We start from the raw sequence: 288,358 nt of genomic DNA, 5'->3' as shown, positions 1-288,358 counted from the left end.
TATAAGCGTGTTCGTTATAAACGAATTTTACTGTATTTACTATGCTATAACTATAGAAACACTGAAAACTTAAGGTCCAACACACAACTTTGATACCCGTATCACCATCGAATAACCATTTCTTGGTTGTTTCATCTTAGGGGCGGTGGGGGAGCCTAGTGATTAAAGCGTTCGCTCGTCACGCCGAAAACCTGGGTTTAATGGGGGAAGCCCATTTCTGGAGTCCCTCGCCGTGATATTGTTGAATAATTGCTAAAAACGGCTTAAAACCAAATTCACTCACTCACTCCTCGTTTCATTTTAGTCAACATCAAACATTGGTGTATACTTTCTTTTGACCGACAGTTTATATGAAGCTACGTTTCGGTGAAATATATCCATTTATGTCCTCCTCGGCTAGCAAAACCCAGTGTTAACCGGACTGAGACCATTGATGATGATGATGATGATGATGATGATGATGATATTTCATATTTGAATTCCTACTATTTGACTTTTAAGATTTTCATGGAAGGTGATCGACGTCATACAATCGTACCTGTCCGGTTATTATTATTATTATTATTATTATTATATATGAAAACATTATATATATCATTTTATGGAGAGACATGAGTGACACGACAAGTCCAATTGTTACATTAAACATCGTATGCAATATATTTCGTTTGTTTCAACATTTTAAAAAAATGAAACAAATTTGCATTTGCAATATCGACATGCACTCAGATATACACTCAAATGGCTTTAAAGAAGATGTTTCGTTGCTTGAAGCCAAATATGAAAACAACACTGCACTGATGGGTACAAATTGTGTATGTTTCTTGCACATGAAACGCATCATAAAGCAGATGAAATCAGCGTCTGGCCCTGGGGGTAAATCTAACGTTGATGTTAGACACACATGGGTATATGCCTACCTGTCTCACCCATAAAATAAGTAAGGGGTATAGAGGGGTAAAATATATTTCAACAAGGATCAAATTTACGTAAAAAGGATGTCTAATTTATAGGCGAAACATTCGTGCAACCAGTGACATACAGACAGCCATCAGTACAACGAAGGATAATCGAAACCTGTTCGGTATAGCCATAGTTCGATACTCACACGAACATATGGATTTAAATAACATCCTATGATGTGGTTGAAGGTTGTAAGTTTTCTATATCAAATACACAGCAAACTTAACCCAAAGAGAGCAATACGAGTATCTCCTATGGTGACACGTGGTCGTGTAGATAGCGTTGTCAGTATTATTATTATATTTATATATAAAATTTTATTTATTTTATCTTATCTTATTTTTTTATATTATTATTATTATTGTTGTTGCTGTTGTTGTTGTTGTGGGATATTCCAGTGGCTAGAGAGTTCGCTCGTCACGCCGAAGACCCGGGTTCGATTCCCCACATGGGTACAATGTGTGAAGCCCTTTTCTGATGTGCTCCGCCATGATATTGCTGGAATATTGCTAAAAGTGTTGTAAAGCCATACTCACTCACGCACTCACTGTGATTCTGTGTTCGCTACAGCTTATTGTTAGTTTAGCTCGACTTTGTGACATGGGATTCGTTCGCACTTCAAAAAGAATATTTCGTATAATATTACTCAAGGTGTCATACCGAATTTGTTAATATTATCACCGTCATCACCACTATCACCATCAATTTATAAATGGGTAAGCGTACGCTCATCCAGTACAAGGCCTCCGTCCGAATCCTCATCGTTGTGTAATGAATTCACGGTGTAGCGTCTGCCGCGAGTCCATTTTCTCACACGGATCAACAGAACAAGCACTATTATGATTCATATGCAAAATAAAGCAATAACTTGACAGGGGAACATGCTTAGCCATCAGTGTCCACAAAGGATGGTTGTTTGTGCGTGTCCATGGGTCAAGTAACGGGTCACGTTTATAAAGTGTCACGTCTACCAGTGAGTATCTCAACCATCGTGTCAAACAGCCACAAGACTATCGTATATCCGCAATAAGAAACACGTCGACTCAACCAAGACGTATTTGTAAGTTTCCCATGTCAAATCCACACCAAGCTTAACCCTAGGAGCAATAGGTCAACACCATTTGAACAAATATGTTTCTCATATGATTTAAACTTTTATATACATTTCAAACGCTTGTCAACGTCAGTGGGCTTCGTTGGCTTGGTCGTTGAAGAGACCGTCCTTAACAAAGTCACGTGTGAACGTTCTCACAGTCTCGTAACCTTAACGAGACGAGAATGGCCCCCAGGTCAGGTGACAAGCAAAGAGCGTGAAATCTTTGGAAAGGAAGTGTTGTACCTGTACAAAAAAAACAGGTCTATTATTGCGATGCTAAAATACAATTATTTTTTATCAATTACATTTTTTAGCCGTGAGTATTTTATTCAAAGTTGAATAAGAATCCTTCGGGGACTTGTACGTAAGATTTGTCTTTCAATTATAAATCTTGGATTTTAGAAAAGATTAATTTATTGCACGTGGGAAAAAACAATTTGCTTAACTTAATATCCGGGGGTAATATTAAAAGCGGAACCCGGAAAATATGACGGGAGTGACACTTTAATGTCGTAATTTTGAACGTAAATCTTATTTGCATGAACATTTTAATTAGGGTGTATATGGTCTTATTTCAATAATTGCCTTTCAAAGAAATTCATTGACGAGACATTTTCCTCACTGGCACGTGATATTTTACGTTTCTTGGTATCTCAAAAACTTCGTTCGTTTTAGAGCTTGTTTGAACTTTCGGAACACCCAATGAAGCAGAAAGAAACAGGACTACGTCATCAGTTGGTATGAAGAGCTATTGTAAGTTTACAGGTTTGAGTTCATAAGAATCATGCGATGGACAAGTGGATATGTGAGATGTCATTTGGCAAGGATATGCATTAGCACGACACTGTAACTCCGCTCTCGAGACTCAATGGAGGCATAACGGGACACCATAGAACATCGTTCTCAGAACGGAAGGCGGGACATTTTCTCCTCCTTGCGAACTTGAACATTCTCGGGACCGTCTCATGAAGCGTAATTGGATAAATACACAATAGAATGGCGGCAAGTCCAACTGGCTCCAAGAGATCCAAAATCCGATTTCTATGTTGACTTTTGAGAAATTGTGGCCCAAAGTTTCCGAAATCATCCGACGGCAATCGAACTCCTCTCTGAGATCATTGTCACCTCTCTAATCAGAGTTGGTTGTCGGTCAATAAGCCGACACGAGTCGCCGTCAAAGTTGTCATCGGCGTTTTGTGCCGTCCATTATGCCGGCTCACAGTCGTTCGTGCCCCCGCATCGCCAGAGTCAGTTAAAACGAGCTTTGCCCGGCATGGAAAATTATTTCTCTCCCTCTGGATGTGTGTTATCTCGGCCACGCGCAATGATATCAAATTTCCTGAAAAACACCTTCATATTGTCTCTTGGAGATAATTTGAAAACGGGGCGATTCAGCTCGATCGTTTGATATTTTAATTCTGTTTGAGTGACGTTTAAAGAAAAGACCTTGATCCTTACAGTCACATCTTGGAGCATCGCCCATGGCTCAAGGCGTCGGAGGAACGGACAGACGGAAAGTGATGACATTCTGCTAGTATCCACTAACTTTCCACACAATCTGTGGCCTTATCGATCTCGCCAGGCAGTACAGAACCAGAGAGGAAATCGTGTTTTCACGGCTTATTGAGGGTTTGCGAAAGGAAGTTTGCCTTTTTACGAAGAATGTTATCTAATTTGGAACAATTTGGACAGGTAATTGGGAATTCGGGTAGCGTGATTTTTACGAATTATTGCGCAAATTCAACATGACAAATTGATCAAATATTTACTCTAAAATGATTTTCATTGATAACGCCTCAACTCCCCCACGTGTCAAATTGTTAATTCTGACTTGCTATTCCACGCGTATTCCGTTTGATGTTTTTATTCACAGATATGCAAATTAAAGGTATAATTTGAAAATGAATATAAAGTTAGGTCCCGGATGAGCAATAAAACAGTCTACACAATCATATCGAAATTATTAAAATCAATGGAGTGGTCTGTCTTTTATTGTGTTTCCTCTGTGGACGAAACGGCAGAATTAACTTTCAAATGTAGTTAGCTCTCTAACATATCAGTTTAATAAACGAAGTATGCTAAGTTGTAAATATGCAAAGAGTGTTGATTTCGCCACGCAGGGCTATTGACCTTTTGAGCAGATGAATAGAATAATTAGGTTATAATCCGGAAATACTCATAATCATTACAATATTAAAATTAACGTCAGAAATGAAAAACAACTTTATCAAAATTTATAGAAATTCGGAACAACTTAGTACATGTTGCGCTCGTACCACGTACAATATGTATCTCTGTTCCTAGAAAAAAAAATTGTGTACTCTGTCGCGTTGTGATAATTGGTCTTTGCGAACATACTATCATTTAACTAATCGTACCACTCACTTTATAACCAACGACTTCACCAACGCCATCTGAATCATCACGTTAACTGTAACCACTATTATTATAATGTACAGATTAAAATAAAAAGAGGCATCAAAGAGGGTTTGGGTGATCCTGGCACAGTCAGGCTGGTTAGGCTCATAATCAGCTCAGGGCCCTTGCCCCCTCTACATGCAGCCCAGACAGCGAATGGGACTTCTCCCAGGAAGCGCTGCCTTGTCAAACCCACCCAGAACTTTTTGGAGAATGTGAAGACACTGTAGCCTTTTTCATTACCAAGATTGTTAGAAGGGCTGTATTCCTGGAAGCAAACCCTGGTACTCACCCAATGTCAGTCAACAGATTGGGAGGTACCAAACCTAAGGCACCGAGAACAATGGGGAGTCGGACAACTTGGTACTTGGGATGCAAGCGTGACATTTCGAAAGCGAGGGCCGCGCATGTGCCATGTTTTTCCTCAATCTTGTCAATCATATAAATGATTTCATTGGATTTATCAAAAAGGACAAGATCGGGTTTGTTGGTCTGGATACGTTGATTGACATTCCTTTCTTTATTATTATTATTGTTGTTGTTGTTGTTGTTGTTGTTGCAATGTAGAGCTAATATATTATAAATAATAAGGCAGCTACAAACAGGTTTTATAAGTTAACAGACTGAAGTTCGTTAACACAGTGCATCAATTCACTTCAACCTGAATGCAACATTGCCACTGCTCATAGAGGGCGAACAGAGGTATCATCAAGAAGCGTAAATAACCTTTATGCACAACGCTTAAAGGATATACCTCCAATTAAGTTTGAGACTTGCTACTGCTGGTTACCATCGACACCGTACGATAAATAGAAGGAAGGAGTTACTGGTATTAGAATTAATTCTTAGACCAATTTCATATCGACCTTGACCTTCACACTCGACGAGTACTTCCGGTTCTACCGGACATGGTCCCCGCCCCTAAAATGGTCGGGGACATCATGATGATATAAACTGAAGCATTTTTAACGACTTCTAACGATTTTGTGCCTGTTAACTGAGAAAAAATGTCAATGTAGTGAATTCGCTAGTTAAGAGTTTCATTGATGTGAAGTATTCGTTATGAACAAAGAAATAACTATTAGTCTGTAATATTTCTATCAAGTCCCGAATGTATATCTATTAGTATCTCTGCGAAACCGACCTGTGTATTGAGAAAGCTCACGACAATTTTATTAAAATCAGATCTTTTGATCAGATACGATATCTGTCTGCGTGATGATCGGAGGTCATAGGTCACGTCAGGGGAACCCTGCGCGAACTCTTCACAATCGAATCTTTACCAACTTGATTCGGAAATTTCGAAAAGACGACAGACCACACACTCAGAAATGACAGGATGTATAAAATATACACAACAATATAGTAATCCGGCTTTATTTTGTTTTCATTCCGAACCCCCTATTATATTCGTTTTCGAGATCATGAAATCAGATATGTCTGTCTGAATGTTTCGTTCACCTGTAGGAGAAGTCGAAAGCCTCGACGCTGATTGGCTGACCTGACATGACCTCCTGTAAAATGTATTGCATCAGGGTAAAACAAATATGGTTTAATCAGATTGGAGTGACACCACATCTCGTATCACGAAGCGGGGAACCCTGATCGTCAACATGACGTGCGAACGCCTTAACCACTGACCCGAAAAAATCCAGTTTAGAATAGGTCTTCAATAACCATGTTTTCCCTAAAAGACGAATATGCTTGTCGTAAGAGGCAACTAATGGGATCAGGTGGTCAGACTTGGTGACTTGGTGGATGCATGTCATCGTATCTCAATTGCTTGGATGGATGCGCATGATGTCAATCACTGTATTGTCTGGTCCCGACTCGATTATTTACAGACCGTCGTCAGAGAGCGTTAAACAACAAACAAACTTTAACCGCTAGGCCAACCCTACACCATCGATTTCCTACTAATGAAGGGGGTCACGGGTGGCCCAGTCGTCTAAGGCGCCGCGATTCGCTGTGCAGAATCGCGGCCCTTGGGCACGCCAGAAACCTGTGATTGTGGGTTCGAATCCCGGTTCTCCTCGATTATGTTTCTAGGTTTGTCAGCACGATACCGTGCTCGTGGGTTTCACCGAAGTGGTAAACGTCTGAGACCTGCATTACTTCGGGCTTACCGCCCACATTAAGCTGACACGCCGTGATATAACTGGAATAATGTTAAAAGCGACGTTTAACCCAACTCACTCACTAATAATGAAGACCGGTGATAGTTAAGAACCGCACCTTCAAATATGAGACGAAATCATTACGTCAGTCGTTTATACCGCAACTGCAAAAGTCTGTCACAAGTATATGTTCTTGGGTCAAATTCTGCCCGGACATAATGCCACTACGCACGTTCCGGGTAGTGTTACGCCAAATCTATTCCCATAGTAGTTTTTTATACCAGAATATTGGGTACCAGTGTGCTATCAGTCCCCACAATGTATCCACATCACACCAAGTAAATGATAATAGTTGCGCGACAGATAGTATACAACATGAAGATACCGGCGTCTGTATTTAAGACTCTACAAGACAAGCCAGAGACGCCACCATGAACAGGGCAGTAGATCGTCACACACAATCCTTGGTCACATATTAGGTTTATGAGAATCTTAACTTTGGTATATCAGCCAACGGTGATAAGACCATTTTTGGCGCAATGATCTGTATAATTTAAGAAATTAACAAAATCTTTATAAAAGTTATCGGTCATTTTATTGTGAGACAAAAATACTTTTTACGCTAAAATATGTAAAAACCGGAGCATTTTAGTAAGTTTTGTTTTCAACTTGAGCAAGTCTTTGGCCCAAGCTGAACTCCCAAAATGTAAATAAAGACAGTACAATGATAAGCATTAAAAGGCACCTTAGGCAATGGACGTGCACACAGCTAGATTGGTTCTTGAAAAATCGACCTTTTTTGCTTATTTGGCCATACTTTTGTGCTTGATCATGTTATAAATATAAACAAACGTATACGTTTAAGAAAGAAACAAGCAAACAATGAACATGCCTGATAAGTTTCATATAAGTACATTTATTTGAAAGATTTCCGGAACTTAAAGGATCCTCTTCCTACGTCGCCCTGAGATATATAACTGAGAGTTCAGATTAAACTGTCAACGTGAATATAGTTTAGAGCAGTGTATTGCCACACACAATCCTTGATAGTTTCTTTCAGATAATCATAACTTCTGAATTTCAAAATTACCAATCATACCGATCTAAAGATCAAATTTCAAACGTAAAGAAATTATTGATTCAGCCGTGTTTGCAATGCATTTAGTTTAGTTATAATGATATTACCATTACCTTCGATTGGCTGAAAAGAATATGAGTGATGAGTTAGTTATGCACATGACAGTAAGTGAGTTTGGCTTGTCGCCGTTTTAAGAATTACCCAAGCAATTTCAGGATGGGGGGCCCCAAGAAAGTATTTCACACCCATATCTTGAATCGAACCGGGAGCTCTGGCATGACGAGTCAGTGCTTTATCCGTTGGGCTACCCACCCAAAACCGAAAGACACACCCGTAGTCCGCTGGTGTATATTTCATGATTCGGTCATTATATCTCATGACTTTGTCACTGTATCTCATGATTCGGTCACTGTATCTCATGAATCGGTCATTGTATCTCATGATTCGGTCATTATATCTCATAATTCGGTCACTGTATCTCATGATTCGGTCACTTTATCTCATGAATCGGTCATTGTATCTCATGATTCGGTCATTATATCTCATGATTCGGTCATTATATCTCATGACTTTGTCACTGTATCTCATGATTCGGTCACTGTATCTCATGAATCGGTCATTGTATCTCATGATTCGGTCATTATATCTCATAATTCGGTCACTGTATCTCATGATTCGGTCACTTTATCTCATGAATCGGTCATTGTATCTCATGATTCGGTCATTATATCTCATGATTCGGTCACTGTATCTCATGATTCGGTCACTGTATCTCGTGATTCGGTCAGTGTATCTCATGATTCGGTCATTATATCTCATGACTTTGTCACTGTATCTCATGATTCGGTCACTGTATCTCATGAATCGGTCATTGTATCTCATGATTCGGTCATTATATCTCATAATTCGGTCACTGTATCTCATGATTCGGTCACTTTATCTCATGAATCGGTCAGTGTATCTCATGAATCGGTCATTATATCTCATGATTCGGTCACTGTATCTCATGATTCGGTCACTGTATCTCGTGATTCGGTCAGTGTATCTCATTATTCGGTCATTGTATCTCATGATCCGGTCAGTATATATCAACATTTCGTTCAGTTATTTCAGCCTTCAATAATAAACAAGTAAACGCCCATGCCCTTGTTTGGCTAACGTTATTGTAACCTGACACTCGTGTTTATAAATTAACTAAAACCCCTTAAACTGTACATTAAACTGAGTCCCACCACGCCATGCTTGTTGTTAGAGCCGAGTAAACCTGGCACCGGGTGGTCAGCCTCTGGCCAGTCTCTGGTCAGCCTCTGGTCAGCCTCTCTGGCCCGGCTCGTTGCGTGTCATCGTACCCCGAAATGTTGACCAAGCTTTTTCCCAGGTCCCCATTAATTAATGACAGACGCGATATAGTTGGAATATTGTTTGTGAAGTTCGGTGTAAAACAACATTCATTCACTCTAATGCAAACAAAAAATCAAATTATTTCTGATAACGCTCGTGTGTGTGATAGTGTTCACATTTTTCCCACTGCCGGATTCGCAGACAAAGGGAGATAAGTCCTACCAGTTTGCTCAAACACTCTCTCACTTTACTGACAGCCAATCCTGCGCGGCACGTCCCAGTTTCTTATCGATCGAATTCCGCCTACGAACACAACCAATCTAGTTTAAAACATTCACGACCACTATATACAAATGAATTTCGTTTTGATAATTTATTAAAAGATTAAACACAATTTGAGTTTATATCATTCCTAAGATTATTGTTATGGTTACTTGATGATGATGTTCATTAATCATCGGGGTATTGAAGCGGTCAAAAGATGCGATCTTTTTCAAGATTGTAAAATTAAGAGGATAGTATTTTATTAATATTGATTTCACGCTGCATATGTAATATATATATACGAAAACTGTCATCAATAATCTTCATATATAGCATTATTATGCATAAATTATTCATATCATTGGGATATATTATAGGTCTATGTAATCATGACTGTTGATATACAACTGTACAATGTTACACAATTTGAAAATGTTTGTAATACTTCTTTCATGTTTTTCTCTAAATTTAATTTGATATCGATCAGATGTTTATCGCGTGCGTCACAGTCGTATATGGTGTCGTTTTTTCAACGCTCCTGTTGTTGCGGGAAATGTGACAGGCTGCACGTACATTAGCGAACGTGTGTTTATATAATCATAAAGCTGACGTACGAAGCAATTGTGATATTATCTTGAATAAAGAATACCATATTCTGAAACTGTTCAATCATGTGATGTATCGATCTAACTTTTCAAAAGCATTCAGGTTTTGATTATTTAATTTGCTGTTTTAATTATTTAGCATGGAAGAATAAATTACGAAAATATGTAGTAATGCAATTTCATTAATGTGATGAAATGTTTCTTTTTCTCGATGTTAATACTATTATCCACATTTCGTCCATAATTGTCAAAAGAAAATCAATATGATTCTTGTTCGAAACTTTGAAAGTATCGGTCTGTATATACAGGGAAATTTATTCATACTTCTTGTAATACTTTTCAAAGCGGCGTTAAACCCAACTCAGTCGCTCTTTCTTCCTGTAATGTTGGGCTTTCCATATGAAGGTTTTCTTGCATTAGGTATGGTCTTTTAAAACGCATCATTCTTATTGTGTAGTGTTTTCACTTGCATGCATATCTGAAGCTCACCTTTTAACACATCTCGGGGTTTTTAAGTGAACAAACGTCCAATTAATATAGGTCAAGTTTAAAGGCACTTTCGAAAATATAATTATTCAGAGTTGTAATGCAGATGTTGATTCTATTGCATTATGTGTACGTAATCATACACCGCATTGGAAGAAGCATTCTATAAGAGGACAACTGTCCTGTCACTTCCTATCATGAAACGTGCTTGTTTTTTTTTTGCTGTAATCTGATATAAATGAGAATGTGAATGGGTTTATAGTCTCGACATTTTTTAAATATACACTTTTGTTACAAACATATACAAGGAATCTTAAAAATATTTCGCATCGAAAGATCTACGGTCTGTGCAGTCATGTGTACAATGATAGGTGAGTTGGGTTTAACGCTGATTTGATACAATGATACAATGATACAATGAATAAAGGAACAAACTATTCTAGTTTTTATGAGATGTTCTCAGTTGTATATGGAGATCCTCATTCATGTTTAGATAATATCTTGATGTCGTAAAGGACCACGTCTTAAATTATATATCACGAGTGGAGGTACGCCCCTACTCCTGGCAAAAGAAACATCACTCCCTCATCAGTAACACCTTGTGTATAACTTGTGTATAACATGTCATATTTGTAACGTGAACATATGTACGACGAATTTTCGTAAAGACTTCTCGACCAATAAGAGCTGGGATATCTACAACAGCCAATCAAATTCGAGCAAAAAACGCAACATCCTTTCAGGGATCGAGTTTAGGTAGACATGGAGGCCTTCACAAGTTGTACCTATGTGGAGAATCGAACCCGGTCCTCCGGTATGACGACCAAACACATTAACCTCTAGACTACCTCTACTGCCCCAAATCTGGGTAGATGAATGCAATCTATTCAACGTCCTTGACAGCAGGGTCAAATCTGTCCTTCAACTTCCTCGACATTTTGCTGAATAATATTGTCTGGCAAAAGGACTCATGAATATTTATTATATTAATTCGTTTCCTAGTTATACGTAAATTGATGACTCTGGTGACAAAACCTCGATATTGATCCGCAACAATCGATCATTGTCTTACAGAATTAGAACGAAAGACAGTGCAATTCAAACACGATATACATCAGTTAGGCAGATAAAAACTCAAGTCACAAGCTGATCTGTTTTTAATTGAAAACAATTTAGATTCCTGGCTCTGTCTTTAGAGACTGGTCTCCTTTAGAGGTTAACTGACGTTAGGTGAAGATGGCCACAACGGTGATGTCACCCTATCGGTGAGGTCATCACTTCCGGTGACGTCGATAGGATTGTTGGGTACTGCTTGACTGACAACTGAGTCTAAGGTAGAGTAGCATTGAGATACGGACCTTAGATAGCCACCGAACTCATTAAAGACGGACGACTTTGGGTGCTTTGGGCTCTTTGTGAGGGAGACATTAGCTGGGAAAAAGAGAAAAAGATCCTTAGATGTTGGACCGGTAGAACTTGACTTTTGCTATCATACTGACATCTTGATGAGATTTCTTTCTTTAACCATAACGGCCAACCTGTTCTTGGATTTCGATTAGGATGGCTTGAGGCCGTCTCAGAAGGTCACCGTTGCAATCATAACGAACGGTACCCGTATATTGGTAAATTTTTATATTTAGATGCGAGAGGGACGCACTGTCCTCATAGATGCTGTACTTACGTTATACAGTCATCAAAGAGACTAATTCTATTACAAATGACTACAGCATATTCAGAATTTAGAATTTACCGGGGTTATTCAGAATGTTATATACATAGGGGGTCTTGGATTTTATCAAATAAAATTATATGGACCCCAAACATTCCTGAAAAAAATAATTAGAAATTGCCTGCCACAAAAAAATACATTGTTGCAACGTGTTTTTCTTTTTAAAAAATCAGGCTTGTAGTTTTAAATTTTTAAAGAAAACACCCTCTCCCCTAGCATTTGGGCGGTCGGTCCCATATCCGGTGAGGTAAAGGAGCAGGATACTTTGTTATCATCGACCAACCACTATGAATGGGGTACCATGTGCACACATCAACCCTTCCAGAACGCAGAGAGGAGTTTTAAGTTCTGTCCACTTTGGGAGGCACGGGTGGCCCAGTCGTCTAAGGCGGCGCGATTCAGTGTGCAGAGTTTCAGAAACCTATGATTGTGAGTTCGAACGAATCCCGGAATTATGTTTCTAGGTTTGTCAGCACCATACCCGTGCTCGTGGGTTTCACCGAAGTGGTTAACGTCTGAGACCTGCATCACTTCGGGCTTTCCTCTCACATTAAGCTGACACGCCGCGATGTAACTGGAATACTGTTAAAAGCGGCGTTAAACCCAACTCACTCACTCTGTCCACTTTGGTTAATGGTTGTTGACGCGGAGCACAATCATTCAGCGTGACATTCTTCTCTGATTTATATTGAAAAGAGTTATATCTGGTCGGCATACTATTCACAGCATTCATCTGACCTCAGTCCCTTTTGTCATCTCGGTCGGCATTGGGAGGACTCCATATTGGAACTGGAATCACTACGCCATATTTTCATAAACTGCTTTTCTCAGAATCGCCCGTCATAATGTATGAGTGTATACGGACGTATGACTGTGGAGATTCCAGGTTGTAACATGGCACCAGCAGCCTTTCCTGGCCGTAAGAGGCGACTAAATGGATCGGATGTCAGTTGGCATCGTACACCGACGGAGTGGATCGTTATATTCAATATCAATCACTGGATTGTCTGGTCCAGACTCGATGAAAAACAGGCCCTTGTCATCTTGCTGGAATACTGAGCGCAGCGTCATATAACTAACAAACCGTCGGTGTGACGTTTACCGTGAAATCAAGGACGATTCTATATCCACTTTTCCAGGTTTGGGTAGGTAACGGAATATGCCGATAGGGATCCGATTGTATTTGGCAGACAGAGTCACCTGCCCTTGTCAAGTACTTCAAACGTTTGGGTAGTAAAGTGTGAACAACCCATGGTGAAATATGACAATGCCGTCGTTAAGGGGCAAAGTCTCCAACGAGTCCATACAAGGAAAGATATACCTGAGAGCTCAAGGTTGTCAGGAGAGCGAAAGGTCTGGGGTTCGGTCCCGGGTCGTATCATTAAAAACATACGATGGTACTTAAATATATGTTACCCTGCTTTGCGTTCGGCATTAAAACAAGGATCAGTTCCCGGGATCAGTATACTGTGTATGAGTGGGGTATCCATGTTACCTGGGGCATTGTATCTCATTGGGCTAGCACTATCAAACAGGAATTTGTCCGGACTAGTACAAGCAGTGACACACACACACAAATTTCGAACGAAGTTAAACCAAAACTCACTAACACGTCAACCAGTGAGAAACTGATGCCATCTAAGCCACTTATTTTTTTTTAAAATAAGAATTATTATCTTCATAATACTCTACTTTTTTTCATTTGAAAGACAATAGGATATATCAGTGTATTGGTGCGTGCGCATGGATATTTTTGGTAAGATTTATAAACAAAAGCAGCCCACGTTATTGTTAGAAATTGATTTCAGGACGGTGTGTCAGTATCCTGTAATGTGCCTCGTCCTAAGTAACACTCACGATCCTTTAGTAACGTATGTTACTCTGAACCGCGTCGAGGTTGACTGCTTTAATTTCCTTGAACAGTTGGTACCGTAATTAGCAGGATAGGGAGTAATATTTCACGTCATTTCAAGAATGAATAACGGGCGAGGGTTAATTGCAGTCAGAAGGAAATCAAACTTGAGCTAATATCATTACACAGAAATTGCGGTCGCTCCATCAGAGTCGCTGCCATTTTTTTCTCAAAATGGCCGCGTGGATTTGGCAGATTGAGCACGACTTGCCGTAAAGCGTTCTTTGTGCTTTCAAAATGTCGTAAATGACGTCCATAGCTTCTCAGACAGTTGTTGGCCAATATATCACTTCTGTTTTATGCTCTAAGGTTAAACTGCGCAACCAAACAGGTCTGGCGAATTAGCCGGTACGATAAATCACCCTATCATCTGCCATTGTTACAAAAGACGATTTACAGAGGAGGGAGATATCGGAAATTATTCTCTCCTCCGCGCATGCGCTATTGATCTCTTTAGAAAGCGAGTCAATTGGCAACGACGTTACGACGATCGTTGCCGCTGCGAAGAGGGAGAGCAATTGTTACACTTCATTAGACCAACGCACGAGGACCCAGCCACTTAGAGCCGCACTAGATAAGGTTTATTTGATTTGTAATAATAACGAGTCTTAAATATCTGTCCTCTGAGACTATAGAGGATTAGCGTAATCTCGTGGAGCAAATGACCCGTTTTGGGTCGAGGGCGCGGTACTATTTAGGAACTCGCCCGAGTGTCCCCGAACTCTCAGCCATCGTGGAGATCGCAGGGAGAGATAGCTCCGGCCACTGATAGTCCACGCTAGTTATCCTTCGTAGCCGATGATTGGAGACCGTGCTGCCTCATTAAACAAAGCGAATAAATATTCCTTTCGCTTCATATCGCCCGTCACAAAAATATGTCTTTCACGCTCGACTTCTTCACTTCTGTCTAGTGGAATGGAAACAGTGCACAATCATGGCGATGGAACTATCCGGGCTTGAGACATTGCACTGGGTCATGTGATGGTCAAACGGTCAAATTGTCATCAAGTAGACACATTCATTAGACACGGGTCAGTCTTAATCAGGCTCAGGGTCTCACCGGTTCGTGGTTTAACGTCTCTTATTTCTCTAAATAAAGTTTGGGTTATGTCGGACGAGGTGCCCGTCTCACAGCTCGGTGCTGACATGGGAGGTTTTGATTCTGGATATTGGTCGATGGTTTTATGACTATAATAGCTCCGAGGTGACGTGTTCCGAAACGTCATAAAAGTGAATTATGAGCAGGTAATTTAGTACAGTTTTGTTACAGCTGACATATATGCACCCATTCACACGTTACAGTTACCATTAAGGTCAATCTGTTTTTAAATCAGTCATTTACATATTTAACGTCATATTTCTGTGTGAAAATTCAAGAAACATATATGAAAGGAAACTCGAAGAGTCAGGTCTTATACGTTACTTCATGATGAAGGTGTGGCACACGAGCACAAACCAGGGGCCGTATTCATAAACATTTTAGAGCGCTTAAGAGGTATTAAATCTGAGAAAATTCTAAGAAATGCCAAAAGTTACTCTTAAATCAAAGAATGTTCTTAACGAGTCAAAGATTATTCTTGATTTATGAAAATTATTTAGAAATACGGCCCCTGGGTTCAAGCCAGTGTACGACCACCGGAACAAGGAAGCCAATATTGTTTGGAACTCTTGTTATGTTTTAGACCACTGGGCCTCCCTTCAAACAAAAACAAGATTTCGTCATGGTCAGTTAAGCTGATCAAACCATATATACAGTATACATATACGGATCCCGAAGAGGTGATCGGGCATGGCAGTGGACAAATAAATACACACGGCAAACTGTCATGAGCACACATAACATGCCGACCAAACGCATATTGCTTGCAGACTTTGCAAACATCTAGCACTTAAAAGTTACCTTTCTGGATGTCCCCTTGTATTTCCTAACCGCCTCCGTGGTCTAGTGGTTGAGCGTCCGCCAGGAGAACGGAAGGCCCGGGGTTCGAGGTACTTCTTGTTACCCTGCCTGGCGCTCGGCATTAAAGGGCTAACACAGGGACTGGTCGGTTCGGAGTCAGTACACTGTGTTTGAGAGGGTATTCATGTTTAACTGCGGCATGGTGTCTCAGTGGGATAGCACTATAAAATCGGCATTAGTCTGGACTAGTACACGCAACCACACAGACGTGCATGTACGTCGCTATATAAGTGCAATAATCTTGGACGCGACGTTAAACCCCATTCCACCTCTCCTTACCTTCTATTTCCTATTACCTTTCTATTTTGGTATATGCCACGACATCGATCTATTCCGATTAATTTAGGATTGTAATTGTAAAAAGGGAAGGAAATTAATGGAACAATAGAACAGTAAACAAAACTAACAGGGAAGCAAAACTCCCAGTCAGTCACTAGAGACGCAGTGTACGTGGTCGAACCAGGAGTAAGTAAACCAATACTAGGTTCGGAATGACAAGCCAGTGTCATACGGGAGGTGAAATGGGGTTTAACGTCGTTAAAGGGTATTGCATTTATCGCGGCGTGCACGTGTGAGTAATGATATTAGCTCAAGTTTGATTTCCTTCTGACTGCAATTAACCCTCGCCCGTTATTCATTCTTGAAATGACGTGAAATATTACTCCCTATCCTGCTAATTACGGTACCAACTGTTCAAGGAAATTAAAGCAGTCAACCTCGACGCGGTTCAGAGTAACATACGTTACTAAAGGATCGTGAGTGTTACTTAGGACGAGGCACATTACAGGATACTGACACACCGTCCTGAAATCAATTTCTAACAAAAACTTGGGCTCCTTTACTTGATAAATCTTACCAAAAATATCTATGCCCACGCACAAATACACTGATATAAATACAAAAGTAGAGTATTATGAAGATAATAATTCTTATTTTTTTTTAAAAATAAGTGGATTAGATGGCATCAGTTTCTCACTGGTAGACGTCAGTTTTGGTTTAACTCCGGTCGAAAGGTTTTTTTCTTTTTTAGGACGGCGAGTCAGTTGAAATGTTGGAGGGGAGCCGAAAAAGACAAATTTTGTGGATATTAACGACTTTTTAAATATCCCTGGGCACGAGTATGGTACTAACAAACCAGGTCAGGTGATGGGAGGTGAAATGGTGGGTGTGTGTGTGTGTGCGTGCGTGCGTGCGTGCGTGTGTGTGTGTGTGCTAGTCTACTGATAGAGCATGATGCAGTTTAACATGGACACCCCACTCAGGGGATATTGACTCCGAGCCGGACCACTCCTTGCCTTATCCCCTTAATTCCCAGCGCCAGGCATGAATCAACTTCAATATCAAGTACCATCCATTAAACGTCTTTTGTATGACAGGGCCGGGGATCGAACAACCGACCTTGCGCTTTCCGGGCAGGCGATCTATCCAGTGGACCACGGAGACAGTTACCAGAGCCAGACTACAGCTAACATTATACATATGTTATAAATTCGCCATGCTCCGCGCATCGACATAGGAGCACCAGCGGGGCATAGGAGCCGCACTTTGGGGATCAAAAACAGATCGTAAGTGAGTGGGGTTTTTTCTTTCTTTTTCAAAAACAAAATTCCAATTACCATCACCAAGAATGGGCTTCACAAATTGTACACATAGATGGATATTTTGCTCGTGTATTACGTGAGACCCAACAACTTGACAACTGCAAGAAGGCGGCGTCTCAAACAGATGACCGAAATATTGCATTCTGAACCTATAACTTATTACTGCATGCCAGAGGACGCAAACTAATATGTATGCAACACTATATTTGTCTCAAATCATTTGATGCCAGAACAAAAACACAAAAACGCCACAAACGACTCCCCGCGTCCTTGTGATGTTGCAACCGAAGACTGCGATCAAAACGATTGCATAAATTTTACGTCAATGGAAAAACCGCACAATATTCAAAATTACGTTTATGAGGATCATTTTAGTGGTTATGTCTGAAAAATAGTCAGTGTTGTCTCACATCTCCATATCATTTTACAGCAAGAGTTATCAACATGGCTTTTTCCCGTTTTACGACATCGGTGCAGATGCAACGGCTTCCAGACACGTGTCATGCCATCGTTCCTTTATTTATTGAATCCGTTACTGGTGTTAGGGACTTTCTCTCAAATTGGAGGAATCTATCTCAGGCATTTTATTACCCACTCTTAATCTAGGCTCTATGTTTCATTATCGGGGATTCGTTGTCTTGTTCCAGAAACCACAATAAACGGCAATCCCTTTTTACGATTAGATCGTTATATCTGTTTCGTAATCATAGCATGGCCGCCATGTTGTAATCCCAGCATGGGTTATCCCCCTTTGCATGCCGACGCCGTTTGAACGCAAATGACTTCGCTTAAACTTTCTGCGAGGGTGTTATTCATTTAGTGTAATGTTACAACGTCTGAGCCAGATTTCTCCATTCCTTCAGAATCGAAAAAAGGAATCGGGAAAGATTTGTAGTACGGGATAGAAGAGGTCATACCGCTCTGTCAGCGGTAATACTAGAGGTTTAATTGGACAAGATGCTATGGGAGTGATTAAAATGATTTATGATATTTGACAATATGGTGTCAATTTCATCAACCCACAGAGGAAATATTATCTTCTCTTTGAAGTTTGAGCGCAATAACGTGTTCCTTAAAAAGTACTCCTCTTTGATAAAGCATTTTATACCGAGATTATTCGACAAGATTTAAATAAGTTATTTAGCCGCATAAAATCAATTGGAATCATATTGAAATTTGTAACACAGCAATGTAAAACTAACACCTTCTAATGTAGAGAGTAGAAAAAACTATTGGAGAGTTGTTTTGTGATTAAAGTTGATTGAGCGCTGCACTTGAAAATGACGTTGATAAGAGATCCTTTAGGAAGATTTAAGGATTCAAAATTTGATGATTGCGTTTGATATCCAAAGCAACACAGTGATTTATGAAATATGAAATCGAACCTTGAATATTGTTGTCTGATATTTTCTCTGGCTGTCGTTTCCCAGCTGCCGCTTGTCGATGGACCTGAAGACAATTAGAAAGAAGACATGCTGAGCACAACAGAAAGAAAATACCATCCTCCCTGCTTGAGAAAAGAAGTGAAAGCAAATATACTGATGAAGGTTTTGTATTTGTGGACGTCAAAGTCGCCACAATGCGGGGGATGTGTCCTTAGACGTGCCAGACTCCGATAACTCGCCGATCGGATTCTTAGTTTGTCAGAACCGCACCTGTGTTCGCGGATTCCACCAAAGTGGTTAACCTCTGCATCATGTCTCTCTCTCTCTCTCTCTCTCTCTCTCTCTCTCTCTCTCTCTCTCTCTCTCTCTCTCTCTCAGATTTGATTGGTTATGTTTGTTTGTTGTATAAACGCACTCATCTACGGTCTATAAATAACCGAGTCTGGGCCAGATAATCCATTGATTGACAAAATAAGCATCGATCTACGCAATTGGGATACGATGACATGCATGAACCGAGTCAGCGAGTCTGACCACCCGATCCCGTTAGTCGCTTTTTACGACAAGTATGGCGTGCTCTCTGTATTTAGAACAAGACATGGCGTCAACGCACAGAGTATGGCATCACCTCACATTAAAAGTGCGAGTTACAGAGTATGGGGCCTGCCATATAATATTCTTTTCCGGGATGACAGCCAAGGATTTATGTTAGACATATTTCTTGAGTCACTTCTTCATAAATTCTTTTTCTTAGACGATCAAATATTCGGTCCCGTCACAGGCGCCCGACGCCAGATCACTGTTAATGGGTCGAATTAAGTCCAATGGCGGTTACAGCAGTGTCCGGGATGGGACTGTCCTCAATCTCATTAAAATCCAATCTTAGTTCTCGCTACCGCTAAACAAAGATCTGAGGACATCCCATGCGGGGTCACATCAGAACGACCTTTCATCCGACCAATCAGAGCATCGCTTACCAGATTATGAAAGTGACAGTCGGAATGTGATGCAACCTCGAAAACTTTAACTCCGAACGATAGTTACGGGTTTAACGACTGAATCCATACAATCTAGACCATCTCTTAGCCATTCCAGAATGTTCTTTTGTTCAGGTTTCAAATTTGTAATCGAGAATTTGTCAAAATATGTTTCGAAGCGTAGTCGCCAATTTGAAATTAGTGCCGTAAAGCACGAGAAAGCTGCCTTCTGATTGGTCATTCCATTGGTCGGTCAAAGTTCGCGCAAGGTCGGTCTGACGTGACCCATCGGATGTCCTCAGATCTTTGTTTAGCGGTAGCGAGAACTGAGTTCTGATTTTAATGAGATTGGGACTGTCCTTGGTCTATTCAGTTGTTATTCTATATGGACCTGTAGCCTTTCATACAATAAAGAATTGAATTGACTGACCTATCATTCGTAAAATATCAACTTTACACCCTTGAGCGACCTGCATGTACGTCAAGTGGTCAAAGGTTTACCCATTTGCCAGTTTGTAGTTCAATTCCGGGACATTTCAAACTGCATGTCACTGTGTCGGTGGTGTGAAAAAGATGTAATTTTGGCAATGAATTCCCCAATTGTGTGCGAAACTAATGTTACAGCTGGAGATACCACCTCATATATAACTCGGCCAAAAAGGAATCCGTCCATCTTTCCTTTGAAGAAGGAAACGGGATTCGTCACCTAACCAAACGCGACCCCAGTGTAGCCGCTGATGTCGATTACATTGAGGTAAAAATGACGTCAACGTATAGCTCGGATTCCGGCAGTCCGTTTGTTTGTTGTTGTTTTTTATTGTTTGTTTGTTTGTTTGTTTAACGCTGCACTCAATATTCCAGCTATATGACGGCGGTCGGTAAATAATCGAGTCCGACCAGACAATCCAGTGACTCACATCACGAACATCGATCTACGCAAATGGAATACGATGACATGCATCAACCAAGTCATCGAGTCTGACCACCCGATACCGTAAGTCGCCTCTTACGACAAAAACAGTCGCCTTTTACGGCCAGCATGGGTTGCTGAAGACTTATTCTACCCCGGATCTTTATGGATCACTCCGGCAGCTCGTAAACGGTTAGTGCATATGTGGGACGTAAACCTGGAATCTGTGGTGCAGTGTACGTACCATTGAGTGTCCTGTTGCGGAAGTGAAGGGCCCGGATGTAGAGATCCTGGGCTTCTGTGATGATGCGGGATCATCCTGACCCTGGAAGATCTCTAGTGGTGCCGTGTGGTCGATGTCGTGCACAAAGTCAGGAAATTGTGCTCTGGATAACGATTAAATGATTTGCCATTAATTCTTTCGATTCACCAGCTTTAAGTCTAACAACAACGTTGTTTCTCGTAGTATTGTTCTTTGCATGGCGATTTCCAAAACTGAATGATTTGTGAAAACGACATGTGTCATACTTGTGCTAAAGAAATCCGGGACACATTCCACGACTTGTACGTGAAAACTGTTCTTTAGTTTCCCAAGAAACCGAATCATGAAAATGGCAAAGGTCATCGATATTAACTCTATTAAAGAAAAAGAATTGTTACCACTATGCGTTTATTTTGATGTATTAATATGTTACACTCAGCTTCCTGTTTCCTGAGCCCAGCACTTTGCTTGGAACATCCTCCTACTTGTGACAAGGTTGATAGTTCCAAGCACTCACCTTGACATGCAGACATGTGCAATTCTGGCCATACGTTACATGAAGACCTATGCAGTGCCATGTGTAAAACATGGCAGTACGTAACATGAAGACCTATGCAGTGTTCTGTGTAAAGCATGGATGGGCGTAACATGAAGACCTATGCAGTGTCCTGTGTAAAGCATGGCCTTACGTAACATGAAGACATATGCAGTGTCCTGTGTAAAGCATGGCCTTACGTAACACGAAGACGTTTGTTCAATCTGGTCGCACGTTACATGAAGACGTGGGCAGTGTTCTGTGTTAAGCCTGACCGTACGTAACATGATGACCTATGCAGTTTTCTATGTTTGTATGTCATAGGAGTCTTTACAGTTCACTTCACCGGCCAATCATGGCGCGTTTTCATGACTTTGTTCGTCCGAAAAAATGTCGACGTAAGATTGCGTTTTATGGTAGAAATGTTGAGGAAATATGTTCCCGTTCGCGTGAAAACAAGTACCGGTAACTTTCCCTTGCATGTGTTTGTGACGGGTGACATCTGTGGGGCAGGATACGCTCCCCTTTGATGATAAATACATGCTTATGATATAGTTGGAATCAAAAGTTGATTCTTATTTATTATGATTATGGAAATGTTGTTGTTGCTTTCATTATCCGCCTAAGTCAGAAATTTTGAGGCGACCCTTTTCACGTCCGCCATTTTGAATCATCGCGAATACTTTTGCCAAGGCGCTGAACGATTTATTGAAGCGGCAGTAAGTCACACTGCCTTGGCCAGTATGACAACCGTGTGAACACTGGCACCATGTTCTCACAGGGGTCTCTTTGGAGGAGAAAAATGGAAGACTGCAATTGCTAGGAACAGGAAACAAGTATTGTAATCGAATTAGGGATTAAGTAGTGGTGGATACTCAAATCATATTATCATCTCTGAAATGTTCTTGAAGTTTAGTGAAAGACGTTTTTGACTTTATTTTTCAAAAATAACAATTTAGAGAATCAACTTCCTTTTAATACATGGCGATGGGGGCGCGGGTATATATACAAAACTGTTCATATAGGTCCACCATACATGTCCCCGCAGATTTCCCACTTAGAATAAATCCCGAAACACTCTGAATAATTAATAATCAATATTTAATAAATCTAAATTTGAGAAAAAATTGTAAAAACACTCGACCTTACGCCACATGATGTTTTCAGATGCAAATATATTTAAAAGGTTTTCGAAAGGCCAGGACTGGTGAAAGGCGTTGAAGGTAATTTGGCAGCTCCTTCCATATAAAATACCCGTGTATCATCTAAGTCAGAACAGTAAATTACTTCTTTGGGATAAATAGTCCCAGCACCATTGAGCACATCTGTGAAGAAATGCAGTTTATTGAAAGTTATTTTTTAAAAATCGAAAGCGTCCATTGACCGATATTCCATGTTGATATATGGCAGAGAAAAGTTTCCACGTTACCAAACTTTACATATTTACATATTTCGGTTAGTTTGTCATTATCGCCCTCCCCCTATTAAACAGGTACTAAAGACATTTATCTGTGTGTGTGTGTATGTGTGTGTGTGTGTGTGTGTGTGTGTGTGTGTGTGTGTGTGTGTGTGTGTGTGGTGCGTGCGTGTTTGTCGTGCACGTGTGCGATTGTTTGTGAGGTGTGTGTTTGGAGGGGGGGGGGGGGGGGAGAGCTGATAGGATCATTTTGTATTTTTATTAATAATAATTTAAAATATTCTAGAGTGCCAAATCAGATCCTCGGTAATATCGACTATTGACGAGTTAGAAGTAATGCTTGCAAGGAGTTTACAGATAATCAAAATATAGAAGATGAGTGTGCCTGCGTTTGTTATATGGATCTTTTAAAAAATATATAAAAATTGAAATCTTTAATTATGGCTGTTTCAGAAAAATTCCCAAAGACACAATCCACGGCAAAAAATGAAAGCACAATTACAACCTCCTTTGTACTCTCAACAAATCACATAAACTTATTAACTGACTACAACAATAGTACAGTGTTGATAACTGCCGCCTCCTATCCCTTAAACAAAGCATGTGACATTAAACCTTATTTTTAAATAATACATCCCCCTGCATGAACACGGTATAAATCAGGTAACACTATCAGGCTATTATAACATGAAAAATGTATATGAAAGCGCACTTCAACACACTCATTGGGCTGTCATAGATCGCGGACATAAAACTTCAGCGTTAAACCTTTTATAATCCCCTCCTTGTTTGAGAGAGACCAGTTTATACCCCCTTTGTTTCCTTAGTGACAAATGTTAGACGCTGGATCGCCATACTGAGAGATTGGCGCGGAAGAAACGCTGCCCTGTCCCTTTCTTGGCAGGCAACAGAAGGTTGAACAAATTATTTATGGTTACATTAAGACATTTTATCACCCTGAAAGGGTTAGTCGGTACATGAGATATACCTGGGAGAATCTGGGATTTTAGATTTCTGTTTTATCTTAAGGTGGATGGTCGGGTGCTTCAATATGTTTGTGACGTCACGATGATGTGTTAGACCCCAAACCATTGCCACAATCTGTATATTTAGTTTCTGAATTACATGGTGTCCGTGACATGAATTGTGAGTATTGTTTTACGCCGCTTTTAGCAATATTCCAGCAATATCACGGCGGGGGACACCAAAATGGGCTTCACACATTGTACCACTGTCGGGAATCGAACCCGGGTCTTCGGCGTGACGAGCGAACGCTTTAACCACTAAGCTACCCGGCCGCCCCTTCGTGACATGAAAGAGTTGACAGTGGTTAATTGCTCTGTGTACGATTTTGTGTTATTTGTGCCATTAATAGTGTGTGTGTGTGTGTGTTTGGTTTAACCCCAATTTGAACAGTTTTCCAGTTATATCATGGCATGTCAGCTTAATGTGAGAGAAAACCCTTTGGTGAAACTCACGAGCACGGGTATGGTGTTAACAAACCTAGAAACACAATCGGGGCGAACCGGGATTCGAACCCTAAATCATAGGTTTCTGGCGTACCCAAGGGACGCAACTCTGCACAGGGATTGCGGCACCTTAGATGACTGGTCCACCCCGCTATGTTTGTTTTTTTTAAAATGGTCACCCTGCAAAGATACTGATCAGGATTATTGTTAAGATTTTGTACATTAATTATCACGATCGTTTCTTTTGGGGTAGTAGTAAGTAAAAGGCGAGTATGCTTGTCGTAAGAGGCGACTATTGGGATCGGATGGTCAGGCTCGTTGACTTGGTTGAAGCATGTCATCGATCCCAACTGCGTGGATCGATGCTCGTAATAACAATCACTGGATTGTCTGGTCGAGACTCGATTATTTAAAGACCGCCGTCATATAGCTGGAATATTGCTGAATGCGGTGTAAAATAACAAACCAATCTTTTGGGGTAGGGTGGAAGTTGCATAAAATTACCCATTGCATAAGTAAATATTGTGTTTCTTTCTCTATTGAAGTCATCTTTATCATAATTATCAATATCCAAATATTGAATTATCACTCAGTATAGAGTTGTAATAGAGTGTCCATGCCGATTGAAAATTAGTTTCTCCGATCACAGTAAGTGTTCCAGAGATATTTTCCATTCATGGTGAAAACATTGCCCCTCATTTCTCTACTTAGTACAATGCGTTCTCGTTCTATGTAGTTAGTTGTTTCCTTAAAAGGAATCTCCTCGTGTAATTGACACAATTGACTTCCTACGTTCACCATTGATTGTCCTTCATGTGACATATTTGTTATTTTTAGTCAACATACATTGTTTTTTTCATGATACCTGAAGCATGTAACTCATTTTTTGAGCATTTAAAATAGGATTATCTGAACTGTACTTCTAACTGATTGGTAGTTTTCAATCAATCGGAAACTGATTTAAATACTTAGATACACTGCACTTAGTATAATTTTGTTATACTTCGATACACTGCACTTAGTATAATTTTGTTATACTTCGATACACTGCACTTAGTATCATTCTGTTAACCGGGAATTAATTTCCCGCACACTGATATTGGTTCCACAGTATTCCGGAACATTCTAACTACCAACGGAACTTACTTAGTATAGTTGGGGTCACGGGTGGCCCAGTCGTCTAAGGCGCCGCGATTCGCTGTGCAGAGTTGCGTCCCTTGGGCACGCCAGATTATGTTTCTAGGTTTGTCAGCACCATACCCGTGCTCGTGGGTTTCACCGAAGTGGTAAACGTCTAAGACCTGCATCACTTCGGGCTTTCCTACCACATTAAACTCACACGCCGCGATATAACAACAATACTGTTAAAAGCGGCGTTAAACCCAACTCACGCACTCACTCACTTAGTATAGTTAGAGTGAGTGAGTGAGTTTGGTTTAACGCCGCTTTTAACAGTATTCAAGTTATATCGCGGCGTGTCAGCTTAATGTGGGAGGAAAGCCCGAAGTGATGCAGGTCTAGGACGTTTACCACTTCGGTGAAACCCACGAGCACGGGTATGGTGCTGACGAACCTAGAAACATAATCGGGGCGAACCGGGATTCGAACCCACAATCATAGGTTTCTGGCGTGCCCAAGGGACGCAACTCTGCACAGCGAATCGCGGCGCCTTAGACGACTGGGCCACCCGTGGCCCCCTAGTATAGTTAGACATATTCCTGCCCGGACTAGATTCTCATCGGAACTGATAAAAGTTTACAATGTCACCATTAACATTGAAAGTATTACCAAACAGAAATGTTTTCTATATTAACATTAACTGATTTATTTTCATAAACATTTGTTGTCTTTAATGTTAATATTATTATTGTTGTTATATTTTTGGGTGGTATGTAAGAAATATACATGTCATTTCAGTGTTAACTGTAAGCTGTTGGTCATGGGTTCGAATCGCAGAGATTCGTCCCGTTTGTAGTCATTGGTTTGACAGCACCACACCCTGTGAGTTTCACCAAACTTAAAACCTGCCTTGAACAGTATTTGTTATATCTACCGTAAGTGTCAACTTCATGTTGGAAGAAGGCCCAATGTGATGCAGGTCGTGGAAGTTTATCACTTTAGCGAAACCTGCGACCACGGAATTTAGAATCTAAATCAGGAAGAACCGGGAATTCAAACCCTCGATCATCAAAATGTGGCAAAGGGACGCAACTCTGCACTCAAAATTGCCGCGACTGTAAGACGATGTGTTGACCCGTGCACACATACACTAAGGCAAGTTAAGTTAGCAAACTAAGGAATTATAACTTAGATACACTAGCCATACACTAATTCTTGGCTTACAAACGAAACAATGTTCCACCATATTTTCAGTCCGTTTATATATACACAAATATGAATTTGTTCTTTTCAACAAGACCCGTGAAGATTCCGGGGTAGAATAGGTCTTCGGCAACCCATGCTTGCCGTAAAAGGTGACTATGCTTGTCGTAATAGGCGACTAACGGGATCGGGTGGTCAGGCTCGCTGACTTGGTTGATGCATGTCATTGATCCCAATTGCGTGGATCGATGCTCATGATATTAATCACTGGATTGTCTGGTCCAGACTCGATTATTTACAGACCGCCGTCTTATAGCTGGAATATTGCTGAGTGCGGCGTTAAACAACAAACCAACCAAACCAACCAATCTTTTCAACAAGTGCGTGTTTTGGACGACGAAGAGGTATAGTGCACATGAGTTTACTCGAAGCTTTGAATATTTGAATAGAAGCAAGTTTGACTCAAACTGATTTTCTTAATAGAGGTATTGTTAAAACTGTATCACCTTGCTCGGTGTTACATTGTACGAAATCGGCCTTACACGTTCATTTCTACCGAACTTCAATTACTTGTGGGGGGCACGGGTGGCCCAGTCGTCTGAGGCGCCGCGATTCGCTGTGCAGTGGTACTGAATCACCTTGGGCGTTCCTCCCACATTAAGCTGACTCGCCGCCATATAACTGGAATACTGTTAAAAGCGGCGTTAAACCCAACTCACCCACTCGCTCAATTACTTGTGTGATTAATCAGGTCATAAGTCCACTTGAATGCGTATGATAAATTTTGCAACATAGGTTATGTAATTGATAAATATAATTAATAAATAATAAATTGAATTAGTGTCTGTACCCTCGAAGGGGGTTGAATGGTGTTAAATAATGGTCCCCTGAGATGGTATGTAAGATCGCGTCATTCAAAGTAATTTTATTTCTTCCAGTGTTTTTAACCGCGGACTATTGCGTGTCTTATTTGGCTAATCTTGCGTCTCACGTGCGTTCTGCAAATCTGTGGTCATGGGTTCAAATCCCAGATTCGTCCTGGTTTGTTTCTAGCTTTGTCAGCACCTCATCCGTGAATTTCACCAATGTGGTTTACAAACGTCAAAGTCTAACTCAGGCTTTTCATACTTTCTTCACTACTACTAGCAAATGTACGAATTTGCCATAATTTTTTCTCAGTTTTCTTTCTTAAATATAATTTAATTTTCCCTGATGTAAACGATATTTTTGAGGATGACAATTACAATAATTACATGTAGAGGTTTATGCTATATTATGAATATTATCACCAGATTATCTTTAATTTCAGTCCATTAAAAATGTATGATTCTTTTCATTCATTATAGTATCTCACAAGAAAATCAATAATGTTTGTTACATAATCTGCACGATCATTACGCGCACTTCTTAGATAAGATTAATTCACCTAAAATTCAACGTGTATTGTTGGTGCAATGTGTACACCCTTTCTCACATAACAGACACAAATGAATTACATGAAACCACTATTTCAGTTCGTGGATTATTTTGTGAAGAGTTGATAAATCTAGTGTTCACCAAAGCAGACAAATCAGACTGTTTAAAGTCTTCCTCAGTTACGTCCCCTGTTGAAGCTCTATTATGGAAAAGGCGAGAAATAACCAACTTCCGTTCTATTTCTCACACGTGAAATTTTGTGTGTTGATCGAAATAAAAGCATCTACAAGACTGAAACTATAATCATGGCGTCCTTTACAAAGGCAAACAAGTCAATGCGTCGGACATACAAAGAAAGGAGTCAGGTAATGTGTATTCAAAGGGGCAACTTGTTCGTGTTTACTGTATATCATGCCAGTATTGCCACGAAAATAGGAAACGTCACTGTTTACAAAGTTTAGATATCCATGATACAGCTATCCACATTGCATTAGGTATGAGATTCTCGTGTTAACTGATTGGATATAATATATTATATATGTTTAAACAAATTTCACATCAGGTCGGGCATTTGTCGGATGAAACTGAGCAGTTGAATGAAAACTATCATCCCTCCATTTTTCAGCTTGAATCCAGAGCAAAATTAGGCATGTTGGAGAAGAAAAAGGATTACAAAGAAAGAGCAGAGTAAGTACATATTGCTATTTCTGTGTGGAAGTTAATTGTATGCGGTAAATCACTAGAACCAAATGAGTTACACCCAAGTCTGACTCCTAGAAATTATAGGGAAATTTCTTCTTATATAGAATTTAGACATAACATAGATGAGACTTCCTGTATTCCACACCGTGGTAAAATCCAACATGGCATCATATGTCAGTCAAATGTCTCTTAACATGGGAGATTTCCACCATTTTCTGAATCTGAACTGTCATAATGTTGTATGAGATGCATTAATGAGTATACGCGCGTGCTGCTATAACATGATAAGTACTGTAGTTCCACGATGCACAGCATGCACTCATAATCGGCATGGTGAACCGGAACTACAACATGAACCATTTCTGGTTGAAGGAATATTGATTTGTGCACTGTTTGGGGTATATGGGTACCGTCCTGTATTCTGATTTTGGTTAGGGTACATATCTGTAGTACCCAAGTAGCACTGCATTACTAAAGGTGTATTTGCACCTGTATCAAAAGATCTCATTTAAGGAACATGATGATGAATAAAGAAGTTGAAATCCATGTTAACCCTGTCATAAACTATTTCACCGATGTTTGCAGTAGTGATGTTGTCATACGCAGACATAAAGAGTCAGAAACCATGACAGTGATAGACATTACCACTAGTCCTATAGTCCTCGCCAAACTGCCCAGTGGTTAAGGTATTATAAGAACTTGTAGGAATTTGCAATTTTGAAGGGTTTAGCTATGTGTTATGTTTGTAACTATAAGGACTAGTGATAATTACCATGATTACTGTAAGTATTCTTGTAGGTTAACAGAGGATAAATTGGGATTGATAATCTAACAAATCTGTTTCTTTCAGTGATTTCCAGAGAAAACAGAGGACACTAAAAGCTCTAAAACGCAAGGCTGAGGACAGAAATCCAGATGAGTTCTACTTCAACATGGTGAAAACTCAGAAAGTGGTAAGATGCTGTTTTCAATTTCTGCTGGGGGCCTAGGCGTCTATGGCGCCGCGATTCGCAGTGCAGAGTTGCGTCCCTTGGGCACGCCAGAAACCTATGATTGTGGGTTCGAATCTCGGTTCGCCCCAATTATGTTTCTAGGTTTGTCAGCACCATACCCGTGCTCATGGGTTTCACTGAAGTGGTAAACGTCGGAGACCAGCATCACTCTGGGCTTTCCTCCCACATTAAGCTGACATGCTGCGATATAACTGGAATACTGTTAAAAGCGACGTTAAACCCAACTCACTCACTCTGCTATTGGCTACACATGCTCCTCTTGAGTGTGTTTTATTTGGCATGAAGTTGTTTGGATTGGTAAGGTTATTTTTATTGCTATATAAAAAGTATTTTTGTTTTTATGTCATCTTGTAATTGTCCACCCAGGATGGAGTTCATCAGCGGCGAGAAAGTTCGGAGCCAATGCACACTGAGGACCAGCTGAAGCTGATGGAGACGCAGGACCTGAGATACGTCAACTTTAAACGATTCACTGAGAAAAAGGTATGTAAAGTAGACCTATTGTAATATTGTGTTTGCCTCATAGGGGGGGTGCAGAATAGGTCCCTCTGATACCATGCTCTTTGCGAGAGGTACTGATGGTCCATTCGTCCAAGGCGCTGCAACTCGCTGTGTACAGTTGAGACCCTTGGGCATGCCAGAAACCTATGATCGTGGGTTGGAATCCTGGTCCCGATTATGTTTCTAGATTTGTCAGCACCATACCATGCTCGTAGGTTTCACCAAAGTGGTAAACGTCTTAGACCTGCATCACTTCTAATAATGATCTGGTGTTGATTGAAGATCATTTGTTTGCCTAGTTAGAATAATAAGCAACATAAAACAATGTTCAATTATCCACTCACAAGGACAATATTCACTTTCTCAATCCTAACACAATATTCACATTGTTCACTTACACATTCGTACAATAGTCACTTTGCCACACAAATTGTGAACTGTGTGGTAAAGGTTCGTTAAAATAAGAAAAATGCTAGTCATGAAATATGATGTTGTCAGACAAGTACCATGGTCAATTAATTGGGCTTCAGATTCAAACCATTGTTAAGTGAGTAGGTTTTTATGAAATTCGGGAAAACCACCAAATTTTGATAGTTTTATCAATATTATTGATACGATGTAAATGTACATGTATGATCAAGACTGTCTTGCCTCATCAACAGATGGTTCTATAACATTGTCCTATTCACTATTTATGATACTTTCTACGTTGAGCCCTACATTAGGCATATCATAGTTAATCAGTTTGTCGAGCATTAGCCCAGTTTCGATATACTTCCCACCAACTAAACACAGACAAGATCAATATATGCAACTCAAATGAAGTTGAAGACATGCCATAATAGATTACTAATAGTAATGAAAGAATTGGTTGTTCTTTAACTTCTTGGGAAGGTCATTTCTGGTGTCCCCCGCCGTGATATTGCTGGAATATTGCTAAAAGCGGCGTAAAACCATACTCACTCACTCACTCTTTAACTTCTTTTGAAGAGTATAATAAAAAAAGACAAAACAAGAAAGAATTTGTAAATCCTGTAACTAATGGATATGTAGAAAATTAGAATTATTTTTTCTTTGTTTATCACTGATAATATCAGCCTTACACAGATCTGCATCAAATTTATCTTCACAAGAAATATAAGGATATTATATTTCTTTCAAGTGGGATGTTTATAGTGTCTGTTGATAACACTGGAATTGTTTGACATTTGGCAGTGACTGTTTTTCATGCGCTGCAATTAAGAAACAATGGTGTTAATGTGTGACTCAAGGATTGTGTTGGCTGCACTAACTCCAGCTGCATGGGTCGATGGCCTACATCCATGATGTCTACAGATGAGATGATGGATACGTTCTGTACAAGGGCAGTTGTCACTCACTGTGAGGACACCTTTAACATGGAGCTAATTCCTTCAGGCAACTGCCTCATATTCTCCCTGCCTGGTTTGATTTTGAAAACACATTGGTCCATGACCAATGACAGGGACAGGCTAATTTTTGCACCTATAAAACATGCCATTTAATACGACCCAAGAACGTATGGAGTTATTCTAAATAAATACCAAACATCAACACCCAGTATGTCAGGATGAATTTTTCATGTCAGTGCTCGATTTAGCTGTATGAAACATACACCAGTGCGACCTATTATTGAAAAATGAATCCTAATAAAAAAAATCAAGTTTGTGTATCACAACCCCGACTTGTCAACACATAATGATCTTCATCAAGTTCATTTACCATGCTACATCACTAATCCCTGTGTTCCGTGTAGTTTGTCATGCTTTCTTAGGTTTGTTGTCATCCTGATTATGTGCACATGTTCCTATTATGTTTTACAGCAATAATCATCAATTTGTGTGACTCTGGCAGCAGGCTGGCCTATGTTTCAACTTTGGTAAATTTATGGGAAACAGGTAGCAACCTTGTTTTGTTTGGTGCAACTTGGTTTTCATGTCAATATGCACCTGGTGCAATTCTCAAGGCCATTTATCTTGTGGTTTACAGAAAGTTGAGAAGCTGAAATCTTCACTGCATCTGATAGACAGCGACAGCAAACCAAAAAATAAGCACATTGTCTTTGTAGACAGCAAGAAGGAAGGTGAGTTGTCACCACAATGATGTTTATATTTCATTTCCATGATTAGGGCAGTGTATTAGAGACTCTTTGATGATAAAATTTCATAAACAAACAACTAGGAATTAATGTTTGTATGTTGTTTAACGCCGCACTCAGCAATATTTCAGCTACCGGTATATGACGTCAGTCTGTAAATAATTGATTCTAGACAAGCCAGTCCAGTGATTGATATCATGAGCATGGATCTACCCAATTGGGATTTGACGACATGCATCAACCAAGTCAGCAAGCCTGACCACCCAATCCCATTAGTTGCCTCTTACGACAAGCAAAGACACCTCTCATTGCAAGCGTGGGTTTTTGAAGACCAATGCCATCCCGATCTACACTAGGAATTTCAACCTTGCTATAAGTTGGCTCTTGAATGCAAAGAGTCGGTGGGACTGTAGTTGATGCTATCGCTTGTCTCACATTGTTGTGGGTTCACTTCCTGATAGGGTTAATGGTGTGAGGTGTGTCCGAATGTGATACTACTGTTGTTTAACAAAATGAGAACTTCCCCCAACTTCATCAGATTTCGTCACTTTGCAGCCAAGAACTTTGATCCTGCCAAACATTTTGACACCCATCCAGCGTTTGTGAACAGAGCCTACAACCGCCCTACTCGCAGCATGCTGGAGTCTCTGGACTTGAGTAAGATGCTGGATGAGGAGACATTGCAGGTGAGTAGTAGCTGTCACATGTCAAATCACTGTCACATGTCACCACCAGCACTGTCACATGTCAGAACCAGGACCGCCACATGTCACCACCAGCACTGTCACATGTCACCACCAGCCCTGTCACATGTCACCACCAGCACTGTCACAAGTCACCACCAGCACTGTCACATGTCACCACCAGCACTGTCACATGTCACCACCAGCACTGTCACATGTCACCACCAGCACTGTCACAAGTCACCACCAGCACTGTCACATGTCACCACCAGCCCTGTCACATGTCACCACCAGCACTGTCACAAGTCACCACCAGCACTGTCACATGTCACCACCAGCACTGTCACATGTCACCACCAGCCCTGTCACATGTCACCACCAGCACTGTCACATGTCACCACCAGCACTGTCACATGTCACCACCAGCACTGTCACATGTCACCACCAGCACTGTCACATGTCACCACCAGCACTGTCACATGTCACCACCAGCCCTGTCACATGTCACCACCAGCACTGTCACATGTCACCACCAGTACTGTCACATGTCACCACCAGCACTGTCACATGTCACCACCAGCACTGTCACATGTCACCACCAGCACTGTCACATGTCACCACCAGCCCTGTCACATGTCACCACCAGCACTGTCACAAGTCACCACCAGCACTGTCACATGTCACCACCAGCACTGTCACATGTCACCACCAGCACTGTCACATGTCACAACCAGCACCGTCACATGTCACCACCAGCACCGTCACATGTCACGACCAGCACCGTCACATGTCACAACCAGCACCGTCACATGTCACAACCATCACCGTCACATGTCACAACCAGGACCGTCATATGTCACCACCAGCCCTGTCACATGTCACCACCAGCCCTGTCACATGTCACCACCACCACCGTCACATGTCACAACCAGCACCGTCACATGTCATAACCAGGACCGTCACATGTCACCACCAGCCCTGTCACATGTCACCACCAGCACTGTCACATGTCACCACCAGCACTGTCACATGTCAAATCACTGTCACATGTCACAACCGGCACCATCACATGTCACCACCAGCCCTGTCACATGTCACCACCAGCCCTATCACATGTCACCACCAGCCCTGTCACATGTCACCACCAGCACTGTCACATGTCACCACCAGCACTGTCATATGTCACCACCAGCCCTGTCACGTGTCACCACCAGCACTGTCACATGTCAAATCACTGTCACATGTCACAACCAGCACCGTCACATGTCACGACCAGCCCTGTCACATGTCACCACAAGCCCTGTCACATGTCACCACCAGCCCTGTCACATGTCACCACCAGCCCTGTCACATGCCACCAGCAGCCCTGTCACATGTCACAACCAGCACCGTCACATGTCACCACCAGCCCTGTCACATGTCACAACCAGCACTGTCACATGTCACCACCAGCACTGTCACATGTCACCACCAGCACTGTCACATGTCACAACCAGCACCGTCACATGTCACAACCAGGACCGTCACATGTCACCACCAGCACCGTCACATGTCACAACCAGCACCGTCACATGTCACAACCAGCACCGTCACATGTCACAACCAGCACTGTCACATGTCACGACCAGCACCGTCACATGTCACGACTAGCACCGTCACATGTCATAACCAGCACCGTCACATGTCATAACCAGCACCGTCACATGTAACAACCAGCACCGTCATATGTCACGACCAGCACCATCACATGTCACAACCAGCACCGTCACATGTCACAACCAGCACCGTCACATGTCACCACCAGCCCTGTCACATGTCACGACTAGCACCGTCACATGTCATAACCAGCACCGTCACATGTCACCACCATCCCTGTCACATGTCACAACCAGCACTGTCACATGTCACAACCAGCACCGTCACATGTCACAACCAGCACCGTCACATGTCACCACCAGCACCGTCACATGTCACAACCAGCACCGTCACATGTCACAACCAGCACCGTCACATGTCACAACCAGCACCGTCACATGTCATAACCAGCACCGTCACATGTCATCACATGGTTGATGCATGTCATCATACCTCAAGTGTGTGGATCGATGCTCATGATGTCAATAACTGGATTGTCTGGTCCAGACTCAATTGTTTACAGACAGCTGTCATATAGCTGGAATATTGTTGAAACAAACAAACAAAGCATGGGGTAAAGACACAACATCCAACACATAAGTTTGATCTGTTGAAGTAAAATAACCTTTCGAACTCCTGACATGCCATGTTATCCTACTATCAAGTGGAAGCTGTGAGACAGGGACATATAACATGCATCTATAGTTTCACCCCTGCTTTTGACGAGAAGCTTTGAGCAACATATCCAGCATGCAACAACAAACATGGTGGACATCTTCAATATTGACAATCACATTCATCTGTGGCTTGATGAACCCCAGTGACATGAAGGATTGACGGAAATTATGATGTTTCCCTGATCCTTTGTTGTTTTTCTGCTTTCGAGCATTGATAGATAGAAGTTGGTTGATCAATCAATTGAGTGATGTATTATAAATCAGAAAGAAGTGAAATATTCAAATACTCATTTAATCCCTCATTCAGGGACCAACCAGGGAAAGTACAAATCTCGGATAATTCTTCACCGCCATCAAGTAATATAATATATATAATATTAATATAATCCCAGGCTGACAACTGTTCAAATTTACACTGGCAATGTCCTTTCGTCAGTACTGGTGAAATATAACAACATTATCTTAATATATAAGTCAAAAACAATGCTTGTACCTGCAATGAAAATGCTTAGTACAGTAAGAGCAGAGTTATTTGCCCTTGAAATATCACCTAGGCCAGTCTCTTAACTATGTTGTTTTATGAATCCACCACGCAGGCCTCTTTCAACACCAAAAATTTTTTTATGTTAAGACGAAAGCCTCCAAATTCTAGGTACGAAAAACTCGCCTTAGGTTAAAAGAAATAATAGCCTTGGTTCTCAGGCACCGCCCGCATCATCGTAAAGTTCACCACACTGTTCGTTTTTATTTCCATTTTAAAAACAAAACAAAAAAATCTTTCAATATTCCAAGTTCAACAGTATTTTACCATCAAGGAATAGATTTATTTCACGGGTTGATTGTACGCAAACTGTTTATGTGGTTACACGGCTGTTTATTTGGTTACACAACTGTTTATTTGGTTACTTACTAGTTTGAACAACAAGGATAACCCGCTCTATATTTTCAAAATCCACTGCCTGAGAACCAATTCTTTTATTTTTTTAAGCCTTATATGCAGTGATATACAGTATGCAAAATTAAAACATATTTCCTAATTTAGATTGAATTTCATAATAACGAATGACTGTGTCTATGAATACATTTTGAATCATCAGTGTGTCCCACAGTCAATATCAGACAATTTCCTGATTAATGGCTGTCAACAAAACAACTACAAGAAATTATTTGATGATTAGAAGAAAAAGGAGAGCTCCAAGATTATCTATTAAACATTAATATATGATAAAAGATCAAATTTTATGAGGTGTATTTGATCATTTTGTATTATTTAAAATTTTGACTATTTTCTTTATGCAACATATTTCATTTGAAAAAAAAAAAATTCCAAGTTTCCATAGAAATCTGTTGCATTTTAAAAGAAAGTACATCTGTCTCAGCATGCTCAGTGCAAAAATATCTGACAAACAACAAATTAAGTTCTCGATTCCCACAGTGACACTTTTAAGACTCCCATGTGGAACTCACCCCTCAGGCATTGTAGTGCGCCGCTTGTTTGCCTCACTAGTTAAGGGAGATTTATACAATAACGTTTCGTAATACCACCACTATGGCAATCAATCATACTGTTTGAAACAATTAGTCCTGAAGTTCATGGACCTCATAATCGGCCATTTTGGAGATATAAGGGAAATTTACAATTTTTATTTCATTACCACTCTCGTCTGCATAAACCCCAGCAAAGCACCCCCAGGGGTGAGTAGGTGATCAAGGGTTATGTGTAAGGGCAGTTGCCTCACAGCTAAGCAGCAGACCAGGGCCACTTCTGTTGTCTCTGTGATTGGTGAATCGCTTCATGTAATTTGTCACATGCATTAAATGAATTGTGCAAGTGAAACCATGGATAATTTTCACAAGATTAGTGGATATAATCTGTCAGGTTCATTCTTGATATTCATGGTTAAATTCCACAGCGATACTGACAGTTTTCATTGGTCTTTTTTTGTTGTCAGTTTTTTGTTTTACTTTCGTATGATGTTTTATTTCAAAACTAGTGGTATAGGACAATTGACAGCTTTCGGAGGCTTATTTTGTGAATTGATTGACAGTTTGATGACAGTATGAGAGTGTATTTCTTCTGTTATTTGTTGCCGGGGGACAGGTAGAGTAGCCTAGTGGTGCAGGGGTTGGCTTGTCATGGTGGTGATGGGACTTCTATTCCTAACATTTGTACATTGCCCATTCTTGATGACAAACACCCCACCCCACCCCACCCCACCCTCCCCTCCCCACCCTCCCCACCCTTACCCACCCCAACTCACCCCACCCCACCTCACTTCATTTTGACAATTGAACATATGTCAAGAAAGGTTAATGAACATATATTCATTCTGTTTGCATAGTACTGCACTATCCATTCATACACAAGGTCTAGCATTGTTCTATTGTGTGTTATACCCTGTACTGCTCTATCCAGTATTGTGCAATGTCTAGTACAGCTCTATCCAGTATTGGGGGCAGTCGGGTAGCCTAGTGGTTAAAGCGTAAGCTCGTCACGCGGAAGACCTGAGTTCGAATCCTGACATGGGTACAATGTGCGAAGCCAATTGCTGGTGTCCCCCGCTGTGATATTGCTGGAATATTGCTTAAAGCGGCGTAAAACCATACTCACTCACTCACTCACTCTATCGAGTATTGTGCAATATATAGTACAACACTATCCCGTGTTATGCAATGTCTAGTACATCAATGTCTAGTTTTATGCATTATATTATACATCACTGTCAAGTATTATTCAATATCTAGCACTGCACGATCTGGTATATTTGTATTATGCAATATCTAATACATCACTATCCAGTATTATGCAATATCCTGTTCTTCACTGTCAAGTTTTATGCAATGTGTAGCATTGCACTGTCGATGTCTGTCCAGTATAATGTATTGTGCAATGCTAGTACATCACTATCCAGCGTTACGCAATGTGTACCACTGAACTATCCAGTATGTTTGTATTGTGCAGTGTCAAGTATTCCACTATCTAATGTCTGCAGCCGATTTGGCAATGTCTAGTACATCACTGTGCAGCTGAGGCCACACATTTTATATTTTTCATTTCACGGGCCTGCCGCCCCTGCTGACAGGCGGCTTGGAAAGAGATAAAGTAAACATAAATATATTTATTTTTATTATGTCTCCCGCTAGTAATATAGACCCTCTTATACAACAAAAAATGTAACTGGGGTACTCAGGTCAGGTGGGTACTGAGTAGGACCCGAGTACCCACAGGACTACCTGGACCTTTGGTTAGTCACATGATATATTGTTTAATGACAAAAATTATCTGGAACTGTATGGTTACACTACAAGTCACTAATGTTCATATTTCCTTCTGACTAAGCACCATTGCTTCTGACCTTTATAGGTTTGAATAAAAACAACTTCATTGTATGCATGGCCAGAGCATTTTATACGTGTATCTAAATACATTTTACCAGGGCTACACTCAAACTATTCCCAATCGGACATTTAGTATCCAACTCTTGAGACCTGAAGCGGGTACCTGGGTAGGGTTGGGTAAAAGCGGGATTGGTACCCTTGTAGTAAATTTGGACTCGTCCCAGCCCTATTGTCTACATCACTATCAATGATTAAAGAAGCCAGCTGCAGTTGTGACTCCATGGCAGAATGACTATAACATAAATAAATAAATGATCGACATCACAATTTTTTTTTTCAATTTTTTCAACTGACTTTGTGTGGAAAAGATAGAATAAATCCATGAAAGATAAAATTCAAAAGTGTGGCCTAATGGGTACCACTACTGAATAGTGAAATCAATCCTTAGAAATTCTGGTGTTTTTTTATTAGGACCAATGAAAACCTTATTTCACTAGTCCTCAGAGTTTGTAGCTATAGTCCTGCTGATATGATTAAAACATGGAGGACTTGTCCAGAATTATAGCCCTCAAATGGCACCAGTCAATAAGGACAACCGTCATTGCATTGTTACTTGTCCTCAGCACAATGTAGTTGTCCCGAGTTAGCAGACTAGCATGTATTTCAAAGGCTGACATCCCTACTGATATCCGGGAGAGTGATGGTGTTGAGGGGAGATATGTGTGTGTGGGGAGGAGAGGGTCTCTGACTCTCAGTCTAATGATTATGGTGTTGACTTTACAAAGGCAACACATTCACAAGTCCATGATATGTTATCCACTGATAGGGCAGAAACAGATTATTTGTAAATATCTACTTTGTGTTATCTGGCATATTTACCTGGATAACTGTTATTGCATGGAAAACATTAATGCCAAATCGGTGTTGATGCAGATGTTGTCTGTACTATAGCTGCAAGTGTTCTTCACTCTCAGAAGGTTTGTTCTCCTCGTGAGGTGTTTGTCATAAGCAGAGCTGAACAAGGCATTGACTATTTTACCAAATATTAACAAGCAGTTAGTTATATTTTGTTGATGGATCTTTTTTTTTCTATTAAATCATAAGTTCAGCAGATGGAAAAATAAGATAGATTTCTGTTGGGTTTTTTCAAATATTGTCTGGTGACTTTAGGTTCCACTAACTTCATCAGTAAATGCAAAAAAGTTAATATTTTTTTAATCTGCATGTTCCAGTTATTTGCATATTCCTGTTATTTGCATATTTGTGTGTAGACCAGAACCATTTGTTCACTGCACTGTTGATCTTTCTCTAGATATTTGCATATGGTTTATGTTAAAATCTTTGTATGCAATCTGTTCAGTTCATTTAAGATTCCGCTTGATGTGAAATTATTGTACTGTGTAGAGAGCTTCCACATTTTTTGTTAAAATTTCACTATTAGGAGTTCAATCAACGTAGAAATCAGAAGGTAGTTTTTTGCATACTATTTTCACATCTGATTTACATTTGCTTTTGCATTTGAATATTTTTTTTGACAACTGAAAATATGGTAATAAGGCCTTTGTCTTGTGTTTTTAATAAAAACTGAAACTAGAAAAACAAAATAATAGTGAGTGAGTTAGGTTTTACGCTGCTTTTAGCAATATTCCAGCAATATGACAGCAAAGGAACCCGAAATGGGCTTCACACATTGTGCCTTTTAGGAGAATCATATCCGGATCTTCGGTGTGACAAGCGAGCGATTTAACCACTAGACTACCCCAGACATGTTCTGTTGCATATCTAAAGTAATAATGTGATCATAAATATTTATTACATTTTTGCACTCTAAAAACTCTTTAGTCAATGAAATCCTCTTCTTTGCATTCAGGGGGCACGGGTGCCCCAGTTGTCTCAGGTGCCGCAATTCGCTGTGTAGAGTTGCATCCCTTGGGCACGCCAGAAACCTATGATTGTGGGTTCGAATCCCAGTTCACCCCAGTTATGTTTCAAGTTTTGTCAGCACCATACCCGTACTCGTGGGTTTCACTGAAGTGGTAAACATCTGAGACCTGCATCGCCTCGGGCTTTCCTCCCACATTGAGCTGACACGCCGTGATATAACAAGAATACTGTTGAAAGCGGCATTAAACCCAACTCACTCACTCACTCTTCTTAGCATTCACCCGAGCATTGCATTGATTTCAACTGTATGGGTAACAACAACAGAATCTCAGCATGCTTTTTATCATTACTGAAATAATGCTTTAGGGATAATCATAATACACCTAAACAAAACAACACAATGAGTGTGTATAAAATGACATAGTAATCTGCCATTACTCTATTTTATGAATAATTTACGTCAATTCAAATATAAAATTCACTCACCAAACATATTGATTCATTTGTACCCAACACTTCAATTACTGGCAACAAATAATCAGAATTATATACAATTCATAAATCGCCACCATCCACAGATTTGAAGAAAAAAAGAAGTGTCTGTTAACATGATTAAAATAACTATTTTTGCCCAAAAAACTTCAATAGGTTTAATGTATTGAGTCTAATGTAGCAAATCGTCAATCATGATCAATTCAGCACTTTCCTGCATTTTGGAAATCAATCTCTTCAAATGACCACAAAGGCTTTAAAAATTTTGGACATGAAATCCGTGAATGCTTCGTCAGCACTACCATCCTATCCATTGAAGGGAGAGTGGTTCACTTATGTCGTACTTGTATTTGTTTAGTTAATTCCCCTGGTGTAATCCATGGGTTGTGAAGAACATGCTGGTATCACATTTCAAACACCCTTTTATTGGACGGGGGCTGTACAGGGTCGCGTTTCACTCGTAGAATGGCTAGTCAAAACCACGCTGTTTTTCTATGAACCCGAGAGGCTCTTTTTTTGATTAAATGGTCGGCTAGTTTTCTTTGGAATCCTTGCAAGAGTTTGCTTAGCAATGAGAAAATATTTTCTCATAAAACTTTCTGGAGGGAGTTCCAATATTTTGTCAAAACATGTTATTTTTGCTAAAAAACTCAACATCTTCTTCAATCAGAGCTACGAACATATTGCAATAAGGGCTTTTCATTTTCATCCAATTTCTGACGAGCTCCTCGCCAAATTGGAGAAGAGAAAAGAGCAAGGGGGCTTTGATAAGCATGGTAGTGTTACCCTTTGTAATCCATGGCTCCCTGGTTTAGCGATCGCTACTACGCGAGGGTGCTGTTTTGGTAATTGATCGACCTTTGTTTACACTGCAAGGCCTCTCATTGGGATCCCCGAGGGTCCGTGTGATGCAACGTCCCCTCGGAGGTGGGGGGCAGGCCGATAGGTGAGTCAGTGGTATCACAGATGGGATGACTTTGTCTGATTTAACTGGACGTTGATTGAATTTGGATGGTTTTCATTACGCTCATTTTGACCATTAGCCCCCAAGTGCTGTGTGTTGACAAAAACAGTCAGCTGATCGGCAGCGTCAATTTCGATATTGATTTCACAAGCCGCCCAAGTCCCACAGTGATTCCCCTTGCTTCTTGTTGTCGGTTGAAGATTCCTCTCGATGGCGACTCGTTAATTTCTCCCCGACATCTACAAGGCATGTTTTGATGATCAGCATGCTCGGATGTTAGTTTCCCAATTTCAGTGTTTGTACAGTGGATGTCTGTCACCTCAGCACGTCTGTAGCATGTCAGTCATGATAAATTGGCCACGCGGGGTGATGGGCAGCTACAACCAGAGCCACAATGAACAGCCTGTTATGCAGATTTGCCTTCCTTTGTTGCATCATGGCTGTTAAACTTGCATGGTGTAGATACAGTTGAAACTGGGGTTTTTTTTAGCGTGTTTTTGTTTGTGTTTGACAAGTCATGTTTATTTCACATGTAGTCATGTCATTAAACGCGGCTCAACATCTCTCTGAGTCCTCCCTCTCTTGATGTATTTATGGAAGCATACATCATACTGACAGATACAGTACTAAAGTTAGATTTAACAAGGGCTGCGGCACGTTATACCCCGCCATACAGTCAAATCTGGCATTTCTGGCTTTAATGAGAGACTTGGGTTCTCAAGACAACAAATTGAAAGCAAGCTGCACATTGTAATATCAGGCAGTGGAACCTCCTCAAACATGTATGAAATTCCTTTTGTTTGTTTGTTTGTTTGTTGTTTAACGCCGCACTTAGCAAATTCCAGCCATATGACGGCGGTCTGAAAATAATAATCGAGTCTGGACCAGAAAAATCCAGTGATTGACATTATGAGCATCAATCCACACAATTGTGATACGATGACATGCATCAACAAAGTCAGTGAGGCTGATCGCCTGATTGATCCTGTTACTCGCCTCTTGCAACAAGCATTGTCACCTTTTATGGCAAGCATGGATTCTTCCCCGGATCTTCACGGGTCAAATTCCTGATTAGGATGGTAACTAGTCAGTAGGCAGTAAGAGATTAGGGTGGTAACTTGTCTGTAGGCAGTAAGAGATTGGGGTGGTAGCTTGTCTGTAGGCAGTAAGAGATTGGGGTGGTAGCTTGTCTGTAGGCAGTAAGAGATTAGGGTGGTAGCTTGTGTGTAGGCAGTAAGAGATTGGGGTGGTAACTTGTCTGTAGGCAGCAATGGAGTGGTAACTAGTCTGTAGGCAGTAATGGGGTGGTAACTAGTCTGTAGGCAGTAAGATATTGGGGTGGTAACTAGTCTATAGGCAGCAATGGGGTGGTAACTTGTCTGTAGGCAGTAAGAGATTGGGGTGGTAACTTGTCTGTAGGCTGTAATGGGGTGGTAACTAGCCTGTAGGCAGTAAGAGTGAGTGAGTGAGTGAGTATGGTTTTACGCATTGTCAACTTTTATGGCAAGCATGGATTGCTGAAGGCCTATTCTTCCCCGGATCTTCACGGGTCAAATTCCTGATTGGGATGGTAACTAGTCAGTAGGCAGTAAGTGATTAGGGTGGTAGCTTGTCTGTAGGCAGTAAGAGATTGGGGTGGTAACTAGTCTATAGGCAGCAATGGAGTGGTAACTAGTCTGTAGGCAGTAATGGGGTGGTAACTAGTCTGTAGGCAGTAAGATATTAGGGTGGTAACTAGTCTATAGGCAGCAATGGGGTGGTAACTTGTCTGTAGGCAGTAAGAGATTGGGGTGGTAACTTGTCTGTAGGCTGTAATGGGGTGGTAACTAGTCTGTAGGCAGTAAGAGTGAGTGAGTGAGTGAGTGAGTATGGTTTTACGCCGCTTTTAGCAATATTCCAGCAATATCACAGCGGGGAACACCAGAAATGGGTTTCACACATTGTACCCATGTCGGGAATCGAACCCTGGTCTTCGGCGTGACGAGCGAACGCTTTAACCACTAGGCTACCCGACCGCCCCCGTAGGCAGTAAGAGATTGGGGTGGTAGCTTGTCTGTAGGCAGTAAGAGATTGGGGTGGTAACTTGTCTGTAGGCAGTAAGAGATTGGGGTGGCAACTTGTCTGTAGGCAGTAAGAGATTGGGTGGCAACTTGTCTGTAGGCTGTAATGGGGTGGTAACTAGTCTGTAGGCAGTAATTGGGTGGTAACTTGTCTGTAGGCAGTAATGGGGTGGTAACTTCTCTGTAGGCAGTAATGGGTAGGCAACTTGTCTGTAGGCAGTAAGAGATTGGGGTGGTCACTTGTCTGTAGGCAGTAAGAGATTGGGGTGGTAACTTGTCTGTAGGAAGTAAGAGATTGGGGTGGTAACTTGTCTGTAGGCAGTAAGAGATTGGGGTGGTAACTTGTCTGTAGGCAGTAAGAGATTGGGGTGGTCACTTGTCTGTAGACAGTAATGGGGTGGTAACTAGTCTGTAGGCAGTAATGGGGTGGTAACTAGTCTGTAGGCAGTAATGGGGTGGCAACTTGTCTGTAGGCAGTAATGGGGTGGTAACTAGTCTGTAGGCAGTAATGGGGTGGTCACTTGTCTGTAGGCAGTAATGGGGTGGTAACTTCTCTGTAGGCAGTAATGGGTAGGTAACTTGTCTGTAGGCAGTAAGAGATTGGGGTGGCAACTTGTCTGTAGGCTGTAATGGGGTGGTAACTAGTCTGTAGGCAGTAATGGGGTGGTAACTTGTCTGTAGGCAGTAATGGGGTGGCAACTTGTCTGTAGGCAGTAATGGGTAGGTAACTTGTCTGTAGGCAGTAAGAGATTGGGGTGGCAACTTGTCTGTAGGCAGTAATGGGGTGGTAACTTCTCTGTAGGCAGTAATGGGTAGGCAACTTGTCTGTAGGCAGTAAGAGATTGGGGTGGTCACTTGTCTGTAGGCAGTAAGAGATTTGGGTGGTAACTTGTCTGTAGGCAGTAATGGGGTGGTAACTTCTCTGTAGGCAGTAAGAGATTGGGGTGGTCACTTGTCTGTAGGCAGTAAGAGATTGGGGTGGTCACTTGTCTGTAGACAGTAATGGGGTGGTAACTAGTCTGTAGGCAGTAATGGGGTGGTAACTAGTCCGTAGGCAGTAATGGGGTTGCAACTTGTCTGTGGGCAGTAATGGGGTGGTAACTAGTCTGTAGGCAGTAATGGGGTGGTCACTTGTCTGTAGGCAGTAATGGGGTGGTAACTTCTCTGTAGGCAGTAATGGGTAGGTAACTTGTCTGTAGGCAGTAAGAGATTGGGGTGGTCACTTGTCTGTAGGCTGTAATGGGGTGGTAACTTGTCTGTAGGCAGTAAGAGATTGGAGTGGCAACTTGTCTGTAGGCTGTAATGGAGTGGCAACTTGTCTGTAGGCAGTAATGGGTAGGTAACTTGTCTGTAGGCAGTAAGAGATTTGGGTGGTCACTTGTCTGTAGGCAGTAAGAGATTGGGGTGGTCACTTGTCTGTAGGCAGTAAGAGATTGGGGTGGTCACTTGTCTGTAGGCAGTAAGAGATTGGTGTGGTAACTTGTCTGTAGGCAGTAAGAGATTAGGGTGGTAACTTGTCTGTAAGCAGTAATGGGGTGGTATCTAGTCTGTAGGCAGTAAGAGATTGGGGTGGTAACTTGTCTGTAGGCAGTAATGGGTAAGTAACTTGTCTGTAGGCAGTAAGAGATTGGGGTGGTCACTTGTCTGTAGGCAGTAAGAGATTGGGGTGGTCACTTGTCTGTAGGCAGTAAGAGATTGGGGTGGTCACTTGTCTGTAGGCAGTAAGAGATTGGGGTGGTAACTTGTCTGTGGGCAGTAAGAGATTAGGGTGGTAAGTAGTCTGTAGGCTGTACTGGGGTGGTAACTAGTCTGTAGGCTGTAATGGGGTGGTAACTAGTCTGTAGGCAGTAAGAGATTGGGTTAGGTAACTAGTCTGTAGGCAGTAGGTGATTGGGGTGGTAAGTAGTCTGTAGGCTGTAATGGGGTGGTAACTAGTCTGTAGGCAGTAAGAGATTGGGTTAGGTAACTAGTCTGTAGGCAGTAGGTGATTGGGGTGGTAAGTAGTCTGTAGGCTGTAATGGGGTGGTAACTAGTCTGTAGGCTGTACTCGGGTGGTAACAAGTCTGTAGGTTGTAATGGGGTAGTAACTATCCAGAATATGAAATGGTCAGCCCCCTATGCCCCTGGGTGCTTAATATGTCGACTACAGTAAATTCTAAACTGAGGATGTTGTATCCCATCTTGACCTCATGTCATGTTTGTAGACGGAATGTGATGGAGAAATGATAATCTAGAAGCCAGGCCTTCATAACACATTCTAAATGAGGGTCCGGACCGCCTCCATGGTCTAGTAGTAGAGTGTAGACGTTGAAAGTGGAAGGTCCGGGGTTTGATCCCCCACCTCGTCAAAGACCAAATCGACGTTAAAAGATGGTTCTTGTTGTTAACATGTATGACGCTCGGCATTAAGGGGCTAAAACAAGGACTAGTCGCCTCAGAGTAAGTATACTGTGTCTGAGTGGGGTATTCATGTAAAACTGGGGCATTGTTTCTCAGTGGGCTAGCACTATAAATCAGCATCAGTCCGGACTAGTACAAGCAGCCACACACACACACGCACATGTGCATGCAGGTCGCTATGTAAGTGCTGTAATCTTGGACGCAACGTTAAACCCCTTCCCACCACACATTACCACATGAGGTTCCTGATGGCACTAGCATGAAACTCAAAAACTCCTACCTTGTCCTACATGTAAGATTGGTCCAGGGATTTACTGGGGTCTATCTATTTTGGAGACCGCACCACCCTGCGCGGCACCCCACCCCACCCCACCACAACACACCCCTCCCCACCACACCACACCACTGGTCATGTGATGACACATGCATTTGGTTTGCATCCTTGGCAAATAACATATGTTCTGCCTGCAGATGATTGCTGAATCAGGGTTAGAAAAGACACCAGCATGCTAGTCCGAGACAAATGGAATTTTGGAAATCTATCTATGTTTTGTTATTTCAAAAACTTGTCCAACTGGTATAGATTTGCTCATGTCTTGTACATGTCAGTGTGTAGATACTGTTGTTGTTCCCAGGACATCGCCGTGGCAACACACAAGCGCTACAGTGAACTGGGCAAGAGGATAGAGAGAGAGAGGGACCTGAGTGTTGTCGCTGACAAGATGGAGACCAAGATCCATCTGATGGTGAGTTGATCACTTCCTGGCAGTGTTCATAGCAGTCATCATGATACTCTCCACTTTATTAGACAGCTGTTGTGTGTTTAAGTGTGGAAGAAGACTCAAAATCATGTATCTTGATTATCAGTAGTTGGTTATCAAGGGTCAGGATACTCAAGTTGTCTGGTTGTCTAAGATGCCACATTTCCCTGAAAAGAGTTGCCTCCCTGAGCTTTGCCAGGATTCACTGATCTTGGGTTTGAATTGAATTTGTCCCGATTAGTATTATCATTTCTCTGCACCATGCAAGTGCTTCTAGTTTCTCCATAGTGGTAAATGTCACTTTCTTCCTCAGAAATACTGAAAAAAATGTCTGTAGTAATTCCAGAAATGAAAAAAAGTAGATTCTAATCTGTAGTCGTCCATAATTTGAATTTCTTCTTTTATCACCTTGTTCACTTTCCCATCTAACTTTTAGAAATCACTTATTAATTTTGATTTGGAGACTTTGACTTTTCCTTCATCAGGACAAGGAGGCCAGCAAGGAGAAGGTCAAGGACGAAACTAAGACCGCACCTGCCCAGTACCGATGGAAGCCGGTCAGAAAGCGATGAACTCCACAACTACTAAGATTTTTGTACAGCTTGTAAATAGTAAATAAATATTTGCCCATGTTCTTCATGTGTACTTTTTTCAAGAAGCGGATGTTACACTGTGACTACAGCTTCGTATTAGTGGTACATATCACGGAGCTGTCAAGGTCAAGGACAGTCAACTCCAGGCATAATCAACTCCAACAAGACTTAGTCAGTAATATCTGGGATACATATGAGCCGAATAGGAGATGCATGTTTCACTAGCAGGTGTCACTAGCAGGTGTATAAGATTTAGTTTTTTGGCCTTGTTCAAGCATTCAACTGATAAAATCCTTTTACACTACACTAATGACGCATGTGGAGAATTGATCATTATCAGTAAAAGGAGACTATGCTTGTCGTAAGAGACAACTAACAGGATCGGGTGGTCAGACTCGCTGACTTGGTTGATGCATGTCATAGTATCCTAATTGTGTGAATCAATGCTCATGACATCAATCACTGGACTGTCTGGACCAGACACGATCGCCATCATATAGCTGGAATATTGCTGAGTGAGGTGTTAAACAACAAGCAAACAAACAAAGAAAGCTAAAGCTCATTACATTTGATTATATCTTTATTGGTCACCTTTATTAAGGCCAAACAATTAACATTTTTTTCACAAGTTAATCTGCCTTACACAAAAAAAAAACCAAACTAAAGAGACGCAGAGAGATAGTGCTGTGTTTAATAATCCCAAAATAGACACACATGTAAGTGTTTCACTTTCTGCTTTTAATCAAGACTTTTATAATAGAGTAGCATCTTATTTTACAGGAATTTTCAAAATGATATCCTTAACTTAATATTTTTATTGACTTTTGGTTCTTAATTTTTTTCTAACATATTGACATAGGTATTGAGGTAAAGACAAGGAAAAATCTTTGTGTGACCTTATTCAACCTGTATCAGGATCTGACTAACTTTCATCAAATTGTATATTGTTCACTTGTCAGTGTTTGGTAACTGGCAGCCTGAAATACGGTCATGGGGAACAAGACAAACTTCCGGCACCTTGGAGACACCTTGGCTGTATACACCCCACGGAGCTGAGAGTGCCGTTTAAGTGCATACTCATCTGTCAACCAGGATAACACTGTTTTGAGTAGGTTCTAGTTTTGAGTATTGAATCAAGAACTATAAAAGTATCAATCCTTATTGTGTTTTCCACATTGAAATATAAATGATGTTTCACTTGAGCTGCAGTTGGCAATCTCACAATGACGAAAGTGGTTACCCAGTCGGCTCATGGTCTGCCATTTCGCAGTACAGAGTTGTGTCCCTTAATCGTGGTATCTGAACCCAATGGTTGTAGGTTGGAATCGTCCAGAAGTCTGATAATGACTCTTTGTTCATTGTCGTATAGCTGGTGAACTCACTCACTTACCCCACAGTTAAACACGAATGAGTGATTTTGTTACAGCTATGTTGACTTTCATTGACGAAACCCAGAACTGCTGTTTAATAATGAATTATATACTTGTCAACTGACAGATACTGTGATATAATTTCCATATATATGTGTATTGTCAGGAATCGGTTATGACCTGGGGAGCACGGGGCGGAATAAGTCTCCAGCACGCCATCGCTTGTCGCAAGAGCGACGTAATTGGGGATTCGGGGTTAGAATTGGTCACACTAGCAACGTATGCTGGTTGTAAGGAGTGATTTAATGGGTCGGAAGTCTGTGACTTGGTTGTGGTGTGTCAACATATCTCTGCGGCGTGGTCCGTTGTTCATAATATCAATCACAGGATCAACCCGGACTCGATTTTTTACAGTCAGACTCTCATGGAGGGACTTTTGAGTGCAAACAAACGCGCACATACACCAAATACCGAATACTGCTATCACAAGTTGAATAGTCTATATACATCTCCTAAAAACTTTCCTACGTGTCTTTTTTGATGGAATTACGATTATATGAAGAAGCATCCGTGTCCTGAAAATGTCGGCAAATCCCAGAGTCTGGCTACGATGTGCTGGGTTAGTTTGTTGTTTAACACCTCACTCAGCAATATTCCAGCTATATGACGGCGGTCTGTAAATAATCGGGTCTGGACCAGAAAATCCAGTGATTAATATCATGGGCATCGATCCACGCAATTGGGATCGATGACATGCATCAACCAAGTCAGCGGGCCTGACCACCCGATCCCGTTAGTCGCCTTTTACGACAAGCATAGCCACCTCTTACGGCAAGTATGGGTTGCTGAAGACCTATTCTACCCCGGAATCTTCACGGGTCACGATGTACTGGGACACCGATGGGTCGTGTTAGATGACAGAACAGGACACGGTTGGGAAATGTTTGTCATAAATAAACACGTTCACAGGTAAGATATTTGAAAAAAGATTATATGAATGTTACTATGAATATTCAGCGACTTTTAGTTGTTCGCTGAACACTATCTGCTGTGGGAGTACCAAGCATGGAGCGAATGTATCACAACAGACGATTGTCACAGGGTGCTTATCATAAGACAATGGAGCTATTATACACAGCATGGTCTAGCTGTCATCTCTTGCTCGCCTCGCATGACAAGCAAGAGAAGCTCTCATAAAATATGTCGATTCCCTCCATTGCCCTGTCAACAGCACTTTAGGAGCATATGCCACTGTTACAATCGCATCAAAAGAAGGGGTCATAAAATACGATTTAAACCAGAAAGTAGTCGGACAAATTGGGTTTAAAAACCGAGTTCTATAATCGGCACATATTTTTCAGATATATATTGTACACGGCGGACTTGTGGAATGGGGTTTAACGTCGCTAAAGATAATTGCACTTGTATAGCGACGTGCGTGCTTGTGATACTAAAGTCCGAACTAATGCTGGTTTTATAATGCCAGCCAACTGAAAAACTGTTATAGTTTGACATGGATATCCCACTCAGACATATTATACTGACTTCGAGCCGACCATTGCTTGTTTTAACCGCCTTTATGCCGATTGATATCTTTTAACGTCATTTTGTATGACGCGGCCGAGGATCGAACCACTGACCTTCCGCTAACGGGGCAGACGCTATATCCACTATACCACGGAGGCTGTCGCTCAATTAGTAGGCCTTTCAATGATACTTCGGCGTAAATATTTAATTTTCATGACATTAAACAGTTATGACAGTCGACTGAGGGTTGAGTCGACATCCCGTAAATGGAAACGATTTCCAATGTCACCTTGATGCAAAATATGAAAATTACAAATATATAACATTCAAATTGAACCGCGACATCAAAGACACGCACTTCATGAATAACTGTCATTTAAAATTTGAAAAATAATGAACGCCATAATTCAAAACTATGTGAAGAGATAGTTCAAAATAATTCAAAATTATATGTAGAGCAGTCGAATACTGCGAAACACCAGTGTCCTGTTATGTTGTGAGTGAGTGAGTTGGGTTTTACGCTGCTTCTAGCAATATTCCAGCAATAGCACGGCGGGGGACACGAGAAATGGGCTCCACACATTTTCTCCATGTAAGGAATTGAGCCCGGGCCTTCGGCGTGACGAGCAAACGCTTTAACCACTAGGCTGTACCCCACCGCCCCAGAACCATATGAACTATTGTATGTTACACTGAAATAAAACAAAAAGGGCGATGGGATTCAAGGATAATGAACACACTTGTATTCGTGATAAGGGATGGAATTGTGTGTAAGGGCGACGTAAAACCATCCTCATTGACCCTAAGGATCGTTGGTTAGCCGAGTGGGTTTGGCGTTCTCTCCCAGACAAGGGTTTGAATCCCATGGAAGAGCTATGTGAAACGCATTCTTGCTCTTCCCCGGTGATGGTAGGTAGCCTTGTGGTTAAATCGTTCGCTTGTCATGCTGATGACCCAGGTTTTATTCCTTCAATGGTCATTGTGTGGAGCCTATGTTTGATGTGACGGGTCTGATATTGCTGGAACTACGGCAAAAGCGGCGTACAGCACTTACTGGCGTTAAATAGATTGTTTGAAACTGCAGACAAGGACCTTGCAGTCGCACTATCATAAATAAAGGGGATAAAACAACGACTGTCGGATTGTATTCTGTGTCTGAGTGGGTATCTTTATAAACTGGGGCGGTGTGTTAGTCAAGCGATTACGGCGTTCGCTCGTCATGTCAAAGACCCGGGTTCGCTCCCCGACATGTTTACAAATATGTGCAGCCATTTTCTGATGCCTCAATTTGGATATCATTGGAATAATGTTAAAAACGACGTAAAAACATACCCACTCACTCACTCACTCCATTTTAATGGTTTCTCATTAAAGCACTATAAAGCCAGCATAAGCCCGGACGAGTACAAGCGCGCATGAAAGCAGCGTCAAACCTTTCGAGACCACTGCGTTTCATAAAATCTTCAAGGTGATGACCAACATTTACTGGTATTAAACACGTACAGTCTGTTAGCATTGAGTGTCACTTAAAAAACCCGACTGACTTTGAAGCTAACATTATGTAAGACTATATTTAAACTTTTGAACCTATGAAATTCAAGTAGATATATATTCCTATCTTGCATCGACGGACGCCAACCTTACTGGACATCTCTCTTCAGTTCTCGGACAGACACTGACCACAGCTCTTGATCTCAAATCACTTGTTCTGTCTGAAATAGTAGATACAGAAACATAGATATTATAATACCACTAGTAGTGATGGAGTCGGTTTCAATGTTGATCTGCGCAGTATGTCTGCTGTATCACGGCGTGTCTGCTTGGTGTGTCAGAATGCCCAATTGTGGTGACACTCTTGATCACGGGTATGGTGATGGCAAATCCTGGATCATAAACGATGAGCGGATCCTTGCGACTTAGGGGCGACTACCCAGGTCAGTATCTGCTTGATGCCAGTAATGCGTGTATTACTAGCTGCCAACTGACACATTAATGTAAAGTTTGTTGTTTAACGCAGCACACAGAACTATTTAAGCTACATACTGGCAGCCTGTAACTAATCGATAAGTGATCTATATTATCACACACCGTCTAAGATACGATGACGTGTAATCAACCACGTCCCGGATCCTGACCGCCCGATTCATTTCGTCGCTTTGTGCAAGCATAAGTTTCTGGAGACCGATTTTCAACTGGAAACAAACTGTTGTTTATTCATATACGTATGCAACATACGATGTATTTGAAAATACATTTTGTTCAAATTTATATCTTAAACTATGACTGAGTGAGTGAGTTTGCTTTAACCCCGCTTGAACATTATAACACGGCGTGTCAGCCTAATGTGGGAGGAAAGCCTAAAGTGGTACAGGTCTCAGATGTTCACCACTTCGGTGAAACCAACGACCACGGGTATGGTGCTTGACAGTAGGTTGTTTGGTACGTGATAGGTTTCTGGCACAGAATGCTGCTGAGCAGTTAATGGTTGGTTGGGATACGGAGATACATTTAATCAATTTAAGCGAGCAGCTCGTGTTGCACTCTCATCATCATTGAACCTATGAACACATACAATGAAACCATTTGTGACGTCGTTGCTTTGTTCATCAACGCTATGCCATTGTTTCATCAACACGACAATCTATGGCAGCACTTACTTGCATGCTGCCACGCCCATGATACACTCGTTGTCGTATGTGATGCCGTGGCACAGATGGGGTTAATTGAGAAGGAAGGGACGCGCCCTGTCACAGCTGCACCCGGAGTCCATCTTTGTCAGCAGAAGGACGCCTTGCTTGGCCAGGCTGAAAACACACACACACGCACGCACGCACGCACGCACACACACGTATAAGTGCAATAGTCTTGGACTGATGGTACTGTGTGTGTGTGGGTGTTTTAAGCGAATGGAGTCTTGTCACATTGTTTCTTTTAGCTTAACTACTGCATCAATGGACACAACCCATGCCAATAACCTCAGGTCTCAATCATGTCTATATATCAGTAGTGTTATATCCCAATGGTGTTCACGTTTAAGATTTGTCCGCAGATAAATTAACCCCTTTTGTTGCATGTGTTGTTTGGTTGTTATCGACACTAAGTAAGTTTAACAATAACCGTCAACCGACCTGAAGATTTATACATATATAAGCTCGGGGTTCAGTTGTCAGTTAGTTGGATTTAACGCCGCGTTGAAGAGTATTCACGATACATCATCAGCTTGACGTGGGAGGAAAGCCCAGAGCGATGCAGGTCTTAGATGTTTACCAGTTTGGTGGAATCAACGAGCGCGGGTATGGCGCAGACAAACATAGAAACATAATTGGAGTGAACAGGGATTCAAACCCACGATCTTAGTTTTCTGGCGTACCCAAGGGACGCAACTCGCGGCGCCTTATACGACTTGGTCACCCGTATCCCCGGTGTTGTCAATAATTGTCAATAGCATGACATAGCTGACACAAACAACTCGCAGGCGACAGCTGCGACTCACCTGCAGGCGACAGCCTACATCATACATTTATTCCCACAGCTTTTGGTGATCGTGATTCGTGAATGGTTGTCCATCATCGGACACGGCGTCAGCCACTCCTCAGCGGTAACAACTGTGGACAATCAAATTGAATGTGTCCTTTCCGACGCCGTGGTTCTCGTGAGCTAATTAATGTGTGAAGTAAGTTATGTTGGATTTCTGCGTGACAAGTGCGTGAGTTATTACTTAATGTCGAATCACAATCACAATAACAGATGGAATTTACAGGACACACAATATTTCTATGGCAACTGAATACATCCTACAGCAGTGGTCTTGTGTCATTGTATGTCCAGATTACAATACTCATTCGTTGATATTGTTGCTCACATTAATGTTCATCACCCTGACACAACGCACACGTGCAGATCACAGAAGGGCGGTACTGTGTGGGTCACAGAAGAAAGGGAAGAATAGGTCCGCAGCAGGTTCTTTAATACCAGGTCTTTTACTCCGATGCGACAACTCTCTGCGTCAAGATCTGAGGACACCTCCAATGGACTTATAACTTTCCAGTAAGCCAGTCACCGTCGAGGCTACTAAATGCTCGGTACGAGTGAGAGAAGCATTCAGAAAAGCATATTAATTTTAATTTCTGTACATCCAAAACGACTAGTATTGGCCATTTCCGAATACAAAAATAAAGCCAAACTGTTATATTGTTTTGGATATTTTATTAATCCTTTCGTTTTAAAAGAAGATCTGATTAATATAATTAGCAACCCTGCTGCATACCTCTTTATGTTAACGCGACGTGTCAACATTATAATTCAACTTTTTTTTATCTTTCGTTAGCTTAACCCTGTTTCAGTCAGTATCAGGCCCCCGTTTTTAAAGTAACCAAATCGTAAATTGTGATCACGCTCAACATGATTATATCTAAACAAGGTTATCTGACAGGTACTTAGACATGAGTACTGTAGTGTTATAGTCTAGTCGTACGTTATGTTATACATACATAATGTTTTAGGTTTGTTTGTTTGTTTTCTGTTTAACGCCGCACTCAGCAATATTCCAGCAGTCTGTAAATAATCGAATCTGGACCAGGCAATCCAGTGATGGACATCACGAGCATCGATCCACGCATTTTGGATACGATGACATGCATCAACCAAGTCAGCGAGCCTGACCACCCGATCCCTTTAGTCGCCTCTTACGGCAAGCATGGTCGCCTTTTACGGCAAGCATGGGTTGCTGAAGACCTATTCTACCGCGGAATTTCACGGGTCATGTTTTAGGTAGGTTTCTGAAGTTTAGGTAACAAGTTCAATTAATAACGATGCAAATAACTGTCGTTGAATCTGATCCTCCTAAGTTATCCAGTACATTATACTGTAGGACCTGGTTGTGTCGAACTTGGATGTGTCGAATTCCTGGTTGTCCAAATTAGGCATAAAATTCCCCTGATGTCTCGGACACCGGAAAACTCGAACCTTTTTCAAGGTCCCAACGAGTTCGACTCAACGAGGTTTGACTGTATGTCCATCTTTGATGGATGCCCTGGAGCCTTTCGCTACAAAAGCTAAAATTAGCCGCCCATTATGGTGGTGACGTCACTTCCGAAACGAAGCTGTGTCGGTGAATGGGCCCGGGGTATTTGTCATAACTTCTTTAAGACTTCATATTTCATTCTAACACTCGCCGCTTTATATTGCTAATCAATGCTGATGCCGTGTTAAAAAATAATCACTCATTCACTCACTACTATCAATCTGTCAAGAATGTCGCAGCGAATAGCTAATAACTTGCTCTCTCACTAATCCACCCAACATCCAACGTCAAACACAACGTATGTCAAATGACAATATCACTTCATACATGTACACACGGCTAAGTAAAGTATAATATGCCTACCGTCCGGCCATGTCTCCAAGTTATATCGGAACGATGTGGGCATAGTCAGGTTAACTAAAGCACATAGTGCTATATGTGTATTACAATGTGTTAAAGCTCTTACTACATAAGCACAGCACACAATGTAGCCTCTTTGATATCAAGAAATTTATGAATACCCCTACGGCATCCCATGAGCGTTGTAAATTGCACTTTCAAGTTTTTAGTAAATGAAGCGCTTGACGTCTATCCTCCAGAGATTAGAGGGTGCAGCGCACATGCTGGCACTGTACGTGTGTTTTCCTGCTGTGCATAACGTAGATCATAGATAACGACCTTCAATCATAATGGGACCCTGATAGACAATGTGGTCGACGTCGCAGTATTTGCCTGCGCAGTTGCGTGTACCTGCTGTGACGATATGTGCCCATCGGTGGTTCAAAATCTGCCCCGATTATGTTTCTTGTCCGTCAGAACCATACATCCGGGTTTCACTAGATCCGGGCTTTTCTCGCATTACCTAATTTACTTCGTGGTATAACTGAAATAATTTGAAAGCCGCGTTAAACCCAACCCACTTGCACCTGTCTCTCATGCGACACGGGGCGGTCGAGTAGCCTAGTGGTTAAAGCGTTCGCTCGTCACGCCGAAGACCCGGGTTCGATTCCCGACATGGGTACAATGTGTGAAGCTCATTTCTGGTGTCCCCCGCCGTGATATTGCTGAAATATTGCTAAAAGCGGCGTTAAACCATACTCACTCACTCACTCACTCACTCATGCGACACAACTCAATCCTCTCTCATGCGGTACAACTCAATCCTCTCTCATGCGGTACAACTCAATCCTCTCTCATGCGGTACGTCACTCAATCCTCTCTCATGCCGTACAACTCAATCCTCTCTCATGCGGTACAACTCAGCCCTCTCTCATGCGGTACAATTCAGTCCTCTCTCATGTGGTACAACTCAATCCTCTCTCATGCGGTACAACTCAATCCTCTCTCATGCGGTACGTCACTCAATCCTCTCTCATGCGGTACAACTCAGTCCTCTCTCATGCGGTACAATTCAGTCCTCTCTCATGTGGTACAACTCAATCCTCTCTCATGCGGTACAACTCAATCCTCTCTCATGCGGTACGTCACTCAATCCTCTCTCATGCCGTACAACTCAGTCCTCTCTCATGCGGTACAACTCAATCCTCTCTCATGCGGTACAACTCAATCCTCTCTCATGCGGTACGTCACTCAGTCCTCTCTCATGCGGTACAACTCTTTTATTTTACAATTTTATTTTTATTTTATATAATAAAATCCTCGATATCCATAGTTCTTGAGTTGACACCAACAAATAATTCAATATGTAGAGGTTATTACGCGAGTGTGTTTGGGGATGACAAATACCCAGTATTAAACACTCAGGGACTATATGTCATTCTTGGGTTTGGGCATCCAGTATCCTAGTTCAGTCCCCGCACCATTCCACGGAGAATTAAATGTAATAACCATTCCCATTTCATTTCCCCCCACCCCCTTCTTAACTCAGTCTAGATCCAGCCCAACCTCGGCTCTAGGGTTCCTTAATACTCCAGGATTCCCTTATAAAGTTACTTTTAGAATAGGTCTTCAGCAACCCATGCTTGCCGTAAAAGGTAACTATGCTTGTCGTAAAAGGCGACTAACGGGATCGGGTGGTCTGGCTCGCTGACTTTGTTGATGCATGTCATCGATCCCAATTGCGTGGATCGATGCTCATGATATCAATCACTGGATTGTCTGGCCCAGACTCGATTATTTACAGACTGCCGTCATATAGCTGGAATATAGGTGAGTGCGGCGTTAAACAACAAACCAACCAAACCAACTTTTATTTAACCTTATGTATAACTTTATTTCAGGGACTATATAAAACGCATAATTCCAGGGCAGGTTGTGTTCAGATTGTGCAGCCGATATAGACCATACCCTGCTATATGTGGCCAGTTGAACTTGTGGGGTGCCCAATACATAGGTTTCGAAAAAGCTGCAGCCGCTTATTTCCGTGGCTTGTAAAATTTCAGACAGAAGAAAAATGCTCATTCTCCTATTCCATGAAGCTTCATGTATTCAACTTTAAATTTTCACAGTCACCAGTTACATTTGAGTAACGTATGAATATGAAGTCGGTAACATATTATAAGTTTTTATATATGCGATTTCCATCGTTTACTAAGTTTCTTGTTTAACGCCGCACTCAGCAATATTCCAGCTATATGAAGGGGGTCAGTAAATGATCGAATCTTGGCCAGACATTCCACTGATTGACATCATGAGCATCGATCTATGCACGTGGGATACGATGGCATGCATCATCCGGATCCCGTTAGTCGCCTCTTATGACAAGCATGGGTTGCTGAAGAACCTTGTGATGACAAATGCCGGTATGTGTGTATGTGTGTATTTCAGTTAAGAACAGTAAATGAATTAGGTAACTAAATGCGCGGAGAAGTATAGTTGGAGTACGGATGAACATAGCTAAGATTTGGAGTGGGGTGTGGAGTTTTGCGAGGAGAGCACTTATTTTGAAGATATGCAAGTTTAGTTATTCTAATGAAGGACACAGAACCAACAACAACATTGTAGGTTGGCACAAGAAGATTAATTCCCTGAACACTTGCCATCCCAACATCTTTGACGACGTCCAACTTATCAAGAGGGAACAGTCTCCCGCACAGAGGAAATTGGTCCATCATAGAGGGAACAGTCTCCCGCGGAGGTGAAACTGGCCCATCATAGAGGGAACAGTCTCCCGCGGAGGTGAAACTGGCCCATCATAGAGGGAACAGTCGTGAACCTGCTAGACAAACTGTAGCAGTGGACCAGGGTCAGGAAGTACTTATGATGGACTATGCTGGTAGTGTTGTACATCTTCTAGGAGAGCTTGATTGTCTTTAATCAATCCAGTCGTGAACAGGTTGATACCTTGCCTGCATGCGTGTGTCTGCTCATATTAATGCCGGTTTTATAGTGCGAGTTAGCCTACTGAGATGCCATGCCGCAGTATAACATGGACACCCTACTTAGACGCAGTATACTCACTCCTAGCTGTCCAGGCCTTGTTTTATCCCCTTAATGCCGAGCGACAGGCAGGGCACCATGTACCATATATTGGTATGACGCGGCCAGAGGTTCGAACCCCCGACCTTCCGCTCTCCGGTCAGACCCTCTATTCCCTACACTACGGTGTCAGATTCCAAAATAGAGGTAAATCGCCTCGTATATCCGACGAGAAGCATTAATAAATCTGACATATAAAGAATGACCTAAAAACTTCTGATGTGTGAATTTGTCTATATGCCCTGCCAGCATTTGTAATCACAAAGTTCTTCAGCAACCCATGCTTGCCGTAAGAGACGACTACCGATATCGGGTGGTCAGACTCACTGACTTGGTTGATGTATGTCATGGCATCCCAATTGCGTATATCGATGGTAATGGTGTCAGTCACTGAATGGTCTAGTCGATATATTATTCTATTTATTTACATACCGCCGTCATACAGCTGGAATATTTTGAGTGCGGCGTTAAACAACAAACAAACAAAATGTAATCACATTGTAAGCTCGGACATACTTGACCCCTCACTGTCAAAACACATACATAAGAAACACGTTTGTTTAGATCAATATTTTTATTACCTTTCAAGAAACAGAAACATCGGTTAACATGTATGAATTAATTATATACATTGTCACATAACCTATCATGATTAAACCATAACCTCTCCACCATCAATGAGGAATTAACCTTTAGAATTAACCGTAAATTATAACCCTTAAATGTATTCTTGCATCAGCGCCACAGCTATGTCTGACAATGTGGTCATCAGTTCTCGGCTGGACATGATCCGGCGCTCTTCACTTCCAGCCACTTGTTTTGCCTGTAATAATAATAATAATAATAGTAATAATAATAATAATATTACTACTACTACTAATAATAATAATAATGATGATGATGATGATGATGATGATGATGATAATTAGAGATTCTGCCATCTTAACATACAATATTACAAAAACAATGTTTGAAAAAACAACAATTCCATTATTGGAACAATACGGTTATCTATGGCAGCACTTACTTGCATGCTGCCACGCCCATGAGACACTCGTTGTCGTATGTGATGCCGTCCGTGGCACAGATGGGGTCGAGGAGGAAGGGACACGCCCTGTCACAGTTGCACTCGGAGTCCGTCTTGGTCACGAGATGGACGCCTTGCTTGGCCAGGCTGAAAATACACACACACATTTGGTGGTACTGCGTATATGAGAACATTCTGTATGAAAGGACGAGTTTTGACGGAATATGCGTTCGCTATATTACTAAGCCCATGGATGCAGTCCATGAGAATAGCCTCTCACACAGAGATCACAATCTTCTCGATACCCGAACGTCAATCGTGAACCAGAGGGAGGTGAGCCCCTCGCTCTCTTTGTGAAACTGATCACGTTAATGTACAGAAACATGCAACGGAATAATTTGGTGTCATGATGTCAACAATCATATCAATGAATATTTTCCCGAATTAAGTATTTGTACTCATGTACCATTCATATTTTATTTCAACTGCTCATACAACCATTTTAAGACATAAAAAAAGCTGTGCACACCTATTTAAAATAACATCTGTATCAGCGCTTCTGGTTTATGCATTTACAGGGTTTTGCCAACGATTGTTTACAGATTAACATAGCAACCGGTTCAACACTCCTCGCTACGGTAGCTCACCTGCAGGCGTCAGCCTTCATCATACATTCATTCCCATAGGACTTGATGAACGTTGCACAGACGGGGCTCAAATTTCTCGGACATGGTCTCAGACACTCGTCAGCGGCACAAACTGCAAATAAACACGTTGTATTAGAAATGATCTAATATACATAGACTACATTGTCCAGTTCAAGCACACACGGGTCCGCCGAAACGAATGATAATGCGTTACACTCTACGGTTATAACGAACTTAAAGGGACCACTAATTTTATTTCGTTATAACCGTAGCTCGTTATAAGCGTAGCTTACTGTATGACTACATTAAACTAATATCACCGCAGGGGGCACCGGGATAAGGCTGCAACCCCCCGTGAACCCACGTTGGGGGTCGGGCCTATGTTTTCGCCACGATGAGCGAACACTTTTTACCACCAGGCTGCCCCCATGTCCTAATCGAACAGGGAAACAGTGATGCAGTCAACATATCACCCTGTGCGGCATCATACAAAACAACGTATAGGTTACCGTATATTTCTGACACAAACGTTGTTTGATCATGGTAACAGAGTATAGGAGGAGGACATGTTCAAATTTGACGCATTAGTGATAAAAATGTCCGATGCAATTCCCTATTTTGACTTTTGGAAAAGGTTTGGTCAATATTCTTTATGTTATGCTGATCAGATGAATATCATTTATCACAAACGAAGGTTGAAGTTGCTAAATTGACTTTTGTAATGACATTATATCAAAAGAAAGGTTAACCTGAAATAAAGTTATTGACAATTTTACATGTCCCTTTTCTTCACCCACCACTTATGTTCATGTTTATGTCCGTACTTAGTTTAAAAAAGAATAAGTACAAAGGGACGTACCAGTGAGGACCACAGCGGCAGCCAGAAGAACAGTATTCAGCATGGTGAAACAGGTGCTTTTTGTAGCCCGGCTAAATGAAAAAGACTGGGTGTATGAAGTAACCCCGCTGCACACCTCTTTATATAACGCGACGCACTGACAAGTGTCAACATAATAATTCAACTTGTTTACTCATTTCCAATACCCGTTTCAGTCAGTATCATGATACAATTTCTTTTTCAAATAATCGTAAATAAGTAAAAGTGTCAACTAGATTAGATAATTTGTGATATGTTGTTTTATTGCCTTCGGTTTCAATTTACATAAATAGGAATGCTTTATTTGTTGCTCGTGACCAATCTAGAAATATATTCAAAATTATTGTCATGGAACTGCATCAGTCCTAATGTATTACAATAATACATATCACTCCTTTGCTGAATCTATAACCAATGAAACAAAACACAATTTTAGGGTAGTAATAATTCCTTCCAAAAGAGGGAAAATGTATAATGTTTGTATGAACTTGGCCAGGCAGGGTAACAACAAGTACCATCTTATAACGTCTTTTGGGATGACGCAGCCGTGGATCGAACTCCCGACATTCTGCTCCACGGCTGTATCCACTAGACCACGGAGGCGGTCTGTATAAGAACTAGAACTGCTAAAGCAATAAGACAAAGTTGAAAGAAGAAAAGCATACGTTCCTTCTCAAAATAATAGTGTTTACTATTACGTGAATCAGTTGAATCTTTGTTCAGACTTATCATTTACATCCTGTATGCGGTTGGAAACATACCCTGGGAGTCTGTTAACAGTATTTATTCATGAGACTTGTCTGGATAAATAAAACAAAACCTACAACAATGCTATTTGTATTTCATGTATAAAACCCGATTCAAAATAAGCTAATATTAATTCAGAGGAACATTTATTTTGAAATTTTGGCGTTTACAATGTATGATTTATGAATACTTCTGAGTCCTTCCTCCAGGTATCACCGGGGAGCTGTAAATCTACGTTTCAAGTTTGACGTCAATAAGAACCTTGACATTTACCTTTAAATTGATCAAGCGTGTAGATTACGATACGATTTATAAGGTGTAATAAAATAGTCGACTAAACATGACTTACGTCACCACGCGAAAAACTGTCGAAGTAGTTTCGTTAGGTCAGTGAAACATTGTGAATGTCATACTCATGGCGAGGCCAGGTTCGAAAAGGACCCACGTGGATGGTCACAGTGAAGATCAATCGTTAAGTTTGTTCACCATTTGAACTAAACTGCCCCTTTGATAAAGTATCGACCAGTGATGGTACAGCCTAAAGTTAATTGAAGGTCAAGCCCACTGGAATGGTCATTCCTGAGGCAGTTCTGCTTCTCTATGTCCTGAACCAACCTCCTTTGTTCGTATTGCGTTTGTAAGAGCTGGTTCCGACTTTATAAACTACAAATAATCAAGCAGGTGATTGGCTGATATTGGCCATCAAACCAAAGTTCTTTTAACTTCCAAATTACGGTAGAGGCATAGGACAGTTTTAAAGTCTCACTGCACATGTCATGTATTTCCCCACTTATTAAAGTGGCTGGTGGGATATTTTGGGCATGTGTTTCCCAACCCCAAATGATGTCCTGGGTCAAAATGCCTTCTGGTTCCCACTCATGTCAGCTGGAGGAAGGGTGCGTTAACCCGGTATCAACTTGTAGAAGGTATGCTCACTTAACAATCAGTCAGGTGAGGTAAAAAATGGGTGGAGTTTCCACTTCTGTGGGACTCTTGTACTTCTCACTGAAATAAGGTAACGATGTATAATTGCTGTTGTCACTCTCTTTTAATGCAGCTTTTAATGACGATGTCCTCCATAAGTAGAGATCGTATATGACCATGCGTCGTCTGGCAAGTATTCCAGACAGAGTGGTTGCACTTCAAATAGGCTTTACCCACAGAATCCATGTCTTCAATCTCATCTGGGCCTTCGAGCGAGCGATTTAACAACTTGGCTACCCTACCGCATCTGCAGATATGGAGATGACACTCTAAACTGGCGAAGTTCCTTTGTCCAACGTCCATATTGGGTCTAATGACACGGGACTCCTTACCGGAAACCACTTATCTATGAATCAAAAGCATTGCACTTGCGACCAAGGTGTATCTCTGGTTTGCATATGAATCAGCAATACAGCTGAGTAAGCAATATTTCGCCAGGGGGTCTTATTTATACATATAACGACATGATACATGATACACATATTATACATGTATGATTTCCAAGTATACTACTCAAGGTTTACTAAGGATCAAGTTTTGATGACATAAAAAAATCACCCAACAAATAAAGATAGAAATATCCCGGTACACAATGATTGGATAACCCCACAGGACCTCAATGTCATGATGAACGGACAGAGGCTTGCAGTCATGGGCAAGATGGCGCACGAGGTGCTTGAAAACTGTTTGGATGTATCGTAACAGAATCGTTGCACATCATTATCAGAGAGCACAACAAAATTTGCTACCAAAGATTGCAACAACTGAATGCACTTATGCCCCCTCAACGTCGTTTGACGACCGAAGAATTAGGCAGGAGCATAGGCATGATTGAAACTGACACCAAAGACTTTTGCAACGTGAAGTTGTTGACCCAGCCATAGTGTGATCAAGGCATGGACTCGATACGACGTTTGGATCAGCTTCATAGTGACATGCAGGTGGTCGACAGCGTTGAACAAGAGAGCAGGAAGACAGGTTCTACTGATTGCATTAAGACGTCATCACTTCGTGACTGACACCATACTCAGATATGACCTGCGCAACGCCAGTGGTGTTAACGTTTCTTCACTTGACAGTGCGTAATCGTCTCCGTGAGGCTGGTCTACGGTCACGGCATTCGCATCCTACTAACCCGACATCACAGGCAGACATTGTGGATTGGGTGTAAATCACGTCAGTTGGACAGACCAAGAATCAGGAGAGGGGCTCAATCATGATTTGGGGAGGGGTCAGTTGAGCTGAAGGAACCAATCTCCATGTCCTACAGCAGGCACTATGACAGTCGTGCGCTACAGGGATGACATTCTGGATGTGTACGCGAGACCGTATGCTGGTGTAATTTGATCAGACTCTTTCCTCATGGACGATAACGCACGACCTCATCGTACCAGGGTCGTTGATGCCTACTTTGAGCAAGAGACTATTGTTCTCATGGAGTGGTCAGCTTGGTCACTAGACCTCAATGCTACCGAGCTGCTGATCGCACTCTCAAGCCGCGCTGTCAATCCGGCAACTCGACAAGACCTTGGCAATGCCCTTTAATACTGAAGAGCGGGACAATCGTCCCTTAGCAACCACCCAGACACTTATTGGAGAATGAGGTAACGGATAACGTGGATGACATACGCGCTACTGAGAGGTTGTTTATTTTTTACAATGAATTTGTTTTCGTGATTTTTTTACGTTTCAGATTTTGTCAGACAATCTCATTCTGATTATTGGTCACATGATGTTTGTTGGCATTGTGTGGCACATGACAACGGACAATTGTTCATTAAACATGTCTTCACGAAATACTGTCCTTGGCTATTTCAACAGATGCAAATGACCTAGTACCTTTGAAAGTGGTGATCCTTAGTAAATTTCGAGTAGTATATTAAAATGTTACCGATTGTGTCATTCGAGATACAATCGACCATGCTCTTTCTATGAATGAGTGAGTGAGTATGGTTTTACGCCACTTTTAGCAATATTCCAGCAATATCACGGTGGGGGAGACCAGAAATGGGCTTTATACATTGTACCCATGTCATGAATTGAACCCGAGTCTTCGGTGTGACAAGCGAACGCTTTAACCACTAGGCTACCCGACCGCACCTTCTTTCTATGAATATTTTAAAGAGTGTCATAGGACTCTTGCTCTGAAGTTCTTGCTTACAGCATTCAAAGCTTTCGTAAAGCTTTCAAAGTGTTACCGCAGACAAATGGACAACTCCAAATATGCTTGCTTGTTTGATTGTTGTTTAACGCCTCACTCATGAATATTCCAGCAATATGACCATGGTCTGTAAATAATCGGACAATACAAATATGAGGCATCCATGACCAAAATGATATCTGGTGCAATCCCCTATTTTGACTTGTACCATATGTTCTTGTGAAGACTTGTCTTTGTATTTTTTGTGATGTTACTACCGATGTGCAGGATACGCTCACCTTTTCATGAACATCTGGTATCACCACTATTTCAAAGCGACACAAAAACACATACATATGATACAGTCGGAATCGTACAATAACAAAGATATACATGTATCATGATTTATTTGTATCTGCTGTCTATAGTGATAGAGAACCGACAACAACACAAAGGCTATCTGATACATCTTTATTCCTATTAGTATGTACAGATTCATAGCGTCCCACACATATTTCCACACCATGAAGAACAATCCTGCACAGGTCCCTTCCCTCACAACAATTAAGCCTCTCCAAAACCCTGTAGCACTTAACACATAATCATGGTGTGATGAACATACGTTTGTTTGTCGTATGTAAAATAGAAAAGTGCAATCTAGCATGTAATTGAACATAAGGGCATGTGGCTTGAGTAGTTAAGAGCAAGTTAGGATAATAATTTATATCAAATACGACAGTTATGGTATGGTTCATTTCACTATTAATCTAATTCATTTATCTATTTGGGTTATTTGTTAAAGCTGAGGTACAGTGTGGATAAGTGCTCCCTCATGTTCATATCCTTTGAAAAAACTCATACAATTCAGCTTTCATCCTCAACATATTCTTAATTACATTTCAAAAAGACCTCTTTTAGTATGGTCTTACCTCAAGTATTACAATTTGACAAACTTCACTTTCAAATATATGCTGGTAACCCTGGTGTGCCATTTAGTGTCATATCTGAACAGCCGTCATTCTCAAATGGCCTTTTTACTTTTGTAAGAAAATATATTTATGAATGGTTTAATGCTAAACATTACAATTTGATTTATTCATATTTCAAATGAAGCTAGTAACACTGGTGTTCAATTTTGTGTAAAATCAGAACAACATGTGGACAATAAAGAAGTTCCTAACTCATCGCATTGGAGGTGAACAGTTGTCCAGATAAAGTCATTAGTCAGCATCATCTGTGAGACTAATAGGCACAGGATGAAGCCTTTAATGGATTGGGAGATCACATCCTTCAGCTGTATGAAAAGCAATATCTACTGCGCTATCCAACAAGCTCTTAAGATGATAAGACAACAAGAATCAGAAGTTCTGATCAGATCTTGTCTCTTTCAAGAAGGTTGTCTGATAGCAAAGAAACATAAAATAGTAATAACTAAAATCGGAACTTTGCATTCTTCACTTGTACCATATAACACAAAACACTTTCCTTTTATGATATGTAGACAGAAACCTACTGGTGAACAATTTCAAGGGGGACTAGTTTTAAGGCCAATTGGCAAACCTTGCAAGTCTGATTCAAGGCATTCAAAAGCGACTTTCTTTGTCTACGAAATCAAATTGTGAGTATGCCAATCTTGCATAACCAAGTTACATCTATAACAGCCAGATATTGGCACCATATGGTGGAGCATAGTCCCCCTGTAAGCGACTCATTGTTTCTCAAATTCAGTGGACAGCCAGGTGAAGAGTAGACTACCTTCTGGGCAGATGCACCATACATTGTGAATTTTCAGACTTATGAATCATGGAGTTCTGTTCTTTTATAATAAAACAGACCTTCCCATCAAGGTGATCCAGAAGGTGGTGTTTCTGGAATGGTCTCCAGACTAACAGTTTCACTGTATGTCCATTGAAATAAATCTAATGTAGTGTTTCACAAAATTGTTTACCACAACAACCTCTTTTGCCATACGAAACAGTCACACATCAAAGTAACATTGCAATGCTCAAAACAAGCATGAAAACTGGGACAGACTCACAAGAGGTTGAAGAAAACATTCAGAAGATACTTTAATATGTGGCTAATGTGATGTGTTATGAATTAATGCCGTGGTTAATCAACTAAGGCCACACAGTTTTTATTTTTTGTTTCACAGGCTATCATATAAATAAATGATTGATATAGCAATTTATTTTTATTTTCATTTTGAATGCCCTTGTGTGGAAAAGCTGGAATAAATCTGTGAAACATAAAATTAAAAAAATGTGGCCTAGCTGTCCAAAATGGAACCATCTCCCAAACACAAGAAATGCTTGTCCACCCTGAATTAAGGAAGTAATACTATTTTTTATCAAGATTAACTGATGTTTTAAATCATATAGAAACATTTTTGAACACATATCAAGAGTAAGATACAAGAAAAAAATATCCCTGGCAGATCAAATTTTCAGCAATACCATTCTCTTTCTCACAACAAAATGTTCTACAAGAGACAACTTTGTTTCAATGATTCTTGTACAGTTCTTATTCAAATTCAGTGTATCCTTAAATGTAGAACTGTTGTTACATATCCTGAAAGTAAGGCCTCTGATATAATCATAATTATGTGTTGAAATCTGTATACAGTTGCTTACCATCAAAATACTACAGGATTATTTCATCATCAAACCCTTGGTTTTCTTCCAGTGTGACCACGTTTTGTAACTAGTACGCACACATGACACTTGGCTGTGTGTTTCTACTGCTTGTGAAAGTGTACCAAACAATATTTAGATCTTTGAAATCAACAAATATACATAACCCCAGCATATCAAACTGATCCTGGTGGTAAGAATGCCCATCAATGTGGAACTATGTACCCCAACCAAAGACAACAACATAAGGTAGGACTACACAATCATTCATCAAGCAGCAAATCAGTCTCCTCTTTCCGAATCCTTCCGAAGCAGGCGAGGATACCTGGGAGAACAACAAAGTGTCCTTGGCTTGTATTGTTCATGTGCTCCCACTACACAGCATCATGTACTGTGTATCAGACTGTCAATATCTGATGTAGGTTGAGCCTGAGGAGGACGTCTGGGTGTTGTTGGTGGAGAAGGCCATCCCTTGCTGTTGCTGGCCGTGCATGTTGTGAACCTGTAGAATAGAAAATAGAATAGACAATAGTCGAAACATACTGGATGAAGGAAATACCTGGAGAGCATATTGGATATACCTGAAGATATTGGATACACCTAGAGAAGATATTGGCTATACCCAGAGAAGATATTGCATATACGCAGAGAAGATATCTGATATACTTTGAGATGATGGAAGTACTGACAAAAGATGCTGGATAAACCTAAACAAGAGATTTCATATACCACGCATACGTAGGAAAGATTTTGAATATATTAAGAGAAGACACATACACAGAGGAGATATTTGAAGTACAGACATATTATATTATATATCCCCATGTAGGATATTAGAAATACTTCCACTATATTGTTAGAGTAATATGAGATACTACCATGTTACTGCTTGTTGTTGAAGGTGGCATAACTCGGACTTTCTTGGCCGGTGGTTGATTGTGTCCAGATGATTGGTCAGTCTGTCCGGCTTGCTGGAAGTAGACCAACAAATGTTATGAATGCCGCAAAGATCAGCAGCATATTGACCATGTGCTTGGTTGCAATTGTGCTGTCGATCAGGTGACTATGGTTGGTTCCATGGACAACTAGCTTCATGAAAGCCAACATCAAAGCAACAGCTCAGAAAATGGTATTAATACTACAGCTGTTGGTAGACACAGACAAATGTTGCAGTGTTAGCAAGAACCAAGCAGAAGAGGTGGAACCCAGGTTCCATGTCTAAGCATTCTGTAAACAACCCATTCAGGGCCAGGCAAACCAGTGGTTGAAAGCATGAGCAATGATCCATGCTGTTGGGGTACAATGACAAACAATCATCCAGGTCACACGATGTAACCACCTGATCCTTACTTTAAACATGAGGTACTGGTGGCATTCTATCCTGGAAACCTCATTCCCAAGGGTGCAACATGTTCACACTCACACACATATGCTGGGAACACAATAAGCTAGGATACTCAAAGTTACTCTTGATGATACATTGTATCTACCCTGGAAATGAGTAAGAGAATAAATCCGCAACTTTTCATCAACATATAACCTGCTACATTAAGGTTATCCATATATATAGAATATCACAATATCATGACAACAACTCAAAAAAATCTCAACTATCAATATTTATGTAACCAAATTATGATGTTCCACACAAAACAAAATATTGTTTAAAATTAATTCACAAATTATTAGATAATGCAATTTTACATCTGCTACATAAATCTCAAAGTTGTAAAAACATATTTGGGCGACATAATTTGTACTGCAAATTTTGAACTTAAATAAGTGTACCGTATACCTCTAACAAACATGAAATACACCATGTCATGATAATACCAACAAGACAATGAAAACAAAATATTTGAGAAAAAACAAATAATTGAAGAAAACAGCATTTTCTGAAATGTAAACACACAACCAACATTTGTGGAGATACCAGCATTTATCCCATCATCTGTTACCATGGTTACTTGTGTTAGTTTTAACAGCATACATGTCAGTTCCCAAAACTCTTTATTTATAAATCTTAGAGTCAGTGTCTTTAATATATTTTCACGTCAGTTGTCGCAGAAATAAGATACAAACAATAATTGGAAGGATCAGCCTGGTAATTGTGAGTAAATGTCGGGGACACCAGAAATGGCTCCATAAATTGTAGCCATGTGGGGACTAGAACCCAGGTCTTCGGTGTGAGAGTGTATGGTAGAAATGGGCTACGGAAACTGCCATTACTATGATGAGTAAACTATAGTCCGTCAACCATCATTTGGCTACCAGTGTTTCACAATTACTTCTCATTAAACAAGCAATAATGTGACAGAAGTTGGTTATTATTGAATAATAATCATTGAACTAACTGTTCTGAATAAAAATATTTTCTTCATTGTTTTAAGTATATGGGTGTGGGGGGTGTGTGGTTGAAGAACAGATGATTAAACGTCTCACAACAATGACATACTGTGTGTCAAAGACGGCATGAAAAAATGACATAATTCTAATTTTTTAAATTAAAGTGGTTAAAATTTGAACATTATGTAAGGTTTATTTAGGGTTTGCTCATTTACTATAGCACAAAGCATGATACAGTCCAAAGGCCAATCTACCCCACACAAACACACCCCCACCCAATAATGAATGACCAGTCCCTTAGTTGGTAGTTGGAGTCGTCATATAGCTGGAAAACTGTTGATGCATCATCAAATATAAATTCAATCATTATTCAAGTCAAAAAGGTTTTACTACTTATAACATCAGAACTGTAATATCTATCGGAAGAATTCCGAATAGATTAAACTATTCCACAAGAGCTGACATGTATGCTGTGTTGGACAGAGCTGCTTGCTCATGAGGCAGCCAACCGCAGTACGTGCTCAGTTTAAACACCACATGTGCTTGTTAGTGTTTCACCATGCAACTCACACCTCTGGCTCGAATACAAACAGAAAAGGATCCATCAACAAAACACCAACTCAAATATATAACAAATTTGTTGTCACAACAAGTTAACATTTTCATTACAATTTCCATAAACCACCCTTAAATGATTTCACAATTATAAGGGCATCATATTTATAGTTAATTTCAAATGTTAGCATTGCAGGAATGGGTATAAGAGTTTTATCATTACTTCATTAATTAGTCTCCGATACAAGACAGTGGCTTTTGTCCAGCAGCAATTATTAAGCAGATCAAGTATAGTGCTCCAACTCAACCACATGTATTCCATAGTACATACACATAATTCATTTAGAACCAGTAACCCATAACCGTCAACTCAGAAATGGATGACTGACGACAATTTAATGCTGGAACAAATGTTCATTGTATTTGTTTTATTAGTTCTTTGTGGCTATGTACTTAATAAGTGGAAAAATCATTTACCTTCAACAGATGTAAGACTCCAATCCATGGTAGGAGTCAGATCAGTGATGGATGCTTAGGTCTGTGGCATAATTTCTATACTACTCCAAAACAGTTAAGGACCACTCGATTCTTTATATTTTAAGTAGTATATCTTCAATGAAAGATGTTACTAAGAGCTAAGATCGTACAATCTATACAAAAGAAGCAAAAAGTACACATGGGCAGCATCTGGAGATGACACCGCACTAAGATGACATCCTAGTTGGCAGCATCTGGAGATGACACCACACTAAGATGACATCCTAGTTGGCAGCATCTGGAGATGACACCACACTAAGATGACATCCTAGTTGGCAGCATCTGGAGATGACACCACACTAAGATGACATCCTAGTTGGCAGCATCTGGAGATGACACCACACTAAGATGACATCCTAGTTGGCAGCATCTGGAGATGACACCACACTAAGATGACATCCTAGTTGGCAGCATCTGGAGATGACACCACACTAAGATGACATCCTAGTTGGCAGCATCCGGGGCAGGTCATCTTGACATCTTGGATGAAACATGCAATGAATTCAAGAATCTGCCAGAATCGAAACCAACCACAGATCAGAGTCCTACAAATGTGCTCAACAGAATTTGTACTGCAAATTTACCACATAAACTTCTATTGGTCTTATTGTTATCAGTGTACAAAAATGCCAGTTGTGAAGAGAACAAAACCTCAAAGAACTTTGTTAGATAACAACCACTCCACGAGGAGCAGGAAACAGGTAACTTAAACAAGGTGTGAACGTATCAACTTGCAGATGGGTACTGTAGACAGTTGTTTGCTTGCATGTGATAGAACTGAGGAGAGAGAGAGAAGAGAGAGGTGAAACTAGCTTCACTAGCTGGTATAAGGGAGACAACCCTGTAACATGTCACATCCTTGTCTCACCGGGATATTGAAATTGGGGATAAGAATCGACAATCAGTACAAGATCAAAACATTAGCCCAATAATTTCAACGAAAGTAAAGGAACTTAACCGTAAGGTTATATATAATAGATCTTAAAGGTCATCACAGATATATTCTTTTACAGATCATTGATTTTTTTATCAATTTTTTGTGTCAGAACTTTTAGAAAGATTTCTGAAAATATTGTGTTCAGGGGAAAATAAACCATATATGACAAATATGCAAACAACATAGTGCTAACCTATGAATATATATGAAATACATATCCTATATATTTCTACATCTAGGAATTAGCCTACATATCTACCTGCTTTGTTATGCTATGGATGATGTGATTACAATGGTGTAGCTATGAGGGGCGATGGATACTTACGGATTGGTGGTACTATCGTTAATACAGACTGTGTCAGCACCAGTGCTTTGTGAGGTAGTAGGAGGCGACTGGTTGCCAGGCAACCTTCATGTTTAGTGGGCAGGAGTTTGTGGAATTGATTGAAGGTGTAGCTCTCTTTAATCTGATTCTGTGAGATGTGATCTAGGTCTGTGTAAGGTGTGCTTCTATCAGTGTGTCCACCTAGGCATGTGTGTGTCAAACTAGGTCTCTGTACTCCTATCACGTGTCCATCTAGGCATGTGTGTCAAACTAGGTCTGTGTAAGGTGTGCTTCTATCAGTGTGTCCATCTAGGCATGTGTGTCAAACTAGGTCTGTGTACTCCTATCAAAGTGTCCATCTAGGGATGTGTGTGTCAAACTAGGTGTGTGTAAGGTGTGCTTCTATCAATGTGTCCATCTAGGCATGTGTCAAACTAGGTCTGTGTAAGGTGTGCTTCTATCAGCGTCTACATCTAGGCATGTGTGTCAAACTAGTTCTGTGTACTCCTATCAACGTGTCAGTCTAGGCATGTGTCAAACTAGGTGTGTGTAAGGTGTGCTTCTATCAATGTGTCCATCTAGGCATGTGTCAAACTAGGTGTGTGTAAGGTGTGCTTCTATCAGTGTGTCCATCTAGGCACGTGTGTCTAACTAGGTCTGTGTAAGGTGTGCTTCTATCAGCGTCTACATCTAGGCATGTGTGTTTCAAACAAGGTCTGTGTAAGGTGTGCTTCTATCAATGTGTCCATCTAGGCATGTGTCAAACTAGGTCTGTGTAAGGTGTGCTTCTATCAGCGTCTACATCTAGGCATGTGTGTTTCAAACAAGGTCTGTGTAAGGTGTGCTTCTATCAATGTGTCCATCTAGGCATGTGTGTCAAACTAGGTCTGTGTAAGGTGTGCTTCTATCAATGTGTCCACCTAGGCATGTGTGAGTGTCAAACTAGGTCTGTGTAAGGTGTGCTTCTATCAATGTGTCCATCTAGGCATGTGTGTCAAACTAGGTCTGTGTAAGGTGTGCTTCTATCAATGTGTACATCTAGGCATGTGTGTGTCAAACTAGGTCTGTGTAAGGTGTGCTTCTATCAATGTGTCCACCTAGGCATGTGTGAGTGTCAAACTAGGTCTGTGTAAGGTGTGCTTCTATCAGTGTGTCCATCTAGGCATGTGTGTCAAACTAGGTCTGTGTAAGGTGTGCTTCTATCAATGTGTCCATCTAGGCATGTGTGTGTCAAACTAGGTCTGTGTAAGGTGTGCTTCTATCAATGTGTCCATCTAGTCTTGTGTGTGTCAAACTAGGTCTGTGTATGGTGTGCTTCTATCAATGTGTCCACCTAGGCATGTGTGAGTGTCAAACTAGGTCTGTGTAAGGTGTGCTTCTATCAGTGTGTCCATCTAGGCATGTGTGTGTCAAACTAGGTCTGTGTAAGGTGTGCTTCTATCAATGTGTCCATCTAGGCTTGTGTGTGTCAAACTAGGTCTGTGTATGGTGTGCTTCTATCAATGTGTCCACCTAGGCGTGTGTGAGTGTCAAACTAGGTCTGTGTAAGGTGTGCTTCTATCAGTGTGTCCATCTAGGCATGTGTGTCAAACTAGTTCTGTGTAAGGTGTGCTTCTATCAATGTGTCCATCTAGGCATGTGTGTGTCAAACTAGGTCTGTGTAAGGTGTGCTTCTATCAAAGTGTCCATCTAGGCATGTGTGTGTCAAACTAGGTCTGTGTAAGGTGTGCTTCTATCAAAGTGTCCATCTAGGCATGTGTGTGTCAAACTAGTTCTGTGTAAGGTGTGTTTTATCTGTGTATATGGATTTGTCTGTGTATTTGTCCGAGTTGATATGGGTCTGTGTGTGTAGAACCGTGTGTATGTGTGTTGATCTGTAAATGTCTGTTCATCTCTGTGTGTTCATCAGTTTGTATGTGTGTGTTGATCCAAGTCTCTGTTCATCTGTGTGTGTCAATCTGGGTCTTTGAGCACTGACCTCAGTTTCATATGGAAGTGTAAGAGTCCTAGTTAGTCAAAGTGTTCATTGGCTGAATAATGTTGGATACACTGGTTGGATAATGGCTGGATAATGGCTGGAAAGGATGGATGATCTGTTATGCACTGGCTGAAAGATGAGAGAGTCACAGGTATAGGATTTCTGGAACTTTTTTCAAAGCACATTTGATACATTCTGTGCTGGGTGTGATGCACTGGATGGTTGGTGCCTGATGCAAAGAATGCAAGATGTCTAAGAGATGGAGTGGTTAGATGATGTGTGATACATTGACTGAATGATGAGTGATCCAGAGGAGAGCTGTGTGACCATGTGTGATACTCGATAGTCATATGGGATGTTTGCTGGGCCAAGTGGCATGCTTGATGGGCAATTCAGAATGCTTGACGGCTATATGTGTGACACATGATTAGCCATGGGTGACACTAGACAGACCATGTGTGACGCTTGACGGGCCATGTGTGACGCTTGACGGGCCATGTGTGGTGCTCCCCGGGCCATGTGTAACACTTGATGGGCCACACTTGATGGGTCAAGTGTGACACTTGACAGGGCACGTATGATACTTGACGGGCTAAGTTGTGACACTTGATGGGCCATGTGTGATGCTTGATGGGCCAAGTAGGACACTTGACAGGGCACGTATGATACTTCACGGGCTAAGTTGTGACACTTGACGGGCAACGTGTGAGGCTTGACGGGCCATGTGTGACACTTGATTGACGGGCCATGTATGCTTGACAGGCCATGTGTGATGCCGTACGGGCCAAGTGTGATGCTATGTCTGTCTTATCCACTGGATTGTTGTGATGCCTACACCGATGATGTTATGTTGGGTGATTGGGGTGGGGTGGGAGAGATGAGAGACAGATAGGAGTCTACTTACTTTGTGACCACCCTGTACTTTGTATACCTGAATAACGGTAAGCACACATGCATGGGTTACTACTAAGGATACTAACATACACACTGATGCGACAAAATCAACGTCTCGAACTCACAATAGGATAAACTCAGTGGTTCTAAATCACTTTTTCAAAGAATTCTTTTTGTCTTAAGTTTCGACAAAAGTGACAGTACATATTATGACAAACAGTTATCACATTAATGTGACATTTCGGTGAGGATCTTATCATGAACATGCCTCACACATGCTATGATTGAAAGAAAACATTCCAACCCTGTTTTTGCCATGGATACATATGCTTAATGAAAGTACCATAGCGTACAGTGGCTCACCATAATAGCAGGATTACACTGTTCAGTAACAATGCTGAAGCTTTTGTCTAAGCATTTAAGTGTTCCAGTAAGATCACAGAGGGAAAACACTAAGACTGGACTTCACATGCTTGGCTTAATCATGAGGGGAATCAAACATGGGTCTTCTGTGTGATAAGCTATGCTTTAACTAGGCTACCATACACTAACTGTCTTTGTATTATTTCAACACACTTCAAATGTGCAAAACATCACCAATACACTAACTGAAAAACTGACAGATTTACGGCAATGGGAGCATGCCTGTGAATAGATTTTGTTTGTTGTTTAACACTGCATTCAGCAATTTTCCAGCTCAATGACGGCGGTCTGTAAATAATCATTGAGAATTGATAATGCAATTGGGATACAATGACATGCATCAACCAAGCCAGAGAGCCTGACCACCCAATCCAGTTAGTCAACAAGCATAGTCACCTTTTACGGCAAGCATGGGTTGCTGAAAACCTATTCTACCCTGGATCTTCAGAGCTTTGTGAATAGGTGTCATATTATAACATCATGATAAACTGGGAGAAATGGAACGAAATGCATATGTGACACATTTCACACATCTCATATGACTGTGGGGTGATGGGGTGGCAGAGTTGTGGAACATGTTAAACTGTTGGCCTGTCCAGACAAATCTTGTTTGATTCTTCACATGGGTACAATGTGTGAAGCCCATTTCTAGTGTTCCCCGCCATGATATTGCTTGCATATTACTTAAAGCAGCGTAAAACCATACTCACTCTCTCACTCACTAATATCAATCACAAGTCATCATATCATGTATTACATGTAGGAATATCCTGAAATATTAAACATATTTCTATTACTCCTATAGACCAATTACATCTGAGGGATTTTGTATGGGCTACATGACAAGCGCCAGGTGCTAACACCATGACCAAAACCATTTTGAAACACTGTCACTTGACACTTGACACTAGCTCTGTATTCTAAAAAAAAAACCTTGTTGTTTAGGATGTTGGGAAGACATTTTGAAATGATCAAAATGTAAATCCTACTTAATATAGCCAGGGACATATGGAACATATTGAATGACTATTATATTGATAAGTGCTGATGCTAGAAACATTGCTAATAGATGGATGACGGACCAAACCCATAACATAAGCTCAAACGTCAAGGTGAGCTCAATGAATAAATGCCATAGTTCGGATAATTTGAAGATAATTGCTTGTTGGTCAATTTACATCCATAAATTCTTCACCAAGACAATCTAGCTGAAACAATAAGTAATATTTTTCAGTGTTTGATGAGAAATTGAGTTAAAAATATGATTTTTCTCTCTTTTGGGGATAACTTATTATTATTAGTTATCCTGCTTAACACAATGCATAAAAAATGTATCAAATAAAGTTTCAATACGTGTGTCTGCATTAGGGATACACATGGCCTATTTTCCCCCTTTTCACTCTGACCAATTCTTGGAAAAGTGATACCAGACTTACACTGAAATACAAAACATAAAAATCAGGCAAACAAAAAGAAAACACAGAACAAAACATAAAAATAGATATCAATCAATCTAATTACATCAGAGCTTATTTATAGCTACTGCTAAACAAAGATCTGAGGACATCCCATTACAGGTCATGTCAGAATGACCTTTCGCGGACTTTGACCGACTAATGAACAACAAACAGAAAGTTGACATTAGCCAGTCAGAAAGCATCTTTCTTTAGATTTATGGCACTAATTTCAAATTGGCGAATTCCATTTCAGCCTATGCTTTGAAAAACACTGACTCATAATTTGAAAACTGAACAAAAGAAAGTTCTGGAATGTTCAATAGATGGCCGATATTGATGGCAATCTTCCCACTAGCTACGGAAAGACTCCTCCGTTTCAAATGTCTATCGCATTCAAGTGAGAGGTAGACGATGATTTTGACGGAAACGGTCATACAGATTGTAAATGTTATTCAGAATACCCTGTGTTATCCATTTCGAGGTTACATGATGACACATTCTGATTGTCACTTTCCCGATTTGGTAAGCGATGTTCTGATTGGTCGAATGAAAGGTCGTTCTGACTTGACCCATAATAGGATGTCCTCAGATCCGTGCTTAGTGGTAGCAGGAATAAGATCTGATTTTTATGAGATTGGATATAATATATATCAGACATAAAATATAAAAGTATGTAAGAAATATAAAGAAAAGAATGTAATGATTACATCCTGCTGCCAGTTGTTACATTATGAAAATCTGTAGCATAAAAAGAAAATCTCCTACCACTACCAGAAGCAAAGATGTTATTCAGGTTTAATACAACACAAGCACATATAAAAAGGCAGATTACTGAGGGAGAGACTTAAAACCTGTGAAACATGAAGAAACATCACTCATGAAAGTATGTAAATCTAAACATGACTGCACAACATGTGTAGGTTTAATCTGTGAATGCCCCTATTGGCAGAATTAAGGCTGGAACATTCCAAACCAAATCAGACACACAATAAGTTAACTACCACTTGGTACAGAATCTCAGTACCTTCAACATCAGGGGGAGTGAATGAACTTGAAGACAGGGTTGACTATAGATTTCAACTTTACTGAAATCCATCCCTGTCTTTATTGAAACGACAGCTTGTAAATGCCACTCATCAATATGATTTATTGTTCATTTGTTGTTTAACGCCACACTCAGCAATATTCCAGCTTTATGATGGATTTCTGTAAATAATCAAGTCTGGACCAGATAATCCAGTGATTGACATCATGAGCATCGATCCACGCAATTGAGATACGATGACATGCATCAACCAAGTCAGCAAGGCTGACCACCCAATCCAGTAAGTCGCCCCTTTCGACAAGCATAGTTGCCTTTTACGGCAAGCATGGGTTGATGAAAACCTCAATCTCATTAAAATCAAACCTCAGTTCTGGCTACCGCTAAACAAAGATCTGAAGACATCCATTAGGGGTCACATCAGAACGACCTTTCATCCGACCAATCAGTGCATCGCTTACCAGATGATGAAAGTGACAGTCGGAATGTGATTTCTAATCATTCAACCTCAAAAACTTTAACTCCGAACGATAGTTACGGGTTTAACGACTGAATCCATACAATCTAGGCCATCTATTAGCCATTCCAGAATGTTCTTTTGTTCAGGTTTCAAATTTGTAATCGAGAAATTGTCAAACTATGTTTCGAAGCGTAGTCCCCAATTGAAATTAGTGCCGTAAAGCACGAGAAAGCTGCCTTCTGATTGGTCATTCCATTGGACGGTCAAAGTTCGCGCAAGGTTGGTCTGACGTGACCCGTAATGGGATGTCCTCAGATCTTTGTTTAGCGGTACCGAGAACTAAGATCTGATTTTAATAAGATTGTTGAAAACCTATTCTGACCCGGATCCTCGCGGGTCCATCAATATGAATGAGCTTTGTTTACATCACTGGAACAGTATTTCAGTTACACAAGGACATGTGGGGAAAGTCAAAAGATGTCAAGACCTTTGCAACTTTGGCGGAAGCCCAGGAATGGTCATGGCGCCGATGGACCAAGGATCATTATTGGAGAAAACAATGGATGCAAGCTCAATTGCAGTGAGTGCTGACCACCAGTGACCCTGGTACAACATTCTACCCATACAATACTTAGTGGGTGATAGTTTAGAAACATTCTACAATAGACTAGCAAAGACATAAGCGGTAACTACATATATTTGATATTAAAATAAACAAAAACAGTTATTTCATTGTAGTGTATGCACTTCTTTCCTTCACACCGGAATGTTTCATAGTCATGATAAAAACAATCACATGGGACATGACAAGAACATGGGGAGATTCACAGAACACAACATGGGAATGTCATCGGTGCTGCAGTTATATATGGTCATATGTGCACTAGATAAATAGCCTGCTACTTCTTAACGGTGATACAGAGTGAGTGACAGTTGTTCATGGTTTATGACTAATCAGATCATAATCTCCTTCCTAATGTGGTTAGGTAGTTTCTCAATGTCTGAGCATGCCTGTCCAGTGTATCATGAACACAATTCTCCTCTCTCATCATGCAGAGAAAGAACATACATGCACAGCACAAGAAGCCATCTCCTAACTGCAGCTGGAACTACTGGAAATGGTCCGTGCTCTTCAAGATTTATATCCTTAATGTACTCCACTAACATATATTCTTTCAGGTAAAAACCTGACATCTCATGAACTCTTATTGTAAGCACACAGTAGACTACGTTCATAACAAACATGCTTATAATGAACTGATGGATATAACTAACTGTTTTGGGGGGTCCTGTGCATTTCTTGTATGATTATGTATGCATATAACTTATAACAAACTAAAATTACTGGTCCCTTTGAGTTCGTCATAGCCATAGTTGGAAAGTAAGCATAGTCTGAAATTAAGCATGAAAGTGAAGGGATCATTATAATAATCCTAATGTTAAAAAAATGACTAAGGGTCCCCAGATTAAAAAATAGCAGTAAATCTCAAGGGCCTCACTGGTGAGTCAAGGAATCACATTATAGGATCCCATATTCTATTCGCATCACCAGCTAAACACATTTTTCCACTAAATCAAAAGACAAAAAAAGATTTCATATGCAGACTCCAACTCACCATATTTTCTTGTGTACAGTGCCCACATTTTTTACAAAAACAATACAGCTGTGTACAGGGGGGTGCACATAACACATGCAGATATTGAGTTGTAATTATTTTCCCCAAAGCAAAGACACCATAATTTCTGCCAGCACAGTTATAAAGAGTTTTCCTTGTATACCAAGGCCCACTTGCACAAAGTGATCTTAGCACTACAACTATTGTAAGCCTATGTTAAAGTATGGGAGTTAAGATCATCTTAGCGCTAAGATTGCTTTGTGCAAGTGGGCCCTGGACTGTAATCTATGTATAAATTTAATTCAAAATCTCATTCAAAATCGTTTATATTAATTGCAAGGCAATTGTCATGATTGTGTGTGAACTGATCGGCAGATCGCACCAACTTGCTGTTTTTTACAGCAACCATGATCAGACGCTACAGACGCATTGAAAGTCACCTTAGTTGTCCGAGAATTGATACATATACTAATCAACATTTGCTAAGGACCAAAATAGTCATCTTTGTCAAAGGTGTGGTCCTTAGCAAATGTTGAGTAGTATTTATAATAGATGCCATGTGATGTCTCATAAAAATGTATAGTTGTTGTTTGACTGTTATATGACAACATATTGGTTTTGCCATCGAAATTGACGGACTGAGGAAAGCATGACGTGGTGACTTGTCAAACTATTCCATACATAAAACAAATATATGGCAATAGACCAAAGTGTTATGCATGTGGTTATTCATTTTTTTAACAAGTATATTGCAAGCACAACTAAACATCACTCTATTAGTATATGTTACATAATAATAATAAAACTCTTGTTATTTTTTATATAGGTTATTTCTTAAAACGTGTTCATGTACAGCTGATGGCTATTTCCAGTTTATTTTATGTGACAATTACACATGTTAATCTTAATCTCTGCATATAAAATAAAACAATTCCTAGCACGAAATACAATTGCAATCCTAATTCCTCATCTCTGGTGATGTTTTATAGCAATTGTCAGTCTCCTTCACCAAGTTTGTTATTGCTTGTTTGTTCCTCTGAAGTGATACCATGTTTTTGACTGTGCACAACTTATGAAATATCAACACTTCTCAAAACTTTTAACCAAGACTAGCATGTGTACATTATACCAGGGTGTTACCTTGACCTACAAAACTAGGGATTCAGAGGACATCCAATTGCTAATGAGAAGGGTCCTTACAGGAAAAATGAGAACGCCACACTCAGCAATATTCCAACTATATAACAGCGGTCTGTAAGTAATGAAGTCTGGACCAGACAATCCAGTGATTGATATCATGAGCATCGATCCACGCAATTGGGATACGATGACAAGTATCAACCAAGTCAGCGAGCCTGACCACCCGATTCCGTTCGTCGCCTCTTTCGACAAGCCTTTTACAGCAAGCATGGGTTGCTGAAGACCTATTCTACCCCGGATCTTCACAGGTCCATCGATATTTATTTGTACTTTGTTTACATCACTTGAACATTATTTCAGTTACATGAGGACATGTGGGGAAAGTCAAAAGATGTTTTTGCTGCGTTCATTCTACGCATTTGTGCGTACTGGAAGCACATTTCTGCATTGCGTAAAATGCTGTTCTACTCAAGTCCGCATTGTACTCAAGAAAATATGCTAAATACAAGCTTCCGAAAAATTCGCTGACTGTAGGGTAAAATTTATGGGTACACAAGGGAGCTACATTTAGACTACAGTCAAGGATCACCTTAAATCTATCATGCTTTACATAAGGAAAGGGATCTCTCAACTGTCATCATTAATGAATAAAGCACTCAGTGTTTGAAGCACAAACAGGAACAAGATTACCTTAATCCAACATAAAGCAAAGAGATCCCACATGATTTAAGAAGTGTCTTACATAATCAACAGTCATTCCACATGATACAAGTGATAAACATAACAAAGACTTGTTGAAACAATATCTCAAATGAGAAAGGCTTGCTGAAACATCTCAAGTGAGGAAGGAATGCTGAAACAACATCTCAAATGAAAGAGAACCATCTCACATGAGAAATATACTGTCTCCATATCGAATTCCGATCATGCCTTGGAGAGAACACATTGTCAACATCACACAAAAGTGAATACACAAAATAATTTTAATTATGGACGATATGAAACATGAGTAATATGATGCACAATGCCATGACACACACAGACCAGGACATTTCAAATACATCCCTTCATCTGAGGAGTTTAAGTATCAAAAAGCTGTTATGCTTTTCCTTCTGTGAAACATTCCTAAAAAGGCATTCCAATTACGTCTCTATTCAAAATTCGTTCATTAAGAGACCCCTCATAGTATCATAGCTGATAGACAAATATGCTTCCCATCAACAGAATATATGAAGGTTTATACTGTAGGGAGCCTACTATGTATGTGGTAGACGACCATGGTACATCTACTTCAGTTGTAAACCTTGTCAGAACACAGAATGCCTTTTCAGTTGGTTGTTTCACTGAGAGTATATCTTGCATCAGCCACAGTTGGATCCTTAATGCTTCTAAATAAGGCGTGGATAAATTTATTCCAAGGTTTCGTCTCTAAATCTACATGACATTATACACTTTTTGCCTGTAAGTAATACTAACTTCACTAAACGCTGGGTCCCAATGATTTAGAATGAGTGGGTGAGTTGGATTGAATGCTGCACTGAATAGCATAGTAGGCCGGATAATTTAGCATTTGGTCAAAATCATGCACTTTGGCACCAAACTTGGCACACTTATACATTGAACAATTCTGAGTATTTCTGATATGGATGAGCAGCACCGCCTGGTGATAGAGAATCCAAGATGGCCAACAACATGATGCCAATTTATACTCAACATATCATAATTATTTGGTCAATCTTGAGATTTATTCAGGATTAATTGCAACAATGCTAAATATAATTCAAATTCAGCATGCAGTGCCCCCTGGTAGGGATGAAAATCCAAGATGGCCACCAAAATGACTATCTTCAAAAATTGTCAAATGTTTGTTCAAATCAGTATCATATGTTCAATTAAATTGAATAAGGCTTTAGTATTAGTTATATCGAGGCAAGTGTCCTTTTACTTCTTCATTTTTTTACCCAATTAACAAGACTAAAACCTCAGGCTGCTTTGTCAAGAATTAACATAAAATTCCCATAAAATATATTCAATGTCCTTACTATATTCAATGCATATTTCAAAATTCAGAAATTAACAAAACAAAAAGTAAAAACAACCCAGAAACCTTGAAATGAATCAATACTGCCTCAAATTAAACTGACACCATGAAAACCAGAATGGATATCTACAATTTTGCTTCAGTTTTCGAAGTGAAATGGTCTTGAGCTGCTAAGAGAGCACACAGTACATGAGTATTACTACAGCGGCTGATGAGGGAGGAAAAGCTAACAGCTTCATACTCACTTTCTGCCCAGCACCAAGCTTCACCTGAATAACACATATCACACACACATAATACATGCACTCACTTGCACAAGCAACATCTCGAACAGTTGGAGTCAACATGTCTCTTTGAATATCAAAGAGGTGAAATGGGGTTTAACATCAAGTTTGTGTGTGTGTGTGTGTGTGGCTGCTTGTACTAGTCCAAACTAATGCCGATTTTATAGTGCTAGCCCACTGAGATACCTTGACACAATTTAATATGAATACCCCACTCAGACACAGTATGCTGACTCCGAGCTGACCAGTCCTTGTTTTAGCCCCTTAATGCTCAGCGCCAGGCAGGGTAACAACAAGTACCAAGTTTTAACTTCTTTTGGTATTGCACTGAACCCCAGACCTTCAGCTCTCCGAGTGGGATGCTCTATCACTAGACCACAGAAGCAGTCTTGAATATCAGAGGACAGATCAATTGTTCTATGAAACATTCACAAAATTAGACTATTTTGACTAGCCTTGTGAAACTAGGCCTGAATGAGGTCATACAATGTCCTTCACAGGTCAATTCAGGGCTGGAATGTTTTATAATTATTACAAGGTGTGATAAGGGGGCTTTCATGAAAAGAAACTAAAATTGAAAAAACAAATCGGGGAGATCTTTGAAAACTTGTAATTAAACTTATGGTAAGTGTTCAAATGACTCACTAGCATATTTCCTTTAGCATTGTTTAGACTCTAAAAGTTTAGACACATGTTAACATTAAATTCACAGCTATGACAATGTATGAGGCAGATTTTCTAATGTCTTGAGAAACAAACTTTAAGCAAGTAATAATAGCAGCACAGTTGTTACGTCCATCCCCTAAAATGATCAACTTGTTCTTGTTGACTATACCTACAAAATCCAACAAAACATTCGAACCTGCCATATTTCACACATATTTACTCATCCAATAAACCACATGAAGAACATTTTTTAAAAATAAAATCAAAATGCTAGTCAGTAGCCATATGTGAACTCTTTCATAAAGCTTAAGACATGGGGACTGACCATTGGATACTCTTGGTGTGGGCTGGGATTTTATCCAAAAACAAAGCTGTCCAAGAAAATGTTTGAAATAAACTCATCATGCTTCAGAACATTGGATAAAAAAGAAATTGTGTCATGGAAAATACATTTTTCCAACAATTTTTTTTTACAAAAAATAATTATTCAGGCTCATAGTTTTAATAAAGTCATATATCTGGTTTTGCAGCTGTAGTTATAAATTATCTCTGAACAAGATCCCAGGCCCCACCGAGAGTATCTAATGGAAGGTCCCTTATGTTTCAACTGAAACATTTCCCAGTCTGGCTGGCCAGAGAGTGTACTTATCATGCCTTGTCCTTTTACACCTACTCAAGTTTACAACATAAGGAGTCCTTATACTACATGTGTTCCCCGAGAAAATGAGGATGTACTATACACACTGATCAAATGACTAGGATGAATGAGATTCTGGTTAATAATCGATAAGTGTGCATTCAAATTCCATTTTCAGCTCCCTGGGAAGTATACTTTTTGTGTAGCGTTATGACCATGCCTTAGGGCCTAACAGCACATTCATAGTATTATATCATTTTTATTATCATATCATTTGCTGTCATTCTGTATGAAAATAAATCAAATTTTTTAAGATACTTTGAATATCAATTGGCTGAATACATTTTGGTATTGGGGGTAACACAACAATCTCAACAATACCACAATAGAGCTCAAAGCCTCATTCATATTCAGTATGAGTGAATGTATGTTGTTTTATGCCCCAGTCAGCAATAATCCAGCCTCATCACAGCAGCCTGCCACTGGGATCAGGCCAACCCATCTGAAGCCCTCTTGTACGCTGGGGCCTACTCTCACCCAGGACCCCGGAAGCCCAATGTGAGATGCAAGGGATGCGAGCAAGCATCAAGAAATACATCAATGCTAACCTTTACATGTATCAAAAAAACAATAATGAGGAAAGTTTGGGTGAGTATTTCAATCTCCCAGTGAGTACCTTGTCAGCCATCTTCCCTGTATCAGCCTTGTCGTCGTTGTCATCGTCAGAGATGAACTCACGCTTTGGGTAGGGAATACTCATCCCGTCAAACACACTGCAGATAGAAACAGATAGTCACCGTGTAACAGGCAGTGAGGTAATCTCATCATGATGTCTACTTTAAATGGGACTTTTCAGTTCAGGTTACATTCACTCAATTCAGGAAGCAATCGTTGGTGATGACCTTAATGTTTCAGATTTGCAGAAGGTGATAAATGGACCAATAAAATGAAAAAGGCTTTACTACTTAAGTGTTACATTGTTTTCATCTAATTGCATCGTGATGGTTCTGTGTCAGCTGCTGACTGTGATGGTAAGGACAAGACAGTAGTGTATGTGTTCTGTGTCAGCTACTGACTGTGATGGTAAGGACAAGACAGTAGTGTATGTGTTCTGTGTCAGCTACTGACTGTGATGGTAAGGACAAGACAGTAGTGTATGTGTTCTGTGTCAGCTACTGACTGTGATGGTAAGGACAAGACAGTAGTGTATGTGTTCTGTGTCAGCTACTGACTGTGATGGTAAGGACAAGACAGTAGTGTATGTGTTCTGTGTCAGCTACTGACTGTGATGGTAAGGACAAGACAGTAGTGTATGTGTTCTGTGTCAGCTGCTGACTGTGATGGTAAGGACAAGACAGTAGTGTATGTGTTCTGTGTCAGCTGCTGACTGTGATGGTAAGGACAAGACAGTAGTGTATGTGTTCTGTGTCAGCTACTGACTGTGATGGTAAGGACAAGACAGTAGTGTATGTGTTCTGTGTCAGCTGCTGACTGTGATGGTAAGGACAAGACAGTAGTGTAAGTGTTCTGTGTCAGCTACTGACTGTGATGGTAAGGACAAGACAGTAGTGTATGTGTTCTGTGTCAGCTACTGACTGTGATGGTAAGGACAAGACAGTAGTGTATGTGTTCTGTGTCAGGTACTGACTCTTGTGATGGGAGAGGCTCCTCCAGGAAGTACTGGTCCTTCATCGCTTGTTCTGAGGTTATCCTCTTGGTCGGGTCCATCGTCAGCAACTTCTGTAACTGTAAAAGACAAGACGAGCCATCAGGCTCCAGGTTCCAATGGTTACGGCTTGTTAGATCTCTCGATTGATAACCCCCTTTTTAAGTCCAGTAGTAATAACAGACCATGGTTTGGGATTTGGGCTTCAAGAGTGCAAAGAATAATATTATATTTGGCAAGTATGGAAAGCATCACATATGTGCAAAGACAACCATCACTACAGGTCCCCAACTAATGTCACATGATCCAAATTAAATCCCACATCGTAACATTGTGACAGATGTTGTTGATTGTTGTTTAACACTGCACCCAGGAATATTCCAGCCATATGACAGCAGTTTGTATATAAATGAAATATGGACATGACCAGCCAGTGATTCACGTCATGAGCATCGATCTAGGCAATTGGGGATACGATGACATGGATCAACCAAGTCAGCTAGCCTGACCACCAGATCGTTACAATATTTCCAACTGTATCCCTATGATCATAGAGGCATACAAATAAAGAAGTCTGGACCACACAAACATGTGGTTGATATTATGACCATTTATGTAGAATGACATACAATCAAACAAGTCACTCAGCCAGACCACACTAAACTATCTTGTCACCTCTTGGTCTTATTAGTAGGTTAGTAGGGACCATTTCTTACCCAGAATGCCCACAGATGAGAAATTCAGCTACACTGACAACAACCTAGTGTGACCTACCAAATGGAATGCTTTGCTGTCCGACTTCACCTTGTGTTTCTCCATATACTTCATTAAGTTACAATTCACATACCTGAAACACACATTCTCCATAACATCTTACTAAGGCTACAAAGAATAATAGTCTTGGTTCTTGGGCACCATCCGCATCATACTAAAGTTCACTGCCTGTTTCGTTATATTTCCATTATAAAAACAAACAAAAATCATTAAAAATTCAAAGTCCAACTGTAGTTAAATACTGTATTCCAGTATTTTACTCATCAAGGAATACATTTATGTAGGGAGGCCCTTTCCCAGGTTGATTGTACACAACTGTTTATTTGGTTACACATCAGTTTATTTGTTTACATATTAGTTAGAACACCACCACCCCCAAAAAAAAAGCACTGCCCGTCCACAACATATTTTCAAAAGCCATTGCCTGAGAACCAGTGCTATTATTTTTTTTAACCTAATAATGCAAACAAGAATTGTAAATACGGTAAGAATTTTATTACTCCCATTTGTGCAGTTTTACTGACATTTGCTGCAGACTTGGGATCAAATAATTTCCTCTTAGCAAGTCTTGATAAGTCATTGATACTTAACAACAGGCCAGCCACACCTTTGAAAATAAAGGAATAAAGGAATATGTTGAACAATTCATAAAACTAAGCGACAATGAGTTACTGGGAACTCACGAGGTCTTCTTAAAGTCTTTAAGCAACTGTTGATGTTCTGGCATTTTTCGTATATCTTCCCAATCTTTATCTAAAATGAAGAAACAAAGAAAGTTGACACTATTAGATTCACATTAAAAGGAATGCATAATCATATCAAATGACACTAATTCCAGACATGGATTACCTCCCTTTACCATGAGACCTCAAAGCATGAACTGAGACATCTGACCAGAAAAGAGTTCACAGCAAATGGTTTGCAGGCTGCAAAATATTACATCCTATATGCCTAAAAATTAGAATGGATGCAAATTTAGCCGCCATAAAATGTCTATGTCCCACGGTGGGATTCAAACCACAGACCACCTGATCCGAGGTCAGACACCTTGTCCACATGACCAGAGAGGTGAAGCCCGTTCGCATGGTTTGAACGCTGCTACACAAATATAATGTACAACAAATCACACTGTACATAATTAGTGCAGAGTTGCAGAGCATGCACAAGGTCAGACAAAAGGATGGCAGTCAAGTGTGCCACATGTGACCAGCCTCTGACATCAAGCATGTGGTCCAATGTTTACACCCTGAGAACCCCAAAACATGATTTCTAAGAGTTGGAGGACTCATAAAATAGAGGGACCACGATAATTCCCTGCTATCTCCCAGATTCCCTGGTGCCCCTCACCTTGTGGGAAGCCCATCACATTGAATATCCTATCCAGCTGATCATGATGGTATGGGTTGCTGGTTTTGATGTCTTCCTGCCGACAGTGGAAAATTGGTTCCGACGTCAAAAGCTCAGCAAATATACAACCTATTGCCCAGATATCTGCAAAGAAATATCAACAAGCATAACGAAAATTCTTCCTCCTCAGCCTCCTGGGTCTTCTTTGTTTTGTTTTTTTGTTGTTCAACACCGTACTCAGCAATATTCCAGCTATATGGTCGACCAGACAATCCAGTGATTCATATTGTAAACAACGATCCATGTTGTCAGGGTATGATGACATGACCAACCAAGACACTGAGTCTGACCACCCGATCCATTTGGCTGCCTCTTCCAGCCAGCATAGGTTGCTAGGGAAATAACTATTGACCAAGAATCTCCACATGGTCTTCCTGTGTAGAGAGCCATTGCAGGTATCAGTGATGGAGAGGATGAGGAGAAATGGGGTTTCACGTCACCTCCAAGATTATTGCACTTACATTGTGTGTGTGTGTGTGTGTGTGTGTGTGTGTGTGTGTGTGTGTGTGTGTGTGTGTGTGTGTGTGTGTGTGTGTGTGTGTGTGTGTGTCTGTGTGTCTGTCTGTGTGTCTGTCTGTCTATCTGCTTGAAAAAGTCCAGACTAATGCCAATTCTGTATTGCTAGCCCACTGAGATACCATGCCGCAGTTTAACATGAATACCACAGAATACTGACTCCGAGCCGACCAGTTCTTGTTTTAGCCCCTTAATGCCAAGCACTAGAGAGGGTAACAAGAAGTACCGTAACGTCGTTTGGTATGACGCAGTTGGGGATTAAACCTCCAACCTTCCCGTCTCTAGACGGATGCTCTATCCACTAGACCACTTCCGCGATGGCGTGAGCCCTCAAATACAATTTCTCCAGGGAAGGCAAAATTTATTGTAAAGGTAATGGGTAATTCTAAATCTGCGAATTCATGAATAAATATGTGTATGTTATTAATAAAGCCTAAAGACATGTTGGGGTTAGTAGACGTATAACTGACTGAGAGGGCGAAATAGGGGCTTGTATCATTTACATTCTTGGTGTGTGAGAGCATTTGGTAAACATGGTATATCACAAAATGACATTTTCTTAGCTGATACACTTGTTACAATTATTCTTTCTTTAATATTGTGTCATTACCTATCGCCTTTGTATAATGCCTAGCCCCGAGTAGAAGTTCCGGTGCTCTGTACCAGAAGGTCACAACAACAGGGTCAAGATCAGCAAGGGGCTTCAAGGGAGAGTTAAACAGTCTGGCAAAACCCATGTCAGCTGGAAAATAGCAATGAAAGTCATATTTCAGTACACAGCCCTGCAAGTCATCATGAAAAGTTAAACCAAACTGAAACGTACACATGACTGTGACAAGATCTTCAACAACACGTTTAAGTTAGGAAAGGCATAACAGGCACTGTTCAAGAAAATCACTAATCATGATAACATATGATCTTATAGTTCTGCACACAGTTTGCCTATACATACTCATCATAATAATATTGCATTATATAAAGTGAGTGAGTTATATTGACATCTCATGAAAAATATTATAGCAGTATAGATATGGGATCACCATACATAGTCCCACACAGAATTGTAAATTTGACAATTTGTCCTACACACCTATTTTCACTCTGCCTCGTTCTGTCCCTTCTCCCATCACAAGGATATTGGCTGGTTTCTGAATCACACACAGTAATACTGGAAATCATGTTTATATTCTAAACAACAGGATACAAAATGGAGTAGAGGACATCATCTGGGAACAATGTAGCATTCTATTAATGATGAAGTCTCCAGTGGTCAAATGTAATTTAAAACTGACATCCAACTTGGATCAGTATCGTTGTATTACATACAGCAATGACTATATATGCAAAATGTGGATTGGATGGTTAAAATGTGTGTTGTTTTTGTGTGTTTTGTTTGATGTTTAACGCCAACACTCAGTGATATTCCAGCTTTATCACGGCGGACTGTAAATAATCGAGTCTGGACCCGACAATCTGGTGATTGACATCATGAGCATTGTTCCATGCAATTGGAATACAGTGACATGCATCAACAAAGTCAGCGAGCCTGACCACTCGATCCCGTTAGTCGCCTCTTACGACAAGCATTGTCGCCTTTTACAGCAAGCATGGGTTGCTGAAGATCTATTCTACCCGGATCTTCAAGGGTTATTAAAATGTGTCACATGACTGATTGCTTATCACACACGACACACAAGTATTGATTGTTATTCAATGTCAAACAACTGTTTTCCTGGGCCCAGTCTTGAATATTCATAGGCTGCAATGATACAGTTTGAATACTGGTGACTCACTGCATGATGGATGTACGGCCTTCTAGGGTTAATGTTACCTGAGGGCTATGGATGAGATGATGCATCATTTTACCATGTGTACCGGCGTATCATGCATGCATCATTTTACCATGTGTACCAGTGCATCATGCATGCATCATTTTACCGTGTGTACCGGTGCATCACGCATGCATCATTTTACCATGTGTACCAGTGCATCATGCATGCATCATTTTACCATGTGTACCGGTGCATCATGCATGCATCATTTTACCGTGTGTACCGGTGCATCATGCATGCATCATTTTACCATGTGTACCAGTGCATCATGCATGCATCATTTTACCATGTGTACCAGTGCATCATTTTACAGTGTGTACCGGTGCATCATGCATGCATCATTTACCGGGTGTACCGATGCATCATGCAACGATACATTCTTTTGCTGGATGATAAGACTTGCTAAAATAAATTACTTCCTACTCATTTTAATGACACCCAACATTTTGGTCCGTCAAATATGGCAAAATGGGTTGTAGTTCACTACTAAAAATAACCACTACAAACATGTCTCTGTAACAGGTAGCTATTCTTTTTGAACCTGCTCTAAAATATTCATGACCTAAATAGTAGGGCTGGGACGATACACAACTGTGAGATCCTATACATATCACGATACCTTACTCATGATCCGATATGTATCACGATACTCTTAACTGTATTGCGTAAGCCATCTTTTTCATAGACCAAATACCTGGCACACTGACGATTTACAGTTGGCAGTGTCAAATATTGCACAACAAAAGAAAATATTTATGTTGAACATGCACTACTGATTAGTGTTTAGTGGAACAAAACATTTAGGTTAGAATCCATATTTTTTACTTAGGGTGTGACTTTGATCATGTTGATCAATACTTGTATCGAGAAGTAAAAAATCGCGATCCACAGATGAATCGGTGTATCGTCCCACCACTACTAAATATGTGTATCGAGGGCTTGACGAATTCAGGCTTTTTAGGGGATGTTATCCCTTTTCGGGCCAGTAAATGATTCATGTTGGATGCATCTCTGATAACAACATCCACTCATACAATCAACATGATCAAGCAGACAAACTGATTATATAAGACCTGGAACGGACAGACATGGCCTGTTAGCCCAAGACTAGTGAAATTTATAGGGAATAGTTGCATTCTCCCAAAATCTAGGTATTCTACACAAACCATTAGCCCGAAATGAGCTACAGAATAGTTGGCTATGACCAATGGTGTCTACCCCTGCTGATGATGCTACTGCTGAGGTACTGACCAGATCTCTGTGTAGCACCCAGTTAGCATGGAGGTAGTGGATCCCATCTAGAATCTGGAAGAGGAGTGACTTCACCATGTTCTTTGGCACATTGACCACCTTTTTGTTGGCCTTAGCAGACCGGTGGAACTTAATGATGTGCTGAAAAAGACATACTTGACATGTGATTACATGGCTCACAGGGACATTCTTTCAAAACCCCATCTTCCTGAGGCAAGGGCGTTACCTGAACTAGGCTGTGATTCCGGAGTTACATTTTGGCTGGACTAATGAGTCTATGCATAGTCCAATCAAAATCGTGTAATGAACTAGACATACGGTTAAAAAACAACATGGATTTCAACATGCAGATTTCAGTCGACTGCAGGATCTGCAAGGCATGTTTACTGTCACCTGGGCGTTGACAGACATTTTGTAAATCTTTTCATGTTTTTAATCAAGGTGATCATGTGATTCGATGTACTTCGGGGGGTAAGACCCATTTTATTACTATATAGATCTTGATTATCGATCAGATCATCTTCACTGGGCGCCACTATTTTGTTTGAAGCAAATGCAAGTGATATGAGCGATGAAATCTGATTTGTCAATAGGAGGGACATGGAAGGGATATAACTCGTAATAGCCACTGGTTGCGCTATGATCAAGCCTGGAATTCCAGCCTAGTTCGGAAAGGGTGAAATATTAATTAATAAGATATACGGATGACATGCGAATGAACATGTTTTTGTGCCACTTTAAGAAAAATTCCAGCTATATCAAGTCAGAAGACACCAGAAATGGGCTTCACACATTGTACCCATCTAGTTACAGATTTCCAATTTTCCTTAAATTGATGAATATACAAGATATACAAGGGGGGATCCAGCATTTCTAAAAGGGAGGGGTCCAAAATATGAAAATCCTCTTTCAGACAATTTTATTGCCTGCAACATACTAAATCTGATTTTCAAAGAGGGGGGATGGAGTGAGGGGGATGGAGTGAGGGGGTGGAGTCGTGGACCCCCTCGACCGACCTCTGGATCCCCCTATGACATAAACCTTGACTGAAACCTGAAACTGAACTTCACTACCTTCACCACAGTATACATGAGCTATTGTCTCCATGATGACAGAGGAAAGGAAGCGTGACATTTCGCAGATCGTCACTGTACACCACTTTGGTGAAACCCACAAGCACAAAGCTGACAGACAAAAGATGATAACTGGTGAATTTGTCATAACTCATGGTCAAGGGAGACAACTCTGCACCTCAGACTACTGTGCCACCCATGCCCTGGCCTTAGCTCTGTTGAATTGTGTTGGAGTGAGTGAGTGAGTGAGTATGGTTTTACGCCGCTTTTAGCAATATTCCAGCAATATCACGGCGGGGGACACCAGAAATGGGCTTCACACATTGTACCCATGTCGGGGATCGAACCCGGGTCTTCGGCATGACGAGCGAACGCTTTAACCACTAGGCTACCCGACTGCCCCGAATTGTGTTGGAACTGATTATTGATGCAAAGTCAGGGGTGTAGGCCTGAAGCTAGTGAGAATTACCTTGGACTAATAGAATTATTATTCTGCTAGTCCATAGGCAGAGTTCCGGCTGGCTCTTGAAACTGTCAGTCCTGGTGGACTGGTAACTCTAAAAATTACCAGTCCCTCCTTATTATTGTCTGTCCCAACTTTCAACAAATAAAAACATATGAAAATTACCTGGTTATTATTCTTTCAACATCCTGTTTAAAGCAATGACGTCATCTTTGAGGTAACTTAGTTAGATCTACACGTCATTCACACAAAGTTTAGTCACAATTTTCTGTTTTCAATTTATTTAAACATTTCAAGACGAAGTCACTTCAAATATATTTTTAACCTTGAAACAAAGCAAAATGTCATTTCCTTGCACTAAAAATCGACATGGGGAAACCCTGATGGTAACAGACAAGCTGACTTTGTTAGAAAAATATACTTATATGAATATCATAGATTTATATGGTTCTTTATTTGCCGGTCCTCAGGGACTGGCAGTCACAAGAATTACCGGTCCAAGTTTAATTTTACAGAAAAAATACTGGTAATTACTGGTAAACGGGAACACAAATAGGGTCTGTAAGCCTTTTGACACATGTTGTATATTATATATCATCCACTCAATTCCCCCTGTCAACATGGTCAAATCACTGTGCCAGACATTTGGCACAATCCTTAAGTCCTCAAAGATTGAAATTTGAAAGTCTTCCTATTTCATAAGGACTTGTAACCTTTTGCAGGGCTAACACTAACAGAAAAGAGTCACAATAGCCCTACGTCCTTGTTTAATTTTGAGTTAATTTCCATCACTGAAATAAATGGAAAGAAAATAGAAGAAGTGAAGAAGAGGATGGTTACCCAAAGATCATGTTCGGAGTAGTCGAACAATAGCCAGACTTTTCTATCTGTGTGGGAAAGGAACACTTTCTGTAGACTGATCACATTGGTATGCTTTAACTCTCGTAGCAGCTGAAAAATAACAAGCAAAGTGGTACTTAACTTCAACATGTTCAAGGCACCATTGACAAAGTTTAATCTTTGTACACAAGTCAGAAATAATCTCAAATGAAAATTATTTATTTAGAAAATCTTAGAATGGTTGTCATGGTTATCATGGCTTTCACAAATTGAGGGATTTATCCATGATTCCAAACGAAGCGCCACTGGCAGGCACTTTGCATCCTTTGAGCAAAAATCGTAATTTTGCTGAAATTGATCAGTGAAAGATAAGTCACCTCTACAAGACATAACACTAGTTATTACTACACATAAAATAGCTGCCTAACGATCGCATTCAAATGTGGGAGAAATATGACAATCGGAATTGAGAGAAAAGGTACAGATAATCTGCGTGAAAATTATGACAATATCTGGAAAATACCAAACGTAACTCCCCTGTTCATGAAATGGACTTGTCCGACATTGCTGAGGTTGGATTGTATTCTGGGAGTCATCATTATTTAAATACGGGTAAATATTGATAAAGCTTGTACATTTTATCAAAATCCTTCAAAAGGCAATACAAAATGTTGATCTCATATAAGAAATAACATGAATAGGGAAATTTGTTCTTCCATTTAGAGACTGAATCTTGGCGGGTTTAAATAAATTTCTGCACATGTCATCCAAGTTGTTCACATAGCAAATATCTACTCTTTAGGAAATGTCAATCAATGTGACAATCATTTTGGTATGAAAATATTTCAGCTGAACATCCTTAGCCAAAGGGTTCAAGGAGAAACGAAACTCAAAGATATGTCTCTGTTTGCTTCAAAATCTGCACAAAACTATAATCCCTTTGGCATGTTTGGCTTGTTCAAGTTGTTGCACAAAACATGTTGGTGCTACAACCATGAAGAGTCTATGTTAACTGAGCTATGATCGCTTTGTGGAACAATTACTCATCGAATTCCATAATCTACAACTTGATTCTTCTACTTACTGCTATCTCTCTGCATGCTGACATTGATATACCCGTTCCTTCAATCTGCTTGAGGGCATACTCACGACCATCACTGAAAAGCATAAACTGACAGGATTAACATGAATGCCATGAATATTTATACACTTTTTTATATCACAGTGTCCTTAAGGATTGATAGAATTTGAATTTAGGGACCCCATCAATTTCAATTATTTTGCATTAGGGTTATGACAGTTAAATTTCACACTCTGTTTGTATTTATATACATGTATATAGATATTCATGCAAGGCAAGTTGCCTCACTCTCCATTCATGAATTCATCTTGTTTCATTTAATTTTTTTTCAAATATGTGTGTGATGGAGGGTCATTTAGTATGGTTTTATGCCACTTTGTTTCCAGCAATATTACAGCGGGGGACACCAAAAAAGGCTTCCAGATTGTGCACATGTGGGGAGTCCAACCCGGGCATTCGGCATAACGTGGGAACACATTACCCTTTAGGATTCCCCACCACCCTGTGACTTGAGTGTAAGCAAGTTAACTGAATGTTCATTTTACTCATCCTTGACTTTACCATGTTACACAGTGTATCGAATCTCCATTCTATTGTGAAAAATACCCTGGAACCATTCGCTACCATCATGTGACTATAGCTACCAGACCATGGATTTTCTGATGGGTCTGGAATTGTGGTGTTGATACCCTGGTTATAAATCAAGACTTGCCAGTTGCTACAAAAAAAGCAAAGGTTTCAAATGCAGTCATAAGGCGTTGAAAAGGAAGGAAGGAATTATCCTTGACATGTTGTAAACATCATAATATTAACTCAAACGATGAACACTGCAATGTAGGTTAGTGAATGTTGTCTACACCAGTCAGTTACATAATGCTATATTACATAAATTAACAATCAAGCCTCGGTCAGGTAAACCTGCAGTTGACAGGATGGAAACAGGACAATCCGTACACACGGAGGTTCATAACCACCGAAAAAGGCTAGCCTGTACCTAAACTACCTGTACAACCCGTACCTGATTTGGAGTATTCATTCTTTATTTGTCTGTGTACACCTGTTTGGATGATCTGTACACAAATATGGAGGCCCATACACAAATTTGGGTGGATCCACACCCATTTATTTTCATACTCGTTGCATTTGTAACGAGTTGATATGATAGCAAGATGTCAAATATCATTTCCAGGTCATTGCTACAGATAAAACTAGAAGTGAAATAACGTTTAAGATCATATAACTTTCAATGTGTACGAAAATGCTTTTTGAGGTACGTGTCATCCAGTTGATTAGGTACAGGTGGGTATAAGCATGAATTATCCAACATTTGTGTACAAGTCCGCCAAACTATACAAGGTACAGATCTCCGTGGGAACGGATTGTCCAGTTTCCGACAGGATGACCAATGATACGTTTCAGGGTGTGATGACACCAATCAGTCAGTCAGTCAAACATGATCATCCAGAACTCATTGGGATTTGTAGGCTAGATGTATAGCTCTTGCTATGCACAGTATGGGTTATCATGGTTATGGTGGATTATTCTGCTTCAGAACATGTTAGAATCCAGGGGATGTAGCATGTGAAAATATCCCCTCAACTCATTCCTGATAATCTAGAAATCACGACATAAATTACAATTTGGTAATAAGCAAGCTAGAGTAGGTGATGAAGATCTCTAGTCCTAAAGTAAAGTGGCAAAGAAACCGCTTGACCTCTTTCTACAATCACATATTCGTAAATTCCACACATTTGTACATTCTAGGTTTCTCTTCATGTAATATCCCTACGTCCTGACTAATTCAGAAACAGTCATTGTTAGTCATGTCGCTAAACATATAGCATATCTCACTGCTACAATATATCGCCAATATGGAGTTTATTCTGGCATTGTTTAACTTGAGCACTGGAAGATTTATAAATGTCTAACCCCGCGTACCCGTCTTTCCTCTTTGCCTTGTACACATGGCCGTAAGTTCCTCTACCAACTTTACATCCTTCGTAGTCGAACAAATCTTCTACTTTAGCTCGTTCATTGGCTGTCTTCACTTTAAAATCGTAGTCCATCATATGTCCAGCTTTTCCATTGATACAAGCCGCGGTTCCTGTCAGCAAGATTCTGCAAACTCTGGACAGGGTTATGCGATAAATATCTCCGCCCGCTTGGTCCCGATTTCCAAATTATTAAGGTAAGTATGATACAGTTTGTTGGTAGATCTACATCGATATATAAGGTGTTTCGTATATTATTGACATAATTTGATATCTTGGAGTGTTTGTGTCAGAAAATATGACGAATAAGGTGATAACAACACTGTGTGGAGTTCTTGTTAATCCCTTCGTCAATGTATTACCTCCCTTGTCATATAATATTTCAAGCTCCTTCCCAGCGCGTGACACATTCGTTACACTCTACTATCGCTGTGAGAAGCTTGATAATATTTTACAAGCGCTTTATCATGAAACGTGTTAAAAATGGACAGTTATTTTTTTTGAAAAACTATTATCCAGGGGACACTACTCACTGGCTTGTCTGGTCCAGACTCGATTATTTACAGACCGCCGTGATATAGCTGGAATATTGCTGAGTGCGGCGTTAAACAACAAACATCAAACCTATTAATAATAAATGAGACCCGTGAAGGTCTGGAGTAGAATATGTCTTCAGCAACCAATGCTTGCCGTAAAAGGCGACTAGATTCTTGTCATAAGAGGCGACTAACGGGATCGGGTGGTCAGGCTCGCTGACTTGGTTCATTAATGTCATCGATCCCAATAGCTTTGATCGATGCTTATGATATCAATCATCGGATTTTCTGGTCCAGGCTCGATTATTTACAGACCGCCGTCATATAATTGGAATATTTTGGATTGCGGCGTTAAACAACAAACCAACCAACCAATAATAAATGAATATCCATTGTGAGCAGGGGATGTGTATACAGAGTACCATACATGTTAGATGTTGTTATTTCAATGTGATATCTTCCAGAAGAGTTCACGTGTTGTTCCATTCGTGAAGAGTAAAACTGGTGATTGAACAATTGATGCGACATAACACCATCTGAGCTGCTTAACATATTATGCGCTTCAAACAATGGGCCAAGGGTTTAATGTGATGTTGTGCTGAATTAAGATATGTGTGCATATGGTGTTATAAACTGTAAACACAATACTTGAGTTTGTTTTCTTTATTTTTCTCTGTGTCCGTTATGACATTTTTTGTGTGGCCGTTTTGAGTATGGGTTGTGACCGTTTTGACTTTTTCTGTGGCCGTTTTGATTTTATCTTTTGAGGCTATTCTGACATGAGGCCGTTTTGACCCGCTCCCGCTTGAGTTCTAAGTTGAGAATCATGAACGTCTCAAAATATCGAGTCCACCATCCGACCGAGGGGCTCGTAAAATCTACGTGTTCCAGCCATTATCGCGACCATAGTTTTGGAAGGGTGTTGATTCAAGAGATAATTGTACTGGAATGTCTTTTCATTCCAAAGCTATTTGGATGTAACTGATTAAGAAATACTTGAAATAAGGAATGCGAACTGACCCGGCTAGAACTATAGTCACCTGTCTCCTATCCAATGGCTGTGTGTACTGACACCCACCTGCCTGACACACACCGATCCTGCCATTTTGAGAATATTATGTCTAAGAAGCTGATTTGGGCGCTGTGTTGCTGAGATATTACCGATACGACGTTAAATATTGACTCCCACTCTCACTATGGGTTTTCGGGGATATATATGGCAGGGGCGAAACTATTATTATAGCTTACGTCTAAGAAAAAAAACAATTTGTTTTTACACCTAAAAAAGCAATTTAAAAAAAAATAAGTAAACCCCAGTTTACCATCTTTGCAGTAAATTATTAATTAAATCTCAACACGGTCGAACGTGATATTTATTGTCTAACTTGAAAATCGGAATCTATTCGCACTTTTAGATTTTTGTGGTAGATGGTTTATCACGCCCTCTTCAAATTGGTTTTGCCAACACTTAAAATTAGCCTAGTTGCGCCCCTGTGAAGACATGCTATGAAGTGTGTTATTTGGGCAGTACACGTGCCGCATCTTCCTTTTGTGCCACGTGTACCGTGTTTCGGCTGACGTGCATTAAAATGATGCGGTTAGTGATAAGAGAAAGAAACTACTCAACAGGAGTTGGGGGCACGGTGGCCCAGGCGTCTAAGGCGCCGCGATTCGCTGTGCAGAGTTGCGTCCCTTGAGCACGCCAGAAACCTATGATTGTGGGTTCAAATCCCGGTTCGTCCCGATTATGTTTCTAGGTTTGTCAGCACCATACCCGCAGCAATATATAAGGAATAATGTTAAAAAAGAGGCGTTAAACCGAACACACACACACACACACACACACACACTTAACCGAAGTAGGTACAACGTTAGAGAATACACTACTGTGACCAGATAACAATGACACTATTTGGACACAACTTTAAGAATGTATGTGCCGACTGACTTAAATGATTGTAGTTTCGCTTAATCATGGTGGCGGTTTCAAGTTAAGAACTAGATTAGTTCCTTGATAAGGAACTAAAATATAACATAGCAAGGTGGCGTGATTGAGTTGAATTATGTAGATGCATCTGCCGATTAGCAAATAGGTTACTCAGCGAGGAAATGGGGCATTTGCATTTAATCTGCAAACTTTTTTTCTCACTTGTTGGATCCTAGCGTTAAATTTGAATACCTTTGCAAAAATAACAGTTGTCGATGTAAAGTTCAATCTTTAACTGTATTACTGCAGCTGATTTACACTTGGTTTAATGTCACAGAACACTCCTATTATATAATATGTGATGTACTGTTCACTCAGGGAACCGGGGTAGAACAGGTCTTCAGCAACCAATGCTTGCCGTAAAAGGCGACTATGCTTATCGTAAGAGGTGAAAGGTGAACTACGAACCTAGAGGGTATGTTTTAATCGCGCAGCGCAGCGAGAATAGCGCCGAACACAAGTCAAACCAGTCGAGATTATAGTCCATAATAAGCACCTTTATTTATCCACGAAGAAAAAGCCGAATCATATTTCAGTACTTTCAAAGTTGTTGTTTCCCTTTAAACCTGGACTTCTGAAGTCTTGACAGAGTTATTTTGAATATCACTTCACCTCAACAAAGAAACATATTGTGAAAACAAAACTAGTAATTATGTTTACACAACAATGACTTCCTGAAACATTTATTATTTTCAAGGAACATGGGGTATTAGGTTGACACAGTCATGGTGGTATACATGATGCTGTTGACAATGATATCTCTAGAGTGGTATCGTTATTCATATTTCTTCATAATCAATCTTTTCAAAGTAATAGTGAGTGAGTATGGTTGTATGCCGCTTTTAGCATTATTCCAGCAATATCACGGCGGGGGACACCAGAAATGGGCTTCACACATTGTACCCATGTCGGGAATGGAACCGGGTCTTCGGCGTGACAAGTGAACGCTTTAACCACTAGGCTATCCGACCGCCCCCTACACTCAAAAGGAACCTGACTTGGCTGAAAGAGCCTTATCATGAGAGGGGTGAGGTCTGTGATAGAAATTGGCACTATATATATACTTGTACTAAAGTATAGACCTTGCTAAACTGCCCAATAGTTAAGACAATATGCCATTTTGAAGGCTTCTGCAATATATGTTATCATTATAAGATTATAAGGACTAGTGGACCATCACTGAGCAGCTACTATATCGGCTGTGCTAGCGGTGTTATGGCACATGGTGTCGGTCATTGAGTCGAGAAAGTGGTGCCAAAGAAACTCACTATCATTATCATCTCAACCTCTAACACTGTGATCAAATTAAATATTTTATTTCCCTTGCAATATTGATTTTTTTTAAAAAGCTTAATTTATAAACAAAAAGAAGTGCTACAAATCAGCTCACAAATGATAATTATCAGATGAAGCTTAAGCATTTTCAACAGAAGAATGTCTTTCAATTTTCACTAAAACTAGTTGACAAATATTCAGAAAGTTTCAGCTCTCTGGGCCTCAACTGCATTTTTGGAACAATAAGATACTTAAAGAGTTATAAAGTCAAATCTGTTTTGAGTAGGCATTCTATAATTAGGCTTTACTGATCACATCTCTTATTTTTTCTTAATTTGAAAAGTTTAATGTGATGAATGCATTTAAGTTTAGTTCCTAAAATTCAGCAGTCAGGGTCTTGTGGTTTCTGAGACATATATTCATTATGGTTTATAAGAGTTTGATTTATTAAATTTTTTGTTTTTCTTTGATATTTTATTTCACTGGTGTGAACAAAAGTAAGTCCCATTTTGCTACTACAATCTGTATGAATGCTTCCGACTCCTAGATTAATGGATTTGTAATCCTTTTCAAAAAAATTAAAAATGAACAAATCTTATCCCCATTATGGTGCTAGACATCTAGTGTCTAAAATTTAGATAAACTCCAGTCGGACTGGCATGTCTATAATAAATTGCCAGTCCCTTCAAAATGTTGACAGTCCAGACAAAGCTCCTTAGAGCAATTGAACCAACTTGCAATGCAATATTCAATAACCAAAACATGGAATACCCTCTTCAAAATTCAAGCCAAAGTTTTTCTTCTTATGCGCTGTGATGGATGCAGATACATATTTTGCCAATTGGCGATGAGTTCATTAGACAAAGTTGATAACCCTCTGAATGTCATTATCTAAATGCCACTCACCAAATGAGTTCTCATCCTTTATTTGGCTGACTAAATCTAAAAGAAATTAATATCAGCCAGACCATAGTATCTTCATGTTTTAAAAGTTGACAATCCATGACAAAAAAACAGCCCTTGTCAGCAGTGCAGGAAGGTATATTAATAACTGACACATCCCGCTACAGTTACATTTTGAGATCCTTCCAACGAGGCATGTTGTAGTCGTAAGTTGAAAGACAGATGACATGCAGGCCAATGGCGGCAAGCATGTCATGTAGTAAGCTAACTTGGATGCTTGGTCCAGATGAGAAAAAGACAGATGATAGATGAGGACAACAAGCTCCATATGTCACACAACGTATTTATTCCTGAATTTACACACACTATGGCAACGTTATCCAGGATAATGACTTGTCCTCGACCATTGAGGGATCCAAGGTGAATAAAGTTCCCAAGCTGTTCCCCATTATTTATCTAGATAGTGTCATTAATACATGAACTTCCACGTTCTGTCCTTGTAACTGATCTCACCAGCACGATACTTCTTCTCTCTCTCCCTCTGAAACAGTGGAAGCAGCAACATGAAATGAGCTGTTAAATCACAACACAGTGACACTAGGATATAGCTAGGACTACAAGCCAAGGGACTGACCATTTGATATTCAGAGAGGGAGGGAGGAGGGGATGAGGTAGATTTTAACCCCCCCCCCCCCCCCCCCATCCCACACACACACACACACACAGAAATTGTCCAAGAAAGTTCTTGAAATAACTGGCAGCCACAAAAAATGTGGTGTTTTTTCTTAAAAATATATTCAGGTTCATAGTTTTAATTTAAAATATATATCTCAGGTTTTGCCACTGTAATGAAAAACTATCTAATCCAGACAACATCCCAGCCCCCAGCCCCCAGCCCCCTAAATTGGGGAAAAACATTTTTTTACGTTCCAAACTCAGATTAAACAACATTGTATTTTAACACTGCATTCAATGCAATGATATAAAAATAAACAGTAGTCATGTTTGTTATAACTCTAATAACAGGAGTGTGGACAATTTTAATCCCAATTTTGGAATTTGTTCTGACATCTGCAGCACACTTGGTGTGGTGCCAAATATCGGCTGATGAGCCTGCAGATACATCCCTGGTGTCAGTACATTAACACGATAACAATTATTATACTCATGGTGGTATAACAGTAATTACTGGTTCGAGATGCTATGTGTGCAAACACATGATACAAACCTTGTTTATCTGGACACCTGCATTTTCTCCAATATTGTCCAGAGAAACAAGGTACTGGATATCTAAATCCCTTAACTGACCAGAGTTACCTCCCCTACCCAAAATTTAACAAGCTATAAAAAAAACTTTTGTTCCTAATGCATAACCCCACCCCATAGTCAAATGACTGGTAATAGGTAATGGGCAAACAGGAGGCTGTAGGTAATTAGCACAAATAGGTAATAGCAATGGACAAATGGAAACCAGCTGATTAACCAGCACAGACAATAATCAAAGCAGATAGGTTTCTTCGTTCATGGCTTGCTGGTGCCTCCTGATGTCAATGGCTTCTTGTAGTTTTCAGCGACAATTAACTGTTGGCTTCCCTTGTTGGTTTTTATGTTTATTTCCACCAGAAGACATATTATCCCCTTGTTAAGTTTCCACATTTGTTATCTTTACTGAAACATATGTATTGCTTTTTCTGCTTGATCTTCCGCTGTTTTATGGGAGAGAGATACAGATAATATTTTAATCTACTGGTGAGTGGTGGAATATTTATTCAGGGACTTCTTAGTGGACATTTGAGATATAACAAAAACAGTTACTTTCCATCTTCAGCAATAAACATTTATGTAAGGTATTATTGATGACACAATTTTCATATCGACAATTGCTAATATTTCTCCCCATCGATGATAATTCCGATTATCAATCTTTTTTGCCAGCCCTACAGAGAGCATCATCTTACATTAAGGTGAACACTTACCCTTCCTGAAATAGTCAGATATGAGAAAATGGCTACTGGCAATATGACGAAAGCAAAGCCCTGCCACACAGTCTTAGGTGAAGCCTTGAAGTAATCAACCTGGGATGACCTCATCGACATGAACCGTTGTATAGCAGGATCAAACTGAAACAGAACCACAAGACACATCATTTTTATCCAGAATGCAGAGCTCCAGATAAGCTGAGTATCTGCGTAAAATATGCATCAGAAATAAAATTCAAGCGTATCAAATACGCAACGAACATTACAGATATGCTACAAAAATAAAACTTGCGCGTATCATCAAAATATTGGGAAGTAACCCTGCGTATTTGATTAGCAAATCAGCAACTTATGTTGAAATTATATACGGACATTACGTCAACCTTGCCAAACTCCACGATGACAGTTACATCATGATCATTTGCCATCCCACTTTCTTGTGGAAGTATCGCAGTATTTTTGAGTCCTATAAAGCTCTCGAACCCACACAACACCAGTTTGCAGGGACTAGATGAATAGTGTTTTTAAATATTTAACTTAAATACCCACATGTGTAAAAACTAGTGGGTAACAGAAATTTTAATACCCAGATAGAATTACTGATACCCAATAATTTTAAAATGCATGGGTAAAATACCCACTACACCAAAAGCTTATCTGGAGCTCTGAGAATGACACTTTAACTATTAGTTAAGTGATATGCTTTACAAAATACATGTACACATACTCCATGTACTCTGTCGGCCTTATCTTCCACAGAGTGTTACATAACTCCTTTCCTACATGAGATGATGTTATATTTTAACATGTTGAATAAATCTCTGAATCGTGCATAATTCTAGTCATAGGCTACTATGCCTTCGGCAGTTCTCGCAGTATAATTGCTTTTTCAAAAATTTTGTGCACCTGAAAATTAGTAAACATGGCTGAGATATTATAACCATGATAACTGACTATTTTCATATAATCATTATGATCATAGGAGCAAGAAGAGCACAGAGGATACCAAATTTTAATATGAAAATACATAGAATCAAGTTGAAGAAATAAGTTGTTGAAACCTGGCGCGGGATTAGACTTTTATTAAGCACTGGTAAACACACAATTTGCTATGTTTTGTTTGTTGTTATTTTGAGTGAGTCTGTGCAAAGGCATTTTGGACAGCGACAAATGGGGTGTTTTCTGCCAGCAAAATGTGGGGCTGTCATGGCATGTCAGCGTTTTAGCCAGATATGATGTGAAATATGTGTCAGACCATTGACAGGTTGAGTATCTTGATAAACTTGTGCAAATATGTCAGGTAAAATCAGCTTATGAATATCTCTGAAAATGGCAATTTTCTACTTGTCCTTGTGATACCTTAACTATTAGGGCTTTTGTCGAGGACTTGAGTACTAGTGCCAATTTCTATCACTAGATGTGTGTATCCTAATGTTGTTTAGCATGTTTAGATTTTAAACAAATAAGGACTAGTGGACTTTTTATGTTAAGTTTCTATCACCGACATCTGACCAATTTTAGCAACATAAAGACAATAACATGACCATTTGCTTACAGCGTAGGTGTGTTAACATTGTCAAGGACTTGAAAATAAGGGACATGAGCAATGACTAATTAGGTTATGAAGTAAGAAAAATCTGCCCGTCGAAGTGACCAGGACACCGACAGCAAGTTATTTTATAGACGAGCGTTTAGCCCTGGTAGCAGTACTACAGCATGACTAAACTCGGGGAACTTTATAAACACTGTTACTGTATTAGGAGCATTAGCCCTGTGACGCATCACTCTCTCGCTGATAACAAATGCCGGGAAGGCCGTGTTGTGAACGAACGGTAAGACTGAGTGCTGAAGGTCATACAAAGATACAAACCATAAATCCTCCATTGTTTGCACCTTGGTGGGGGTTTGTGACTTTCTTTTGAAATTCCGCTTTTAATGCAGACCGCATCTTTGCTCTTTCTTGCACAGCTTTCAATTCATCTGCACTAACATCAAACACTTTCCAAGGATCCCACGGTCGTTTCGGTGCCGCCATGTTTGTTTGTAGCCGGAAATGGAATCCGACTTCCTTGAAATCCGGAAAACATGCATTAGTTTATACCGGATCAATTTAATCCGGAGCGAACCACAGTGATTAACTTTGGTAAAATTATATGTTAAATATTGTAATTGTGTCAACAATAACTTCAGTTTTGTGAAATCATTAAAGTTAAAAAAATTAGCAAACATACTTTAGTGTATCTAAAACATCGGTAACATAAGTTTTGTGTTTATTACGACACTGTGGGATCTCTCTCTCTCTCAATTTGCAAACAAAATGTCTGCAGCTGCTACATTTTATTTGTTTAATTGTTCTACGAGACTTTACTCTTGATATCCTTAAGTGCTTAAGGTTTTCTTGAGTCTGATGTTTATTGAAAGCTATTTCCTGTTTTTGTTGTAGCTTTTTGGCAGTCATACTAACACGTGGAGTTTACGATGTCTTTGAGATTGTTTCAGTGGCAATGTTTATTAAGGTATCAGAAAACAATTTCAATGGTCAAGATCATTTTTTAAATGATCAGTGTTCAATCGATTACTAAACAAAGTACGAAAAGACAGGCAAATCAGCCTTGGAAAATTGCCATTGGAAATAGAACTATCCACAAAGTGAGAGATAGCTTTAAGTCCGGTAGGAAAGTGATCGCTGCCGCACAAATCACCATGAACTGAACAAGAAAATTCATTAAAGAGAGATGGGTCAGAAACAGACAAACCCAAAGCAGAGTACGTACCTGTTGCTGGATGGCGGTAGGTGCTACTTCCATCATGAAGAAAGCATAGGCTATGCTTATCAAGCAATTATTCTAGCACTTTTCTCCTTATCATTCTGATGAGATGAACCCCATAAGGGATTGTGACCATTTAAGTCAATGGACATATCCAGATCCCCATTTGAGTGAGTGAGTGTGGTTTTACGCCGCTTTTAGCAATATTCCAGCAATATCCCGGCGGGGGACACCAGAAATGGGCTTCACCAATTGTACCCATGTCGGGGATCGAATCCGGGTCTTCGGCGTTACGATCGAACGCTTTAACCACCAGGCTACCCGACCGCCGCTGATACCCATTTGAAGAGAGATGATTGAGGTATATATGATCAGCATAAAGTTATTTCATGTAATCTAAAATACCAAATCTATTGAAAATGGATATAGGGTATCTGTATCCTTTTGTATCGGTTTTATTGAGTGGTCATTTCAAATGACCAAACTTGGCATTGTTTTGATGATCATGAGGACATGTGTGAACCAGAGCAATGAACACATTTAAGTTCAGATTTTCATGTGCTGCTATCATGATCTTCGCTGCCTCAACGATAGCAAGCAGCATGATTGTTACATGTTTTCTGTCCATGGCCAAGTGTCTGGCAATTAAAGCATCTGAGATGATTGGAAACATACTTGTCAATTCTCAAAGAGGAGCAACCTACTTTAATTGTTTGATGTAACATTGGAACATTAATCTTAAGCAGGCATGTGTTGGAAAGTGAATAGACTCATTCCTTCTTAAGTTGAAACGCTCAGCCTCAACTACACCCTGCATACGTAATTGACTCACAACGTTGAGAGATCAGCAAGACTCTTATCTCTGTCATCGATAATTCCTTTGCTGAAGTTCAGAAATTTAGGTGGTTAGCAGGTTGCTTCGATAAGATTTAAGAACAGCACCATATCTAATTTTCGTGACATTCTTTAAAGTTCCAGCGATACCTTTGATTGCTTTTTTCTAAAAAGTAGAACAAGAAGTCATTGGATTTTCATTAGATTCAGCAACGATGAACCGAGGCCAGGTTTCACGTTCTGGATAGCATAGTCTGGTGATCATATCTTCCTCATCATCAGTGTCATCTGTATGATAACGTAAATGCCTGTGGGTCTCCAGCAGTCGGTACCAAGCCTACACCGAGGGCATACTCAAGCAGAAACATAACTGACGTACCACTAGATTGGCCCATGAAACTCTTGGCAAATACTGCAAATAATTCAACATTCAAACAAACATATTTGGTTTCAGAACAATTTCAGAAGAAGAAAATTTGCAAAATAAGGACGAAATTGGGTGAAATCCTTGCATAAACAGATAACGCACAGGGCTTGGCATGACCAGTCGATTGTTGGACCGGGCCCATCCTACCACCCGTCTCGGCGAATTAAGAGTCGAAGTGGTGTATTTGGCACAGGAACACTATTCCTGGAACCTATGCCCTCAACCACCACTGGGGCACAACCCAGGGCCAACGGGATGCCAATTCGGTCGCCTTTTACGACCAGCAATGGGGTGCTGGGGACACATTCTACTCCCCACGGGGAGTGCCGTAACCGGCACATGCAGATAAGAGCTACAGAACCCTTTCCACATTCATAAGAAATCTCTGCTAAAAGCAGAGTCGTTTTACGATTCCGACTATATCATGAGCATGTGGAAATGATTTCTATCAAATAGTGATGATTCCAGGTGTGCGCGAAAGCGTCATCGTATTCTGTCCCACCTGTGGCATCCGTCACAAACACATGCTAAGGCAAGTCAGTTGTTCACCCGAAAGAAACCAAGTACACGTGAAAGTAGAGAAGTGTATCAGACATAATTTTTTGTCACTGGTGAGTCAAAATTGGAAATGCCCTCCACATGTCTACTATAAAACGCTGTGAAACCGTCACTGAGACAGTGGATGATTTTTTGACCAAGTGTCTTATGAAATCTTCGTAGAAAAACCTCTCCGTTAAAGTACCACACACATGGCCTTGTAAAAGTCACGGAAAAAATCTCTTGAAACCCATATATGTTTTTCTTTTGCAGATAAGTCTATATCGAGAGATAAAACAAGTCGAAAAATAACTGGATGCCATCTGGTCCTAAGAAACGTACGTGGCGAATTCTGGTATTCTTTTTGTCGGACAACGTACGATAAGAAGATTTCATAAAATGTAAGGTACAAGCCAAACTGTATAGCCTATGACATTGTCAAGAATTAACGGCTCGACTCAAAATGAAATAACTGAAATCCAATTGGCATTATTATATGAGAGTACGCAGAATGGCTGTTGTGTCTATTTGGACCCAAAAGGATAAAATAATCTTTTTTTCAATCACGCGAGTTGCTGATGTGTTGTGTTTAATGAATGGTTCGTTACCATGGTTACAGGTCACGTTCCGCATGTAGGCATATTGAAGTAAGCAGAAAACGAAGACACAAACTTTTTTTGTAAACAACAACTTCTATTACCTGTATTAACGACGTTGCAGGGCTACGCCTTACGCCTTCATCAGGTGCACAAAGTAAGCGTATACATTGTTATCTTTGTACCTTAATCCTACCCCGAATAAATGAGTGAATGAGTGAGTTACAATGTTACATCGCATCGGCAATATTGCAGCCATATTGCGATGAGAACTATAATCCTAATTATTATTAAATACCTGTCGACAAAAGGACAGTAAAACACCAAGGCAAGTATCTCATTTTTTGGTATAAAACAAACCAGATCGCACTTAAATAAGTTTTCAGTAGACTAGTTTGTAGAAATTAACACTGGGCTATAGACCACCAGCAACCAAAGGTAGACCACCTTATTGGAGATCATGGGGACTTACAATGATTTTTCATATCAGCATGTAAATATATAATAACATAAAATAATAATTCACATTCAAATATTCACCCAATGATGAGTCAATATGTAACCCCGAAACATCGTAGAATTTGTTATCCATAAACAGAAGTTTCACAGGTATCGTTACGTCTCTGTTGTCTGGTTTTATGTTTCATTTGCGAAAGTACACGCTCGTTTGAACAACTGGATGTACATGGTGCTTATTGATATAATTATAGCCAGATACGTAAAACCGGATGCTGATGATGATGATGACCGATATCACACATGTAAAGATGTTTTCTGAGTCCTTTTCAAACTTAACGACAAGGTTCTTTCGCCAGTCGACAGTCACAATCCAGTAATCATTTTAATAAGCCTTAACTGTATATTGAAAATGGAATGGGCACTGGTCTCTTTTGCTGTCAATAGGCAGTGTATACAGTGACACGACGGTGGCGATCCACCATCAACGGTTGGCGCAGGGAGGTAGTGCTCGCTATGACAGAGGTTGAACAAGCACAACGGCCTGGATCAGGGGTCCAACCGCCGGAGACTTCGGACTGACGGCGGGCGGTGGTATGACAATGACCTCAATCATCGTCTCTTCGAAGATGTGAGATCATCTCAAACGCCTTACTTGATATAACTTACTTTGTTGTCACGACTTCAGCGAGGCACTGGACCTTAAGAGGTTGAAATTCAAGTGACGATGATACTGTAATGGAATCTGTTCATTTATAACCGTTATCTGTTCCACGAATAGGAGGATCATTTGCTGTTCAGGTTAAACTCAGATTCACCAACTTCAGTAAAAAACCACGATTGCTTCTTAGAATGTCTCCACATCCTGTTACAAAAGCTATATGTTCTATATAAACTATATGTAACTATATCTCACTACTGAACAGACAGGACTGGTACAGCACCAATAACTTTCAAATATTGCCCAAAATGTCACAAAAGATATCAAAATTTAGGTCATTACCATTTAAAACCAGAGCTATATATGCCATATTTTGGCTGACATAAATATATGTGTCAATATGCATTGACGAATGTTCACAAAATGGTCCTAAGTGTAAAATGATATACAACTTTATACCCTTTGCAGTTTACACTCAAACATATTCGGGACAATATGAGACAAGAAGGTCGAAATGCGCATTGTACCGATGTTAAGCTTTTTGATAATCATACTTTTTGGAGGACAATTAAGATGAATAAGCATTATTAAGCTGTAAAACGTGATTCAGAAGAAGAAACTAAGATGTGACTATGACTTTGACAATTATGCTTTATTCTTAATTAGGACACACATTCTTAACATCAAACAAGACCAAAATTCATATCATATCAAGTGTTCAAAGCCATCTCTTTTATATTCGTTTACGAACAAATTCATTTTTCAGGCTTGTTCTATCCGAGTTAGATGAACCAGTCTGAACATGAAGGTCAATTCCCCAACAACGTCGATGCTGCTGCTGTGTTCATGACGTTGATGGTGCAAGGAGTTCACGACTTCACCATCGGACAGATCCCACCCTACATTGAACCCATGAATGAACCGGACCCCAAATTTAACATCCAGAATTTCACAACTGTTGCCATGTTCCACAAATCAGTTGCGGAGAAACTCCATGCAAGATTTAACATCAAAGTTCCTGGTCCTACACTTGATGGAGAAACTGGAGCGTAGGATAGAAACAATTTTAGATACTGGAAAAAAGTGGCCACTTTCATGGACGATACTTTTTAGATACTATTTAGACGTGTTTTCCTTTCATTCGTACAACTCACTTATTGTTTCTGGAAAATCTCACAATTCTACTGGTACGGATAAAGCTTTTTACTCAACTGCATTTCTCGAATCAAACTCAGCAAAAACTCAGCTGAGTTTTTAACTCAGGACTTAAGTTCGATCTCAGTTTGTTTTTTTATGCGATGTAAGCGGCCTTGGCGCGAGATTTGACTTCCGTTTCCAATGTAAACACGGAAGCGCGTGATGTTACGTTTTGTCGTCTGCTAACATATCCGCGATGGCTGAAAGCAAACTGAGGCCGAATTGGACTGCAGAAGAGCGAATTTTACTCATTGACAACGTGAACAAATCATCGTTCGACATGTATTCCAGTGGGTTTTCACGATCGGTAAGCCGCCTGGAAATAACCTGTCTCCTTCTCGATCTCCGCTTACGTCTATTAGCAATCGCCATTTTTGTCCGAATAAAAACTTAAGTAACCATGTAGGCTTACTTAAGTTTTATGTGGTTTCGAACTCAGTTTGAGTCGAAAATTGAACTCAGTTTGGTTGGAGAAATGCATTTTGCTGAGTTTTCTCAGATTTGAGTAAAAACTCAGACTTAAGTCAGTTTTTGAACTTATACTCCTCCAGGGATAGTAGATTTTGCGACAATATATCACTTCAATGCCCACCGATTTACCCAGCTCGGTCTCAGGGTGTTTCTGTTAGCCAACATAGAATATCCATATTACAACTGGTCACTTTTCACTAACCAAGGAGAACCCAAAAGAGTTATCGACGTCTTCGAGTTCTGGTACAAATTCACGTACTCCTTTATCAGAACTACCAGCCAGCTTGATGGAGAGGAACGAACCGTTAGCAATGTCAAGTTCTCAGCATAACGAAACGGTCATTCTCTTGCACAGCTATTCGTAATGATTAAGATGTGCAGTTTTGTTCGTGTGGGGTGTATTTGTCAAAATGAACCACCTACAGAAAGACTCATGACATTACAGATAAGGTTTAACGGGTCCAGAAAACCACCCGGCCAAGACCCAGGGCACACCGACAATTCGAGGCAGGGGAGATAACCAATACACGTCACCAACATCTGATATGCTCTATCAGTTAAATCGACGCCCATAATGATAAAGATTAAGACGTGACCTTGACGCCACAAAGCTTGGAGAGGACCTTTCGTTTCATCACTATTTGGTTGTGATTCATAGACACATTGTATGATGAAGTCGAAATCGTACAATAGACTTTGGAGTAGCCATAATCATTGACAGCAAGACATGAGCATTATAGACAGTATGCCTGTGACACTTATTTTTCAGTAATCCGTGCAAATATAGAATCTGCTCGCCACTCAATATTATCGTGAAAACTACATCTATATCAATGAAAATTAATAAGTATTTGAAAATACATATTTAAGTCATCACTAATAAGTCTAATATATTGATATTACGACTTAAGAGACATCAATAGTCGTCAACAACTTCTATTAAACGAAAACGGGCCGCCATTTTGAAATTATTTCTCCTTACACAAATCATAGAAGAGAGAAGCTTAAGTTTTCTTTTTATTGAATGAATGGATGAATAAATATTGTTTTACGCCGCATCAGCAATCCTCCAGTCATATACGGCGAGAACCAGTTAAAATTTCAAACACGTGCTTATAAAAAAAAAAAACATCCATAAAAGTATGATATCAAAGATCTTATAAAATGTCAGTCATATATCGCTGACAAATAGAAAAGACTTGACTATTTGGGTTAAAACCTACAATATTGTCCATTGTCATAAAGACGAATTTCTTTCACAAATGCTACAATTGTATGGCCATGAACTTGAATAAAAAGTTGTTCCAAAGTAGAAACATTAAAATATGTCGCACATATTAAATCCACACAGTCTTAAAGTATGTGTTTCATGGTAACTTGACATTGACAGGGAATACACATGGGAGCATCTTCTCCCTTTCATAGGAAAGCATGAGTAAAATTGTGAATGTCCTATACGACATCAGCGTAAAGCAACATCATCTACGGCAACCGACACTGATATTGTCAGTGGTTGAATATTGTGCAGCTTGTAAGTGGTTTGAGTATCTCAATTTGACTGCCAACATTTATTAACATATTGCCTAATAACTGGTTTACAATCAGTATATAGGTTCTTTTTATTGTGAAAAGTTGCTATTGTGAAATACTCATGAATAAAGAAAACGATATGTTTAACAAACGTTATCTTGCCTCTATCATAATGAACATCTGCATCTTTTCCAGTATCATTTTCAGACTTTTTACCCTAATATACAAGTTTACACACGTGTAAAAAGCGATAATAAATTTATCAGAAATATCTGAACGTACAGTAAACTTGTAGTCACGAACACATTTTAATACATGAATGAGGTAGCAAACATATATGAGATAACATACATCAAGTCAAAGCATTGTAAGAGTGTGCCATTAAATCACTGGAGAATGAAATAGTCGAGTAATTTTCTAACACAGCATGCAATGACACTGTACAGCGACGATCGCCGGATTTTGCCGAGTGGTGTCGGAAAAAAGCAGGGAAGCAGTGCGGTCAGTAGACCATGTCCAGGGTAGTTTCACGACCTGGTGACACAACTGATAACCAGTTAATTGTCCAATGTAGTCAATGATTTTCTTTTCACTAAACTCATGTAAAAAACTTCCAAGCAATCGTTTAATATATATTAGTGTGTATTTCCTTTTCTGATTATGGTGTTTCTTGATATATATTCATTGCAGATGTTTCAGGGTGTCTGTATGACATTTGGGTATAGGTCTGTGCGCGACATAGATATAACTTAGATAGAATGATGGTACATGGATACATAAAGAAGGTAGAAGCAAGCTACAATGCATAGATCGTTTCGATCCAATCTTTATTAATTCGCTTTCTTTTCCCCCCAAAAAACCAAGCCCATTTTTTATACAAACCCCATAAAAAAATCCTCAGGCAGAAATCTATTCCTTTGACAGATTGTTTAAAAAAAATGAATGGAAATAGTGGCGAACAGTGGCCTTCTCGAAGCCCAGACAGGAATCCTATCGAGCATCTATGTGAATCAATTAGGACGTAGGGTTAGAGCCAGTGATACTCTTGTACAGAATATTGACTTACACTGTTGATCATTTAAATGTGATGTGGGTATTATATTTGACTTCAAATAACATTTTTGATTGCTTTTTCATACCCATCTCTTCTGATCATCAAATTATCTTGGTGGTGCGATACTTGACGGGGTGTAATTTATTTTTGGTACTTATTAATTAATCTATATCTGTCTATTGAACTGACCAAAATGTCGAAGGGCCAATAACAAGTTGACTATTGCTAATCATCTAACAACAGAATGAAAAACAAATGTTTAATATGAGAATATAATGAATTTTGAAATGTTCGTAATAAAGTTTAACATTTCAGTATCTTGGTGGTACATTCTTCAGCACTGACAAACATGAGGGTAAATGTCCATGCTAATATGCATTCACGAATGTTTGCAAAATGACAGTAAGCGGAATACAATTCCACTAATCTACTAAGCAAATCGATTGTTTTGGCCAGAGGGTGGAATGAGCTGCCATTACACAAGGTCTCATCCGCAGGCTTCTTGGTTCCATGGGCAGGAGGTTTAATGTAGACATTTACAATAGTCGACACATCTTTTTCCACATACATATGGTCCTAAAAGCAGCATTGTAAACGTCACAAAAAGTATATCTTGAAAACGACACATGCGCTTTTAAAGGGGAACATATTTGGAGATAAAGCAATTTGAAAAGTGACTGGGACAACAATCTGGTCCAAGGGTATGTAGGTGACACATTTGTGATATCACACGATAAGAAGATCTCATGAAAGTGTATAAAACTTGCCGCTACACAGCAAGTGAGTGTTGACCTAACTTTGTCAGAAGTTGGTGTGTTGATATCCAGGTGAATTTGCGTAATGCTTCATGTGAGTACAAACACCCGTGTCGCCGTATGAATGTGAAAAGTGCATGTCAAACTGCATGCATGTCAAGAATTAACATATTGATTTACAATCCGACATCTCCTGTCAAAGTGAGTCAAAATAAGATAATCTATCGATTTGGATTATGAAAAGACAACACTTAGATGGTTGGTGCGTCTATGGGGACTCAAAACCAGAACAATCTTCTTTCATTTTTCATACACGTGAGTTGCTTTTAATGAATGATACGTTACAGGTCACGTTCCTGATACTAACATAACTTTCGAAATTTTTTTTGGAAGCATGTACTTTACAATGTAACATTATTTACACTTATTCTACGTTGGGTTTAAAAAGATATTTAGAAGTTGGTCTGAACCAGCACATTATTTAATGTTTGTAACATCTTTCGTTGCGTACTTCAGGTGCATTGTGAGAGCGTATATACTATCATTGTACTTTGATCCCTTCCAGAATAAACATTTCAGCATATGTATATGATAACTCACTTAAAAATACTCAATATTCAACAGATGAAGAGACAGGATGTAGCCATGAAACGTCGTTAAAAACAATAGAAAAGTTTCATATCATTATGTCTCAGTCGTCTGTTTTTATGTTTTATTTGCAAAACTACATGATTATTTGAACAAATGTTTCTATAAGCTGCTTATTGACCTTATATCAATGTAGCCAGATATGTTAAGTCTAGATGATGACGACGAGGAGGAGGAGTAGGATAACGGAGATGTAACGATCTCGCACATGTAACGGCTTTTTTTGAGTCGGTATCTAAGTTGACGTCAAGGTCACAATCCAGTGATCATTTAATTTTGCCATAACTTTACATTTACAGCAATCTGAATGGACACTGGCCTATTTCACCTTGAGCCTGTCCATAGGCAGTGTGTACAGTGACACGACGGTGACGATCCACTCTCAATGGTTGGCACAGGGAGGCAGTGCTCGCTATGACAGTAATAGGTGGAACAAGCACAACGGCCTTGATCAGGAGTCGTTTATTCCCAAATGTCGGAGCCTTCGGACTGACGCTGGGCGCTGGAATAACAATGGCTTAAGTTATCGTCTTTTCGAAGATGTAAGATCACCTTATACCAGTCATTTAACCAGTCAGTGTCTATCCACGGAGGGTTATATGTCAACCAACTGCAGTCTCTTCACAAACACTGAACATTAATCCAGTGTGACATCGTATAATTTTAACTACTTTGCTGACGTGATATTTATGCTAAAACACATAAGATTGTAAAGTGTATGGGAGCATGTACTGCATGCCGAGTGGTTGAATGTTCTTAATTGGAATTTGATACGTTGGATACGTTAGTTCAAAGGTGATATAGTCCAAATTACACTTCCAAATCGAAAGACACATAATTTCCCTCTCCTAACTGTTTACTTGATCGAATAAAAATTCTATTGTGATCAGTGGCCAGAGGACCCAAACCGAAGCGGCTACCCAGATCCCAACTACCTGAAGAATGCCACAAAACAGAAGGAACTGTTTTCCCTATACCTTGCTAACATTAACAGTGGTTATGAGAACGACATGATCATGATGTCGGAAGGTAAGAAGGTATTTGTGCACTAAGCCAAAGATAGAAAATACAATGATTAAAATAGGACATTAGGCAAACAATGTTCTTTGGCCTTGTTGAGAATAAAGAATGCATAATTATTCTGGGACTTTTCAACCCTTCAGATTCGGCAACCATTAAAGGCCCAACTTAATTTTACTTTAACCCCAAAGCTTGAAATTTGCAATTCTACATTTCATTTTAGTTAGGATACAGTGTTGTACATAACAGTTTTATTTGATATTTGTTTCAAAGCAAGTTAATAATAACCTTATTTTCCGGGCAATACATTGTTTATTTATGATTTTATTATCTTGAGTGAGGATATTGCACAAAAAGTCATATTAAAACATGCACTATTAACACCTGTTAGATGTACATATAAAGTAATTGATGAGGGTGACTTACACAATAAACTCCAAGCATTTGTACAATTTATTGCCAAAATGAGGTGCCTTGAAAAACACTTCGAGACTGGAAGGTCGTAAGGCACATGGTACACATGTCATGCTTCTTCATAATAATAATTTCTGGAGGGAACATCTACTATTTTCAATAGACATAATAAAGCTATTTCGGAAGAAGAAACTGAGATGATACCATGACTTTTGCAATGATATGTTATCCTTAGTTAGTCCATACATTCTTAGCTTCAATGTGTTAACATTTCATATCATAACTAGCATTCAAAACCGTTTCTTTTACATTCATTTACGACGAAATTTGTTTTGTACATATTTCTTTTTCTCATGCTTTTTACAGGTTTGTTTTACCCGAGTTGGATGAACCAGTCCGAACATGCAGGTCAATTCCCCAACAACGTCGATGCTGCTGCTGAGTTCATGATGCTGATGGTGCAAGGAGTTTACGAATTTACCAAAGGACAGATCCCACCCTACATTGAACCCATGAATGAACCGGAAGTCAACTATAACATCTTGAACCTCACGACTGTAGCCATGTTCCACAAATCAATTGCGGAGAAACTCCATGCAAGGTTTAACATCAAAGTTGCTGGTCCTACACTCGACGGGGAAACTGGATCGTCAGATAGAAACAACTTCACGTACTGGAAAATAGTGGCCAATTTCATGGACGTCACTTTAGACAATTTAGACGTGTTTTCCTTTCATTCGTACAACTCACTTATTGTTTCGGGGAAATCTTACAATCTTACTGGTATGAATGAAGCACGATTAGTAGCATTTGTCGACCTGGTTGAAAATTATGCCTATCTGAAGAAAAGGAAAATTGTCCCCCTGGTTATCAGTGAATATGGCCGCGATATTGTGTTAGGAATTGACAAATATGCTCAATCAGGTATAGTAGATTTTTCGACAATATATCATTCCAATGCCCATCGATTTACCCAGCTCGGTCTCAGGGAATACATTGACAGAGCAGTGGTGTTTCTTTTAGCCAATATACAAAATCCATATTACAACTGGTCTCTTTTCACTAACCAAGGAGAACCCAGAAGAGTTATCGACGTCTTCGAGTTCTGGTACAAATTCACGTCAGACTACTCCTTTATCAGAACTACCAGCCAGTATGATGGAGAGGAACGAACGGTGTCGCCGTTAGCAATGTCAAGTTCTCAGCATAACGAAACGGTCATTCTCTTGCACAGCTATTCGCAGGAGTCACAGGCCGTGAAGCTAGACTTTGAAGACGACTGGATCAAACCAACCACTGGAGAAGCTACTTGCGTTACCATCAATGACGACTGGTACCCGATCATCACCTTCAATGAAACCTTCGACATTCAGCAGACCCATGGAATTGTTGAGCTTCCTGCTGAAGCAACATGTCATTTTACATTCAAGACCCCTTCAAATAAACTGCCTTCTGTCACTCTCAACGAAACCACATACTACGGAGCTGATACACTTATACCAATCAAGGACAAATTCGCCTCAACAGTAATATATCTACCAAATGGACAATATTACAGTGCCAGACTGAGAGTTTCTGCCAGTTGGCCGATTAATGAAACAAACAGTGTAACATATCTAACCTTCAACGTTCACCGCCTTGACTCTTACTATAAGCTGTTTGATTCCGACAAGTTTAACAGCACCACCTATTGGGAGGTTTGGGAGTTTGTAGTCCCCACATCCTTATTTGTCACTGGGGCTAACCAGGTTCAGGTTCTCTTCTCTAACGACATGACAGCAGGATATGTTTCTTCATTTGCTCTTGTTACAGCCAAGTCTATCCCATCTGATTTGAAGTCATGATAATGATGACAGTTCCTCAAATGGGTTTTTATCGAAAAGAAAAACTGCCTTGGAAAATGCTCGATATAAGTAATTATGATTCAGTATGTTGAAAAAAATAGTCTGCCATAATATATACAAAGTTGGAAGGTGCTTGTTTAAAGACATATTTAGGCTGATAGTTTTAAAGAAACAATTATCTGGCTTTGCAGCTGTAGCTGAAAAAATGTCGTGTCTCCATACAAAATCCTCAATTGTAAAGTGTGTGCGAGTCTTTCCTAAATAAATGGAACATTGGTACATTGGATCAGATTTTACGTTGTCTATAGCGGTGGATGAGGAACACATTATATCTCTGAACAGAACAGAACAGAACCTTTTTTACACTCAGGCCGGGATCTTCGGCATATGAGGAATAAATTTGCAAACAGTATATACATAAGATGGCGGGGTGGTTTACATGGAAGATTTTACTGTTTTCATAATGACATTATAGAATGTTCAGAGTTTTTTTATTGACATTCATTTTTTTCAAAAAAATAAGTTCTTTAAATTAAAAGATATTTGGATTGTTACGTAGCATATGAATTTGGAACATATATGTCCTTGGGTGTTTAAAAAAAGGACAAAGAAACATATAATGGAATTCATCACCAACATCACTCATGTCGCAGAGTTTACACGTTCGTTCATTGACAGGGATTTGTGCCACCTACCTAGTTCAATAGGTAAATGGTGGCTTGAGGTTCTAAACAAAGAGAAAGGGATAGCTAATACATATCGCTTCAAGGATACCACCCAGATCTTCACCTACCACTTCAAGGTAACTGGATAAGCTGGAATGTCACCGTGCTGGATAAAATTGATGTTCATGTCAACAGATTTTTCTCTGATTTGACTTGCTTGACAATTTTGAGTCGTTCAATTTCGATACCTAAACAAAACTGATTTCACCGTAGCACCCAAATTTGTCTATTAAATCAGGGCACCAACATCCACAGAATCGTTCTATTCCAGTTATAAATGCCTGTTCAAAGGAGCCCACGTTGTCCTCAAAAGTTCTAAAACCTTAAACAACAATCGAGCAACATGCATTTTCGTTTCCGAAGAATGCTTTAAGACATGAGAAATTAGATAAGGATCACCTGATTTCTGCCCATAACATCTTTAAAGAAAATATATGTAATACTGTTTAAATGTTTAAAAGAGATCTTAGATCTCTTGACGCCTCTATCCATTATTTTTCCGTTTTCTTGACATGACTCCTTATCATTCTCCTTGACATCGTCTCCAGATATGGCTATTTTAGGAAAGGTATTTTGATCAGAATTACATTTTCCACTTCGAGTACTTGTTACTGTTATGATAAGATGTTTTGAACAAACTTACAACAAATCATTATATAGGGAGTTGATTTAAAATGTTAAACCACAATATTGCAGCTATGTCGTGGGACAAATTGATTTAGGGTTAGTCATAATATTTGAGTTCAGGAGATATCTTGGAATAGGATTTCTAAGGAGTAGCAAAAGGCAATGATTAATATGTGTAGTTTTCGTAGTGTAGAGTGCATTTGTAAAGAAAATCGCCTGTCTAGATTGGATTGGACAGACTGGATCCAGATAACCACCTGGCAAACTCCCTGGACATACCAACAGGTCGAGGTTGACGATATAACCAAGACACGTGACCAACATCTGGTTTGCTTTATCCAGTTAAATCGACTACTATGATAAAGGTTAATACGAGAACTTGAGGTCACAAAGCTTGCGATAAGAGTGCGTTGTAATGTTGTAGGAAGGTTTAAGGAGCATCTCGTGGGTATGTATGTAATATTCACGCCAGACTGAATGATGTATGTCCAGGATTATTGGCTTTAGTGGATGCCTTTTAACAACGGTCCAATTGCCAAGTCTTGGCACTGATTTACCTAACTGAAATAGTAATAAAAGAGACCAGTGAGACCGCCTCATTGCTTCTTCTTAAAAATAGGTATAAAGGTTCAGTTGTAAACACCCCTCCACAAGATGGTATGATAAGATGAATGGCTTCACTTTTCCAATAGTAAACTTTCCCTTTATGTCAAGCAATATTTCAGGAGCTCCAACCAACGTTATCTACATTTTACAACTTTTAAGGTACAATAAAGCATGCTTTTTCTACGCCGTTTTCAAACAGTGTCATACGAGTCATGCTTAAAAGTTGTTTTGATCGAGGTTATGAAATTCATGGCCTCAGAAAGGTTTTCGAAACGTTTTATGGTAGACGCCATTTCCAAATTTGAGGGATCAGTGAGTCAAATGATGTCAGATGTAATTTCCGTTTTTAACTTGTACCATATGTACCCGTGTTTTTTCAGATGAACAATTGTTTTCCCCTTACATGTGTTTGTGGCGAGTGCTATCGATGGGTCGGGATAAGCTCGCGAGCCCCTGGTATCGTCACTGTTTGGTTGTGATTCATAAACATATGCTTATGCTATTGTCGGAATCGTACAATGGCAATGGACTGCTTTCAGCAGATATTTCTCATGATTATGGAAATGTGTTTTGTCACTTTCCTTTCCATACAAGCTTGTCAAACAAGAGACTCTCGTCGAGGTTTGCCTTACAGAATTAGTACAGTCGGGAAATGGTCTAACGAAACCCGTAGCACTTTTGGATCCTGTCTCACATATTTGATGTCAAATCTTTGACCAAAAGATATTTTGGAGACATGTTCACTTCATTGTATTATTTGATACCATACATACCAATTTTTTTTGGAGATATTGCTAACTGTAGTCGGGTATCATAGACATGCTTCGTTCTCTGTAATATGTTCGTTGATCGGTTCACAGACTGTATTCAATTTATCACGAAGTACACGAGAAAAAGAAAAAAAGTTCGTGGTTTCCCAAGATTGGTACTGTTAGACAGTCGAAAATACAATATTTTCTGAATCAAACTGGGTTAAATTATTGAATATAATACAAAGTGTATATATACTCCAATAGAAATGCGCGTGTGGAAACCTATGATGTGTACTGTGCTTTTTTACTGTTGGGGGACGTGAAGGGTTTCTTGAGGTAGTCCACTGTTGATGGCATCAGGGCGGAAAATGGATTTGTCACATCGGGTGAGGGTGGCGATGATGGCCTACCAGCGCCAGTTATCTGTTGGCTTCCCTTGTTAACTTCCCACCATTTGTTATCTTATTACTCTTGTTGTTCTTACGTGTACATATATATGCCCTCTGCCTCATATCATTCATTCACCCGATGAAGGAGTAAGCATATACTCTGAAACGTTGTGTTCCTCATAATAAAGAAGTTGACATCCATAAATTCTCTTCCTGATGTGTATAACTTCTAAATGCCTTTCAAAGACTTAAAGTTTCCTGTTTGTCTAGTTGTATCAAGGGGTAGAAAATTGGATTTCTTGTTCTTTTCTGACCTATTCTAACCCGGAATCCCAACAATGGAAAAAAAAGTTGAAATGCAATTCCAAAATATCATTCTTTCTTTGAAAGGGGGCACGTGTGGCCCAGTCGGAGGCGCCGCAATTCGCTGTGCGTCCCTTGCTTCCCTTGAGCACGCCAGAAACCTATGATTGTGGGTTCGAATCCCGGTTATGTTTCTAGGTTTGTCAGGACCATATCCGTGACAATCTAAACCAAACCAAAAAGACGATATACTATTCAAAATAGTGCCATTTACACATATGTATGTGTACATGGGAATTATTATGTATATTTTATATGCTGTGTCCAACGTCACCTGATTAAAGAATAGATAAAAAACTTAGCTATGTGGAAACACAATATATGTAATTGATATGGACATGCATAATTGTATACATCATATTGACCTAAGTGATATTAAAACCATATATGACAATGTTAAGAGCCATTTTTTATGGTCAATACTAACAATTTTCGTCAACAAAATGAATGTCACCGTATTGTAAGAGTTGCAGTAGATATTTGTTAAAGACATTTGATTGGACACAGGTCTTTTTCACTTTGAGTCTGACAGTAGGCGGTGTATACAGTGACATCACTGTGACGATTCACCCTCAATTGCTGGCACAGGGAGTCAGTATTTGAAAAACAGATATTGTAATTATCGGACTTTGCAATGAATAATGAGATATTTAACATTATCAAATTCACTTTATACAACCATTCGATGAATTTGTTGACCTTTTAAGTATTAGAATGTCTCCACATCTTTGTGACGAAAAATGTATTTGAAATACTTTAGACACGTGTTACTTCATGTATGCATGTCTACTGAACTGACAGAAATGTCGAAGGGACAATAATGATAGAATATTGCCAAACATGTTACAACAGAAATATTTGTGGTGTATTCTTTATCATTGACATTGGTGGTGAATATATCAGTTCTTGACGCCACATTATGCCAGTATTTAGACTGAGGAGTAAATGTCCGTGTTAATATGCATTCTCGAATGCATTGAAAATGCATATTGATTGTATGGCTTGAGGGAAGAATGTGCAAATTGTCATCCGCAGGTTTCTTGGTTCAATGAGCAGGAGATGGTCGACACTCACGCTTGTAGATTTTATGACTGTGCAGAAACGTGTCAGTTAAAGTTTGAAGAACTCTGTGTTTAACTTTGTAATCTTCCAAACACACACGTGTTTTTTATATCTTTCCAAATGTCACAGAAAGAATCTCTTGAAAACTAAATATGCGTTTCTTTTTAAGTGGAGTATATATGGAGATAGAACAAGTCAAAAACTGTTTTGGACATGGCACATGGCAAATTCTGGCAAATTCTGGCAAAATCGTGACCTCATACGATAAGAAGATATCATAACAAAACTGTATAATACCGGCCGCCACACAGCTAGTACGTGTTGACCTAAGCTAGTAAGAAGGCAGTGTGTTGATAGCCAGGTTGATTTGTGTCGTGCTTAATGTGAGTATAAACAACCGCATTGCCTTATGTATGCCAATCCGACCTCTTCTGGCCAAGTGAGTCAAAATGAGACAATTGATAGGGAACTGGCATTATGAAAAAAACAATACTTAGAATGGTCGATTTTTCTGTCTGTGCGGTTCCTAAATAAGACGTTGGATCTTTTTTTTAAAAACATGTACTTTTCAATGTAACATATTAACACGTAATCTACGTCTATGTTGGTTTTTGGAAGTCATTTAGAAGTTGAATGAATGAATGAATGAATGAATGAATTGTTTACGCCGTATCAGTACATGTAAGAAAAATCACAGAAAAAGAAGAAAAACGTACTATGTTCGCTAAAACCTTTATCTTGTCATAAAGATGGATTTCTTTCAAAAAATTATTTCTATAATCTTATGGCTATGAACCTGGGTAAACGTTTGTGTCAAAGTTGAACCATGACATATGTACCCGTATTAATGCACCGCGTAAAGAAGTTAGAAGACCTTTCAATTCTACCTTAGGTGAAGTGTGTGAGTGAGAGTGTGAATAATATACCTTATCCTACTCTGAAGACACATATGAACATGTTTGTTTTGTTTGTTTGTTTGTTGTTTTAACGCCGCACTCAGCAATATTCCAGCTATATGAGTGCGGTCTGTAAATAATCGAGTTTGGACCAGACATTCCAGTGATTGACATCATGAGCATCGATCCATGCAATTGGGATACGATGCATATGAACATATTACGTATTATATGTAACAATTACTCAATATTTACATAATAAAGAGACTTGATGTCGTCTTGAAATTCGCGCTGTTACAAATTATAGAGAAGTGGTTTCAAACCATTATATCTCTGTAATCTGGTGTTATGTTTCATTTGCGAACGTACACGCTTCTATGAACAACTGTTTGTATAGACCTTATATAATTTTAGCCATATATGTAAAGCCTGGATGATGATGCAATTCGCCAAGGTCACAAGTCATCATTAAAGAAAGCCTTAACTTACATTTCACAGAACATGGAATGGATATTGGCCTATTTCACTTTGAGCCTGTCCATAGGCGGTGTATACAGCGACACGGCGGTGACGATCCACTCTCAATGGTTGGCACAGGGAGGCAGTGCTCGCTATGACAGTAATAGGTGGAACAAGCACAATGGCCTGGATCAGGAGTCCCTTATTCCCAAATGTCGGAGCCTTCGGACTGATGGCGGACGGTGGAATAACAATGGCTTAAGTTATCGTCTCTTCGAAGATGTAAGATCACCTTATACATAATACCAGATACTACTTACTTAGCTGATACTAGTTCACAGATAGTGGACTTTAACACGTTGAAATCCTGCGACGATTATGCTGTGATAGAATCTATTTATTTCAAATTATTATCTTTTATTAACTTTTTCTCAGATTCATGAACCAAAGGATCAACTTTATTGTTTCTCAGAAAGACTCCACATTCTGTTGCAAAAACATATATTCTGTTGTGCAAGCACTTGTTATTATATTTAGCAACTGAACTGACAGGAATGGCCTTGGAAACATATTGCCCAAACATTGTACAACACAAATGAAAATAAGATATCATTACCATTGAACATTAGACGCTTTATAAATCACTTCTCGACGCCATATTATCACTGCTATTTAGGCTGACATAAATGTTTGTGTTTATATGCTTTGAGGAATGTTGACAAAAAGGCTCCAATTGGAACATAATGTAAAACTCTATTGTGCAGACACGTGCTACTATATATTACTACTGAACTAACAGGAGGGCCCACGACCAATAACTGTGAAATATTGCCCAAAATGTCACACCAGTAACGAAAATAAAATTACCATTGAAAATCAGAACGACGATGAATCAATTTCTGGCACCATATTATCGCTGCTATTTAGGCTGACATAAATGTTTGTGTTAAAATGCATAGACGAAGTATAATATAAAACCGTATACTCTTTATGCCTTTTTCAAAAGCAAATAACACTTTGTTCTCATGATCTCTCCCCATAATAGTCTTACAGTTCAGGTACGGTGACCATGTAGTTACCCTAGAGGGGCGGTCGGGTAGCCTCGTGGTTAAAGCTTTCGTTCGTCTAGCCGAAGACCTGGCTTCGATTCCCATTTCTGTCTCCCTCCGTGATATTGCTGGAATATTGAGAAAAAAAACGGCGCAAAAACCATTCTCACTCACTTTTTGCTACTGAAAAACTAGAAAATAAACAAGATGCTTCAACATTAATGACACAATAGTTATTATGAGAATACAGTGTAAATTTTAATTGTTTTAGGCGCCCGTGATAATTTAATCAATGTCTATCCACATAGTGTTTTTACTTGTGAAACAACTGAAGTCTATTCACACACATTGAACATAAGAAGCAGTGTGGTATCAAAGATTTCAGCTATTTTGCTGACATGATATTCATGCTATATTTTTTCATTGTAAAATATATGGGAACATTTGCTGAAGTCCGATTGGCTGGAAATGTTTTTTAATCGAATTTGAAACTGCATCATAATCCAAATTTGGAAAAGATGTCATTGGAAGAAGGAACTACCGCATTCATTTTTAATGCCTTTGATTAATACTTGTCAGAACAAATGATTTTTCAGATTTAGCTTTTTGGTTTATAATTCTCTAAGGGTAAGTCGTTATGGAAGCATATGACACTATACCATTCCAGTGACGTAACCTAAGTCACACAACAGAACATATGAAAAAGTAGACTGCTATTGTTTTTTCAATGTAGTTGAAATTACTACAGATGTCACTGTTTACATGGTTGTCGAAAATTGTGAGTGAGTGAGTGAGTGAGTGAGTGAGTGAGTGAGTGAGTGAGTGAGTTAAAATTTAATGTCACATCGGCAGTATTTCAGCCATATCGTCGAAAATTGTAACAAATGTAATTTCCAGGTACGAACATTTAATAACGCCTTCATATCGGAAGACACATCATGTTCAACTCCTAACTGAATGTTTATTGGATTAAATAAAAAAATAATTCAGTGGCCAGAGGACCCGAACCGTAGCGGCTACCCAGATCCCAGCTACCTGAAGAATGCTACAAAGCAGAAAGAACTGTTTTCGGTGTACCTTGCTAACATTAACACTGGTTATGAGAACGACATGATCATGATGTCGGAAGGTAAGACAGTATTTGTGCACTGACCCTACGCCTCTTCATCTCTTCGTATTGGGCACCTAATAAATGCATATCTGAATTTTACTCCTACCTTAAAGCTTGAAATTTACAATTCTACATTTCATTTTAGTTATCAGATATGCCAGGATGCAATGTTGTTCACAACAGTTTCATTTGATAATTGTTTCAGAACATCGAATGAATATTTTCCTTATTGTCCTTGGTGTTTTTATGATTAATTTTCTTAAGTAAAAGGAAATTGCAGAACATGCAATATTAACATAATTAAATGACGAAAAGAATTATCTTCTGATGCTAACCTACAAAATACACAATACACTCCAATGATTTATACCATTTATTCTTAAAATGAGGTGTCATACAAAACAGGAGACTCTATGAGACAAGAAGGTCGAAATGCGTATTGTACTGATGTAAGCTTCTTGATAATTTGTGAAGAGGGCTAAGCATCATAAAGCTGACAAACGTGATTCAGAAGTAGAAACTGACATTCGTACACGACTTTGACAATGATATTTTATGCATAAATCAAATTCATGTTCTGTTGTATCATTGATTTTAGCTCTTAAATGGCCAAACTGGTTGAACCAGTCTGAACATGCAGGACAATTCCCCAACAACGTCGATGCTGCTGCAGAGTTCATGATGTTGATGGTGCAAGGTGTTTATGACTTCACCAAAGGACAGATTCCACCCTACATTGAACCCATGAATGAACCGGACCCCGAATTTAACATCTTGAATTTCACAACTGTTGCTTTGTTCCACAAATCAGTTGCAGAGAAACTCCATTCAAGGTTTAACATCAAAGTTGCTGGTCCTACACTTGACGGTTTTGCCAGAAATTCGGACAGAAACAATTTTACAGACTGGAAGAAAGTGGCCGATTTCATGGACGTCACTTCCGACTATTTAGACGTGTTTTCCTTTCATTCTTACAACTCACTTATTGTTTCGGGGAAATCACACAAGTTTACAGGTATGAATGAAGCACGATTAGTAGCATTTGTCGACCTGGTTGAAAACTATGCCTATCTGAAGAAAAGGAAAATTGTCCCCCTTGTTATCAGTGAATATGGCCGCGATACTGTGATAGGAATTGACAAATATGCTCCATCGGGTATAGTAGATTTTTCGACAATATATCATTCCAATGCCCACCGATTTACCCAGCTCGGTCTTAGGGAATACATTGACAGAGCAGTGGTGTTCCTTTTAGCCAATATACAAAATCCATATTACAACTGGTCTCTTTTCACTAATGAAGGAAAACCCAGAAGAGTTATCGACGTCTTCGAGTTTTGGTACAAATTCACGTCAGATTACTCCTTTATCAGAACTACCAGCCAGTATGATGGAGAGGAACGAACGGTGTCGCCGTTAGCAATGTCTAGTTCTCAGCATAACGAAACTGTCATTCTCTTGCACAGCTATTCGCAGGAGTCACATGTCGTGAAGCTAGACTTTGAAGACGACTGGATCAAACCAACCACTGGAGAAGCTACTTGCGTCACCATCAAGGACGACTGGTACCCAGTCATCACCTTCAATGAACCCTTCGACATCCAGAAGACCCATGGAATGGTTGAACTTCCTCCTGAAGCAACATGTCATTTTACATTCAAGACACCCTCAGACCAACTACCTAATGTCACTCTCAACGAAACCACATACTACGGAGCTGATACACTTATACCAATCAAGGGCAATATCGCCACGACAATAATATCTCTACCAAATGGCCAATATCACAGTGCCAGACTGAGAGTTGCTGCCAGTTGGCCGATCAATGAAACAAACGGTGTTTCATATCTTACCTTCAACCTTTACCCCCTTGACTCTTTCTATAAGCTGTATGATGCCAACATGATTGGCAGTACCACCTATTGGGAGGTCTGGGAGTTTGCTGTCCCTGCCTCCTTGTTTGTCAACGGCGTTAACCAGATACAGGTTCACTTCTCCAAAAACATGACCGCGGGATATGTTTCTTCAATAGCCCTTGTCACAGCCAAACTTGTTCCCTCTGATTTGAAGTCATGATGGATTTTTTTAAAATCGGATTTTTTCTAAGAAATAAAATTTCCCGGAAAATGCTTGAAAAACATAATTATGTTTCTGTCTGTTAAAAGAGAAATTGTCTGCCCCACAGTAACAATTTTGCAAGTCTTTCCTAAATAAAGTGAACATTGGTACATTAGATCAGATTTAACGTTGTCTATTGCGGTGTCTACAACTGGAATATGCTGGATAAAGTGGATGTTGTTGTGACCAGATATTTCACTCGGATTCGGTAGACAAGACTGTTATAACCATAGCTCCCATTGTGTCTATCAAATCATTGGTCCCAGCATCCAAAGAATCATTATGTTGTTTCCAATGTAAACACATGTTTATTTGAGCAAGGGATAAAAGTTAAGTTTCCTGTGACGAATTCACATAAAATGTTGCTGCCACACACATGGTTTTAAGACACACACCCGTGATTAGGCGTCCACGATGTTATCAAAAGCCCTAAAACCTAAAACAACAATTGGACAACATACATCTTTTTTTTTTCGAAGAGTGCTTAAAAACAATATTAACTAGATAAGGATTGTTTGATTTCCTACCACAAAATCTGTGACGAAATATATGCAGTACCGTTTAACAGAAATGTGTGCTTAGATAATTTGACGCATCTATAGGGTCTTGGTTTGTTGAGGTTTATATATTATATATATTTTCTTTTCACAATAATTCAGTTTGGAACAATTCATGAATAGCTTTATTTGAATAAGTACAAACATTCCCCATTCATATTTGTTGGGAAGATTGTACATGAATAATTGGAATACACCAAATTAACAAGTTGATTCTTCGTTTTAAAGAGCAATGTTTTACTGTGAAAACGCCTTTCCGTGAAACGAAAGCTAATGATTAGGGCCTGTTGTTCACGACATACTCCTTGACATGACACCTTACCATTCTCCTTGACACGACCTCCAGACACTATTTTAAGAAAGGTATTTAGTTGTTGAGCATAACATTTATTTTCCTCTTCGAGTATTTGTTACCATGACAGCATGTTTTTGACAAACCTACTATATACTACCATATTGTCAGTTTGATGTAAAATGTTACAACACAAATTGCAGCTATTTTGCCGGACAAATTCATTCAGGGTCTATCTGAGTTCACAAAGTCTTGAAATAGGAAATTTCTAAGTTTTACCATAAGGTTATGATTAGGATCTGCAGTTTTGTTTGTGTTGGGTGTTTTTGTCTCACGACATTACAGATAAGACTGAATGGATCCAGAAAATGACATGGCAAAGATCCATGGCATACCAACACGTCAGCTTTATTCAGTTAAATCGACGCCCAAGGACGCCAGCGCCTCATTACTGACCTGAACATTCACGTCAGTTTTTGTAGATATCTTCGTAAACTTTGCCTTCCGTACCTCAGCTTTTGCAACGTGTCATGGAGCTGTGAGTTTATCATTATATAACAGCTAAATGTAGCAATAGATGACAACAAAAGGATTGAAAAAAACAATCGGAACTATCAAGCTTCACTGATGAAGTTAATCAGAGCAAATACACAAGCGGCTTAGCTAAGCAATGGTATTGCAGTAATAAATTGAGAGTACCCGAATCAACACTTTGACAAAATAAAGCCAAGAAGCATAGACAGCCAAATAAGTCGGCTGAGACCAAGTAACACCTATGTTAATTAAATCAACACTCTAACGAGTGAATAACTTCGGCTGGGTTAAATAACAAGAAATGAACACAGAAGGTCTATCCTTAAAAAATCCACTGGAAAATAAAATAGATAAGGACGTCTGAATATCAAACTCGTCTAAAAGACGAAAATTAAGCCACTTTGACCTGAGCAAGGACATTCTAAAATTCCAAAAAAACGCTAGACAATCAACGGAAGGTTGGTATCCACAGATTACTAGAAAAGGGGAGTATTGTAAATCCTAGTTACCAAGTTTAGCTCAATACAACCAGAGTAAGTCGGTACTGGATGAAAAGTACCCCGTAATCACTTACTAACGAAACTAGAGTTTCGAGCGACCGCCCAGTAGCGTGCTGTCCCTTAAACGATCTAACAAATTCTGGGGAAAAGACACAAGATTCTGACACAGTTTACATATACTTGCGCGCGGACCTCGGAGGGGTCTTTCCCTCCTAGACAGCCAGGGAACAGTATAGTCTGGGCGTGCTTAGTGTGCTTCTTAATATGGGGAAAACAGGAATAGCAAACTTACTACTATATCCATACGGAAGATGTGAATATCAAAACAAAGCGCTGAACATTAGCTATCCAACGGTATCATTAAAGATTTACAAAAAAACATGTACAATTACTTAGGGGTCAAAAACGATCATAAATACATTAGACGTATCTAAATTGACATGGAACTTTCGTGCTACAGCGTAAAATGAAAGTCACAATAACATTTGTAATATGTACACGAATAAGGTAGCAAACATATGTAAGAGATCATACATGATGGGGCAGACCTTGTATGTAATCTCTGATGTCTTCAGTTGAAACCGTTATTGTAAGAACTACTTATTGGAAATGTATAATTATAGTATTTGTTGTATATTGATTTTATCTATCTCTATTGTCGTACCGTGAGGCTTTGTTAAATATGATGATGATGAGTAACCAACAAGTATTGTCAATCGACAAATTCAAATTGTGGTTCTATATATTTTGCTGAAACTAATTGGAACCTTGAGTCGTCAATGACACGGTTGTGACTATACAAACTCAGCAGTTGCAACAGGGACATAGTCTTCGCTGTGAGAGTTGCAGGTGGAACAAGCACAATATCCTGGATGGTTAGTAGTTGCAACTGCCTACCATGGCACATCACTTTACCATCTTGTATTGGAGTAAAGGCTAGCCAGCTAATGTAGGTTTTAGCTTTACATTCTCGACATCTGTAATGAAAATATATGGCCTATGGGGCTGAAACTTTGCATGTAGCTGTATAGATTTGTGTCACCCTCATACGACTAAACTTCATAAAATTATTGATTCATAAATCAGTTTTCTTGGCTCTATATGTCCCTTTAGAAAAAAGTTTGGAGCATCGTGAACACAACGCATCTCAGAATAACATTGAGAGTTGTACTGAGAAGGCAAACCCGTCAGCGTACGTTTTATTATATATATCATGTAGAACCGAAAAATGAGTATCCGCTAAGGAATTGGCGTTTAAGTGAGACTGTGGAAGTATGTACAGCTCCTCGTTCTACATAAGCTGTAGGACCGCCTCCGTGGTCTAAGTGGTAGAGCGTCCGCCCGAAGAGCGGAAGGTCCGAGGTTCGATCCCCGGCCGCGTCATACCAAAAGACGTTAAAGGATGGTACTTGTTGTTAACCTGTCTGGCGCTCCTCGGCATTAAGGGGCTAAAACAAGGACTGGTCAGCTCGGTGTCAGTATACTGTGTCTGAGTGGGGTGTTCATGTTAACTGCGGCATGGTATCTCAGTGTGCTAGCACTATAAATCGGCATCAGTCCGCACTAGTACAAGCAGCCACACACACACACGTGCATGCACGTCGCTATATAAGTGGAATGATCTTGAACGCGACGTTAAACCCCATTTAACCTCACCTCACCACATAAGCTGTAGAGAGAGAGGCAATGCCATGCACTAACTTCTTGGCAACCTTATCACGACACCTACATAACTGCGCCATCCCTTATTACATACATGTACATTTGTAGAATGATAGTGGCAATGTCAACGTTGTCTGAAAACAAAGTTGTTCGCGATATTTTTGCAATATCAGTTTAAAGTTTCATATGCCAGAGAAATGAGTATAAATCATTGCGTTTCAATTTTAATGTATTCGTTTGATATACTTGTCTTCCTTATTAAATTTTAGAGTGACAGGGTGACAGGCACATACTCCAAGGCTACTCTATCACCACACCTACATACCGACGCATGTTCTTATCATGTACAAACATTTCTAGAACGGTAGTGTCAAAAGTCACGGATGTTTTTTTAATGAAATCTAACTATAAAGACTCGATTGTAGTGTGTAGATGACCAGCTGAACCTGAACAGCTTCGTGAGTATACCTTATGTATGTATGTATGTGTGTGTGTGTGTGTGTGTGTGTGTGTGTGTGTGTGTGTGTGTGTGTGTGTGTGTGTGTGTGTGTGTGTGTGTGTAATGGATGGATGGGTGGATGGATGCATGTGTGTTATTAAACCATGATAGTTCGTTTTATGTGAATAGCAAACATCTTTTGTCAATGAAATAAACCCAAGTCACCGTACTGTAAATAAATCATTTCCTTAAATATCACGTTTGTTGCAGAGAAAAAATGAAATGGACGCAGGTCCTTTTCACATTTAGCCTGACAGTAAGCGGTATATACAGTGACACCACTGTAACGATCCACCCTCAATGGTTGGCACAGGGAGGTAGTGCTCGCTATGAAAGTAACAGGTGGAACAAACACAATGGTCTGGATCGAACATCCCTCATTCCCAACTGTCGGAACATTGGGACTGATAGTGGGCGCTGGACAAACAGAGACCTTAACGGTCGTCTCTTCCAAGACGTGAGATCAACTCATGAATAATACTAAATATTACTTGCAAATGAAAGCTGTTTCTAGTCTTGTTCACAGTTATTTTAGACATTACTTAGTTGAAAGCAAAGCACGGTGATTATGTGATGGTATATATTCATTTAAATAACCATCCTGACGCCACATTATGTGAGGTTTTAGACAGGGTAAATATCCGTGCTGATATGCATTGATAAATGTCCACAAATGTCACTAAGTGGAATACACTTTTACTAATCTTCTAAACATATTGAGTGAGAGAGTTAAAATGAATATGTATTGTAGTGGCCAGAAGATCCAAACCGTAGTGGCTACCCTGACCCCAACCATCTGAAGAACGTCACCAAACAGCAGGAACTGTTCTACAAGTACGTTGAGAACATCAACAGTGGTTATGAGAACGACATGATCATGATGGCTGGAGGTAAGAATCTTCGATATGATGGCACTGTAGCCATGACATTTAATAGATCAGGCCAAGACAAACCAATGACAATTTTTAAAACAACGTTAGTTTTATTGTTTGTTCGCTAGACCTCCAGTAGCAGACGACATTAGTGAAAAACTGGCCACCATCTTTGGGCTATTCTCATGTTTGCCCATGGGTTCCCACTGGTGGCCATTGGTGCCAATTTGGGGGATATGAGCCCACTGTCGGTTCATCGTCACTTGCCGCACAGAAGCCTAATAGTCAACTAACGTCTATTTAACCCGCGATAATATCGAAATATCTAACTGCGAACCTCAACTTTTCTGATGATAGAGATTTTGTTAAAGTTTTGTTATTGTTTAACGTCACCGTATGAAGGCGCTCTGTAAACAACCGGTGCTATGTATGTAAATATAATGTTAAAGAAATAATATGTATGTAAATAAAGATTATGAGTTGAAAGTTTTTCCGTATCGTAGATATGAAAGAATTGGAGTGAAAAATGTATGAAGCATAGGACATACTTTCTGCCCCGGGGATTCTGGGTTAGAATAGGCTCCAAACAACCTATGTTAATCATAAGGATCCACTTGTCAAGCTCAGCTGATTGCGTATCCCCGAACATCGACGGTGTGGAACGTTGCTCATAATATCAGTAACTGGTTTGTCTGCTCAAAACCTGATTATTTGCAGGCCGATGTCGCTGAGCTTGGATGGTGCTGAGTACCGCGTAAAACAATAAACATATACTCTGCAAAAAAAACAACCGCAAAAATAGTAATTCGTAAATATATGACAGAATGTTGCCGACATCCATACAAAATTATTACAAAATATGAATTGATCAGCCAGATTCACTCAGGCGGGCGCTTGCCTCCCTCGAAAAATGAATTATCGAAAAACCCTATTCAACGTGGGAAAGACAACCTCCTACCTATAGCCAACATCAAGACGCCAGTGGAGTAACGCACTTCATTGGACTTCAGTTGTATGTGTTGCATGAGATTATTTTGTTTAATTAGCATGAATGATAAAAAAGTCATTAAATGACATTGTCCATTCTTTATAATAGTAGTTGTAATTAATATTACAGTTATGTGCAAGTGTAAACCTGACAAAATAATTATCAGACCCCAGCTGTCTGCTATTGTACTCCCAACCAGCATGCATGACTGCTTTAGTTATTCTAAACAAAAGGTGGTGGCAAAATCCTAAAGATCCCAATAAAAAATCCACTGCCCTCGATCCAATTCAACACATTGATTGCCTGTCAGTACTTAATCCCATGAGCAGATAACTGAAGGAATCTTAAACGTTGGTTCTAATATGGCATAAGTTGACATAAGTTGTGGGGACGGTAATCAAACCGGTGAGCAGACAGAACAAAGTTGGTATTGGGATTAAAACATCCATGGTGGAAACAAGCAGACTGGGCGACGGCCCGATCATTGAAATTGAACACTGGAACCCGATTTAACCCCATTGAGAAGGTTTCACCTCAATGGCGGATGTTTTCGTTTGATGGAAGATTTCGTCATTTTATATCTTCTGTTTTACGCTTTTTCCGTGTTTCAAATACAATTTTGGTCAAGCATTTATGATTACGTATGACCTAAAGTACTTAAATCTGCAATGTTGAGATGTTGAGTTTCCTTTCCCTTAAACAATAAACAAACAAATAAACACAAATTTGTCAATATTCGTTATCAAGTTATATAAGTAAGGAAATTGGGAAGGGGTCGGACTAAAACAAGCAGTTTTACCAATCGTTCCAATCGTTTGCATAAAATGCTTGAATGACACTCAAATGATATGACACTTTTACTGTGCTTCTGGATAAAGACCGTCATATAGCTGGAATATTGCTGAGTGCGGCGTTAAACAAACAAAACAAAAAATCTGGATAAAGAAAATGAAAGCAAAAAACACTGTGTTTTAAAAAAAGAGACGAAGGTGACCATATATTCTTTGATGTTAAAATCTTTGAACTTCGGATATATTCAAACTTTCACGTCAACTCAATTTTCAGTACAAATTAATTACTGTAACTGTCTAACTCTTACGCTATTTACAGGACTTTATTACCCGAGTTGGATAAACACGTCTGAACATGAAGGTCAATTCCCAAACAATGTCGATGCTGCTGCAGAGTTCATGATGTTGATGGTGCAAGGTGTTTATGATTACACAAAAGGACAAATGCCACACTACTTTGAGCCTATCAATGAGCCGGATGGTAAAGGGCGTATACTGAATTTCACGACTGTTGCCAAATTTCACAAATTAGTTGCTGAGAAACTCCATGCGAGATTTAACATAAAAGTTTCTGGTCCTACACTTGATGGAGAAACTGGGTTGGCGGATAGAAAAGACTTTTCGTATTGGCGAAGAGTGGCTAATTTCCTGGACGTCACCTTAGGCTATATCGATGTATTTTCTTTTCATTCGTACAACTCGCTGACTGTTTCGGGAAAATCTCACAATTTCACTGGTATGAATGAAGCACGTCTGGTAGCATTTGTCGACCTGGTTGAAAACTATGTCTCTCAGAAGACTGGAAAGATTATTCCCGTTGTTATCAGTGAATATGGTCGAGACAAGGTGACAGGAATTGACAAATATGCTCCATCAGGTATAGTTGACTTTTCAACAATATACCATTCCAATGCCCATAGATTTACCCAACTAGGTCTCAGGGAATACATTGACAGAACAGTGGTGTTTCTTTTAGCCAATGAAAAATATCCGGGACATGATAGTCTCAACTGGTCACTTTTCACTCTTCAAGGAAACGCCACGCGTATTGTCGACGTTTTTAAGTTTTGGTACAAATTCACGTCAGGCTACTCCTTTATCAGAACTACCAGTCAGTATGATGGAGAGGAACGAACGGTGTCGCCGTTAGCAATGTCAAGTCCACTGAACAACGAAACTGTCATTCTCTTGCACAGCTATTCTCAGAAGTCACATGTCGTGAAGCTAGACTTTGAAGACGACTGGATCAAACCAACCACTGGAGAAGCTACTTGCATCACCATCAAGGACGACTGGTACCCAGTCATCACTTTCAATGAACCCTTCGACATCCAGAAGACTCAAGGAATGGTGACAATTCCACCTGAAGCAACATGCCACCTTACATTCAAGACCCCTTCAAATAAACTGCCTTCAGTCACTCTCAACGAAACCACATACTACGGAGCTGATACACTGATACCAATCAAGGGCAATATCGTCTTGACAGTAATATCTCTACCAGATGGCCAATATCACAGTGCAAGACTGAGAGTTTCAACCAGTTGGCCGATCAATGAAACAAACAATGTATCATATATAACCTTTAACCTCCACCGCCTTGACTGTTTCTATAAGCTGTATGATTCCGACAAGTTTGGCCGCACTACATATTGGGAGGTTTGGGAGTTTGCTGTTCCTACCTCCCTGTTTGTCACGGGGGCTAATAAGGTACAGGTTCACTTCTCCAACAACATGACATCGGGATATGTTTCTTCAGTTGCTCTTGTCACAGCCAAGTTTGTACAACCTGATTTGATGTCACGATAATGATACTCATTTTGATAATTTTTTCAAATTTGACATCATTAAATAAATTCCGCTATGTGTCTCATGTCATTGTTGTGATATTCACAGATCATCAGACCAAATAGATTTTTAACAAGTGTTGTCGTGAGGTTGAATGCTACAGTAATCAGCATGTTATTTATAATTACTTGAATGGTCCATAATGTACCAATAATTCATTTTGAAAACAACGTTCATTGGTCAGAAATATAAATTGGTAAACTATATAATGACAAAGGTCAGTTTGAGAAGTGCTTTGCATTTTATGGTTGTTTTTAACGTCAGAAATATAAATTGGTAAACTATATAATGACAAAGGTCAGTTTGAGAAGTGCTTTGCATTTTATGGTTGTTTTTACTCAGCACTATGGCGGGGCTAGGGTGTTTTAGCACAAAAATACACATCCGCGCATATCACCATCATCTGGTTTCATATCTGACCAAATAAATCATAAAAATAATAATGAACAGTTATCCAATTAGTTATCCCACAGCTAGCCTGTGGATAAACTTCGTAAGGTGCAGGTGTAATGACGCACAGCTGTAATACTTTTGTGAGTGTTAACGCTGTGTACTTGGTTCTTGAGTTAGTAATCAATGGGCATGGGTAATCAGCCCCTTTGGGACAAGACTCCGCCGACATACCTAAGCTAGTTATGTAAAGTAACGGAATCGATCGGTCCGAGAGACAGAGGCTGTGTGTGTGTGTGTGTGTGTGTGTGTGTGTGTGTGTGTGTGTGTGTGTGTGTGTGTGTGTGTGTGTGTGTGTGAGTGAGTGAGTGTGTGCGTGAGTGTGAGTGTGAGTGTGAGTGTGTGTGTGTGTGTGTACGAGCGCTCGCTTGTACTAGTTCTAACTTATGCCAGTTGCATAGAGCCAGCCGCATTTTATCATCAATACTCAACTCAAACATAGTATACTGACTTCGACCCAACCAGTCTTTGATTTATCCCCCCAATGCTGGGCGCCAGGGAGGGAAACAACAAGTACCACCATTTAGAGCCTTTAGGTATGACGCGGCTTAGGGATCGAACCATTGACCTTCCGCTCTCCGGGCAGACAGTCTGTCCACTAGATTATTGAGATGGGTTTAACGCCGCTTTTAACAGTATTCCAATCATGTTATGGCGTGTGAACGTAATGTTGGAGTAAAGTCCAAAGTGATGCGGATTTAAGACGTTCGCCACTTTGGTAAAACCAACGAGCACGGGTATGGAGCTGACAAATCTAGAAACATAATCGGCGCTTACCAGGATTCGGACCAACAATCATAGGTTTCTAGGGTGCCCAAGGGACGCAGGTGATGCACACCGAATTGCGGAACCTTAGACCACTAGGTCCCCCCAATGCGTTTGATCTGATTGTCTTTCTGTCCATTTTGCAGGAAAATAATTTGAAACTTGAGCCTAACAACAGGTGCATTCAACTATAAACACCCAGTAGCTGGAATTAGGACGTAGTGTTCGCCATTATTATTGAAGTAAAGATTCGCCAGCTAATGTACGTTTTAGCTCACCTTACTGAACACGTCGCTTACGTTTGCATTTCCGACATCTGCTTTCAAACTATTTGGGAGTCGGCTTAGGTGTCACTAAAACGTTCTCACTCACTCAATTCAGGTGTTTAACGTTGTGAGGTGAGGTTAAACGGGGTTTAACAATAAGTTCCATCTCTTTGGTATGACGCGGCGGGGGATGTAACCCCCGACCCCTCGCTCCCAGGGCAGACGCTCTACTGTTGACCATTATGAAAACTCATATGCAGCAAGTATGTGGTATGCGGAATGACACAATACGTTCTTTTGGCATATTATCGATTTTTGACTGAAAATCATGTAAGTTTATAGAGCCGGAAATGGGCATGAATGATCCCAGCTAGGATGTCGCTGAAAAGAACTCTCCAAACTCCGACCCGTATCTAAAGTCAATAATTTAACAATTTCAACATGTAACTTTATGAAATTTGATATGCAGCGATTATGTTGTATGCGGAAAAAACGACATTTGACCTTCATGTAACCTCTCTTTTCAAAGGTACTACATGTTCAACATCTCGGAAACTATAAGACCAATGCAGCTGAAACCTTCACTCGACCTTTTCACATTTACAGCATAAACAATAGCTGAGGTCAAATGAGTGAAACTGCAGTCATTGGCAAAATAAGTCGAGGTAGGTTCAAATTTGACAAGGCATACGTGAGACCACATCGCACACAAGCCATATTTCATCGGATTATCTGCACATATTCGTGAACAGTGACAGAGTAGTGTTTTGCCGGTTTGGGATGTACAGTTGTTGTAAGTTCTATGGGACTAAGTGACTTTGATTAATATCAAGGCTACCCTATCACCACACCTAGTTAACAGCGCCTTTCCATATCATCTACATTTACAGAACGGCCACAGACATTTTCCGTGAATTTTAACAATAGAAAACTCTCGCTTCCAAGCACATCACTTCATTTCTCATGAGGTTACATTACATTCCAGCGACAATGAAATGGACACTGGTCTTTCTCACCTTTAGCCTCATAAAAAATAATAATCGAGCCAAAACTCGACCAAGCCTCCAACATAATGACCATGAGGCAACCACCAAGTACTGTTAATCATTACATTTATATTGTATTTATTTTGCACAAAAAGGACGTAGTGTTCGCTATGAGAGTGACATGATGAATAAGCACAATGTCCTCGATGCTTAGAGGTTGTCAATACTTACTTTGTCACATAATTCTACTATTATTGTAACCGCAAAAGTTCGCCTCCTTATGCGTTATTTCCTTTAGCACGCATTTGATTCATCGGGGAAATAACACATCTGAGAATCATAGAAGGGGTTGTCTGAAAACAAAAGGTCCTCTAAGGTATTTTGCAGCATCTGTTTAGATTTCATGTGAAAGAGAAAAGGGTATAAATCAAGAAGTGGCATTTCAATGTTAATTTATTCGTATACGATACTCATCTTTCTTTTAGAGTGGTACGGCGACATGCACATTCCTCAAGGCTACTCTATCACCACACCTACATACCGACGCATGTTCTTATCATTTACAAACATTTCTAGAACGGTAGTGTCAAGGTCACCGATTTAGGAAATCTAACTATAAAGACTCTCACTCGTCGTGTAGAGTGTAAAGATGACCATCTGAACCCGAACTGTCACGTGAGTTTGCCTTTTGTTTGTAATATTCATGCCAGACACACAAAAACAACGGTCCTAGCACGCAGGGATAATATCTCAAATATTTATAGACTGTAAAACATGCCTCATAAATATTTGAGAAGAACGCCATTACATTCTTTCATACATGTTGGATTTATTATCATTCTTGTAATTGTAGAATATGGTATTGTATAATATAATACAGTAATGACATCTATATTTAATAAAACAACGGAAGCGAAATGTCCAAATGCCGACATCTACATGTAGTCTATATCGGAATTATTAATGTTTATATATTGTGTATATTTTAGAATGAGTGAGTGAGTTTGGTTTAACGCCGCCTTTAACAGTATTCAAGTTATATCGCCGCGTGTCAGCTTAATGTGGGAGGAAAGCCCGAAGTGATGCAGGTCTCAGACGTTTACCACTTCGGTGAAACCCACGAGCACGGGTATGGTGTTGACAAACCTAGAACCGGTACTCGAACCCACAATCATAGGTTTCTGGCGTGTTCAAGGGACGCAACTCTGCACAGCGAATCGCGGCGCCTCAGTCGACAGGGCCACCCGTGCCCCCGTATGCTTTTAGAGACTGGTATCCTGCGTCAACTGACTACAAAATAAACAGCTCAGTGGAAACACTTACAATAACACGTAATTGTATATAACTGTATGCATCATGCTAACTTGAATCATATTAAACTATATATGACAATCTTGATAGAACGTTTTATGATTCATAGTAAAACATTTTCAACGATGAAATGAAACCAGTATTGTAAATAAGTCATTTCATTAAATTGGATATTTGTTTCAGAAAATGAACTGGACACAGGTCTTTCTCACTTTGAGTCTGATAGTAGGCGGTGTATACAGTGAAAACACTGTTACAATCCACCCTCAATGGCTGGCACAGGGAGGTAGTGCTCGCTATGACAGTAATAGGTGGAACAAACACAATGGTCTGGATCGAACATCTCTCATTCCTAACTGTCGGAGCATTGGAACTGACAGTGGGCGCTGGAATAACAGAGACCTTAACGGTCGTCTCTTCCAAGACGTGAGATCAACTACTAGTAATCAAAAATACTGTTTGCAAATGGAAGCGGTCACCAGTTTTGTTCAAAGAGATATTTGACATGATCAAATTGAAAAGTCAACGATGTCTATAACGCAATGGTATATATTCATTTCAAACAGCCCTCCCACGAACGTGGTGACCCATTACTAAAAGAAACAAAAACAAACATTTAAAATAAGAAATACATGTATATTGAATTTTGAACTGTTCGTAATTTATGTCAAGCTTTGGTGATATATTCTTTACCATTTACAATAGGAGCTAATATATCACTTCTTGACGCCACATTATGTCAGTTCACAGTAAATGTCAGAGCTAATGTGCATAGAAGTATGTTTACAAAATGGCATAAAGAGGAATACAATTCTACTAATCTAATAAGCATATTGAGTGATAGAGTTAAAATGAATATGTATTGTAGTGGCCAGAAGATCCAAACCGTAGTGGCTACCCTGACCCCAACCATCTGAAGAACGTCACCAAACAGCAGGAACTGTTCTCCAAGTACGTTGAGAACATTATGAGTGGTTATGAGAACGACATGATCATGATGGCTGGAGGTAAGACTGTTCAATATGCTGACATTGTAGGCATTACGGAACTAATCATCGTTAGTAGAAAAGACCAAAGCAAACTTTTTAAATCTCGTTCGTTTTATTCTGTTGGACCTCTGGACCTCTGGTAGAATACATAATTTAGGCAATGCTAGATGCCGTCTTTGGGTCAACGTCATCGGTGCCCATTCGTGCGACATGTGCCCACTGTCGGTTCATCGTCACCTGCCACGTAGAAGCCAAATTGTGAACTAAAGTCTACTTAACCAATGATAAATTGAAAATATCTTACAGCGAACCTAAACTTGCCTGATGAGTCAGATTTTGTTCATTGTTTTGTTTGTTGATTAACGTCGCTATATTATGCCTGTCTGTAAACAACCGGTGCTATGTATGTAAATATAATGTTGAAGAAAGAATGTAATGTAAATAAAATTGTAACAAATGTTACATTTTGGATAACACTTTCTTGCTTAGGTACAGATTCTCGTACTTTCTTGGTATTCGAAAGTGGACGGGACATTACCAAAACAAAGTACGAGAATCTGTACGTTATCAAGAAAGTGTTATCCCAAATATAACATTTGTTACCCTTGACCACTTTCTAAATGACATTGTGTGTTCATAGCTTTCGATCATAACTCGACGTCGTGGATCTTTGTTCATTATATCAATTATTAGTTTGTCTGGTCGTCATATAGCTAGGTTATCACTGAGTGTCGTCCTAAATAACAAATATATAAATCTACTCATTACATGAGGTGGCAAGGATACGGGAATACGCAAGGATAATAACTAAACTGAACTGAACTTTAATACTCCCAGGTCGCTGGCAGTGTCATAAGGTGTACAATTCAAGTTTTGATTTAATAAAATGTATCATTATGAAAACAGTGTGACAACGTCTTTTTATTACTTCATTCTTATGATAATCTTAGCGACATTTTGGAGGAACTTGGGACCATAGTTTATTAAAGGGGGTGGATGGGTGGAGCTAATCAAAGGTTCCCACTGGTGACTTCGGGTGCAAACACAAACTAAATGTGGATGGTAATCACATCGATAACACTATCCGTCATATGAAAAATTATTCACATCCTTGATCATGTGTGTCTTGGAAGCAGATTTCTCCTGTGTTCCTCCCAAAAAGCAATGGAAAATTTGACTCAAAGTTAATTTTAAAAGCAACACTACACCAATATAGTAAAATGTTTATTATGAAGCTAAAAAATCATTGACCTTACACATTTGATGGTGTTATAGTACTCCAAATATAAAATAGATAATATAAGATGTCGTGTTTGTTTTCTTCTAAAAAGTCAAATCAGTCGTTAAAAGGTTGCTTCTGTCCAAAGCGTGTTTTGTTTCATTTTCTCTAAGAATTTAATCATAGGAAACTGACCTGAACTGATTAATGTCAGGAAATGTAAACCCACCCACCCACTTGCCACAAACAGTATCATATGTGTTGTCGAAGGAGGCAACTAACGAGATCGGGTGGTCAGGATCACTGATTTGGTTGATGCATGTCACCGTATCCAAAATGAAAAGATCTATTCTCATGATGTCAATCGCTTGGTTGACTGGGGCGTATGGGTATTGGGAAAAGACAAAAACAAGCAATTTTCCGAATTTTCCGAACCGTGAACCATAGTATTTCATTCTTTCCTACACAACTCATCTTCTCTACATCAGGGATTCTTTGATATTACCGAAGTGTTTAATATTTCATATATTTACAAACCGTTTCATGTCCACTTATTTTTTCAAAATTAAATACAAATCTATCATAGTAACTGTTATCATAGTATTTTTCAGGTCTCTATTACCCGAGTTGGATAAACACGTCTGAACATGAAGGTCAATTCCCAAACAATGTCGATGCTGCTGCAGAGTTCATGACGTTGATGCTGCAAGGAGTATATGACTACACAAAAGGACACATGCCACACTACTTTGAGCCCATCAACGAGCCGGATGGTAAAGGGCGTATACTGAATTTCACGACTGTTGCCAAATTTCACAAATTAGTTGCTGAGAAACTCCATGCGAGATTTAATATTAAAGTTTCTGGTCCTACACTTGATGGAGAAACTGGGCTGGCGGATAGAAAAGACTTTTCGTATTGGCGAAGAGTGGCCAATTTTCTGGACGTCACTTTGGGTTATATCGATGTATTTTCTTTTCATTCGTACAACTCGCTGACTGTTTCGGGAAATTCTCACAATTTCAGTGGTATGAATGAAGCACGTCTGGTAGCATTTGTCGACCTGGTTGAAAACTATGTCTCTCAGAAGACTGGAAAGATTATTCCCCTTGTTATTAGTGAATATGGCCGCGGTCCCGTGGAAGGAATTGACAAATATGCTCCATCAGGTATAGTTGACTTTTCAACAATATACCAAGCCAATGGCCACAGATTCACCCAACTAGGTCTCAGGGAATACATTGACAGAGCAGTGGTGTTTCTTTTAGCCAATGAAAAATATCCAGGACATGATAGTCTCAACTGGTCACTTTTCACTCTTCAAGGAAACGCCACGCGTATGGTCGACGTCTTCAAGTTTTGGTACAAATTCACGTCAGGCTACTCCTTTATCAGAACTACCAGTCAGTATGATGGAGAGGAACGAACGGTGTCGCCGTTAGCAATGTCCAGTACACTGAATAACGAAACCGTCATTCTCTTGCATAGCTATTCTCAGAAGTCACAGGCGGTCAAGTTAGACTTTGAAGACGGCTGGATCAAGCCAACCACTGGAGAAGCTACTTGTATCACCATCAAGGACGACTGGTACCCACTCATTACCTTTAATGAACCCTTCGACATCCAGAAGACCCAAGGAATGGTTGAACTTCCTCCTGAAGCAACATGCCACCTTACATTCAAGACCCCTTCAAATAAACTGCCTTCAGTCACTCTCAACGAAACCACATACTACGGAGCTGATACACTGATACCAATCAAGGGCAATATCGTCTTGACAGTAATATCTCTACCAGATGGCCAATATCACAGTGCAAGACTGAGAGTTTCAACCAGTTGGCCGATCAATGAAACAAACAATGTATCATATATAACCTTTAACCTCCACCGCCTTGACTGTTTCTATAAGCTGTATGATTCCGACAAGTTTAACAGCACCACCTATTGGGAAGTTTGGGAGTTTGCTGTCCCTACCTCCCTGTTTGTCACGGGGGCTAATCTGGTACAGGTCTACTTCTCCAACAACATGACAGCAGGATATGTTTCTTCAGTTGCTCTTGTCACAGCCAAGCTTACCCAACCGATTTGAAATCATGAAAATAATACTATTTCTGACAAATTCCTCAAATTTGACAGTATTAAACAAATTACATCAATGTGTCATTGTTGTTATATTCCCAGGTCGCAAATTTATTTTTAAGAACAGCTGGTGTTGTACTTAGCTTGAATACTATGTCGGTTGTAATTATGTTTGTTTAACTGTCTACAATGTACATATAATGTACACACACACACACCAAAGAACTGTATGTCTTACCTGTTTGAGTATGACATGATAATTTACGGGCTGCCATCCTATAGAAGGACTGTTGCTCAGTTCGACGTGCATGTAGGCAACAAAAATCAATAAAAGAAACAATGTCGCTACGTTCAAGGATACGTGAAGCTGATAATTGACCCCGAAAATGGTGAGTGAGTGAGTTTGGTTTTACGCCGCTTTTAGTAATATTCCACCATATCCCGGCTTGGGACACCAGAAATGGGCTTCACACAGTGTACCCTTGTCGGGAATCGAACCCACGTTATAGGCATGACGAACGCTCTAACCACTAGGCTACCCGACCGCACCAACCACGAAAATAAAGCAGCCAGGATATAGATTACACATGTGACCATTATCTATGTTTTTGTCAGACACAATATCATAAGAACTATGATGACTAGTTATAAAATTAGCTAACTCACAGCTAGTGTGTGGGCAAATTTGGAAAGATGCAGGTATTATGATGGACAGGTTATTATTTTGTGAGTAAAATCACTTTTGTGTGCTAAACAAATGTCACATGCATCAAACATATCACATGGGAAAAACATTTTACGTATATTTAGCATATTCTTATCTTATAGCCAACAATGACGTCTGTCTGTTACGTACTCAAGCTACAACATGTGCATGGATGTTGCTGAACATCTTCTGGTTGTTCCTACCTGTTCACATTTACAGCAAATACAATTGTTTGTGTCACCAAAGCGACAAAGCTGTCATGGGCAAAAGAAGTCAAGGCAGGTGCTTGATTGGAACATCATATCAAAGACCGGCCCCATCACACACTAGCTATATATTCATGTAATTATCTGAACACATTGGTGACCAATGGGATAGATGAATTTTTTCCATTGGGTTGTCATGGAAACAAAATTTTACTTCAAAGAAAAATGTTTTGTGCAACACCAGCATAGGTTGTCTGTTAAACACCTCGTCCAACCTTCACTATTCTAATATTGTGGTAAAGTAGAAAAAAGCAAAACAGACAGCGGGCCAGTATTTTGGCCCATTTGACAAGCATGTTCAGATACCCCTTGGTTGAGGCCTAAACAGGCACGTCTTCAGCCATCGAGACAAGAGCAGAAACCTACTTCAGTCCTTCAAAGAGGGGACCTCTTCACGGACTATTTAGCAAGTAAAGTAAACATAGCAACTTTGCAGAATTTAATACTTGAGAGGATACCTAATCACAATTGGCTGACCAAAATTTAATTTGGAAAAGGGAAATCGCGTCAAACGGACGAAAAGAAATTACAGGCAAAATCGTCCCCCAAACGAAAAATTCCGCGACTGAGGTTACAGGTTACAAACCAGGTTGCCGGTGTCTGACGCCTGGTCAAGAATCGGGAATTAGGAGGCGGACGTTAAATAAATGTAATAATGTGTACTGTTGCGTCAAACAAGCAAAAGACCACCCCACAACATCCGCACAGTTGGCAAGGGAATGAATTCTTAATTGGCAAGACCTTAAAGTGATTCTTCTTAACTCCAATACTTCTCTGATATCATGGTAAACCCTGACTTTATGCATGTACAAAGTATAAGTTGGACATCAAGTAGTCGACTATGTATATTGGTTTTATGTACATTTCCAAAAACTGTACACTATATCGCAGGATCATAGATAGGCCCAACCTTGTGTGAAAGTCTCTGCTCTGTGACGTGAACACACTATTAATACCATAACAAACAGTTACTGGAAATGTACAACAGTGTGTACTTAATGGGAGACTGTGGCGTATCGTTTATTCCAGTATTCAGTCTGCCTGCAAATAATCGAGCCTGGGCAAGATATTAAAATGATTAACATTGTGAACAACGAAACAAGTCGTCGAGGGACGATGAAATGCAGTTAACCAAGTTACTGAGCTGTCAAACATAATGATAAGGAGTCACTTTAAATTGTATTTTTTTTACAGAAGATAAAGACGTAGTATCCGCTGAGCAATGCTGACATGCACAAACCTCAAGGCTATCCTTTCACCACATCAACATGCCTACGCATGTTCTTATCATGTACAAGGATTTATAGAACGGCAAAATTGGGTCACTGATAATTCCGACGAATTCTAAGCATAAAAGCTGTTCATGTCTTTGTGATGACACATTACATTTCGGTGACAATGAAATTGACACTGGTCTTTCTCACCCTGAGCCTGGTAATAGGTGGTGTATATAGTGACACGACTGTGACGGTCTATCCTCAGTGGCTGGCACAGGGGGGTAGTGTGCGCTATGAGAGTGACAGATGGAACAAGCACAATGGCCTGGAAAAGGAGTCCCGTATTGCAAACTGTCGCCGCCTTCGGACTGACAGCGGCCGCTGGATACACGAAGATTTTACTCTCTTCCGAGTGGTGAGATTTTCTTTCTAATTTGATCCATTATATTATCGTAATAAGTCACATTGTAAAATGCCGGGCTAAAGAAACGTATCACTGAATTAAAGGCGATAAGTGCGATAAGTTAGAATGTTATCAGAAAACATTCACCAACACACACCATGTGCACAATGGAAGTCACGTTTTAGTGAGTGTAGTGCAGTCATGATAAATCGGAAACAGTATTTTGGGGAACTGTAAAAAGTGTTCGTGCATAATTGTTGCATAAATACCGGTGTGGGGTAGAGGAAGGATGCAGCATCAAAAAGAACAGCAGAGAAATGCCGATACTCACACAAGAGGAACGTGACAGAGCTGTTGGTATAGCCGATATAGGGGCCTCTCAACGGCAGTTTGCAAGAACCTTTAACTGCAGTCAAACCAGTATCAGCAACTAGTTGAGCCTGTATCAGCAAATAGGCCAGACACAAAGAGTCACAACACCAGTTGAAGACCGCTACATCCGATACGTGACAGCGACGTCAACGGCAGCGACGCCAATGGGACACCCCATCAGCAGATGAACACCCTTACGATGACTCCGCATTGGTGGTATCAGAGCCTACCGCCCCTTCCATGGAACGGCATTGATCCATCTTCTACGTCAACGCATTACAATGGGCAAGAACTGTACGTCGGTGGCAGCGGCGTGATTTGGAAAGGGTGCTGTTCCCAGATGAAAGTCGCTTTTACTTGATCAGAAATGATGGCCGAGTCCGTGTTTATCGTCGTAGGGGCGAGCGACTGGCATCTTACTGCATCCAAGATGAGCAGCCGTATGGTGGAGGCAGCGTTATGGTATCGGGCAGTATTTGCGGTCAGAGGACAACAAGGCTTGTCATCATCCGTGGGAATCTTAATTGCCAAAGATACAGAGATGAGGCGTTCGATCTGCTCTAGTGCCAATTACGTGGACGGGCAAGGGGTACTCTTTTGCCGCAGGATAATGCACGATCTCATACCGCCAGACGTGTTCAGCAATATCTGCACAACGTTAACGTCAACGTATTGCCTTGGCCAGCATGTTCTCCAGACATGAATCCCATAGAGGATCTCTGGGATCATCGTGATCGACAGATGAGACAACGCGTATCTCCCCCAGCAAACAGACAGCAGCTTGAACAGGTTTTATTGGACGAGTAGCGCAGAATTCCTAATGACGTCATCCGGCGACTAACGACATCCACGAGGAGACTATTTTGGCGCGCATTGATGCAGGGGATGGTCACACACGCTACTAGGGACATGTCTTGTCACATGATTTGACTTTATGAGCACCTTTTGAGTGGATTCGTCTTTTCTTTTGATCCCGTGTCTCTTTCGCTCGGACTTTTGGCAAGTGCACTATCGATATAGCATTGCAATGTGTACAGACATAAAAAATTATTCCTTTCATTAAAATAATCATCATATCGATAACACCTTTTTTGTTTCTTTTTATGGAGCTGCGGTACAAGGTGATAAGGGTCTTTTGCCCGGCAGTTGAGACAGAAAACATGAAGCATTTCTGTGTCATTCATTTGCTCATCCTGTCTTGTTATGTATGGCTTCGAGGGTTCGTTTTGACAGTAATGTCATGAATATTGCAAACAGACATTAGTTTACATTTATAGAGCTACAGTGATGTAGCATACGATAAATGTATGAATGTGGTGGGATGAATGTTTTGAGGCCGATTCTCCTGCTAAGAAATAAACACTATGTTTTAGAGTCTTTGTCTTTCTTTAATTGGGATAGACAATTGTTGCTAGATGTCCCATGGTCGTATCCACTCATACAAATGAAGTAATTACTTAAGACTAATATGGACTTGTACACTTGCCAGTGAACAGGTAACAAATGACTGGACAATTATTGAATTAACCTTTTCCTTTTATGCATGATACAAGTATAGTATTATATTACTGGGAAACATTGCACAACAGTGAATTGTCATTAATATGCGATTAATTATACTAAACCCAAATTTTCATATATAAGTTATACATTGGCCAGAGGGTACCCTGACCCATGTTTAGACTGAAAGTAAATGATTAAGCTAATATGCATTGACGAATATTCACAAAGTAGCACTGTTTGGAATAACATTCTCCTTGCCTAATAAGCATATTGATTGTAGTGGCCAGAAGACGCACACCGAAGTGGCTACCCCGACCCCAACTACCTGAAGAACGTCAGCGTGCAACAGGAATGGTTCTCCGATTACCTTGCTAACATTGACAGTGGTTATAAGAATGAAATGATCATGATGATGAAAGGTAAGAGTATTCAGAAACAAATGCTGTTATTTGATTGGTAATATTATTAAAACGGACGTAGAGGGATTCATATTTCTTTCCCGTCACAATAGTAATAGCCGCAGAAAGTCCGAACAATTTGTAATAGACAAATTCGAAGATTAGATGCACTCACGAATCACTGCAATAACGAAGTCAGGCGTTCGATAGATATTGCACCTATATATGGCAGTTGCTCTATCACACATCATGCATGGACGTCAAGATCGCATTTTATATTGCCTTCTTATGTTATGACCTCTGTGAACGAGAGAAGCAAATGATGTGCAGATGGTAGAAAATAACCCAAAATCGCCTGGACGTACTTTACGTGTAGTTACCAACGATAGGTGTGAGATTAATGGACTTATAAATAAAACGTGGCAAAACCCTCTCCATATTCATAAGCAATATCTGCTAAAAACAGAGTCGATTGTACGTTTCCGACTACTAGTATATCATGACCATATGTTTGTGAATCAGTATCAAATAGTGATAATACAAGGTGTTCGCGAAGAGGTTAACATATTCTGCTCCACCGGTGGCATCCGTCACAAACACTTGCAAAGGCAAGTCAATTGTTCATCTGAAAACACGTGAACATAGGGTAGAAGTCCAAATAGAGCATTGCATCAGACATAATTTTTATCACTGATTTTTGTCAAATTTTGAAATGTCCTCGACATGTCTGCCTTCCATAAAACCCTTTAAAGTTTTACAGAGGCCTTGAATGTTGTAACCTTGATCAAACAACCTCTGGGCAAGAGTTGTATAGTTCTCTTTGAAATCTTGGTAGAAAGAGTATGCTAGATTGCACCTCAAAAATTGTGGAATAAAGGATATGTTGACTTTTGAAAAGTTGAAGTCATCCCTCTTGTCATACAGTCTTGTTGAGAGTGTTTTTTTTCACTCAGAATCTTTTTGTGTAGATCCAAATATGAAACAGATGAGGCGGTCTCACTGGTCGCCTACATTTCTAGTATAGGTGTAAGGGAATTGGCAATTTGACCGTTATTGAACGATATCAGATCATCTATATACCTGAAGTTTATGTTAAAGTTCCTGGCCAAATTAACTTGGTTTGACTTTGCCAGTCCGAGCAGAAATTCTGATTCATATGAATAAAGAAACAGATCAGCAAGGAGGGGAGCGGAATCGGTGACTATGGGGATGCCTACTTCTTGCCTGAATGTTTTTTCCCAAAATGTTAAATAGATATTATCAATAAGGATGTCTAGCATTTCAGATAATGTTTTTGCAGTAAACTTCAGATGTCATTTGCTTCCATTTTGACAAATTGACCTGAACCTCTGAAAATAGACATGTAACTATATCTGTGGTCAACACGTTATTTAAAACAAAGTCCCATGGATCAAGGAATGAGTTTTACCTTCAGTCTGTCATGTGGGATAGTGGTGTACAAAGTTGAACATGAAATTATAACATTCAACATAATATTATTCAAATTGTCTTAAATACTTTCTGTGAATATAAAGATAGTCCTTCATTGATTGTAATAAGGAAATACAAGAACAGGCGGCCTTTGTCTTATTTGGTTGATTACACAGCAATTACACAGCACAGCAACTACTTAATACCCATATATTATCGCCAGCTTGACGTCCTGTATCGTCAAGGAAACAGTGGCAGTCTTTAAAACGGACATACATGCGTAAGCTCTTATAGAAACGGCATATGTATTTATCAATCAGTTTTATGTTGTATTATTGATTTAAGGTCTTCACTGGCCAAACTGGATGAATACGTCCGATCATAAGGGTCAATTCCCCAACAACATCGATGCTGCTTCAGAGTTCATATTGTTGCTGGTGCAAGGAGTCTTTGACTACACTCAAGGTCGGATTCCGCCATACTTCGAGGTCGTCAACGAACCAGATGTTAAAGAGGATATAATGAATTTCACCACCACTGTCGCCATTTTCCACAAAACAGTTGCCGAGAAACTCCATTCCAGGTTTAACATCAAAGTGGTTGGCCCGACAATGACAGGATATAACACAGTGGTAGACAGGAACGACTTTTCGTTCTGGACAAAACTGGTAGAGTTCATGGACATCACTTTAGACTATTTAGACGTGTTTTCCTTTCATTCGTACAACGCACTTATTGTTTCAGGGAAATCTCACCGATTTACTGGTATAAATGAAGCACGCCTGGTAGCATTTGTTGACCTGATTGAAAACTATGTTCATCAAAAGAAGGGGGAAAAAATCCCACTCATTATCAGTGAATATGGTCGCGGGGGAGTGGCAGGAATTAGTAAAACTGCTCTATCTGGGATAGTTGACTTTTCAACAATATACCAGTCTAATGCCCATAGGTTCACCCAACTTGGTCTCAGAGAATACATTGACAGATCGGTGGTGTTTCTTTTAAGCAGTGAACAAGATCCTGGAAATAATGGTTCCAACTGGTCACTTTTCACCCGCCAAGGAAACGCCTCAAGGAATGCAGATGTATTCAAATTTTGGTACAATTTCACGTCAGAGTACTCCTTCATCAGAACTGCCAGCAAATGTGATGGTCAGGAACGAACGGTATCGCCGCTATCAATGTCAAGTTCTGTACGTAATGAAACGGTCATTCTCTTACACAGCTATTCTCAACAATCACAGATGGTCAAATTAATTTTTCAAGACGACTGGATAACACCAATCACAGGAGAAGCTACTTGTATCACCATCAAGGACAACTGGTATCCAATTATCACCTTCAACGAACCCTTTGACATCGGTAATACTGGAGGAATGGTTGAACTTCCACCTGAAGCAACATGTCGCTATACATTCAAGATTCCCTCAAACCAGTTGCCAAGAGACACTTTCAATGAAACAACATACTACGGAGCTGGTATGGTTATACCCATCAAGGACGGCATCGCTGTGACAACCATAGCTCTTCCAAAAGATGAATTCGACAGCGCAAGACTGCGAGTTTCTGCGAGTCTTCCCATCAATGAAACAAACATTCTGTCATCTGTTACCTTTAACCACCAACCTCTTTACTCCTGTTACAAGCTGTACGACTCAGACAAACAGAACAGTAAAATCTTCAACTACATGGATGTTTGGGAGTTTTTCGTCCCTTCCACCTTGTTGAACACCACTTCTATCACGGTCCAAGTTAACTTTTCCAACAAAGATTCGGAAGGATATGTGACTGCGGTAGCCCTTGTCACAGCCAAGCTTGTCCCATCTGACATCAAATGATAATATTACTGACAAATAATTTTGCATTGAATTGATATAAATTGTTTTGTCGTTCCTCATATATTTGTTATTGTGTTCCTGGAAGGTGACTGGGGGCTCGCCTTAGCGCCTTAGTAACCTCGTGCATGACGCGGAGCATGGAGATTCAAGTTACGTTTCGGTGCTGATGCTTTTAAAACTTTTAGAACTGGATATTGATAGGAAGTAATAAGGGTATTTCCTTATGACAAGGAACATGCTTTCGGGAAATTCTAATCAACCTTGATGAGGTTTGTTTAGTACTAAGGAAAGACATGGGACGATCACCGTTGCATCCATTCTGTTAGCATACTGGTTATATACTGAACTGCAAAAGAAACGTCACCATGGATAGATATATGAGAAACCTTATTTGTCCAAATACTGTAAACATCCTTTGAGACATATTAAAAAGATGAAACTTGAAAAAACTGATCATCAAGGTTGAAATTAAAGTGTCAAATGTTCTTAAACACAACGCTAGTCAGTATCTCGTGTGTTCGCCATGTGCATTGATGACTGCCGTGCAACGTCGATACATGGAATGGATGAGGCGGTTGATGTGGGCCATAGGCACTTGAGCCCACACTCTGAGGAACGCCTGACGCAGTTCAGCTGCAGTTGTTGGCCTTGGTCGGACGTCATTCAGCCGTCTCGTCCAACATGCTTTCAGTGGGATTTAAATCGGGACTTGGTCTTCCACTACGTGGTCGGTCATCTGTAGTGTTGGTGGCCTGTATATGGTCCTCACGTGGACTTGAAATGCATTGGCTACTTGGCGGGCGATTTCAATCGTCCAAGAACTTGGTGTCGCTGGTTTCTTGTCTATCTTGGCATGTGGTAGCAATTCAATAACGAATGAATGTTATCCGATCTATTATAGGGCGAGAAATTGGGGAACGCATGTGCATTTCAATTTGCACGGAACTCACGTGCATCGGGTTACCATGGCCTTTGCCGTAATACGTTTGGGCGATCGGGTTTATTGTCATCTGCTTTGTCTTTTTATCATCAAATTATTATTTTCCGGACAAGGTAATGTTAAATCTTAGAAATTTTGATAAAAATTACCCAAATATTAAATTACAATTTTTCATGCAATGTTACTTGGGTTGACGTTTCTTTTGCGGTTCAGTATATAAAACGCTACACCATTTCGTGATGCATCAGCTAAACAAATGTTATACAACATAATGATTTCAAATTGCTGTTGTTAATTTAATACAGGCCTGATCAATTCGTTCTATATACCCATCTGTGTGTAAGTTTCCGATAGGTTGTTTTGTAACTGCTTTTGGTAGTTTTCACTTTAAACTTTTTAAATAGTCACTGGATTGATTACAAAGTCGTTCTTCTCTGTCTAATGTAAAATTAGAACATGATTATGATTTCTGTTAACTCAATGAAATACTGTGATTAGCAAGTCAACCAATCTAACAAACAATCTATCATCTTCCACATCATCTTTCTATAAGCTTTTTGAGTTGACAAGTTTTGCGACGACACCGATTGGAAGTTTGGAGGTTTGGTGTTCCTACCTATTTGTAAGCTACAACATCATATAACCTGGTCCGAGTTTACTTCTCCAACATCGAGTTGTCCTTATCACATCCGGGGCACGGGTGGCCCACCAGAAACCTTTGATTGTGAGTTCGAATCCCGGTTCGCCTCGATTATGTTTCTAGGTTTGTCAGCACCATACCCATGCTCGTGGGTTTCACCGAAATGGTAAAGTTCTGAGAACTGCATCATTTCGGGCTTTCCTCCCAAATTAAGCTGACACGCCGCAATAAAACTGTTAAAAGCGGCGTTAACCCCGACTCACTCACTCACCTTATCACATCCAAACTTGTGCCACCTCACCTCACAGCACCGTCCGTTATGGTTTGTAGCTGAAGCTGAAAAAATTACACCCCCTCCCCCTAATATTAAATTGTCGTTCCCTTTCCTCAGTTGTAATATCTGTGCGAGTGTTCCCTAAATAAATGATACATTAGATACAATTGCACATTGTGTATCGCGGTTGATGAGGAGCAGGTAATATCTCAGAAACACGAATAACATCCTTTCCTGTTCTCACCCATTCGCTTCCAGGGCAAGTGACCACCAATATATCTCCACCTACTTTTTACAACGTAACGGGATAAGCTGGGATGTCCCAATCTTTTCTATTTGATTTTTTACATTTTTGAGCCGTTCAAATTTGATACCATCACAAGACTAATGCAAATGTTAGTTTTCGGTGACCAATTCGCATATAGTTGCTTGTTATTTGGTTACGACACACATGGTTGTCTTAGATCTATTTCAGGGCTACATGCCCGGGATATGGAACCCTCGTTGTCGTTAAAAGTTCTAAAACTTTAAACAGCATTTGAGCATTATGCATCTTTGTTTTGGTAGACAAGAGAAATTAGTTATGGATTGTTTGAAGTCTCCCTACACAATCTCTAATGAAAATGTATGCTGTACTGTTCAAAAGATAAGTATGTTTAGACAACTTGATGCATCTATCGATTTATATTTCTTTCAGCGGGAAGGCCCTAGGTTTAATGAGAGTACTTTGTTTCACTTCACAATATGTTTTTTTGGAACAATTCATAGATCCATGTTTGTTTTAACAAGTATAAACATTCCCCATGCATACGTGTTGAGTAGATTGTACTTGTACGGTTGTAATATGCTGAGAAAAGAGCTGAGAAAACGCCTTCCGTTAAATAAAAGGTCAAGATGGCGGCCTGTTGTTCATGACATACTCCGTGACATGACACCTTATCATTCTCCTTGACACGGCCTCCAGACATGGCCATTTTAGGAAAGGAATTTACTCGTGAAAACGAATATTTTCCACTTCGAGTACATACATACATTCCACTTCAACATACCAATATATAGTTTAAAAGTTGACAAAGTTCACAGTAGTGCAGCGACATAGTAAGACAAATTGATTAAGGGTCTGTGGTAATATTCGAGTTCACGAGAAATCTTGAAATGGGAAATTTTTAAGTTGTAGCCAGAGGCAATAACTAGGATGTCTTGTCAGTGCAGAGTGTAAGTGTCAACAGAATCGCCTGATTGTGACAGCTGCCATCGTCGGGCAGGACACGCGTACGTTTTTGCGAACACCTGGTATCATCACTACTTGATAGAGTTTAATGAACACATGCTAATGATATAGTCGGAATCGTACAATCGACTCTGCTTTATGCAGAGCTTTCTTATTGAATGGTTTTGTAGCTTTTTATTTATGTGAAACAGTGCAGACAGACTAACCATATTACAGACAAGGTTTAGCGGATCAAGAAAAAATCACCTGCAAGGACCCAGAACATACCATCTCGTCAGAGTTAAGGACATAACCAGTACACATGGACAACATCCGGTGTGCTTTATCCCGTTAAATCGACGCCCATAATGGCAAAGAGTAATATGTAAACTTGACGTCACTAAGTTGTTGATAAGAGTTGTTGATAATCTTGTCGGAAGGTTTAGTAATGACCAGTTGAACCTGAGCCGTCTGGTGAGTATGTGTGTTATATTCATGTCAGATGTCAGACTGAATGATGTATGCTAAACATTATTGGCTTTACTGGAAGGCGTGAAACTGCCTCATCTGTTTCTTATTTATATATATATATATTCATAAACACATGCTAATGATACAGTCGAAATCATACAATCGACTCTGCTTTTAGCAGAGTTGTCTTATGATCATAAACATGTTTATGTGGTTTTCATCCCTTTACAAGCTTGTCAAACGAGAGATGACCGTCGAGGTTTGGAACACAGAATTAGTATTGTCGGGCAATGGTTTAATGAGACTCGTAGCACTTCAGGATCCTGTCTCACATATTTGATGTCAAACATTTGAACAAATACGATTTTGGAAGGCTGGTTCACTTCATCACAGTATCTGAAACTACATACCAGTACATTTTCTTGAAGATATTGATTACTGTAGTCGGATTTCATTGACAGCTCCGTGCTCCGGTTTACAGATTTAAACACACGTGTCAAGTAATATGTAAACGAGGAAACAGAATAGAAAGTTCGTGTATTTTCTTCATTTAAATAGTGCTGTTAGACAGTCAAAGTTATTATATTTTCCGAATCGATTGGGTTAAATGTTTACATATAAATACAAAGGATATACTGATATACTGATTAAAGAATATATAAAAACAGCTCAGTGAAAACACAACAGGAAAACAGCGTTATCGCTATCACGATGGGAATTTTGTTTGTTCATATAGTAGAGAAAATAAAGTCCTATAAAGCCTTAAGAAGTTAAAGGCACCGGGGTCGTTTTATGTCAAAAGGCAATTTGTAAAATATCAGTGATCAAGGGCCGTAACTCTGCATGCTCCATATCTAAAAAAACATGATGCAATTAACCCTGGAAATAATTGTTTACGTAACCAATTTTCGAACTCAGTCTTGACAAGTACCTTGCTTGCATTTCATTCATGTAACGCCCGTAGTTCCTGAGAAGACTAGCAAGGGCCATAACTCTGTATAAATTAATTAAAGACACCAATTTCCGAACTCATTTAAGATCATGACCGGTAATATCAGTGTGTATGATTTAATTTCTCTAACTTAAAAAGTTTTTGAGAAAATTTGTCCCCTTTATGAAGCGGACGGAAGGACAGACGGACGGACGGACGGACGAACTCCGTTCCTATATCCCCCACACCACTTCGTGATTGGGGATTATAACATGGAATTGATATGGACAAGTGTAACTGTTAGAATCATATTAAACCATAAATGACAATGTTGAAAGTCCGTTTTATAGTTGATGTTAAATAAGTTTCGTCAGTGAAACGAAACCAGGTCACCGTATACACAGGTCTTTTACACTTTGTCCCTGACAGTGGGCGGTGTATACAGTGACACCACCGTAACGATCCACCCCGATGGTTGTCACAGGGAGGTAGTGCTCACTAAGACAGTAAAAGGTGGAACAAGCACAATTGCCTGGATCGAACATCCCTCAACATCCACTAATAGTGGGCGCTGGAATAACAGATTGTGAAGAATATAATGACGTGAGATCAACTGATGAATAACAACATATGTGACATCATCACATTGAAAAGTCAAACGCTGATAATGTAATAGTATATAATTATTTTATGCAACCATTTCACGAACTTGGTGACCCTTTGCTATTTCGATTAAAATCATATTCATCAATATCAAGAAAAAAAACAATTCCATTTTTGTCTTAGAATGCCTACAAAAAATATATTTGAAGTACTTAAGACACATGTTATTTCATGATTAGATGTCTAATGAACTGAGAGAAATGTCGAAGTGCCAAAAACATGTCGAATATTGCCAAGCATGTTACAACAAAAATAAAAGCAAATCTTTAAAATATGAATATATCGAATTTTGTAATGTTCGTAATTAATTTCAACATTTCAGCATCTTTACCATTGACAAAGATAGAGAATATACCAAACTCGACGCCACATTATGGCTGCTATTATGGCTGACGGTATATGTCCATTCTAATATGCATTGATGAGTATTTACAAATGGGTATATTGATTGTAGTGGCCAGAGGAATGAATGAGCTGCTTTTACACAAGGTATCATTACTTGTTAATAGTGTTACATTGTAAAGAACATGCTTCCCCAAAAGATCGAAAATTGCGTAAGTGTATCCCTTATTTAGAAATTGCACAGATAGAAAGTTAAGATAATGGTTGGAAACTAATTCATGACCCACCCGGAACGTGACCTTTGACGAATCGTGCGTTCAAAGCAGCTCACGTGTATAAAAAGAAGAAAATGGTTCTGGTTTTGGGCCCCCAAATCATTCTAAGTGTTGTCATTCCAAAATGCTAATTACCTATCAATTTTCTAATTTTGACTCAATTTACCAGGATAGGTCGGATTGTAAGACGAACTGTTTATTTTTGAAATGAGCCATGCAGTTACATACATTGCTATGATATCTGCTCATCGTATGTGATCTGACAAAAAGAATGCCAGAGATTGCCACGTTCGTTCCTCAAGACAACGCAGTTGTCCCAGTCAGACTTGCTTTATCTCCATGTATGAGCTCCTATTAAAAAGAAACGCATCTGCAGTTTTCAAGAGATTCCTTTTTTTTACGTTTACAAGGCTTCCAAGTCGTAAAGCCTGGTAGCTTGTGTGTCGACCATTGTGGGTTACAACTCCTGCTCATGGAACCAAGAAACCTGCTGATAATCTACGTCTATGTTGGTTTTCAAAAGGCATTTAGAAGTTTGAAGAACAGAAAGATATGAACCTTTTTGTGTCTGAAATAACTAAGAATTCACTATAACACGTTTCAGGACTACTTCAGGTGCACTGTGACTGCGTATATATTACCTTTGTACATTAATCCTACCATAAATGCACATAAATGCACATATCAGAAGGTATATATAATAACTCACATACAAATACTCAATATTCACCTGATAAGGTGACAGAATGTAGCCCCGAAACGTTGTAACAAATAATAGAGAAGTTGTTATCCATAAAAAAACGTTCATATCATTACGTCTCTGTCCATTACGTCCACTGTTTTACATGTTGTATTTGCGAAAATACATTACTTTTTGAACAACTGTATGCATATGCTGCCTGTTGGCCTTATATCAATAGTCAGATCCGTAAAGGATTGATGATGATAATAATGATGGTGATAATGAAAATAATGGAGAAGTATCGATCTCGCATCGTTTAGTCCATGTCCAAGTTAACGATATATCATCTTCCTGAGGCAAGGGAGTTAACTGACTTTAAAAGTCCAGTTTCCACCCTTGCCGAACTAGGCTGGAATTACTGGGCTCGATCGTTGCGCCCCAAGTGGCTATTACCAATTATGTCCCTTCTAAGCCTCTCCTATGGACCAATCAGATTCCACCTCTCGTATCACTTGCGTTTGCTTCACACAAAATTGTGGCGCCCAGTCAAGACGATCTGATCGAAAATCAAGATCTATATTGTGATAAAACGGGTCATCGCGAAATGCATCAAATCACGTGAGCACCTTGATTAAAAACATGAAAGGATTTGGAAAATATCTGCTGACAACGAATTGGCGATGCACATGCTTTGCAAACCCTGCAATCGATCGAAATCTGCACGACAGTTTACGAACCGGATTTTGATTTCGGTGCGCGATTTTGATTAGACTATTCATAGACTCGTTAGTCCAGACAAAACGTAACTCCATAATACCAGCCTAGTTCGGAAAGGGTGGAAACTGGACTTTTATAGTCAGTTAACTCCTTTGCCTCGGGAAGAAGGCGATATATAGTCTTCGACACTACGCCAAGGTCACAATCCAGTGAACTTTACAATTCACAGAAAATGAAATGGATGCTGGCCTATTTCACTTTGAGCCTGTCAATAGGCGGTGTGTACAGCGACACGACGGTGACGATCCACTCTCAATGGTTGGCACAGGGAGGTAGTGCTCGCTATGACAGTAACAGGTGGAACAAGCACAATAGCCTTGATCAGGAGTCCCTTATTCCCGAATGTCGGAACCTTCGGACTGACGCTGGGCGCTGGAATAACAATGGCTTTAGTTATCGTCTCTTCGAAGATGTAAGATCACCTCATACATAATACCAGATACTACTTACTTGATAATACATTCAATTTGTATATAGAGATATTGGACCTTAACATTGAAAGTTCAGTGACGATTATACTTTATTATTTATAATATGTTCATTTCAAATGAGATCTAAACAGCAGGAAGAACTTCAATATTTCTTAAAATATCGTGTTGCAAAAATATATTTCTGCTGTGCAGGCACGTGATACTAAACCTAGCTACTGAACTGACAGCAAATTACTTTCAAACAATAGCCCACATGCAACAGCAGAAATGAAAATATAATGTCAATACAACTGAAAATAAGAATGACTAAATAAATCTTGACGCCATATTTTCGCTGCTGTTCAGGTTGACATAAATGTTTTTGTTAATATGCACTGACAAATGTTTACAAAATGTCACTAAGTGGAATATTATATATAACTTTATACAGCCAAACAAATCAGAATACAGTGTAAATGGTAATTGTTTTAAGTCCTGTCAGTAATGTTATCAGTAATTGTTTATCCACGGGGCGTTATTGCATGTAAAAAAACCTTCAGTCTCTTCACAACCACTGAACATAAGAAGAAGTGTGACATCGTGTGATTTTAGGTATTCTGCCGACATGATATTTATGTTAACATACATTGCAAAACAAATGGGGGCATGTGCCGCATTATGATTGGTTGAAACACGCTGTTAAATGTGATTTGAACTACATGTACTAAGGAACATTTCATTGCGTATGGTTACTTCAGTTCATAGGTATCATAATCCAAATTTGGAAACATGACATTGGACATGGGAACTATAATTCGTTATTTAATGGGCGTGACTAATACTTGTCAGAAAAACTGCTTTTCAGATTTAGCTGCGTGAAAGTCGTCATGGAAGCGTATGACGCCATACCATTCCGCAGAGACGTCACCAAAGCCTCACAGCAGTTTGAACATACTTAGAAATAGGCTGCGATTGTATTTTCTAGGTATGAATATTTAATAACTCCTTAAGACACATCATGTTCTTCTCCTAACTGAATGTTTACTTGATAAAATAAATATTCAATTCAGTGGCCTGAGGATCCAAACCGTAGCGGCTACCCAGATCCCAGCTACTTGAAGAATGCCACCAAGCAGAAGGAACTGTTTTCCTTGTACCTTGCTAACATTAACAGTGGTTATGAGAACGACATGATCATGATGTCGAGAGGTAAGACAGTATTAATGCACAAAGCCAAAAAGGGAAAAATACCATAATATATCGAAATAGTCCAATACGCAAACAAGTGTTATCAAATATACCAGGATACAATGTTGTACATAACGGTTTCATTTGATGTTTGTTTCACAACATCAAATGAATATCTTCCTTATTGAGCGGGCAATATATTGTTTATTTATGTTTATTTTCCATCACAAGGGACAACTAAAAGTTTCATCCCTAAATGATATTTTTAACAATTATATCAGTTCTCATTTAATTCTTGGTGTGTTTTTTAAAGAAATAGAATTGGTCAAGACATTTTGATTGACATGTTTTGGATATAATCAAGGACTATTTTTTATAATTTAATAACTGAGATTCTTAGTGGCTGTGTCCTCGAAGGAGGTTGAAGTAGTGTAAACGTATTGTCCCCCTGCGAGGGTATGTAAGACCACCCCTATCAAAGTAGTTTTATTTCTGTCACATGTGTTGTCTTAATGTTTGGCTAAATTGATCAATAATCGCCAACAGGGATGATGTAAATCCTGCTGGGGTCCATACAGGTATTAAAGGTACTGTAAGTCCCCATTGTCCCTATTATGGTGAAATACCTTTCGTTGCTGGCGATCTATGGGCCGTTTTTATATTATATTGTTATATATAGTTTTATCTTTTTATGGTTGTATGCTAGTTTAAAACTTAAATCTGTGATGTTCTAGTTATTTTACTGTCCTTTGTTGAGAGGCTTTTATTGTTTAAATGTATATATTATGCATAACATTTGATAGTCACGAGGGGCGGTGGGGTAGCCCAGTGGTTGAAGCGTTCGCTCGTCACGCCGAAGAGCCGGGTTCGATTCCCCACATGGGTACAATGTGTGAAGCCCATTTCTGGTGTTCTCCGCCGTGATTTCCCTGGAACATTGCCAAAAGCGGCGTAAAACCACTCACTCACTTATAATCGCTATATGGCTGTAATGTTATTTTTGATTTTCTTAAGTAAGGATATTGCAGAAAAGGTCGTATTATAACATACAATAGTAACATAGTGACTTGTAGAAAGGAATTATCTGATGATGCGAACTTTCAAAATACACATCACGCTCCAATGATTTATACCATTTTTGGCCTAAATGAAGTGCTTTACAAAACAGGAGACACTATGAGACAAGAAGGTCGAGAGGCATGTGGTATGTTATGCTTCTTGATAATAAAAATTCTGAAGAGAACAATCTATTTCTATTGGACAGTACTAAGCATAATAAAACTGAAACACATGAATCAGAAGAACAAATCAAGATGTGATGATGACTTTGGCAATGATATATCATTCTTAATTAGGCCATACATTTGAGGCTTCAAGTATTGAAAACCGTTTCTTTTGTGTTCATTTACGAACGTGTTTTTTCACATGCTATTTACAGGTTTGTTTTACCCGAGTTGGATGAACCAGTCCGAACATGCAGGTCAATTCCCCAACAACGTCGATGCTGCTGCAGAGTTCATGATGTTGATGGTGCAAGGAGTTTATGATTTCACCAAAGGACAGATCCCACCCTACATTGAACCCATGAATGAACCGGACACCAAATTTAACATCTTGAATTTCACAACAGTTGCCACGTTCCACAAATCAGTTGCGGAGAAACTCCATGCAAGATTTAACATCAAAGTTACTGGTCCCACACTTGATGGTTTCGCCAGAAATTCGGACAGAAACAACTTTACCGACTGGAAAACAGTGGCAAATTTCATGGACCTCACTTTAGACTATTTAGATGTGTTTTCCTTTCATTCGTACAACTCACTTATAGTCTCGGGAAAATCTCACAATTTCACTGGGATGAATGAAGCAAGGTTAGTAGCATTTGTCGACCTGGTTGAAAATTATGCCTCTCTGAAGACAGGGAAGATTGTCCCCCTTGTTATCAGTGAGTATGGTCGCGACATCGTGAAAGGAATCAGCCCAACTGCTCCATCAGCAATAGTAGATTTTGCAACAATATACCACTCCAATGCCCACCGATTTACCCAGCTAGGTCTTAGGGAATACATTGACAGAACAGTGGTGTTTCTTTTAGCCAATAATGAATATCCTTTTCCCAACTCGCAACTTTTCACTAACCGAGGACGACCTAAACGTGTCATCGACGTCTTCAAGTTCTGGTACAAATTCACGCCAGACTACTCCTTTATCAGAACTACCAGCCAGTATGATGGAGTGGAACGAACGGTGTCGCCGTTAGCAATGTCTAGTTCCCTACATAATGAAACCGTCATTCTTTTGCATAGCTATTCTCAGAAGTCACAGGCCGTGAAGCTAGACTTTGAAGACGACTGGATCAAACCAACCAATGGAGAAGCTACTTGTATCACCATCAAGGACGACTGGTACCCAGTCATCACATTCAATGAAACCTTCGATATCCAGAAAACCCAGGGAATTGTTGAACTTCCTCCTGAAGCAACATGTCACTTCACATTCAAGACCCCCTCAGACCAACTACCTAATGTCACACTCAATGAAACCACATACTACGGAGCTGATACACTTATATCAATCAAGGGCAATATCGCCTTAACAGTAATAGCTCTTCCAAATGGTCAATATCACAGTGCCAGACTGAGAGTTTCTGCCAGTTGGCCGATTAATGAAGAAACAGTGTATCATATCTTACCTTGAACCTCCACCTCCTTGAATCTTTCTATAAGCTGTATGATGCCAACATGATTGGAAGTACCACCTTTTGGGAGGTCTGGGAGTTTGCTGTCCCAACCTCCCTGTTTGCCACCGGGCCTAACCAAGTACAGATTCACTTCTCTAACAACATGACAGCGGGACATGTTTCTTCAGTTGCTCTTGTCACAGCCAAGTTTGTCCAAACTGACTTAAAGTCATGATAATGATATATTCCTCAACTTTGACATTATTAAACAAATTCCATCAAAATGTCTTATGTCATTGTTTTTATATTCCCAGGTCATCAGACGAAATACATTTTTAACAACAGCGTGTGTTGTCCAGAGCATGAATCTAAATTAACCAGCATGTCACTTATTATTACTTCAGGTGAAAGGTCCATAAAGTACATAAAATGTGTCTGAAAACAATTTTCATCTGTCAATAAAATAAACTGGGAAACTTTTAATGAGATGGTTGTAAAGGGTTCTGTCCGTTTGAGGAGTGCTTTGCATTCTATGTTGGTCTGTTTTAACCCCCGGTCAGCACTTTGGTGTTGCTTGGATGTTTTTGCACGAAAAGGAATTTTCCCGAAAATGATGGAAAATAGTTCACTGTATATTTCGAAAAATACGAAGAGTTATAAATCAGCTATGTCTCAGCTTGCATGTGGAGAAATGTGGTAAGATGCATGTGAAATGGCGCATAGGTGTAATATTTTTGTGTACATAATTCTGGATTCAGTATCGAATAGGTAATCATCAATATGCATGTGAAATCAGCTTGTGGGCACAGTCATACTAACCTAAGCTAGTTATGCGAATCGAAGTAGCTAAATCTACCCGTGACGTTCCGGTTTAGAATAGGTCTTCAGCAACCCATGCTTCCCGTAAAAGGCGACTGTGCTTGTCGTAAGAGGCGACTAACGGGATCGGGTGATCAGGCTCGCTGACTTGGTTGACAAAATACGTCGAAGTAGGTGCAAAATTGGAAAAGCAGATCTTAGACCCCGTCGCACACTAGCCTTATTTCATAGAATTATATGCATATATTGGGGGACAATGGCAAATAGATTTTTGCATATGGTTACCATTGAGACAAAACTTCAAAGAGAAATTTATAGTGCAACATAAGGGAAAGTTGTTGGGTAAATTTCACCATACTAATCTTGTGGTGAAGTGGAAAATAGCAAAACAAGGTCAAACAGGCCCAAACAGTCCACGGACATGGGCCATCATTGAGGCCCTTTTGACAAGTGTATTTGTCGCCCCTTAGTCAAATAATCACTCTTTGTACATAAAACTCATGAGACCAAAGGCCAAAAGTAAATAGTCTGGGGTGTGTTATAAATTTACACTTCTTCGTTTCATACCATGATACAATTTCTTTTAGTTTCTATACCGTCACACTAATTTACAGATTATGTTGACACGTGGATTGTGGTATTCATCTTCACTACAACCGTTTTTACATATTTTTAAAAAAGTCAGTGTTCTTTTTAAATGCCTACATATCTGGTTGTTTTAATAAATAACTCATAAGAACTGCAACATAATCGAAAAGGAGCCATTCTAAAATTAATTTATATTTATTCTAATGCAGTTATTAGCTTTTCTTCAACTGAACAAAGAACCATGTCATTTTTTTATGTACGTCTTTCTAAGGTCTGTGCCAGATGGCATAAATGTTGCTGTAGCAAAATATAACCATATCGACATTCATATTACATGTTTTTACTTTTTGTTGCCCAATTTATTTTCACAGAGAAGCATCGTATTACATAATTTTCTAGGTTATCATGTAGATGGCACATTGACTAACGCGAACTTTTTACTATCCCTAAAACTACTATAGCTATACCTTCCACATTCATCTTATACAATAGCATTTTTGTACTACATCTTACACTGAAAAGCATTGTATATCCTTATGAAGTGGACTCTTTCAATGAATACCAAATGTTCTAGGGCGGACATTTCAGATCCATGCAATATAATCGGGCCTATTTTGTATCAAATATTTTACAGTAAACAGTATATGTAATAGATGACGAACACTTTAAGATTTTTTAATAGTCCTCCTCAAAACGTCGAATCATGATCAAGAGCAAGGGACCGATATAGGCCTTAAAAGTGGAGATCTCTTCTCTGTGACGGACTATTTATATGGCACATGACCCTGTTATCCCCAGTAACCACGACCCTTGCAGTTTTAGCATGCTCTTTAACTTCTCCGCTGTTACTGCTTGACAAATGAAGATGAAATTTGTCACATATGTTCCTGGTAATGAAGACATCTAATATTTCAAATAATTGCAGCTATGTTAAAAGTTGTTGGGTTAGAAATTCTTCAATAAAACCTAGGGTTTTTTTAAAATTAAGAATCACAAGGCGCAGAAAGTTTTTGCACTAAATATCGATACCATAAACGATGCTGCTACAATCATTGATTTCTTTTTCCAAGAAGCTATGGCACCATATTTGCTTCTTTTACGCACTACAGATTAGTGTCACCACAATAAAATTGAAAAGTCATCAAATAATTGTTTCACAATTCAGGTTAGTTACAGCGCTTTATAGCTCTATTGTTTCCTTTAGTTCTGTTGTTTCGTTTGGAGCATCGGGAACACAAAGCATCTCACCCCTATTGCTTGGACCGATGCTCATGATGTCAATCACTGCATTATCTGGCCCCGATTCCATAATTTACAGTCGGCCGTCTTATAGCGGCAATGATACTGATCGCGGCGTTAAACAACAAACCAGCAGAATGATATTAAGAGATGTTTGAACAATACAAAATCGTCAGCGTAGGTTTTTTAAACAGTGCTGATCTGACAGATAAAATGCGTATCGTCTAAGGAATTAGCGTTTCAGTGATAATGTAATAACAGCTCGTCGTTCTACAAAAGTTGGAGGGACAAAGTGACTTGCACAACATGTTGTCTACCCTATCACCGCACCTACATACCGGCGCCGTTTCTTATCATCTACAAACATCTAGAACAGTAGTGTCAAGGCCACCCATAATTTCCATGAAATGTAACTATAAAGACTCTCGCTCTTAGTGCAGGGTGTAGAGATCACGAGTTAAACCTGAACCGTCTCGTGAGTATTTATCATGTATTGTAACATCCATGTTAGACTGAATGACGTATGTATGGCTTCACCGGACTCTTGTTTTTTTTCTAAACAAGGTAGTAAACCAAGCGATAATCAGTGGCAGGTTAGCAACTCGGACTTATTATAGTCGGTCAGTGGTCTACAGTCTCGGTAGACCACTGACCGACTATAATAAGTCCGTCTCGCGTTGCACTAAGGGATCCTAATCTCGATATTTTATGTCAAACCTTGGACCAAATAAGACTTTGGAAGGCGTGTTCACTTCACTACGTTATCTAAAATCACGCATGCAACAACGTTTTCATGGGTATATCGGGCCGCCTCCGTGCCCGGAGAGCGGAAGGTCCTCGGTTCGATCCCCGGCAGTTTCATACCAAATATGGCACTTGTTTTTAATGTGCCTGGCGCTCAGCATTAAGCGGCTAAAACAAGGACTGGCCGGCTCAAAATCAGTATACTGTATCTGAATGGGGTGTCTGAATGATCATACTTTATAATCGGTATTCGGACTGGTATACTCTGTATGACGGCGGCCTGTAAACAATAGAATCTTGACTAGACAATTCAGTGACTGATATCGCGCGCAACGATGCACGCCTTATTGGTACGATAACACACAATCAACCAAGTACCCGAGCCTGAGCAATTAAGTCGCCTGTTATGACCAGCATAGGTTGCCACGCCTATTCTAACCCGGAATGCCCACAGTGGAGATAAAAATTGAATGCAATATTTAATTGATAAATATAATTCTTTGTTTGAAAAGAAACTTTAAGTTTAATCAAAGAATACGATATACTGTTGTTACAATGCAAGTTGCTATTCCAAATGGAGCCATTTTAAGTAGTAGCTACTCACCATGTATTGGAAGTATGTAAGTGTACAGGGGATTTATTAATGTATATTTTTAGTTGCCGGGGGACGGTGCCATACGTCAGCTGCTTAAAGAATAAATAAATAAATATATATATAACACAGCTCAGTGGAAAGCCTTTTACAACAACACGTAATTGATATGGACATGTATAACTTTATCCATCGTATTGACTTGAGAGCCTCTTTTATGGTTAATAGTAAATATATAAGTGAAATGAAACCAGGTCACCGTATTGTAATGGTTATATTCAAGATGATATTTATTACAGGAAATGAAATGGACTCTGGTCTTTTTCTCTTTGAGCCTGGCAGTAGGCGGTGTATACGGTGACACAACTGTGACGATCCACCCTCAGTGGTTGGCACAGGGAGGTAGTGCTCGCTATGACAGTAACAGGTGGAATAAGCACAATAGTCTGGATAGCACATCCCTCATTCCCAACTGCCGGAGCATTCGGACGGATAGTGGACGATGGAATAACAGAGATTATAATGCTCGCCTTTTCCAAGACGTAAGATAAACTTTTGAATAATAATGAATATATTACATGCAAATGAAAGTTTTCACTATTATTGTTCAAAGCTATATTTGACACTATCAAGTTGAAAGCAAATTATGGTGATAATATATTGGTATATATTCGTTTACCAAAAACGAGAAATCCTGTTACGGGAAATATATTTTGAGTACTGCAGGCACGTGTTGCTACATGTATATCTGTCAACTGAACAGACAATAATGGTGTGGAGCCAATAACAGGTCAAACATTGCCCAACATGTTACAACAGAAACCAAAACAAACCATTAAAATTAGAATAAATTAACTTCTCAATTGTTCGTAATTAATTTCAACCTTTCAGTATATTGAGGGTTTCCCAATGACAATTAAAACGAATATATTAGTTCTTAAGTCACATTCAGAAACAGCATGTCAGCTATTTAGGTTGAGAGTAAATTTTCGTGCTGATATTTATTGACGAATGTTTACTAATTTGCAACTTGAATACAATACAACTAATCTTCTAAGCATATTGATTGAAGTGGCCAGAGGACCCAAACCGCAGTGGCTACCCAGACCCCAACCATCTGAAGAACGTCACCAAACAGCAGGAAATGTTCTCCAAGTACGTTGAGAACATCAACAGTGGTTATGAGAACGACATGATCATGATGTCGGAAGGTAAACCTGTTAGATGAAATGTCCTTGACCATGATGGAACAATTCAGGATAAGGCCAAAACAAACGAATGTACTTTAAATCACGTCCGTGTATTCTGTTAATTCGCTGGACCTCTAGTAGCAAGCATCGTTGGGGCCACGCTGGCTGCCATCTTTGGGCAAACATCACGCCCATTAGTGCACATTGGGGCTCATTTGTGCGACATATGTCCACTGTAGGTTCATCCTCTCTTGCCACTCTGAAGTAGTGCCCATCAGTGAACCAGCGTTAATTGTTTGTTTGATGTTTGTTCGATAATATACATGTAAAGACACCGTACCGCAACGGCGTGGATCTTTGCCCATTATATCAACCAGTGGTTTCTCTGGTCAAATGCCGCCGTCGTATATCTGGGAATTGCTGAGTGCTGCGTTAAACAGCAAATGTATACGTCTACTCCTTATATGATATGTTAACGGGAACATGCAAGCTGATTATCTCTTTTTATCACTTCATTCATAAAATAATCAGATAGGAATGCGGGTAAAAAATGTCCCCTACCCTTACCTACATTTTTGGGGAATTTGGGCCAATAGTTAATCGAGGAAGTAGATATGATGTATGGAGCTCATCAAAAGTAATTCTGACGAGGTGATCTTGTTGCATGTACCAAGTAAATCGGTTTGGTTTATCACATTATCCATCATATAAAAATATCCAACATTCTTCAGCAGATTTCTTGAGTCTCCCTACCTAGTTAGTGTTCTTCGCCAAAGGCATTCGAAAATCTGACTCTTGGTTGATTCTAAAATCAACCCTACTGCAATATAGTAACATGTGTATGTAGAAGTACTCATAAATGTTTAGGTTGAAATGTGATTCCTTGATCATAAAACATTTGGCTGTGTTATAGTTAAAGACACATATAAAATAAATATTATAACATATCACAACAATAAACTCTGATAATTTGCATTAAAACGACCAATAAAGGTATTCATATATATCGAAATTAAAACTATTTGTTTAGGTATAACATAAATCAATATATCCTTATATGTCGAAGCCATTTTCGTATCACTGACAAGTTTGTTTCTCTCCAAAGCATTTTTTTCTCGAAGTACTTCAAAAATACATGTGTCCTTAGATCCTTGCAATATATCATCTCGCTAGCATGTCGCACAACAAATCAACTTCAATTATTTTTCCTTCATTTGTATATTTCAGATGTTTTCTCACATTTTCCTTTCCAATCATTTTACCATCAACATTATTTTACTCTTTTGCTATTTACAGGTATTTACTACCCGAGTTGGATAAACAAATCTGAACATGAAGGTCAATTCCCAAACAATGTCGATGCTGCTGCAGAGTTCATGATGTTGATGGTGCAAGGAGTTTATGACTACACAAAAGGACAGATACCACACTACTTTGAGTCCATCAATGAACCGGATGGTAAATGGCGTATATTAAATTTCACGACTGTTGCCAAATTTCACAAATTAGTTGCTGAGAAGCTCCATGCGAGATTTAACATCAAAGTGTCCGGTCCTACACTTGACGGAGAAACTGGGGCGGCGGATGTAAACAACTTTTTGTATTGGCAAAAAGTGGCCAATTTCCTTGACGTAACTTTAGGCTATATAGATGTATTTTCGTTTCATTCGTACAACTCACTCATTGTTTCGGGGAAATCACACAATCTTACTGGCATGAATGAAGCACGTCTGGTAGCATTTGTCGACCTGGTTGAGAGCTATGTCTTTCAGAAGACTGGAAAGATTATCCCCCTTGTTATCAGTGAATATGGACGTGACATCGTGATAGGAATTGACAAATTTGCTCCATCGGGTATTGTAGACTTTTCAACAATATACCACTCCAATGCCCACCGATTCACCCAACTCGGTCTCAGAGAATACATTGACAGAGCAGTGGTGTTTCTAATAGCCAATGAAAAATATCCAGGACATGATAGCCTCAACTGGTCACTTTTCACTCTTCAAGGAAACGCCACGCGTATTGTCGACGTCTTCAAGTTTTGGTACAAATTCACGTCAGGCTACTCCTTTATCAGAACTACCAGTCAGTATGATGGAGAGGAACGAACGGTGTCGCCGTTAGCAATGTCCAGTACACTGAATAACGAAACCGTCATTCTCTTGCATAGCTATTCTCAGAAGTCACAGGCGGTCAAGTTAGACTTTGAAGGCGACTGGATCAAACCAACCACTGGAGAAGCTACTTGTATCACCATCAAGGACGACTGGTACCCAGTCATAACCTTCAACGAACCCATCGACATCCAAAAGACACAAGGAATGGTTGAACTTTCCCCCGAGGCAACATGTCATTTCACATTCAAGACCCCTTCAAACACACTGCCTTCAGTCACACTCAAGGAAACTACATACTACGGAGCTGATACACTTATACCAATCAAGGGAAATACGGTATTGACAGTAATATCTCTACCAAATGGTCAATATCACAGTGCAAGACTGAGAGTTTCAACCAGTTGGCCGATCAATGAAACAAACAATGTATCCTATCTTACCTTCAACCTCCACCCCCTTGACTCTTTCTATAAGCTGTATGATTCCGACAAGTTTAACAGCACCACCTACTGGGAGGTTTGGGAGTTTGCTGTTCCAACCCCCCTCTTTGTCACGGGGCCTAACCTGGTGCAGGTTCACTTCTCTAACGACATGACAGCAGGATATGTTTCTTCAGTTGCTCTTGTCACAGCCAAGCTGGTCCCTTCTGATTTGAAGTAATGATAATGATCACATTTCTGACGAATTCCCCTATTTGACATCAATAAACAAATTAGATCAAGGTTGCATTGTTTAGATATTCCCAGGTCATGAGACCAAATAAATGTTTAACAACAGCGAGTGTTGTTCTGATCTCGAAAACAATGTACTTGAGGTTATTGTTCTTGTGTGTATATACTAGTATAATGTGTAGTCACACCCGGAAATTGTATGTCTTACCTAAATGCTTATTCAGGCTGGTCTTGTCCTGACATGATTATTTACAGGCTGCCGTCTATAAATGGACTGTTGGCGAGTCCAACGTTTAGCAACAAACAAACAATAAATGAAATATGTATTCAGAATTCGCGACGTTGAAGAATACGTCAAACTGATAACTGACCCCAAAAATATTCCGGCCAGGATATTAGCAACGCAAGTGACCATCATCTGGTTTCCTGTCGGAAAACAAAATCGTAAGAATTATGATGAATCATTTTGAATTTAAGCTAAACCACAGCATGCGTATGAGATGAAGACTCACAGGTGTATACTTTTGTAATTAAATTTTGTAATGTGCTGGTTTACTTGAGAAGAAAAGCTTTGGGCCGTGCAAGTTAAAATCCCTAGCGGTAAAGCTCTCTAAAGTTCAAAATATTCGTACCCTAGTAATCCAACACAATATGAAATTAATGTCATGAATTCGTATTTTAAAGTTTAAGGGATGCTATCTTCACTGTGACGCACATTTTAGGCGATTTACTTACGCTATCGGTTACATTAGAATGCGGGTATACTCTTCACACTTCCGAAAAACAAACTAGTCCATAACGGCCATTTGTCATGCCACGAATTTCAAATGTGCAACGTGAACGTGCCATTCGCATGTTCCAGACGGGAACGTCCGTTGCTGAAGTCCCAAGGACGATGGGTTGTAGTCGACGGACTGTTTATGAGGATCGTCAGATTGTCTTACGTCACCTCCGTAACCGATTTTTGACGGCTACATCAACCAGAAATGAACTGTTTAGGGGTAGACTGAGTGCGCAAACTGTTCGAAACCGTCTCAGAACTGCTCACCTTCAAGCACGACGGCCATACTGCGGGCCGATTCTGACTCAATTACACAGACGTCAACGTCAATTGTGGGCACAACGACACTTACGATGGACTCAGAGGAATTGGAATCAAGTCGTCTTCAGTGATGAATCCCGATTTAATCTTCGATTTGCTGATGGTAGGGCGAGGGTGTGGAGGCGCCGTCATGAACGTTACGCCAAGTTGACAGATTTCGAGGCGGAAGTGTCATGGTGTGGGGTGCTTTCTGTTGCAATGCACGTTCCAGGCTTCTTGTCATCCGTGGCAACCTCAACGCTGCTGCTTACCGCGACCAGGCACTGGCATCAGAACTTCTGCCTTTTATGGCAGCACATGGACCCGGTTTGATCTTCCAACACGACTATGCCAGACCCCACACAGCAATTTTGACAAGGAATTTCCTTCTGAATGCGGGAGTCAACGTCATGGACTGGCCGTCAAGGTCTCCCGACCTCAATCCCATCGAACACGTCTGGGATGCTCTTGGCAGAAGTCTGCGCACTCTCCAGAACCAACCACAGAATTTGCAAGATCTTGGCACCATTTTGCAGCAACAATGGCGTCGTCTTCCCAATCATATGTTAACAAGCATCACAAGGTCCATGCGGAGGCGTTGTGTGGCAGTTGTCAACGCACATGATGGCCAACACGCTACTGAACTTGTGTGCCATCAGATTCTCGTGCTTGGGACTTATGATTTAAACTGTTGATGTTATTACCGAATACAGTAGGTGCTTGGAACAAATTATGGTTACCACCGTTAATTAAAATCCTTCTTTGGACATTAATGATTAAAAATTATTTCTCTGATACATTTGTCCGTTGTGTATCATATATGGGATTATATTTAAAAATGTGAAGTTTTTAATTTGACTTAGTATATTATTCATCCAAGGGCGGAGTAACTAAATTTTGTTTTAACTTTCCATCGTAATTTAAGAGTGTGGAACTTACTGGAAACCGCAAACACAAGCACAACAAAGTTACAAATCATGTGGATATATATAAATAGATTGTCAACAGTTACACTGCCCACGTTTTTTGTCTTGTGCTCTACGTAAAACCAATATTACCTAAAAGGCTTAGAGTTATTGGGTTTTTTTAATGAGTAAACATAAAAGAATAGTTGATTTCCCCTCACTGCTACATTGGTTTATATTATATAATTAATGAATCATAATAACATATATTTAATTTTGGGCATCTGGAACATGGGGTTTAAACATATCTATGCCATTCTTAAAATAATGCAGAATGTAAGGAAATAATGTTATTTTCTTTTTCTCCAATCTGTTTGCCAAGTGCACTTAGTTTGGAATTCTAAATTTAGATAAACATCCCTGATCACACTTCCAGAATATTGGATTAAATAAACTGCCAGTATTTAGGTACATGGATGTGAGAACAGTTGAAAACATTGAGAAGATCCAAGATAAAATGAGCACCTGTAACTACCATGGTTATATCAAATCAATGGGATCCATGTTCCAGAAAAGGGAAACCTGCGACGGTAAGAGTGAGTGAGTGAGTTTGATTTTACGCCGCTTTTAGCAATATTCCAGCAATATCACGGCGGGGGACACCAGAAATGGGCTTCACACATTGTACCCATGTCGGGAATCGAACCCGGGTTTTCAGCGTGACGAGCGAACGCTTTAACCACCAGGCTACCCGACCGCCCCGCGACGGTAAGAGTATCTGAAGACAGGGTCTGCAGTACTTCCCATCAATTAACTTGCATTGATTAAATTTACAACACCAATAAAAATTCATATATGATCTTTTATTCAAAAGACTTGTCATGAATCCAAGAATTATTACTGTTAACAACAAAACGTGTAAATTGAGTACAACAAATATCTCATGAGGAAGAGAATTTATGGATGTCAACTTCTTAATTATGAGGAACACCACCATCCTTAAATTCTCTTCCTTATGCAATATTATGTGTAACACTTCTAAATGCCATCCAAAGACTTGTCATAAGTTCAAAGTTTTAATCAACAAAATTACCTGTTGACATCATGACTGTTACTTAAGAAATAATTCCTTTGTTGCTCCAGAAACCACATGCCTATAGGACATAAGTGTAAAGTGACAGGTATTACTTATGCATGAAACAACACACATTTAAGTGCAAATATCAGGTTGCTGGACACCTGGAGTTGATTAGATATTTAAAAATACATCCCAAGTATGCTTCACAAATACTGGTGTGAACATGACCTTTCCTAAAATAATGAAAATACACACAAACAGGGATTCAGACCAGTTTCTTTTCTAGGAATAGGACCTGCTAACTCAATGCCCGATGTTGCCAAAATACATAATTCAAAAACGATTTTGTAGTTACAAGCATTATGCTTGTCTATAACATGCGTAAAATCATAACTTGCTACGTTTTATCATTTACCCGTATTTAGTATGTATATCTGCAAAAGAGCGACAATTAGTGCAAATTCTCACCTTCGAGCAGACGTGGGTCCCGTGAAAGATGATGGCGACATTTATCTGATGGTGAGGCTTACCGCACATCTTGATCAGCCTCAAAGATTTTTCACCCGACAATGTGGGTTTGGGCAAAGGTATACATCTAATCCCAGCGATAATTAATGAATATCGCGAGTGAAAATAGCACAAACCGTAGCCACGTCGCTTCTCGGGTATGGTTTGACAAATCCACAAAGCGCGCCCGGCCTTCTGATTGGCTCAAACTGACGTATGCGCCAATTGTAACTGACAGACTGGATCGGTTTATTTTGGCGATGCAGTTATAATTACGAAAAGATGGATGGGTATGTTTTAAGAATGATATACACACGTTTTAATTAAATAATCACACCTATTAAAAATCGTGTTCATATATACTCACACGCAAAATAAATGCAAGTGGTTTTAAGCAAATAGGTAACAAACACGGAACCATTAATTGATACGAGTTTTAGCATGTAGAGAAGCCTGATGGTATTATCAATATTTTTGGTTGCATTTTGGAAGCCCCGAGTAAAAACGCAACATATAAAACGAATCGCCAAAACGCACCATTTCAATGAATATGTGGGTATCATGAACCCATTTCTCGCGAAATCGAAAATGCACGAACTGTAGTGGGTATAAAACTGTGGCCGATTCTTGGACCTACCACTCCTTGGTCAACAATGCCACGCCAGGCTATCGGATGTTTGGAAGCTGGAGAGACGTCATTTCAACGTTAACCACAACTTACCGTCTCCTGCATCGATACAATGCTACACAGACCACAGATGACCTTCCTCGGAGCGGTCGTCCTAGGGTCACCATACCTCGACAAGATCGGCAGATTACCCGTCAACACCAGCGACATCCTTTCCTAACTACAAGTGAAAGTGCTCGACAGACCATAGGAACACATAATCGACACATTAGCCGGGACACTTTGATCCGACGTCTCCGTTCCAACAACTTCAGATGTCGCCGACCAGCACGTCGTCCTGTTCTCCAACAACGGCATCGACAAGCACGACTTCAGTGGGCACAGGGTCATCACAATTGGCGTCATCGTGAGAGGAGGCGTGTCATCTTCTCTGATGAAAGTCGCTTTTGTGTCTCCCATGCAGACGGAAGAGTCAGAATTTGGCGGCGTCGAGGTGATCGTTTCGCTGACAGAAACGTTGTGGAAAAGGATCCATGGGGTGGACCTAGCGTCATGATATGGGCAGGGATTGGACTTAATGCGAGACTTGGACCCATGTGCTCTCTGAATGTTGGTCAAGGTCGGGGACACGGCGTCACTGCTCAGCGGTACATCGACCAAGTGATCAGTCCCCACGTTGTTCCATTTTTTGCACAACATCAACAACACATTTTCCAGCAGGACAACGCTCATCCCCATGTTGCCAGAGCTACCATGGCCTTTCTGCAACAACACAACATCCGTGTTCTACCGTGCACGTGGCCAGCCCTCAGCTCTGATCTGAACCCCATCGAACACTTGTGGGATGAGATTCAAAGGCGTCTGCACAATGTGCGCCCAGTCCCTACAACTGCCGATGAACTACGCACAGCTGCTCTGGATGTGTGCAGGAGGATCCCTAGGGTCTTCACAAATCGTCTGATCCACTCAATGTACAGGAGATGTGTGGCAGTGATCAATGCTAATGGTGGTCACACCAGGTATTGACTGACATTTTGGGTATTGACCCGAAACTGTGTAAGCCCTTAACATTTGAAAAAAACAATTATGTCATCTGCCTTTTAATCCATTAAACTGTCTTCAGTCAATTTTTTGTCAATCTTGCCCTATTAGTATTTATTGTCTTTACTCTTGAAAATAAATAACATGTATACTGCAAACTCGACTTGCGTTTCTTTTGCGTATGAGTATATATCTGAATATTGAACTGACAACAATGAATATTTAAAATGAAAATACATTGAATTCTTAAATGTTCGTAATTTAAACATTTAGATATTTTGGTGGTGTATCTTTACCATTGACGAACATAGGGAATATATCAGTTCTTGACGCCACCTTATGTCTGCTATTTAGGTTAACGGAAAGTGTCCTTGATAATATGCATTGACGAATGTTTACACCAAGTGGAATCCAATTCTACTAATCTTATAAGCATATTAATTGTTTTGGCAAGAGAGAAGTATGAGCTGCCATTACACACGGTATCATCCGCAGGTTTCTTAGTTTGTTAGGCAGGACGTGTCGTGAAGTCCTTCACGATGGTGGACCCACATGCTACTAGGCTTTGCTTCTGTCATGCTGTACGAAACCATGCAAAAAACTATCCGTCAAAGTTTGTAAACGCCACAGAAAGAATCTCTTGAAACGGCATACATGTATGCGTTTCTTTTTAAGGGGAGTATATGTAGCGATAAGGTAAGTCGAAAACTGACTGAAACAACCATCTGGTCCAAAGAAACGCACGTTCAAATTCTTGGCCAGATACGATAAGAAGATATCATGACAATGTATAAAACTGGCCGCCACGCATCTATTGAGTGTCGACAGAACCTTGTAAGAAGGCAGTGTGTTGATACCCAGGTAGATTTGTGAAATGCTTACTGTGAGTATAGAGATATCCGTGTTGCCATTTGAATGTGGGGTCAAACAGCAAGGCTCGTATCAAGAATTAATAGCTTGGCTTAAAATCCGACAACTCCTGGCAAAGTGAGCCAAATGAGATAATCGACAGGCAGTTGACATTATGGAAAGGCAATACTTGAATAGATGGTGTGTCTATTGGGACCCCAAAGCACCACTATTTTCTTTCTCTTTTTCATACACGTGAGTTGCTTATGTGTTGTTTTTAATAAATAATTGTTGCAGCTCACGTTCCGGATGTGTCATGAATTAGTTTCCGATCAGGATCTTAATTTTCTGTCTGTACGGTTTCTAAATAAGGGTTCCACTCATAATTTTTGCATCTTTTGGGGAAGCTTTTTCTTTACAATAACATTAACATGTATTCTACGTCCATGGTTATTTTTAAAAGCCATTTAGAAGTTGGAAGAACATAAAGACATGCAGCGTTTTGAGTCTGATCCAACAAATTATCAATTATTGTAACACGTTTCCGGACGTCTTCAGGTGCAGCTGGAAGCGTATATATTATCTTTGTACAGTTTCCTACCCAGAATACACAAATTAGCATGTATAAATATATAATATCTCACACACAAATACTCACACACAAATACTATTTGATGACGACACAGCATGTAGCTCTGAAACGTTGGTGCAAATAATAGGAAAGTTGTTTTCCACAAAAATAAATGTAATATCATTACGTCTCTTTCGTCTGGGTTTATGTTTTACTTGCGACATTATATCAATATAGTCAGATATGTCGTTTTCGTTAAGGTCACAATCCAGTGCTCATTTGATTAAACCTTCACTTTACATTGCACAGAAAATGAAATGGACACTGGTCTGTTTCACTTTGAGCTTGTCAATAGACGGTCTATACAGTGAGACGACGGTAACGATCCACCCACAATGGTTGGCACAGGGAGGTAGTGCTCGCTATGACAGTAACAGGTGGAACAAGCACAATGGTCTGGATCGAACATCCCTCATTCCCAACTGCCGGAGCATTCGGACGGATAGTGGACGCTGGAATAACAGAGATTATAATGATCGCCTTTTCCAAGACGTAAGATCAACTTTTGAATAATACTGAATATATTACTTGTAAATGAAAGTTGTCACTAGTATTGTTCAAAGCTATATTTGGCACAATCAAGTTGAAAGCAAATTATGGTGACAATGTATTGGTATAAATTAATTTTCAACAACGATAAATCCTGTTACGAGAAATATATTGTGAGTGCAGCAGGCACGTGTTGCAATATCTGTCTACTGAACAGACACTAATGGTGTTCTAGCCAATAACAGGTCAAACATTGCCCAACATGTAACAACAGAAACTAAACGGTTAATATTAAAATAAATTAAATGTTCAACCTTTCAGTATATTGAGGCCTTACCTGTGACAATAAAGCGAATATACTATTCCCAAATGTCGGAGCATTCGAACTGACGGCGGGCGCTGAAATCACAATGGGCTTTATTACCATCTTTTCCAAGATGTGTTATTATCTTATACTTAATACCACATGATGATCTTTTGCTATTCAGATTAAAATCAGATTCATCAACATTATGAACCACTTTATCATTTCTTAGAATGTCTCCACATCATATTGCAAAATATGTTTTCTGTTCTGCAGGCTGACATAAATGTTTGTGTTCATATGAATTGACAAATGTTTACAAAATGGCACCAAGTGGAATATAACATAAAACTCTTTGCAGGTTACACTAAGTTCCATCACAATTTACAAAAGCAATTAACACGTTGTTCCCAGGATCTCTTCTCACAATATGTTTCCAGTTCAGGCATATGTTGCCTTAATAACAGCTTACCTACTTTGCCAAAGAATCATCAAGTGAAATACCAAATATACTCTTCAAAAAAAGAAACGCAAAGCCAGATTTGTGTGAGGTAGGAAAAATACACTTATACGAGGAACCGTACAAAGTATTGAGCCAAATATGGTGGAGAGGACACTTGGTGATTGTAGTCATCTCAGTTATCGGTACGTAGGAAAAGTCCAAGGTGAAGGTCAGCTATCATAAATAACGCGATTATCCCCCGTTGGAATCGAAAGCGTCCTGACATCTCCTGCCCATGGAAGATACGACTATGCGAATACCATACCGGGGAATGGTAGCACACTCGGCCTGAAACGCAAAATCCAACTGCTGCAACGTCTGGCGCTGTGGTTGACGTCGGCGTAGCCTTCTATCAAATTCATCCAACAGGTGCTCTATCGGGTTGAAATCCGGGGATCTGGAGGGCCAGGGGAGAACATCAACGTTGTTGTTGTGTAGACAGTCTCTTGTGATCCGTGATGTATGCGGTCGAGCTTTGTCCTGCTGGAATACGCCATTGCCGTTGACTGCAATTGGGAAGACGTGTGGTAGGAGAATTTCGTTGATGTATCGTTGCCCTGGATATGGACCAAACCTGTCCTGCCATGATGAGATATAGTCGCCCACATCATGACGCTACCCCCACCAAACCTGTCCACTTCCTGTACGCAGTTTCAGGCGTCACGTTCTCCCCGACGTCTGGAGATCCGTGCTATTCGTCCCCTCGACGGAGGAGAAATCAATGCAATCGTTGTTAACGATGTTGTCGACTCAATATGACGCGTCGAACAGGACGTCTTGCTCGTAGACCTGCTGCTCTTAAACGATTTCGTACGGTGTCGTGGGAGATTCTGCGCACTGAGGGTATTTGGGATGCTGTTGAGGTGGCTGTGGTCGTCCTTTCAAGTAGGTGGCCCAATCGACCTTGGCCGATTACGTGTTGACCCATGCTATTGAAACCGACCCCAAAGCGTTGTAATGGTGCTCGGCGCTTCATTAAATACCCTGGCTACAGCTGATAGGGATTTCTCTGTCTGCAAGCGGCCAATGATGTTGTTTCTTTGTACTTCTGTTAATCTTGGCATGTTGTTGAACTGTCACTGTTCGATTGACGCAGATGCGAGGTAATCAAAAACACTGCACTTTAATACTGTTCATAGTGTTGGTGCACGCGCAGTACATGCAGCCTGCGGTCCTTTTTTTAATGCACTGGGAGTGTGTTTTTCCGAATCGTACGTGTTTCCCGACTGATGGTTTGCATGTCCTTGATGTGATCATTTTGATCCGCGAAATTTGTCACTGACACAATAACACATTAAACCTCTTCATTGTGTACCTCTTGGTCCGCTTATTTTGCTTTTATGGCCAAAAATATCCGTTTTGCGTTTCTTTTTTTTTGAGTCATATTAAACAAAAGGTTAATGACACAATAGTTTGAAATGGGAATACAGTGTAAACTTTAATTGTTTTCGGTCGTCTTAGTAATTTAAACAGTCAATGTCTATCCACGAAGCCTTTTAACTTCTTAAACAACTGCAGTCTCTTCACAACCACTAAACATAGGAAGGAGTTCTGCATCTCATGTTTTCAGCTGTTTTGCTGAAATGAATTTATATTATACATTGTAAAACAAAGCATTGGAGCATGTGCTGCAATCTGATTGGTTGAAAAACATTGTTAAATGGGATTTGAACCCCGAACATCGGAACTTTTCACACAGTGTATGGATACTTTGTTGATGGGTATCATAATCCGATTTTGGAAAATATGGGACTGAGCATCCGACTTACAATACCGCATTCATTATTTGTTCCCTTCTCCTTTCAAGAAGGGAAAATTCGTCGTGGAAGCATACGGCACCATACAATTCGGACGTGTCGTCACCAAAGTCGCACATTGCATATACTTAGAAAGAGATTGCTGTTGTATTTTTAATGTTGTTGAGATTTCATGTTTTAAAGATGTGCGGATGTTGATAAAAATTCTGATAAATGTTATTTGCAGGTGTAAATATTCAGACACATTATGTTTCTCTCCTAACTGTTTGCTTGATGGAATATTAAATTCAGTGGCCAGAGGACCCCAACAGAAGTGGCTACCCAGATCCCAACTACTTGAAGAATGCCACCAAGCAGAAGGAACTGTTTTCCTTGTACCTTGCTAACATTAACAGTGGTTACGAGAACGACGTGATCATGATGTCGAGAGGTACGACAGTATTTATGCACTGAGCCAAAGATAGAAAAATACAATGATTAAAACAGCCCAATTCGCAAAACATGTTCCACAGTATTGTAAGGAATTCTTTGGCCTTGTTGAGAACGAATAGTGCATCATTATTGGGAATTGTGAAGCACTTCAACTTTGGCACCGAATAAATGTATAGTTAAATTTTACTCTTACCCAAAAGCATTAAACTTACAATACAACATGTAATTTTAGTTATCAAATTATACCAGGATACAACGTTGCACAAAACTGTTTCATTGATATTTGTTTCAGAACATCAAATGAATATTGCCCTTATTGTATATTGTATATTTGTAGTAAATTTTGTTGAGAAAAGACATCACATAAAATGTCGAATTAAAACATGCAATATTAACACCGTTAGTTGTAAAAAGGAACTGTTTAATGAAGTTAACTTACACAATACTCTCGAATGATTTATACCATTTATTGCCAAAATTAGGTGCTTCGCGAAACTAGAGACAATAAGAGACAAGACGGTCGAAAAGCATAGGGGACTCTTGTTAATGATTCGTAAAGGAAAAATATACTTTTAAGGAGGAATAAGAATCATAAAGCTGATAGACGTGATTCAGAAGAAGAAACTGATATATTTCATTCATCAATCAGTGTCCTGTTCCGTTGTATTATTAATTTTAGCTCTAAACTGGCCGAACTGGATGAACCAGTCTGGACATGAAGGTCAATTCCCCAACAACGTCGATGCTGCTGCAGAGTTCCTGATGTTGATGGTGCAAGGCGTTTACGACTTCACCGAAGGACAGATCCCACCCTACATTGAACCCATTAATGAACCGGACCCAAAATTCAACATTTTGAACCTCACGACTGCCGCCATGTTCCACAAATCAGTCGCAGAGAAACTCCATGCAAGGTTTAACATCAAAGTTGCTGGTCCTACACTTGACGGTTTCGCCAGAAATTCGGATAGAAACAACTTTACCGACTGGAAAAAAGTGGCCAATTTCATGGACATCACTATGGACTTTTTAGACGTGTTTTCCTTTCATTCGTACAACTCACTTACTGTTTCGGGGAAATCTCACAAGTTTGCTGGTATGAATGAAGCACGTCTGGTAGCATTTGTTGACCTGGTTGAAAGCTATGCCTCTCAGAAGACCGGGAAAATTATCCCTCTTGTTATCAGTGAATATGGCCGCGATATTGTGTTAGGAATTGACAAATTTGCTCCATCAGGTATAGTAGACTTTTCAACAATATACCAAGCCAATGCCCATAGATTTACCCAACTAGGTCTCAGGGAATACATTGACAGAGCAGTGGTGTTTCTTTTAGCCAATGAAAAATATCCAGGACATGATAGTCTCAACTGGTCACTTTTCACTCGTCAAGGAAACGCCACACGTATGGTCGACGTCTTCAAATTTTGGTACAAATTCGCGTCAGGATACTACTTTATCAGAACTACCAGCCAATATGATGAACAGGAACGAGCTGTATCGCCGTTAGCAATGTCAAGCCCATCGAATAATGAAACTATTGTTCTCTTGCATAGCTATTCTCAGAAGTCAAAATCCGTCAAGCTAGACTTTGAAGACGACTGGATCAAGCCAACCACTGGGGCAGCTACTTGTATCACCATCAAGGACGAATGGTACCCAGTCATTACCTTCAATGAACCCTTCGACATCCAGAAGGCCCAAGGAATGGTCGAACTTCCGCCTGAAGCAACATGCCACTTTACATTTAAAACACCTTCACACCAACTGCCTTCAGTCACTCTCAACGAAACCACATACTACGGAGCTGATACACTTATACCAATCAAGGGAAATGTCGCCTTAACAGTAATATCTCTACCAACTGGTCAATATCACAGTGCCAGATTGAGAGTTTCTGCCAGTTGGCCGATCAATGAAACAAACAGTGTATCATATCTTACCTTCAACCTCCACCGCCTTGACTCGTTCTATAAGCTGTATGATGCCAACATGATTGAGAGTACCACCTTTTGGGAGGTCTGGGAGTTTGCTGTCACAACCTCCCTGTTTGTCACCGGGGCTAATCAAGTACAGATTCACTTCTCTAACAACATGACAGCGGGACATGTTTCTTCAGTTGCTCTTGTCACAGCCAAGCTGGTCCCTTCTGATTTGAAGTCATAATAATGATAACATATCTGACAAATTCCTCAAATTTGACAGCATTAAACAAATTCCATTAATATTACATTGTTTCTATCTTCACAGGTCATAACCAAATTAATCATTAAGAAAAGCCGGTGTTGTCCTGAGCTTGGGTGCAATATATTAAGCAACATGTCCTTAATAATTATTTTAGGCGAATTGTCCATAATGTACATATAATGTATCTTGAAAACAACTTTCATTGTCCAAGAAAAAAACTGGTAATTTATTACATGGCTGTAAAAGGGTATATAACTCCGATTGACTAGTGCGTTGCATTCTATGATTGTTTGGTTGTTGCGTAACGCCGAACTCAGCACTATGACGCAGCAAGGAAATTAAAGCGTTTACTGAATATGCTGCAAATTTTGAAAAATACTGTCAGTTTATAATTAATAGAGTTGGCACACTTAGATGCCATGCCACACTTTAACATCGATACCAAAGTCAACGTGTACTGCACGAGTCCTTGTTTTATCCCCAAAATACCGAGCACCAGGCAGTGAAATAATATATACCATTTCTTAACGTCTTTTGGTATGACCCGGCAAGGGAATCGAACCACAGACCTTCCACTATATAGGTGATCTGTCCACAAGACTACTAAGATGGTCTCTAACTCTTTAAAACTTAAAACCATTATAAGAAAAACGTCTTATTGGAAATGTACACATTTGTTGTTTATAGATGTCATTGATCTCTATCGCTGTGTCTGCGAGGCTTTATCAAAGATAAAGAGTCACCAACAAGTATTGAAATTCGCTTAATTTAAATTGTCATTCTATTTATTTATTTTTTGCAGAGAGATGATTGGAAACTTGATCATTTACACGAAAAGTGGATTCAATAATACAGGGGTGACGTTAAAAACTATAGATTGCTATCACCGCAATAAGGATGAAACGGCATCAAATTTTTTATTCATAAATCAGAAAGCTTTTGGTTCTGTTTGTCCCTTTAGAAAGCGGATCAACACACCTGGGAAACTATCATACTACAATTCAAACTCAAGCATCTTTTGATGGATATCTGTCTTTGTATAGGTATTTGAATTTGATAAGCTGTGTGGAGCTGAAAATATGTTAGCGGTAAACAGCGTCTGGTAAAAACGATTACAATAATAATTTGTCCGATATCACATAGTTTGAAAATCTCTCAATCTCATAGTCTCTAAATCTATAGCTACACTGAGCAGAGACATTTCCGGGTATTAGGTCTAGGGATTGATCATTTTTTTGAAAAGTGTTCCTTTTACATTTTGTCTACTTTGGGCGAGTGGTAGGAAACTCGTCACAGCATACAACTTATTGTGACGTGTACCTCTTGTTGCTCCGCAAATCGTCCTTAATGCCTCTAAATGTAAACTTCCAACTGTCATTTCTTGTTCATTCGTACAATGAGAGCAATAATCAAAGACTTGTACATAATCTCTAAGGATTGGCAGGCTTTATTTGAGACTACCGAAACATTTCACCTCAGGACTTACTTTTCTGACAATAATATCAATATGGAAATTCAAAAAGCAATAGTGTTGCATGATTAATCCTAAGTGTTTATGCATATCAACTTCCTATCAATTCCTTTTATTTGAAGACTGGGATCATTACCAGGAAATTTCTTCAGCGAGAACTGTAGAGTTTCTGGGTTTGGGGGATAAAAAGTAACTTGCCATTTTTTATCCCACTGACAGACATTGTCTAAGTCATTATTGAGAACATTTGCAGTGATATTTGGATCTTCTACCATTATAAATACAGAGGTATCATCAGCAAAAAGGCGAATATTACTATCAATACCATCAACTATATCATTAATGTACACTAAAAAACGGACCCTTAAGGGACACCAGCCATAATAGATTTTGTAGATTTATAAAACTGTAGTGTCAAATTCACCGATAAGTTTGCTTTTGGATCTTCAGGAAAATAGTCCATCTGAATCAAACAGTAAGGGTGGTCTGAAAACACACTAGTCCGCGTAGGTGGTTTTGCAATATCAGTTTAGACATTCATGTGTCAGTGAAATGAGTAAAACCATAAATCACGAACTGGCTTTTCAGTGTTAACGTAGTCGTGTACTTTTCGAGTGAGAGGGTGACGTGCACTTACCTGAAGTCAACCCAATCACCACACCTACATACTGAGGCATGTTATCATCATTTACAAATATTTATAAAACGGTAGTGTCAAAGGTCACCGATAATCGTTTATGAAATCTAACTATAAAGACTCGATCGTAGTGTGGAGGGTAGAGATGGCCAATCTGAACCTGAACCATCTCGTGAGTATTCCTTTTGTTTGTATATATCCATGTCAGGCTGAATGTGGTTTGGCACAGTGAGTGAGTATGGTTTTACGCCGCTTTTTAGCAATATTCCAGTTATATCACGGCGGGGGACACCGTAAAAGAGGCTTCACACATTGTGGGGAATAGAACCCGGGTCTTTGCCATTTAACAACCCGTTTGGCACAGACTATACTGTTTAGGTTTACAGGTTTTACTGGGTTTTTTTAAAACAAGCTAGTGAACAAAGAGAGGATCGTTGAGGTGTCGCAATGCCATATTAACGACTCCTAGCACTCAGGGATCACATCTCAAATATTTGTTGAATCCGTAATTCTGTCATTTCCCACTTACAAGTGATTATGGCAAAGGTATATATATCTAAAATTCTTTAATAAATCTTCGATTTGATGTCATTATTGTATTAGTAGAAATATAGTATTGTAAAATAGGACATGTACAAAATACTTACAATAACATGTAATTGATATGGATATCTGTACAACTGTATGGATCATATGATTTGAATCATATTAAACCTTATACATTTGTATGACAATGATGAGAGCGTGTTTTATGATTAATCGTAAATAGTTTTCATCAATGAAATGAACCCATATCAGCGTATTGTAAATAAATAATTTTATTAAACAGGATGTTAAAATCGGCGTTAAACACAACTCACTCACTCACTCACTCATTAAACAGGATATTTGTTCCAGAAAATTAAATGGACACACGTCTTTTTTCCGGTGTAGCCGGTGTATACAGTGACACAGCTGTCATAATCCACCCTAAATGGCTGGCACAGGGAAGCTTGCTATGATAGTAATAGGAGGAACAAGGACAATGGTCTTGATCGGTGTCCCATATTCGCAACTGCAGGAGCCTTTGGACTGATTGTGGGCACAGGAATATCGGCCATCTCTTCCAAGACGTGAGATCAACTAATACTTAATGTTACTTGCAAATGACAGCTGTCATTAGGTTTGTTCTGAGCTATATTTGACATCAATTTGAAAGCAAGATATGGTGATAATGTAATGGTATATATTCATTTAATACTACCATTTCGCGAATGCAGTGACCCTTTGCTATTCAGATAAAACGCAGATTAATCAATATCAGGAAAATCAACTTCCTGACGCCACATGACAGGTTTCAGACTAGAAAGAAAGAATTAATGTTATTATTAGTCAAAAGTGAGCAGGGTTAAAAAGGAGTAAAAAATGATGCAAACGTCATACTTTCTGCCCAGTGGAGATTCTGGTTTAGTATTGATTTCCAACAACCTCTGTTAGCCATAAGGATCGAGTTTTCAAGCTCGACTAATTGAGTATTACCATACATCGACGACCTAGATAGTTGCTTATAATATCAGTCACTAGTTTGTCTGGTCAAAACTCGATTATTACCATGCCGCTGTAGTAAAATTTGTAATAATTCTGAGTACCCCATCAAGCAACGAATAAACGCGAGGATAAAACGTCTCTTCATTGTTAAGATAATCAGAGTTAGTGATGTATTTTCACTCTCTCAAACTGTCGCAAATACGGTAACGCGGGAACGGTTGGCCCAGTCGTTTAAGGCGCCGCAATCGCTGTGCAGAGTTGCGTACCTTGAACACGCTAGAAACCTATGATTGTTGGTTCGCCCCGATCATGTTTCTAGGTTTGTCAGCACCATACCCGTGCTCGTGGGTTTCACCGAAGTGAGAAACGTCTAAGACCTGCACCACAGAGGACACTAAAAGCTCTAAAACGCAAGGCTGAGGACAGAAATCCAGATGCGTTCTACTTCAACATGGTGAAAACTCAGAAAGTGGTAAGATGCTGTTTTCAGTTTCTGCTGGGGGCCTAGGCGTCTACAACATTGCGATTAGCTGTGCAGAGTTGCGTCCCTTGGGCACGCCAGAAACCTATTATTGTGGGCTCAAATCCTGGTTCGCCCCAATTATGTTTCTAGGTTTGTCAGCACCCTACCCGTGCTCATTGGTTTCACCGAAGTGGTAAACGTCTGAGACCAGCAAAACTCCAGGCTTTCCTCCCACATTAAGCTGACACGCCGTGATTTAACTGGAATACTGTTAAAAGCGGCGTGAAACCCAACTCACTCACTCACCAACATTCAGGGGAAACTTTTGGCAATAGCTTAATGGGCAAGTAGACATGAAATATGGAGCTCATCAAAAGTCGTTCCTACTACTTCAGTTGCATATTTCATGGAAATAGGTTTAGTCTACAACAGCGATAACACTGTCCATTCTTGAGAATTTGAGTCTTGAAGACATATTTCCCATGTCTGCCTATCCTGTTAGTGTCCCTCACCAAAGGCAGTCGAAACTTTGACTCAAAGTTGATTTTAACTACTACCTACTCCAATATATTATAATGTTTGAAGTTATAAAACTGATTCATTGAACTTGAAACACGTGGAAGCGTTATTGTTAACACTGTGAGTCAAGTCGAAGCTGCTTTCATAGAAGAAAATTTTGCACTAAACGATAATAGTATAAATATTATACCTTAAAACTATTTTTTTAGTATAACAAAACTGAACATATAAACGTTTTACACCCAAACAATAGCACTATTAGCGTTTCTTATTTCTAAAATGCAAAATATATTGTTTAAAGTGTCGTTTCTGTCCGAAGTAGTTTCGCCTTTTTCGAAGAATAAAAAAAGAAAGAAAACTAATGTCAGGAAATATCATCAAACCTAGCCACTCCCCACTTTTGCCACAAACTGAGCATTATATGTGCCTTAAGCCCTTAGAACATATGATCTTGGGTGTCACAGATATCACATCAATTCCCTTTCCTTTATGTATCAACCCATCCATATATAAAGTTTAACGACAAAACCTCATCATTCTTGTCAGGTTTAGAAAACATCAAAGATCAGTCATTTTACGAATGGTTCTTAGACATAGCGTTCTGCGATTCAGCGTAGTTAGTTTCAGTCCAAACTGTCCCTGTCCCTCAACTAGTCATAATTGCCCCGTGAAGATCCTTGTTAAATATGATCCAGCTGTCAGAAAAGGAAAGTAACAGGGTCGGGTGGTCAGGTTCGCTGACTTGGTTGATGCATGTCATCGTATCCCAGTTACATAGATCGATGCTCATGATGTCAATCACTGGACTGTCTGGGGCGTTGAAGAGCAAGTAAACTTTAAATAAGTAGAAGAAACATCTTAAAAGTCGATATCTGCAAAACTGGGGCGGCTCCGTTATGGAAAGTTTGGGTTTGCCGTGAAAACAATTTAAACAAACGAAAAAGAAATCTCATATTGCACCAGAATGAGTACTTTCCTATTGTCAAATTCAGAACTAATAACCATAACTCTCCCGTTGAAACCGACCGCTGGCAAAACATTGGGAAAGTGGAACGAGTGTGTAACTATGTAACTCTGCTGCTGTTGAGTTGATTTTCTCTGTCTGTTTAGATGTGAAACTCCACCCAACAACGTTTTATGTACCTTCCCAAAGTAATCTATGAATGTTCAATTTTCGTAGAGCGGAAAAAATGATTTTTTTCTTAATGTATAAATGTACTTGCTTGCTTGTATTATATACTGAATGCATGTACGTATGTTCATGTATCACTGTTGGTGGGTTTTCGAGGAAATAAACAAATGTTTTCATTTCCTGATATGTGTTCCGCACTCATCTATCTTGTGACAATTAGCCGCTATACATATACTGTTTCTGCTATTTGTGTTAATCCTACAAGCATAACAACATTGTATTCATTGTTGAATGTGGGAAACAGCCACTTGACACTGTAATGTTTAAATAACAATTAACAACCTGTAACAAACTTTTCATGACAAACATTCTGTTTGGGTACCCAAATAAACCGGTTTATTCTCAATGTGCCACCACGCTGCAGTGGACTGACAGTTGCTATGCATATACAAGCACTGGGCTCATGCCAAAGCGGTCAAAGCAGTTAGTGAGTGAACTCAACTTAGGATCGTCGTTGATGATCTCAAACCTCTTTGGACTTCAGTTGTATGTGTTCTATGAGATTAATAGGAACAATGTCCTTTATATATAACAGAAGTTGTATGTGATATGATAGTTCACTGGACAGTCAGATAATCTATTTACATTTACATAGATTCCCTTTTATCTAAAATGTTATGGCAGGTTTTGGCAATCAGAGAACATAACACATTGCACCATATACAAAAGCAGTTTTATTTGCTTATCACAAAGTCAATTAAAACCTGGGTTTACATGACAGCATTCTCCTATTTTTTAAAACGCTCATCGGTGAACATAGGAAGTTAAAAGTACATTGCATTCGTCTTCAACAACATTATCACTTCAACAGACTTATTACAGTATCGACCAAGCTCGATTTTAATCGGGGCTGTTCCACTTCTAAATTTAGAAAGTGCACTCCTGTGTGATCAGGGCATAGGATGCATAGCACAGGCCTCTGTAGAGTATTCATGTTTCAAACAACAATATAATCTTAGCTTATTACCTCCCTTACCTGAAGCACTCTGTGGTTGTAAACTAGCATGTTTCCAGTCTGTTTTAAATCTATCAAATATCACATGTTGTACTACATCTGTAATAAAATATATGTTAAAATTGTTTTCAGAGGGTATAAAAAGCTGTAAACCACGATCTCTGAACTTCTAAGTAAACGTATCATAAAGTTTTCTCCCGGTATCCCAGTTATTACTCCAATCAAAGATTTTCCGGGCGACTCGATCTTGGGTCGGATTACAAAAAACGTTTATAACATCTAACATCATTTCCCCTTTGACGGACCCACTCCATATCACCATTACCAGCCGGATTTGGTGCAAATTTAAATGAAATCGGATAGCGCGATTTTGTACAGCATTGATGTACGATGAATCTTGGGTACGCCAAATGCACGACCCATCACATATTGAATGACCGATTACACCAATGTGTCATGTAGCGTAGTAAAAATACGATACTCCATTCTACCTAAAAGATTATACTTAGAGATGAATAGAACAAGAGCTCTGCTGGCTTAACTTGCTGTAACCTTTGCCATACCTGAAAAGACTAAATGTTCAGTCAGCAGTAACCCTGAATGACAATAGTTATCAACAACTTCTAAAATGTGTTCATCACACATAAACAAAACATTTGTTTTTATAACACATTGTGGCATAAAATTAATAACTTTGGATTTATCATTATTTATGGACATTTGGTTAACATTGCACCAAGCACTGATATGATGAGATCTTCAGCTGTTTCTGCAATAAAGACAATATCATCAGCATAAGCTAACATACAAACCGTTGTATTATTAATCCAAACACCGACTGACACATTATCTTTTCATGTAGCAAATAATCTTTATGCATGTTAATTAACAAACGAGACAATAAACAGCATTGTTTAAGGACGTCAAACCAAGGTGTAAGTAAACCATTCAGGCGTGTACACAGCACTGTACATGTTTATAAAGGGAAACAACAGCATTGTACATTTTGCCTCCTATTGGAAAACAGTTTTTTGCCATACATTATTTCTAGTAACGCAATCATAGGTTTTTCTAAAATCAATAAAAACCACGAACGTTAATTTTGTTCATACTTTTTTCCTGCTTTCGATAATAGAAGTAACATTATACACATGTTCAGTAGTAGATCTGCCTTTCCGGGAGCCTTTCTGTTGGTCGTGGAGACAGGAGTTTGATTTTTCATAAGTGCTCAGTCTATGGTTCAAAACTCAACAGCAAAGTTTATAATATGCACATGCACGTGTTGTTCCTCTGTACGCTGAAGGATCGGGTCCTCTTATGAACTTTTCGGGAGAGGTATAATAATGCCGTTCTCCCACATTGAGGGTATACACTTTGGGTAAAACAGTTGTTGGAAGCTTTATGGAGATAAGACGAACAGTTAACATTTTTAACACTTCCACAGGTACATCGTCCAGGCTCGTCGTCGACTTGCCCCTTTAAGTCGCCTCTAGTACATACCTCACCTCTTCCATAGTTATAGGTAAGTTCAGATCACTGTCACTATTCTCATCTATGTCACACTAAATGACGTCACCGTAACTGACGTTGCTGTGACGCAAATCTGAATTAATGTCTCTTCATTCACCCAGCACAATGTCAGCCTTCCCACTGGTGGAGCCGTTCCTGTTTTTTCACCTCCATTGGAATTTCTTTCTTTCAAAACCTACACCAATTTCCCAGAACCCTCGAGGTGTTCTAAGTCCGACAAAGTTTTACGTTGAAAACCCTGTTTTGCTCTCTGCACCTGTCTGTCAAAGCAGTTCCGTTTACCTCTGTAGATATGCTTTAAGCGAACTGTCTTCTGGGGTTCTTAACACTTACTCAACTTCGTTTCCGCTTTTCACAGATCATTCCATAAAGCAGATCATTCGGTTGTCCACCACTCCTTACGACTGCGCCGTTTTTTCATTACTATTTTGGGCATTTTAAGGAGTTGTCTTACTTTGTAATGAGTCACTCATTTCACCACACACACGATATTCACAAATATATTATAGGCTATGTCAATTCCATTTTGTTTTCACATTTGCTTATTCTAGTTCACATGACTCATAAATGTGTCTGGTATGGCTGACGTTTCAAACTTTACTCTGACTTGGGTTTGACTTGCATTCTCCTCACTTTAAATGAACTGAATGTCAGTGTTTACTGACCATGTGAGCAGTGAATTATCAAGTTGTAAAATAGTCTGCGGATTAATAAGACCCACACAACCAGCCTTATTTAAACCTTCATTAGGCCTCACCACATTAAAGGTAGTATTGTTATCTGATGCCTCGTAGGGTATACACAGTAGTCTAGCACAGAGAGACCGTGAGTTGGCATATACATAAAATATTGGCTGTATTGATAATGAAATAGTTTGCATTCATTATGACAATATTGACTGTATTGTATCACATCCCTCTCTCGCAATTTACTGGCCTTTTGCGACAAGCAATAGGTAGCTGGAGACACATCTTACCCCAGGTACCCACGGGGTATGACATTGGATATGCAGCATATTATCTATTCTTTTATTTTCTTCATCAGCTCATCTTTGGACTTTTGTATTTTATCTTTTCAGAGACACAATAGCAAGGCGTAGCTTGTATAATATACTCAACCGGTTTCAGGAATGTGATTTTTAAGAGTACAGTTATACCGTTACGCTGTTTTGACATCACAGTGCAATCTGACTTTGTGATGTCACAATAAGACAGGCGTAGGGCAGGCGTCCGACACATACAGAAAATATTGTATTGGCAGTAAAATGTACAATAATTGTATAAAATAAGTTATTTCAGGCACAATAATTGTATAAAATAAATTATTTCAGGCCATTTAATTTATGCAACCCTTTTAGGGGGATTTTTAAAGAATATGTTGTATGAGAGTCACTCTTGGTGAATCTATGAAAGAACAAATTGAACATTCATGGAAATCGTATTTAGACGACTGTATGTATGAACGTATGTATGTACGTATGTACGTATGTACGTCTGTATGTATGTGTGTATATGTGTCTGTGTGTGTATGTATGTGTGTATGTATGTGTGTCTGTGTGTGTCTGTGTGTGTGTGTGTGTGTGTGTGTGTGTGTGTGTGTGTGTGTGTGTGTGTGTGTGTGTGTGTGTGTGTGTGTGTGTTACTAAGCCATCACTTTTCCAAAGTTTTATACATCTGTCATTATGATGTGGGGATCATGATCATATATATCTTCCGGTTGTTGTGATAAATGAATTTTGACCTTCACTCGCCCATATTTCACATTTACAGCAAATAGCAAATACAAAAGTTTGGGTCATTTAAGTGAAAATGATGTAAATGGGCAAAATAAGTCGATGGCAAAAATAATGTTAACAGCATATCCTATCACACACTAGGCATTTTTCACCATATTTTCTGCATACACTTTGGAACAATAGCAACGAGGAACTTTTGCATTACGTTGCAATGGAAACAAAACTTCAAAGGAAATGGTTTGTGCAACATCAGTAACAATTTCCGGGTAAATATTCCATCAAACGTTCACCATAGTATTATGCAGAAAAATAAAAATAGAAAATAGAAAAGCCGCGCGAAGCTGGCCAAAACAGTCCATGCACGGCGACCAGCATATTGACCCATTTGCCCCATGTTCACATACCCCTTGTTTAGGGCCTAACTATGCACGTCTTCGTCCGTCGAGGCAAGAGTAAGGGACCTAACATAATACAGTCTAACAAAGAGAAAATCTTATCTGTGACGGACACAACACATCTCAGAAACACATTAAAGGTTCAAAATCGTCATCGTTGGTATTTTCAAATAAAAGTTTGACTTGACAGACAAAAATGAGTATCCTCTTCTTAGGAATTGGCATTTCAGTGAAACTGTGAACGTACATACAACTCCTCGTACGACAGACGTTGTAGAGGGAAAAATCTTGGCTACCCTATCACCACACCTACATGACAGCGCAATTCCTTATCATATATACACATTTATAGAACGGCAGTGTCACGGCCATAGGTAGTTTCCATGCATTCTAACTATAAAATATCTCGCTCCCCAGTACATCTTTTCAATTCTGCATGAAGACAATGATACATTACATCATTTCAAACTGTCACACCCAGATGATAGTAATCGTCTCTTCCAAGATGTGAAATTTTCTTTCTAATGCGATCCTTTGTTTTTTCCTTGTACTTAATACATATGGCAGTGGTTTATGCCTTTTTCTATTAGGATTAACAATTATTACTTGAAGAGCCTATACGTGGGGATTCTGGGTCAGCATTAGTCCGTAACAACCTAAGGGGATCGTAAGCTTAGAGGCGACTTAATGGATCGGTTGATCAGGCTCGCTGTCTTGGTGGATGGCGTGTCAATGTACCCCTCTGGCGTGGATCATTGTTCATAGTATCAATAACTACATTGTCTAGTCTAGACTCGATCATTTACATGCCGGCGTCATATATAGCTGAAGTACTGCTGAGTGCTGTGTTGAACAACTATAACCTCTAAAATATTGTTTGGAGAAAAAATACCGAAGTTGTTATCCATAAAGTTTCTTCATGTCTTTGATGATGAAGGGACAAGACGTAACCTTGGAGCGTTGTTACAAACAATTAAGAAGTTGTTATCCATAACGTTTCAAGTCTTTGCGTTGACATACATAGATCATAACAAACCGTTATTTTCATTTATCAATTATACAGTGAATGTCGCCAAACAGCAGGAACTCTTCTCCAACTACCTTGCTAACATTAACAGTGGTTATAAGAATGAAATGATCTTGATGGCGAGAGGTAAGACAATTTACTAGCTTAATAAGTATATTTAAAACGGAAGATCTTATGTGTATTCAGATTTGTATTTCTGTCGCAAACATTTTACCACAAAACGAGTTTGAACAAAATATAGTCTACTTATTCAATGGGCAGGTGAGCGCGTCCTGCCCCATCATACAACTCGAGTGAATTGCAAGACCAACACTCCATAACCATTGATGCATTTGTTTGTAAAAAAATATTATGGGTGATTTGCAGAGGCATTTAATGTATATTATTCAACTTTTGATCAGATATGTCATTTTATTTTAAAATATCCTTGACGCATTATGAGAAACAGTTTTGCATATGATGAAAAACAAAGGCCACTGTCAAAGGTGGAGAAGTATATTTGGAGGCAAATGCCTAAAAGCAATTTAGCACACACAATCTATTCCACCGTACATGATAATCAGATTGGTCACTTATTATGTTTCTTAAAAAGGAAACACATCAAACACAATTGGGCATATTCTTATCGAAAGCACATAGATGTTTTTAATTTCATTTGTATGTCAGTTTCATGTTCCATCATATTGTTGGTTTAAGCTCATAACTGGCCGAGTTGGATAAACCAGTCCGAACATGAGGGGCAATTCCCCAACAACATCGATGCTGCTGCAGAGTTCATAGTGTTGATGATGCAAGGAGTATATGACTATACTAAAGGAGAGATCCCACCCTACTTCAAGCCCATAAATGAACCGGATGCTAAGCTTGACATCTGGAATTTTACGACTGTTGCCATCTTCCACAAATTAGTTGCGGAGAAACTCCATGCCAGATTTAACATCAAAGTGTTTGGTCCTACACTTGACGGCGAAACAGGGTCAGCAGATAGAAACGACTTTTCGTACTGGAAACGAGTGGCATATTTCATGGACGTCACATTAGACTATTTAGATGCATTTTCTTTTCATTCGTACAATTCACTCATTGTGGCAGGCAAATCTCACAATCTCACTGGAATGAATGAAGCACGTCTGGTAGCATTTGTCGACCTGGTTGAAAGCTATGCCTCTCAGAAGAAAGGGAAGATTGTCCCCCTTGTTATCAGTGAATATGGCCGCGATATTGTGTTAGGAATTGACAAATTTGCTCCATCAGGTATAGTAGACTTCTCAACAATATACCATTCCAATGCCCACCGATTCACTCAACTCATCCTAAGGGAATACATTGACAGAACAGTGGTATTTCTGTTAGACAATGACAAATATCCAGGACATGATAGTCTCAACTGGTCACTTTTTACTCTTCAAGGAAACGCTACACGTATTGTCGACGTCTTTGAATTTTGGTACAAATTCTCGTCCGACTATTTTTTTATCAGAACAACCAGCCAATATAATGGACAGGAACGAACCGTGTCTCCCTTAGCAATGTCTAGTTTCCTGCATAACGAAACCGTCATTCTCCTACATAGCTATTCTCAGAAGTTGCAAACAGTCAAGCTTGACTTTAAGGACGAATGGATGAAACCAGCCATGGGAGAAGCTACTTGCATCACCATCAAGGACGAATGGTATCCGATCATGACCTTCAACGAGCCCTTTAACATCCAGAAGACACAAGGAATGTTTGAACTTCCCCCTGAGGCAACATGTCACTTGACATTCAAAACCCCTTCAGACCAATTACTTAGTGTCACCCTCAACGAAACCACATACTACGGCGCTGATATTCTTATACCAATCAAAGACAAGATCGCTTTGACTGACATAAATCTACCAAATGATCAATACCACAGTGCAAGATTAAGAGTTTCAACCAGTTGGTCGATCAATGAAACAAACTATGTATCCTATGTTACCTTCAACCTCCACCGCCTTGACTCTTTTTATAAGCTGTATGATTACGACAAGTTTAACAGCACCACCTATTGGGAAGTTTGGGAGTTTGCTGTCCCTACCTCTCTCTTTGTCACGGGGGCTAACCTGGTACAGTTCCACTTCTCTAACAGCATGACAGTGGGATATGTTTCTTCAGTTGCGCTTGTCACAGCCAAGCTTGTCCCTTCTAATAATTCATCAGAAGGATAATTTTGACAACTATAATTGACATAGTTAAACAACTTCAAAATACATGTATGTTGAAAATATGTTACCAGCGTTTAAATATATTTGGCGTCATTGAGTCTCATGTCATTATTACTATATTTAAAAAAAATGTCATTCGACTATGGTATGGATATAAAGATGTATCTATCGTTCTACAATTAAGGTCAGTATACATTTGCAGGTGTACCTTTCACTGTGAATTATGTTTATGTGAGGCAGCGACAATATGAAGAACACAGTTTCACGAACTAAACACAGTATCAGACTTCAAAGTCGCTTTCAGTGTTGACACTGTGCAATTGCCATTCCTAAATGTTTGACTAACTCGGAATTCATGAAGGGTTTGGCATAAATACCGAATAAGGATAATTCCTCGTGATGAGTGAGTGAGTAAGTTGGGTTTAAGTATTTCAGTTATATCACGGCGTGTCAGCTTAAAGCGGGTGGAAAGCCCGAAGTGATGCAGGTCTTTGACGTTTAACACTTCGGTGAACCCCACGAGCACGGGTCCGGTGCTGACAAATCTAGAAACATAATCAGGGCGAACCGGGATTCGAACCCACAATCATAGGTTTCTGGCATGCCCAAGCGACTCTGCCAAGCGTATCGCGGCGCCTTAGACGTCTGGGCCACCCCTCCCCCCTCCTCGTTATGAAAGGAGACAGGTTTTTCTGTACGTGCGGGTTATTTTTATTGGAGGATCCTTGCCTTTTAAAAAAGCGCGATGATAATAAAATAGGCAATCTGACAACTAGTCCAGCAAGACACTAACCAGGATCAAGGACAAAAGAAACGCACGTGACCATCATCCGATTTTATGTCAGACAAACATGATAAGAAAATATGATGAAAAATTATAATATTGGCCAACGCATGATCAGTTTGTGGGGCAAGCCTGATAAGAAACAGGTGTATTGAAGACACAGGTGATCTTGTGTAATACTCTATGGGAGTATTGGCACGTTTATTTGATTGATTCAACAGGTTATCGATATTCCTAGGACATAGTAACCTAAGCTTGTCATAAGAAGCATCATTAGTTAACAACACAATATAAAAATGGGCTAGAGATCGTCAGTAATTAAAGGGAGATCACCATACTAGGGTTGGTTGGTTGGTTGGTTTGTTTGTTGTTTAACGCCGCACTCAGCAATATTCCAGCTATATGACGGCTGTCTGTAAATTAACAAATCTGGACCAGACAATCCAGTGATTAATATTATGAGCATCGATCCGCGCAATTGGGTGGATGACATGCACCAACCAAGTCAGCGAGCCTTACCACCCGATCGCGTTGGTTGCCTCTTACGACAAGCATAGTCGCCAATATGGCAAGCATGGGTTGCTGAAGACCTATTCTAACCTTGATTTTCACGGGTCCACCATATTAGGGACCATGGAGACTTACAGTACCTTTGCTTCCTGCATGAACCCCGGCAGGATTTACATCAACCTTCAGTCACTGGCGATAGTGTACCAGTTAAGCCAAAGATTAAAATGACGAAAATACTACATTTAAAAGTCTGGCATGCATAAAAAATCTTCGAATGAATGTTGAACATACATGCCCTCTTAGGGGGACAATACTTTATTGTTACTTCAACTCCGCCCGAGGTTACAGCCACCAGCAATCTGAGTTATTAATTAGCACTGCCAATATAGAAATAAAACACTTTGTACATACAAAGTTATGAATTAATTCTATTTCGTTTAAAAAGCACAATATTAAATGATAATGTACATGACTGAAAAGGTCTTTGACTGTTTTTACACTGCAATATAGTTGTGATGGAAAAATCAATACAGTCAAGCAGGACATGCTCGCCTGCGATTCATTCACCACAAGGGATACAAAACGGAGGATCCTCACCTTTCAAAATATTTTCATGGGTATATGTGTTGTGGCTAATACGAAATCGTCGCATAATGACCTCTTCAAATATGGACTGACAGCCCAAGTAGGTGTAACTGATATTTGGTTTAATTTCATGTAATTTAAAGATACCTACTTGGGTGTCCCACTTCTTTTGCGTCCGATCTCGAATGTAACATCCAATTAATGTTTCGAATCACTCTATGAAAAAAATGTGGTATCACAGATTTGTTGAGAGCTGTTTTTGCACTAGCAACGGCCATTGTGTTCTTCGTGATTAAACAACTGTTCATCATGAAAGTCTGGGGCTCTGCCTTGGAGCCTCTTGAACATCGTCTATTTACAGTCTGTATGTGGAGGCTGACATTGAACAACGTCACATTAAATTTTCAGTATATCTCTAAATTACGTTCTAGTAAATCCAATCCCGCAAATAAAGAGGTGGACCTAACATTAGCTGTACTGAAGAAATCTGACACAAATACAATAGTTTATCAACAAGAATATAATGAATTACGAAGGACATATTATACTTACAAATCTATATTTAAATATGATCCATGGATGGTGACGTTGTTGCCAGCGCCACTGTCATTGGATCCAGGACTATCTCATCCACATTACCTGATAACTGTTCTATTTGCACAGCAGAAGCAAATGCTATTTTAACAGCACTAACATATATCAACAGCCAAACTAAACATAAACAATTCATAGTTTTTTTCAGATTCTCTTTCTTGCCTTCAGGCTTAATAAAACATGTCTTCCTCTGCACTTTAAATCGAGATAAATATTGTTTAAACAGCTGTTCAAAAACACACTTGCACAACTTTCTAAAGGCAGATATTAGATCATTTCTGGCGAATGAACACTAACAGGTGGAAATGTAACCTCTAGTGTCACCATTTGGACATTTGGGGTTACACTATCAACCCTTAGTGTTAACTCCTGAAATGAATGATACCTAGTTTCTTTATTAAACAAATGTTATTTTGAAACAGGTTTCCAAAATCTCAATTGCATACACAGATATATTAGATTATTTGGGACAAATGACCACTAACAGTTGCAAATGTAACACCAAATTGCATCATCAACCCTCAGTGTTGTGATTGTGTAATTAGTTTATTTCCAAAAATCAAATAGTATTTCTAAACAGGTTTTCCAAACATAATTGCATAACTTTCAATACAAGGATATTATATAATTGTGGGCAAATAAACACCAGCCGTTACCCCTTGGGTTCATGCACTACATTTCAAAAGTAACTTCACCTATTTTCGCGAAACTTTCTCGCCACTATTGCAACACTAACGCAGATTTATCGCGCCAGTTGAGACATTATCGCGAAACTATGGCGCCACTTTCGAGACACTTTCGCGCCATTTTCTCGATAACATTTGACAAGATCGCGGCACTTCGCGCCACTTTCGGAACACTTTCACGGCAGTATTGCACGAATTTCACGCCACTATCGCGCCACTTTTGAGACAGAATAGTCACGCTGCGGTACACCAGGTGTTGCATTTGCAATTGCTGGTGTTCGTTTGTCTAACTTCATCTAAAAGCTCTGTATATAAAGAAATGCAATTATTGTATTTTTGAAAAACAATTTTAATATAGTATTTGTTTGGGAAAATAGAGTCAGTAATGATAAAAAATGTCAAAGGTTGAAACTGCAAAACCTAGTGTTCAAACGGTGACTCTCACACGGTTGATTTGCAAAATTAACAATGACCATAACTACTGCCAATATATTCTTAGACAGCTGCATCTAATAGGTTTGTTCACATATTTCTGAAAACCCATTTAAATTCAGACCGATTTCCGTCAAAAGTCACTTGGCTCGCAACCTTAGTGTAGAGATGAAATATACAACATTTTGTCACATTTGAACTAACGGCTCACTCGGAAAATTACTAACGATGTTTTAGCATGTGAGTGACATTTCAGTGACCTTGACCTTGACCTCAACATGACATGCGTCAAACGAATTCCCCAGACCTATATGTCGCAGATATGATATATCATAATCATATACCTTGATGTTGACAACTTATTCTCAAAACAAAATGCGGCGGCGACGTAGCGGTGGTCGGGGCAGATAGAAACTGACAAAAGCCATAAGTGCTTAATTATGATTTTTGAATAGGACTCTTATAATGTTATATCACATAGTAATATCAAAGCAAGTGAACATTTTTTTGAGATGCAGATATAATGACGAAAAGATGTATGGGTATGCTATAAGAATGTCATGCTCACATTTCAATAAAATAATCATACATATTAAAAATGTTTTTCATATAGTTTACAAAAAAGTACAAATGACTGATCTTTTGGGGTATTCCTAGCAGTGAGACAAGAAACACCATTAGCAAGGCATTCTTTGCGAATTTTCGTAACGCAGAGAGTGAGGTATTGAATTTTAATCTCCTTTATAAGGTCCACATCTAACAAATGTGAACAGTAAGGGTTGCAATTGATAATAATGATCGTCTCTTCCAAGACGTGAGATCTAATGAACAATGAGATATTTGACAGTATTAAATTGAAAAGTCATAATGGTTATTTAGTGGTATATATTCATTTAATACAACCATTTCACGAATTCAGTGACCCTTTGCTATTAAGATCAAGCTCAGATTCATCAATATCAAAAAACTAAATTCAATTAATTCAATGTATGTCTTTACTGCCCCCACATCCCGTTTCAAAAAAAATATTTAAAGTAAATTACAGACGTGTTACTTCATGTGTATCTGAATAATGAACTGACAACAATGAATATTTGAAATGAGAATAAATTGAATTCTTAAATGTTCATAATTTAAACATTTCGATATTTTAGTGGTGCATCTTATCCATTGACGAACATAGGGAATATATCAGTTCTTGACGCCACCTTATGTCTGCTATTTAGGTTAACTGTAAGTGTCCTTGATCATTGACACACAATGTGGAATACAATTCTACCAATCTTATAAGCATATTAATTGGTTTGGCAAGAGAGAAGTATGAGCTGCCATTACACACGGTATCATCCGCAGCTTTCTTGGTTTGTAAGGCAGAACGTGTCGTGAAGTCCTTAACAATGGTGAACACACATGCTACTAGGCTTTGCGTCTGTCATGCTGTACGAAACCATGCAAAAACTATCCGTTAAAGTTTGTAAACGCCACAGAAAGAATCTATTGAAAACGGCATATGCGTTTCTTTTTAAGGGCAGTATATGTAGCGATAAGGTAAGTCGAAAACTGACTGAAACAACCATCTGGTCCAAAGAAACGCACGTTCAAATTCTTGACCAGATACGATAAGAAGATATCATGACAATGTATAAAACGCAGCTATTGAGTGTCGACAAAACATTGTAAGAAGGCAGTGTGCTGATACCCAGGTGGATTTGTGAAATGCTTAATGTGAGTATAGAGATATCCGTGTTGCCATATGAATGTGGGGTCAAACAGCATGGCTCGTATCAAGAATTAATAGCTTGGCTTAAAATCCGACAACTCCTGGCAAAGTGAGCCAAATGAGATAATCGACAGGCAGTTGACATTATGGAAAGGCAATACTTGAATAGATGGTGTGTCTATTGGGACCCCAAAGCACCACTGTTTTCTTTCTCTTTTTCATACACGTAAGTTGCTTATGTGTTGTTTTTAACAAATAATTCGTTGCAGCTCACGTTCGGGATGTGTCATGAATTAGTTTCCGATCAGGATCTTAATTTTCTGTCTGTACGGTTTCTAAATAAGGGTTGCACTCATAATTTTTGCATCTTTTTGGGAAGCTTGTTCTTTACAATATCATTAACATGTACTCTACGTCCATGGTTATTTTTAAAAACAATTTAAAAGTTGGAAGAATATGAAGACATGCAGCGTTTTGAGTCTGAACTAACAAATTATCAATTATTGTAACACGTTTCCGGACTTCTTCAGGTGCAGTGTGAAAGCGTATATATTATCTTTGTACAGAAGCCTACCCTGAATACACAAATTAGCATGTATATATATATAATATCTAACACAAATACTCACACACAAATACTTTTTGATGATGAGACAGGATGTAGCCCTGAAACGTTGGTGCAAATAATAGGAAAGTTGTTTTCCACAAAAATAAATTTAATATCATTACATCTCTTTCGTCTGGGTTTATGTTTTACTTGCGAAAATACATGATCATTTGAACAACTGTATGTATCTGATGCTTCATTGACATTATATCAATATAGTCAGATATGTCGTTTTCGTTAAGGTCACAATCCAGTGCTCATTTGATTAAACCTTCACTTTACATTGCACAGAAAATGAAATGGACACTGGTCTGTTTCACTTTGAGCTTGTCAATGGACGGTCTATACAGTGAGACGACGGTAACGATCCACCCACAATGGTTGGCACAGGGAGGTAGTGCTCGCTATGACAGTAACAGGTGGAACAAGCACAATGGTCTGGATAGCACATCCCTCATTCCAAACTGCCGGAGCATTCGGACTGATAGTGGACGCTGGAATAACAGAGATTATAATGCTCGCCTGTTCCAAGACGTAAGATCAACCTTTGAATAATACTGAATCTATTATTTGATATTGAAAGTTGTCACTAGTATTGTTCAAAGATATATTTGGCACTATCAAGTTGAAAGCAAATCATGGTGACAATGTATTGGTATAAATTAATTTTCAACAACGAGAAATCCTGTTGCGAGAGAGCAAATTATGGTGATAATGTGTTGGTATATATTCATTACCACAACGAGAAATCCTGTTACGAGAAATATATTTTGATTGCAGCAGGCACGTGTTGCTATATCTGTCTACTGAACAGACACTAATGGTGTTCTAGCCAATAACAGGTCAAACATTACCCAACATGTTACAACAGAAACCAAAACAAACGGTTATATTAAAATAAATTAAATGTTCAACCTTTCAGTATATTGAGGCCTTAGCAGTGATAATAAAAGCGAATATACTTTTCCCAAATGTCGGAGCATTCGAACTGACGGCGGGCGCTGAAATAACAATGGGCTTTATTACAATATTTTCCAAGATGTGTTATTATCTTGTAATTCATACCAGATACCACTTACTTACCTGTTGAACATTACCATGTTGAAAATCCAGTGAGGATTATACAGTTATGGAATTTATTCATTTCACATGGTTATCTCTTCTCACAATATGTTTCCAGTTCAGGCATGTGTTGCCTTAACTACCACCTTACCTACTTTGCCAAAGACGCATCAAGTGAAATACAATATATACTCTTCAAAAAACGAAACGCAAAGCCAGATTTGTGTGAGGTAGGAAAAATACATTTATACGAGGAACCTTACAAGGTATTGAGCCAAAATGTTGTTGGGAGAACACTTCGTGATTGTAGTTTTCTCAGTTATCGGTACATAGGAAAAGTCCAAGGTGAAGGTCAGCTATCATCATAACGCGTTTGTCCCCCTTTGGAATCGAAAGCGGCCTGACATCTCCTGCCCATGGAAGATACGAGTATGCGAATAACATACCGGGGAATGGTAGCACACTCGTGCAACGTCTGGGGTTGTGGTTGACGTCGGCGTAGCCTTCTATCAAATTCATCCCACAGGTGCTCTATCGGGTGAAATCCGGGGATCTGGAGGGCCAGGGGAGAACATTAACGTTGTTGTTGTATAGACAGTCTCTTGTGATCCGTGATGTATGCGGTCGAGCGTTGTCCTGATGGCATACACCGTTGCCGTTGACTGCAATTGGGAAGACGTGTGGTAGGAGAATTCGTTGATGTATCGTTGCCCTGGATATGGACCATACCTGTCCTGCCATGATGAGAGGTAGTCGCCTATATCATGACGTTACCGCCACCAAACCTGTCCACTTCCTGTACGCAGTTTCAGGCGTAACGTTCTCCCCGACGTCTGGAGATCCGTGCTATTCGTCCCCTCGACGGAGGAGAAATCAATGCAGTCGTTGTTAATGGGTGTTGTCGACTCAATATGACGCGTCGAAACTAATGGTTTGCATGTCCTTGATATGATCATTTTGATCCGCGAAATTTGTCACTGACACAATAACACATTAAACCTCTTCATTTTGCACCTCTTGGTCCGCTTATTTTGCTTTTATGGCCAAAAATATCCGTTTTGCGTTTCTTTTTTTTAAGAGTAATATTAAACAAAAGGTTAATGACACAATAGTTTGAAATGAGACATTAATTGTTTTCGGTCGTCTTAGTAATTTAAACAGTAAATGTCTATCCACGAAGCCTTTTAACTTCTTAAACAACTGCAGTCTCTTCACAACCACTAAACATAGGAAGGAGTTCTGCATCTCATGATTTCAGCTGTTTTGCTGAAATGAATTTATACATTGTAAAACAAAGCATGGGAGCATGTGCTGCAATCTGATTGGTTGAAAAACATTGTTAAATGGGATTTGAACCCCGAACATCGGAACATTTCACACAGCGTATGGATACTTTATTGATGGGTATCATAATCCGATTTTGGAAAATATGGGACTGAGCATCCGACTTACAATACCGCATTCATTATTTGTTCCCTTCTCCTTTCAAGAAGGGAAAATTCGTCGTGGAAGCATATGGCACCATACAATTCGGACGTGTCGTCACTAAAGTCGCACATTGCATATACTTAGAAATAGACTGCTGTTGTATTTTTAATGTTGTTGAGATTTCATGTTCTAAAGATGTGCGGATGTTAATGTGTACACGATGCTCGAAATTTATGATAAATGTTATTTGCAGGTGTAAATATTCAATAACAACTTCAAATTGGAAGACACATTATGTTTCTCTCCTAACTGTTTGCTTGATGGAATATTAAATTCAGTGGCCAGAGGACCCCAACAGAAGTGGCTACCCAGATCCCAACTACTTGAAGAATGCCACCAAGCAGAAGGAACTGTTTTCCTTGTACCTTGCTAACATTAACAGTGGTTACGAGAACGACGTGATCATGACGTCGAGAGGTACGACAGTATTTATGCACTGAGCCAAAGATAGAAAAATACAATGATTAAAACAGCCCAATTCGCAAAACATGTTCCACAGTATTGTAAGGAATTCTTTGGCCTTGTTGAGAACGAATAGTACATCATTATTTGGGAATTGTGAAGCACTTCAACTTTGGCACCGAATAAATGTATAGTTAAGTTTAATTCTAACCCAAAAGCATTAAACTTACAATACTACATGTAATTATAGTTATCAAATTATACCAGGATACAACGTTGCACATAACTGTTTCATTGATATTTATTTCAGAACATCAAATGAATATTGCCCTTATTGTCCGGGCGAGATATGGTATATTTGTAGTAAATTTTATTGAGAAAGGACATCACAGAAAATGTCGAATTAAAACATGCAATATTAACACCGTTACGTGTAAAATGGAACTGTTTAATGAAGTTAACTTACACAATACTCTCGAATGTTTTATACCATTTATTGCCAAAATTAGGTGCTTCGCGAAACTAGAGACAATAAGAGACAAGACGGTCGAAAAGCATAGGGGACTCATTTATTTTTTGTTTTTAATGATTCGTAAAGGAAACATATATTTTAAGGAGGAATAAGCATCATAAAACTGACAGACGTGATTCAGAAGAAGAAATTGAGATATGTCATTCATCAATCAGTGTCCTGTTCCGTTGTATTATTAATTTTAGCTCTAAACTGGCCGAACTGGATGAACCAGTCTGAACATGAAGGTCAGTTCCCCAACAACGTCGATGCTGCTGCAGAGTTCCTGATGTTGATGGTGCAAGGCGTTTACGACTTCACCGAAGGACAGATCCCACCCTACATTGAACCCATTAATGAACCGGACCCAAAATTCAACATTTTGAACCTCACGACTGCCGCCATGTTCCACAAATCAGTCGCAGAGAAACTCCATGCAAGGTTTAACATCAAAGTTGCTGGTCCTACACTTGACGGTTTCGCCAGAAATTCGGATAGAAACAACTTTACCGACTGGAAAAAAGTGGCCAATTTCATGGACATCACTATGGACTTTTTAGACGTGTTTTCCTTTCATTCGTACAACTCACTTACTGTTTCGGGGAAATCTCACAAGTTTACTGGTATGAATGAAGCACGTCTGGTAGCATTTGTTGACCTGGTTGAAAGCTATGCCTCTCAGAAGACCGGAAAAATTATCCCACTTGTTATCAGTGAATATGGTCGCGGATCCGTGGAGGGAATTGACAAATATGCTACATCAGGTATAGTAGACTTTTCAACAATATACCAAGCCAATGCCCATAGATTTACCCAACTAGGTCTCAGGGAATACATTGACAGAACAGTGGTGTTTCTTTTAGCCAATGAAAAATATCCGGGACATGATAGTCTCAACTGGTCACTTTTCACTCTTCAAGGAAACGCCACACGTATTGTCGACGTCTTCAAATTTTGGTACAAATTCGCATCAGGATACTACTTTATCAGAACTACCAGCCAGTATGATGAACAGGAACGAACTGTATCGCCGTTAGCAATGTCAAGCCCATTGAATAACGAAACGGTCGTTTTCTTGCACAGCTATTCTCAGAAGTCACAATCCGTCAAGCTAGACTTTGAAGACGGCTGGATCAAGCCAACCACTGGAGAAGCTACCTGTATCACCATCAAGGACGAATGGTACCCAGTCATTACCTTTAATGAACCCTTCGACATCCAGAAGACCCAAGGAATGGTTGAACTTCCTCCTGAAGCAACATGCCACTTGAGATTTAAAACCCCTTCACACCAACTGCCTTCAGTCACTCTCAACGAAACCACATACTACGGAGCTGATACACTGATACCAATCAAGGGAAATGTCGCCTTAACAGTAATATCTCTACCAAATGGTCAATATCACAGTGCAAGACTGAGAGTTTCTGCCAGTTGGCCGATTAATGAAACAAACAGTGTATCATATCTTACCTTCAACCTCCACCGCCTTGACTCGTTCTATAAGCTGTATGACGCCAACATATTGGAAGTACCACCTTTTGGGAGGTCTGGGAGTTTGCTGTCCCAACCTCCCTGTTTGTCACCGGGCATAACCAAGTACAGATTCACTTCTCTAACAACATGACAGCGGGACATGTTTCTTCAGTTGCTCTTGTCACAGCCAAGCTGGTCCCTTCTGATTTGAAGTCATAATAATGATAACATATCTGACAAATTCCCCAACTTTGACAGCATTAAACAAATTCCATTAATATCTCATTGTTTCTATCTTCCCTGTAAAAGGGTATATAGGTCCGATTAACTAGTGCGTTGCATTCTGTGATTGTTTGGTTGTTGTGTAACGTCGCCATCAGCACTATGACGGAGCAAGGAAATTAAAGCGTTTACTGAATATGCTGCATATTTTGAAAAATACTGTCAGTTTTATAGAGTTGGCCCACTGAGAAGCCATGCCACACTTTAACATCGATACCAAAGTCAACGTGTACTGCACGAATCCTTGTTATATCCCAAAAATGCCGAGCACCAGGCAGTGAAATAATATATACCATTTCTTAACGTCTTTTGGTATGACCCGGCAAGGGAATCGAACCACAGACCTTCCACTATATAGGTGATCTGTCCACGAGACTACTGAGATGGTCTCTAACTCTTTAAGACTTAAAACCATTATAATAAAAACGTCTTATTGGAAATGTACACATTTGTTGTTTATCGATGTTATTGATCTCTGTCGTTGTGTCTACGAGGCTTTGTCAAAGATAAGGAGTCACCAACAAGTATTGAAAATAGCTTATTTAAATTGTCATTCTATTTTATTGTTTTTTTTGCAAAGAGATAATTGGAAACTTGATCACTTACACGGGAGGTGCATTCAATAATACGGGGTGACGTTAAAAACTATAGATTGCTAAGGATGAAACGGCATCAATTTTTTTATTCATAAATCAAGAAGCTTTTGGCTCTGTTTGTCCCTTTAGAAAGCGGATCAACACACCTGGGAAACTATCATACGACAATTTGAATTTGATAAGCTGTGTGGAACTGTAACTATGTTGTACCTTTATTTATTGTGTTAACCGCGTGTAACTGAATATATTTTCATTTTAATCTTCGGAATGACATCTGGAGGAAATAAAGAATCTCATTCCTTAATGTGGGCATTAAACAAAATAAAACATGATGATAACCAAAATACGTTTAACAAAGGTAAGTGGACATGGACAACAGTTTGTTGTAACGAGTAGAAGATTAATACATATGCGGGATTTATAGTCTCACGTTAGTTTAAACCTTTTCGATAGAAGTATGTATGAATGTACACGTACTGATTTTAAGATATCTAAATTGGTAGTTATTTTGGTTAAATTAGTATTACCATAAAACATAGTGTTAAGATCAACACCCTCAGAGTAGAAGAGGGACGTGGATCATTTCTTAGAGTATTATAAATAGGACATGAAAAGAAACAATGTGATACATTTTCATTTATGTATCTTCAACAACAAGCTGCATTGTCAGAAATTTGTTGATCACTACAACCAAGTCTGAGGCAAGAATGTACAGTTTGTAATATAAAGTTGGTATTTTTTTTTCTGTTTTAAAAAACATTTAAAATCATCAACGGTTTCTGGATTGATAATGTCATCAGGGAAATGGCTCCAGCGCTAAACAGCGTCTGGTAAAAACGATAAGCATAATAATTTGTCCTACATCTCATAGTTTGAAAATCTCTCAATCTCATAGTCTCTCAAACTATAGCTACTCTCAGCAGAGACATTTCCGGGTATTAGGTGTGAAATATATTGAGGCGTCTAGGGATTGATCATTTTTGGGAAAAGTGTTTGTTTTAAATTTTGTCGACTTTGGGCGAGTGGTAGGAAACTCGTCACAGCATACAACTTATTGTCACTTGTACCTCTTGTTGCTCCGCAAATCGTCCTTAATGCCTCTAAATGTAAAATTTCAATTGTCATTTCTTGTTCTTTCGTACAATGAGAGCAATAATCAAAGACTTGCACTATGTAAGACTTGTACATAATCTCTAAGAAATGGCAGGCGATATTTGAGACTACCGAGACATTTCACCTCAGGACTTACTTTTCTGACAATAATATCAATATGGAAATTCAATAAGCATTAGTGTTGCATGATTAATCCTAAGTGTTTATGCATATCAACTTCCTATCAATCCCTTTCATTTGAAGACTGGGATCATTACCAGGAAATTTCTTCAGCGAGAACTGAATAGTTTTCTGGGTTTGGGGGATAAAAAGTGACTTGCCATTTTTCATTCCATTGAGAGACATTGTCTGGGTCATTAGTAAGAACATTTGCAGTGGTATTTGGATCTTCTACAATTATAAATACAGAGGTATCATCAGCAAAAAGGCGAATATTACTATCAATGCCATCAACTATATAATTAATGTACACTAAAAAACGGACCCTTAAGGGACACCAGCCATAATAGATTTTGTAGATTTATAAAACTGTAGTGTCAAGTTCACCGATAAGTTTGCTTTTGGATCATCAGGAAAATAGCCCATCTGAATCAAACAGTAAGGGTTGTCACCGATAATCTTTTATGAAATCTACATTAACTATAAAGACTCGATCGTAGTGTGGAGGGTAGGGATGACCACCTGAACCTGAACCATCTCGTGAGTATTCCTTTTGTTTGTATATATTCATGTCAGGCTGAATGTCGTTTGGCACAGTGAGTGAGTGAGTATGGTTGAAGGCCGCAATATTGGTTTTAGCAATATTCCAGCAATATCACGGTCGGGGACACCGGAAAAAGGGATTCACACATTGTGGGGAATAGAACCCGGGTCTTTGCCATTTAACAACCCGTTTGGCACAGACTATACTGTTAAGGTTTACAGGTTTTACTGGTGTTTTTTTTTTAAAACAAGCTAGTGAACAAAGAGAGAATCGTTGAGGCGTCGCAACGCAATATTAACGACTCCTAGCACTCAGGGATCACATCTCAAATATTTGTTGAATCCGTAATTCTGTCATTTCCCACTTACCAGTGATTATGGCAGAGGTATGTATATCTTAAATTCTTTAATAAATCTTCGATTTGATGTCATTGTTGTAATTGTAGAAATATAGTACTGTAAAATATGACATGTACAAAATACTTACAATAACATGTAATTGATATGGACATCTGTACAACTGTATGGATCACATGATTTGAACCATATTAAACCATATACATTTGTATGACAATGATGAGAGCGCGTTTTATGATTAATCGTAAATAGTTTTCATCAATGAAATGAACCCATATCAGCGTATTGTAAATAATAATTTAATTAAACATGATGTTAAAAGCGGCGTTAAACCCAACTCACTCACCTACTCATTAAACTGGATATTTGTTCCAGAAAATGAAATGGACACACGTCTTTTTCCGGTGTAGCCGATGTATACAGTGACCAACGTCTGTTTTACCGTGATAAATTCAAAATGTCACCTTAACTTGCCTGATGATAGAAATTTTGTTATTGCTTGTTTGTTGTTTAACGTGTTATGTACGAAATATTAAGTTAAAGAAAGAATTAATGTTTTTTTGAACATTATTAGCCAAAAGTGAGCAGGAGTAAAAAGGAGTAAAAAAATGAGGCAAAGGTCATACTTTCTGCCCAGTGGAGATTCTGGTTTAGTATTCCCAACAACCTCTGTTAGCCATAAGGATCGAGTTTTCAAGCTCGACTAATTGTGTATCACCATACATCGACGGCCTGGATAGTTGCTTATAATATCAGTCACTAGTTTGTCTGGTCAAAACTCGATTATTACCATGCCGCTGTAGTAGAAATGTAATATTTCTGAGTACCACATTAAGCAACGAATAAACGCGAGGATGAAACGTCTCTTCATTGTTAAGATAATCAGAGTTAGTGATGTATTTTCACTCTCTCAAACTGTTGCAACTACGGGTAGAAAGTGTCCCTTATCCTTACCAATATTTCGGGGAACGGTTGGCCCAGTCGTTTAAGGCGCCGCAAATCGCTCTTCAGAGTTGCGTCCCTTGAACATGCCAGAAACCTATGATTGTGGGTTCGCCCCGATCATGTTTCTAGGTTTGTCAGCACCATACCCGTGCTCATTGGTTTCACCGAAGTGGAAAACGTCTAAGACCTGCACCACTTCGGGCTTTCCTCCCACATTAAGCTGACACGCCGTGATATAACTGGAACACTGTTAAAAGCGGCGTTAAATCCAACTCACTCACTTACCAACATTTAGGGGAAAATTTTGGCAATAGCTTATTGAGCAAGTAGACATGAAATATGGAGCTCATCAATGTCGTTCCTACCACTTCAGTTGCATATTCCATGTAAATAGGTTTAGTCTACAACATCGATAACACTGTCCATTCTTGAGAATTTGAGTCTTGAAGACATATTTCCCGTGTCTGCCTATCCTGTTAGTGTCCCTCACCAAAGGCAATCTAAAGTTTGACTCAAAGTTGATTTTAACTACTACCTACTCCGACATATTATAATGTTTGAAGTTATAAAACTGATTCATTGAACTTGAAACACGTGGAGGCGTTATTGTTAACACTGTGACTCAAGTCGAAGCTGCTTTCATAGAAGAAAATTTTGCACTAAACGATAATAGTATAAATATTATACCTTAAAACTATTTTTTTAGGTATAACAAAACTAAACATATAAACGTTTTACACCCAAACAATAGCAATATTAGCGTTTCTTATTTCTAAAATGCAAAATATATTGTTTAAAGTGTCGTTTCTGTCCGAAGTAGTTTCGCCTTTTTCGAAGAATAAAAAAAAGAAAGAAAACTAATGTCAGGAAATATCATCCTACCTAGCCACTCCCCACTTTTGCCACAAACTGAGCATTATATGTGCCTTAAGCCCTTAGAACATATGATCTTGGGTGTCCCTTTCCTTTATGTATCAACCCATCCATATATGAGTTTTGACGACAAAACCTCATCATTCTTGTCAGGTTTAGAAAACATCAAAGATCAGTCATGTTACGAATTGTTCTTAGACATAGCGTTCTGCGATTCAGCGTAGTTAATTTCAGTCCAAACTGTCCCTGTCCCTCAACTAGTCATCATTGCTCCGTGAAGATCCTTGTTAAATATGATCTTCAGCAACCCAGCTGTCAGAAGAGGAAAGTAACAGGGTCGGGTGGTCAGGTTCGCTGACATGGTTGATGCATGTCATCGTATCCCAGTTACATAGATCGATGCTCATGATGTCAATCACTGGACTGTCGAGGGCGTTGAAGAGCAAGTAAACTTTAAATAAGTAGAGGGAACATCTTAAAGTCGATATCTGCAAAACTGGCGCGGCTCCGTTATGGAAAGTTTTGGTTTGCCGTGAAAACAATTCAATCAAACGAAAAAGAAATCTCATATTGCACCAGAAAGAGTACTTTCCTATTGTCAAATTCAGAACTAATAACCATAACTCTCCCGTTGAAACCGACCGCTGGCACAACATTGGGAAAGTGGAACGAGTGTGTAACTATGTAACTCTCCTGCTGTTGAGTTGATTTTCTCTGTCTGTTTAGATGTGAAACTCCACCCAACAACGTTTTATGTACATTCCCAAAGTAATCTATGAATGGCCAGATATATAAAAATTAACAGGGTGTTCTATTTTCGTAAAGCGAAAAAAATGTTTTTTTCCTAAATGTATAAATATACTTGCTTGCTTGTATTATTTACTGAATGCATGTACGTATGATCATGTATCACTGTTCTGTGGGTTTTCGAGGAAATAAACAAATGTTTTCATTTCCTGATATGTGTTCCGCACTCATCTATCTTGTGACAATTAGCCGCTATACATATACTGTTTCTGCTATTTGTGTTAATCCTACAAGTATAACACCATTGTATTCATTGTTGAATGTGGGAAACAGCCACTTGACACTGTGATGTTAAAATAACAATTAACAGCCTGTAACAAGCTTTTCTTGACAAACATTATGTTTGGGTACCCAAATAAACCGGTTTATCCTTAATGTGCCACCACACTGCAGTGGACTGACAGCTTCTATGCATATACAAGCACTGGGCTCATGCCAAAGGGGTCACAGCAGTTAGTGAGTGAACTAAACTTAGGATCGTCGTTGCTGATCTCAAACCTCTTTGGACTTCAATTGTATGTGTTCTATGAGATTAATAGGAACATTGTCCATTATATATAATAGTAGTTGTATATGATATGATAGTTCACTGGACAGTCAGATAATCTATTTACATTTACATGGATTTCCTTTTATCTAAAATGTTATGGCAGGTTTTGGCAATCAGAGAACATAACACATTGCACCATATACAAAAGCAGTTTTATTTGCTTATCACAAAGTCAATTAAAACCTGGGTTTACATGACAGCATTCTTCTATTTTTTAAAACGCTCATCGGTGAACATAGGAAGTTAAAAGTACATTGCATTCATCTTCAACAACATTATCACTTCAACAGACTTATTACAGTATCGACCAAGCTCGATTTTTATCGGGGCTGTTCCACTTCTAAATTTAGAAAGTGCACTCCTGTGTGATCAGGGCATAGGATGCATAGCACAGGCCTCTGTAGAGTATTCATGTTTCAAACAACAATATAATCTTAGCTTATTACCCCCCTTACCTGAAGCACTCTGTGGTTGTAAACTAGCATGTTTCCAGTCCGTTTTAAATCTATCAAATATCACATGTTGTACTACAGCGGTAATACAATATATGTTAAAATTATTTTCAGAGGGTATAAAAAGCTGTAAACCACGATCTCTGAACTTCTAAGTAAATGTATCATAAAGTTTTCTTCCGGTATCCCGGTTGTTACTCCAATCAAAGATTTTCCGGGCGACTCGATCTTGGGTCGGATTACAAAAAACGTTTGTAACATCTAATATCATTTCCCCCTTTGACGGACTATTGGAGGGACCCACTCCATATCACCATTACCAGCCGGATTTGGTGCAAATTGAAATAAAATCGGATAGCGCGATTTTGTACAGCATTGATGCATGATGAATCTTGGGTACGCCAAATGCGCGACCCATCGCGTATTGAATGACCGATTACACCAATGGTTCATTTAGCGTAGTAAAAATACGATACTCCATTCTACCTAAAAGATTATACTTAGAGATGAATAGAACAAGAGCTCTGCTGGCTGAACTTGCTGCAACCTTTGCCATACCTGAAAAGACTAAATGTTCAGTCAGCAGTAACCCTGAATGACAATAGTTATCAACAACTTCTAAAATGTGTTCACCACACATAAATAAAATATTTGTTTTTATAACAGATTGTGGCATAAAAATAATAACTTTTTGAATTATCATTATTTATGGACATTTGGTTAACATTGCACCAAGCACTGATATGAGATCTTCAGCTGTTTCTGCAAGCAAGACAATATCATCAGCATAAGTGAACATACCAACCGTTGTATTATTAATCCAAACACCGACTGACACATTATCTTTCCATGTAGCAAATTATCTATATGCATGTTAAATAACAGGACTGTGAAGTTGACGTAAAACCTAAAACTTGATGATGATAATAAATGAATGTTAATGCAACAAGCGTTGCGTGTGAAGATATACTGAATACATTTGACACATTAACATATTTCAGCACCTTTTTTAACTGTAAAATTAGATACATTTAAACATAAGTAGCATATAACCGTTGAAATTAAAAGGTCTACAAGAAGATGTATTTCTTATAATAGAAGGTCCATAAGGGTATTAAGTATTTCGTTATGAAAAAAAGTTCTCTTGATATTCAATACTAGACATTTCCCAACATCCCACTTTTTGTTTGTTTATGGTTAAAGTTAATAAGAGGAGGTTTGGTGGGGGACTAGAGGTATCTTTTCACAGGGTGTTATTCTGGCATTACCCACTATTTACTGGAGGATATTGGAAATGAATATAGACTGTCATGTTGTCTGACTACAGATAGGATTTGTTATCTTAACAATCACTGGGGGTTTCACATTTGGGGTGATTTGTACAATTGCCGAAATGATTCTGCTGAGTATTGGTGCTTAGTGATGTAAAATAGAACATTTTATTATTAGAGGAAATTGGTAGTGAATACTTAATACCATCTTTACAGGATATCTTCAGGACTTTTAGCCCTTTCTTTCTCTGTGTGTAATTCTGATGGAAAGAAGTCATTCAACCAGTTCATGCGTTCCATGGTAAACACAGATCCGACTTGGTTAGAATCCGTGTTTAGCCGCGACAACTTCCCGCTGGTGACATTGTAGTGAACTTGGGAAGTGGTAATGCTTTTTTATATTCATATTATTATAATCTGTCAAACTGTACATAAATGTGTGTGTATTAAATCATAAAATTCAAAGGGACTGTTCCCTACACCCATCAATATCATAATGAATGAACATTAGTTTATTGTATGGATTATATAAAGCTCTCACTAAGTGTATGTTTAACAAGCATGTAAGATGGGATTAAGGGAGAAAGGAAATATTTTCCTGAAGGTTTCCAATAACTAGTGAAGGAAATTGGAAATGGCTGAACCCGTAGAAAGCGTCATATACGTGATAGATTTGACAGATCTTACAGGGTAACATTCAATAGGCTCATTACCTTGTGATCATGTTAACATTTATTCTTAACAGTTTAGAAAAAGAGAAGATATTTGAAGTGAACTACATTGGAAAATGAGAAGAAATTAATAGTCAAGGTTTTAATCATTAAAAACTCTCTGTTCAGTAAACACAAGTTGTTATTTTAGTACTTTCAAGAGGAATCCCAAACCTTCTCTTACTCTGTTATGATATATAATGTCAAAGTGGAAGCAAAAAAACATTATCGTGCAAAAAAGCATTTTCCATGGACTTGTTTATTTGCTATTTTGTTATACATGTGTTCAGATTGATTGAAAAATATACAATATAAACTATAAATTTCTTCCGTGTGTTAATGCGTGTAATACTTGCATATTGGCTCCCCAGTTCTCATAATGCTTCATATGAAAGCAAAATTGTGTGTTTAATTAACATCATCTCTAATGTCAGTGACTGATTTCAAACCGCATTTCTTGGTGTTACACAGCCAGTGTCCCAACTCTCGTGTATCTACATTAATGTTTCGCCCTCGCGATCTTACGTTATAACATTTCAGGTCATAGACATCCTCTTATACACAGCAGATGCGTTCTGGACATATTACCTTTCGGCTCCATAGTCTGTACTGTCTTAAAATTGACTTTATTAGTCTTCGGATGTTACGTCTAGTACACACAAACATGACCGTTTAGCAGTAAGGAATGTAGCAGCAGAGAGAGAGAGAGAGAGAGAGAGAGAGAGAGAGAGAGAGAGAGAGAGAGAGAGAGAGAGAGAGAGAGAGAGAGAGAGAGAGAGAGAGAGAGAGAACATTGTTTATTAAAGTGTCACATGTTATATACACTTCGTGATAGGATATATACAAAACAGTAAAATATAACATCCTGCCAAATATGGCCTACGAGACACTATAAAACGTATCAATCATAATTAAACTATTCAGTTGAAACAGAATAAAAAATGTAGCACACGGACACATACCTACGTGAAGCTACTTTTCAGCCACACGGAGCGCGTACTCATACTTAACATACACCGCACATATACATACATCCATAGACACATATACATAAATACATACCTCGTGATGGGCGGCTTCAATGAGGAGCGCACTGGTATGCCAGAATACAGGGCAACTGACTTCGAAAGTCCTAAGTAAAAAAAGTGCGCTCCCCCTTGACTCCCCCCACCGCGTTGCGCCGCGCCCGCTCCCCGAGTGTGCAATTACTCACCCTGCACACACACACACACACACACACACACACACACACACACACACACACACACACGCACGCACGCACACACACACACACACACACACACATACACACACATCCACAAGTCACACACACACACACGCACGCATGGCATACATACATGCATAGATGTACATACATACATACATACATACATACATACATACATACATACATACATACATACATACATACATAACAGTTAACATACATACATGTACTTGGCTTAAAAATGAAATTGCCTTCTTTTAACCATGTTGTAAATTGATTTGGCTAAACTACATTGAAGCGATTCTTCGTTCATAATAAAAATAAACTTTTCTAAACTACTCATATAATGAAATGCATTATCTACTGAAATTGCTTCTTTAGCTAAGTTGTATCTTAAATCATCATAAAATGGACATTCTATTAAAAAGTGACATTCATCTTCAACATAATTTACATCATTTATAGGATTGGCGTGACAATATTTACAAGTCCTATCCAACAGTGAGGTAGGTGGCTTGGCGTAGCGGCCGGTCTCAACATGAAAAGGTAAAATACCACATCGAAACGATGCTAAAAGTCTTCGATGATCTCTAAAACGTACATGGACATAAATAAGGCTCAGCAGTAGGTAATGATTTGTACATTCTGTATGTGCGTAATTTATTGCCATTTGGATTATTCTTGTCATTCCAAAGCGCAGTATACCACATATCACAATCTTCAGCAGTTAAGATACACTTTACACGGTCAACACACTGTTTAATGCTGTATCCACAATAAGGTAAATATGACAAATTATAGTGAGCTAAAATATTTACGATTTTTTCTATCCCAGGATGGTGATCGGATTTTGGACCAATCATAAATGATAAGAGGAAGATGATGGGCCTGCATATTCTGAATTCTAAAATATAATCTAAAGCATTCAACATGCTGTGACACTTTAACAGAACACCAACCCATGTCCCCCCTAATAGCAGTAACTGGGGCATTTTTTCTTACGCCTAGAAACAAAAGACAAGCCTTATTTTGAATTATTTCTACTTCCTTATACTTAATCAAACCCCAAATGCCAGCACCATAAAATAGAACAGGTTCTACAAGAGCTTTATAAAGCTTGTTAAATACTTCGTAGGACATGCCACCCGCGTGTTTAAACTTTGAATACAACGCAGAAAGAGCTCTGCTAGCCGATTTCCACAACACCTGGACTCTTTTGTGCATATCTAAATGCTCATTAAAAGTTAAACCAAGATATTTGTAAGAGCTTTCATAATCAATAATAGATTTGCCGCATACAAATACTCGCTCAGATCTATCCACCGATTTGTTTCTGAAATGCATGATTTTGGTTTTGTCTGAATTAATATCCAAACGCCATTTTTGACACCATATATTTAAAACATTTAACATTTTCTGTAACGAGTCTTCGTCTTCGGCTAACAAGGCTATATCATCAGCATACAACAAAACTGATAACACAGAACTTTCAATAGGTATGCCACAGTTTAACTTATTAATTTCTAACACCAAATCATTAATATAAATGGAAAATAACGTTGGCGATAACTTGCACCCTTATTTAACGCCCAAGGTAACATTAAAAGATTCAGTGATAAAACCATTGAGCTTAACTGCACACTTTACGTCCATATATAAGGCTTGTACAGCTTGTAGCATTTTACCATGAATACCAACAGACATAAGCTTGTACCAAAGGCAATTGCGATTAACCCTATCAAACGCCTTCTTAATATCAACAAAACAGACCTACCTAGATCGTTTAGAGGCTTTACGGTTATTAACAATATTATAAAGTGCATATAAATGATCAGTACAGTTTCTCTTAGGTCTAAAACCATTTTGCTCTACCACAAGAATATTATTTGACTCCTACCATTTCTGTATCCTAAAGTTCAGTATACACGTGTAGACTTTACAGGGTATTGATATGAGAGTAATGCCCCTGTAAGACAAAGGATCTGACGGGGTACTTTTGTCCTTAGGAATAGGAGTTATTAGTCCTGCTCCCCACTGAGACGGCGACACTGAATGTTCAAAACAATGATTAATAATATGGTGAAGTAAGTTAATACAATGAGGATTTCGTAGTACTTCTACCGGTATACCGTTTCTACCCTTTTCCTGTCTTCATCTGCATAACAGCAAGGTCAACTTCCTGGACTGAGACAGAGCGGTTCAAATCCGACAGATCATAAACTGCACACTCCACGGTACCGCTACGCACGCGTCCACACACAGTATCATAATGAGCACGTTCAAACGCTGTATTCTCACTGCCGTTATAAAGCGTGCTGTAGGAGGTTTTCCAGTGATCCAATACAGTGTCAGTCTCACAGGTCACGGACCCGTCGTGCATCAACACCTCCATAGGGATAACGGAACTAGACTTTCTGTCGTTGGCTGTACCAAGTCGACCTATCTTTTTCCAGAAGTCTCTGCCGCTGTTAATGTTCTGTAAACTGATTAGTTCTTCTTGTTTCTGTAGCTGGTATGATCTTCTCGCCTTGTGGTTTGCTTTGTCAAACAGTTTTCTTGCATCTTGAAAAACGCCTTTAAGAACACGTTTACGATGAACACAACCTTTAAAAGACAACCAGCGCGTTTCCTTTACACCAACCCCATCCCATAACACTTGTAATTCATCAGTCCAATATGGCTTTCGCCTACAATAATGCCTGTTGTTGGTGTTTTTGCTCAGTAAATGTCTTTATCTTATTTAGCTTTAAGTCCATTTCTTTTTTAATAAAAGTGGTAAACTTCTCATATGCAGAGTGAGCGTCTTGACCTTGTGTTAGGGCATCGTCTATCCTCTGAACTGTATCTTGTAATTTGCGTGCAGTATGTTCATCATTCAGGAAACTGTCCGGTACATTGTACCTTGGTATATCCCAGCAACCCGATAACAGCTTCATATCGTCAGACTGAGAATCTGGTTGAATTGCAAGTAAGTCTAGCGTTACATCCAGCACAGAATGATCAGGAATACAGTCACATCCCATCTGAGTAGTGAAATTATGTACGTCTAACATAAGATGCACGTTAAAATCTGACACATCATTCAGCTGCTCATGAGGCACAATAATGTAATCTACTACAGCCCGACCCCTATGCGACACAGAAGTGAGGTTGTCGTTCCCAAGTCTACCGTTAACAACACACATATTACAGTCTATAAGAAAGTCTAGTAGTAGGTACCCAGCTGCATTAACGCTCTCGTCTATCGCATTCCTTTCCCCCACACTGTCAACACCTTCGATGTAGTCGGAGTTACTACCAATGCGTGCATTAAAGTCACCAGCGATGACAACTATTCCAAGATTTTGATATTCTTAAACATGTTGAAGTAAAATATCAACAAATTCTTCTGCATCATGTGACCTTGTAGAAGCGGCTGGAAGTAGATACACTACACACAAACATAGACTCTCGACTGTAGCATTAGAAGACAAACGGAGCCATAACACATCCTCCTGGTCACTGTCCAGTGCTTCAACTTTATATCTAGATAAAAATTATGTCTTTATAAGAACCCCAACACCGCCAGATCCACGTTTAGCCTTTGTATTCAGGTTTGTTCTATTATTACCGAACCATACATACCCATCCAGACTAATGTCCTCTTGATCCCGTAGAAATGTTTCACAGAGACATAGTATATCATAGTCAAAGTACCCAACTGCATTTTCCCTAAAATGTCTATTTTTTACATTCATTAGAGACCATCCACCGACGTTCCACAGACCAAGCCTGACCCCCTAGGCCCCGGGACTTGTGGTATTTTTCTTCCTAGAAATAAATCCACTTCTGTTCACAGTATATACATTTTTCTTCCCAATTTCCTTTAGTAATGTTCTCATATTGTTGCTATGCATTCTCTCCTCCAACGTTGTACAATTTTCAATGAAAGTGTTACTATACTTACGGGAGCTCTTCAGAGATGATTGAGCCTTCATAAGTTTTGTTTTCTGGTCCAAAATGTCAATAGTTGCTAACACTACACCAGGGTATTTACCATAGGATTTCTTCCTCCCAACATTAGAGACATTCACGTCTTGTAGGTGTAACCCGTCCCTGATAAGAGCCGTTACTTTGTTAACTGTAACTTGTGGGTCCGTTACTTCGTCTGTGTGAACCTGCAGATTCTTGATAACAACAGATCTCTCGATGATCCTGTCTTGAGGTTTGGATTTAGCAGCTTCTGAGAAAGTCTTTTCAACTTGTTGTATTTTCTTTTCGAAGTTATCTAATATTGAGTCTATATCATTTCTCGCCCTGTTTATTTCTAACTTTATCTTCTCGTCAATTATTGTTGCTATTTTCTCAGTGAGCCTTGTTTCTAGATTATTCTCAAAGCTTGACATTCTGTCGTTGAGATCAGTTCTCATTTGTGACATTTAACCAGAAAGGTAAGCATGCCTTTAACTTCAGTGTCATTGGCTGGATTTGAAACTTCCCTGAGCCCGCCATGTTGGCTTGGGCCGACTGTGTCCTGCTCGCTCGCATTTCCCGAACTTTTCATTTTCTTCGATTCGTCTTGCCTAGTACAACTGTCGTTGCTTTCTTCGTCTCTTGCTCTTTTTCGTTCTAATCTGTCACATGTGGACTGGCTTATGAGTGTAGCAGCCATGACCGTCTCAACAAATTCACTGTCACTGTCTCTCAACACGTCACACATAGTCGAGGTTGCAAGTATAAAATATCTCGTGTAAAAGTTTCTTTCTTGACGTAAAATCGAAGACGGAGCACAAGAATAATATCCGAGCTGATTTAAAACATGGAAAAGGCGATTAAGACTTACGAAATGACAGGTTTTTCACTTTTGAGTCAGAGCATTCAAATCCGTGACCTGCCTGTCTCGCGCATGCGCCTTGCAAACACAGTTATGTGCTCACCGATTAGATAACCCTTACCGACAGGGTGGGGATGATGGTTCAAAGCGAAACAGACAACCCTGTCTGTTGTCTAATAAATGCTGGGCGGCGCCTTCGATCTTGCCTCTAACCATGCATGAAGTAAACGATGATCAGGACGACCTGGAAATAAACAAGATTCTTTCTTGTTGCATATCAAGGTACCAATTCATCGGTCACGGAGTTTTCTTATGTATATGTGCCCAGTGTATCCACAATTAACTAGCTAGAATGTTTCATATCTAGAAAAATGTATATGCGACAGTGTGGTTTATCAACACATGTATAATGCTTATTGACGTTTGGAGTGCCAGACTGAAATTGAACATTATGATAGCGTCAGCAGGGATAATAGAGGTCATAAGACGTGGCATATGAAGATCATACATAAATATGTTTAAGTTACATAGGCAGCTGGCTAGATTATTTACAACAATACAGTTCAAATATTGTGCTCAATAAAAGGAAACGTTGATTTTTAACACTCTTATTTTTGTACTATTAAACAAACTGTGGACTTTGAAGACATTTTCGCTTATTGTAATAACATCAAGCTAAAAATCATATCTTTCTCTGAAATCCACGGGCACAGTTGCTGTCAAACATAAGAAAGTAATCAGGGCGGCCAGCTTTGACTTGTCATGTGCCTTAAAGTGAGTTTAAACATGTCAAAAGCGATTGACCCTACGATATAGGGTCATTTACTCCAACGTTCTAACTGTCAATCGTCTTAACAGGACCATAACGTTTGTTATATATCGACGACCTGTCTCTGTGTTTTTAAGTTGTTAATCGGTAACTGCGGTCCAAATTCATCAACTTAGTCATCTATTGTTGCAAACTTGACTGATTTGTTTACAAAATAAAAATTCTAATTAATCATGCACTACTGAGGTAGTCAAGCACCTGTATAAGAAATATGAAAGCAGCCATGTTACATGTTGTCCCAAAAGCTGGCAATTATTTCGCCGCAATAAAACTGAAAAAATGCTAATGTGACGTGACATATAAACTTACCCACACACAATACATTTTTCCAGAGAGTGTAGCACAATTTTATCAAAGTTTTATTTACAATTTGAAAAACTATAATAATATGAATATTAAAATTCATCATCACTTTTCAAGTTTACTAAAATGTCACCAGTTGGAAGATGTCACAGATAAACAAGGATTCTAACGAAGTTTGATCGTCACAGGTTTATCCCCAGTTTGCCAGCACAATGCAGAGGATTAACAGTTACTGTGAGTGAGCATGGTTTTACGCCGCTTTTATCAGTTACTGTGTTTGTACAAGCACAGAAGTCATGCCAAAACGCTCACAGTAGTTAGTGAGTAAACTCAACTGAGGATTATACAAGTATCCATCACAACCTTTGAAAGCTAACATGTGAATAAACTCAGTTCACCGAAATTTAAATAATTAAGGCACTTGCAGTGACCAATTAACAAGTAATCAGTGAGATAGTATAGAAATACTTGGAAAGCTCAACAACTTCATTGTAAATAGACAAATGCACCTGTGAATGGTCAAGGTTTTAAATACCGAGTGAAACAAAGACGAGGTGCCAGCCTACACTGGAAATGCTGTATGCTGCATTTAAGGCCTCCATCAACACCTCCAGTGATCTTTTCGCGATTCCGAGCCTTGCGCATAACCATTGTCATGACCTGGTTGAGTGACTTCCTTCAATCAATGTGAAAGGATTACCCACAGAGAAAGAAAGGATTAAAATCCTAAAGATATCCTATCCAAATGGTATAAGTACTCACAACTAATTTCCTCTAATAGTAAACTGTCACGTTTGGTATCCAAAACAATACTCACCATGGTCATTGGGCAAATGTAAAAATCACAAACCCTAACGAGATTCTGTCCACATGGTCACACCCGGTGATTGTAAAGATCTTAAATTCTATCAACAGTGAGACAAAATGGCTGTTCATATTCATTTCCAATATCCTCTTAGAATTAGTGATAAATGTTAAGTCCCACACAAAACTTTCTCTTAATAATTCTACAAAATACCAAACAGAAAGTGGGGTGTGGGAAAATGGGATATATTCCTACGTGAAATGATAAGACATAAGCAGTGATGACTGTTCTATCACAATTGTACTATCTAAAGCATAAATTTGGCGAACGAAAAACGTTATATTTGCAGTCACCCTAAATGACTCACGTGAGCAAAACTTAAGACGAATATGTTCGCAATCCACAAACGATCGCTTAATTAATGGCGGGCATTTACCAACCCGCGACAATCGTGTCAACTCGGGGATTCCCATTAGCAATAAACTCGCTTCTAAACTCACTACTGTTCTACTGTCGGGTAGCCACAATTGGCTAGACTGGACCCTCGTGGAATGGTTCATGCCATAAAAGTCCAGCAACCGAACACTAATTAAGACTGGCCGACCTCGTGTTCATGGTCTGGTGAACACAGGTCAATGGCCGCTCATTAACTCAAGATTCACATCTCACTGTTTTGATTTATCTTACTATCCATTTGATATATTTTCCAACTTCAACTGAAACCCGGTCCCGTGTTACACGCGTGGCACACGCGTGTGCAACGAGTGACTCAGGCGTGCTCAACGGGTTGCACACGCGCTGCACACCCGTTGCACACGCGTGTTCAACGGGTGCTCAACTTTGTTCGCAACGCGTGTTAGGGGAATGAACTTTTAGGCAGTACTATGTATTACTAATCCATCCCTTTTTCAAAGTGTTATACACCTGTCATTATGATGTGGGGATTATGGTCATATACATGTACATCTTCCGGTCGTTGTGATACATGAATTTTGACCTTCACTCGACCCTATTTCACATTTACAGCAAATACAAAAGTTTGGGTCACCAAAGTAAAAATGATGTAAATGGGCAAAACAAGTCGATGGCTAAAATAATGTTAACAGCATATCCTATCACACACTAGGCATTTTTCATCATATTTTCCGCATACACTGGGGAACAATAGCAACGAGATAGTTTTGCATTACGTTGCCATGGTAACAAAACTTTGTGCAACATCAGTAACAATTTTCGGTTAAATATTCCATCCAACGTTCACCATACTAACCTTGTTGTAAAGTAGAAAATAGAATAGCAACGTCAAGCTGGCCAAAACAGTCCATGCACGGCGACCAGCACATTGAACTATTTGACCCATGTTCACATACCCCTTGGTTAGGGCCTAAATATGCATGCATATGTCTTCGGCCGTCGAGGCAAGAGTAAGGGACCTAATATAATACAGTCTAACAAAGAGAAAATGTTCTCTGTGACAGACGCAACACATCTCAGAAACACATTAAAGGTTCAAAATCGTCATCGTTGGTATTTTCAAATAATAGTTGGACTTGATATAAAAAAATGAGTATCCTCTTCTTAGGAATTGGCATTTCAGTGAAACTGTGAACATACTTACAACTCCTCGTACGACAGACGTTGTAGAGGGACAAAGTAACTTCCAAATCTTGGCTACCCTATCACCACACCTACATGACAGCGCAATTCCTTATCATGTATACACATTTATAGAACGGCAGTGTCACGGCAACAGGTGATTTCCATGCATTCTAACTATAAAAGATCTCGCTCCCCAGTACATCATTTCAATTCTGCATGAAGACAATGATACATTACATTCCAGTGACAATGACATGGAGACTTGTCTATTTCACTTTGAGTCTGATATTAGGCGGTGTGTACAGTGACACGACGGTGACGATCCACCCTCAGTGGCTGGCACAGGGCGGTAGAGTTCGCTATGAGAGTGACAGGTGGAACAAGCATAACGGCCTGGAAAAGGAGTCCCTTATCGCAAACTGTCGGAGCATTCGGACTGACAGTGGGCGCTGGATACACCCAGATGATAGTGATCGTCTCTTCCAAGATGTGAGATTTTCTTTCTAATGCGATTCTTTGTTTTTTCCTTGTACTTAATATATATGACAGTGGTTTATGCCTTTTTCTATTAGGATTAACAATTATTACTTGAAGAGCCTATACGTGGGGATTCTGGGTCAGCATTAGTCCGTAACAACCTAAGGGGATCGTAAGCTTAGAAGCGACTTAATGGATCGGTTGATCAGGCTCGCTGTCTTGGTGGATGGCGTGTCAATGTACACCTCTGGCGTGGATCGTTGCTCATAGTATCAATAACTACATTGTCTAGTCTGGACTCGATCATTTAAATGCCGGCGTCATATATAGCTGAAGTACTGTTGAGTGCTGTGTTGAACAACTATAACCTCTAAAATATTGTTTGGAGAAAAAATACCGAAGTTGTTATCCATAACGTTTCTTCATGTCTTTGATGATGATGGGACAAGACGTAACCTTGGAGCTTTGTTACAAACAATTAAGAAGTTGTTATCCATAACGTTTGCGTTGACATAAATAGATCATAACAAACCGTTATTTTCATTTATCAATTATACAGTGGCCAGAAGACACAAACCGTAGCGGCTACCCTGACTCCAACTACTTGAAGAATGTCACCAAACAGCAGGAACTCTTCTCCAACTACCTTGCTAACATTAACAGTGGTTATAAGAATGAAATGATCTTGATGGCGAGAGGTAAGACAATTCTGAAAGAAACACTGTCATTTAATAGCTTAATAAGTATATTTCAAACGGAAGATCTTAGGTGTATTCAGATTTGTATTTCTGTCGCAAACATTTTACCACAAGAAGAGTTTGAGCATAATATAGGCTACTCATTCAGAAACCTTCAGTCGCGTTCAATGGGCAGGTGAGCGCGTCCTTCCCCATCATACAACTCGAGTGAATTGAAAGACCAACACTCCATAATCATTAATGCATTTGTTTGTAAAAAAAATATTATGGGAGATTTGCAGAGGCATTTAATGTATATATTTCAAGTTTTGATCAGATATGTCATTTTATTTTAAACTAATCTTGACGCATTGTGAGAAACAGTTTTGCATATCATGAAAAACAAACAAATGCCATTGTCAAAGGTGGAGAAGTATATTTGGAGGCAAATGCCTAAAAGCAATTTAGTGTTCATCTATTTCACCATACATGATAATCAGATTGGTCACTTATTATGTTTCTTAAAAAGACAACACATCAAACACAAATGAACATATTCTTATCGAAAGCACATAGATGTTTTTAATTTCATTTGTATGTCAGTTTCATGTTCCATCATATTGTTGCTTTAAGCTCATAACTGGCCAAGTTGGATAAACCAGTCAGAACATGAGGGGCAATTCCCCAACAACATCGATGCCGCTGCAGAGTTCATAGTGTTGATGATGCAAGGAGTATATGACTATACTAAAGGAGAGATCCCACCCTACTTCGAGCCCATAAATGAACCAGACGCTAAGACTGACATCTGGAATTTTACGACTGTTGCCATCTTCCACAAATTAGTTGCGGAGAAACTCCATGCCAGATTTAACATCAAAGTGTCTGGGCCTACACTTGACGGCGAAACAGGGTCAGCAGATAGAAACGACTTTTCATACTGGAAACAAGTGGCATATTTCATGGACGTCACATTAGACTATTTAGATGCATTTTCTTTTCATTCGTACAATTCACTCATCGTGGCAGGCAAATCTCACAATCTCACTGGAATGAATGAAGCACGTCTGGTAGCATTTGTCGACCTGGTTGAAAGTTATGCTTCTCAGAAGAAAGGGAAGATTGTCCCCCTTGTTATCAGTGAATATGGCCGCGATATTGTGTTAGGAATTGACAAATTTGCTCCATCAGGTATAGTAGACTTCTCAACAATATACCATTCCAATGCCCACAGATTTACCCAACTCAGTCTAAGGGAATACATTGACAGAACAGTGGTGTTTCTGTTAGACAATGAAAAATATCCAGGACATGATAGTCTCAACTGGTCACTTTTTACTCTTCAAGGAAACGCTACACGTATTGTCGACGTCTTTGATTTTTGGTACAAATTCTCGTCAGACTATTCTTTTATCAGAACATACAGCCAATATGATGGACAGGAACGAACCGTGTCTCCCTTAGCAATGTCCAGTTCCCTGCATAACGAAACCGTCATTCTCTTACATAGCTATTCTCAGAAGTTGCAAACAGTCAAGCTTGACTTTAAGGACGAATGGATGAAACCAGCCAAGGGAGAAGCTACTTGCATCACCATCAAGGACGAATGGTATCCGATCATGACCTTCAACGAGCCCTTTAACATCCAGAAGTCACAAGGAATGTTTGAACTTCCCCCTGAGGCAACATGTCACTTGACATTCACGACCCCCTCAGACCAATTACCTACTGTCACTCTCAACGAAACCACATACTACGGCGCTGATATTCTTATACCAATCAAAGACAAAATCGCTTTGACTGACATAAATCTACCAAATGACCAATACCACAGTGCAAGATTGAGAGTTTCAACCAGTTGGCCGATCAATGAAACAAACAATGTATCGTATGTTACCTTTAACCTCAACCCCCTTGACTCGTTCTATAAGCTGTATGATTCCGACAAGTTTAACAGCACCACCTATTGGGAAGTTTGGGAGTTTGCTGTCCCTACATCCCTCTTTGTCGCGGGGGCTAACCTGGTACAGTTCCACTTCTCTAACAGCATGACAGCAGGATATGTTTCTTCAGTTGCGCTTGTCACAGCCAAGCTTGTCCCATCTAAAAATGCATCAGAAGGATAATTTTGACAATTATAACTGACATAATTAAACAAGTTCAAAATATGTTGAAATTATGTTGTCAGCGTTTGAATATATGATTTGGCGTCACTGAGTCTCATGTCATTATTACTATATATCAAAAATGTCATTCGACCATGGTAAGAAATCTTTGCAGAATTGCGAGTGTGACCCTGATCTTAAACATTATATGGTGCTGATATTTACCTGTTTTAACTTCTGGTTAGGTTTTTGACTGTTAGTACTTCCTATATATATACATCGATTACTTGGCTTCGCCAATTGAAGTCCCCGTTATCTATTCGACATTGATCAACAAAGTGGAAATAACAATGACATGGTTCTACGAACCGCAAATATCTGCTTGGGTGCTCTGTATTGTTTTTGTTTTTGTTTTATGCTGCTCCAATTCTAAACGGTAACCTCATGGACTGAATGTAATACAGTACACATCAACAGGTAAATCCCCGCTCAAACGTGTGGGAAAAATATCCTCCATACCATAACTACTCTTTCAGGTTAATAACAGCCTTATTCCCAATTATGAAAGGCCTTCTCCCCGTTTTTGTAATGGCCCTGTGTGGCCTTTGTAAACTTTGACTATGGTATGGATGTAAAGATGTGTCTATCGTTCTACGATTAAGGTCAGTCGACAGTATACATATGCAGGTGTACCTTTCCCTGTGAATTATGTGTATGGAAAGCAGCGACAATATGAAGAATACAGTTTCACGAACTAATCACAGTATCAGACTTCGCATTGACACTGTACAAATGCCATTCCTAAAGGTTTGACAAACTCGGAATTCATGAAGGGTTTGACATAAATACCGAATAAGGATAATTCGTTATGAGAGAGTGAGTGAGTGAGTGAGTTGGGTTTAAGTATTTCAGTTATATCACGGCGTGTCAGCTTAATGTGGGTGAAAAGCCCAAAGTGTTGCAGGTGTCAGGCGTTTAACACTTCGGTGAAACCCACGAGCACGGGTCTGGTGCTGACAAACCTAGAAACATAACCGGGGCGAACCGGGACTCGAACCCACAATTATAGGATTCTGGCATGCCCAAGCGACTCTGCCCAGCGACTCGCGGTGCCTCAGGCGACTGGGCCACCCGTGCCCTTATGAAAGGAGACAGGTTTTTCTGTACGTGCGGGTTATTTTTATTGGAGGATCCTTGCCTTTTAAAAAAGCGCGATGATAATAAAATACTAGGTAATCTGACAACTAGTCCAGCAAGACACAAACCAGGATCAAGGGCAAAAGAAACACACGTGACCATCATCCGCGTTTATGTCAGACAAACATGATAAGAAAATATGATGAAAAATACTAATATTGGCCAACACATGACCAGTTTGTGGAGCCAGCCTGATAAGAAGCAGGTGTATTGAAGACACAGGTGATCTTGTGTTATACTCTATGGGAGTATAGGCACATTTATTTACTTGATTCAACAGGTTAACGATTTTCCTAGGACAAAGTAGCCTAAGCTTGTCATAAGAAACATTATTAGTTAACAACACAATATAAAAATGGGCTAGAGATCGTCAGTAACTAAAGGGAGATCACCATACTAGGATTGGTTGGTTTGTTGTTTAACTGGCGCACTCAGCAATATTCCAGTTATATGACGGCGGTCTGTAAATAAACGAGTCTGGACCAGACAATCAAGTGATTAATATCATGAGCATCGATCCACGCAATTGAGATCGATGATATGCATCAACTAAGTGAGCGAGCCTGACCACCCGATCCCGTTAGTCGCCTCTTACGACAAGCATAGACGCCTTTTATGGCAAGCATGGGTTGCTGAAGACCTATTCTAACCTGGATCTTCACGGGTGCACCATACTAGGGACCATGGGGACTTAAAGTACCTTTGTTCCCTGCATGGACACCGGCAGGATTTACATCATACCTTCAGTCACTGGCGATAGTTTACCAGTTAAGCCGAAGATTAAAATGACGAAAATACTACGTTTAAATATGCGCTCTTAGGGGGACAATACTTTAACGTTACTTCAACTCCGCTCGAGGGTACAGCCACCAGCAATCTAAGTTAATAATCAGCACTACAAATATATCTAATAAAATCACTTTGTACATTCAAAATTATGAATTAATCCTATTTTGTTTAAAAAGCACAATATTAAATGATGATGTACATGACTGAAAAGGTCTTTGACTGTTTTTACACTGCAATATTGTTGTGATGGAAAAATCAATACAGTCAAGCAGGACATGCTCGCCTGCGATTCATTAATCACAAGGGATACAAAACGGAGAATCCTCACCTTTCAAAATATATTCATGGGTATATGTGTTGTGGCTAATACGACATCGTCGCATAATGACCTCTTCAAATCTGGACTGACAGCCCAAGTAGGTGTAACTGATAGTTGGTTTAATTTCATGTAATTTAAAGATACCTACTTGGGTGTCCCATTTCTTTTGCATCCAATCTCGAATGTAACATCTAATAACAGGTTTCGAATCACTGTATGAATTAAAAGTGGTGTCACCGATTTGTTGAGAGCTGCTTTTGCACCGGCCATTGTGTTCTTCGTGATTCACTATAACTGCCACGGTGAAGAAGAGAAAAGCTGCGCAGCAGAAACATCAGATTGTAATCTTATTCCAAGTGGTGGAATAAGAGATAATTTCTTATTGTAGAGATTTTTGTAAAGAGGATAAAAAACCTACGCTGGATTGGATTTAGTAGAACGTAATTCAGAGATATACTGCAAAGAAAATTTAATGTGACGTCGTTTAATGTCAGCCTCCACATACAGACTGTAAATAGACGATGTTCTACAGGCTCCAAGGCAGAGCCTCAGGCCTTTATGATGAACAGCGATCAATCAATTGAATCATGTAACACTTTTGATCAGCTGTTTAATTAATACCAAACACTGTGGCAGACAGGATACTGCCTTGTTGGTCACCCTGATCCTGATTATAAAGATCAGACAGGCGGAAATTGTTTGTCGGTTACAAACTTGGATATAAATAGAGGCATACGGCCTCGCAATCCATAATTATGTACATCTTTTAAAATACCCTGTTTCCTGGTAGTGTCATATGCTTTTTCCAGATCGAAAAAGATTGACACGGCATGTTGTTTATTGATTATTGCATTCTGAATGAATGATTCTAAGGGAACTAAATAATCTATGGTACTTCTGGTTTTTTTTTCGGAAACCAAATTGTATATTAGTAATAAAATTGTTGGTTTCTAAGTACCAAATTAGTCGATTATTTACCATGCTTTCCATGGTTTTGCAACACTGCTTGTCAAGGATATTGGTCGGTAATTTGAAGGATCAGTATATCTCGACCGGGTTTCGGTATTGGGACAACTATAGCATCACAGGACGAAGGGGTAAATGTCCCTGACGTCCAGATTTCATCAAAAATGTTCAATTGTGTTTCTCAAGATGGTTCTGGTAAGTTTTTTCAGGAGTTGATAGTGTATGTTATCAGTCCCTCTAGCAGTATCATAGCTTGTCCAAGGCCAGTATGGAGCTCATGAATAGACTATAGTTCATTATAATCTTTTCCATTATCTGATCATGAATTAAAATTAAGAGTTTTCTTTTCTTGCTGCTTTTGATACTTTTGAAATTTAGGTACACAGTTAGATGGGGAAGAGTGTTTAAACAAAGTTTCACAAAGTTTCAAGATAATGAATACTAAATTTAGTGCCCCTACCTTTGATTTTTTATATCATGTTCCATACCTTGGACATGAGCTTTCGTTAATCTATTTTTAACACATAATTTCGCAAAGATTAGCGTTTACTTTGTTGAAATGTACGCCGTGCTTTGGCTTTTATTTTTTTAATTTATTCAAATTACGCTCCGCCCTTTTGCTCGCCTACCTACCTCGTTTGCAGGCATAGTTTAACCATGGTAATCGTATATGGGGATTTGCAGAGGACCTTGGAACACATTCTTCAGCTATATTTTTGAGTTCATCAGAAAAGCTTGTATAGGGTTAGGAACGTCAGTAAAGCGACCAGGTTTCAGTTTGGCTGTACAGAGAATGTCATATAAAGGCCAGTTAGCCTTTCAGAACGTCAGATGGGGTAATGGGGTTTAGAAGGGTTGGAAAGTGGTCACTTCGTGGACTGGCCACTCAAATTTATGTAGTAGGTTGGAATCTGTAACAGTGAGTGAGTGAGTTGTGTTTAACACCGCTGTTAACAGTACTCCAGTTATATCACGGCGTGTCAGCTTAATGTGGGAGGAAACCCCGAGTGGATGCAGGTGTTGGACGCTTACCACTTTGGTGAAACCCACGAGCACGTGTCTGGTGCTGACAAACCTATAGCTAGAAACATAGTTTGGGCGAACAGGGATTCGAAACCACAGTCATAGGTTTCTGCGAATTGCGGCGCCTTAGACGACTGGGCCACCCGTGCCCCCATAACAGACAAATCAAGAGAAGAGTATGTGGCTGTAGATGTACCAGGATATAAAAATGTTTTTCGAATTATCATTAAAAAGGCACAGAGTATTTTTGGAAATAATATCTTCAAGGATCTGGCCTTTACTACCCCAAAGAGGATTATGTCCGTTCACATCGCCCATGATGATACAGGGCTTAGGAAGCTGGTCACACTGTGATAACGTGTTGAGGGGTCTTGAGAGAAACAGGTCAATGAATAACTCCCTGCCTCACCAAGATTGAAGAACCGTCAGTTGCCTTAGCCCCTGGATGTGAAAAGAACTGATAGGAATTATATTGTCAAATGTTGAGTTGATCTGTATCTATAAAAACGTTTCCTGCAAACAAAACGCTGAAGCCATCAAATCTTGTGTCAATAGCTGCATATCAATATAATTGTTCTGAAGGCCTCTGCAATTCCAGTGCATTATAGGGTTAGAACTGTTCATGATGGTTCTTCTGTGGATCTTGCCTGGGAGGGAGGACTACTCCCATGGCCTGTCTGAAATGGAGTGAATGCAACGCCAAAGGCGTGGGCTCAGAAGAAGTGTTGAAGGTCCTGGCCATTTTTATTTTAGTTTTTCATTAAATGTAAATCTCCTTGAATTGGTCCTGATTCTGGTTGTAATGTTTTAATTGAAGACTGTGATGTTGCTTTTGTTGCATCATTTTGAGATGTTGGAGCTGTAATATCTAGTAGCATCTGCTGATCTCTTAAACAAGAGATGGTTGTTTGGCTTCCTGTAGATACCGTGGCAACTGCTGCTGAGTAAGATTGAGTTGAAGTATTTGGAGATTGTGACTGAACTAATTCTTTTATCATCATGTAAAGAGATCTTGTTAGTGTGTTTGATTTTATATATTTGTTATTGAAGAAGAAATTCTGGACAAAGTTTTGCTGAGGCTAAATGGTCCCCCTTGCAATTTGCACATTTGATGACAGCTGTGCCCTTACTACTCTCATGTGACCCACTGCAGCGGACACAGATTGTATTGAGAGTGCAGGTCTTAGCGCCGTGTCCAAAATATTGACATTTTGAACATCGGAGTGGGTTTGGTACATTAAAATATTCAACTTTGATAGATGTTGGAATTTTAAAAAAGGAAAAAGTAAAGAGATAAGTGTTTGTCTTGATAATAGTGCCATCTTTTTCTGTGAAACGCTTGACAGCTGTTACACCTTGTTTACGTCACATTGACATCTTCACTCCCGTCAGACAGACATCGGGCTCTGTCTCTTACGACGCCTCGACATGAGTTCAGTGTTCTGTGTGCAGAGACATCAACCGCCACATTTGCAAATTGGCTGATAGATAACAAGTTTAGATATTGTTATTTCCTTCCAGACTCCACAAGTATGGAGACATTACGGAGGTGGGTAACATTTTCAATTTACCACAACAACCATTGATGGCCTTCAAAATGTCAAATTGGTTCAATTTCAAAGGTTGATGATCTGATGCTTCGATTGAAGTGATTCGAGCCCAGGAATCTAATTTCAGATCAGTTTCTTCATCAGAAGAGCTTGCATCCATGTGTTTTCTTTTTTAACCATAGTATTTTATAGACATAATGAGAGAAAGTGGTTCTCCAACCCACCATCGTGTGTCAACAAGGATGGTGCCTTGTTTCATTGGATATCCAAAATGCAAAAATACAGGGCTACGTTGGTGTTACACTCCAGCAAATATTACATGAATAGCTATATTTGTCTACTTAATTAACTGCCAAGCTGGTTCTGTCCATAACAATAATTTGGAGAATTAAGCGTTCAACATTACCAGATTGGCCTTGGAGCCACCACCTTCTGACATAGGACTCAATACATTTGTGAAAAATAAAATGTATGTATGTGCAAAAAAATAGAATTATTGCGCACAGGGCTGACCAATACTACCATCTGTCTAGGCCAAAGGAACCAGAGCCCTCGAGTATTAGACTCCCTCCTCCACCTACACAGGGTCGCAACTCACGGCTAACGAGTTGTCCAATTCGGTCGCCTCTTACGACCAGCAATGGGGTGCTGGGGACAGATTTTATCCCAGATCCCCACGTGGTGTTTCTTTATGTATATAAATTAGAATTTCAGATGCATGTGAATCGGTTTCTGCACAGATTGTCAAAATCAAAACATGGTAATTTGACAAAGACGTTTCACTTAAGCTTTAGGTATGTCAATCATCTTATATCGTTCAATAACCATCAACTTGCCCCTCCTTTTTCTACTGATTTACCCACCTGAACTAGAAATGAAAGGGACCAGAGAGACTGCTTCATCTGTTTCATATTTAGAGTGACTCTCAACAAGTTTGCATGAGAAGAGAGATAACTTCAACTTTCCAATAGTCAACTTTCCCTTTATGTCAAACAATGTTCCCGCAGCAGCAGGTGTCTACATTTCCCAATGTTTGAGGTAAAATCAAGCATGCTCTTTTTTTACCAATATTTCAAAGAGTATCATACAACTCTTTCTCAGAAGTTGTTTAATCAAGGTTATAACATTTATTGCATCAGTAAAGCTTTCAAAACGTTTTTTGGGTAGACATGTGGAGGACATTTCCAAATTTAACACATCAGTGACAAAACGTATGTCTGATGCAATTCCAGATTTTGGCTTGTGCCATATGTTCCGGTGTTTTTAGGTGAAAATATGACTTGTCTTTGCATGTGTTTGTGACGGATGCCACCGTTGGGGCAGGAAACCTGGTATCATCACTATTTGATAGTGTTTCATAAACACTCAGAATATCAATAAAGGTACAAAATCGTCTGCATTGATATTTTCAAATATTAGTTTCGACTTGACAGAAAAGATGAGTGTTCTCTAAGGGATTGGCGTTTCAGTGATACTTTGAAAATACATATAACCTCTCGTTCTACAGAAGTAAATCTACCACCACACCTACATGACAGCGCCATTCCTTATCATGTATACGCATTTATAGAATGGCAGTGTCAGGGTCAGAGATAATTTCCATGAATTCTAACTATAAAACCTCTCGCTCCCAAGTACATCTTTTCAACTCTTCACGAGGCCAAGATTACCTTACATTTCAGTGGCAATGGCATTGAGACTTGTCTATTTCACTTTGAGCCTGATAATAGTTGGTGTGAGCAGTGACACGACGGTGACGATCTACCCTCAGTGGCTGGCACAGGGAGGTAGAGTTCGCTATGAGAGTGACAGATGGAACAAGCATAACGGCCTGGAAAAGGAGTCCCTTATTGCAAATTGTCGGAGCATTCGGACTGACAGTGGGCGCTGGATGAACAGAGATCTAAATGATCGTCTCTTCCAAGATGTGAGATTTTCTTTCCAATTCGATTTTTTTGTCCTTGTTCTTCATATATTAGACAGTGCTTTATGTCTTTATGTCATTAGGATCAACACTTATTACTTGATGAGCTTACACGTGCAGGTTCTGGGTTAGCGTAAGTCTGCAATAACCTAAGCTGATCGCAAGCTTAAGAGGGATCGGGTGATCAGGCTCAGTGACTTGGTGGAAAGCGTGTCAATGTACCATTGCAGCGTGGATCGTACCTCATAATATCAAGGACTACATTGTCTCGTCTATACTCGATCATTTACATGCTGGCGCCATATATAGCTGAAGAACTGCTGAGTGCGGATTTAAACAGCAATAACCTCTAAAATAGTGTTTGGAGAAAAGGAATACCAAGGTTGTTTTCCATAATGTTTCTTCATATCTTCGAAATTACATTTTCACTGATGAAGGGGCAAGAAGTAGCCTACGGAGCGTTGCTACAAAAAATTAAGAAATTGTTATCCATAAAGTTCCATGTCTGACGACATTAATGGATCCAAATTAACCGTTAATTTCATTTATCAATTATACAGTGGCCAGAGGACACAAACCGTAGTGGCTACCCTGACCCCAACTACTTGGAGAATGTCACCAAACAGCAGGAACTGTTCTCCCAGTACCTCACTAACGTCAACAGTGGTTATAAGAATGAAATGATCATGGTGGCCAAAGGTGAGAATGTTCTCAAAGAAACACTATCATGTGAAAGTTAAATAAATATATTTAAGACGGAAGATCTTAGGTGTATTCAGATTTGCATCTCTGTCACAAATGTTCTAACACAAAAAGAGTTTAAACAAAATATGTAAGAGACTAATTCGGAACCGTCACTAGCGTTCAATAGACAGGTGAGTGCATGTTCGGCCATCGCGAGTGAAAACAAAGAACCACACTCCATAATCATTGTTGTATTTGTATGTACAAATTATTATGGGAGATGTGCACAGACATTTGAGATGTATATTATTCAACTTTTGATCAGTTATGTCATTTTATTTTAAAATACCCTTGACGAGAATGAGATTCAGTTTTGTATACCACGGAAAAATAAAAAAAATCCCTGTCAAAAGTGGAGAAGTACATTTAGAGGCGAGTACCTAAAAGCAAATTAGTGTTCATCTATTTCACAATACATGTTAAATAGATTGATTTTCCTTGAGAACAAAGATAACTTATTATGTTTCATAATAAGACAACACATCAAACACCAATCAGCATATTCTCATCGAAAGCACATATATGTTTTTAATTTCATTTGTATGTCAGTTTCATGTTCCATCATATTGTTGCTTTAAGCTCATAGCTGGCCAAGTTGGATAAACCAGTCCGAACATGAGGGTCAATTCCCCAACAACATCGATGCTGCTGCAGAGTTCATAGTGCTGATGGTGCAAGGAGTATATGACTATACCAAAGGAGAGATTCCACCCTACTTCGAGCCCATAAATGAACCAGACGCTAAGACTGACATCTGGAATTTTACGACTGTTGCCATCTTCCACAAATTAGTTGCGGAGAAACTCCATGCCAGATTTAACATCAAAGTGTCTGGGCCTACACTTGACGGCGAAACAGGGTCAGCAGATAGAAACGACTTTTCGTACTGGAAACAAGTGGCATATTTCATGGACGTCACATCAGACTATTTGGACGTGTTTTCTTTTCATTCGTACAATTCACTCATCGTGACAGGCAAATCTCACAATCTCACTGGAATGAATGAAGCACGTCTGGTAGCATTTGTCGACCTGGTTGAAAGTTATGCCTCTCAGAAAACAGGAAAGACCGTCCCCCTTGTTATCAGTGAATATGGCCGCGATATTGTGTTAGGAATTGACAAATTTGCTCCATCAGGTATAGTAGACTTCTCAACAATATACCATTGCAATGCCCACAGATTCACTCAACTCAGTCTAAGGGAATACATTGACAGAGCAGTGGTGTTTCTTTCAGCCAATGAAAAATATCCAGGACATGATAGTCTCAACTGGTCACTTTTCACTCTTCAAGGAAATGCTACACGTATTGTCGACGTCTTTGAGTTTTGGTACAAGTTCTCGTCAGACTATTCCTTTATCAGAACAACCAGCCAATATGATGGACAGGAACGAACCGTGTCTCCCTTAGCAATGTCCAGTTCCCTGCATAACGAAACCGTCATTCTCTTACATAGCTATTCTCAGAAGTTGCAAACAGTCAAGCTTGACTTTAAGGACGAATGGATGAAACCAGCCATGGGAGAAGCTACTTGCATCACCATCAAGGACGAATGGTATCCGATCATGACCTTCAACGAGCCCTTTAACATCCAGAAGACACAAGGAATGTTTGAACTTCCCCCTGAGGCAACATGTCACTTGACATTCAAGACCCCCTCAGACCAATTACCTACTGTCACTCTCAACGAAACCACATACTACGGCGCTGATATTCTTATACCAATCAAAGATAAGATCGCTTTGACTGACATAAATCTACCAAATGATCAATACCACAGTGCAAGATTAAGAGTTTCAACCAGTTGGTCGATCAATGAAACAAACTATGTATCGTATGTTACCTTCAACCTCCACCGCCTTGACTCTTTTTATAAGCTGTATGATTCCGACAAGTTTAACAGCACCACCTATTGGGAAGTTTGGGAGTTTGCTGTCCCTACTTCCCTCTTTGTCACGGGGGCTAACTTTGTACAGTTCCACTTCTCTAACGACATGACAGCAGGATATGTTTCTTCAGTTGCTCTTGTCACAGCCAAGCTTGTCCCATCTGATAATGCGTCAGAATTATAATTGACATAATTAAACAAGTTCGCGTCATTTTGTCTCATGTCATTATTACTATATTTCAAAAATGTCATTAGACCAAGGTGATAAATCTTTGCAGTATTGCGATTGTGGCCCTGGTCGTAACACTAAATGGTGCTGATATTTACCTGTTTGAACTTATGGTCAGTTTTTCGACTGCAAGTAATTCCTCTGAGATGATTTTGAACATAAATTACTCAGCTTGAGCAAAGCCCCATTATCAACTGGACATTGTTCAACATAGTAGGAATATCAATGGCATGGCTATAAAAACTACAAATATTGGCTTGAGTGCTCGGTAACGTTTTTAATTTTTTAACGCTACACCACTTCATGGGCTGACTCTAACACAGTACACATCAACAGGTAAATCTCTGCTTAAACGTGTTGGGGAAATGTCCTACAGACCAGCATTCCTCTTTCAGCTTTTAAACAGCTTTATTCCCAATTATTGATTCCTCGTTATGAAATGAGACAGGTTGTCCTGTCCGTGTAGGTTATTTTTATTGAAGGATCCTTGCCTTTTAAAAAAGCGCGATGATGATAAAACAGGCAATCTGACAACAAGTTCAGCAAGACACTAACAAGGATCAAAGACAAAAGAAACGAACGTGACCATTATCAATCCACACAATGTTCCATCACAGAACATCCGAATAGGTGGTGGGAGGGCTTTTTTATATTAGCGGGACACAATCGTGATTCTTTTTAATTCTAAGACATCTCAGATCTTTGATAACCCCGAAGCTGGTTGTCTAACGCTCGTACGTATGCGAGGAAAACATCATAACAATATAAACAGCAAATAGTCGACTATGTGTTGTGGTTTCATATACATTTCCAAAGCCTGTCTAATTTATTTATCTTAGACGGGGCCGACCTTGTATGGAGGTTTCAGCTACGTTACGAGAAAATACTTTTAATAACAAATAGTTACTGGAAATGTACAACTTCGTGTATTAACGGTGAGGCTTTGTCAAACGGTGTCTTTATTTGTTTCTTATTTAATGCCACTCTCAGCAACATTCAAGCTATATGACGGCGGCCTGTCTATATCGAGTCTGGTCTTGATATTGTGAACACCGAGCCACGCCGTCGAGGGACGATGACGCTATCAACCATGCAACCGAGCTGTCAAACATAATAAGGAGCCACCATCAAGTACTATAGATCATTACAATTTAAATTGTCTATGCACTATCGACAACAAATAAGGGAACTTACGATTTGAAAGTAGCTATCGTTGAGGTGTACATTTACAATGTTGTGGCGAAGCATCTGAACGCAACATCAGGTTATCACAATGAAATTTCACATCATGCATGAACAACACTTTATCGTCAGGCTGCATTTATCGTAAGTACACCTCCACTATCATTTCATTAGTTCCCTTATATTTGGCTGTAGTCTGAACGCAGGAACGTTCGCCATGAGAGTGACAGGAGGACCAATCGCAATGTTACATAATTCTAATTCTAGTCCGCGTAGGTATTTTGCAATATCTGTTTATAAACTCATCTTTCATCATACAGTGATTTTGCAATAATGCATGATAGTGTTGGGATGAAAGTTTTGAGACCGATCTGCATTTAAGGAAAAGATACAAAGATTTATTGTTTAATTTAATGGAGATAGACAATCTTGGGTAGATGCCCCATGTATCTCATACACGGGAAATATATATCTAAGACTTACATGACTTGTTGGTTTGTTGTGTAACGCTACACTCACCAATATTCCAGCTGTATGTCGGCGGTCTGTAAATCGAGTCTGGACCAGACAATCCAGTGATTGACATCATTAGCATCGAACCACGCAAATGGGATGACGGAGACATGCATCAACCAGGTCAGCGAGCCTGACCACCCGATCCCGTTAGTCACCTCTTACTACAAGCATAGTCGCTTTTTACAGCAAACCAGTTGCTGAGGAACTCCTTTCCAGATTAAACATCAAAGAGGCTGGCTGTACAATTATAGGATATAACACAGAGACAGAGAGGAACATTCTTTAAGCTCTGCACTATTTAGACGTGTTTTCCTCTCAATCGTACAAGTCACTTATTTTTTCGGGAACATCTCACCCTTTTACGAGTATAAATGAAGCACGTCTGCTAGTTTTTGTCGCCCTGAGTGACAATTGTGTCCATCGAAAGACGGGAAGGATTATGCCCCCTGTTATCAGTGAATATGGGAATGGGGGAGTAACACGAATTATCTCAACTGCTCTGTCTAGGATATTGCAACACTATATCAGTCCCATGACTGCTCAGGCTAGCCTTAGTATCCTCGTGCATGACACGGAGCATTGAGATTCTGATTGCTTTTCTGTGCTGATTCTTACCTTTTAGAACTGGACATTGAATGGAAGTAACGAGGGTGTTTTCATTAGACAAGGAACATGTTTTCGGACAATTGTTAGCACTAAATAAAGACATCTTTGCATCCATTCTCTTACATGATTATAGAAAGCAATACAACAAGTAGCGATGTATCAGCTAAGGAACTGTAAGTAAAAGCAGTAATTTCAAATTGCTGCTATTATTTAATACAGATCTGGTTAATCGTACTCTACACCTAACTCAGTTTTAGTTTCGTTGTGGTTGATTTGTTATTGTTGCTGGTAGATCTGTTCTTTGATACCGAGGACATTTTTCACTTCTTAAATACTTACTAATTGATAAGAGGTTTGATTACAAAGTCGCTCTTCCCTGTTTAATATACAATTATAACATGATTATGAATTCTGGTTATTCGCTGAAATACCATGAGAGACATTTTAGGAAACAGTGCCAATGACCGCAGCTCACTCTTATGTGTAATCAATTGTTGTAAACAATACCAGATACTTATTAAAAGTTTCAGTCTGATTTGATCATGAGTGAGTGAGTGAGTTGGGTTTAACGCCGCTTTTAACAACATTCCAGTTATCGGGAACTCGGGATTCGAACACACAATCATAGGTTTCCTGAGTGCCCAAGGGACGCAACTCGAAATCATCATGATATGTTCTGCATAAATACTGAAGAATGAGATTTCTCGCAGTCAGTTAATCAATCGAACAAAAATCTATCATCTGTCTTCTTTAACCTCTTAATGTCCTCTTTAAGAAGTGTGCGACTGGCAAGTTTTGACTGCGACACCAATAGGAGTTTCGGAGATTTGGTGTTTCTACCCATTTGTTAGCCACCACATATAACCTGGTCCTTGTACACTTCTCAAACTTCGGAACAGAGTGATACATTTCTGCAGTCTGCAGTCTCCGTAGCTATGGCATTGCGATGACTTATGTGGAACAGTCGAATGTAGCGATCCTGTGCAGGTGTGGTACCCTTGGTCGGCCGGTTCTCGGTTGGTCTGCAGTTGAAGTGAACAGTGTGTATCGGTCACAAAGGCGGCACATGGTGCTGTGGTGAGAAATATTGGTACTGGTAGGGCTAGAGTGAGTGAGTGAGTGAGTTGGGTTTTACGGCTCTTGTAACAGTATTCCAGTTATATCACGGCGTGTCACCTTAATGTGGGAGAAAAGCCCCAAGTGATGCAGGTTAACCACTTCGGTGAAACCCACGAGCACGGGTATGGTGCCGACAAACATAGAAACATAATCGGGGCGAACCGGGTTTCTGGCGTGCCCAAGTGACGCAACTCTGCACAGCGATTCGCGGCGCCTTAGACGACTGGACCACCCGTGCCCCCATTATATTAATTTTGTTCTGCACTGTTTATATCGTCAAGTAACTGTTTTGAGAGCTGAATAATAAGCTATTTATGTTATTATCATGCTATAATATACAAAGATTTAACGCTCCTACAACGATTAATGTTTGAATTTGAATCGTTTAGAATTTGTTTCGGAAATATAATACATCTCACAATCAGTTTTTGGTGTTTACAAAAAGAATTCGCGTGCGTATTTTCATAAAACAAGCAGCTCGACAGATGCAAATTGTTGTTAATTCTATGGCACTTAGGTGTATCTGAATCGATGAAGTGACCTTTTAGTTAAGTGAACTGGATGGGTTCGGTCTCCACATAATCTGTTGAAGCGCACCGCTGAGTTAACCTCGAGACCTAGCCGATCGACGAGCCTAAAAAAAACATAAACCTTGTTTTTACAATCATTGTCACACATTTATAGAGCAGCTGTATTGAGGTCAACGATAACATATCACCAGTGAACCTTAAGCTATACAGCACTGTCACTCTCCTCTACACTAGTTATGACCTTTGTCGGGAAATACTACATGTCAGGGAAAATGAAATTGAGACTGGTTCTTTTCATTTTGAGCCTGTCAACAGGCGTTGTATTCAGCAACACGACTGTGACGATCTACCCCCAGTGGCTGGCAAAGGGGGGTAATCTTCGCTATGAGCCGGATAGATGGAGCAAGCACAATGGTCTGGAACAGGAATTCCTGATTCCAAGTTGTCGGAGTATTCGGACTGACAGCGGGCGCTGGATGAACAGAGATTTAAATGATAATCTCTTTCAAGATGTGAGACTTTCTTTCATATCCGATAATCTGTTAACGATGATCTCCCGTTTAAAACTAGAGACTGAATGAGATTCTTTTTCTCTTTGTAATTGGGATAGACAATAATTACAAGATGGGCTCTGATCATGTCTGGTTATATTACAGGAACGTGTAATGTACTCATGTTGTTTGAATTACATTCTTCGAGACTGATGTTTCAAATGTGTATGCGTATATTGTTTGTGACAATGAAACAACAGAGACTCTTTGGAACATAGTCTTTTTCTGTTTTCATACGATTAGATGTATTGATATTTATAATGCCATACATGTCATTTCATTGAATAGTCCCCGGCCTACCAATGAAGACTGACAGACTGCACCTAAAAACGTATACATACAATACATAAGGAATCGGCAACAAAAAACGATGAGAACGAAACTAAGAAACAGCAACATAAATCTGAGAGCACGCTGCCGAAAACATGCAAACGTCAGCACTGAAACACACAGACCGCAGCCTTCCACACAAAGCATGCGCAGAACAAAACGGAAGCTGACAGCGAGTAAATGTACAACAAACAGCGACAATATTACAGATATGTATTGTTGTATTATTTTGGTTGCAGTCTGTGAGTTTTCATTTGTAGGCCTGACTCCGTGACATGTAATCACAATATAAAACATGGAGAAATATATGATTATTATACCTACCAATATTACTTGCAGTGGCCAGAGGACCCAAACCATAGTGGCTACCCTGACCCCAACTATCTCAAGAACGTCACCAAACAGCAGGAACTATTCTCCAAGTACCTTGCTAACATTAACAGTGGTTACAAGAACGAAATGATCATGGTGACAAGATGTAAGTGTACCCGGAAAGCACACAATTGGTAATACTTACTGGCAATAAAATCAAACTAACCTAGGTTTTAGAGGCATTCATACTGATGTACAACGAATGATAATTGGTGTTTACATTGACGAAAAGACCCGTGAAGATCTGGGGTAGAATAGGTGTTCAGCAACCAATGCTTGCCGTAAAAGGCCTCTACGCTTGTCATAAGAGGCGACGAAAGGGAACGGATGGCCAGGCTCGCTCACTTGGTTGATGCATGTCATCGTTTACCATTTGCATAGATCGATGCTCATGATGTCAATCATTGGATCGTCTGGTCCAGACTCGATTATTTACAGACCGCCGTCATGTAGCTGGAATATTGGTGAGTGCGGCTTTAAACAACTAACAAACAACAAACATTGATGAAAACGGGTATGGAGCTGTCAAACGAAAGATCATAACCCGAGAGAATCTATGAATTAAATCAATGACCACAGAATCCTGGCGCGTGTAAGAAACGTGACACTGCAAAACAAATAGCAGAGTAATAAAATTCTTGGTTAACTCTGCCCAACTGCAATAAGCAGACATACCAAGACAACATGAAAATGCCAGTGATTGGTACTCAATGTAATTATACCAATAAAATTAGATGTATATTTACATTTTAAGATGAATTTATTGGGACTAAAAGCAATTTAATCACACAATTTACGATATTTATCATCATTATTTGACCTATCTATTTTCGTATATTTAAGAACAGAGACACACTACATCTTTAAATGAGAACCATCTTTCTGAAATGTTTGTGCATATTTCCAAAAAAAGTGAGCATCATTGTATCAGTATATCAATATGTTGTTTATTTATGTTTTTAGCTCATAACTGGCCAAACTGGATGAACCAGTCAGAACATGAAGGTCATTTTCCTAACAACGTCGATGCTGCTGCTGAGTTCATGATGTTGATGGTGCAAGGAGTGTACGACTACACCCAAGGTCAGATCCCGCCATACTTCGAGGTCATCAATGAGCCAGAGGCTGATTGGCAGATCTTGAATTTCAGCACCACTGTCGGCATTTACCACAAAGCAGTTGCCGAGAAACTCCATGCCAGATTTAACATCAAGGTGGCTGGCCCGACAATTACAGGATATAATACAGACATAGATAGGAACGACTTTTCGTTCTGGCCCAAACTAGTACAGTTTATGGACATTGCTTTAGACCATTTAGATGTATTTTCCTTTCATTCATACAACTCACTTGTTGTTTCGGGGAAATCTCACAGATTTACTGGTAATAATGAAGCACGTTTGGTAGCATTTGTCGACCTCATTGAAAGCTATGTCCATAGAAAGAAGGGGAAAATTATCCCCCTCATTATCAGTGAATATGGTCGCGGTGGAGTAAAAGGAATCAGCTCAACTGCTCCATCGGGTATAGTCGATTTTTCAACAATATACAACGCCAATGCCCACCGATTCACCCAAATAGGTCTCAGAGAATACGTTGACCGAGGAGTGGTGTTTCTCTTGTCTAATGAACAATCCCCAGAACATGAAAGTCTTAACTGGTCACTTTTTACTCTTCAAGGAAAACCCACACGGATTGCCGACGTCTTCGAATTTTGGTACAATTTCACATCAGAGTACTCCTTTATCAGAACCTCCAGTCAATCTAACGGACAGGAACGAACTGTGTCGCCGCTGGCAATGTCCAGTCCCTTGAATAATGAAACGGTCATTCTCCTACACAGTTATTCTCAACAGTCACAGACCGTCAAGATAGTTTTTCAAGATGACTGGATCACACCAACCACTGGAGAAGCTACATGCATCACAATCGAGGACAACTGGAATCCAATTATCACCTTCAACAGACCCTTTGACATCGGAAAGACCCAAGGAATGGTTGAACTTCCTCCAGAAGCTACATGTCGCTTCACATTCAAGACCCACTCAGGCCAACTACCTAAAGTCACTCTCAATGAAACTACATACTACGGAACTGATGTCATTATACCTATCAAGGACAGCATCGCTGTTACAACCATATCTCTCCCGGTTGTCGAGATTCACAACGGAATTCTGCGAGTTTCGACCAGCTGGCCCACTACTGAAACAAACGATCTGAAATCTGTTACCCTCAACAGCCAAACTCTTGATTCTTTCTTCAAGCTGTATGACTCAGACAGGCAGAACAGTGACATCCATACCTACATGGATGTTTGGGAGTTTGATGTCCATTCCACCTTGTTGAACACCACTTCTATCACGGTCCAGGTTAACTTCTCCAACAAAGAGTCGAAAGGATATGTGACTTCGGTAGCCCTTGTCACAGCCAAGCTTGTCCCATCTGACATTAAATAATAACACAAAGACACATAATTTTGATTGATTAAATATAATGTGTGATGAAGTCTTTTGTATTTTTGTTTTGTTTCTAAAGTACACAGTTGCAGGTGTGTTCAGGCAAGGAAACAGTATTTAAACTTGTGACCTATTAACCTCTTGTGTGACGACCATTATTTTTTTTCAGTGCAGATACCTATCTTTTAGGTGAGGTGAGGTGAAATTGGGTTTAACGTCGCGTCCAAGATTATTGCACTTATATAGCGACGTGCATGCAAGTGTGTGTGTGGCTGCTTGTACTTGGACTGATGCCGATTTATAGTTCTAGCACACTGAGATACCATGCCGCAGTTTAAGATGAATACGTCTCACATGACAGATGATGAACACATGATGCCTTCGTAACATATACGGCTATAGTTAGTTCTAAAGTAGAACATGTCTACATGAAACTTTAATTTTGCACCTATTTTCTCCTAGCACATTGATAATGATGACGTGATGATGCTTGCAATTATCATAGCTAGATAAAAACTCCCTAGATTAACGAAGTGGTAAATCAATTTATGATGAAAATATATCAGCTAGAGAACTGTAAATACACTCAATGGTTTCAAATTATTGTTATTTATTTGAAATAGGTCTGGTAAATCGTTCTATATACTTAATACTTAATTTTGATTCCCCAGTGGATGAACGTTAAATCCCATTTCACCTAACCTTACAGCCAGTGATGGTTTTGTCATTTATGTCAGAAGTTTCTGAATAATGATAGCATTTCACTTTAAGTTCAAATTAATATATATTTATGTAGCTATATACATCGCAGTGAACAATGAAGAAAGAAGCGTGGTTTATTTCACGATAAAACATTGTTCTATCGTGACGTCATTTCTGGAGATTCGAATATTCCCTCACAACTTGATGACGTCATATATCGAACGACGTTGTTTTTGAGAGTAAAAGTGTCTAGTAAGTTAATCCCCATAGATGTAGCTGGGCTACACAGATAAACTCAGTGACCGAACGATCGCATCGAAAAGTTGGAGAAGTATGACAATCGGTATTAGAAGATAAGGTACACATAGAATATCTTGAAATATCTGGAATATACCACACTTAACCTATATGTTCGTAAAATGGACTTATCCGACATTTCCGAAGGTCCGATTCTATTCAGGGAGTCATCATTATTAAAATATGGGTACATAATTTTAAAGTTTGTTCATTTTATCAACATCCTTAAGTAATGTTGATATCTCTCTCTCTCACACACACACACACACACACACACACACACACACACACACACACATACACACACACACACACTCAATCAATGACTGTGACTTTGAACTCATGAAAGATCCTTCGTATTCAAAAGGCTTTGAACCATCAGCTGTGGGTGACGCTTTTCACCACCAGGAGGAAAACCTGACTTCAGAAAGTCAAATATCTCAAGCAATTTGAACATATTAGGAAAGGCAAATGTAATATTTTCGTTGAGCTTCTTGTGGAGTGATTATATGGGGACTTGATTCTTTTCCTTCTGTCCCTCATGCCGCCGCTATTTGCTGTAAGTCACTGATCGCACATTCACGATCTGAGTGAAGTTGATTTTCGCCAATTAAAAAAATCTAGCTTTATAACAATTCGTGCCTCCTAGTCATGAAATACACAACTTTTGATGAATAGACATATGTTATTTCGATTCTAGTATGACATGTTTGGTTTTACTGATGGGCTTAAAATAATTTAATCGTTATCATTATCACGTGTATCCACTGGACGAATCAGCTTATTTAAGGTATGAAACCTCATTTTCTTTTCATCAAATAAAATCCGACACTTACATGAGTAAAATATAATTTTGGCACAAACTAAAGATTAAGAAAACGGAAATGCACAAGATTTTAGTAGTCATGTTTACGTCTTTTCTGCCCTTGGTATTGAATTCAAAAGCATGATCAGAATCTCACTCACTCACAACATATTTTTATGCTTGTCGTAAGAGGCGACTAAAGGGATCGAGTGGTCAGACTCGCTGACTTGGTTGATGCATGTGCGTGGATCGATGATCGATGCTCATGATGTCAGTCGATTATTTTCAGACCGCCGTCATATAGCTGGAATATCGCTGAGTGCGGCATTAAACAACAAACAAACACTTCTTATTGTTTTCATGGAAGAGCATGGGTGTGACCTCCCGAAATAGTGGTATAATGTTGCACATGAAACACTATGAAGGTGTGCACCTGCCAGAAACAAGGAGTTCGACTACAGTTCTAACATGGAGGGTTTGGCGTCAGATGGACAGCCCCTGACTTTCTAAAATGTTTTCAAATATATTCCAAATGTTTCGATTTTGAATCTGCAGTAATTTGTGTACGTTGAGTACTATCTCTAAGCAAGGAGGTGCTACATGTGACAGCGTGCGTCCTTATCTGTTTTTCTTAGTGTATATTATTTATAATTACAAACGTATAATCATTTGATAAAAGAAAACAATACTTCACTCTCCCTATCTTTAAACTGTAACTTCAGTACAGACAAATAGTTTTAAGGTTACAGATGAGGTAAGGCTAACGGTCAATAACTGACCTAGAAAATAGACAGGCTTGGAGTCATGTGATCATGACACCATTGGGAAACCGCTGATGTCACCATAACGATAAGGAATAATTATGAAAAGTCATATTTTGGCGACACAGATAGTTAGCCCAGCCTTGTACAAAGTAAGTGCATTGAGACCAAGGTGAATTCGGGTAATCTTTTTACGTGAAACACGCATGTTATTACCTTCTCTATATATGTCAGATTGCCAAGGACATTGTTGATGTTTAACGCCGCGCTCAGCAGTATTCCAGCTGTATGACGGTGGTTGTCAAGGACGTACATGTATATCAATGAATCGAGCTTCTGTGGGCAAAGTGAGTGAAAGACAATCGGCAAGCACTTGGTATCATAGAATAAGAGATTAGTGGTTGGTCTACCAGGACAGCTGTTTTCTATACATGTGGGTTTCTATATATACAGCCTGCAACCGTCCACCAATATGCACTCTTAAGAAAGGTAAAGTATCATGAACTTTACACGTTAATGCCAAGTATAAGATCAAAGATAACTGTTGACGACAGTCATCCTGTGCAAGAACGTTTATGTCTGGAAAACTTAACACCAAAACACATCCTATAGTTTGCACGTGCCTCACACGTGCGTTTGGTGTCATTCCTTATTTTCACATTTCCAGGGAAGATTGATTAATTAATGTGTTAGACATTATTCCTGGCGGTGGATCGGTTACATTTTAGGTTCGCATAACGAACCCAACTCCATATTGTCCTAGGAAGGGTCACTGGACAGAACTATCGGAACAGCACATCCATAGAATGTCTTTGTCAGCAATGAGCCCAGACCTTGCCCCCATCGAGGACGTCTGGGACATGATAGAGAGACATGTGCATCAACGTCATAGGCCGACGACCACGTTGGCTGAACTAGGCCAGGCGCTGCAAGAGGAGTGGGACAGACTCCTTCAAATCGACATTGGGAGACTAATACGCAGTATACCTCGTCGAGAGAATGACTGTTTGACAAATCTTGTTGGTATTACGCACTACCGATCCAAAAACGTCAACTTTGAAAAGTCCAATCTTACCCTCATCGTCCTTCAAGATCGTTGGCGGTCAGGCCATTTACTGTCATACTTCACAACCATTTGTAATGTGTTGATTCGTTTATAACAATCATACAACTATTACCAGAAACTAATATCCTTTACATTTTGGAACTTTTAAGTTATTTTCGAGTAACTTTTTTGGAAGAGTATATTATCATGATCGGCTTATTTGTAACTGCTGATGTTCTAGGGGACTTAATGACAGGTTTCTCCTTGTGCCTTTCAAATATTACGATTTATCTACAAAGTGGTTCTTTTGAAACGGCATTTTCCTTACCTTGATTAATTATTGAGACTAAATCTACGTCAATGGTGTCAGTGTAGTCTGCTTTCATGTTTTAATTTCGTAGCTGCACGTTTATGTGAACAACTTCATGAAGATAGGAGATATCCACTCAGCAATAACTGTCGGGGTGCGGGGGAACTGGCGTGGCAAAGTGCATAAAGAAATAGAGCTTACAAATAAGTAGATAGCCCAGGCAATGTCATATTTACAATCAAATCATTAAATTGTGATTTTTTCAGAGCAAGAAGTGGACACTGATATTTTTCCCGTTGAGTCTAACAACAGGCGGTGTATACAGCAACACAACCGTGACGATCTACCCGGAGTGGCTGACACAGGGACACAGCGTTCACTAGCACAGTAATCGGTGGAACAAGCACAACGGTCTTGATCAAGAATCTCTCATTCCCAACTGTCGGAGCCTTCGAACCGACAGCGGGCGCTGGATAAACAGAGATCTTAACGGTGGTCTCTTTCAAGATGTGAGATCGGCTTATGCCTAAAAATTATAGCAAATGGAAATTGTCAATAGTTTTCTTCTCAAACAGATTTGACGTTGAACAGAAGAATATCGAGAATAAAACCATTATGTAATGGGAAATATATACATTTAAGACGAGTTCAAAAACTACTTTATTGCTGTTTCACTTCCTCTTTTCTTTTCAACTTCAGACGTGTTACTTTATCTGGCTACTTATCTGACTAAATTACATAACAATGATCACATTTGGGAAATGTTTGTAGAAATGAGCGATTGTTGTATATGACCAAAACCATTGTACATAGTTTATTTCAACTTGCTAGTATCTGCCAAGGACCGTTTTCACATGCTAAACAGAAATTTAAGTTTCAGTGAGCAAGTTTATCAGTTCTTCGGGCAGTATTGTTACAACCTTTTTTAAAGTAAATGTTTGTGTTATGCATTGTCGAACTATTGTCGAACTAACCGATATCGATTGCAGTGGCCAGAGGACCCAAACCATAGTGGCTACCCTGATCCCAACTACTTGAAGAACGGCACCAAGCAGCAGGAACTGTTCTCCCAGTACCTTGCTAACATTAACAGTGGTTACGAGAACGACATGATCATGATGTCTACTGGTATGGTTTACAGGCTAACATTGCCAAATGTCTTTCAAAATTATTTGAGCAATGTCAACTGACAAAATAGGGCCTACATGATGTGTATGCATCAAACGGTTTACCGTCACTGGCCATACAGTTGTCTACACAATACTTTTAACGTAACTGAAATTGTCTAGTGATCGAGAAATGAAAGTCCGCTCAGTGCCTTGAACTCACTTCCATATTGAGTAACGCGTACTGACAACAGGAAAACCAAAAGCAAAACTAATTCTGTAATCTATTCTGGCTGCTTTTGGTAGACCATATCTTCGCTTTTCCCAGTAAATGCTGCCATGTAAACATTCTCATATGCACAATCTAATCAGTCACGTTTATAAAGAATGTAACAGAGCTGACATACTTGCTGTTATGATCAATGACAATCTCTTCTTCAGCGATGAGAAGAGTTAATCATTTAGAGGACAGTTACATGTTTCAGTATTCACCATTCGAAAGAGGAAGAAATTGTTTGGTTATAGAATCCTTTTTAAAATTAAACTGGGGGGCAAGGGTCTAAGGCGCCGCAATTCGATGTCCAGAGCTGTGTTTCTTAGGCATGCCAAAAACCTATAATTGTTGGTTTGAATCTCGATTCGCCCAGATTATGTTTCTAGGTTCGTCAGCACCTCACCCGTGCTCGTGGGTTTCACTAAAGTAGTAATAACAATCTTAGGTCTGCATCACTTCGGCTTTAAACCCCAACTCACTCTCTCTCTCAAAATGAAACTATGTAGTATCTCTCTCATTTTTCTGAGCATTCTCACTTTTATTCCTCACTCACGACCACAAGCATTTTGGAAGTCGAATCGATGCTTCAATTTCATTATTTGTGGCCAAGGATTTCTGCGGGAGATCTAGCTTGTCACTTCTGCAATAAAGTAACAGTATTCTTAAACAAATGTGAGATAATTTGATACTCATTCACATTATCAAACAGGTGGCACAATAAAAAGGAAATGTTTCTGATTCTTTTGCAAGGCGTCCTAATGAACGCGAAAAAGGAGGATATGGGGTGACTATGATCTTGACGATTTTTATTTAATTCTCTATTGCAACATTAATCCTGTTTCAAATGAGACGTAGTTGAAAGTGTTAAACCTTTTTCTTTTGAACTCATTTTACCAACAAATTCATTATTGTAATTGCCTTCCTCTCATGCCGTTTACAGGTGTTTCTTACCCGAGTTGGATAAACAAGTCCGAACATGCAGGACAGTTCCCCAACAACGTCGATGCCGCTGCTGAATTCATGATGTTGATGGTGCAAGGAGTTTATGACTACACCAAAGGAGAGATACCATCCTACTTCGAGCCCATAAATGAACCAGACTCTCAGAGTGACATCTTGAATTTCACAACTGTTGCCATCTTCCACAAATTAGTAGCAGAGAAACTCCATGCAATGTTTAACATCAAAGTGGCTGGCCCTACACTCGACGGATATACCGAGTTTGCAGACAAAGACAATTTTTTGTACTGGAAAAAAGTGGCACATTTCATGGACATCACTCTGGACTCATTGGACGCGTTTTCGTTCCATTCATACAACTCACTTGTTGTGTATGGGAAATCGCACAACCTGACTGGTATGAATGAATCACGTTTGGCAGCATTTGTTGATCTAGTTGAAAATTATTCCTATCTGAAAACAGGGAAGATTATCCCACTTGTTGTCAGTGAATATGGTCGCGATATTGTGATAGGAATTGACAAATTTGCTCCATCAGGTATAGTAGATTTTGCAACAATATACCATTCAAATGCCCACCGATTTACCCAACTAAGTCTCAGGGAATACATTGACAGAACAGTGGTGTTTCTTTTAGCCAATGAGAAATATCCAGGACATGATAGTCTCAACTGGTCACTTTTCACTCTTAAAGGAAACGCTACACGTATTGTCGACGTCTTTGATTTTTGGTAAAATTTCACATCAGACTACTATTTCGTCAGAACTACCAGTCAATATAATGGTGAGGAACGAACAGTGTCTCCCTTAGCAATGTCCAGTCCCCTGCATAACGAAACGGCCATTCTCCTCCACAGCTATTCTCAGAAGTCACAGAATGTTAAGTTAGTTTTTCAAGACGACTTGATCAAACCAACTACTGGAGAAGCTACCTGCATCACCATCAAGGACGACTGGTACCCAGTCATCACCTTCAACGAACCCTTCGACAGCCAGAAGACCCAAGGAATGGTTGAACTGCCTCCTGAAGCAACATGTCAGTTTAAATTCAAGACCCCATCAGAAAAATTACCTTCAATGACTATCAACGAAACCACATACTACGGAGCTGATATGTTTATACAAATCAAGGAGAACATTACCGAGACCACAATATCTCTCCCAAATGAAGAATTCCACATTGCAAGATTGCGAATTTCGAGCAGTCGGCCTGCCAATGTAACAAACAACCTCTCATCGGTCACCTTTAACCTCACACCTCTTCATGCCAGCTATAAGCTGTATGATTCTGACAAGTTTGGCGTCGACACTTACTGGGACGTTTGGGAGGTTGTTGTTCCTACCTATTTGTTAGCCACAACATATAACCTGGTCCGAGTTTACTTCTCCAACATCGAGGCAGAGGGATACATTTCTTCAGTTGCCCTTATCACAGCCAAACTTGTGCCCTCAGACATAAAATAATTATCATAATTCTGAAACAGAACATTATTTATGTGAATAAAACAAGAATAACTTATGTTCGAATAAATTACGTTTGCTTCCAAACCAAGTGTGTTTTTTATAATTGCTGTTGTATTCTTCAAAAGTCATTAGACCTGATAGGTGTAGTTCTATTAACCTCGATAGAGAGAATCGCGGCGCATTACACGACTGGGCCACCACAGAGATTTGTTTCCTGAAATATTTCAAATTTCACAGGGTATGGATACATGCATTGACGTATTTTGTTCGCAATCCGCCATCGGTTCTAAATAAATTTCAGGCACTAATACTCAACGGCTCCGGTAAATCTGAAAACAGATCATGTTTATCTTCTTAATGCCTACCCAATGATTGAGTTAAAACAAATTACGAGTCCTTGATAATATACAAATTTTTTTGTCTGTGAATAAAAAGTGGTATGGTTAGTTAAACTCAACCGAAGCTCTTCCTGATATACAAATTCATCTTCTGTTTGGTGGGCACGGGTGGCCCAGTCGTCTAAGGCGCCGCCATTAGCTGTGCAGAGTTGCGTCCCTTAGGCACGCCAGAAACCTATTATTGTGGGTTCGAATCCCGGTTCGCCCCGATTATGTTTCTAGGTTTGTCAGCACCATACCCGTGCTCGTGGGTTTCACCGAAGTTGTAAACGTCTGAGACCTGCATAACTTCGGGCTTTCCTCCCACATTAAGCTGACACGCCGTGATATAACTGGAATACTGTTAAAAGCGGCGTTAAACCCAACTCACTCACTCATCTTCTGTTTGAATTTGTTTTGTGAAAATCCAATCGTGTCGGCTAAATGAACAGACCATTCCCCAGGTTTACAGAACATATTAGACACTGATGAACACACAACACATGGCACGAGCATGTCTCCACAACCATATGTACAGTATACTCGCACTCGCCTTGAAGGCAAAGAAAGTTAATGTTCTGGTTTCTGTGTGGAAGTGAAGAAATGTATGGCAAAAACAGCAATGCATATATTTTTCAGATTTGTACACGTAATGTTCTTCTCAAGACTATCTGTGAAATTCAGGACTAAGGACAGAAGAGGTAATTTAATATATTGGAAAGAAATTAAATGAATTTTTTTATAATACTTATTCTGTTTGTCTGTAACATGTAACACACTCTTCGGAAACAGTACAGAAGGGAAGTTGGAAGGTTAAGAGCTAGGTCATGGTTTCTGGTACAAACTGCCCCCAACATTATACTGGTTATGAATCACGTGATCATAACGCCCTTGATAATATTCTGATATATTAAATGTCGAACAACATAAAGATAAGAAATTATGATAAAATGACGGTGAACAGCTGTTGATGAGAGTGTGGGCCAAGCCTTGAAAGAAGTAGGTGGATTATATCTGATGCCTAAGTGAATCTGAGTAGTCCTTTGTGTGAGTATAAACAGTGTTGCCTCGTGTGTGAAAGATGCATGTCAGATTGTCAAGGATTAATGTCAAGGAATAGTGTTTGTTTGTTTGTTTGTTTGTTTGTTTGTTTGTTTGTTTGTAATATCCCAGGTATATGTCGGCAGGCTTTCAATAATCGAGTCTTGACCAAAGCAGCGACCCACGCCATCAACCAAATCACCGAGCTTCTCCGGATCCATTAAGTCACCTCGAACGATAAGCATACATATGTAGAATGCTGGGGATGAGTCCTATCCCGGAACATACAGCTTTAATGGTTTAACTGCTATGACAAAATGAGTGAAATTTAATTGAGTGGGTGGCATGTCTAGAAAGACCCCAAACTACAATACTTTCATATACTTGTTTTATGTATGAAGCTGCTCGTACGTTTGTGCAACTGGATGAATATCTGAGATAAGCGGTACCCCCATAACCTATTCATTAATTCATTCATTTTACAGAAAATGAAATGGACACTGGTCTTTCTCACCTTGTGCGTGACAATAGGGGGTGTATACAGTGACACGACGGTGACGGTCTACCCTCAGTGGCTGGCACAGGGACGTAGTGTGCGCTATGAGAGTGACAGGTGGAACAAGCACAATGGCCTGGATAAAGAGTCCCTTATTCCAAGTTGTCGGAGCATTCGGACTGACAGTGGGCGCTGGATAAACAGAGATCTAAATGATCGTCTCTTCCAAGATGTGAGACTGGGATACGAATACAAATACGAGGAAGAGAAACTTATGTTTTAGTTAGCGCTTATTGTTGTAACTGCATGACAGACAACCTTATACTGCGTCATATTAATATCCACTGATTTCATTTCGTCGATGTTTTCGTTCTTCAAAAGAAACTCACCCTATTATTTAAAACAGCTTTTAAATAAATTTTCACAAGGATTGTGCAGGGACAATACAAATCAAATATAATATATTAATAGATATGAGTACAGAAATTCCAGTTCAACATTTTTCAGTTGGGTTATTTCATGGAAAAGGGGAAATTGGTTATTTCTTTTATTCTTACCATATCACTTGCAGTGGCCAGAGGACCCAAACCGTAGCGGCTACCCTGACCCCAACTACTTGAAGAACGTTACCAAACAGGAGGAACTGTTCTCGGTATACCTTGCAAACATTAACAGTGGCTATGAGAATGACATGGTCATGATGTTGTCAGGTATGAATGTTCACAATTGGATACATTCTCTTACAGAATGGTAATTCATAAATAAGACAACACTTTATTCTTTAATATACTAGTATTCATGTTCACCCATTTGTATACACAAACTAACAGAAGCATTTGTCATATCTACATTTTTACTCAGACCAGTCAACGGTTTCCTTCTTCGATATCTCACGCCATATCATGTTTTGGCCATTGTACTTCATACAAATTCAAATTTCTGTGTTTCAAATCAATTGAGCTCGAGACAAAAGGGAATTGGACACATCCGACACACCCGGGTATAAATAGTGGAACATACAGTAAGAGTGTGAAACAGTCGGGGTTTCGACATAGTCTAATACCGGACAAGGGGGTTCGGCTTCTGTATACGTTTGTATCTTGTCCATATAAAAAATGTCCATATGCCACCAGAATAAGTGTCCACGCATTCAATTTTTCATGATTTATCGGAAAGACGGAGGCTTTATGTTATATGTTTTGGTTGTCAGAAATGCATAATGAAATCTGAATGTAGGACACAAACAAATGGCGTGTCTTAAATCGTTGATATGGTTGTGAATATTCTAAATACACATGAGACATTCAAATACGTTATAATTTATAATTACTACATTAGGTGAACACACATCATTAACAATATCAACGTGGATACGGAATATATGACGTGAAGAATGATTGCCTTTGTACTATTTTATTTGGTAATTGTATTTTATCTTTGAGAAGTCTTTAGGATAGTAAAACAAAAAGTGTTTTCACTTCTAATGCTCGAAGACCGCCTCCATGGTAAAGCGTCTGCCCAGAGAGCGGAAGGTCGGGGCTTCGTCCCCGGCCACATCATGCCAACAGACGTACAAATATGGTAGTTGTTGTTACAGGGTCTGTTGCACGGCATTAAGGGCTAACACAAGGACTGGTCGGTCCAGTATACTGTGTCTCAGTATTATTATACATGTTAAACTGCGGCATTTTATCTCAGTGGCCTATCATATAAAATCGGTAGCCACACACACATTTAAACACACGTGCATGCACGTACAATAATCTTAAACGCGACGTTAAACCCCAATTCACCTCACCTAATTCTCATAATAACTTACAAATATGAGTAACAAGAAATTTTGACGTGACCATGAGCTTGATCATGATATTTCAAATGATAAGCCACCTGTCTTTACATAAACATTTTAATTCAAATCTCACTGCATATTCTCATAGCTCTTACAACATATTGTTGCTGTCATTCCTCATTTGTTTTCCAATGCGATTTGTTTCAGCTCATAGTTGGCCGAATTGGATGAACCAGTCCCAACATGAAGGTCAATTCCCCAACAACATAGATGCCGCTGCTGAGTTCGTGATGTTGATGGTGCAAGGAATCTATGATTTTACCAAAGGTCAGATTCCTCCATACTTCGAGACCATCAATGAACCGGATGCTCAATGGAAGATAATGAACTTTACGACTGTCTCCATCTTCCATAAATTAGTAGCGGAGAAACTACATGCCAGATTTAATATCAACGTGGCTGGCCCTACACTCACAGGGTATTCTGGAGCGGCGGACAGAAACGACTTTTCGTTTTGGAGCCAAGTGGCACAGTTCATGGACACAACTTTAGAATATTTAGATGTGTTTTCCTTTCATTCGTACAACTCACTTATTGTTTCAGGAAAATCTCACCGATTTGCTGGTATGAATGAAGCGCGACTGGTAGCATTTGTCGACCTTGTTGAAAACTATGCCTATCTGAAGACAGGAAAAATTACCCCCATTATTATCAGTGAATATGGTCGCGGTGGAGTGACAGGAATTAGCTCAACAGCTCCATCGGGCATTGTCGACTTTGCAACAATATACCACTCCAATGCCCACAGATTCACTCAACTTGGTCTCAGAGAATACATTGACAGGACAGTTGTCTTTCTCTTAGCTAATGAAAAATACCCAGGACATGACAGTCTCAACTGGTCACTTTTCACTCTTCAAGGAAACGCCACACATATCGCCGATGTCTACAAGTTTTGGTACAATTTCACGTCAGAGTACGCCTTCATCAGAACCACGAGTCAGTATGATGGAGAGGAACGAACGGTTTCGCCATTAGCAATGTCCAGTTCCTTGTATAATGAAACCGTCATTCTCTTACACAGCTATTCTCAGAAGTCACAGAATGTTAAGTTAGTTTTTCAAGACGGCTGGATCAAACCAACCACTGGAGAAGCTACCTGCATCACCATCAAAGACGATTGGTACCCAGTCATCACCTTCAAAGAACCCTTCGACATGAGCAAGACCCAAGGAATGGTTGTACTTCCCCCTGAGGCAACATGTCATTTCACATTCAAGACCCCTTCAAACACACTGCCTTCGGTCACTCTCAACGAAACCACATATTACGGAGCTGATTCACTAATACCAATCAAGGGCAATATCAAGACAGTTATATCTCTACCAGATGGCCAGTATCACAGTGCAAGACTGAGAGTTTCAACCAGTTGGCCGATCAATGTAACAAACAGTGTTTCATATATTACCTTCAATCTCCACCGCCTTGACTCTTTCTATAAGCTGTATGATTCTGACAAGTTTGACAGTCCAACCTATTGGGAAGTTTGGGAGTTTGATGTCCCTACCTCCCTATTTGTCACCGGGGCTAACCAGGTACAGGTCCACTTCTCTAACAACATGACGGCGGGATATGTTTCTTCACTTGCCCTTGTCACAGCCAAGCTTGTCCCATTTGATGTGAAGTCCTGATAATATGAACCATTCCGACCCATTCCTTAATTGTAATGACACCATTTAACAATTTGTTGCAATAAACCTGGCTTAAATGCTTCTTGTCTCCACGTATGTCTTTTATAATGATTGTGATCTATAATGCACATACTGATGTATATTAAAAACAACGCCACTGAAAATAATCAACACAGTGAAAACTGTTACAATATCCAGTGAATTGTCTATACAAACAACAAAAGGGTATAAAGGAACGTAGGAGTTTTGTTCTGCATTCTATGTGTGTTTGATGTTTAACGCCGCACTAAGCAATGTTTTAGCTATAAATGATGGCGGCATGTACGAAAAAAACTGCGACAGACAAACCAATAATTAATATTGTGAGCAATCGGATAAGAATGACACGCAGTCAAGAAGTCACCGAGTCTGACCACCTGACCCATGTTGTCGCCTCAGATGATTAAACATATTACTTGAGACCTGTTTAAACCTGGAATCCTAACAGTTTGATCGAAATACACGCCAGCAACGTGTGAATGTATGCAATATCTTCCCAATTCGCAGCCTTATTCCTGCTCGTTATTCGCCCTATTAGAACAACCAAAAGTTGTACACCGCATGCCAAATTTGCCAGCGCGGGGTCATGCGCTCCAATACTTATAATAACATTGACTATCCCATGGCTTTAATAAGTATATCGTTCTATAATTCAGATAAGCTAAAAGGATCCACATCTTGTTGTAAGTGAATTGTTATTTATGAGAGCAGGAATAATGTACAGAAAACAGTTTCGCAAATTTGGATTAAATAATCTTATTTCGTGGTAACATTGTACAAATGCTTCTCTGATTTGGATAGTTATGAACATCTTCTATTTTTGTACTTTCATGAAGGAAATACTGCACTGAGAAAGTCACAACGTTTAAAGATAACACATTCAAATATAATATACATGGAAAAAACCTGCAAGGACAAACGCAACGTGTGACATTAATCTGGTTTAATGCCAGAAAATATAATATAAGAATATCTTTTGAAAAGTTGGCCAACTCACAGCAGTGTGTGGGACATCCTGATAAGAAACGGGTGTACTGATGCATTGGCGAACAGTTGAAGTATTTAATGTAACGATTCGAGTGATCGTTTGTCTGTTAATTGATTGAATTTCGAGCTTGTCGCGTAATCATTGACATGATTAGTCCGAAGAGTTGATGGCCATCCGATGTGAGGCGACATCTTTCCTTTCAGATCGTTTAACTGACGTTTTGTAAATGATATTTAAAGTGTTTGCAATTCTCACTTTTATATACGAAATATATATTAATTGTAAACGTACACGTACACGTATAGGTATAGTGAGTGAGTGAGTTGTGTTAAACGCCTCTTTTAACAGTATTCCAGTTATATCGCGGCGTGTCAGCTTAATGTGGGAGGAATGCCCGAAGTGATCCAGGTCTCAGACGTTTATCACTTCGGTGAAACCCACGAGCACGGGTATGGTGCTGACAAACCTAGAAACATAATCGGGGCGAACCGGGATTCGAACCCACAATCAAAGGTTTCTGGCGTGTCCACGGGATGCAACTCTGCACAGCGAATTCGTATAGGTATACATATGTATGTCGTAGTATTTGTAGTACATGCAAATATGTAGAAGTAGCGAGACTGGCTAACGATATGCGAAATGGGAAGGTCTCGACTGTCACCATACAGCATTGTGAAGTTGGAAAGCAACACAAGTGTTCAGGAGGATCTATCTGAGAGGTGTATTTTCAACAGGTACTGGCAAATTGTGGTTAGCTACTGACCTTAATAGTATGTTCAAACAAAAATTGGATGAAATTATTGAAATCCATTTTGGATTTGTAATATGGTTTTAAAAAGGGTATTAGGTATGGATGGTAGGCGGTTGTTTATTGCTCGTAATTATGATGGGTAGAAGCGATATGTGGATATTACGGTAGCAAAAGTATATTTGAAATTTTTGAAACATATATATGTCCATGTGCTTCAAATTTGGAATTGTATCAATATTGTAGTGGGAATACAAAGCTAAGAATCATTTTATGCAGATAGATTAAAATATCATGTTTTTGCTGTTCTGCATTGTCAGCTTACTATTTGATATTCTGGTAGGGAGCTGGGATTTTGTATGGAGACTGGATATTATTTTCTGCTACAGTTGCAAAACCAGATATGTGTTTAAAAACATCTTAAAACAATGTATTTTTGTCGCAGACAATTGTTCTCTTCAATAGTTTGCAGCATAATTAATGTTTAAGCATTTTCTAGGAAAGAATATTTTTTTCAATAAAAGCCATATCCTAACGTTGTTGCTATTCACAATGACTAGTACATTCACTCACATCTGGGCTGCCCTGTCACCTCACCTCTGCTGTTTAATCGGTCGTTCCTTATCATGTTTGTACGTTTTTAGAACTTAGGAAATGTATTGAGGTCAGTGATAAGCAATAAAATATTTCAAGCTATAAAACACTGTCATTCGCAAGAACTCTTATATCGTTGAGCAGAAATCAACGACAATGAAACGGACGCTGGTCCTTTTCACATTGACCCTCTCAGTAGACATTGTACACAGTGACACGACTGTGACGATCTATCCTCATTGGCTAGCAAAGGGGGGTAATCTTCGCTATGAAGCCGACAGGTGGAACAAGCACAATGGTCTAGAACACGAATCCCTCATTCCAAGTTGTCGGAGCATTCGGACTGACAGCGGGCGCTGGATACACGAAGATTATGACGATTCTCTCTTCAAAGATGTGAGATTTATTTAAAAAAACTTGTTGTAGTAATACTGAAAAGAGTACCAACATAAAACTACCATTAGAAACGATGCAGTACTGTTTTGCATAATTATGATTTTATCCTAGCATAGGAACAATATGATACCTGTTTTAGGAAACAGGGTAAGGTTTTAGCTTCTTTAAACTCTAGGCACTTTAAATTGAGTCCGAGACAACTGGGAATTCGACAAATCCAGTTCAACTCGTCCGGGTTAACATAGGGATAAATATAGTGAAAGTGCAGTGGTTCCGGACTGCGAAGTCGACACATACGGGAATTCAACACATCCAAGTTCGAGACAATGGTGTTCGACTGTAGTTGACAAGCTGAATGAGACACTAGGATCATCGTTATTATGTCTATCTATTGTTTAGGATTCAAAACTGTATGGAATAAGGCCATATTCGCTGTTCAAATGGTTTTGTTAGTACATTGTACTTGCTTGATTGCTCTTGATCATACAAGCCCATGATAAGTGCTATCAAGGTTGATGTGGAGAAGGTGCATGGAGATACGTTTTGGAAATGTAACAACTGGTTGCCTTTTGAAATAATGTTTTGGTTTTACACACACAAAATTCCATTTTACATTTATTTTCAGTAAAGTCATGAAAGTTTATTGTAGATAAGAAAATTTTACTTATTTTTTATACAGTGGCCAGAGGATCCAAACCACAGCGGCTACCCTGACCCTAACTACTTGAAGAACGTTTCCAAGCAAAAGGAAGTGTTCTCCCGGTACCTCACTAACATCAACAGTGGTTATAAGAATGAAATGGTCATGATGATGAGAGGTAAGTGTTGCCAGAAAATAAAATGTCAGTAATATGTAATATAATTTAAAACACTAAGGATTTGGAGGTATTTATAATCACATTCGTCCTCACGAAAAAATGCAAAGGATTCCAAGCAAGACAGAAGCAACAAAATCTAAATTCCTACAAATAACAAAGACGCCTGCAACGTTTTACCCAGCAATAAGTAATGAAAGAGGATGATGGCGTAATTTGTTGAGTCATAAGTTGAAATATGGACATGTATGTGGGTTGGGCCAGCATGAGGATGAAACTGCTTTTGCCCCTCTGTACATGCAAGTACCCATTTGTGAAATAGTGGTGCCCAATTACTGATATGATTTCATATGCGATATACAGGTGCAAACATATTTTAAATTCAATAAACTGTTTATTTTCCGCTAATTCGATTTCCCCTATGTCCACTGACAAGATAGAATGAAAGTTGATTGTGCCATGGTCAACCCTTATTTCCATCAATGTCCTGTTGGTCTCTAAACAATCGATTTTTTAAATTTGTTTGTTTCAGCTCATAATTGGCCGAATTGGATGAACCAGTCCCAACATGAAGGTCAGTTCCCCAACAACGTAGATGCAGCTGCAGAATTCATGTTGTTGATGGTGCAAGGAATCTATGATTTTACCAAAGGTCAGATTCCTCCATACTTCGAGACCATCAATGAACCGGATGCTCAATGGAAGATAATGAACTTTACGACTGTCTCCATCTTTCATAAATTAGTAGCGGAGAAACTACATGCCAGATTTAATATCAACGTGGCTGGCCCTACACTCACAGGGTATTCTGGAGCGGCGGACAGAAACGACTTTTCGTTTTGGAGCCAAGTGGCACAGTTCATGGACACAACTTTAGAATATTTAGATGTGTTTTCCTTTCATTCGTACAACTCACTTATTGTTTCAGGAAAATCTCACCGATTTGCTGGTATGAATGAAGCGCGACTGGTAGCATTTGTCGACCTTGTTGAAAACTATGCCTATCTGAAGACAGGAAAAATTACCCCCATTATTATCAGTGAATATGGTCGCGGTGGAGTGACAGGAATTAGCTCAATAGCTCCATCGGGCATTGTCGACTTTGCAACAATATACCACTCCAATGCCCACAGATTCACTCAACTTGGTCTCAGAGAATACATTGACAGGACAGTTGTCTTTCTCTTAGCTAATGAAAAATACCCAGGACATGACAGTCTCAACTGGTCACTTTTCACTCTTCAAGGAAACGCTACACATATCGTCGATGTCTACAAGTTTTGGTACAATTTCACATCAGACTACGCCTTCATCAGAACCACGAGTCAGTATGATGGAGAGGAACGAACGGTTTCGCCATTAGCAATGTCCAGTTCCTTGTATAATGAAACCGTCATTCTCTTACACAGCTATTCTCAGAAGTCACAGAATGTTAAATTAGTTTTTCAAGACGGCTGGATCAAACCAACCACTGGAGAAGCTACCTGCATCACCATCAAGGACAATTGGGACCCAGTCATCACCTTCAAAGAACCCTTCGACATGACCCAAGGAATGGTTGTACTTCCCCCTGAGGCAACATGTCATTTCACATTCAAGACCCCTTCAAACACACTGCCTTCGGTCACTCTCAACGAAACCACATATTACGGAGCTGATTCACTAATACCAATCAAGGGCAATATCAAGACAGTTATATCTCTACCAAATGGCCAATATCACAGTGCAAGACTGAGAGTTTCAACCAGTTGGCCGATCAATGTAACAAACAGTGTTTCATATATTACCTTCAATCTCCACCGCCTTGACTCTTTCTATAAGCTGTATGATTCTGACAAGTTTGACAGTCCAACCTATTGGGAAGTTTGGGAGTTTGATGTCCCTACCTCCCTATTTGTCACCGGGGCTAACCAGGTACAGGTCCACTTCTCTAACAACATGACGGCGGGATATGTTTCTTCACTTGCCCTCGTCACAGCCAAACGTGTCCTATTTGATGTGAAGTCCTGATAATATGAAACATTCCGACACATTCCTTAATTGTAATGACACCATAAAACAAATTTGTTACAATAAACTTGGCTTAAGTGCTTCTTGTCTCCACGTATGTCTTTTATAATGATTGTGATCTATAATGCACATACTGATGTATATTAAAAACAACGCCACTGATATTCATCAACACAGTGGAAACTGGTACAACATCCAAATTGTCTATGAATTGTCTATACAAACAGCAAGAGGGCATTCTCTTCGTGTTTGTTGTTGTTTAATGCCGCACTGAGCAATATTCTAGCTATATATGGCGACGGTATGTACGAAAATAAAGATTGCGACAGACAAACCAATGGTTAATATTGTGAGCAATCTTACTACAATGACATGCAGTCAACCAAGTCTGATCAAATAAGAAAACATGTTACTTGGGACCTGTTTTAACTTGGAATCCTTACAGTTTGATTGAAATACACATCAGCGACGTATGAAGATGTACAATATCTTCCAAATTCGCACTCGTTTTCCTTCTCGTTAATCACTTTTTTAGAACAACCAAAACTTGTATACCACATGCCAAACTTGCCAGTGCCCAATACTTATAACATTGACTACGCCATGGCAATTATACGTATACCGTCCTATAATTCAGATAAGTTGATAGGATCCATATGCAGTTGCTAGTGAATTGTCATGTATAAGTGTTTAAGCTACACAGAGCAGGAATAATGTACAGAACACATTTTCGCAAATTTGGCCTAAATAGTCTTGTTTCTTGTTAACATTGTACAAATGCTTTCTCTGTTTTGGATAGATATGAATATCTTATATTTTTGTACTTTCATGAAGGAAATACTGCACTGAGAAAGTCGCGACGTTTAACGATAACACACACAAAAAACATACATTGAAAAAAACCTGGCCAGGACAAAAGGAACTGGTGACAATAATCTGGTGTAGAGACAGAAAATATAATATAAAAATATCTTTTGAAAGGTCGGCCCACGCACATCTGTGTGGGTCAGCCTGGTTAGAAACGGGTGTAATGATGACTTTGCAAACAGTTGTAGTTCTAATCTAACGGTTTGAGTAATCGTCCTTCTCACTGTTGATTGAATTGCGAGGCATGGAGCGTAATCATTGATATGATTAGTCCGAAGAGTTGAGCACAGGGCACTTGATGACCACCCGATGTGAGGCGACATCTTTCCTTCCAGGTAGTTTAATTGACGGTTTGTAAGTAGCATTTAAAGTGTAAGACTTCCTGTATTTTACACATGAAATATATTTTAATTTGAACGTATGCGTATCCATGTGTATGTCGTAGTGTTGCTCAGTAACATGCAAGTACAGAGACTGGGAGATGATATGCGAAATGGGAAGATCTTGAATATCACCATGCAGCATGTTAAGTTGTGCATTTTGAAACAAGTGTTCAGTACTAATGTCTGACAGGATAATGTGGTTAACTACAGATTATCTTCAAACGAAAAAAAGGATGGAAATTATTCAAATCAATTTAGGGATTGGAAATGTGTTTTACAAAACATTATATGGTATAGATGGTCAGTGACGGTTTATTGTCGGTAATTATGATCAGTAGAAACACCACGCAGATAGAAATACGACAGGAATAGTATATTTGAAATATTTGAAACACATATATGTCCATGTGCTGCAAATGTTAAATATTGCATCTCCATTGTAGTGGGAATAGACACATCAGAATCATTTTAAAGAGAGATTGAAATTTCAATTTAGAATATATTTTGACTGTTCTGAATTGTCAGCTACAAACTACAATAGAAGACGGATATAACGAACACAGATAGAGCGAACAAACGGATACAACGAACTGTTACAAAATCCCGATTTATCTCCTATATATCATCACATAAAATGTACGTACATAACGTACTCTCTACAGCGAACTAACGTATACAGCGAACTTATATCTGATATTCTGGTGGGGAGCTGGGATTTTATATGGAGACTGGATATTATCTACCGCTATGGTTGCTAAACCAGATTTTTTTTAAACTTTTAAACATCTTACAACAATGTATTTTTGATTGTTCTTTTCAATAGTTTGCAGCATAATTAATATTAATTAATTAATTATTTTCTGGGAGTATTTTTTTCAATAATAAGTCATATCCTAACGTTTTTGCAATTCACAATGACTAGTACATTCACTGACATCTAGGCTGCGCTGTCCCTTCACCTCTGTAGTGTAATCGGTCATTCCTTATCATGTTTGTACGTTTTTAGAACTTGGAAAATGTATCAAGGTCAGTGATAAGCAATACACTATTTCATGCTATAAACACTGTCACTCGCAAGCAGAACACTAATATTCTTTCTAAGCAGAAATCAGCGACAATGAAATGGACACTGGTCCTTTTCACACTAAGCCTTTCAATAGGCACAGTTTTCAGTAACACGACTGTGATCTATCCTGAGTGGCTAGCAAAAGGAGGTAATCTTCGCCATGAAGCCGACAGGTGAAACAAGCACAATGGTCTAGAACACGAATCTCTCATTCCAAGACATTGGACGCTGGATACACAGAGATTACGACGATTTTCTCTTCAAAGATGTGAGACTTACTCATAATACTTGTTGTGAAAGTTTTAGGAAACAGAGTAAGGTTTAACTCTTCGCACATTAAATTGAGTCGTGAAAACTTGGAATTCGACAAACCCAGTTCAACTCATCCGGGTTTACATTGTGATAAATATAGTAAGACTGCTACCTGACTGTGTTGCTCAGATCAACCTACTGTTGTCTATCTCTGAAAAGTGAATGAAATAAGGCTATATTCGCTGTTCAATTGGCATAGATAATACATTGTTCTTGCTTGATTGCTCTTGATCAAAGAGTGAGTGAGTTGGGTTTTAACGCCGCTTTTTAACATTATTGCAGTTATATCACGGCGTGTCAGTTTAATGTGGGAGGAAAGCCCGAAGTCTCCGACGTTTACCATTTCGGTGAAACCCACGAGCACGGGTATGGTGCTGACAAACCTAGAAACATAATCGGGGCGAACCGGGATTCGAACCCACAATCATAGGTTTCTGGCGTGCCAAACGGACGCAACTCTACACAGCGAATCGCGGTGCCTTAGACGACTAGGTCACCCGTGCCCCCTCTTCATCATAGAAGCACACAATAAATGCGTTTATTTTCAGTGAACACCAGTTAGTCCTACGGTGGCTCATAAGGGACATGGAATCTGTTTTTCCATATTTTGATATTTCACTTACTTTTATCGTTACCTTTTGCAAATTAACACGAAGATAATGATGATCGTCTCTTCCAAGATGTGAGATTCTCATCAAACTAAAGCAAGCATATCTTGTATTCCAACTGTGTTTCAGCTGAAGAGTTAGTTCATTCATATTGCAAGTTGTAGTAATATTGGAAAAATAACCGACTTTACCAAAAATATATGTTGTATTATGGCCTCTATATAATGCAATTATTCATTGCATATTGTAGCCTTCTATTTTCTCAGGGGCGGTCCGGTAGCCTAGCGTTTAAGCGTTCGCTCGTCACGTCGAAGACCTGGGTTCGATTCTCCACATGGGTACAATGTGTGAAGCCCATTTCTGGCGTCCCCCGCCGTGATATTGCTGGAATATTGCTAAAAGCGGTGTCAAACCATATTCACTCACTCACTCTTATTTTCTCGTGATATATATAGCAGTCTAGCTGAAGGAGATCAACGTACTGATGTCGATCTCTTGTTAAGGATAAGACACTGTGTTAATCACAACCATATTCGCTATTTAGTTGGCATATATAATACTTGCTAGATGTGTCTTGATCGCCCAAGCAAACATATGTTATCATGGTTGATGAAGAGAAGGTGAATTGACATTCTTGTAACAAGGATGAATTTCGAAATATTGTTTTCGTTTTACACATAATTAGTTCCATTATTCTGCTGTGATACGTTTTCAGTGAACAACAGTTAGTCCTAAAGGATTATAAGAAATAACACTTTTTCTACATATTCATTATATCGTTGCCAGAGGATCCAGACCCTAGCGGCTACTTTCACCAAAACTACTATTTGAAGTGGAAAAACAATTCAATAACCGATATTGATTGCAGTGGCCAGAGGACCGAAACCATAGTGGCTACCCTGATCCATGCTACTTGACGAACGTCACCCAGCAACGGGAACTGTTCTCCAGTTACCTTGATAACATTATCAGTGGTTATAAGAATGAAATGATCCTGATAATGAGAGTCACCAGAAAACAAAATGTCATTAACATGTAATACATTTTCCATCACTAAGGTTTTAGTGGTATTCATATTCATTATCGTCGGCATAAAACAAATAAAACATATTTCAAGCAAAAGGGAAGCAACAAGTTCAAATTCCCACAAGTTCCACCTGACACAGCTCTTAGCGAATGAATCAGGAGTATGACGTAATCTGTTAAGTCACAAGTTGACATTAGTAGGTGTATCATTGGACCATTCGTGGTACAACGTAGTTCAAATGTTCAGAATGAGGTTGGAACTGGTATTGCCACACTGTACATGCAGGTACCAATGCCTGATATATTATTATTGAGATCTACATCGGCACATTTTAAGTGCAAAAGATAAAAAGCACTTGAATAACAAATAGATATGACCTGGTTATTTTTCCTTAATTGAATTTCTCCTGTGTCTCCTGACAACAGTGAGTGAAAGTTGATTTACGTCAGTCAACGGCATTTTCATCCTTGTCGGACTCTAAATTCTCCAAACTCTAATCGAGTTTTTTAAATTTGCTGGTTTCAGCTCATAATTTGCCAAGATGGGTGAACCAGTCCCAGAATTTATGTTGTTGATGGTGCAAGGAGGTTCCGGGTTTCCGGGTCAGATCCCGCGTTACATCGAGGTCATCAATGAACCAGATGCTCAATGGCCGATCATGAACATCACGACTGTCTCCATCTTTCACAAGACCGTTGCTGAGAAACTCCATGCAAGATTTAACATAAAAGTATCTGGACTCACCCTAACGGAACTTTTTTCGATGCAAGGGAATTTTCGTTCTGGAAAGCGGTAGCAAGCTTCATGGATGTTACTCTTGACTACTTTGACACGCTTTCCTTCCATTCATAGACAGAAGGGGAAATTATCCCACTTTTTATCAATGTGAGTGGATGAGTGAGTGAGTGAGTATGGTTTTACGCCGCTTTTAGCAATATTTCAGCAATATTACGGCGGGGGACACCGGAAATAGGCTTCATCCCTTGTACCCATGTCGGGATGCGAACCTGGGTCTTCGGCGTGACGAGCGAACGCTTTAACCACAAGGCTACCAGACCGCCCCTTTATCAATGTATGTGGCCGTGGGGGAGTGACAGGAATCAGCTCAACTGGTCCATCTGGGACAAATGACCTTTCAACAATATACCAGTCAAATGCCCACGGGTTCACCAGGTTGGACTTAGAGGAGAATACATCGACAGAACCGTCGTCTTTCTTTAAGCCAATGAACCATATCTAGGACATGATAGTTTAAACTGGTCATCACGTTTCACTCCCCCACGCATGTTGTCGACGTCTGTGAGTTTTAGTTCAATTTTACGTCAGAGAATTCCCTCGTGAGAACCACTAGCCAATATGACGGACAAGAACGAACCGCGTCACCGTCACCATCTTACTCAAGGAATGGTTGAAATTTCCTCCCGAGGCAACGTGTCGCTTTACATTTAAGACCCCTTCAGACCAACTACCAAAAATCGCTCTCAATGAAATCCACATACTACGGAGTAGACATGGTTATACCGATCAAGAATAGCTTCCCAAAAACAACTATATCTCCACTAGAAGGCGATCGCGAAATCGATAATGCAAAACATGCCTTTTTGAACCAGTCTTCCCGTCATTGAAACAAATTTAACAGCTGTTGCTATAATCTCCACATTATTGACTCTTTCGAAAAGCTGTAAGATTCCGAAAAATCTGAAGACCAGGTGGGAAGTCTGGGAGTCGGATCAAACGATTATGCCGATGGTATGTCAAAGACACACAAATAAAAATAGATCTAAAGAATGGCTCATTGTTTCATATTCATAGGAGGTACCGCAGAGGACACGAATCGATACATGTTCCAGAGGGACGAAAGGTCAATCGTATTGATAAATGTTATTTATTCAGCTACATACCGCCACCTGGTGGTAAAGCGTCCGCCCGGAGAGCGGAAGGTCCGGGGTTCGGTCCCCGGCCGCGTCATACCAAAAGACGTTAAAAGATGGTACTTGTTGTTACCCTGTCTGGCGCTCGGCATTAAGGGGCTAAAACAAGGACTGGTCGGAATCTGTAAACTTTGTCTGAGTGGGGTATCCGAGGCAGCGTATCTCAGTGGTCCAGCACAATATACTCGGCATTTGTCCGTACAATAATACAAGCAGTCACACACACACACACACACACACACACACACACACACACACACACACACACACACACACATACACTCGTCGCTATATAAGTGCAATAACCCTGGAAGCGACGTTAAACTCCATTTCACTTCACATATTCTCCTGCACAATTGTCAGATCGTTCCTAATTTGAGTTGGTGACATAAGTTCTCGTATCCTTGTTTTCAGTTGTACATGTTGACCAGATTATTTCTCTAGAATGTAACACCACAAGGCTGTATTTCAATGCAACAAAATGTATTCTGGTCCGTAAACCTTTATATAATACTTGTTTTTATCTCTCCTTTGTTTCTCATCAATTGAGTTTTCTTAGGTTAATGAATGCATCCAAATTACCGCATAACAAATAATGTTATGTTGTGATAGTGAAAAGGATACTAAGGATCTTTTAGTACAATTTACGGTTATTGACTAGATCCTGTTTATTGTAAATAGTAAAGACTGTGATAAAGTTTTGTATCGCAACATATATATGGAAAATTGGTAAAATTTCTATTTTAACTTAACCCTTCTCTCGACCGGAGACATCAAGAATGGGTTCCACAAACTGTGTAGCTGATTCCATTGTCCTCAGATGAAGCGGTGTTTGACATCCGGATTTCCCATAATTGATTTCATATAAATTGACATTCCAATCATCGTGGGTACAAAAGCAAACATAATTATCACAGCAAGGCATCTCAGGCTTTTACTTCTATAAATTCCTTTCAGGGTCTTTAGATTACTTTGAATGCGGAGATTTTCCAGGTTTCAGTACCCAGGTGAACTATTGTTTTCACCTGCATGTCGACCCGTGGGTACCTTGTTCTGTATGATTTCAGTATGCTGGTCCTAATACTATTTGCGAACACAGATAGTTTCGTTGTCTAAAGCGCCCCAATTCGATGTGAACAGTCGCGTCCCTTTGCCGAGCCAGGTTCCGCTGGGACCGACAATGACATCCCATTGAGTACGGGGTTACTTTCAAAAACATTACATTCGTTACTTACTTTTCTTTGTTTGTTTGTTGTTTAACGCCGCAGTCACTAATATTCCAGTTATGTGACGGCGGTCTGTAAATATTTGATTTTGGACCAGATAATCCATTGACTGACTTCATGACCATTGATAGACGCAATTGGGATACGATGACATGCATCAACCAAGTAAGCGAGAATGACCACCCGATCGCGTTTGTCGCCTCTTCCAACAAGCATAGTCGCCTTTCACGACAATTATGGGTTGCTGAAGACCTTTTCTAACCCGGATCTTCACGGGTTCCTTAATTATTGGTAACATGCGATCGTATTTGGTGTTTTCTTTATAATAAGTCTGATCTTCGACAGCCAATGTGACAATAATAAACGTTAACGTAGAGAGTTAATTAGAAAATCCAAACTGCCAATGAGATTACGGAAACAGAATACACCTTGAATCAAATGTTCTACAATGTTGAACTATATTACCTCCCAAAAGCACCCTTATGTTTCAGATGAAATTTTGAAATTGCTTCCAAAGATTTTTATTGTGTCTTTAGCACATGTTAATATCTCAAACACTAATAGTATACCAAAGAGTATATATTTCTAAGTTTTCTTCTTCCGAACTTTAGGAGACAGGTTTTGATAGCCGTACAACTTTTTCCCGAGGCGGAATAATGAATAATTGAATTCGTGTGGTTTAATAGCGAAATGTTGAGTATCACAGACTTTTGTGACCTGAACAAACCATCATGTGATGTGATAACAAACGAAGCTGTTCTCTGTGAAATAATACGATAGTATTACTCTTTGGCAATGTTAAACTTGCATTAAAAATAAAATTAGCTTCAGCTACATAACGATTAACATATAATAACGTAATGATTCAGGGCTGTTTAAAGCATAATAATTTGAAGATATATTGTATTTTGTATCCTGTAAAAATAACTATGTGACAGGGATATGAGGATTGTTACCACTGTGGCATTGACAATAATAGTTCGGTAAACTTGGCTCTGTGTCTCCAAAGGTTGTCTCAGCACACAAACGCGCTGCGTGTCTAGCACAGACACCTACGTCTACACTACACTGTAGCCCCACATCTACTGTTAAATTCGGTCTGTTTTCTTATCAAATATTGGTTAATAGGACGCTGTTTGTGGCGGTGTAAAGGTCAACGATAAGCAATGATTATGTTCATGCCATAAAACACTGACTTTATAGAAGAACACATATTCTTTTGGGGAGAAAGCATCGACAATGAAATGCACACTCATCTCTTTCATTTTGAGCCTGTCAATAGCTAGAGTATACAGTAACACGACTGTGACTATCTATCCTCAGTGGCTAGCAAAGGGGGGTAATGTTCGCTATGAGCGTGACAGATGGAGCAAGCACAATGGTCTGGAACAGGAATACCTGATACCAAGTTGTCGGAGCATTCGGACTGACAGTGGGCGCTGGATGAACAGAGATCTAAATGATCGTCTGTTCCAAGATGTGAGACTTTCTTCCTCGTGCTGTAATCTACTTCGTTCTCTTATGTAAATTTATACAAGAACATATTGTTTTCCAAATATATTCTGAATATTGAATTCGTTCATACTGAAATTGATGTAAAAAATATTGTTTCTAGAGGCCATTCTACCAGAAATTTATGAATAGAAACCTCACTCACTTGGATCAACATAGGCTCACAAATTAAGGCTGGTCTCAATAGGCATGTGTCCATCTCCAGGTTAGGATTCGACATATTCATTTTATTCATATTTTTATTTGTGTACAGCTCCGAATTTATGTGGTTGAAGCCCATGTTTTACAAATCTGTTCACACACAATACTGAGACGCGTTCCACTGAAACGTAATTTAGAATTGTAAGGTTGTAGAAGGCCATAACGCTATTCTTGATTTTATAGTGGCAAGACTACTTTGGAACTATCGTTGTCTTTTTTCGCTTACTTAGATCAATTAATTCTTGATGGGTCATATGAGCCATATGTTGTACTTATTCATTATATAGTGGCCAGAGGACCCAAACCGTAGCGGCTACCCTGATCCCAGCTACCTTAAGAACGTCACCAAGCAACAAGAACTGTTCTCAGACTACCTTGCCAATATTAACAGTGGTTATAAGAATGAAATGATCATGGTGGCGAAAGGTAAGATTGTACAGAAACCAATCCCTCATTTATAAGTAATGTAACTGAAATCGCCAAGCGTATGAAGGTATTCATATTTGCATGTTAGTCACTAAATCATATGAGTTCAATATCCACTGACAACATGTGGGAACGTGGGATCAGAATAAGTCCCAGGCAAGCTAAGCTTGTTGATGTGTTAGAAGCGACCAAATGGATCTAGTGGTCAGGCTCGGTTACCTGGTGCGGATCAATCTCTGGATTGTTTGGCCTAGGGTTGATTATTTACAGGACGGCTCCACACAGCTGCAACACTGCTGAGAACAAAAGTCAAAAGTCACACCTGTCAAAAGTGAGCGTCATGATCAGGCTCACAAAAGAGTTTGCTTTAGAAACATTGTTTCAATGGTTCAGCCATTAGAGATAGAAAATAATCTGTAAGACCTGTAGTGTTTGTGGATATCAAGGGAAGAAGGTGCCTATGATTAAAACACGATTATAGTGTAGCCTTGGGATGAGATGCACTTATAACTCTTTTGGATATCTCTTAATTATGCTGGCTTTTCACAAAACATATGTGTGTGAATACATCAATCTATCGATAGCCTACATATCGATGCATGTAACAATGATTGCCGATAACCCATTCGAACTGTATCCGTTTGATATCGGAAGATTATCAGATGTTTTTGTCACTTACTGGTACAAATACCAAGCATAACTTATCAAACATGATGAAATCTATTTCGGAACACATACACTTAAGTAAAAGATACACTAACCACTGTGTCACAAACAATAGTAGTTTAACATGTTGCGCAAAACCCGGCTGGTCTTCAGCTAAAAAACGGCGGTATTCAGACGTATACTCAACAACAAAAGTTCCTGTGACACCAATATTTTACAAGTAAAGTTTGGCTTTCACTATTGTAGTACATATATGGAATCAAGTCACAAATACGCAACTGCTACAGAAAAGCATGCATTCCATGCAAAAGTTGACTTTTATGCTAGCCCCATGGATTTCACTACCCAAGAATGGGTATAAAAACATGTGCGTTAACGGGATTCCATAGGCATTGTTTAGCATCTTGCTGACAACAACCACTCAGAAAAACAACACAATTACGCAATTATTCAACATTACAAAATGCCACGCCTGTCCGAAAATGAGCGTCTGCGAGCCATTGGTATGCTTGAAGCAGGAGCGAGTCAACGTGATGTTGCAAGATTTAACGTCCACAGAAACACCATTTGGTGTTTATGGGAACGTTAGCAACAGACGAATGCAGTCAGAGACCATCCTCGGAGTGGCAGGCCACGCGTAACCAATAATCGACAAGACAACTGGATTCGAACAACACACCTACGTAATCGATTCCAGCCAGCAACAGTGACTGCAAGAAGCATCCCTGGCCTTTGACGAATATCTTCACAAACCGTACGTCGTCGCCTCAGATGTGCAGGGATTATCGCCAGAAGACCCGCCAGACGTCGTTAAGCACGTCTATAGTGGTGCAGACAGCGGATTCGAGTGTACCAACGTCGAGGTGAACGTTACGTCAATCATTGTGTCATGGAAGAAGATCGTTCGGGACGGCATCGTTATGGTATTGGTTGAGATTATAGCAAAACAGGACCTTTTTGATAGTGGTAGAGGGAAATCTCAATGGACAGCGCTACCGCGACGAGATCATCGACCCTGTTGTTCTACCGTTTTTGCGTCGTCATGGCACAGGCATTACTTTTCAACATGACAACGCCCGGCCTCGTATTGCTCGACTTGTTCAGGATTCTCTTCAACAAAACAACGTGAATATCATCCCCTGGCCGGCTCGCTCCCCTGATCTCTCACCAATCGAGAACATGTGGGATGAGATGGATCGGCGCCTTCGACGTCAACCGCGTGTTCCACAGACACTCCAGGAGCTTCGAAACATGCTCCAGCAGATATAGACAGATATCCCACAGGACTTTGTGCGACGCCTGGTCCATTCCATGAGACGAAGATGTGTTGCTTGCATCGCAAACCAGAGGTGGATACACACGCTATTGATTTGTAAATTGACATTTTGGCATGTTCATATTTTTTATGAAATCAGTAGTCAGTATGGTAAATTAAACTATTTGAACACTTACAGGAGTTTTTGTATCTGTTGCAAACCGAAATTGTTTCAGATTTGGTAAAAAAAATAACTTTGCATTAAATCTTGTTCAATGTCACAGGAACTTTTGTTGTTCAGTATATTTCAGGGTGGTTCCGTCGGCAATGATGTGCCAGCAGGCTCATTTCCTAAAGTAAATCGCCAGGTTATTGTTGAACATAATTACAAAGCGGGATTATCTTCTAGACGTAATTTGTAAATAGCACAGTCACAATGGACAGCTACTGTTGCACCCAAGTCAATTCAACCAGGTTCAAGGTGACGAGATAGTCATTCTGAATATGTATTACTTTTTGAAAGTAATTGCAAACCAAATGGTTCATATGTACAACATAAAAATAACTAAAATGTTAATTAATAAGGCTTGTTTAGAAAGAAACTAATTCAGCATTTTGTGGCACTACTTCTACAACATGTCACTCATACGGTGGGAGATGTCATGCTGATTTCCAAGAAATGATTTAAGTCCAAGCAGTGGAACATATGCAACAGGTTGCGATGAACTTAACTATGTATCAATGAATTGTTATTTGATCACTTCTTTTATAACAAGCTGTGTATTTGTAAACATTGTTTAAATCAGTCAATAATACAAGTAGTTAATCTTGAACTTGAATATAATTTGTTATTTCCTTCACTACCTGTGACGCCTTGTCGGAATTTTCTAAGATAGCTGGCATTTTCATTATAATAATATCATTCCAAATGAGTATCGTGTTTACAGCGTTCACCTCGTCATGGTAGAATGTAGTGAGTGAGTATGGATTTACAATATCTACATGTATATATGATACTACATGTATAGCGGAAATTATAGTACATTTTGCAAGTGTACTCTAAAGTAGCAAAGCAGCTGGAATTGGTATGCTATTAAATAATCTATACTTTCAACAGTTGATGTTGATGTATATGTCACACTATTCACACGCTTTTTTCAAACCTATTTATAAAAATAAAGGAAATTCTAAGGGCCCGGAAATTATAGGCGAATCACACTGCTAAGGTGCATTTCGAAACTTTTCATGTCTATTTTAGCGCACAACGTACAGCATTTATCAAAACAAACAATATCATATCAGTACAAATTGCAAACGTGTTTCTCTTCACATTTTCTCTGGAGACAGCTTGAATTAAAAGTTTCCCCAAAATGAAAGTGTATTTATCGGCTTAACAAATATATTTAACTCGGTTTGGCGAATAGGACTTAAAACTATTGAAATAAATACTGTCTGAAAAACGTTTCAACGTTATATTAATATATATCAAAACATAAAATGTCATGTGTTAATTTCAACAGCTTTCAAACAGTTTTTCCAGACAAAGAGGGCATTAGACAAAATCTACGTACACTTCTGTTTTCCATGTTCCTGAAGGAGGAGGAGCACTTCGAATTGCAAAGTGTTCAGCTTAAAGTACTTTATTGCTTGATTGCATTGCATGTGTTTTTACTTATTTGTATTGTTATATGCGATTGAAACTGTTCTTGTATCAACAAAAGCCAAAGAACTGCAGCTAATGCTAGATTTATTTCAATTGTTATAGTTATGGGTATCAATAAGTGAGTGGGTGAGTTTGGTTTAACGCCGCGTTGAACGGTATGCCAGTTATATCAGGGCGTGTCAGTTTAATGTTGGAGGAAACCCCTAAATGATGAAGGTCTCGGACGTTTACCACTAAGTGAAACCAATCAGCACGGGTACGGTGCTGACAAACCTAGATACATAAAGAGGCGAACCCACAATCATAGGTTTCTTGCATGCATAAGTGACACAACACTGCACAGCGAATTGGGCCACCCGTGCCCCCCTTAATATCAATGTATCTGAAACCAAACTTCTGATATTTGGTGGCAACAAAAAAAGATTAAAAACTATATAAATATGTTCAAGATCAACCCTTAAAATGTTGACAGGCATATACACACCTTAAAGCTTGGCGTTACATTTCAAAGGTAAAACGGGTTTACTACTTCTAAACATAGCTCATGTGAAATAAAGTAGTATTGCAGACCTATTCTGAAAATCCACATTAAGCCCAGAATGACATGTCATGCAATTCTAAAAAAACAAATAGATGAATGTGACTTTCATATTCTATGTGTCTTCAGGTGTTTTCTGGCCGAAATGGATGAATCAGTCCCAACATGAAGGCCAGTTCCCCAACAATATCGATGCTGCTTCAGAGTTCATGTTGTTGATGATGCAAGGAGTTTACGACTACACCCAAGGTCAGATCCCACCATACTTCGAGGTCATCAATGAACCAGATTCTCAATGGCAGATCATGAATTTCACGACTGTCTCCATTTTCCACAAGACAGTTGCTGAGAAACTCCATGCCAGATTTAACATCAAAGTATCTGGCCCTACACTCGATGGATATACAGAGATGTCAGACATAAACAATTTTTCGTACTGGAAACAGGTAGCAAGCTTCATGGATGTCACTTTAGACTATTTAGACACGTTTTCCTTTCATTCATACAACACACTTGTTGTTTCGGGGAAATCTCACCGATTTACTGGTATGAATGAAGCGCGACTGGTAGCATTTGTCGACCTTGTTGAAAACTACGCCAATCAAAGGAAAGGAAAGATTATCCCTCTTGTTATCAGTGAATATGGCCGTGGACCCGTGGAGGGAATTGACAAATATGCTCCATCTGGTATAGTGGACTTTTCAACAATATACCAAGCAAATGCCCATAGATTCACCCAACTAAGTCTTAGGGAATACGTTGAGAGAGGAGTTGTGTTTCTTCTATCCAATGAACAATCCCCAGGAGATGCTAGTCTCAACTGGTCACTTTTTAATCGTCAAGGGAAACCAACGCGTATTGTGGACGCTTTTGAGTTTTGGTACAATTTCACGACAGAGTACTCCTTCATCAGAACCACCAGCCAATGTGACGGGCAGGAACGCACAGTGTCACCGTTAGCAATGTCCAGTCCCTTCAATAATGAAACCGTCATTCTCCTTCATAGCTATTCTCAAAAGTCCCAGACCATCAAGCTAACGTTCCAAGACGACTGGATAACACCGACCACGGGAGAAGCTACTTGCATCACAATCAAGGACAACTGGAATCCAATCATCACATTCAACGAACCCTTCGACATTCGGAATACTCAGGGAATGGTTGAACTTCCTCCCGAGGCAACGTGTCGCTTTACATTCAAGACCCCTTCAGACCAACTGCCAAAAATCACTCTCAATGAAACCACATACTACGGAGCTGATATGGTTATACCGATCAAGAATAACATTCCCGAAACAACCATATCTCTACCAAATGGTGAATTCCAAAATGCAAAATTGCGAGTTTCTACCAGTCTTCCCGTCAATGAAACAAACAACTTAACAGCTGTTACCTTCAATCTCCAGACTCTTGACTCTTTCTATAAATTGTATGATTCCGAAAAGTCTGACAAGAAGACCTGGTGGGAAGTTTGGGAGTTTGATGTCCCTACCTCTTTGTTAACGACCACTAACACAGTCCGTGTTTACTTTTCCAACCAGGCTCTGGAGGGATATGTGTCTTCAGTGGCGCTTGTAACAGCGCAACTCATCACATCAAACGGAAAATATTAAATATCATGATGAAATGACAGCAACTGGTAGTTTTAGTTTTAATACCGAAATAATTCTGTAGAGTTATTTACATGACTGTACATATTGTAAATGCCGTGGTTTAATCAAACGTAAAACAATAAGGTTTCAGCGTTTTAAATTGACCTGTTGTAGTTAAATATTTTGTGTCTTGAAACTGTGTATAACAATTGATAACAACGCGACCTGCTCTAGATTGGTGACTTATTTTGCTCTCTGTCAAATCACAGTGGTCTAGATCCGTGTTGACTTATCTGCTGTGACCACAATTCAGTACATGGTGACACAGGCTAAACTTCAATCTAACAGCTAAACGATGATAAGAAGTTCAAGTGCGGGACTGATGAATGCAAAAGTTTAAAACTATTTCTTCTAAAAAAATTGAGTATGTGAATTGGGTTCAGTGCCACTTTGCCAAGTATTTCTGTTATAAAACTGCGTGTCAGCTTGATGTGGGAGGAAAGCCCGAAGTGATGCAGGTCTTTGGAAGTTAGACGATTACCACTTTGGTGAAGCCCACAGGCACGGTTACGATACTGACAAATCTAGAAACAGGGTGGACAGGGATTCGAACACAATCATAGGTTTTCTCACACGCCTAGGAGACACAACCCTGCACAGCGAATAAGATGACTGTAGCAGGTGCCCCAATAATGACACGACGTCAGCAAGATCTTGAAACTGTCGGAAACAGGCCACTCTGTCCTACATTGAAAATGCACAAAAATGGCTGCAAGGGTATTCTCAGAATGTCGATCGAAAGAAATTAATTCCAGTTCAACAAAACGACAAACAGACCCAAACTATGCTTTTATACTTTCTATTGTACACGGTATCTATAATGGCGAATTCGATCCCTCGATCATGACAAACGTCCAAAGAGCCTTATTCCACAAATAGGTGACTCTGGCACGTAGATCATACTGTGTGAGTTTCTCTTTCATTCAAGTGATGTCTAGTTTGTTGTCTAGGTAATGTTTAGGGCTTGTCAAGAACAATGACAATATCGTTACAAAGACTCTCACACACACAGTATAAAACAAAGCGTTCACACAATGCCATGGTAGTCGTTCTGATTTGAATGGATTTATAGCTTAAATGTAATGTACCTTGATAACAATACTGATCAGGGAAATACGGTATACACTCTTGTCAGTAGGTCATGTGTGGCTTTTAGATAGATATGTACTTCTTTCAACTTCAGATTCATTGTATTACTTTCAATGCTGATGAATTGTCCGAGGCCATTTAAATGCAATGAAGGTAATAGGTAGGGTAAGATTTATTTTTATCAGCGCAATTGAGGATCGGGTCACGGTTATGGTTTAATGATATTAGTCCAATAGACACTTGTCCGCCTCCATGGTCTCCTGGCAGAGCGTCCGCTCAGAGTGCGGAAGGTCCGTGGTTCGATCCCCGGCCGCGTCATACCAAATGACGTTAACAGATGGTACTTGTTGTTATTCTGTCTGCCGCTCGGCATTAAGAGGACAAAACAAGGACTGGTCGGCTCGGAGACAGTATACTGTGTCTGAGAGGGGTATTCATGTTAAACTGCGGCATGGTATCTCAGTTGGCTAGCACTGTAAACTCGGCATTAGTCCGGACTAGTACAAGCAGCAACACACATGCATGCATGCATGCACGTCGCTATTTAACCTTGAACACTACGTTAAACCCCATTACACCTCACCTCACCAATAGACACACCTTAATACTGCGACACACACGTGGCAATACTGCGGGTTTTTTCAAAGAGATACCACATCTCAAGTTCAATATTTGCCATCAAAAGATATTTAGCAAAGGCTCATAAAGAATTCATACTTAAAGACGTATTCTGTTCAGAAAACAATGGATGTTCAAGCATAAACATCTGTAGAGAAATAGTAATTGAATCCAATCTGATTGCATGTTATTTGCGTTCTCTTGTTGCTTCAGAAGTAAATATTTGAAGTGCTTTTAGAAATATTCAATTCATCGAACAACGACACCGAACTTGTTATCGTTTCAGGCATCAACCAAAAGAGCACTTAAAGCGTTGGTATCACCTAATTATATATTCATATTCTTGTTTAAATGAATGTGCACATCTATCAGTCGTAAATATATCTTTTAACATTTCTTATCAGGACAATCAAAACGTGACTCTGTGAAATACCACATTCAGTGCATGGGGCGACGGGTAGCCTTGCGGTTAAGCCGTTAGCTTGTCATGTCGGTTTGATTCCCGGTATACCTGTAGGCGCAAGGATTAAAGCCAATTCCCTGTTTTCAAAACTCTGAAATCGCTAAACGCTACCTAATATAAGCGCGCACTCTTTTGTACCTTTAATTAAGAATAGTTGTTTTGTTTCGTTGCATTGAAGTTAGTATATCGTCCGTTCAAAGGGACGAATAAGCACAAGCTGGCCATGGAGACACACGTGCATGCTAACTATGTTAACACGAATCCTTTGTTCCGACCAAATACACTGAGTATCTGACTATTGCTGAACACCTGGTCGCAAACGTCGTACCGATCCATTACTTCATTGTCCTTGCTTGCTGTATCGAGTGAGAGGGTGGATGTTGTACCGATCCATTACCCCATTGTCCGTGCTTGCTGTATCGAGTGAGAGGGTGGATGTTGTATACAACTATACAGTATATATGTGAACAAACTTACTACTTTTACTTGCATTACTGACGCTCGCTAAGAGGTAA

At 39.5% G+C, this 288,358-nt stretch overlaps 19 protein-coding genes across 34 annotated transcripts; 16 read left to right on the top strand and 3 right to left on the bottom strand.

Annotated features, from left to right (window-relative positions):
• Positions 1–28,476: 28,476 nt before the first annotated feature.
• Positions 28,477–48,124, top strand: LOC124112391 (probable U3 small nucleolar RNA-associated protein 11). Its single transcript, XM_048384203.1, has 8 exons — positions 28,477–28,628; positions 28,889–28,950; positions 29,816–29,918; positions 30,345–30,461; positions 32,487–32,580; positions 33,151–33,281; positions 47,365–47,475; positions 47,976–48,124. The coding sequence occupies exons 1-8, from the start codon at positions 28,569–28,571 to the stop codon at positions 48,060–48,062; spliced, it is 765 nt and encodes a 254-aa protein (XP_048240160.1). The 5' UTR covers positions 28,477–28,568; the 3' UTR covers positions 48,063–48,124.
• Positions 48,125–60,000: 11,876 nt separating this feature from the next.
• Positions 60,001–62,083, bottom strand: LOC124112409 (ovoinhibitor-like). The gene is made up of 4 exons (XM_046472503.2): positions 61,975–62,083; positions 61,116–61,227; positions 60,469–60,615; positions 60,001–60,264 (listed from the first exon to the last, which is right to left on the bottom strand). Exons 1-4 carry the CDS (start codon positions 62,015–62,017, stop codon positions 60,210–60,212), a joined length of 357 nt encoding a protein of 118 aa, XP_046328459.2. The 5' UTR covers positions 62,018–62,083; the 3' UTR covers positions 60,001–60,209.
• Positions 62,084–66,317: 4,234 nt separating this feature from the next.
• Positions 66,318–98,871, bottom strand: LOC124112434 (cyclin-dependent kinase 8-like). 10 transcript variants are annotated; one of them, XM_046472533.2, is made up of 17 exons: positions 98,676–98,871; positions 97,387–97,455; positions 96,741–96,813; positions 95,657–95,767; positions 93,281–93,421; positions 91,288–91,345; positions 90,808–90,939; positions 89,622–89,765; positions 88,958–89,027; positions 88,275–88,347; positions 87,483–87,580; positions 86,511–86,607; positions 84,493–84,516; positions 76,079–76,105; positions 72,670–72,711; positions 69,375–69,467; positions 66,318–68,998 (listed from the first exon to the last, which is right to left on the bottom strand). In XM_046472533.2, the coding sequence occupies exons 1-17, from the start codon at positions 98,804–98,806 to the stop codon at positions 68,903–68,905; spliced, it is 1,479 nt and encodes a 492-aa protein (XP_046328489.1). In that variant the 5' UTR covers positions 98,807–98,871; the 3' UTR covers positions 66,318–68,902. The 10 variants fall into 10 exon arrangements, with proteins under 10 accessions (XP_046328489.1, XP_046328496.1, XP_046328501.1 ...); XM_046472540.2 differs by having other exon boundaries at positions 97,450–97,455; positions 98,676–98,870; XM_046472545.2 differs by having other exon boundaries at positions 97,299–97,455; positions 98,676–98,749.
• Positions 98,872–103,756: 4,885 nt separating this feature from the next.
• LOC124112431 lies at positions 103,757–107,481 on the bottom strand. The gene is made up of 3 exons (XM_046472530.2): positions 107,279–107,481; positions 105,406–105,549; positions 103,757–103,970 (listed from the first exon to the last, which is right to left on the bottom strand). The coding sequence occupies exons 1-3, from the start codon at positions 107,441–107,443 to the stop codon at positions 103,899–103,901; spliced, it is 381 nt and encodes a 126-aa protein (XP_046328486.1). The 5' UTR covers positions 107,444–107,481; the 3' UTR covers positions 103,757–103,898.
• Positions 107,482–116,695: 9,214 nt separating this feature from the next.
• Positions 116,696–120,904, top strand: LOC124112430 (beta-porphyranase A-like). The gene is made up of 4 exons (XM_048384598.1): positions 116,696–116,788; positions 117,642–117,884; positions 118,233–118,371; positions 119,143–120,904. The coding sequence occupies exons 1-4, from the start codon at positions 116,780–116,782 to the stop codon at positions 120,618–120,620; spliced, it is 1,869 nt and encodes a 622-aa protein (XP_048240555.1). The 5' UTR covers positions 116,696–116,779; the 3' UTR covers positions 120,621–120,904.
• A 1,397-nt stretch (positions 120,905–122,301) lies between these two features.
• LOC124112429 (beta-porphyranase A-like) lies at positions 122,302–139,347 on the top strand. 3 transcript variants are annotated; one of them, XM_048383952.1, is made up of 5 exons: positions 122,302–122,420; positions 126,539–126,781; positions 128,539–128,677; positions 129,258–130,142; positions 138,686–139,347. In XM_048383952.1, the coding sequence occupies exons 2-5, from the start codon at positions 126,542–126,544 to the stop codon at positions 139,279–139,281; spliced, it is 1,860 nt and encodes a 619-aa protein (XP_048239909.1). In that variant the 5' UTR covers positions 122,302–122,420; positions 126,539–126,541; the 3' UTR covers positions 139,282–139,347. The 3 variants fall into 3 exon arrangements, with proteins under 3 accessions (XP_048239909.1, XP_046328484.2, XP_046328483.2); XM_046472527.2 differs by lacking the exon at positions 122,302–122,420 and adding an exon at positions 125,430–125,527; XM_046472528.2 differs by lacking the exon at positions 138,686–139,347 and having other exon boundaries at positions 122,303–122,420; positions 129,258–130,892.
• A 2,912-nt stretch (positions 139,348–142,259) lies between these two features.
• LOC124112407 (beta-porphyranase A-like) lies at positions 142,260–147,395 on the top strand. The gene is made up of 4 exons (XM_046472501.2): positions 142,260–142,462; positions 143,282–143,524; positions 143,967–144,105; positions 145,918–147,395. Exons 2-4 carry the CDS (start codon positions 143,285–143,287, stop codon positions 147,393–147,395), a joined length of 1,857 nt encoding a protein of 618 aa, XP_046328457.2. The 5' UTR covers positions 142,260–142,462; positions 143,282–143,284.
• Positions 147,396–149,687: 2,292 nt separating this feature from the next.
• Positions 149,688–155,574, top strand: LOC124112405. 2 transcript variants are annotated; one of them, XM_048383951.1, is made up of 3 exons: positions 149,688–149,989; positions 152,133–152,271; positions 154,426–155,574. In XM_048383951.1, the coding sequence occupies exons 1-3, from the start codon at positions 149,732–149,734 to the stop codon at positions 155,517–155,519; spliced, it is 1,491 nt and encodes a 496-aa protein (XP_048239908.1). In that variant the 5' UTR covers positions 149,688–149,731; the 3' UTR covers positions 155,520–155,574. The 2 variants fall into 2 exon arrangements, with proteins under 2 accessions (XP_048239908.1, XP_046328456.2); XM_046472500.2 differs by having other exon boundaries at positions 154,027–155,574.
• Positions 155,575–158,780: 3,206 nt separating this feature from the next.
• Positions 158,781–167,275, top strand: LOC124112404. The gene is made up of 4 exons (XM_048383953.1): positions 158,781–159,057; positions 162,894–163,136; positions 164,205–164,343; positions 165,761–167,275. Exons 2-4 carry the CDS (start codon positions 162,897–162,899, stop codon positions 167,017–167,019), a joined length of 1,638 nt encoding a protein of 545 aa, XP_048239910.1. The 5' UTR covers positions 158,781–159,057; positions 162,894–162,896; the 3' UTR covers positions 167,020–167,275.
• A 2,763-nt stretch (positions 167,276–170,038) lies between these two features.
• Positions 170,039–175,070, top strand: LOC124112403 (beta-porphyranase A-like). Its single transcript, XM_046472498.2, has 4 exons — positions 170,039–170,123; positions 171,284–171,526; positions 172,057–172,195; positions 173,471–175,070. The coding sequence occupies exons 2-4, from the start codon at positions 171,287–171,289 to the stop codon at positions 174,952–174,954; spliced, it is 1,863 nt and encodes a 620-aa protein (XP_046328454.2). The 5' UTR covers positions 170,039–170,123; positions 171,284–171,286; the 3' UTR covers positions 174,955–175,070.
• Positions 175,071–180,993: 5,923 nt separating this feature from the next.
• Positions 180,994–187,595, top strand: LOC124112402 (beta-porphyranase A-like). The gene is made up of 4 exons (XM_046472497.2): positions 180,994–181,088; positions 181,935–182,177; positions 185,029–185,167; positions 185,849–187,595. Exons 1-4 carry the CDS (start codon positions 181,080–181,082, stop codon positions 187,333–187,335), a joined length of 1,878 nt encoding a protein of 625 aa, XP_046328453.2. The 5' UTR covers positions 180,994–181,079; the 3' UTR covers positions 187,336–187,595.
• Positions 187,596–197,809: 10,214 nt separating this feature from the next.
• Positions 197,810–200,996, top strand: LOC125373288 (beta-porphyranase A-like). Its single transcript, XM_048384288.1, has 3 exons — positions 197,810–197,837; positions 198,844–198,933; positions 199,504–200,996. Exons 1-3 carry the CDS (start codon positions 197,810–197,812, stop codon positions 200,994–200,996), a joined length of 1,611 nt encoding a protein of 536 aa, XP_048240245.1.
• Positions 200,997–206,232: 5,236 nt separating this feature from the next.
• On the top strand, positions 206,233–212,569 carry LOC124112401. The gene is made up of 4 exons (XM_046472495.2): positions 206,233–206,309; positions 207,203–207,445; positions 209,740–209,878; positions 210,581–212,569. Exons 1-4 carry the CDS (start codon positions 206,301–206,303, stop codon positions 211,996–211,998), a joined length of 1,809 nt encoding a protein of 602 aa, XP_046328451.2. The 5' UTR covers positions 206,233–206,300; the 3' UTR covers positions 211,999–212,569.
• A 17,655-nt stretch (positions 212,570–230,224) lies between these two features.
• Positions 230,225–233,449, top strand: LOC124112400 (beta-porphyranase A-like). The gene is made up of 3 exons (XM_046472494.2): positions 230,225–230,571; positions 231,119–231,257; positions 231,870–233,449. Exons 1-3 carry the CDS (start codon positions 230,299–230,301, stop codon positions 233,360–233,362), a joined length of 1,905 nt encoding a protein of 634 aa, XP_046328450.2. The 5' UTR covers positions 230,225–230,298; the 3' UTR covers positions 233,363–233,449.
• Positions 233,450–240,787: 7,338 nt separating this feature from the next.
• LOC124112399 (beta-porphyranase A-like) lies at positions 240,788–243,952 on the top strand. Its single transcript, XM_046472493.2, has 3 exons — positions 240,788–241,112; positions 241,670–241,808; positions 242,433–243,952. The coding sequence occupies exons 1-3, from the start codon at positions 240,873–240,875 to the stop codon at positions 243,923–243,925; spliced, it is 1,872 nt and encodes a 623-aa protein (XP_046328449.2). The 5' UTR covers positions 240,788–240,872; the 3' UTR covers positions 243,926–243,952.
• A 4,176-nt stretch (positions 243,953–248,128) lies between these two features.
• LOC124112398 (beta-porphyranase A-like) lies at positions 248,129–251,681 on the top strand. The gene is made up of 3 exons (XM_046472491.2): positions 248,129–248,435; positions 249,144–249,282; positions 250,140–251,681. Exons 1-3 carry the CDS (start codon positions 248,160–248,162, stop codon positions 251,630–251,632), a joined length of 1,908 nt encoding a protein of 635 aa, XP_046328447.2. The 5' UTR covers positions 248,129–248,159; the 3' UTR covers positions 251,633–251,681.
• A 2,618-nt stretch (positions 251,682–254,299) lies between these two features.
• Positions 254,300–259,421, top strand: LOC125373146 (beta-porphyranase A-like). Of its 3 annotated transcripts, XM_048384043.1 has the most exons (4): positions 254,300–254,349; positions 254,961–256,061; positions 256,542–256,680; positions 257,873–259,421. In XM_048384043.1, exons 3-4 carry the CDS (start codon positions 256,662–256,664, stop codon positions 258,625–258,627), a joined length of 774 nt encoding a protein of 257 aa, XP_048240000.1. In that variant the 5' UTR covers positions 254,300–254,349; positions 254,961–256,061; positions 256,542–256,661; the 3' UTR covers positions 258,628–259,421. The 3 variants fall into 3 exon arrangements, with proteins under 3 accessions (XP_048240000.1, XP_048240001.1, XP_048240002.1); XM_048384044.1 differs by lacking the exon at positions 254,300–254,349 and having other exon boundaries at positions 254,365–256,061; XM_048384045.1 differs by lacking the exons at positions 254,300–254,349; positions 254,961–256,061 and having other exon boundaries at positions 256,077–256,680.
• Positions 259,422–260,705: 1,284 nt separating this feature from the next.
• Positions 260,706–270,407, top strand: LOC124112427. Of its 2 annotated transcripts, XM_048384595.1 has the most exons (5): positions 260,706–260,780; positions 261,260–261,502; positions 261,842–261,980; positions 263,267–264,297; positions 269,888–270,407. In XM_048384595.1, exons 2-5 carry the CDS (start codon positions 261,263–261,265, stop codon positions 270,338–270,340), a joined length of 1,863 nt encoding a protein of 620 aa, XP_048240552.1. In that variant the 5' UTR covers positions 260,706–260,780; positions 261,260–261,262; the 3' UTR covers positions 270,341–270,407. The 2 variants fall into 2 exon arrangements, with proteins under 2 accessions (XP_048240552.1, XP_046328480.2); XM_046472524.2 differs by lacking the exon at positions 269,888–270,407 and having other exon boundaries at positions 263,267–264,831.
• Positions 270,408–278,955: 8,548 nt separating this feature from the next.
• Positions 278,956–285,848, top strand: LOC124112397 (beta-porphyranase A-like). The gene is made up of 3 exons (XM_046472490.2): positions 278,956–279,239; positions 279,761–279,899; positions 284,151–285,848. Exons 1-3 carry the CDS (start codon positions 279,000–279,002, stop codon positions 285,632–285,634), a joined length of 1,863 nt encoding a protein of 620 aa, XP_046328446.2. The 5' UTR covers positions 278,956–278,999; the 3' UTR covers positions 285,635–285,848.
• The last annotated feature ends 2,510 nt before the right edge of the window (positions 285,849–288,358 follow it).

This window comes from Haliotis rufescens, unplaced genomic scaffold (assembly GCF_023055435.1).
Source record: "Haliotis rufescens isolate VD_foot unplaced genomic scaffold, xgHalRufe1.0.p SCAF_5, whole genome shotgun sequence".
Taxonomy (NCBI): domain Eukaryota; kingdom Metazoa; phylum Mollusca; class Gastropoda; order Lepetellida; family Haliotidae; genus Haliotis; species Haliotis rufescens.
The sequence above is the reverse complement of the archived record's forward strand: the minus strand, read 5'-3'. Positions and strand labels throughout refer to the sequence as shown.

Excerpts from the sequence above, each read along its gene's own strand:
- LOC124112431 (XM_046472530.2), bottom strand. The coding sequence starts at position 107,443 with ATGGCGGCACCGAAACGACCGTGGGATCCTTGGAAAGTGTTTGATGTT. Across the intron at positions 105,550-107,278 it reads CAAACAATGGAGGATTTATG|TTTGATCCTGCTATACAACG; the intron begins GTTTGTATCTTT and ends GTTCTGTTTCAG. Across the intron at positions 103,971-105,405 it reads ATCTGACTATTTCAGGAAGG|AGGGAGAGAGAGAAGAAGTA; the intron begins GTAAGTGTTCAC and ends CCACTGTTTCAG.
- LOC124112434 (XM_046472533.2), bottom strand. The coding sequence starts at position 98,806 with ATGATGGACTACGATTTTAAAGTGAAGACAGCCAATGAACGAGCTAAA. Across the intron at positions 86,608-87,482 it reads GAGCCTCTCCCATCACAAGA|TGTGTTTGACGGGATGAGTA; the intron begins GTCAGTACCTGA and ends TTCTATCTGCAG. Across the intron at positions 72,712-76,078 it reads AAGTACAGGGTGGTCACAAA|TTCTATCACATGCAAGCAAA; the intron begins GTAAGTAGACTC and ends CTCTCTCCTCAG.
- LOC124112429 (XM_048383952.1), top strand. The coding sequence starts at position 126,542 with ATGGAATGGATATTGGCCTATTTCACTTTGAGCCTGTCCATAGGCGGT. Across the intron at positions 126,782-128,538 it reads GTTATCGTCTCTTCGAAGAT|TGGCCAGAGGACCCGAACCG; the intron begins GTAAGATCACCT and ends AAAATAATTCAG. Across the intron at positions 130,143-138,685 it reads CAGCTATTCGCAGGAGTCAC|ATGTCGTGAAGCTAGACTTT; the intron begins ATGTCGTGAAGC and ends CTCAGAAGTCAC.
- LOC124112427 (XM_048384595.1), top strand. The coding sequence starts at position 261,263 with ATGAAATGGACACTGGTCTTTCTCACCTTGTGCGTGACAATAGGGGGT. Across the intron at positions 261,503-261,841 it reads ATGATCGTCTCTTCCAAGAT|TGGCCAGAGGACCCAAACCG; the intron begins GTGAGACTGGGA and ends TATCACTTGCAG. Across the intron at positions 264,298-269,887 it reads TGAGCAAGACCCAAGGAATG|GTTGTACTTCCCCCTGAGGC; the intron begins GTTGTACTTCCC and ends ACCCAAGGAATG.
- LOC124112407 (XM_046472501.2), top strand. The coding sequence starts at position 143,285 with ATGAACTGGACACAGGTCTTTCTCACTTTGAGTCTGATAGTAGGCGGT. Across the intron at positions 143,525-143,966 it reads ACGGTCGTCTCTTCCAAGAC|TGGCCAGAAGATCCAAACCG; the intron begins GTGAGATCAACT and ends TATGTATTGTAG. Across the intron at positions 144,106-145,917 it reads CATGATCATGATGGCTGGAG|GTCTCTATTACCCGAGTTGG; the intron begins GTAAGACTGTTC and ends AGTATTTTTCAG.
- LOC124112391 (XM_048384203.1), top strand. The coding sequence starts at position 28,569 with ATGGCGTCCTTTACAAAGGCAAACAAGTCAATGCGTCGGACATACAAA. Across the intron at positions 33,282-47,364 it reads TGGATGAGGAGACATTGCAG|GACATCGCCGTGGCAACACA; the intron begins GTGAGTAGTAGC and ends TGTTGTTCCCAG. Across the intron at positions 47,476-47,975 it reads AGACCAAGATCCATCTGATG|GACAAGGAGGCCAGCAAGGA; the intron begins GTGAGTTGATCA and ends TTCCTTCATCAG.
- LOC124112397 (XM_046472490.2), top strand. The coding sequence starts at position 279,000 with ATGAAATGCACACTCATCTCTTTCATTTTGAGCCTGTCAATAGCTAGA. Across the intron at positions 279,240-279,760 it reads ATGATCGTCTGTTCCAAGAT|TGGCCAGAGGACCCAAACCG; the intron begins GTGAGACTTTCT and ends TTCATTATATAG. Across the intron at positions 279,900-284,150 it reads AATGATCATGGTGGCGAAAG|GTGTTTTCTGGCCGAAATGG; the intron begins GTAAGATTGTAC and ends ATGTGTCTTCAG.
- LOC124112409 (XM_046472503.2), bottom strand. The coding sequence starts at position 62,017 with ATGCTGAATACTGTTCTTCTGGCTGCCGCTGTGGTCCTCACTG. Across the intron at positions 60,616-61,115 it reads ATGAAGGCTGACGCCTGCAG|CCTGGCCAAGCAAGGCGTCC; the intron begins GTGAGCTACCGT and ends GTGTATTTTCAG. Across the intron at positions 60,265-60,468 it reads ATGGGCGTGGCAGCATGCAA|GCAAAACAAGTGGCTGGAAG; the intron begins GTAAGTGCTGCC and ends TTATTATTACAG.
- LOC124112399 (XM_046472493.2), top strand. The coding sequence starts at position 240,873 with ATGGCATTGAGACTTGTCTATTTCACTTTGAGCCTGATAATAGTTGGT. Across the intron at positions 241,113-241,669 it reads ATGATCGTCTCTTCCAAGAT|TGGCCAGAGGACACAAACCG; the intron begins GTGAGATTTTCT and ends TCAATTATACAG. Across the intron at positions 241,809-242,432 it reads AATGATCATGGTGGCCAAAG|CTCATAGCTGGCCAAGTTGG; the intron begins GTGAGAATGTTC and ends TGTTGCTTTAAG.
- LOC124112401 (XM_046472495.2), top strand. Across the intron at positions 207,446-209,739 it reads ATGCTCGCCTGTTCCAAGAC|TGGCCAGAGGACCCCAACAG; the intron begins GTAAGATCAACC and ends TATTAAATTCAG. Across the intron at positions 209,879-210,580 it reads CGTGATCATGACGTCGAGAG|CTCTAAACTGGCCGAACTGG; the intron begins GTACGACAGTAT and ends TATTAATTTTAG.
- LOC124112405 (XM_046472500.2), top strand. The coding sequence starts at position 149,732 with ATGACACATTACATTTCGGTGACAATGAAATTGACACTGGTCTTTCTC. Across the intron at positions 149,990-152,132 it reads ATTTTACTCTCTTCCGAGTG|TGGCCAGAAGACGCACACCG; the intron begins GTGAGATTTTCT and ends TATTGATTGTAG. Across the intron at positions 152,272-154,026 it reads AATGATCATGATGATGAAAG|GTCTTCACTGGCCAAACTGG; the intron begins GTAAGAGTATTC and ends TATTGATTTAAG.
- LOC124112404 (XM_048383953.1), top strand. The coding sequence starts at position 162,897 with ATGAAATGGATGCTGGCCTATTTCACTTTGAGCCTGTCAATAGGCGGT. Across the intron at positions 163,137-164,204 it reads GTTATCGTCTCTTCGAAGAT|TGGCCTGAGGATCCAAACCG; the intron begins GTAAGATCACCT and ends TATTCAATTCAG. Across the intron at positions 164,344-165,760 it reads CATGATCATGATGTCGAGAG|GTTTGTTTTACCCGAGTTGG; the intron begins GTAAGACAGTAT and ends TGCTATTTACAG.
- LOC124112398 (XM_046472491.2), top strand. The coding sequence starts at position 248,160 with ATGACCTTTGTCGGGAAATACTACATGTCAGGGAAAATGAAATTGAGA. Across the intron at positions 248,436-249,143 it reads ATGATAATCTCTTTCAAGAT|TGGCCAGAGGACCCAAACCA; the intron begins GTGAGACTTTCT and ends TATTACTTGCAG. Across the intron at positions 249,283-250,139 it reads AATGATCATGGTGACAAGAT|CTCATAACTGGCCAAACTGG; the intron begins GTAAGTGTACCC and ends TTATGTTTTTAG.
- LOC125373288 (XM_048384288.1), top strand. The coding sequence starts at position 197,810 with ATGCACGTCTTCGTCCGTCGAGGCAAGA. Across the intron at positions 197,838-198,843 it reads CTTCGTCCGTCGAGGCAAGA|TGAATGTCGCCAAACAGCAG; the intron begins GTAAGGGACCTA and ends TCAATTATACAG. Across the intron at positions 198,934-199,503 it reads AATGATCTTGATGGCGAGAG|CTCATAACTGGCCGAGTTGG; the intron begins GTAAGACAATTT and ends TGTTGGTTTAAG.
- LOC124112400 (XM_046472494.2), top strand. The coding sequence starts at position 230,299 with ATGAAGACAATGATACATTACATTCCAGTGACAATGACATGGAGACTT. Across the intron at positions 230,572-231,118 it reads GTGATCGTCTCTTCCAAGAT|TGGCCAGAAGACACAAACCG; the intron begins GTGAGATTTTCT and ends TCAATTATACAG. Across the intron at positions 231,258-231,869 it reads AATGATCTTGATGGCGAGAG|CTCATAACTGGCCAAGTTGG; the intron begins GTAAGACAATTC and ends TGTTGCTTTAAG.
- LOC124112430 (XM_048384598.1), top strand. Across the intron at positions 117,885-118,232 it reads GTTATCGTCTTTTCGAAGAT|TGGCCAGAGGACCCAAACCG; the intron begins GTAAGATCACCT and ends TATTGTGATCAG. Across the intron at positions 118,372-119,142 it reads CATGATCATGATGTCGGAAG|GTTTGTTTTACCCGAGTTGG; the intron begins GTAAGAAGGTAT and ends TGCTTTTTACAG.
- LOC124112402 (XM_046472497.2), top strand. Across the intron at positions 182,178-185,028 it reads ATGATCGCCTTTTCCAAGAC|TGGCCAGAGGACCCCAACAG; the intron begins GTAAGATCAACT and ends TATTAAATTCAG. Across the intron at positions 185,168-185,848 it reads CGTGATCATGATGTCGAGAG|CTCTAAACTGGCCGAACTGG; the intron begins GTACGACAGTAT and ends TATTAATTTTAG.
- LOC124112403 (XM_046472498.2), top strand. The coding sequence starts at position 171,287 with ATGAAATGGACTCTGGTCTTTTTCTCTTTGAGCCTGGCAGTAGGCGGT. Across the intron at positions 171,527-172,056 it reads ATGCTCGCCTTTTCCAAGAC|TGGCCAGAGGACCCAAACCG; the intron begins GTAAGATAAACT and ends TATTGATTGAAG. Across the intron at positions 172,196-173,470 it reads CATGATCATGATGTCGGAAG|GTATTTACTACCCGAGTTGG; the intron begins GTAAACCTGTTA and ends TGCTATTTACAG.